Source organism: Nerophis ophidion, linkage group LG11 (assembly GCF_033978795.1).
Source record: "Nerophis ophidion isolate RoL-2023_Sa linkage group LG11, RoL_Noph_v1.0, whole genome shotgun sequence".
Taxonomy (NCBI): domain Eukaryota; kingdom Metazoa; phylum Chordata; class Actinopteri; order Syngnathiformes; family Syngnathidae; genus Nerophis; species Nerophis ophidion.
The window spans coordinates 60,295,349-60,577,961 of record NC_084621.1 but is presented as its reverse complement, the minus strand read 5'-3'; the positions used below and the strand labels follow the sequence as shown (position 1 = coordinate 60,577,961).

General features: G+C 41.0%; 1 protein-coding gene across 1 annotated transcript; it reads left to right on the top strand.

Annotated features, from left to right (window-relative positions):
* Nucleotides 1-124,644: 124,644 nt before the first annotated feature.
* Nucleotides 124,645-267,236, top strand: rspo2 (R-spondin 2). The gene is made up of 6 exons (XM_061914745.1): nt 124,645-124,804; nt 124,988-125,270; nt 190,931-191,119; nt 201,724-201,867; nt 204,503-204,691; nt 265,714-267,236. The coding sequence occupies exons 2-6, from the start codon at nt 125,171-125,173 to the stop codon at nt 265,827-265,829; spliced, it is 738 nt and encodes a 245-aa protein (XP_061770729.1). The 5' UTR covers nt 124,645-124,804; nt 124,988-125,170; the 3' UTR covers nt 265,830-267,236.
* Nucleotides 267,237-282,613: the final 15,377 nt, after the last annotated feature.

Genomic DNA, 282,613 nt, shown 5'->3' with positions numbered 1-282,613 from the left:
TGGCCATGTACTGCTTGCCTGTGTATCGGCTGGGGACATCTCTACGCTGCTGATCCGCCTCCGCTTGGGATGGTTTCCTGCTGGCTCCGCTGTGAACGGGACTCTCGCTGCTGTGTTGGATCCGCTTTGGACTTGACTCTCGCGACTGTGTTGGATCCATTGTGGATTGAACTTTCACAGTATCATGTTAGACCCGCTCGACATCCATTGCTTTCTTCCTCTCTAAGGTTCTCATAGTCATCATTGTCACCGACGTCCCACTGGGTGTGAGTTTTCCTTGCCCTTATGTGGGCCTACCGAGGATGTCGTGGTGGTTTGTGCAGCCCTTTGAGACACTAGTGATTTAGGGCTATATAAGTAAACATTGATTGATTGATTGATTGATATATATATATATATATACATACATACATATATATATGAAGTGAAGTGAATTATATTTGTACAGCGCTTTTCTCTAGTGACTCAAAGCGCTTTACATAGTGACACCCAATATCTGAGTTACATTTATTTTTTTTATTTTTTTTTAAACCAGTGTGGGTGGCACTGGGAGCAGGTGGGTAAAGGGTCTTACCCAAGGGCACAACGGCAGTGACTAGGATGGCAGAAGCGGGGATAGAACCTGCAACCCTCAAGTTGCTGGCACGGCCGCTCTACCAACCGAGCTATACCGCCCCTATATCAATATATATATATATATATATATATATATATATATATATATATCAATGAAAGGAAAAGTAATTACACAGAGAATAAGTAGGTTTTTACAACTTTTTTTTTTTTTTTGAATACATTTTGTTGTACGGTACGGTACGTATAATACGTATAATCATGTTACTCAATGTTAGGGACAATTTGTATTTTATTTAGAAATGTGTACTTTATCTATTGCTAGAATTTGTGCAATCAAAACAAAACAATTTTTTTATTTATCTTTTTTACATATTGACAGTCCGAGTCCATGGTTCTCGCCCGGAAAAGGGTGGAGTGCCATCTCCGGGTTGGGGAGGAGACCCTGCCCCAAGTGGAAGAGTTCAAGTACCTAGGAGTCTTGTTCACGAGTGGGGGAAGAGTGGATCGTGAGATCGACAGGCGGATCGGTGCGGCGTCTTCGGTAATGTGGACGTTGTATCGATCCGTTGTGGTGAAGAAGGAGCTGAGCCGGAAGGCAAAGCTCTCAATTTACCGGTTGATCTACGTTCCCATCGTCACCTATGGTCATGAGCTTTGGGTCATGACCGAAAGGATAAGATCACGGGTACAAGCGGCCGAAATGAGTTTCCTCCGCCGTGTGGCGGGGCTCTCCCTTAGAGATAGGGTGAGAAGCTCTGCCATCCGGGAGGAACTCAAAGTAAAGCCGCTGCTCCTCCACATCGAGAGGAGCCAGATGAGGTGGCTCGGGCATCTGGTCAGGATGCCACCCGAACGCCTCCCTAGGGATGTGTTTAGGGCACTTCCAGCTGGTAGGAGGCCACGGGGAAGACCCAGGACACGTTGGGAAGACTATGTCTCCCGGCTGGCCTGGGAACGCCTCGGGATCCCCCGGGAAGAGCTAGACGAAGTGGCTGGAGATAGGGAAGTCTGGGCTTCCCTGCTTAGGCTGCTGCCCCCGCGACCCGACCTCGGATAAGCGGAAGATGATGGATGGATGGATGGACATATTGACAGTACACACGGTGGTACAGGGGTTAGTGCATGTGCCTCACAATATGAAGGGCCTGAAGTGAAGTGAATTATATTTATATAGTGCTTTTCTCAAGTGACTCAAAGCGCTTTACACAGTGACACCCAATATCTAAGTTACATTTAAACCAGTGTGTGTGGCACTGGGAGCAGGTGGGTAAAGTGTCTTGCCCAAGGACACAATGGCATTAACTAGGATGGCACAAGCGGGAATCGAACCTGCAACCCTCAAGTTGCTGACCCGGCCACTCTACCAACCGAGCTATGCCGCCCAATGAGTAGTCATTGGTTCGGTCCTGCGCTCGGGATCTTTCTGTGTGGAGTTTGCATGTCCTGCCCGTGACTGCGCTGGTTCCTTCCGGGTACTCCGGCTTCCTCCCACCTCCAAAGACATGCACCTGGGAATAGGTTAATTGGCAACACTAAATGGTCCCTAGTGTGTGAATGTTGTCTGTCTATCTGTGCTGGCCCTGCGATGAGGTGGCGACTTGTCCAGGGTGTACCCCGCCTTTTGCCCAAATGCAGCTGAGATAGGCTCCAGCACCCCCCGCGACCCCAAAAGGGACAAGCGGCAGAAAAATGGAAGGATGGACAATATGGTAATGGTAGTACTACTGCCTCACTCTATTAACATTTTAAGTACACATTGTCCAATAATTTTGGGTGAAAAGAGTCAAGCATGCAAGCATTACCTTAAGACCAGTTGATCCGGATTTTTCTGTTGAATCTACTCAGGGCTTCAGAGAAAAATAGGACACCTCATTGTTTGATGTTGTGCAGACAAAAGGACAGAAGTTTGGCCAAACATGCCTCTTTGCTGTACTTGGCAGTCAAGGTTTGATCCCCTAAGTCCAATTGACTTGACATTTCAAGAGTCTTTACAAGATATGTTACACACTGACGAGCATATCTGCATATAACCTGCAAAATTAGTTGGAAAAACTGATCAGTCTAAGGTGTACACCACCGCAGGAAAATAGCTCATATAGTAATACTTCAATTTATGAGCTTAATTGGATCTGTGACGGAACTCCTAAAGGGAAACGGCATTTTTGGGGAAATTTTGCCCATCATTAACAATCCCTGTGTAAGACAAGAACATGTGTTTTTAATTTTTTTAATGCATTCCAAGTGCTAAAATACAGCATGTATGAGGTGGCAATGCAGCTAATGAGAGTAAACCATTACGCTTGGAAAACCCTCTAAAAACACATCCAAAAATGCCAACGATACTCCATTTACATCTTGTAAATACCTGAATATTAACCAAGTAGTAGCTAACACTGAAAAAATATGTTCAGCTGCACCATGATCACAGAGTGCTAACTAGCTTGTGTTGCTGTATTGCCATATTGAGCCGGTAAGCTCCTGCATCACCACTGAGTTGGTGAAAGTTATTTATTATATTATATTATTTATTTGTACCATGAATTGATTAACGTGAACCCCGACTTAAACAAGTTGAAAAACTTATAGGGGTGTTTCGGGTGTTACCATTTAGTGGTCAATTGTATGGAATATGTACTGAACTGTGTAATCTACTAATACAAGTTTCAATCAATCAATAACATTTCTAGATCATAAATCACACCTCTCAGTTGGATTGTAAAGGATGTGGCCATAAACTGAGAAGTTGGTCAACTTTGAAATTCAACTTATACCTGGAATGCAGTGAGAAAGACAGGAAAAAAATGTTTTTTGCAGCCCTTTTGTGAGGCTTATGATTAATTCTTCATCTAAACTCGAATATATTAATAGGCCACCACTCGGCACTCCCAGTGAGAGCAGACATTGAACAGTAAGTAATTGTGTCATGATGTTCATAGTTTGTATATCTTGTTTAGCACTTACTAATAATGCTATGTGATGCTGAGTGTTTCACTAAAGCTTAATCTATTTAGGACATAGGTTCTGAAACTTGTTGCTCATTTTTCTTATATTCAGGCTTAAAAATATAGGGTTCTAGCTCATTATCTGTTCCTAAGTAGTCATTGTTGGCTCTCATGAAAATTGCATGAATAGTAATGTTGTTGTTCAAGGGAAAAGCGAACATTGTGAAATTAATAAATGATAAATGGCTTGTACTTGTATAGCGCTTTTCTACCTACAAGGTACTCAAAGCGCTTTGACACTGCGTCCACATTTACCCATTCACACACACATTCACACACTGATGGAGGGAGCTGCCATGCGAGGCGCTAACCAACACCCATCAGGAGCAAGGGTGAAGTGTCTTGCTCAGGATACAACGGACGTGACAAGAATGGTACTAGGTGGGATTTGAACCAGGGACCCTCGGGTTGGGCACGGCCACTCTCCTACTGCGCCACGCTGCTAATGCCTAAAATGAAAATAGTACATGTTATTATGAATGTGCCTGTTACATTATATACAGTATATACTTACAGCATGTATATAACACCTTGATGGAGTGCTATATAGGCGGAATGGAGTGACAACCATTGATTTCCTTGTTAGGTGACTTTTACTAATATTAATTTAACGTCTCGTCTTGATTACTGTAACGTATTATTTTCGGGTCTCCCCATGTCTACCATTAGACGATTACAGTTGGTACCTATACTGGCTCACCTGCACTGGCTTCCTGTGCACTTAAGATGTGACTTTAAGGTTTTACTACTTACGTATAAAATACTACACGGTCTAGCTCCATCCTATCTTGCCGATTGTATTGTACCATATGTCCCGGCAAGAAATCTGCGTTCAAAAGACTCCGTCTTTTTAGTGATTCCTAAAGCCCAAAAAAAGTCTGCGGGCTATATAGCGTTTTCCGTTCGGGCTCCAGTACTCTGGAATGCCCTCCCGGTAACAGTTCGAAATGCTACCTCAGCAGAAGCATTTAAGTCTCACCTTAAAACTAATTTGTATACTCTAGCCTTTAAATAGACCTCCTTTTTAGACCAGTTGATCTGCCGCTTCTTTTCTTTTTCTCCTATGCCCCCCCCTCCCTTGTGGAGGGGGTCCGGTCCAATGACCATGGATGAAGTACTGGCTTTCCAGAGTCGGGACCCAGGATGGACCGCTCGCCTGTGTATCGGTTGGGGACATCTCTACGATGCTGATCCGCCTCCGCTTGGGATGGTTTCCTGTGGACAGGACTCTCGCTGCTGTCTTGGATCCACTTTGAACTGAACTCTCGCGGCTGTGTTGGAGCCACTATGGATTTGGATTTAACTTTCACAGTATCATGTTAGATCCGTTCGACTTCCATTGCTTTTGGTCCCGTAGACGGGGGGGGATTGTCCACATTTGAGGTCCTCTTCAAGGTTTCTCATAGCCATCATTGTCACTGGCGTCCCACTGGGTGTGAGTTTTCCTTGCCCTTATGTGGGTTCTTCCGAGGATGTCATAGTCGTAGTGGTTTGTACAGTCCTTTGAGACATTTGTGATTTAGGGATATATAAATAAACATTGATTGATTGATTGATTGATGAATTTACGAGATAAAATGCATAGAAAAATAGAGAAACATATGTGTTCTTGTCTTACATAAGGATTGTGAATAATAGGCAAAATTCTAAAAAAGCAAAGTTCCCCTTGAAAAGGGATCATATTGTGATTTTGTTTTCGACATTTAAGACACTTCCTTGTGGTAAACATAACACTGATGTGAAGCATTTAAACCCTGGCCTCTGAGTGTGAAGGTTTCCTTTTGTCTGCCAAGGTGCCACTGCAAGTCAAGGCCCCAATTAATAGCAGTGCGTAATAAACACCACACATCATGTGCAGGATTTCAAGAGGATGTTAAAGGGCACCGTGAACAAGTTACTTTGAAATACAGCTGGATGCGGTGGAGAGTGGTATAAAAGAGCCTCATTATATCAGACCCCTGTTTACATTGGAGCTGCAGAAATGTCACAATATGGAAGATCATGAGCAGCCTTCTCATACCAAAATTCCCGTTTTTTCGACTGGTGCTTACGTAGGCTTCCACACACTGGGGCTACATAATTTAGTGTTACACACAGGACACGGGCATAGTATTTAGACAGTGTATTTTCTTTAGCTGTCGGTATTTCTAAGAACAAATATCTCAGCATAATCACTTCACAGAGATCATATTTTGATTTCTGACTGAAGCAATCAGAGCCAGCAGTATTGAAAATGAAATGAACAGGCATGGACTAAAATTGAAGTAAAGTAGAGGTCCTCTCTGTGGTTTCTTTGCCATGTAGATTTCATCTTCATTGGTGTTGCAGAGTAGCCTGACTCTCGCCAGATCCTTGCAGTTCGCTGAGCTCCACTCAAAAACCTGGGTCTTCTCAATAGGAGACGTATTGTAAAAAAAAAATCATTGAATGTGATTGGATAAACCACTTGTCCGTTATATTGAATGACGCGCTACCTCAACCACTCACATCGATGACGCTGATGAGAGCGACGCTGGGAAATCCAAAACAGAACAACCAACATATTGGATAACGACAGAGCAAAAAGTAAGAGAACTTTTACTGAAACAAGGCTGCAATGTGAGTGGACGATCGATGTCGCAAAACAGTTGCAATAGCAGAATCAATGCCAGCACAGGACTCCTTGCTGCGTGCTGCCATTGTGGTTTGAATCAAACAGTCGCTTCCGCGCTATGTCACATCTAAGAAATCCTGCCCGGCGATCCTGATTAGTTCATTATTGTTTGCTATCTTGAAGGAGTTTGCAATGTCCTCGAACCCAGATCCTTGTGTGGAGCTCAGCGAACTACAAGGATCTGGCGAGAGTCAGTTGCAGAAAATAATAAAGACAGATACAACTAACCATGTTTGGAGAGAACCCTCTGTAGCCGGCAGCATGGTATTTTTGTGTTGTTTTTTTTTTGATTGGTCCACTGTCTCAACCAAGTTGCTTTCACCAAACCGCAAATAAGTCCAGACGGATGACTTCAACACGCTTATGGACTCCCTCTTTTGCACCTTTGACCTCTCCCGTATCCGGAGGGAGAGGCCCAGAGCACAAATTAACGGCACACTTCTTCAGTCTCCTGCTTTTTTTTTTTGGTGCCAAGAACAACATTCGGATTCATGTCCGGGTAGCACCACATTGGTAACTACTAACTAGTACACAAATACATTGGTGGAGTAATAACACATGTTTATTGATGCATTAGATCAGGGGTCGGGAACCTTTTTGGCTGAGAGAGCCATGAAAGTCAAATATTTCAAAATATATTTCAGTGAGAGCCATATAATATTTTTTTTAAGACTGAATACAACTAAATGCGTGCATTTTTAAGTAAGACCAACATTTTTAGAGTATAGTAAGTCTCTTATTCTTTTTAATAACATTGTTATTCTAAGGATAACCAATAAGAAATATAATACTTCTTACCATTGATGCGACTTTTTGGACAGGTGCGATAGAAAATGGATGGTTGGATTATATACGTTATTTTTAACCATGTGATTACCAGCGGAATTATTCATTACTTATTATGTTAAGCAATGTCAGCTAAGATTTATCTGAGAGCCAGATGCAGTTATCAAAAGAGCCACGTCTGGCTCCAGAGCAATAGGTTCCCCACCCCTGCATTAGATGGAGTGGCTGTTCCTTATCTATTAACAAAGCTTGCCTGGAATTATAAAATCTCAGTCCTACCATTTTTTGTAAAAAACAAATCACAAATGACATTTCAGCCAAATCATACATTGCAACCCATCCATCCATCCATCCATCATCTTCCGCTTATCCGAGGTCGGGTCGCGGGGGCAGCAGCCTAAGCAGGGAAACCCAGACTTCCCTCTCCCCAGCCACTTCTTCTAGCTCTTCCCGGGGGATCCCGAGGCGTTCCCAGGCCAGCCGGGAGACATAGTCTTCCCAACGTGTCCTGGGTCTTCCCCGTGGCCTCCTACCGGTTGGACGTGCCCTAAACACCTCCCTAGGGAGGCGTTCGGGTGGCATCCTGACCAGATGCCCGAACCACCTCATCTGGCTCCTCTCGATGTGAAGGAGCAGCGGCTTTACTTTGAGTTCCTCCCGGATGGCAGAGCTTCTCACCCTATCTCTAAGGGAGAGCCCCGCCACACGGCGGAGGAAAATCATTTCGGCCGCTTGTACCCGTGATCTTATACTTTCGGTCATGACCCAAAGCTCATGACCATAGGTGAGGATGGGAACGTAGATCGACCGGTAAATTGAGAGCTTTGCCTTCCGGCTCAGCTCCTTCTTCACCACAACGGATCGGTACAACGTCCGCATTACTGAAGACGCCGCACCGATCTGCCTGTCGATCTCACGATCCACTCTTCCCCCACTCGTGAACAAGACTCCTAGGTATTTGAACTCCTCCACTTGGGGCAGGGTCTCCTCCCCAACCCGGAGATGGCATTCCACCCTTTTCCGGGCGAGAACCATGGACTCGGACTTGGAGGTGCTGATTCTCATTCCGGTCACTTCACACTCGGCTGCGAACCGATCCAGTGAGAGCTGAAGATCCCGGTCAGATGAAGCCATCAGGACCACATCATCTGCAAAAATTTGACTTACATTGCAACCGCAGAGTCAAATTATGTTGTTCTTGAGAGAAAGACTCTTGCAGCGATGTGATTTGTGTTAACACAATGCAGAGCCAAAGTTGAATCCAATATTTTCAGGGGTCACCAACCTGTCGACCGTGATGGACCAGTTGATTTTTGGGACATCACTGCCATTGCTCGCCTGCGATGAAAAGTTAATAGGGGTGTCAAAAAATATATATTTCGATTCTCTTTTGTAACAACTTTTAATCCATTCATAACAATCAAAGATTGAGCAAAAACAAAAAAATATATATAAATATTATATTTTTAATTTTTTAAAAATCTGTCCTGTCCAGCCACTCAGGCAAATCATATTTTTGAAGAAGATGCCCATACCTGCTTTAAAGATTTACTTAAGAAAATAAAAGTGTGGAATATTTTTCTTGTTGCCTTATTTGTATTTGACTTCATTAAATGTTTGGGTAGGCAGCACGGTGCAGGAGGGGTTAGTGTGTGTGCCTCACAATACGAAAGTCCTGAATAGTCCTAAATTTAATCCCGGGCTCGGGATCTTTCTGTGTGGAGTTTGCATGTTCTCCCCGTGACTGCGTGGGTTCCTTCCGGGTACTCCGGCTTCCTCCCACTTCCAAAGACATGCACCTGGGGATATGTTGATTGGCAACACTAAATGGTCCCTAGAGTGTGAATGTTGTCTGTTTATCTGGCACAAGCGGTAAAAAATGGATGGATGGATGGAAATGTTTGGATACAATTTTACTAAATAAAACCAGTTTCATTTTAAGGAAAATAGAGATCTATTACAGCTGCTTATTTATTTTATGGAAGAATATAGTTAATCATAAAACTGTCACCCGATGTCATTATAAAGGGGACGGGGTGGCAAATTTGGGAGAGTGGCTGTGCCAGCAATCTGAGGGTTACTGGTTCAATCCCCACCTTCTACCATCCTAGTCACGTCCGTTGTGTCCTTGAGCAAGACACTTCACCCTTGCTCCTGATGGGTCCTGGTTAGTGCCTTGCATGGCAGCTCCCGCCATTTGAATCCAAAATCATTTTGAAACGAGAATCGATTCTGAATCAAATCATTACCCCCAAGAATTGAATCGAATCGTTAAAAAGATTCACAGCCCTATAAGATAACAAGCCAAATAGAGTTTGCGAAGAATATTGCAAAGTAATTATTTTTTTGTTGATTTATTGTGGATACAAAACAAAGCACTTACATTTAAAAAGTAGGGCTGTCTAAAATAACGAGTGAAAGGCCTACTGAAATGATATTTTCTTATTTAAACGAGGATAGCAGGTCCATTCTATGTGTCATACTTGATCATCCTGCGATATTGCCATATTTTTGCTGAAAGGATTTAGTAGAGAACATCGACAATAAAGTTCGCAACTTTTGGTCGCTAATAAAAAAGCCTTGCCTGTACCGGAAGTAGCAGACGATGTGCGTGTGACGTCACCGGTGTGAGGGCTCCTCACATCATCACATTCGGATCAAGAAAGCAACAATTTCCCCATTAATTTGAGTGAGGATGAAAGATTTGTGGATGAGGAAAGTTAGAGTGAAGCTATAATAAAAATGAAAAAAAAAAAAAGGTGACGGCTCCAAGCGGAGGAAGTGGGAGTATTTCAGATGTAATTAGACACATTTACAAGGATACTTTTTGAAAATCTCTTACCCGCCTATTGTGTTAATAGTATTTTAGTGAGATTATGAAGTCATACCTGAAAGTCGGATGGCTGCGGTGAACGCCAGTGTCTCTGAGAGAAGCCGAGGAGCCAAGATCACAGCTGCCTTTTTGAGCTGCAGGCTGAGGTCGCGTAATCCACTCAAGTCTCCGGTAAGAGCCGACTTAATATCACAATTTTCCCATCCAAAAACTTGCTGGTTGACGTAGAGTAACATGTTCGCTTGACCGCTCTGTGTTAAAGCTTCACAACAAACAAAGAAATACCGCTGTGTTTCGGTGCTCAAGGCAACTGCAATCCACCGCTTTCCATCAACAGCATTCTTATTTGACGTCTCCATTATTCATTGAACAAATTGCAAAGGATTCAGCAACACAGATGTCCACAATACTGTGTAATTATGCGATGAAAAGAGACAACTTTTAGCCGTAAGTGGTCCTGGGCTAATATGTCCCCTCCAACCAATTAACACGCGTCATCATACGAGTCATCATTCCGCGACGTTTTCAACAGGAAACTCCGCGGGAAATTAAAAATTGTAATTTAGTAAATTAAACCGGCCGTATTGGCATGTGTTGCAACGTTAATATTTCATCATTGATGTATAAACTATCAGACTGCATGGTCGGTAGTAGTGGGTTTCAGTAGGCCTTTAACTTGTGAATAAACACAAAAAATATTGCATTAATCATGCATTTACACAAATTAATCATGCCCTTTATTTTTGACCGTGTACATGCTCCTCTACCCTAACCTCGGATGGTTACCTGAAAGACTGCATAGCTAGTTATACGGTCAGTGATCACGTCAATGCATACAGAGGCGGTTTAGCTCGGTTGGTAGAGTGGCCATGCCAGCAACTTGAGGGTTGCAGGTTTGATTCCCGCGTCCATCATCCTAGTCACTGCTGTTGTGTCCTTGGGCAAGACACTTTACCCACCTGCTCCCAGTGACACCCACACTGGTTTGAATGTAACTTAGATATTGAGTTTCACTATGTAAAGCACTTTGAGTCACTAGAGAAAAAGCGCTATATAAATATAATTCACTTCACTTCACTTCACTACAGTACAAAGATGAGTGAGGATACTGTTGTGTTTGCTGGAAAGTTTCACTCCAAAATATAGCCTGACTGGACTTTGTGTACAAACAATACCATGTTTGGAACAAGTAAATGACATGCATTAAATGCAGTAAAATATTTTTTTAGAATTACTTGAATGACATTCTGAAAATAAAATTGCATGTCCAGATGTCGGGGCCATTTTTTGAGTTAATTTAACTTTTGCAAGTGACTCATGCTATGTGAATAATCATGATTAATCCAAATTAAAAAATGTGATTAATCTGATTTATTAAAACATCATTTGGCAGCATTAGTAAAAAGGCAGTGATATATGATAAAACAAGGCAGTCAGCTAAAGCAGGACTTCCCCATCCACCCCCTCTTAATGAAACGAGAAAAACTTGCCCCATATGTGACAATACTACTCAAAAATATACTACACTACTCAGTGCACTACTTAGTGTCCACAAAGAGCTGGCCTCTACAGCAGGGGTGCCCAAAATGCGGCCTTTGACTTTGCTTGTCTTTGGCCCTTTCAGAAACAAAATTAAAAAGCAAAAATTGGAAAAACAGAAAAAGGCAAAATCCATCCATCTTCTTCCGCTTATCCGAGGTCGGGTCGCGGGGGCAGCAGCCTAAACAGGGAAGCCCAGGCTTCCCTCTCCCCAGCCACATCATCTAACTCTTCCCAGGGAATCCTGAGGCGTTCCCAGGCCAGCCGGGAGACATAGTCTTCCCAACGTGCCCAGGGTCTTCCCCGTGGCCTCCTACCGGTTGGACGTGCCCTAAACACCTCCCTAGGGAGGAGTTCGGGTGGCATCCTGACCAGATGCCCGAGCCACCTCATCTGGCTCCTCTCAATATGGAGGAGCAGCAACTTTACTTTGAGCTCCTCTTGGATGGCAGAGCTTCTCACCCTATCTCTAAGGTAGAGACCCGCCACCCGGCGGAGGAAACTCGTTTCGGCCGCTTGTACCCGTGATCTTATCCTTTCAATCATGACCCAAAGCTCATGACCATAGGTGAGGATGGGAAAGTAGATCGACCGGTAAATTGAGAGCTTTGCCTTCCGGCTCAGCTCCTTCTTCACCACAACGGATCGGTACAACGTCCGCATTACTGAAGACGCCGCACCGATCCGCCTGTCGATCTCACGATCCACTCTTCCCCCCACTCGTGAACAAGACTTCTAGGTACTTGAACTCCTCCACTTGGGGCAGGGTCTCCTCCCCAACCCGGAGATGGCACTCCACCGTTTTCCGGGTGAGAACCATGGAGTCGGACTTGGAGGTGCTGATTCTCATTCGCACTCGGCTGCGAATCGATCCAGTGAGAGCTGAAAATCCCGGCCAGATGAAGTAATCAGGACCACATCATCTGCAAAAAGCAGAGACCTAATCCCGCGGCCACCAAACCGGAACCCCTCAACGCATTGACTGCGCCTAGAAATTCTGTCCATAAAAGTTATGAACATAATCGGTGACAAAGGACAGCCTTGGCGGAGCCCAACCCTCACTGGAAACATGTTCGATTTACTGCCAGCAATGCGGACCAAGCTCTGACACTGATCATACAAGGGATCGGACCGCCACAATAAGACAGTCCGGTACCCCATACTCTCTGAGCACTCCCCACAGGACTTCCCGAGGGACACGGTCGAATGCCTTCTCCAAGTCCACAAAGCACATGTAGACTGGTTGGGCAAACTCCCATGCACCCTTAAGAACCCTGCCGAGAGTATAGAGCTGGTCCACAGTTCCACGACCAGGACGAAAACCACACTGTTCCTCCTGAATCAGAGGTTCGACTATCCGGCGTAGCCTCCTCTCCAGTACACCTGAATAAACCTTAACGGGAAGGAACAATTACAAAATGCCTAATTGATTCAAGATTCAGGATTGTTTATTGTCATATGCACAGTTAAACAGTCAGTTTGCCGTACAATGAAAATCTTACTTTGCTAGTCCATCCTTCAACAAGTCACAGGGTACTTAGCTAAAATAAAAATAAACAAAAAACGTTTGGCTTTAAATATGGAATATAAAATTATATATATACATATATATATATATATATATATATATATCCATCCATTTTCTACCGCTTATTCCCTTTCGGGGTCGCGGGGGGCGCTGGCGCCTATCTCAGCCACAATCGGGCGGAGGGCAGGGTACACCCTGGACAAGTCGCCACCTCATCGCAGGGCCAACACAGATAGACAGACAACATTCACACTCACATTCACACACTAGGGCCAAATTAGTGTTGCCAATCAACCTATCCCCAGGTGCATGTCTTCGTAGGTGGGAGGGAGCCGGAGTACCCGGACGGAACCCACGCATTCACGGGGAGAACATGCAAACTCCACACAGAAAGATCCCTAGCCTGGATTTGAACCCAGGACTGCAGGAACTTCGTATTGTGAGGCAGACGTACTAACCCCTCTGCCACCGTGAAGCCACTATATATATATATATATATATATATATATATATATATATATATATATATATATATATATATATATATATATATATATATATTATTCATCAAATCAGGGGTAAATCTTGCCTTGGTTCTTGACTGAACCGATGCTCTTGGGCTGTTTTAAGGGGTCAACTGGACCTATAAAACTTGCTGCTTGTCTGTATAAGTTCCTTTGCTTTGTCTATGATCTGATTATATTTTAAACTATCTTTTGCTGAAGTCCCAATAATTATTACATAAATAATAAGCTTAAATATGAACATCTGGATCAGTTGGTAGCCTGTACCAAATCAACACGCAGTTTTGCTATTTGAACTCTCTTTTCTGGTAAAGACAGTTCATACCCTGAGATTTGGAGATCATAATGTTCCGTCCAGAAAGGGATTTTCTTTCCCCTCAGAGAAGACAAGTGAAAAGAGACGAGCATTGGACAGAAGTGAAGCATGTAAAAGGTCAGATATCGATCAACTCTTGAGTTGCCTTTGAGTAGACTGGATGCGTTTTGCACTGTCAAATCTCCTGCCAGTGTATATTGAACCAGATCTTGGCCCAAAGGCCATGTCTATCACCTTCACCCCACTGACATCGAGCGAGACAGTGATAGAATCAGCACTGGGCCAAACGTGTGGGATGCTGATTTATGTCAGGACACACACCAGGCACAAGATGATGCATAAAAATTTCTAAAAGAACTTTGAAATCCATATGAGATTTTGATATTCAGATTAAAAACAGAAATGCTTGGCTTCGCAAAAACCCAGCCAGTCATTTGTCTTGAGATCTTATTGATTTATATCTTGACAGATATTATAATGAAGCCAGTAGTGGGTGCCTTTGGCTGTGTCATCCCCTCTTGCTCTGTTTGGATGCATTTGTTGACCAAGAAAGCTTTCAGGGAACCGGAGAAGCATAGCCTTTGCATGAAAAGTGAGGTTGAGGTTTGGTCTCATGGAATGTTTCAACTCTAGTGCCGTCTACATTTAACTTATTAAGGCGGAGGATTATTTTCAACAACAGAAACATTTTCAAGACAAACCCCTATATACAAAAACTTAATGTATGAATCGGTGTGATGGAATGAAATGTGACAACAGTACAATAACGGTTTTTAACTCACTTTATATTGTTTTGGATCAATATTAATCCAAACTGCAAATGATTGTATAAAACTGGCATAAAATAAATGTAAAAAGGGGAGTTACAGCATGAAAGCACCGAGGAGGTCTAATGTTTTCGGCGGTATCTTTGATGGTATTTCTGGTTAAAATCTTGCTATAGTGATCGGCCAACTCCAAATAATCAATCACTTTGTTGGTATATTTTCAAAACTGAGTACCGTATTTTTCGGACTATAAGTCGCAGTTTTTTTCATAGTTTGGCCGGTGGTGCGACTTATACTCAGGAGCGACTTATGTGTATTATATATATATTAACACATTACCGTAAAATATCAAATAATATTATTTAGAAGCGACACCAATGAAGAAGATTTCATGGGATTTATGGATTAGGAGTGAGAGATAGTTTGGTAAAGGTATAGCATGTTCTATATGTTATAGTTATTTGATGACTCTTACCATAATATGTTAGGTTAACATAGCAGTTGCTTATTTATGCCTCACTATTGTTCACTATTCTTTATTTATTTTAAATTGCCTTTCAAATGTCTATTCTTGGTGTTGGATTTTATCAAATGAATTTCCCCCCAAAATGCGACTTATACTCCAGTGCGACTTATATATGTTTTTTCCCTTTATTATGCATTTTCGGCAGGTGCGACTTATACTCCGTAGCGACTTATACTCCGAAAAATACAGTACACTCCGAATTTCAACAAAAGTGTAATTGCAGTACATATAGAATAGAATAGAGGACGGCGTGGCACAGTGGGAGAGTGGCCGTGCGCAACCCGAGGGTCCCTGGTTCAATCCCCACCTAGTACCAACCTCGTCACGTCCGTTGTGTCCTGGGCAAGACACTTCACCCTTGCTCCTGATTGGTGCCGGTTAGCGCCTTGCATGGCAGCTCCCTCCATCAGTGTGTGAATGTGTGTGTGAATGTGGAAGTAGTGTCAAAGCGCTTTGAGTACCTTGAAGGTAGAAAAGCGCTATACAAGTACAACCCATTTATCATTTATTTATTAATTAAAGTATGCTTATAAAGCTCTTGATCACAAATGTCTCAAAGGGCTGCACAAGCCACAACATCAGATCCCACATTAGGGCGAGAAAAAACTCAACCTTGTGGGAACGAGAAACTGTGGAAGTCGTTCTTTACAACTCCCCAATCTTGTCTCAAACATTAGTGCTGGAAATCTTTTGTTTGTGCCATTACGGTTTTTAAATATTCTAAAATATTTAAAATATGTAAGCTGTGTGTTTGGTATTTTTATGTATTGTATGTATTTGTATCTATTTATCTATGTTCTTATATAGCTCGGTTGGTAGAGTGGCCGTCCCAGCAACTTGAGGGTTGCAGGTTCGATCCCTGCTTTCGCCATCCTAGTTACTGCCGTCGTGTCCTTGGGCAAGACACTTTACCCACCTGCTCCCAGTGCCACCCACACTGGTTTAAATGTAATTTAGATATTGGGTTTCACTATGTAAAGCGCTTTGAGTCACTAGAAAAAAAGTGCTATATAAATATAATTCACTTCACTTATGTATTTATGTGTTATCATGAATTTGCACTAAATTAGTTTTTGCTTACAATTTCGATGTTCAATGGCAATAAAGATATATTCCATTCTATATTCCATTCTATTTTCTCAGTAGTGATGTCATCCAGCTTATCAAAAACACCCCATGTTCCATTTGTTTGACCACATTTTTTTGCAGCAAAAATGTAGCACAAACGTTTGAGACAAGTTTAGGGCGATTTGGGTAAGGGGCAACTTCGAACAGGTAAATTACTTTGACACTTACATTTGTTACGTTGCGGTCGCATTGCTGTGATGGTTGTGTTCTCACATACTCCGTCGGACAAGCAGGAAGCTGCAGGAGTGGCGTTTAGGTAGGAATACATATTTATTCCAATGACGAAAGCAAAAATGCACAAAAAATATAAATGTGCCGAGGACACGAGAACTTAAGTTAGGGGTAACTATCAACATAAGACTTACTCTGTAGAGCAGGGGTCACTAACGCGGTGCCCACGGGCACCAGGTAGCCCGTAAGGACCAGATGAGTAGCCCGCTGGCCTGTTCTAAAAATAGCAGCACTTACCAGTGAGCTGCCTCTATTTTTTAAATATAATTTATTTACTAGCAAGCTGGTCTCGCTTTGCTCGACATTTTTAATTTTAAGAGAGACAAAACTCAAATAGAATTTGAAAATCCAAGAAAATATTTTAATCACTTGTTCTTCACTTTTTTAAATAAATTCATTTATTTTTTTTACTTTGCTTCTTATAACTTTCAGAAAGACAATTTTAGAGAAAAAATACAACCTTAAAAATGATTCTAGGATTTTTAAACACATATAACTTTTTACCTTTTAAATTCCTTCCTCTTCTTTCCTGACAATTTAAATCAATGTTCAAGTTTTTTTTTTTTTTTATTGTAAAGAATAATTAATACATTTTTAATTTAATTCTTCATTTAGCTTCTGTTTTTTTGACGAAGAATATTTGTGAAATATTTCTTGAAACTTATTATGATTAAAATTTTAAAAAAAGATTCTGGCAAATCTAGAAAATCTGAAGAATCTAATTTAAATCTTATTTCAAAGTCTTTTGAATTCCTTTCAAAATATTTGTTCTGGAAAATCTAGAAGAAATAATGATTTGTCTTTGTTAGAACTATAGCTTGGTCCAATTTAATAAATATATTCTAACAAAATGCAGATTGGATTTTAACATGTCATCAAAATTCGAAAATTAATCTTAATCAGGAAAAATTACTAATGATGTTCCATAAATCCATCCATCCATTTTCTACCGCTTATTCCCTTTCGGGGTCACGGGGGGCGCTAGCGCCTATCTCAGCTACAATTGGGCGGAAGGCAGGGTTTTTTTTAAAAAGATTTGTATTTTTAAAAAAAATTTCAGTTGAATTTTAAAGAGTCAAAATTAAAGATAAACTATGTTTCAAAGTTTAGTTTTCATTTTTTTTGTGTTTTCTCCTCTTTTAGACCATTCAATTTAGTGTTTCTTTCCATGAAAGAAAAAAAAATGTACAACGGAATGACGGACAGAAATACCCTTTTTTTTTAATATATATAGATTTATTTATCAAAGGTAAATTGAGCAAAGTGGCTATTTCTGGCAATTTTTTAAGTGTGTATCAAACTGGTAGCCCTTTGCATTAATCAGTGCCCAAGAAGTAGCTCTTGGTTTCTAAAAGGTTGGTGACCCCTGCTGTAGAGGAATCAGAGGATGACCAAAAACAATCGCGAGCTGTCGTCTGAAGCGACCATTGATCCAGCAACAACTGAATATCCATCCATCCATCCATTTTCTACCGCTTATTCCCTTTGGGGTCGCGGGGGGCGCTGGTGCCTATCTCAGCTCCAATCAGGCGGAAAGCGGGGTACACCCTGGACAAGTAACCACCTCATCGCAGACAACAGGATATAAAGGGGCGTTATTAGAGGAAGCAACCGGTGAGGAAACTAATTACTAAACTGAAACAGGAGTGTCTGATCAGTGTCCAAAGCAACAAAAAAAGTAAACAAAGGGAAAGCACGCTGGAACAGAACTAGACACAAACCTAGGTAGAACTACAAAAAACATAATATGAGCCATGACCTCTAAGGAGTATGGGGTAATGTACTGTCTTTTTGTGGCGGTCCGCTCCCTGTATGATCAGTGTCAGAGCTTGGTCCGCATTGCCGGCAGTAAGTCGGACTCTTTTCCAGTGAGAGTTGGACTACGCCAAGGCTGTCCTTTGTCACTGATTCTGTTCATAACTTTTATGGACAGAATTTTTAGGCGCAGTCAGGGCATTGAAGGTATCTGGTTTGGTGGCTGCAGGATTAGATCTCTGCTATTTGCAGATGATGTGGTCCTGATGGCTTCATCTGGCTAAGATCTTCAGTTTTCATTATATCGGTTCGCAGCCGAGTGTGAAGCGACCGGAATTAGAATCTGCACCTGCAAGTCCGAGTCCATGGTTCTCGCCCGGAAAAGGGTGGAGTGCCATCTCCGGGTTGGGGAGGAGATCCTGCACCAAATGGAGGAGTTCAAGTACCTAGGAGTCTTGTTCACGAGTGAGGGAAGAGTGGATTGTGAGATCGACAGGCAGATCGGTGCGGCGTCTTCAGTAATGCGGACGTTGTACCGATCTGTTGTGGTGAAGAAGGAGCTGAGCCGGAAGGCAAAGCTCTCAATTTACCGTTCGATCAACGTTCCCATCCTCACCTATGGTCATGAGCTTTGTTTCATGACCGAAAGGATAAGATCACGGGTACAAGCGGCCGAAATGAGTTTCCTCCGCCGTGTGGCTGGGCTCTACCTTAGAGATAGGGTGAGAAGCTCTGCCATCCGGGAGGAACTCAAAGTAAAGCCGCTGCTCCTCCACATCGAGAGGAGCCAGATGAGGTGGCTCGGGCATCTGGTCAGGATGCCACCCGAACGCCTCCCTAGGGAGGTGTTTAGGGCACGTCCAACCGGTAGGAGGCCACGGGCAAGACTTTGTCTCCCGGCTGGCCTGGGAACGCCTCCGGATCCCCCAGGAAGAGCTAGACGCAGTGGCTTGGGAGACGGAAGTCCGGGCTTCCCCACTAAGGCTGCTGACCCCGCGACCCGACCTCGGATAAGCGGAAGATGATGGATGGATGGGCCTCGGATGAAAAAGTCTTCAACTTTCAATTGTTTCCATCTTTCAAAGGCATCCCCGATACAAATAATTTATTTGTTCCTGGCTTTGTCATGAATAAGTTGAGAATCGTAGCGACGCGTTTTAGATTTACTAAGGTCCGACATGTTTACTAACTTTACCAGTGTCAGTAGCCAGATGAAGATGGCGGTGCTTAACTCGCAACCTGAATGTGACACACTCACATACTTTCTAATCGGTCAAACGGTAGAGGGCGAGACATCGAAATTAAAACAATAACAAGATTTCGGGGCTGTAAATTTAATTTTGAAATGAGCATATACTGGCTGAACTACTGTTATCAGTCATAGAGGTATTCGAAAATAACATATCAGGGCTTTTTAATGATGACTTGACATGAAATTATTACAATCAACATTTAAATGAAAATAAATGTTAATTGGGCACTTATTAAGTAACCAGAGGAAATACTGCTGACATGCACGTGTACGCTAATAACACTTACAATACTGTGAAAAGTCGAATGGATAGAAATAAAAGCACAAGGCTTGCTAGTGGGCGTCACAGTTCTATTTTCCCTTGAACGTGTGTACCTTCACAAAGAAGCTATGCATGCATATAAGAGAAATACTGGAGGTGGATGGAGAAAAGTTTGGAAAACCTCCTGGAACAAGTGAAGGAAAATTGGCCAGTATATACTTTTAAACACTGTTTGCCGTACAAAGAAATAATCATTGCTCATTCCGTCATAAACTATATTTATTCTGGTACAGGTCTTTCCCAGTTTACTGTAGCCCACACAACATAACTCCACTATTACTAGTTTATTCATTATTATTTGCAAAACACACTATAGCAAATGTTATATGAAACTAATATGCTATGATTGCATTGTACTCTCTGCACTGATCACCTGTCAAACACAGGGATTGTGTACATCCTCACTTACGAGCAATTGAAAGCCTTTACACCGATCTAACATTGGTGTTTATGCACTGTAAGAAAAAGCCGCACGGCGCACCCACACAAGCACAAGGGGAACATTTAAAGTCCATAGAAAGGCAAACGCTGATTTGAACCCGGAACTTTCTTGCTGTGAGGCAACAGTGCTAACCACCATGCTGCCGCCCCTACCACATCTATCCACGTTATGATGTTTCCATACCCCAATGACATAGCTGAGGCAAAGACAGTAAGTTATCACATCACAATGACTACCCACAGTCTGTAAAGAAAAATGCGTGGAATTCCACCCGCCTGGTAGACGAGTCTAAGGAATTATGGGGACACAGATCTGGAGGGAGAAAAGTGGATTACTGTGGTGTCTGCGAAAAGTGGTAAAATCAATCATGGGGTGAGGAAAACCCACTAATTGATTATGTTAAAATACAGCAGAACATGGTGACTGAAAGTTTAAGAGCCAAACTTGGGCTAACCAATATGGAAAAGCACGTACGTTCAAATTGTAGGATTTTATTTTATTTTTTAAACTGACCCATATTTAGGTTAGCAAGTCATCCTCCCAGTTCAGAGATTGAAAGTTTGAATCTCTGTTGGAGTGTTTTCATGAGAAGCTTGCAAGTTTTGTTCATGTGTTTTCTGTGGGTACTCAGACTTCCCACACCCTAAAAACATTGGGACGCGTAATTGCTCATAGAGGTGTGAATCCCAATGGTTGCTTTTTCTATATGTGCCCTGTGGTTGACTGGCGACGAGATCCAGGGTGTTCCCCACCTCTCGCCAGAAGTCAGCTGGAATAGTCCCCATCTTACTGTCACGGTTGCACATGAGCTGTGGTTGGCGTGATCCCAGGACGCAGAGAAGACATGTGTTTTGCAAGTAAAAGGTCCTCAGAACACAACCTCTTTTCTGAATTTGTGATCAATGTTTTATGTGTTCCTTTTAAAATTGGCGTCCAAAGCACACAACAAAAATGGAAAACCACTACTTTTATGTTTTACTCAATTTATACCACAAAGTCCTCAAAACAGACGCTAAAGGGCAGTAAAAGCGCATACTCAGAGAAAATTGTGAAAACACTGTTTGAATTATTTCTAACGAATAATAGCAATAATTATAGTATATGTATATTTACAGAAAGAAAGACCACCAACGACTTCTTTCTCCGTCTTTGTCTGATCTATTGTACACAAGTTCAAGACATTCTGTGTGTGCTTAGAATGTGTTTGACCATCTTAAACATTCATTTATGTTCCAACATTTTTACCTCCATATATTAAAAGCATTTGTGAACTAATCCTATGCGCACATTTTTGTTGGTAAACGAGAGCCGACGAGGGATTATCATCACACTTCAACATCTCTGACATGTAAATACTGCCTCTTGGCTAAGCCGGCATTGCAAATGACAATCTGTTCTTAATGGTCTTATCCTGGATAAATAAAGGTCCTCGTCGGGACCCAGGATGGACCGCTCGCCTGTATCGATTGGGGACATCTCTACGCTGCTGATCCGCCTCCGCTTGAGATGGTCTCCTGTGGACGGGACTCTCGCTGCTGTCTTGGATCCGCTTTGAACTGAACTCTCGCGGCTGTGTTGGAGCCACTATGGATTGAACTTCCACAGTATCATGTTAGACCCGCTCGACATCCATTGCTTTCGGTCCCCTAGAGGGGGGGGGGGGGGTTAACCACATCTGAGGTCCTCTCCAAGGTTTCTCATAGTCAGCATTGTCACTGGCGTCCCACTGGATGTGAAATCTACCTGCCCACTGGGTGTGAGTTTTCCTTGCCCTTTTGTGGGTTCTTCCGAGGATGTTGTAGTCGTAATGATTTGTGCCGTCCTTTGAGACATTTGTGATTTGGGGCTATATAAATAAACATTGATTGATTGATTGAATAAATATATAAATACACGTAAACTAGGCTATAAATATTTGTATACTACATTACCGAGAAGGCTTACCACAGTGGACGAGGTAGGTCTGAGCAGAGCTGCGTATAGAGAGTATGGCCAACTCAGTTTCAAAGGGCCACGTGAGGGCCTTTTGACCAGTGTGTGTATGGCCAGATGATCTCCTAAATGATTGGTCAAAAACCTATCACATGTAAACAGTGCGCCATGTTTGGTCCCAACTTTGAAACCGAGTTGGCCATATTCGCTCAATACACGGCTCTGGGTCTGAGCTATGTGGGAGAATGACAATTGTGGTATTTGAGCAATAAAAAGTTGATATATTGTCACATTTTATTCCTTCTTTACACAAGAAACAAACATAAGTTTTCATTCGACAGTTGACGAGCAAGTTTGAGCGCCGTTTAGAGACAAATTTGATTGGCAAAAATGACATGATTGTCCAAAATATGCGGGTAACGCAAAATCCTGCATGCTTTTATTTCAAGTCGCCTGGACTACTGCAATGCACTTTATGCTGGCATTAGCCAAAAAGCTCTCTCCCGGTTGCAGATAGTCCAGAACGCGGCAGCAAGACTTTTAACAGGGGCCAGGAAAAGCCAGCATATAACCCAAATTCTTTAGATTTTGCACTGGCTCCCTGTTCATTTTAGAATAGATTTTAAAACCTTGCTGTTTGCTTTTAAAGCTTTATCCAATCCAATCCAATCCACTTTATTTATATAGCACATGTAAACAACAATAACATTTCCAAAGTGCTGCACAGCCATGTTAAAAACAATATTACAAAAACAATATTATGCTCCACCAATGACTGAATAAAAACAAAAAAATAAATAAATATAAAACCAATATAAAAAAACAATACAAAAACTAATATGATTAAAAACAATGTTAAAGGGTAAAATCAATTAAAACAGTAAAATAGAAATCAAAGTGTATAAAAAACACAGAGGACAGAGGACCACACAACTCATGTAGTGTTAAAAGCCAAAGAAAAAAAGTGGGTCTTAAGACGAGACTTAAAACACTCCACTGTGGAAGCAGTTTGAAGATGGAGGGGCAGAGTGTTCCAGAGCTTAGGGCCGACCACAGAGAAGGCCCTGTCTCCCCTGGTCTTAAGTCTGGTCTTGGGCACCACGAGCTGGAACTGGCTCTCGGACTGGCACCTCAGTATATCTTGGACCTCATCCAAATTTACACTCCTGCGCGAGCTCTGAGGTCCGAGAGCCAGCTCCACCTCGTGGTGCCCAAGACCAGACTTAAAAACCAGGGGTCGGCCCTAAGCTCTGTAACACTCTGCCCATCCATGTTCGAACTGCTCCCACAGTGGAGTGTTTTAGGTCTCGTCTTAAGACCCACATGAGTTTTGTGGTCCTCTGTTGTCCTCTGTGTTTTTAAAATGTTGATTTTGTATGTATGGTTTTAATTGGTTTTACCCTCTGAAATCGTTTTTAATCATATCTATTTTTATATTGGTTTTATATATATATATATATATATATATATATATATATATATATATATATATATATGCCCTGCGATGAGGTGGCGACTTGTCCAGGGTGTACCCCGCCTTCCGCCCGATTGTAGCTGAGATAGGCGCCAGCGCCCCCCGCGACCCCAAAAGGGAATAAGCGGTAGAAAATGGATGGATGGATATATATATATATATATATATATATATATATACATATATATATATATTTTTATTTTTTTTTCAGTCACTGGTGGACGTAAGGATAATATTTGAATATTGTTTTAAATATTGTTGTTTAAATGTGCTATATAAATAAAGCTGATTGGATTGGATTGATTGGTTTGCGGCAGAGCCAAATTCCTGGGGCCTGCCTATAGTGTTTTGTAGTACTGGGTTGTTCACAGGTCCTGTATTATATAGTTGGACACATTGCACCTATGGGAATGTCATTAACGATGAATTGCTCACAAATTGTGGCAGACAAACCACCAATAGAAATGAGAAAAATACTGCATCCAGTCCATTTTAAACACAAAGATCAAAAAGTGGCATGTATTAACTAGAGAAGGAAAAACAATACTCAAAACAACAAAAAAAAAAAAATCCTGCAAACTGGCCAACTTCGAACTGTGCCTCTCAAAACCATGTGAGATTGTGGTTCCGTAATGGCTGATTCATGCCAGCAATGACAGACATGTGTGCCAGTAAGTTTGTTTAATTGTCATAATATTGAAACATAGCTAGCCTGGCATTCTAACTGGTTAGACAATATTGTGGGGAATGTAGTCAATAAACTTCAAAGACTAAGGGATTATCTCATCGGTCTTAAATAACCAGACACTGCGAAAAGAATGTTGAAATAAAGAACGAATACTTAGAGGCCTGTAATTATTACATAATTAAAACACAGAGCATGAGTCTTTGCAAAAAAAGTTTGATCGTGGTATGCTAATGTGTGTTTGCTATTTATTTGAAGTGGTACATGAATCTGGTATGTTAAAGAGTCGGTACATTGACGGATAAACCTCAGTGTCACAAACATTTATGCTATTGGTTTTTTTTATTGACACCTTGTGTGACAAGTGAGCCACAAAGCGTACGCAGTGTGCTTGTTATGGACTCACAATTGTTTTCATGATTTGAGGGGGACTTCCGAAATGACGAATATATCATTCTTCATGTGTTCCAAATATTATGAGTGAATAAACTATCTACTAAGTCAACAATCTACTAGTCATCCTGAAAATTATTATTGAAAACTGGTAACCTGGTACATATCAAACACAGAAAGTGAATAATATGTATCAGTAAATGGATTATACTTTTTTAAGGAACTCAAAGCGCTTTGACACTATTTACACATTCACCCATTCACACACTGATGGCGGGAGCTGCCATGCAAGGCGATAACCAGGACCCACCAAGAGCAAGGGTGAAGTATCTTGCTTAAGGACACAACAGATGTGACTAGGATGGTAAAAGGTGGGGATTGAACCAGGATCCCTCTGGTTGCTGGCATAGCCACTTTCCCGACTGCGCCACACCGTCCCGTCAGTGACTGATAGGACTCATTTTTGGACATGTTGAATTATGTAAGTGTTAAATTGTGATATGTCTTAAATGTATTTTGGATTTGTATTCTGCTTTTATATATTCAACATTTCAAATAAATAAATAACACAGACCCACATGGTTGTATTTGAAATTGACTTTTTCAAATACATTTTGTTTTCTATGTTTATTTGTGCAATCCTTTTGGAGATTTCCAATCCAATATTCATAAAATACCTGTGATTTAGGTTCAGTTTATTATCCTATGACAATATTTATCAAGTTTAGTAACTTTGATTTGCAGCCTAAAAAGTCATAAAACAACAATGACTTCTTATACATAATACTCAATTTAACCTTCGTCTTGTGTTAGGGTCGGCACCGACCCGTTTTAGTTTTTAAATGCATAAAAGAACCACATAAATTTATTTTTATGCATCAAGGATTTTTGACTTTGTCAGGAACCTCTATTTCAACAAAATAAAACTTGTTTTTTTTGTTTTACTAAATTATAAAATGCTCTGGTTGAAATTATGACCTTGGTGTTGTTAGGGTCGGTTTCAACCCAGTTATAAAAAATAAGACTATAAAGCACTAAGTAGAGCCAAAACTGAACACACTGACGGCCAGCTCCTCTCCCAATCATGTGAGCTTTAGTGGATTCTCATTTTACCTTGTTATCCAGTACAAAAACAAACACAATTTATGTGGTTCTTTTATGCATTTAAAAACTAAAATGTCCAGACATTTGAGGTCAATTCAGTATAGAGTTGTTACTATGTTAAAATTATTAAAATGAAAAAATAAATAAAACAAATTCATTTAAGAGATGTGTTCTAATACCCCTCAGTAAAGGTCAGGTAACACAACAACCTTTTTTTTATTTATACGATTCTCTTGAGGTTCGTTTTACCATTTTTTTTCAATTGAAATCGAGGGGTATACTGAAAAAAAAAAGGCCCAATGGCCCACACCAAAAATATTAAAACCAATATTTTCATGGATAAGGAAACCTAACGAGGTAACCAAGAGATGAGAAACAAATTGGATGATAGATAATTGTTTTTAGTGTATTTTACAGCTGATTTAAGACATGGGTCAAAACCGACCCGTTAATATAAGAGATGGTAACAGAAAGCTAACACAAGAGGAAGGTTAAAGGAGACCCACTATATGATGATTTTTTTTGTCTTTTCTGACTAAGAAATATTTTTACAATGTTGGATACACGTGTTAAACAATGCCAAAATGTCAAATTGAGCTTGCACAGAGTTTTGAATAGCTATGTTTGCAGGGTTATGCAGTCTGTCTATGTTGTGACATTGCAGAGGGATGAACATACTTATTTAGACATTAGGTTAAGCTCTAAGTCTCGGAGGAGCTCCTCCTGTTATTTATGCATGTCTGAATCTATCGGAGAGAGTGCAGGTGTACCCAATGTTGTGGCCGGGTGAATCGATGTATTGTTCATGAAGACTATTTTCAACCGTGTCTGGAAAAAAACGGCAATGACGACTTCAAGATATATACTTGAATAATCAAAAATATTCACAAAAGTATTCAGCGAAACCTCCGGATCATCAATACTATACACAACATTCCAGTTAACAGTGTTAACATCCCCTCAAAAATCTAACCTTCTAAAAACCAATCTGGCCCTTGCTTTAGGAATTTTAGCCTTCCTAGTGAACACAACTATATTGTGGTCACTAAAACCTACTGATACAGATAATGTATTCGAACACAGCTCAGGGACATTAGTATATACTGTATGTGGTCATTACATTTAGAGAAAGTGTGACCTCCTTCATTAATGAAGACTTTGGTGGGTAAGCACATAATTTAAGGTACATTACATACACTTAATAGTGATAAATAAAATATATATATTCCAGGGACAGTTATTGGTAAGCCAGTCTATATTCATGCCACCGAGCCGATCCATGTAACTATTCAAATCAGATACTATATCCATCATTTTCATACTTGTCAACCCTCCCGGATTTTCCGGGAGACTCCCGAAATTCAGCGCCTCTCTCGAAAACCTCACGGGACAAATTTTCTCCCGAAAATCTCCCGAAATTCAAGTGGAGCTGGAGGCCACGCCCCCTCCAGCTCCAAGCGGACCTGAGTGACGTGTCGACAGTCTGTTTTCACGTCCGCTTTCCCACAGTATAAAGAGCGAGCCTGCCCAATGACGTTATAACTGTAGAATGATCGAGGGAGAGTTCTTGGTTTTCTTATGTGGGTTTATTGTTAGACAGTTTCATTAAAGTCCTACTGAGCCCGGTAATAACACACAACAACAGCAGTCACATTTCCGTCTACCGTAAAGCAGTTCGTCTGCCGTAAGCTCCAATGTTGTGAACTTGTGACACTCTTAAACAGGACAATACTGCCATCTACTGTACATAGAATAGAACAGAATAGAATGTAGAATAGAATTTACTTTATTTATTTCAGCACCACAGTTCGTTCACAATAAACAATGATAATAATAAATAATATAATATATGTGATATATTATATATATAAAATATAATATATGAATAATATAAATAGATTCTACACATATTCTACATTTAAGTGCAGTCAAGGAACATATGCATTATACAGTCTGACGGCTGTTTTTTGATTGATTGATTGATACTTTTATTAGTAGATTTCACAGTTCAGTACATATTCCGTACAATTGACCACTAAATGGTAACACCCGAATAAGTTTTTCAACTTGTTTAAGTCGGGGTCCACGTTAATCAATTCATGGTAATTGGTATGAAGGACCTCTTGTGTCGTTCCGTGTTACATTTTGGGAGTCTGAGCCTTCCACGGAACGTGCTCATTCTCTCCGCAAGCTGCGAGTGTAGTGGGTGGGAGGTGTTGTCCATAATGGCTAGGAGTTTTGCTAGACTTCTTCCCTGCCAGAGAGTCTAGCTGTGCATGCATATGGTTAGAAAAATAGTAACAGAGAATAGGAAAAAGATGGACATTTCAACCGTTAACTCAACAATGAGTAGATGAGTGTTATATGTGTGTGTATGTGTAAATAAATGAACACTGAAATTCAAGTATTTCTTCTCTCTATATACATATATATATATATATATATATATATATATATATATATATATATATATATATATATGTATAGCTAGAATTGACTGAAAGTCAAGTATTTTATATATATATATATATATATATATATATATATATATATATATATTTATATATACTGTATATATTAAATATTTGACTCTTAACCACGCCCCCCGAACCCACCCCCCATCAGCATGAACATCAAGAGGTCTGTAGCAACAGTTAATCACTATTGGTTTCAGATGGGGTAAGCGAACTTGAACCCACACTGCTTCTACTTCATCCAACATGAGATCAGAAGATAATCTAGCAGGAAAGTGACTTTGTACAAAAATTGCTGTATTGCTGTGTCGTTGTATCTAAATCTAGACAAAATCAGACTTCTCTTAGGTGCTTACTTTGTCACCTATTGTTCTGAAACACTAAATAGTCAAGAGTTTCCAAATGTGCCAAAAACGGTATGCATAATTTTCATAGGCAGTGTTGACAACCCGGCAGGGATACTATTAGGAAGAAATTGAATAATTTAAAATCTAAAATAGAGTACAGAGCTAAGAAATTGGTATTCCCTCGATTCCCTCTTCTGCATGATTAAAGTGCACATGTCATAAGCACTCCATTAAAAAGGGAATGTGATTTACGTAAAGTTCTCAGCTTGGCAGAAATGGAAAAAATCTGCATCATTCTACAGGAAACTGATTGAGGAATAGTTTACATGCAATATGTTACTTTTTTCCACAGTTTGACCAATGCTGAATTAGGAAGAAGAACAATGTAAGTTGGCCTGGTTTGCAGACTTCTCTCATCTTTACTGCATTTCCCATGGCTCCTGTTTGAACTCATGGCTACTTTATGGCCGTGCACAGAAATGTCAGAATAAATTCCCGAACCCTTCAACTCATTTTCAAGATTTGCATGGCTTGCACAAATTCTGTGTACATTTACATTCTGTGGTGAATTGTTCAAATAAAATTCAGTAGTTGGGGATTCGTGAACGCAGCCTCAAGAATGATAGTTTCTATATTTATCTTGATACTTGCCTGCCTTTTTACCTCCACCCAATGTTCCTTTCACCCCAGTGTCTTGTAAACCTCTGTACATATCCCTAATTTATTCCCACAGTCCACTGTGAATCAAACATGGATGGCACCGAAGATGCATTTCACTGTGAAGAGTCTAAGGACCAGATCAACAAATAGCAAGTGCAAACTATAAAATTGTGTGTACTATTAGTGAGTGTTCTGCGGGTGATCTACTAATAGAAGTGCAAAACTTGTACAGACCGCCCTATTGAAATGACATTTTTGTGTGTATTAATGGCCTTCACCATGGAGAAACTCATTTCGCTTCACATTTATCGCCTCATATTAAAGTGTACGCCCTGAGACTGGAAGGTCGTGAGTTCAAACCCCGGCCGAGTCATACCAAAGGCTATAAAAAATGGGACCCATTGCCTCCCTGCTCGGCACTCAGCATCAAGGGTTGGAATTGGGGGTTGAACCACCAAATGATTCCCGAGCGCTCCCCTCACCTCCCAGGGGGTGAACATGGGGAGGGGTCAAATGCAGAGGATACATTTGACCACACCCAGTGTGTGTGACAATCGTTGGGACTTAAACTTCAACTTTAACACCTTATCAGGGTTGTATTGAACCGTAATTTAGGCTATGTCTACACTTAGCCGGATAATCAATCAATCAATCAATGTTTACTTATATAGCCCTAAATCACTAGTGTCTCAAAGGGCTGCACAAACCACTACGACATCCTCGGGCAAGGAAAACTCACACCCAGTGGACATCGGTGACAATAATGACCCAGTGGGACGTCGGTGACAATGATGACTATGAGAACATGATACTGTGATACTGATGATACTGATGACTATGAGAACATATGAGAACATGATACTGTGAAAGATCAATCCATAATGGATCCAACCCAGTTGCGAGAGTCCAGTCCAAAGCGGATCCAACACAGCAGCGAGAGTCCCGTTCACAGCGGAGCCAGCAGGAAACCATCCCAAGCGGAGGCTGATCAGCAGCGCAGAGATGTCCCCAGCCGATACACAGGCGAGCAGTACATGGCCACCGGATCGGACCGGACTCCCTCCACAAAGGAGAGTGGGACATAGAAGAAAAAGAAAAGAGACGGCAGATCAACTGGTCTAAAAAGGGCGTCTATTTAAAGGCTAGAGTATACAAATGAGTTTTAAGGTGAGACTTAAATGCTTCTACTGAGGTAGCATCTCGAACTGTTACCGGGAGGGCATTCCAGAGTACTGGAGCCCGAAATGAAAAAGCTCTACAGCCCGCAGACTTTTTTTGGGCTTTGGGGATCACTAATAAGCCGGAGTCCTTTGAACGCAGATTTCTTGCCGGGACATATGGTACAATACAATCACCCTTAAACGAATAATTATTTGTCCTAAGCCCCCTTTCAGCCACACTAAACCATCGTTTAAGGTTACCCTCCTTGGATAATTTTTTACACGGGTAGGTGTGCCGTGTATTTCTTGACTCTCCGGCTCTTAGCTTTGTACGGACTCATTGATCTTTTACAAACTGAGTTCGGAGAGGAAGTTAAGTCAGAAAGACCGAGGCCCACACAGGAAGGGATGTCGGAAAGAACGCACCACACCCAACTCAACAACCAGATCTAACCACTGGAAAGATGGAGGCCAGTCATCCAGACATCCCCGTGTTTCTCATTCTTTTACATTTACAGACGCTTGTGGAAATCACACATGAATACCTTAAGAGGAAACGATTGCAGCTATTTCGGATACAACTCATCTCAGACGACAAGAGAACTTTAGAATGTCGAGGTCAGCTGCGATTGTACTTACCGAAAAACTTTGTCTTTTTGTCAAAGAAGAGTCAACGAAAATGCGGGCTTGCGTGAATTTGCTAAAATAGGTAATGCAATTAATCAAATTTTTTAATAAATTAACATTTGAATTTTACATAGCCAAAATAAAGTCAGAACCAAGATTAACAGGTGGCCAGCTAGAACACTGCAAGGACTTCCGGTGGATGAAATCCATGGAGACTTCATCAAAGCCAGTCATCCCTCAAGACCCAAGTGGTTTTGGAAAATGTAAATGGTTTGTGCTTTTTATTTCTTTATGTAAAATGTATTCCCCTTTAACATACTGTCCGTGTTTTTTATATGTACTAACATATTTTAAAATATTAATCTGCCTGATGGCGCTTAATGCTTGAACATAACTTATTCCTTGCAGCATAGGCTCTATTCAATATTTCAAATATTACATTTTACTTTAGATTTTACTTTTAAATCTAAAAATCCAATCGTTCTGGATGTGGTCTTATAAAAACTGCATCTTTTTAAGAAATGCTACTATTTGTATGGAATTGTTTACCAAGGAAGTCAGTCTGAAAAGACTTTTAGGCTTTGGAATCGGAGGTTCCCGTTTGATGTCTCTCTGTGCTTAAAAATAAATGCTATTAGATGTTGATCTGCTTTCAGACTACTGCTCCTGAGCAAGGCACTCAACCCACTGACTCAATTACTTTTTGAGTATCCTTTTTACAATAATACTAAGACTTAAAAAAAAAATCATATGAACAAGGATCCAAGTCGATAGAAGTGGCCAATTACAATCACCGCCCGCATGCCTATGTTTCAGCTTTGTTTTACATCACTATTTCTAGACAGCTTTGTTACAAAACTTAAACATTCTTGGCAAAATACCACCAATAGTTGTGGTTAACCACAGCAGGCGTTTTCGGTCACTTCTGCATTTATCTATTTGGCCTGCAACACCCTAAACCTGAAACATTTTATGAAACAAAACTGGAAATACTACTTTTGGGCCCACCATGTAATGTAATGTTCTCCCGCTCCAAACGTCTCCAAGTTACTTAACCATGTCAAAGTGATATAAGGAAAATAGGCTGCCCTAGGACTTGAGGACCATTCACTTATTCAAGTGATCGCTTAGGGACTGCATAATCTGTCTGTGTTTCAATGTTCTCCCGCTCCAAACGTCTCCAAGTTACTTAACCATGTCAAAGTGATATTTCTCCAATAGTGATACAGCTGCTGTTTTTTTTTTAGTTAGTCAAGTTAACGTGGAAAAGTTGAAAAACTTATTCGGGTGTTACCGTTTAGTGGTCAATTGTACGTAAGTTCCAAGCCGCAGCTGCGATTGGACCTGGATAGCCTCCAGGAAGAAGTAGTGGTAGTTCGAAAAATAGTGACAGAGAATAGAACAAGGATGGACAATTCAACCCTTAACTCAACAATGAGTAGATGAGTGTTATGTGTGTGTATATGTGTAAATAAATGAACACTGAAATTCAAGGGACGGCATGGCAGAGTGGCCGTGCGCAACCCGAGGATCTCTGGTTCAATCCCCACCTAGTACCAACCTCGTCACGTCCGTTGTGTCCTGAGCAAGACACCTCACCCTTGCTCCTGATGGGTGCCGGTTAGCGCCTTGCATGGCAGCTCCCTCCATCAGTGTGTGAATGGGTAAATGTGGAAGTAGTGTCAAAGCGCTTTGAGTACCTTGAAGGTAGAAAAAGCGCTATACAAGTACAACCCATTTATTATTTATTATTTAATATGTACTGTACTGTGCAATCTACTTATAAAACTATCAATCAATAAAAAAAATCAAGACTTGCATACATAGTAAAGAAATGCCAAGTTCCAGTATGAAAGGAGTAACTACTTTGTGTGGGTTGGTAATGAGAAAAAGAGTTAGTTTTGTTTACCAGTTTGCATTAATTCTTCATAAGACCAATGCTTGTCTGAGAAGGGATTAGCGCAACTACTAGTAATTGAATGTGAATGAAATTAAGTAGTTTTACATCCTTGCCAATTCTATTTGAAGCGTGTTTGATGCATTATAAGGAAAATAGGCTGCCCTAGTACTTGAGGACCATTCACTTATTCAAGTGATCGCTTAGGGACTGCATAATCTGTCTGTGTTTCTCTCACAGGCCTCATTAGGAAGTTTAATAATTTGAATTCTGTGGCCCGAGAATGCCTCATATTTATATCAGATGACAACAGTTTGTTACTGATAACATTTGTGCTAATGTAAAGGTATGTTGTATGTTTGTGAATATGTAAAAGTAAGTATCATATACACAAATTGCTAGAAAACCAAGATACTAATGGGTTTTTATTTAATTGGAAACTTTTTAGCAATATATATGTTACTAACTATTGCAAGACAATGCGAAAGGATTTAATTTTAGTTAGAGTTCCTACACTTCCTCCCCCTCCTCTCTGTTGGGTGTTGGGTGGACCTCCCATCCTCACAGTCCTCTTGTCTGTGTGTCACCCTCCCACATGGGAGAGGTGAGGCACCATGAAGTCATTTAACGTGGGAAACCCAGGCAATTAAACGGAGGAAGGAAAATCCATGCCTCAGGTCTTGTTACAGTGTGACCAAGGCCGAAAAGAGCATCTTATTCATATCACCTAATGCAGGGATTGGATGTTAAGAATAAAGATTAGGTATCCCGAAAGAACCACAGCACAGTCAATTTATTGTTGGTGGTCAGTCAGTGAAAATGTGCCCATTTCCCACACCAATGGAAGCTTAAGGTAACTGCTTAAAAAAGCCAAGGTAGCGTGGCCCCTGGTGAAAGTCACACGGTGTAGGTGTAGCAAGCTACCATAGTGACCTGGATGTCAAGCAAACATAGCAGGCAGGAACTTGGAACAAGTGAAAAAACAAAAACATTTGAATAGTTGGAAAAAAAAATACTTAATTTATTAGGACTTGCATCAAAGAGTTGTTGGTAACGAGCTTGAGTATGACTCAGTCATGTTATGTTCTTTCTTTATTCTTAAAAAAATCTGTTCTTTGTTGGCATTTCCTCCATTTTCACATCTGTCGTGTCTCACAGTGAACTCGAGCAGTTGACTGATGGTCTATGGGTGCGTGTGGTTAGCATCTATGGTTCTCTGGTCGCTCAGCAGACACCCGCCTTTACTTCCTGCTTGACTCATGTCAGCGAGCCTGGAATTCAGTGTTATCAACTCCTATGGCATGTTTCCCATGGGACCTCGGGGTGTAGTCCAACAACTATAGTGATTGCTGAACTTCAGAGACTTTCTCAACCTGTGTTTCATTACCTGAACCATTTTGTTTGTTTTGTCTGTTGTAGAAATAAGAAACAGTAGCCCTCAGGAATGATTATCCTCAGTGGCGTGTGGCTTGTTAGCGGCAGATCCTTTTTCAGTCTAATTACGCTGGGATTACTACAAAATAGGGCTGTTGTTTAGAATAATGGCTGGAAATGAATGCAATTATCACTCCAATGATAAAGTGGGAAACTTGACTTTGTCATCCTTGGAATTTATTCAAGTATAATTAGTTCCATAGGATCGTAGTTGTATTATACAATAATTTATTTTTTTACACTTGTATGTCAATATTGTTGAGATGGTACAAAGGAAAAAATACCCATTTAACGCTGACAACATTGGCACTTATTCTATAGTGTTTGACATGATGGAATAGAATAGGTGTCTAAACTGATGTCTAAACATAAAGTTAACCCGAAATCAACTCAGAGGTAATTTTAGGCTACTCGTTTCACCACATTTTCGAATGCTTACATTTAGCTCCAAAATGTGGGCGGGCCTGCATCAGTGTGTCGTAACTTACCCAAAAGAAGACCGAATGTCATTTAAAATTGCGAACTGCGAGTTCCAGAATCTTTAATTGATTGATTGAAACTTTTATTAGTAGATTGCACAGTTCAGTACATATGCCGTACACATTGACCACTCAATGGTAACACCATTTTGTGGCAATGTGTCTTCACCTGTGAAGAAGTCTCTGAGAGTGTGTGCCAACCACTTTGAACATTCCTGCTTCACAAATCTGTGCCAGTAAAAATATGGATTTACTGAAGAACTACTTTTAATAACGAGCTCGGTGCCTACTATTTATGGCATGGAAAAGACAATGTAACAGTAAGTAATAACAGAAGGTTAGAAATGGGTGATTGATAAGTTAGAAATCTTTGCTAGATTTGTTGTGTCGCTAGTTTAGCCTTCCAATGCGTTGATTGAGTGATTGATTGAAACTTTTATTAGTAGATTGCACAGTTTAGTACATATTCCGTACAATAGACCCCTAAATGGTAACACCCGAATAAGTTTTTCAACTTGTTTAAGTCGGGGTCCACGTAAATCAATTCATGTTACAAATCTATACTATCATAATACAGTCATCACACAAGTTAATGATCAGAGTATATACATTGAATTATTTACATTATTTACAATCCGGGGGGTGGGATGAGGAGGGTTTGGTTGATATCAGCACTTCAGTCATCAACAATTGCATCTTCAGAGAAATGGACTTTAGCCATTTATCCTGAGTCACGATATTTTCTTGCAAAATTCTAAAGAACCCTAAAACTAGGTCTTCCAGATTCATTTTTGCATGTTGTAGCATTGCAACCAGAGAAGGTGTCGGCCTGGATGCATTTTCAAATGATGTTAATATGAGGAATGTATGGATTTCTTCAGTCCAAGTCTACTCGCACAAAATGAAACGGACCAAGCGAGAGTATTGTAATTTGCAGCAATCATTTTAATGATTCTGACTTTGAAAAAAACACGGTCTTGGTTGTTGTTATGGGTGGAAAATGTTTTAAAAGGCTTAAAGGGGTCATATTGATCTGACACTGCGATGAGGTGGCGACTTCCGCCCGATTATAGCTGAGATAGGCACCAGCGTCCCCCGCGGCCCCAAAGGGAATAAGCGGTAGTAAATGGATGGGATGGATATTGATCTGACACTTCTTTATGGCCTTCAGACATTTGAAAGTGGTCGCCTCTGATATGAGAGGGCATTTGCTGTATAATAGAATAGTGCAGCAAGCCCTAATTTGGGGGGAAAAAATCACATTCCAATGTTTGCGTGGACCCTGGGATGCTGAGACAGCAGGAAAGAGCACAAACAAATAATAGTGTTACGACTGGTTGGCATAGTGATGCCAAATTGGTCCCTTCGTGGATGCGTCGGCATGAACACAGCAATGGTAAGTTTAAATGATTTATTACACTTAACAAAAACAGACTATGAACAAAAACACTGGAGCTAACAGACAAAAATAAACCAAGGGCGCTAGCATGAAAGCTAGGAATAGAAAATACAAAAACTATACTTGGCACGAAGGACACAAAAGAGTAAACAAAAAACATTCAGCATGAAAGCTGGAATATCGAGTGGCTTAGCGTAAGAGCCAGCGAGAAAAATACATACGGGTAGTAGACAGTCGTGAATGTTGCTCAAAGGCAAATTAGAGTCCCAGAAAGAATAACGAAAAGGGACGGGCTTAAATAGGTGAGTAATCAAAAAGTGACAGGTGTGCAGAAACCGTGATTAGCAGGTGGGATCAATGAGGAACCATGGTGACTGACTAAACAGGAAGTAAGTGTGTAGAACAACAGTGATACAACAACTGGAAGTATAAACCATATGTGGTGATCCAAGTAGCGGATCGCAACAAATAGTTTGTTTTTTTTGGTGAACATTTTGCATAGATGTTTTTTTTTACCAAAAATGTTCAAGCCACTTTTGGGTTCCCTTTCAAAAAGACAAATTGACAGGCGGTGTTGTTAGATGCAAAGAACCGCCCCACTCCCACACCATGCCCCTTAGCGCTATGACAATCTTCATCCCCGCCCTGGAAGCTATGGTTTGTAATTTTTCTTTCTTGCTTTTTTTGTACACTATCGGTTCTACAAACACCAGCTACATCCGTCAGGACCATATGGACTTTCACCACAGGCACAACAATCCCGGATGATATAGCAAGACTGGCAGACTGACCGTGGTTTGTTGTCCGTGCATGCATGACGCAGGCGGATGAGAGAGAGTAAGAAGAAGTGAGTCTCCAGATCCGCCAGTATATGCTAAGGCTAAATCTCTTCCAAGTCTGTGTCTCTCCAATGGTAGATCCTGGACAGATATGTGTGCATATTGACAATAAAAGGCTTTTCTATTCTTTAGCATTGTAACAGCTCCACTGATTCGACCCCTTTTAAACAATAGCCACAAGGCTATCAGCTAAGCTACGAGCTACATCACAAACGTAATAACACATTTTATTATTTACCAATCCCTTGGCCATTTCCAAATGCAGTACATACTGATCCATTAAAAGCAGTTTTTAGGAAAATTATTATCTATTTTGCTGCATGACGATCACACTATTAATTTGTATATAGTTGTTTTTATGCTATCTAAACTCACTATGTTCTCTGTTCGCTGTACATATCCTACTAAGTAAGACCTACACTGTTTCAATGTCCATTTCTCTGTTGATGCAATTGTTGATGACTGAAGTGAATGTGAGTGTGAATGTTGTCTGTCTATCTGTGTTGGCCCTGTGATGAGGTGGCGACTTGTCCAGGGTGTACCCCGCCTTCCGCCCGATTGTAGCTGAGATAGGCGCTAGCGCCCCCCGCGACCCCGAAAGGGAATAAGCGGTAGAAAATGGATGGGATGGATGGATGAAGTACTGATATCAACCAAAGGTGTTCCATTTAGTGGTCAATTGTACAAAATATGTACTAAACCAGGGGTAGGGAACCTATGGCTCTCGAGCCAGATGCGGCTCTTTTGATGACTGCACCTGGCTCTCATATAAATCTTAGCTGACATTGCTTAACACGATAAGTAATGAATAATTCCGCTGGTAATGACAGTGTCAAAAATAAGGTTCAAAATATAAAACATTCTAATGCATTTTCATCCATCCATCCGAGCTCTACCGCGCCTGTTCAAGAAGTTGCATCAACGGTAAGAAGTATTTTATTTATTTTTGTTTAGCCTCAGAATAACAACGTTAAAATTGTTACAATGTTATTAAAAAGAATAAGAGACTTATTATACTCTAAAAATGTTGTTCTTTCTTAAAAATGCATGCATATAGTTGTATTCGGTGTTAAAAAAAAATGATATCGCTCTCACGGAAATACTTTTAAAAATATTTGGCTTGTATGGCTCCCTCAGCCAAAAAGGTTCCCGACCCCTGTACTAAACTGTGCAATCTACTAATAAAAGTTTCAATCAATCAATCAATCAATGCATTGGAAGGCTAAACTAGTGACACAACAAATCTAGCTAAGATTTCCAACTTATCAATCACCCATTTCTAACCTTCTGTTATTACTTACTGTTACATTGTCTTTTCCATGCCATAAATAGTAGGCACCGAGCTCGCTATTAAAAGTAGTTCTTCAGTAAATCCATATTTTTACTGGCACAGATTTGTGAAGCAGGAATGTTCAAAGTGGTTGGCACACACTCTCAGAGACTTCTTCACATTGCCACAAAACATAAAAGTTAGCTACTTTTTCAGAGGAGGATGAAAATGTGTGTAGATACTGGTGTTGGTTAATGCAAACAATAACGGAGCATTTTGGGTTTTTATGTCGTAATTTGCGCATTATGCCGTGATGACTACACAACATGACTACAAAATGGCGGACTGATGCAAATCCTTTTGCGTAAGTCTTTACTGTCACAGGCTTTACAGCGTTACAGTACACAGCAAATTCCAAACGGCTCATTTGGTGGAAGTATGAAGGACGTTAAGATTATTTTATAATAATCTCTGCAAATTCTCTAGGGTTTGATTTCCGATTTTAGGGATTTATGCAGATCCCAAACACATATAATCAGGTACGATCAGATTAGAAAAGTTGGTTTTGCATAATAGGGCCCCTTTAAGCTTAATACAATTTCGCAAATAAAGTGTGGCGTTGAGGTGACAAAGACTACTTGTGCAAAAATAGAGAAAGAAGAGCTAAAAAAGGAGCGGGTGTCAATGGAGGAGCTGGAAGGTCCGGCAAAGTCGATTCGTATTACATATATATTTTGCTCATAATGTAAACCAGGGGTGCCCATTACGTCGATCGCGAGCTACCAGTCGACCGCGGGGGGTGTGTCAGTCGATCTCGAGCCAGGCTTTTAAAAAAAATAGACCTAAAAATTAGTGATCATCAATCTTCACGAAGACGTCACTTAAATGACATTCACGTACCGGAGGGTCTTGTGAGATGACGCTGGCTGCTGCAAGATCATTATTATTAAAATATGACCGAGAGGAAGGCGAGAAACACTTTTTATTTCAACAGACTCTCGCGTCGTACCTTCCGTCAAAACTCTAAAGGCCGACTGCATGTTTCCTATCTTCACAATAAAAGCGCTGCTTCATGCTGCCTGCACTAACTAAATACAGAGTCTCGGAAAGCTGGCGTGCACATCACTTGTGCACGCCAGCTTTCCGAGACTCTTATTCGGGACCCAGGATGGACCGCTCGCCTGTATCGGTTGGGGACATCTCTACGCTGCTGATCCGCTCGAGATGGTTTCCTGTGGACGGGACTCTCGCTGCTGTCTTGGAGCCACTGTGGATTGAACTTTCGCAGTATCATGTTGGACCCGCTCGACATCCATTGCTTTCGGTCCCCTAGAGGGGGGGGGTTGCCCACATCTGAGGTCCTCTCCAAGGTTTCTCATAGTCAGCATTGTCGCTGGCGTCCCACTGAATGTGAATTCTCCCTGCCCACTGGGTGTGAGTTTTCCTTGCCCTTTTGTGGGTTCTTCCGAGGATGTTGTAGTCGTAATGATTTGTGCAGTCCTTTGAGACATTTGTGATTTGGGGCTATATAAATAAACATTGATTGATGATTGATTGATTGATCTATATGTGTTACACATGCTTGTATTATCATTAAACACATTTAACTTGTTTACAAAAATGTCTCTTTCATAAATAAATAAATATAAATGATATATATAAATGAGGTAGATCCCCTCGAGTTGGTCAATTGAAAAGTAGCTCGCCTGCAGAAAAAGTGTGGGCACCCCTGATGTAAACCATACCATTTTTGAAGTAATCATGATCCAGCAAAAAAAAACATATTCTTAAGTGTTTTAATAAGAGTTTTATATGCCTTCATTCAGGTTGTCTATCTGGGGAAATGAACTCAAGTTCCATAGATGACGTTACACCAAAAAGGGGTGGCATATTGAATCTGGGGATGGGAAGGCGGCGTTCCAAATACAATTATTTATCCCAAATTACTCAGAAATGTATTAATTTTATGTGGAACGACTGCCAGATTCATTAAAATACATATAGAGAACTAGTTGGTGAAATTTAGGTCATCTGGACGCAATGGTAAATGTAAATGGTAAATGGGTTGTAGTCGTATAGCACTTTTCTACCGTCAAAGTACTCCAAGTGCTTTGACACTATTTCCACATTCACCCATTCACACACTGATGGTGGGAGCTGCCATGCAAGGCCCTAACCAAGACCCATTAGGAGCAAGGGTGAAGTGTCTTGCTCAAGGACACAACGGACGTGGCGAGGTTGATAGAAGGTGGGGATTGACCTAGGAACCCTAAGGTTGCTGGCACAGCCGCTCTCCCAATTGCGCCACGCCATATCCAATGGGTCCTTTAAGACTAAGACGACATGACTGATAAAGGTTTTATAATAGCAACACTTTGGATGGAATGGATGAATTCAGTTATATTTTTTAACGTCAGGATTTGTATTAACCAGTCTTCACACATTCAGCCTCTAACATACACAGCTGAATAATTAATAACACTATACAAATGTTTTGGGAATCTTTTCATATATACTTTTTTCGTTGTTAGAATTGCATTTAAGTTTTTTGCTGTCAAATATTTCTGTCACGCCCATGAAATCGTGTTTTGTTTTCGTCATGTTTGGTTTTATTTTTTATGTCAGGACTTGGACTATGGGATAGTTTGTTTTTCAACGCAAAGGGAAATTGGCATAAGCCAGGCAAGAATGTGAGTACATTATTATTTATTAAACACTATAACTAACAAAAAAGGCAAAAAAGGGCGCTGACAAGGAGGTACAAACACTTAGCTACTGAAAACAAAACTAGCACAATGGCATGACTATAGACATGAAACAAAAACTTGCACTGTGGCATAAATAACAAAAACTTACGTGGCATGGACAAAATTAAGGAACAGCATGGTATGGCTTTAAGGGGGTTGAGAAATATGTTAAATTGCCAGACTGAACACTTGGCAACTCCAGGTTTAAATAATACCAGTGATAATTACAAGCAGGTGTGAGAGCTGAGGACAGGGGCGTGACGTAAGGGCAAGGTGAAAATCAATGAGTTTCTATGGTAACAAAGAAAACAAGGAAATGCAGGAACAGGAACAGAGTGTCCAAAAAGTAAAACCAAACATGACAAAAACAAAACATGATTTCATGGGCGTGACAATTTCGATGGTGGGATTATTCATTCTGTCTTTCAAAGTTATTTTTTTGTGGTCTGTTAATTGGCCAATTTGAGGACGCAGTCATGTGAATCTCCAGTGGGAATATTTTTACACTACGTTAAATTTGCACACCAACAACATTTTGATGCTTTTTAATCACTCCCCCTTTCCTACAGGCTTGTATTTTAGTACAAATGCTTGGACTCCAAAAGGCAATTCGACAGGCGACCACAACACAGCACATTCAGATCCTTGGTTCTCAGAATTTCGTTCGTTTTTAATTTTATTGTTAACAATTAAGGATCTGCCCAACAATAACTCATGAGATGCTCACTCAAACATCTGTGTATGAGTAGGATACACAGAATTGTGTGGTTGGATGGTGTTTTTTGCAGTTTCATACTTCATAAACCTTGTTTTTTCCTCACTGAGCCTTGGCTTGACTTTTGTTTGCCATCTACTGACCAATAATTCCTTTGGCTACTGCCAGTGACCAATGTTAGGTACTTACGCCAGCTATCGATCTGCGCAGTCAAACGATGGCTAAGGCCTTGTTTGTGTTGTGTAGATACGGCATACTGTCACAGTCAATTTGTGTAAAAGAAATGTAAGAGCAATCTAACGTATATAGAGTGCCTGCATCTTCTCCCATGACTTCATCTAGTAAATACTACAAGGTACCATTTAGTAGGCCAGCACGTAAATGCCACCCGGATATTTCCCAATGACTCACGCAAGATTTCTGGAGGTGTAGGCACAGAAATCTGCGGTCCAAGGAAGTGTGGCCACTACAAAGAGGGGGAAGCAAAGTATACTTCTCAATAGTTTGGCAGCCCACTGCTGTTTTTAGTTTTGGCATCAGAAGTGGCTCAGGTCGACTGATCCCTTTAATTGCTCCAACTTAATAAAATGTTGTCAGTGGTTTCTCAGTGCACATGTTCTGCACGGCAGGGACTTACTCCCCTTTGTCAATGTAAATTTGCAGATTAGAAATTAATAAAGGCCTTTAATGATCTATTTTGAGGTCGGTTGATTGTCCTGGGATATCAACTATGTGTTTTCCTGTCCAAATGCTGTGAATCAGTCTATAACAGCGTCTTGCCACTTGTGTTCAGCTCTTAGCCAGTTGACCTGTGGTTGGAAAATCAGTCCCTGATGTATTAGGTTTCAGCTACTGGGCAGGTCCCTGCTTACTGATCTATATCTTCTTGCCAGGTTTCTTTTTCCTCCTTCATCTCATAAGACAATAATGAAAGAGACTGCTTGAAGCTGGTACCCATATCTACTCTTGACGAGGCATTTATTGGAGACTTTCCTTCCATATGAAGCTCAATAAAAAGCTACGGTTATTCTAATAAATAACCATACTTGAAAATATGGTATGACTGCTTACATCAACCAAACTCAGAACCTTTCTATATTTTATGTTAGTTATGTATACATAGAGGATCAGTCCAAGTCCAAGTTCTTAAGGATCTGGGTAAGATTATGCAGAAGGCACCGGACTTCTCTTTTTCCTGGTCTTAAAGTACCAGTAGAGTGGAAAAACAATTTGACTTTATATGCTAAATTGTGTTTCAGTTTATCCATTAAACCAGGCCTGGGCCATTATTTTTGACTCGGGGGCCACATTTAGAGAAAAAAATGTGTCTGGGGGCCGATATATCTATTTTTATGAACACAAATAGATGTCTGATTGGAATGCTAAAAACTTTATTACAGACCGCCTTAAAAAACATACAGTGTAACGGAATTTTTTATTTTTCTATGAAGGATAAAACACTGAATATTGACAAAATATGATCGTCACACCCCCTTTCAATCGACACATTTTACAATCAAGTGAAACGCAACAAAAATGCAACAAACAGTGAAATATGAACGTGAAGGGTACAAAATAAACCCACCTACAATCAGATATATCAGATACATCACTAAGTTTTGGAAGAAGATGTCAAAAAAAAATATTTGGGAATGTCCGACGGGCCAGATTGAAAAGCTCAACGGGCCGCACGTGGCGCCCGGGCCTTAATTTGCCCAGGTTTGCATTAAACCATATCCAACTGTTTTTACAATCCGCAAAGTATATGAAAATACTGTGTAAACATCACAAAATGCTACAAATTCTGTCAGCCATTTTGAATAATTCGCTCCGAATATCTCCGGCAATTTCAGTAGATTCTACGCCACTGTAGTAACGCTTCTGCACTCTGACCACATTATCAGATTAGTCATATTGAAAATATGCACACATTGGAAAGCAATGTGCTGGTTATCATTCACAATCCTTATGTAGGAGAAGAACACACATGCTTGGCTATTTTATATACATTCGAAATCGTAAATAAATAGCTAACAACTGAGTCAACAGATGAAGGGTCCTCTACTGCCCCCATTATTCGCCCCAGAAAACATCCAGAAACCGCAAACAATACCCCATTTACATGTTGTGACCTGAAAATTAACCAAATATGAGCGAGATTGTTATTATAAGTGTTATGATCCGCTGCCCGGATCATATCATATTCTAGTTTTGTTCCATTTTTGTATCATATTCTGTTAGTGTTTGACTTCCTTAGTTCCTGTTTGTTCTGTCACCATGGTTGCTTATTAGTTTCACCTGCTCCTTACTTTTGACACGCACCTGCCTTGTGATTACGTTCCTTATTTAAGCCTGCCTTTTCTGTTCAACAGTAACGACTCTGATTCCCATGTTTTCACTTGCTAGCTTTCGCGCTATGCCTTGGTTTTCCTCTAGCTCCCATGCTAGTAGTTTTTATTTTGCCTTTTGTACCTCGTGCAAGTTTTTCTGTTTCCTAGTCTGTTTTATTTATTAATAAATCATTGTTTCTTACCTCCACGCTGTGTCCGAGCCCGACTGCATCCTTGGAAGAACGAACCCGCATCATCATGCCAGCCAAGCGTTACAATAAGCGCCAACGCAGACAGCCTATTTTAGCGGCGCATTGATAGCAGTGAGCTAATGCTAGCTTACAATGCTATTGTTAACACACTAATTTGGCAGCTGCTTTTGCTTTGTTTCAAACTTGGTAAAAGTTCATTCTAGATTACAATTCATGCATTACTCACCTATTAATAGACAAATGTGGCCATGGACCGAGAGGCTGGTCGACTCTGACTTCCCCCGAGATGGCTAAAAAGACACAAAAGGACGCTCAATGCAGGAACTTTTTTCAACCCTTCGTAAGGAATATAATTGATTCTTCATCTCAACAGGATCATTTGAGCATCCAGTCAGTCGGCATACCACCGAGAGAGGAAATTGTACAATAAGGGTTTGTTTTATTATGGTTAGTTTGTACGTTTAGCATTGAGCAATGTTGCTGATGGTATAGTAAGTGTTTCAATAAAGTTACAACCGTTCATCACTCGGCCTCTAAAACTTATTGCCCATCCTCTTTGTGTTCGGGCTCAGAAATATCAAGTTTTGGATCATAATTTTTCCCAAAGTAATTGTTGTTGGCTCTCCCAAAGTCTGTTTGATTAGCATTGTTGACGGGAAAGGGTGGTTCTTAACGTTACGTCACGGATCACCTGACTGCCTTTCTCATTACCTCTCAAAATGTCTCGGGAATCTCTATGAAATTGATGCTATTCTGACCACATTTATTTATACACAAACTTTGGAAGTCTTTTGGTATTATAAAACAGACGTATATGATAATAGCTTCAATATATATAGAACTTGTTTTTCCACTCAACTTGCATTGTAACTATGTTTCACACAAATGTTTGGACTAGTTTTGATCACATGGAGAAAATGTAGAGCAAATCAATGGCTTAGGGAGGGGGAGTGCCGGGCATTTAGGATATGAAGCCTATCCCAGCTGCACTCTGACGGAAGACAGTGTACACACCAGGGGCGTCACTAGACCTAATACTGTACTGGGGCACACCTGGGGCACAAATAATTCATGTGAGCGTACAAAGCGCGCAAGCAAAAACATTTTTTAGCACTTATTTATCATCAAAAATACATAAATAGTGCTTTAAACTATGAAATCATATCAGATTATGTTGTATGGATCTTTGATTAACCACCTGAAATTAACTAATGCATTTGACCTACTTGTGCACTTTTTTACTCCAGACTTCTAAACTGCTACTGGTAAAAGCAAAAAGGAAGAGCAATGAATCTTTTTGAAATATTTATTGCAGTAATCATCTGCAAATTTAACATCTACAAAAGTAAAACAAAAAATAAAGCACCCCTACATCTCTGGGTTCTTTTATATTATTGAATTTCCATTTATGGCAATGTGGCTAATCCTATTTCAGATACACAAAACTATAATATATACACAAAACAATAAAGCCACAGTAGTAGAATAAATGAACAACTGTTGTGTGTCTGTTCAGGGAATCATTTTCTGAGAAGTAAACTGTAACGTCTCGTTTTCATTTTTGCAAAGTGGTCAATCACTCTGGACAGACATGGAAATATTACAGTAACTGTTATACATTTGACCAGTGGTTCCCAACTGCTGGGTCGTGACATAAAAATGGATTGTGTGTCATTTTCAGTGAGTCGCAGTCAGATGTGTGCATGAAAAAAAAAAGTTTAGAGAGAAGAAAATCAAATTGTGGCAACAAAACCAGATATTTTTAGCCATTTTTCTAGTGACTATTAGTGAGTATTTTAGCAAAAGGCAAACCGACTAACAAGTTGGAGGAGGACTCAGGACAGACATGGAAATATATATTTTTTAAATCTAAATGGGGCAACAAAACCCGATATTTTCAGCCATCTTTCTGAAAAAAAAATAGAGAAATGTTACTATTTTTTCTGGAAACAAAACCAGATGCTTTAGCTGTAGCCATTTTTCTGGTGACAAAACAAGATTATTTTAGTCAAAGTCACACTGATTAACAGGACAAGTCTACTGTGCTATTTTTCTGTGAAATAAAATTGAATGATTTAAAAATTTGGTTCACGACTTGATGATATGGAAAAATGTTTTTCTTCCTGAAGATAAATCATTTGAGAAACACTCAACTCACACATGCTTACTCCAAATCATCATTGATGCAGAACCAGCAGACAATAACCAACATTAATTAACATTAATAACGTCAGCTAACTTAGCATCAACTTAAGACAATGATGTTGCCTAGCTAGCTAGGACTTCACTTACATCTCTCATTCCTGCTGCTTCTTCCCTGCTGCGGGCGAATAACTTTCTGATATCCATCTAGGAGTTACAGTTGGAGTCAAATCAAAATCAATATAATGTAATTAACAAATTGTTGTTGGCTAACGTTACCTACCTCACGCAGTGATTCTCATCCTCTCTCTCTCTCTTTCTCTCTCTCTCTCTCTCTCTCAACTGAAGTCTTGATCCACACATGAATAAATTACCATATTAATTAGCCATGTGCTCATTGTTACGTGGAGTGAATACAGTAGCAATCAATTACCATACTAAGTAGTATGTGCGCTGTTATCCATGTTATGTTGACTTAAAACTCTGAGGCGTTTATTTTATTGGTGAAATTTTTACTGGGGCACTGCAGATCATCAGTGGGGCACGTGCCCCAGTGAAATCTGTCTGGCGACGCCTCTGGTACACACCCTCAACAAGTCGGCACCTCATCGTAGATTTATGATCAATGGTCAACATTAAGTATGATTAAATTATGCCTATGTGCTTCAATAGCACAACTATTGTCCCCATGAGAGAGGCAATGACACTTAAACTGCTCAGTTGTGATGCTGTTATATGAAGCTCCTTTCACCTTTCCTTATTTTTTATCTGACTAAATGAGTTTCTGGTAGTGCAAATGTTTGTGTCGGAACATTGTGCATCAGAAAAAATACATTTTCAAACATAAGGAACTTCTAAGTTCCCTCTTTTCAATCAATCAATCAATCAATCAATCAATCAATGTTTATTTATATAGCCCCAAATCATAAATGTCTCAAAGGACTGCACAAATCATTACGACTACAACATCCTCGGAAGAACCCACAAAAGGGCAAGGAAAACTCACACCCAGTGGGCAGGGAGAATTCACATCCAGTGGGACGTCAGTGACAATGCTGACTATGAGAAACCTTGGAGAGGACCTCAGATGTGGGCAACCCCCCCCCTCTAGGGGACCGAAAGCAATGGATGTCGAGCGGGTCTAACATGATACTGTGAAAGTTCAATCCATAGTGGCTCCAACACAGCCGCGAGAGTTCAGTTCAAGCGGATCCAAGACAGCAGCGAGAGTCCCGTCCACAGAAGACCATCTCAAGCGGAGGCGGATCAGCAGCGTAGAGATGTCCCCAATCGATACAGGCGAGCGGTCCATCCTGGGTCCCGACGAGCGGTCCATCCTGGGTCTCGACTCTGGACAGCCAGTACTTCATCCATGATCATCGGACCGGGCCCCGTCCACAAGGGAGGGGGGGGGGCATAGGAGAAAGAAAAGAAGCGGCAGATCAACTGGTCTAAAAAGGAGGTCTATTTAAAGGCTAGAGTATACAGATGAGTTTTAAGGTGAGACTCAAATGCTTCTACTGAGGTAGCATCTCGAACTGTTACCAGGAGGGCATTCCAGAGTACTGGAGCCCGAACGGAAAACGCTCTATAGCCCGCAGACTTTTTTTGGGCTCTAGAAATCACTAATAAGCCGGAGTCTTTTGAACGGAAATTTCTTGCCAGGACATATGGTACAATACAATCGGCAAGATAGGCTGGAGCTAGACCGTGTAGTATTTTATACGTAATTAGTAAAACCTTAAAGTCACATCTTAAGTGCACAGGAAGCCAGTGCAGGTGAGCCAGTACAGGCGTAATATGATCAAACTTTCTTGTTCTTGTCAAAAGTCTAGCAGCCGCATTTTGTACCAACTGTAATCTTTTAATGCTAGACATGGGGAGACCCTAAAATAATATGTTACAGTAATCGAGACGAGACGTAACAAACGCATGGATAATGATCTCGGCGTCTTTAGTGGACAAAATGGAGCGAATTTTAGCGATATTACGGAGATGAAAGAAGGCCGTTTTAGTAATGCTTTTAATGTGTGACTCAAAGGAAAGAGTAGGGTCGAAGATAATACCCAGATTTTTCACCGAGTCACCTTGTTTTATTATTTGGTTGTCAAATGTTAATGTTGTTTTATTAAATAGAGGTCGGTGTCTAGCAGGACCGATAATCAGCATTTCCGTTTTTTTGGCGTTAAGTTGCAAAAAGTTAGCGGACATCCATTGTTTAATTTCATTAAGACACGCTTCCAACTGACTACAGTCTGGCGTGTTGGTCAGCTTTATTTGTTTTTAAAGTAACTTTAGAGTGATCGTCAGTTTTTTTCATATTTGACTCAATGTGAGCAGATAGTAGTGCTAAATACACCCCACAATGTATCATCTACCACCAGTCCCAATCCTTTATTAAACTTCAGTGAGATAATTCCATACAGCCATGCCATGACATGACTCGCTATTCTCTGCCCACCGTTATCACTTAGGAAGGTTTACCTCTGTTTCATTTCTTCAAATAATCTAAATTCTAGAATATTGGAGGAGCTGTAACTTTTCCATAATGTCTGAAGTCTATTACCTAAATTTGAATGTTAAAATTACTTTGGTGGCTGAAAACGTCTGTATTGGCATCCAATGAGTGTCTTTGATGTAGGTTTGGATGATATTCTCACCATAATTGTTCTTGGCTCCTGTTGACATTTTATTTTATTTTTTTTTACTTTACCATTCTCTGATCATCCAATTTAGTTGTCTTACCATGAGTTACAGTGAAAAGCAATTTAAGGAATTCTAAAAAAAGCTAACTACTGGAATATTTTTCAATAGCCAAGTAAATGACACGATTAACTCCAATACAGAATTCTTTTGAACAACTGAAGACAGGAGAAGTATGAGGATCCGTTATGATGTCTATGTGAAAGTATGTTTTTAAAGATATGAAAAGCCCAAAATCCTGGCTATACTTTAACGAAGACAAGAGATACAGCTTCAAACGCTAATGTTGTTAAACACCTTTTAGCCTTGACCTTGCTGCATGGCCTTTTGTCCAAACAGAGACTGCTACTCCAAGTACAGGTACATCTCAGGTCATCCTTAAGTGCGTTTACCATTTTGGTTTTGTCAGAGCATGTCCAACAGGTAAAATAAGAGCTCTTTTATTGCCCATATTAACTTAACAAGGGGGTCTTGCAAGGTGGGTGGTTGCGAAAATGTTTAACAGCACCTCTAATACATTACTTTAATGGACTGTAAAGGTTTTCCCAAATTTGAAGTAAGTGCATTTCACTTCCTTTTTTAAATTCTGCCTTAGAACTCTTGTGCAATCAGAGGTAAAATGGATGATGAACCTTTAAGAAGAGTGGCATCTATCTGTTTACTGATTGCTGAAATAGCGAGATATGGGTATTGTTTTCAAGGGTTCTGTCTGCAGTTTGGTACACACTTCAAAAAGTATTTGAGCCAAGTGCTTTCAAATGGGCAGTTAAATGATGGTGATATCTACTCTCCCACCAAATCTGGAATTATTGTCAGATGTTTGTGGGTCGCAAGTAATTTCATGAAAGCAGAGGTTGTATCAAGAGTAGATACTCCTGATTAGGAATGAAAGGGTTTTTTTTGGATTTCACCTCAGTGTTGGCTTAAGTTTTATGGTCTGAATCCCAGATTACAGTAATTAGAGTAGTTGATTGCTCAATGTTTATCAACGTTATATAAACAAAGTTCTTGCTGGGATATGTGGTGCCTGATAGTGTCACGTTTGGTGGAAAATGCTCAAGCAGATAACAGATTTCCATACCTTTGTAAAATCAGCGCTGGTTATCTTCAAACTTTTGAAAGAGGTCGCCTCTGATGTGAGAGGGCATTTGTTGTAGATTACAAAAATGCAATAAACCCTAATTTGAAAAACAAACATCACAAATTCTAATGTTTGCCTTGACAGGGCGTGAAATAAACCCTTTTTTTTTATTATTATTAAGAAAAACGTATCTAACAGGAAAAAAAAAATCTGATGTTCAGCAGGAAAGTGGACAAGCATCCTGATTGGCAACCAAGGACAGGTGTGTCCTGATTGCCAATCAATGAAGTGAAGTGAAGCGAATTATATTTATATAGCGCTTTTCTCTAGTGACTCAAAGCGCTTCACATAGTGAAACCCAATATCTAAGTTACATTTAAACCAGTGTGGGTGGCACTGGGAGCAGGTGGGTAAAGTGTCTTGCCCAAGGACACAACGGCAGTGACTAGGATGGCGGAAGCGGGAATCGAACCTGCAACCCTCAAGTTGCTGGCACGGCCACTCTACCAACCAAGCTATACCGCCCCAGGGACAGGGGAGGGAGCCAGCGCTCAGACCAGAGAAGCTGGACATTAAAGGCCTACTGAAACCCACTACTACCGACCACGCGGTCTGATAGTTTATATATCAATGATGAAATATTAACATTGCAACACATGCCAATACGGCCTTTTTAGTTTGCTAAATTGCAATTTTAAATTTCCCGCGAAGTGTCCAGTTGAAAACCTCGCGGACATTTGGACATCTGTGTTGCTGAATCTTTTGCAATTTGTTCAATTAACAATGGAGAAGTCAAAGTAGAAAGACGGAGTTGGGAAGCTTTAGCCTTTAGCCACACAAATTCCTTGCTTAAAATTCCCGGAGGTGAAGCTTTACTATGGATCAGAGCGGTCAAGCGAACATGGATCCCGACCAAATGTCAAACAGCAGATTTTGGTGAGAAAATTGTGGTAAAAAGTCGCCACTTACCGGAGATCAGCTGAGCTTGTGACGTCCATACAGCTGCCGTTGACTTCCACCAGACACTGGCGTCAACACACCCGTGGATACACCCTTCCGACTATCAGGTACTATTAAACTCACTAAAACACTAGCAAGACAATAGAAAGATAAGGGATTTCCCACAATTATCCTAGTAAAACATCTGAATCCGTCCCAATGCAATCGCGTTTTTTTTTTTTTACTTAATTTTTTTTTTTTTTGTTCTTCTAGTCCGTTGCTATCAATATCCTCAAACACAAATCTTTCTTCCTCGCTCAAATTAATGGGGAAATTGTAATTTTCTCGGTCCGAATAGCTCTTTTTGTTGGAGGATCCCATTAAAAACGATGTGAATATGTGAGGAGCCATCAACGGGTGACGTCATCGTCTGCAAATTCCGGTAAAGGCAAGGCTTTTCTGTTAGCGACCAAAAGTTGCGAACTTTATGGTGGATGTTCTCTACTAAATCCTTTTAGCAAAAATATGGCAATATCGCGAAATGATCAAGTATGACACATAGAATGGACCTGCTATCCCCGTTTGAATAGGAACATCTCATTTCAGTAGGCCTTTAAATAATACAAAGTATAAGAAACAAATGGTAACTGTCATGTGAGGTCATGACAGTAAATATCCCCCCAAAAATAAATTGTTGATATATGGCGTATGCAAATTCAAACCTGGAGGCTAAATTTAGTTTAATCTTGGTTTTATCAGACCAAATAATTATGCTGCTTATTTGAAGATATGTCACGATCTGTGGCCCGGATCATGTTTTGTTCAGTTATGTTCCGTTCGTTTTGGACTCCCTTAGTTCATGCTTTGTGCACCTCTGGGTTTGTTTTGGTTTCCATGGGTACTAATTGGGTTTTATTTGCCTCTGGTTAGTGGCCAGCACGCTCACCTACTGTCGAGCACAAATCAGAGAGCTTTCTCGCCACGTTCAGTCTGCCTTCGTTGTTTGCAGAATGCAACGGTTACGTTGGGTAAATTCCTTGTCTTCTATGCTTCTTGATTGCCGTGCTTAGTCTCGCCTTAGCTTCCCGTGTGATCGGCACGCGTCTTGTTTGTTTTTTGTGTGTTTTGATTGACTGTGTATCATCTATTACCTTCACGCTTTGTCCAGAGTTGTCCGTCTGCATTCTGGAAGAACGACCCCTCAGTAAGATGCGACCCCCACGTGACAAGATCAATCAATCAATCAATGTTTACTTATATAGCCCTAAATCACTAGTGTCTCAAAGGGCTGCACAAACCACTACGACATCCCTGGTAGGCCCACATAAGGGCAAGGAAAACTCACACCCAGTGGGACATCGGTGACAATAATGACCCAGTGGGACGTCGGTGACAATGATGACTATGAGAACCTTGGAGAGGAGGTAAGCAATGGATGTCGAGCGGGTCTAACATGATACTGTGAAAGTTCAATCCATAATGGATCCAACACAGTCGCGAGAGTCCAGTCCAAAGCGGATCCAACACAGCAGCGAGAGTCCCGTTCACAGCGAAGCCAGCAGGAAACCATCCCAAGCGGAGGCGGATCAGCAGCGCAGAGATGTCCCCAGCCGATACACAGGCAAGCAGTACATGGCCACCGGATCGGACCCGGACCCCCTCCACAAGGGAGAGTGGGACATAGGAGAAAAAGAAAAGAAATGGCAGATCAACTGGTCTAAAAAGGGAGTCTATTTAAAGGCCAGAGTATACAAATTAGTTTTAAGGTGAGACTTAAATGCTTCTGTAGTTACTAGAGGTCTGGACCAGAACAAAAAAATATTGTGTGGATATTTGTTACAGTTTATATTCATAGGTATTTTGGGCCAAAGGTTATGCAATGCAATGCCTTTTTTGTATAAATACAATTCCTGATTATAGACTATGTATGACATATTCTATGATACAACTCAAATTTTCAAAACAAATGTTGGATTAAGTTTTTCTGGGTTGAATATGACATAGTTCCAAATAATAGTTTACAAAACACAAGATAAGTTGTACATTCCTTAATATTTATTCTTTACCTAACTAGTACAAGCTATAATAGTTGTAAATGATTAGCCTCATTGTTAATTTGATTGGGTTCAGCTGAGTCACCAGTCTAACTGGACATTGCTGACAGTGTTTCAGATCTATGCAAAATTGCCAAAAAGTCTCAGTCTTTTGGCTTCCTTACTGCTCACTTTCAGATGGTTAATTGTTGGGATTTTTACTTCGTAGCCATTTCTCAATACCTGCAGAGTTGCAGGATGAGTTCAAACTGTGTTTTGGTTAATTACAGCTTGGCTAAATAGAAGACCCACAGTATCACCCCCAGATGAAGGGAAATTGATTTGGATGCTCAGAAACAACACAACAAACAGGCTTGCCATGCACTGGAAACTGGTGGGAAATCAGTGATGTTGAAAAAATGTTTAGTATGGCATTTTCCAATTGTCGTAATAAAAAGTTGTTTGTAGAACTTTGAGAAAGCAAACTATTCGTTAACAGTAGTAAAGCTTTGAATGGCTGGCCTGTCATTTTTTTTTATTATTTTTTTTTACTTTTAGCAGTATTTTCCAGTGCATTAGTAGTTAAGGGGTTCAAAGTAGCTGAAAATATTACATCATGCCTTCTTCCTGGTCCTACCACCATGTAAACTCACTGATCAGAATCAGAATCAGAATCAGAAATACTATATTAATCCCCGAGGGGAAATTAAGATTTCAGCACAATCTCATTCATGATCAGACAAACATTACAGCGAGACGGAACAGGATCGCTGATGCGTCTGCCAACTTCCGGGGCCCCTTACAAAAAAGGTGACAAACTGGTATTGCTGGGGTGGGGGTTGATGAACAAAAATATATAGTCTAAACCTGGGTTCAGACTGAGGCCAAGGTTAAAAAAACGCATAGCCATAGCACACGTAAGCATGTGTGTAAGAAGGAAACATGAAAGAAAACAAAGACATGCAGATGCAAACAGCCATTTCTACATACAGCTACAAAAGTAAAAACAAAAAAACAACATATACACTGTGGTGGCCTCTGCGGTGTTCCAGAGACAGGAGCAGACCCAACAAAGCAACCAAGAGAGCCCACTCCACCCTCAGCCGCCCATTAACTCTCGGCCTGTGTCTAGTCTGCACGGATGAGCGAGGATGCGTCTAAGGCGGGAGTCTGCAAACTGCGTCTCCTTAAAGGCTTATTATGAAAATGTAATAATGTTTATAGATATGCAACAACAGCAACATATATGCTATCTGTTGTTGTGTTCCCTATTTTTGAGTGTACAAAATGAAGGTGTGTGTTGAATCTGACTTGGACATAATATGGACTATACACAAATGCTTTTTATGAAAATGTAATTTTGTTTATAACTTATATGCAATCTGTTGTTTCCCTAATTTTTGTTGTTGTACATGGATGAGGGTGTGTGTTGCTGAGCCCACTTTGACCTTGTCTGGACTGGACCTGGTTTTAAAAACCTTTTAGACAAGTCTAATTCCATTAACAACCTGGTCTGATGAAGATAAGGTTATTTTTTTTATTTTTTATTTTTTTTAATAAAATAAAATTAGATTTAAAAAAAAGGAAAACAATGATATTTTTTTTTTGGATAAAAAAGAAAGTAAAATCATATAAAACAATTACATAAAAAAAATAGTAATTAATGATAGTGTTAGTGGACCGGGCGACACACACAATCATGTGCGTTTCAGGGACTGTGTCCCTTGCAGACTGTGTTATATATGTTGTGGGAACCAGCATTTTGGTAGCAGAAAGAAACAACCATTTTTTGTGTGAGTGGGTGCGGCTGGGTGTGAATGGGGGAGGGAGGGGCTTTCTTTGGGGGGTTGATGCACTGATGAAAGTGTATCTTGTGTGTTTTTGTGTTGATTTAATAAAAAAAAAAAAAAAAAAAAAAATGCGTCTTTAGAGCCGCATACGGCTCTTTAGCACCGCCCTAGTGGCTCTCTGGAGCTTTTTTCAAAATGTATGAAAAATGGAAAAAGATGAGGGGAAATAAAATATAAAAAAATGTTTTTTTTTGTTTTAATATAGTTTCTGTAGGAGGACAAACATGACACAAACCTCTCTAAATGTTATAAAGTACACTGTTTGTTTTAAACACACCTCACTAATTCGAATATTTGGCGAGCGCCGTTTTGTCCTACTAATTTTGGCGGACCTTGAACTCACCGTAGTTTGTTTACATGTATAACGTTCGAGGACGTGTTTTATGCCACTATTTTTTCTGTCTCATTTTGTCCACCAAACTTTTAACGTTGTGCATGAATGCACATAGGTGAGTTTTGTTGACGTTATTGACTTGTGTGGAGTGTGCTAATCAGACATATTTGGTCACTGCAAGCTAATCAATGCTAACATGCTATTCAGGCTGGTTACAGTGGGGCAATAAAGCATTTAGTCAGCCACCGATTGTGCAAGTTCTCCCACTTAAAATGATGACAGAGGTCTGTATTTTTCATCATAGGTACACTTCAACTTTGAAAGACAGAATGTGGAAAAAAAAAATTCAGGAATTAACATTGTAGGAATTTTAAAGAATTTATTTGTAAATTATGGTGGAAAATAAGTATTTGGTCAACCGTTCAAAGCTCTCACTGATGGAAGGAGGTTTTGGCTCAAAATCTCACGATACATGGCCCCATTCATTCTTTCCTTAACACGGATCAATCGTCCTGTCCCCTTAGCAGAAAAACAGCCCCAAAGCATGATGTTTCCACCTCCATGCTTCACAGTAGGTATAGTGTTGATTGATTGATTGATTAATTGATACTTTTATTATTAGATTGCACAGTTCAGTACATATTCCGTACAATTGACCACTAAATGGTAACACCCGAATAAGTTTTTCAACTTGTTTAAGTCGGGGTCCACGTTAGTCAATTCATTCATGGTTCTTGGGATGCAAGTCAGTATTCTTCTTCCTCCAAACACGACGAGTTGAGTTTATACCAAAATGGATACATGGATGATACAGCAGAGGATTGGGAGAATGTCATGTGGTCAGATGAAACCAAAATAGAACTTTTTGGTATAAACTCAACTCGCCGTGTTTGGAGGAAGAAGAATACTGAGTTGCATCCCAAGAACACCACACCTACTGTGAAGCATGGGGGTGGAAACATCATGCTTTGGGGCTCGGTAGGTTGTGAGTTCAAACCCCGGCCGAGTCATACCAAATAAATAATAAATAAATAAATGGGTTGTACTTGTATAGCGCTTTTCTACCTTCAAGGTACTCAAAGCGCTTTGACACTACTTCCACATTTACCCATTCACACACACATTCACACACTGATGGAGGGAGCTGCCATGCAAGGCGCTAACCAGCACCCATCAGGAGCAAGGGTAAGACACATACTATAAAAATGGGACCCATTACCTCCCTGCTTGACACTCGGCATCGGGGGTTGAAACTGGGGGTTAATTCACCAAAATGATTCCCGGGCGCGGCCACCCCTACTGCCCACTGCTCCCCTCACCTCCCAGGGGGTGATCAAGGGTGATGAGTCAAATGCAGAAGGCAAATTTCATCACACCTAGTGTGTGTTTGACAATCATTGGTACTTTAACTTTAACTTTATTCACAAATTTAACGAAAGACAGAGCCTATAACACAGCATAAAGTAGCCGACCGCAGAGGTCATTGAGCAGTCTGAATTCGTGCACGGTGGCTCGGGCCAGATTGTGGATTTCCGTTCTTTGTGGCGGCTGTTTACTTTTTCATTGGCCGTGTCGGTCGCCCTTGGCTTTGGATTTGTGTAATGTGGATTTCGACATGTCTTCTCCACAATGAGAGTTAGTCCATAGCGTGGAAAATGGCTGACCGGATAAAAGTGTGTGCGTGTTTGATTTAATGTCCATCCATCCATTTTCTACCGCTTATTCCCTTTTAGGGGTCGCGGGGGGCGCTGGCGCCTATCTCAGCTACAATCGGGCGGAAGGCGGGGTACACCCTGGACAAGTCGCCACCTCATCGCAGGGCCAACACAGATAGACAGACAACATTCACACTCACATTCACACACTTGGGCCGATTTAGTGTTGCCAATCAACCTATCCCCAGGTGCATGTTTTTGGAGGTGGGAGGAAGCCGGAGTACCCGGAGGGAACCCACGCATTCACGGGGAGAACATGCAAACTCCACACAGAAAGATCCCGAACCTGGCTTTGAACCCAGGACTGCAGGGACTTCGTATTGTGAGGCAGACGCACTAACCCCTCTACCACCGTAAAGCCTTTGTGAACAACTTAATTGGTCCACCGTGACCCCAGACAAGGCATAATTTATTGGCGGCATGTGAAGCTTGTAAACCCGGAAAAATCCATAAATGGGCAGCAGCTTTGTAAAAAAGCGTTTAAAGCCTGGGGGGAAAAAAAATTGCAGCTTCTAGTCAGGAAATTACAGTATTTGTATCTATTTATTTTTTAAGTATAAATTTGAATAGCAAAAACATTACTACTTTAAGATGCAGATGATAAATACACCAGTCAGCTTCCCGAATAACTGAAAGCAAGGGAATAAACTCGCTCTCAAAGCAGTTAGCAAGGGCTTTGTGATTAGAGGCTTTTTCTCCGAAGATAAATGTTTATTGCTCCTCCCACAGTCAGAACAATCCTGACCCTACACATCTCAAGGATTAGATATTAGGAGGTTTAACTGCTTCCAGGTCTCGCCAAGTTGTACTTCTCACTAAACTTTAAAGACCACCTGTTTGTAGTCATTTGGCAAACAGTTTTCTTCCAAGAAGAGGTCAGCTTTTAGATGTTACCAGCTGCTCTTGTAGATAAGACTTAAAAAAAAAATATATATACATATATATATATATATATATATATATATATATAAAGAACACCACCTTAGCACATGCTACCATTAAAGTAGTTTAACTGAACACACACACATATGTATATGTATGTATGTATGTGTATATATATATATATATATATATATATATATATATATATATATATATATATATATATATGTACACATATATATGTGTATATATAAATATATATATATATATCCATCCATCCATCCATCCATTTTCTACCGCGTATTCCCTTTCGGGGTTGCGGGGGGCGCTGGCGCCTATCTCAGCTACAATCGGGCGGAAGGCGGGCTACACCCTGGACAAGTCGCCACCTCATCGCAGGGCCAACACAGATAGACAGACAACACTCACACTCACATTCACACACTAGGGCCGATTTAGTGTTGCCAATCAACCTATCCCCATATATATATATATATATATATATATATATATATATATATATTTTTTTTTTTTTTTTTTATACATACAGTTGTGGTCAAAAGTTTATATACACTTGTAAAGAATATAATGTCATGGCTGTCTTGAGTTTCCAATAGCTTCTACAACTCTTGATAGAGTGATTGGAGCACATACTTGTTTCTCCCAAATAACATTCATGAAGTTTGGTTCTTTAATGAATGTATTATGGGTCTACTAAAAATGTGACTAAATCTGCTGGGTAAAAAATAAACATACAGCAATGTTAATATTTGGTTACATGTCCCTTCGCAAGTTTCACTGCAATAAGGCGCTTTTGGCAGCCATCCGCAAGCTTCTGGCAAGCTTCTGGTTGAGTTTTTGACCAGTCCTCTTTACATAATTGGTGCAGTTCATCTAAATTTGTTAGTTTTCTGACATGGACTTGTTTCTTCAGCATTGTCCACACTTTTAAGTCAGGACATTGGGAAGACCATTCTAAAACCTTAATTCTAGCCTAATTTAGCCATTCCTTTACCACTTTTGACGTGTGTTTGGGGTCATTGTCCTGTTGGAACATCCAACTGCGCCCAAGACCCAACCTCCGGGCTGATTATTCTAGGTTGTCCTGAAGAATTTGGAAGTAATCTTCCTTTTTCATTGTCCCATTCACTCTCTGTAAAGCACTAGTTCCATTGGCAGAAAAAAAATGTCCCACAGCATAATACTACCACCACTATGCTTGACGGTAGATATGGTGTTCCTGGGATTAAAGGCCTCACCTTTTCTCCTCCAAAAAAATTAATGGATATTGTGGCCAAACAGCTCAATTTTTGTTTCATCTGACATCACATGGACAAAGATAAGACCCTTAGGAGGAAAGTTCTGTCGTCAGATGAACCTAAATTAGTATTGAGCACTGTATAACAGATAAACTACATAAACCTTAATTATATATATATATGTATGACATAGTTTATGCAGCGGAAGATCTTGCTTTGGTTTTTGGCTGAGGCCAGCGATCTTGAGCTCAAAAAGGTTGGTAACCACTGTCCTAGAACAATATTTTTAAATTTACACTGCAGTATATGTACTGTTATTACTGTACATACACGTTTATATTTAAACCTTCGAGATCGGCCTCTGAAGAACTTTAACAAAATGATAAACACCACAATCCAAGTTTCGTTTTATTCTACTATTTTACAATGCAGAGTTGTCTCCTTACTGGAAAGACACAATTGACTTGTCCTCTTGACCTGATCATGATTGTATTCACTGTGAATGTGAAGCCAGTCAGGACTACAGTCAAGGTTGTATTATGGAACATGATCCCCGAAAGTCAAAATCTGCAGATTGTACGGAATTGATTATTGGACTGGTTCTTTCTGGCACACTGAATGCAATGTGATCCATTTACTTGTTAAGGAACTTAAATGTTAGTGGTAAACACTGGAAGAGGAAATACATATATAATTGTTCTTTTTTCATGATTTTGAAACAAATGTCTTCCACTCTGTTTTATAGGGGGGGTGGGCGGAGGGGCATAGGGTCACAAAGAAAAAAACATGTTAGAAAAAGTGAGATTGCTGTGTTATCTTTAATGATATCACAGAGTAAAGTGGAACCTTGATTTCTGATCTTAATTTGACCTTCAACATGGTTCACCAACGCAAAAGTGTGCATAGTGAAGAAGAGTTAACATAACAATCAATGTAAACATCAATAATTGGTTCTAGCCTCGACAAAAGTCCCTATTTTTGTAAAGAACCGCAAACTTTGAAGGCACTATATTGCATATACTGTATATCAAACCAACATAATAGGGAGGTTATAGTTCAATCCATTTACTACCGCTTGTCCCTTTTTTGGGTCGCTGGGGGTCCCTGGAGCCTATCTCAGCTGCATTCAGGCGGAAGGCGGCGTACACGCTGGACAATTCGCCACCTCATCACAGGATATGTATATATATATATATATATATATATATATATATAAATATGTGTATACAGTATAGACAGTATATATATGTATATATGTATGTATGTATATATATGAAGCTTTGAAAGTGGAATTCTTTCTCATTCTTGTTTTATGTAGAGCTTTAGTCGTTCAACAGTCCGGGGTCTCCGCTGTCATATTTTACGCTTCATAATGCGCCACACATTTTCGATGGGAGTCAGGTCTGGACTGCAGGCGGGCCAGGAAAGTACCCGCACTCTTTTACTACAAAACCACGCTGTTGTAACACGTGGCTTGGCATTGTCTTGCTGAAATAAGCAGAGACGTCCATGATAACGTTGCTTGGATGATAACATATGTTACTCCAAAACCTGTATGGACCATTCAGCATTAATGGTGCCTTCACAGATGTGTAAGTTACCCATGCCTTGGGCACTAATGCACCCCCATACCATCACAGATGCTGGCTTTTGAACTTTGGGCCTATAACAATCCGAATGGTTATTTTCCTCTTTGTTCCGGAGGACACCACGTCCACAGTTTCCAAATATAATTTGAAATGTGGACTCGTCAGACCACATAACACTTTTCCACTTAGCATAAGTCCATCTTAGATAAGCTCAGGTCCAGCAAAGCCAGCGGCGTTCCTTGGTGTTGTTGATAAATGGGTTTTGCTTTGCACAGCAGAGTTTTAACTTGCACTTACAGATGTAGCAGCCAACTGTAGTTACTGACAGTGGTTTTATGAAGTGTTCCTGAGCCCATGTGGTGATATCCTTTACACGCTGATGTCGGTTTTTGATGCAGTACCGCCTGAGGGCTCAAAGGTCCGTAATATCATCGCTTACGTACAGTGATTTCTCCATATTCTCTGAACAATACCTAGTTTAGAAATGTTGTTTGTTCCAAAAGTGTTTGACAATTTGCTTACAAAGTGGTGACCCTCGCCCCATCCTTGTTTGTGAATTACTTAACATTTCATGGAAGCTGCTTTTATACCCAATCATGGCACCCACCTGTTCCCAATTAGCCTGCACACCTGAGGGATGTTCCAAATAAGCGTTTGATAAGCATTTCTCAACTTTATCAGTATTTATTGCCACCTTTTCCAACTTCTTTGTCACGTGTTGCTGGCATCAAATTCTGAAGTTAATGATAATTTGCAGAAAAAAAAATGTTTATCAGTTTTAATTGTAATTATGTTGTCTTTGTAGCATATTCAACTGAATATGGGTTAAAGATCATTTGCAAATAATTGTATTCCGTTTATATTTACATCTAACACAATTTCCCAACTCATATGAAAACGGGGTTTGTCGAATGGAGACTGAGAGCCAGGCCTTCTCAACCAACATCAGTGTGTGACCTCACCAATGCGCTTATGGAAGAATGGTCGATAATTCCTATAAACACACTCCGCAACCTCGTGGACAGCCTTCCCAGAAGCTGTAATAGCTGCAAAAGGTGGACCGACATCATATTGAACCCTATGGGTTAGAAATGGGATGGCCTTTCAAGTTCATAATTGAGTCAAGGCAGGTGGCCAAATACTTTTGGCAATATAGTTTATAGTAATGACTTTATTCTGTCCAGTAAAACACAACATCCACAAGTACTTTTCAGTTGCCATCATGTTTCAAATGTAGCTTTGCATCCGTGTTTGATTTCTTACATTTGTTTACTTCACCAATTGTATCACCCAGAAGACCTTAGTTTGATCCTTTTGCACACTTGTTGCCCCGATGGCATTTTTGACATTTGAAAAAAAATTAATGCAGAAGCGGTTATTTTTCCCCTTGACTTCCGTCCTCGTATAGAAGATCTCACAGGCAGTTGAGAGATTGTGTATTTGGATGTAACTCTAAAGATCTTTCCGCCTCTCAACTGAGTCATTAAAAAGACCACATGATCATTTCAGTTTCCCCGAAAATCAATTTTAACCCAAGCTGAATGTAGGGTTGCTTCAAATGGCTTGGAGTACTTCGAACGATATCATATGTTAGTGTTTATCAATGCATTAATTTCAAGCCAGGCGTGTTGAGCTGGGGGATATTTCTTTGGGATACGGATGTTTCAAGTATTAAACAGAATTAGATCCCTTTTCCTAAGTGTGAGGTTGGTATGGAGACTCATTGGAGTCCTCTCGCCTGAAGTCGAACGCTCAGGAGCCAGAGTGTTTAAGGGGTCGAAATGAAAATGATCTTCTCTCCCCAAAGGAAGAGGATCATGGTTTTGTAAAGTGAAACCAGTCATGGAGGCTGCCTGCTTGGCTTTAGGGGAAAATATGTCAATAGTGTTGTTTGTTTAATTCTTAACCATTCCCTAACTCCTCCAAGACCTTCCTTTTCATTCCTTATTTTTTTTCTCCCCTTGTCTTATTTTTCTCCAAGTATGGGCAAAACTCAAGAGATGAATTAATCCTGCTCTGATACACAAAAGTCATTTCTGGTAGTAAATCATTGCCAGATTTAATTTCTTCTAATATAAATTAGATTAAAGACATTCGGTTTGTTCAGGCGGTCGCTCCGGGCACTTTTAAGCATTCGACGTTCCTGTGTTTTGTTGGAGAGCTCATGTTTAGGGGGTCAAGGGGGTTAGCTTTGACTCCCCAGTGAGGAAACCAGATCATGTTTGTTTTGATCATCATATTTGACCTGGATTTGACTGACATGTGCACCCACTTTACTGAATTGTCAAACAAAACACCCGGTTCCACCCAGCAGCAATCACTTTATCACGTGGCTTAAAAACGCAGCCAATAACTATTATTATAATTGACCATAAATTACTTGATAGCAGTGAGTTGGGGGGTTTATTCTGTAGTTTGACACCCTTGCAAAAAATTATACAAACTCTCCATCATCTAACTGTAATAAATATTGATGTATTACGACAGACTTTTATTCATCCCACATTTGGGGAAATGCTGTGGCTGCAGTGCACATTCTACATTACAGCAAAGCATAAACGCGATAAAAACCATGAAAAAAACGAAATAAATGATGTTAAAACAAAACATAACACTAATGCACTTGTAGGGTTTAAGTTGTGCATCGTTTGATTTTGAACAAATTCGTTTCTGATTCCTCGTTTCGATTCCGGCTCCAACAACTCTCGATTCGTATTAAGACAGAGTCAACGGAAAAAAGAGATTGTTGTTTGAAATGAGGGCTCTAAAGATGGAATTCCCCATTAATTAACGTGACAACAATGTGTCATAACAATGTTTAGGGTTAATGTAGTCCACTTTATCTGCTTTCTTTTGTAGTTAGTAGTATCCATCCATCCATCCATCCATCTTCTTCCGCTTATCCGAGGTCGGGGTCGGCGTGGGGCAGCAGCCTAAGCAGGGAAGCCCATACTTCCCTCTCCCCAGCCACTTCGTCTAGCTCTTCCCGGGGGATCCCGAGGCGTTCCCAGGCCAGGCCGGGAGACATAGTCTTCCCAACGTGTCCTGGGTCTTCCCCCGTTGCCTCCTACCGGTTGGACGTGCCCTAAACACCTCCCTCGGGAGACGTTCGGGTGGCATCCTGACCAGATGCCCGAACCACCTCATCTGGCTCCTCTCGATGTGGAGGAGCAGCGGCTTTACTTTGAGTTCCTCCCGGATGGCAGAGCTTCTCACGCCTATCTCTAAGGGAGAACCCCGCCACAAGGCGGAGGAAACTCATTTCGGCCCGCTTGTACCCGTGATCTTATCCTTTCGGTCATGACCCAAAGCTCATGACCATAGGTGAGGATGGGAACGTAGATCAGACCGGTAAATTGAGAGCTTTTGCCTTCCGGCTCAGCTCCTTCTTCACCACAACGGATCGGTACACAACGTCCGCATTACTGAAGACGCTGCGCCGATCCGCCTGTCGATCTCACGATCCACTCTTCCCCCACTCGTGAACAAGACTCCTAGGTATTTGAACTCCTCCACTTGGGGCAGGGTCTCCTCCCCAACCCGGAGATGGCACTCCACCCTTTTCCGGGAGAGAACCATGGACTCGGATTGGAGGTGCTGATTCTCATTCCGGCCGCTTCACACTCGGCTGCGAACCGATCCAGTGAGAGCTGAAGATCCCGGCAAGATGAAGCCAACAGGACCACATCATCTGCAAAAAGCAGAGATCTAATCCTGCGGCCACCAAACCGGAACCCCTCAATGCCTTGACTGCGCCTAGAAATTCTGTCCATAAAAGTTATGAACAGAATGGGTGACAAAGGACAGCCTTGGCGGAGTCCAACCCTCACTGGAAACGTGTCCGACTTACTGCCAGCAATGTTATAGTTATAGTATGTATTACATTTATGTATTTTTGCATTTGAAGCAATTGTAATGTTGGTAATAGAGGTAAATATTATTCCATCCATCCTTTTCTACCGCTTGTGAAGTGAAGTGAATCATATTTATATAGCGCTTTACATAGTGAAACCCGATATCTATGTTACATTTAAACCAGTGTGGGGGGCACTGGGAGCAGGTGGGTAAAGTGTCTTGCTCAAGGACACAACGGCAGTGACGAGGATGGCGGAAGCGGGAATCGAACCTGCAACCCTCAAGTTGCTGGCACGGCCACTCTACCAACCGAGCTATACCGTCCCTTTTTCATTATCAATATTCTTAATTTTTTTGGTTCCATTTGTAGTGCAATAATGTTCATTGTCAATTCCGTGTTAATACTATCTACTTCATGAACTTGTTCTTCTTTATGATTTTTGGTATCATATTTGTATAATGTATACATTGTATAACAATATAATATAATATACTAATATAATATATCAGAATATATTATATACTGTATATATAATATGTAAATAATACATATATGTTATATTTTATATTGCTACCATGTTACATGTTCAGTCTACTTTACACCTTTTGTTTTTGCCTTCTTTTTGTGCCATTGTATGCATTATCCTTTCCATCCTTATCCCTTTCATCCTTTGTAACTGAGCTACTGCGTGGAACAATTTCCCTTGTGGATCATTAAAGTTTACTTTTACTTTGTCTAAGTCCCAGTCTAAGTCTATATGTCATATTTGCTGCTAGTTCTGTTGTTGTTGTTTTTTTTTATCCACCACGTTCTCGCCTCTGTCTTCTTTTTTTCCCTGTTTTCTATCCCCTCCTGCTCCCGTCCAGCCACGCCAAAAATTAAATACATCCATTTAATAAAATGAAATACTAATAAAGCAACAACAGGAGTATCAGTATCAGAATCAGACATACTTCCCAAACGTAATTTGTAAAGTAAATATGTTCTGCATATATGGGCATCTACAAACGTACATCAACAATATGATTTGCCGGAGTGGCTGGACAGGACATGTTTAAAAAAAACAAAAACAAATTAAATGTATGTATACAAACCCCGTTTCCATATGAGTTGGGAAATTGTGTTAGATGTAAATATAAACGGATTACAATGATTTGCAAATCCTTTTCAACCCATATTCAGTTGAATATGCTACAAAGACAAGATATTTGATGTTCAAACTGCTAAATATGTATATATTTTTTGCGAATAATCTTTAACTTTAGAATTTGATGCCAGTAACACATAAAAAAGAAGTTGGGAAACGTGACAATAAATGCGGATAAAGTTAAGAAATACTCATCAAACACTTATTTGGAACATCCCACAGGTGTGCAGGCTAATTGGGAACAGGTGGGTGCCATGACTGGGTATAAAAGCAGCTTCCATGAAATGTTAAGTAATTCACGAACAAAAATGGGGCGAAGGTCACCAATTTGTAGGCAAAGTGACGAACAGTTTTAGAACAACATTTCTCAACGAGCTATTGCAAGGAATTTAGGGATTTTACCATCTACGGTCTGTAAAATCATCAAAGGTTCAGAGAATCTGGAGAAATCACTGCAGGTAAGCAATGATATTACGGACTTTTGATCTCTCAGGCGGTACTGCATCAAAAACCGACATTAGTGTGTAAAGGATATCACCACATGGGCTCAGGAACACTTCATTAAACCACTGTCAGTAACTACAGTTGGTCGCTACATCTGTAAGTGCAAGTTAAAACTCTACTATGCAAAGCAAAACCCATTTATAAACAACACCGAGGAACGCCGCTGGCTTCGCTGAGCCTGAGCTCATCTAAGATGGACTGATGCAAAGTGGAAAAGTGTTCTGTGGTCTGACGAGTCCGCATTTCAAATTATATTTGGAAACTGTGGACGTGGTGTCCTCCGGAACAAAGAGGAAAATAACCATCCGGATTGTTATAGGCGCAAAGTTCAAAATCCAGCATCTGTGATGGTATGGGGGTGTATTAGTGCCCAAGGCATGGGTAACTTACACATCTGTGAAGGCACCATTATTGCTGAATGGTCCATACAGGTTTTGGAGCAACATATGTTGTAATCCAAGCAACGTTATCACGGACGCCCTTGCTTATTTCAGCAAAACAATGCCAAGCCACGTGTTACAACAGCGTGGTTTCGTAGTAAAAGAGTGCGGGTACTTTCCCGGCCCGCCTGCAGTCCAGACCTGTCCCTCATCGAAAAAATGTGGCACATTATGAAGCGTAAAATACTACAGCGGAGACACCGGACTGTTGAACGACTGAAGCTCTACATAAAACAAGAATGAGAAAGAATTCCACTTTCAAAGCTTCAACAATTAGTTTCCTCAGTTCCCAAAACGTTTATTGAGTGTTTTTAAAAGAAAAGGTGATGTAACACAGTGGTGAACATGCCCTTTCCCAACTACTTTTGCACGTGTTGCAGCCAAGAAATTCTAAGTTAATTATTATTTGCAAAAAAAATAAAAAGTTTATGAGTTTGAACATCAAATATCTTGTCTTTGTAGTGCATTCAACTGAATATGGGTTGAAAAGGATTTGCAAATCATTGTATTCCGTTTATATTTACATCCAACCGAATTTACCAACTCATATGGAAACGGGGTTTGTAGTTGTCCCTCGTTACATTGTGCTTCAATGATGCAGCTTCACTACATCACAGGTTTAGAAAAAAAAATTCACATGTTTTTGGCCTAAATTTAAGTTGAGTTTTATTACAGTATTACTGTACTGTATAACACATATGTCCTATTTTATATCAATTACTGTATGTTGTTGCGATCAGTAAATATTCACCATAAAAGTGCTCCGTTTTCAGGTCAAGGTTGAACTCCACTATGTAAACAACAACACAGCGGCTAATCCCAACGCCAATGTGAAGTCGCTGCTTTAATCGAGTTGACCATTTTTTTGTGGAACTTCATCTTCAACTCCATCCATCCATCCATCCATCATCTTCCGCTTATCCGAGGTCGGGTCGCGGGGGCAACAGCCTAAGCAGGGAAACCCAGACTTCCCTCTCCCCAGCCACTTCGTCTAGCTCTTCCCGGGGGATCCCGAGGCGTTCCCAGGCCAGCCGGGAGACATAGTCTTCCCAACGTGTCCTGGGTCTTCCCCGTGGCCTCCTACCGGTTAGACGTGCCCTAAACACCTCCCTAGGGAGGCGTTTGGGTGGCATCCTGACCAGATGCCCGAACCACCTCATCTGGCTCCTCTCGATGTGAAGGAGCAGCGGCTTTACTTTGAGTAAAGCCGCTGCTCCTGCACCTTTGACGAGGCAGGAGTCTTCAACTCCTGCCTCGTCAATAACACATCACCAGATTGGCGAGCTTTTGACATCAGCAACGTAGAACAAAAGCTGGACGTAGCATCAGAGTCGGCCCGGCACTTCAGGCTAACAAGACCGCTATCAGATATCAGCAACTGTCTGGGCAATGTGGAAATCAACTCGAGATGCAATTCATCGTCGACACACTGTAAATAAAACAGTTTTGACTTCATCCATGTGGAATGACAACACGCAATGCTTTCTTCAGACCTAATGATCAAAGGTTGACCGACTTTGTGTAGAACAAGACACGCCCATGGTTTCAGCACATGATATCCCAGTTCTAACTTAGAGTACTTACCCAGGATGTGACAAAGTATTTTCAGTTTGTGCCCGTGTTATAGTGGCCGGGTAACGGCAATAGCAATGAGGCTTGGAGGATCCACCTGGGTACCATTATGTACTGTAATCTGCAGTAAGGCTACTATATTGGATGGAACAAGTGCAAAGGTGACTGACTATGTACAGTAGGTGCTATTTCATGTCTTGTAACGTTAAAAGACCTGTTTAAACGGTGGTTAATATTTTTTTCTGCATATTCAATTATATATATAAATATATTTAGATATACTTTTACACATAAATGTTTATATATAAAATATATATATATATATATATGTATATATATATATATATCAATCAATCAATCAATGTTTATTTATATAGCCCCACATCACAAATGTCTCAAAGGACTGCACAAATCATTACGACTACAACATCCTCGGAAGAACCCACAAAAGGGCAAGGAAAACTCACACCCAGTGGGCAGGGAGAATTCACATCCAGTGGGACGCCAGTGACAATGCTGACTATGAGAAACCTTGGAGAGGACTTCCCTCTAGCAGACCGAAAGCAATGGATGTGGAGCGGGTCTAACATGATGCTGTGAAAGTTCAATCCATAGTGGCTCCAACACAGCCGCGAGAGTTCAGTTCAAAGCGGATCCAAGACAGCAGCGAGAGTCCCGTCCACAGGAGACCATCTCAAGCGGAGGCGGATCAGCAGCGTAGAGATGTCCCCAATCGATACAGGCGAGCGGTCCATCCTGGGTCCCGACGAGCGGTCCATCCTGGGTCTCGACTCTGGACAGCCAGAACTTCATCCATGGTCATCAGACCGGACCCCCTCCACAAGGGAGGGGGGGACATAGGAGAAAGAAAAGAAGCGGCAGATCAACTGGTCTAAAAAGGAGGTCTATTTAAAGGCTAGAGTTTACAGATGAGTTTTAAGGTGAGACTTAAATGCTTCTACTGAGGTAGCATCTCGAACTGTTACCGGGAGGGCATTCCAGAGTACTGGAGCCCGAACGGAAAACGCTCTATAGCCCGCAGACTTTTTTTGGGCTCTAGGAATCACTAATAAGCCGGAGTCTTTTGAACGCAGATTTCTTGCCGGGACATATGGTACAATACAATCGGCAAGATAGGCTGGAGCTAGACTGTGTAGTATTTTATACGTAAGTAGTAAAACCTTAAAGTCACATCTTGAGTGCACAGGAAGCCAGTGCAGGTGAGCCAGTACAGGCGTAATGTGATCAAACTTTCTTGTTCTTGTCAAAAGTCTAGCAGCCGCATTTTGTACCAACTGTAATCTTTTAATGCTAGACATGGGGAGACCCGAAAATAATACGTTACAGTAATCGAGATGCATGGATAATGATCTCGGCGTCTTTAGTGGACAAAATGGAGCGTATTTTAGCGATATTACGGAGATGAAAGAAGACTGTTTTAGTAATATATATATATATATATATATATATATATATATATATATATATATATATATATATATATATATAAATTAGTGTTGTCCCAATACTAGTATTGGTACCAAAAGTATTTTGATACTCTTCGATACTTTTCTAAATAAAGGGGACCACAAAAAGTTGCATTATTGGCTTTAGTTTACTAAATAATCTTAGGGTACAATAAACATATGTTTCTTATTGCAATTAAGTCCTTAAATAAAATAGTGAACATACTAGAAAAAATAGTCTTTTAGTAGTAAATAAACAGACAAAGGCTCCTAATTAGTCTGCTGACATATGCAGTAACTTATTGTGTCATTTATCATTCAATTATTTTGTCAACATTATTAAGGACAAGTGGTAGAAAATTCATTATTAATCTACTTGTTCATTTACTGTTAATATCTGCTTACTTTCTCTTTTAACATGTTCTATGTAATGTATTGATTGATTGATTGATACTTTTATTAGTAGATTGCACAGTTCAGTACATATTCCGTACAATTGACCACTAAATGGTAACACCCGAATAAGTTTTTCAAATTGTTTAAGTCGGGTCAACGTTAATCAATTCATGGTAAAGGTATAGCTGGCATGATGATACGGAGGCGTTCTTTCATTATGCAGGCGGGCTCGAACACAGTGTGGAGGTAAGAAATAATGATTTATTTACAAATAAAAACAGACTTAGTCAAAAACAAACAGAACTAGCATGGGGGCTAGAAAAGAACCAAAAGCGCTAGCATGGGAGCTAGAGAAATAACAGAAAAAACATGCACGTGGCACAAAAGGCAAAACAAAAACTACTAGCATGGGAGCCAGAGGAAAACACATGCATAGTGCGAGAGCTAGCAAGTATAAACATGGGTATAAGAGTCGTCACTGTCGCGAAACACAAAAGGCGTGAAACACAAACTAGGAAGCGAGAACGAATGAACAGAAAAGTGTGACGTCTGGGTGGCATCGTGGCGTGTGTTTGCGTTCTCGAGGTGCAGCAGAGATGGAACACAGCGTTAAGGTAGGAATGATGATTTATTCCTAACTACAAAAACAAACTAATAACAGAAATACTGGAACATAAGCACTAAAGACAAAACAAACAGAACTAGCATGGAAGCTAGAATGAACAGAAAGCGCTAGTATGTAAACTAGGGACAAGTAAACAAACAAAATAGCAAGGAAGCTATTAGGGTGAAAAAAGATAGTTACCACAATGCGGGAAGCGCAATGTCACTTGTTGCGTGTTGCAAACTATAGTCCGAGAACGAATGACAAACAAGGGCGTTCTTAAATAAGGAGATAATAATCAAATCAGGTGCGTGACGACAAACAAGAAACAGGTGACACTAAATGAGTAACCATGACAACAGAAACCAAAAAGGAAGTGCCACCGGGAACCAAAAACGTCGAATACAACACAGGATGATAACAAAACAGAAACAAAACCAGAATATGACATGGCTTAAATAAGGACGGTGATTAGCAAAAACAGGTGTGCGTCTGGAAACCGTGGCAGGTAAAAATAATAAGCAACCATGGTGACAGAACAAACAGGAACTAAGGAAGTCAAACACTAACAGAATATGATACAAAAATGGAACAAACTAGAACAGGGGTCGGGAACCTTTTTGGCTGTGAGAGCCATGAAAGCCAAATATTTTAAAATGTATTTCCGTGAGAGCCAGATAATATTTTTAAACACTGAATACACCTAAATGCGTGCATTTTTAAGTAAGACCAACATTTTTGGAGTATAATAAGTCTCTTATTCTTTTTAACAACATTGCTATTCGGAAGCTAACCAATAATAAATACATTTTTCTTACTGTTAATGAGACTTCTTGAACATGTGCAGTAGAAAACGGATGAATGGATTAAAATGCATGAGAATGTCTAATATTTTGAACGTTATTTTTAACAGCGGGATTATTCATTCCTTATCGTGTTAAGCAATAGATTTATCTGAGAGCCAGATGCAGTCCTCAAAAGAGCCACATCTGGCTCGAGAGCCATAGGTTCCCTACCCCTTAACTAGCGGATCATAACATTCTATCCACACTTCTGTTAAAATGTAATAATCACGTATTCTTCTGTTACTTTATACTTTACATTAGTTTTTGATGATACCACAAATTTGGGTGTCAATCCGATACCAAGTAGTTACAGGATCATACATTGGTCATATTCAAAGTCCTCATGTGTCCAGTGACATATTTCCTGAGTTTATAAACATAATATAAATTTAAAAAATAAAACAAAAGAAGATGTGATGCCAAAACATATTTAAGTAATCATAGTAGTATCAACTAGATACAGGCTTGTACTTGATATCATTACAGTGAATGTCAGGTGTAGATCCACCCATGGCTGTTTACATGTTAATAGTAGAAGCATTTAAGTCTCACCTTAAAACTCATCTGTATACACTAGCCTTTAAATAGACCTCCTTTTTAGACCAGTTGATCTGCCGCTTCTTTTCTTTCTCCTATGTCCCCCCCTCCCTTGTGGAGGGGGTCCGGTCCGATGACCATGGATGAAGTACTGACTGTCCAGAGTCGAGACCCAGGATGGACCGCTCGTCGGGACCCAGGATGGACCGCTCGCCTGTATCGATTGGGGAAATCTCTACGCTGCTGATCCGCCTCCGCTTGAGATGGTTTCCTGTGGACGGGACTCTCGCTGCTGTCTTGGATCCGCTTTGAACTGAACTCTCGCGGCTGTGTTGGAGCCACTATGGATTGAACTTTCACAGTATCATGTTAGACCCGCTCGACATCCATTGCTTTCGGTCCCCTAGAGGGGGGGGGGGTTGCCCACATCTGAGGTCCTCTCCAAGGTTTCTCATTGTCAGCATTGTCACTGGCGTCCCACTGGATGTGAATTCTCCCTGCCCACCGGGTGTGAGTTTTCCTTGCCCTTTTGTGGGTTCTTCCGAGGATGTTGTAGTCGTAATGATTTGTGCAGTCCTTTGAGACATTTGTGATTTGGGGCTATATAAATAAACATTGATTGATTGATTGAATGCCGTTGAGCTACAGTGTGTAGTGAAGCATGTTTACCTATTGTTCGTCCTCGTCCAGTTTGCACATATTTTGATGATCTGACACGTAACCAGGCAGCTAATGTCCGTGGTCCGCGGGTGTGACTGACATGATGAACAGTCGCTTATTGCCTGCGGGCTGCTTAGGTACACATGATCATCATCACCACCTAACAAGGTACAACTCACGCATTCTAAATGATGTTTTACTTACAATGTTTACTAAATAGCTGTAGTTTGCAATGAACCAACATAATTTAATAGCCTAACACGCAGCTAAAATAATCAATAAGTAACAATATGCGGACTGGACACCGAGAGTGGAGTCTGCTGTCCTGGTTGCTTTGTTGGGTCTGCTCCTGTCTCTGGCCATCCTCCCTCCACCCCAGCGGACGATGGCGTGGAACACCGCAGAGGCCACCACAGTGGATATGTTTCTTTTACTTTTTATTCATAGCTGTATGTAGAAGTGTCTGGTTGTATCTGCTGCTTTAATGTCTTTAATGTCCTATGTGTTCTTTGATGTTTGATGTTTCCCTCTTACACACATGTAAGAGGGATGTGTACTATGGCTATGAGTAGTTGTTTTTTTCCCTTGGCCTCAGTCTGCACCCCCTCTCCAGGGCCCAGGCTAAGACCGATTTTTTTATTTTATCTTCTATTTTTTTCTCCCCCCCCTTGTTTACCTGTATCTCATCTTTTTTTGTAAGGGGCGCTGGAAGCCGGCAGACCCGTCAGCGATCCTGTTCTGTCTCCCTGTAATGTTTGTCTGATCTTGAATGGGATTGTGCTGAAAATTTCAATTTTCCTGAAGGAACTCTCCTGACGGAATAAATAAAGTATTATCTAATCTAATAATTGTTCAATTGGGGAATACTTTGAGGAGAGTGACTTGGGCAACAACGGAGGTCAGATTCTGGGACACTGCCTAAGAGGGTAGTTCTGCTATGCTGACTGGTCTGCTTCGTTAGAAAGTAGTTTCACCAGATGTGATCAATGAACCAAGAAAAGATCATTTGAAGGGTGAATAGTTGTATTAAAGGATTTCTAACCCCTTTTATTTTGTACAAACACAAATTTTGCAAAGGGTCATAGAGTTGAGGTCTTGGTTTTGAGACGAGAGATGGGATTGCTGCAGTGATTGTGGGCAGTGCACAGTCTGGTTCGGGATATTTATTGGGGCCCTTATATGAAATGTGGTAAGCATGTAGTGTGGTGGGGGTCAGAAAAGAGGAAAGGGGGCAGGAAATGTTAGGGGGTAAGTGGATGGGGTCTGTGAAAGAATATTGAAGGGGTCTAGTAATTTAGAAAGCCACAAGGAAACCCTTTGCACTAAAGAAAAATGTAGATCAAAGTATTTCTCCTACCACTTAGATCAGGGGTGGCCACACCTTTTCTGCAGGCGAACTACTTTTCTATTGACCAAATCGAGGAGATCTAGCTCATTCATATATATCATTTATATTTATTTATTCATGAAAGAGACGTTTTTGTTAACAAGTTAAAGGTGTCGAATGATAATACAAGCATGTGTAACACATAGATATAAATGGGTGTATTACCTGATTCTGATGACTTCAACATGAATTAATTAACGTGGACCCCGACTTAAACAAGTTGAAAAACTTAATTGGGGTGTTACCATTTTGTGGTCAATTGTACGGAATATTTACTGTACTGTGCAATCTACTAATACAAGTTTCAATCAATCAATTTCAAATTGCATTGATTGGAATCAGACAGTAGTGATGATAACGTCAAGCAAGTTATACAATCCCTTGTATTGTCACATATTGACTACTGCCCAGCAATCTGGTCTAATGCATCTAAACAAGATCTAAAAAAAATCCAGTTTACCCAAAACAGAGCTGCCAGACTAGCTCTCCATTGCTCATTTAGGACTGGCATTGAGATCATGCATCATGAATGGTCATGGATGAAAGTTGATGAAAGACTGGCTTGTAGTTTGATTCTATTTTTAAAAAACATCTATACATACCATAAACCCTCATATCTGTATTCTCAGCTCTTGCTTGCCAGTGACAGTCACAACTACGGTACCAGGCTAGCCCAAAGAGGTGCGCTCACCCGTCTTAAACCCAAAAGTGATGTTTTGAAAAAGACTGTAAAGTATCGGGCAATCACTTACTGGAACAGACTTCCACAATATCTGCTATCAATCACTAGCATAGTGGGCTTTAAAAATAGACTAAAAGGAGAAGTATTGCGTAAAGAGATTATTTTAGATTGTACCTAATGTCATGACTGTTTTTATTGACTATTGAGTATTTTATTGATTATGGGATAAGCAGCAGAAAATGGATGGATGATACTTTTTCGTCACTTATTGTTTGTCTTTGGTACACTATTTAGGCCATTGGTTCTTTGTTTTATTTTTGCAAAAATGTATACAGTATATCTATTTTTATATTGCTATTTTTATCTTTGGTATGAAAATTATTATGTAACAACATCTATTAGTATTGTTTGGTTCTTTGTTGTTGCTATTTTTGTATTATGACAATTTATTATTGGATCATGTTGTACTGCATTTTAATCGTTTGTTCTGTGGTTGTGTGATGTTTTTTGCCTGGACCCCAGGAAGAATAGTCTCCACTGCGGTGTAGACTAATGGGGATCCTTAATAAACCTTAATAAACCTTAATAAACGTCCACATTTTTGAATGGAAGAAAAAAAAAGTCCTCCTTTCTGTACAAAACCACATGACAGTGGTTGGTTTTTGGCATCTTATCTATCCAGCTTACATACACTTTACAACAGGGGTAGGGAACCTATGGCTCTAGAGCCAGATGTGGCTCTTTTGATGACTGCATCTGGCTCTCAGATAAATCCGAGCTGACACTGCTTAACACGCTAAGTAATGAATAATTCCGCTTGTGTTAAAAGTAACGTTCAAAATATAAAACATTCTCGTGCATTTTTATCCATCCATCCGTTTTCTACCGCACCTGTTCAAGAAGTTGCGTTAATGGTAAAAAGTTATTCATTTATTATTGGTTAGTGTGGGGCGTGCCCTCCTGGGCTTTCTTCAGACCACCAAGCACCGACATGAGAGCCTGTTTCAGGGTTAGTCTCTCAGTTGCTATCCAGCAATTGTCTTTTTCCCTTTCGTTCTCGCTCACACTCTGGCTCCAGCCCCAACCCCGTCTCTCCTCCTGGCCGCTGCTTATAACATAGCGACGGGTGATTAGATAACAAGGCCCAGGTGGGCCGTCTACGGACCTGTCGCTGATTTCGAGGCCGGTCCTGGCACACCCTGCTTCGCTGCAGGCCCGCAGGCCACACCCCCTCCACAGTTAGCTTCAGAATAACAATGTTATTACAGAGAATAACAGACTTATTATACTCTAAAAATGTTGGTTTTACTTAAAAATGTACGTGATTAGTTGTGTTCAGTGTTTAGCTCGGTTGGTAGAGTGGCCGTGCCAACAACTTGAGGGTTGCAGGTTCGATTCCCGCTTCCGCCACCCGAGTCGCTGCCGTTGTGTCCTTGGGCAAGACACTTTACCCACTTGCTTCCAGTGCCACCCACACTGGTTTGAATATAACTTAGATATTGGGTTTCACTATGTAAAGCGCTTTGAGTCACTAGAGAAAAAGCGCTATATAAAATATAATTCACTTCACTAATTCACAGTGTAAAAAAAAAATATTAAAATACCTTTTAAAATATTTGGCTTCTTGGCTCTCTCAGCCAAAAAGGTTCCCGACCCCTGCTTTACAAGAAAGACATCCATCCATCCATCCATTTTCTACCGCTTATTCCCTTTTGGGGTCGCGGGGGGCGCTGGCGCCTATCTCAGCTACAATCGGGCCGAAGGCGGGCTACACCCTGGACAAGTCGCCACCTCATCGCAGGGCCAACACAGATAGACAGACAACATTCACACACTAGGGCCAATTTAGTGTTGCCAATCAACCTATCCCCAGGTGCATGTCTTTGGAAGTGGGAGGAAGCCGGAGTACCCGGAGGGAACCCATACATTCACGGGGAGAACATGCAAACTCCACACAGAAAGATCCCGAGCCTGGATTTGAACCCAGGACTGCAGGACCTTCGTATTGTGAGGCAGACGCACTAACCCCTCTGCCACCGTGAAGCCCTACAAGAAAGACATTGGCGGAAAATTCCGTAGCTTGCTCGCTTGTGCACGCCAGCTTTCCGAGACTCTTATTTTGTTAGCGCAGGCAGCATGAAGCAGGGCTTTTATTGTGAAGACAGGAAATGTGGAGTCGGTGTTTAGAGTTTTGACAGAAGGTACGGCGCGACAGTCTGTTGAAATAAAAAGTGTTTCTCGCCTTCCTGTCGGCCATTTTTTCTTAATAATGATCTCGCAGCAGCCAGCGTCATCTCACAAGACCCTCGGGTGACGTCTTGGTGAAGATTGATGATCGCTAATTTTTAGGTCTATTTTTTTAAAAGCCTGGCTGGCGATCGACTGACACACCCTCCACGGTCGACTGACAGCTCGCGATCCGACTTAGATAGTACTTCTCGCCCAGCGATCTTACACATTCATGTCTATGTAGTAGAGATGCACGGTTTGCGGTCTCATCCGCGGAGTCCGCGGGTAAACCGCGGGTCGGGCGGTTGACATGACGAAAAAATCGATTTTAATTAGATTCGGGCAGGTGGCGGTTGAACCATCCGGAGACATTTGATATACATGGTTCTGGGATCGGTATCCTTTGCCATTCAAAGAGCCATTTAAAACCCGTGTCATAAAGCAAAGAAGTCAATAGGAGTCATTATTCTCTTGAATGTCTGTCGGCAGTCACCCAGGTATTAAATATTAGTGCGTGCTATGAAGCCATTGGCTTTGTCGCCTTCTACATCATACATGATCTGCTTGTCAGTCCAGCAACATGTTGTGTGTGGCGTCCGCGACAACACGCACACGACTGCAAGGCATACTGGGTGACACAGAGTACACTAATGGTTGTGATATAAACAATTTTAACACTCTTAGTAATACACGCCACACTTTGAAGCCACACCAAACAAGATTGACAAACACATTTCGGGAAAACATCCTCCCAGTAACACAACATAAACGCAACACAACAAATACCCAGAATCCTTTGTATCCATGACACTTCCTGACTATTTTATACACCCCAAACCACCGTGCGTCGGTATGGTGGGCAGGGTTGGGCGCGAGGGGGTATAAAATATATTCAGGACGTGTCATGAATACAAAGGATTATGGGTATTAGTTGTGTTGTGTTACTGTGAGGATGTTCTCCCGAAATGTGTTTGTCAATCTTGTATTGTGTGGCTTCATAGCGTGGCGCATATTAGTAAGTGTTAAAGTTGTTTATATCACAACCATCAGTGTACTCTGTGTCACCCAGTATGCCTTTCAATCCCATACGTGTGATTGCGGAAGTTGCACACAACGTGTTGCTGGACCAACAATCGGTTCGTACATGTTGTTGAAGGTGTCTAAGGCGATGGCTTCACAGCACGGCCACATTCTTGACATCAGGATGAACACTATTGAATAGTCGCAAGAACGTTAGCGGCTCCAATTGACTAGATTATTCTGTGAAACAGTGTTAACTAGCTCTGTGAGTGGTAAATGTGGCCAACCTCTGATGTTATTCAGCGGGCGGTTGGCGGGCAGGTACGGTCCCGATAAAAAGTTGTTTCGGGTGGACGGCGGGTGGATGACGATTTTGGTGATGCGGATGATATATCAATCAATCAATCAATCAATGTTTACTTATATAGCCCTAAATCACTAGTGTCTCAAAGGGCTGTATATAATTGCCTATCCACGCATCTCTACTCTGTAACCAGGCCTTAAAACTATATATAATATATTTCAAATGTCGTAATGCTGTAATAATAATAAGTCATCATTATTACCTATATGTGCTTTATTATCATAATTAACAAAAATGCTTCCTATAGTCATCAAGTTTTTTCTTGCATTGAAGTGGGATCTGAGCTGAGGATGTCGTGGTGGCTTGTGCAGCTATATAAGTAAACGTTGATTAATTGATAGATTATATATTTGGCCGATACAAGGCAATAATATTTAGTAGATCTGGGATAGGCTCCAGCCTTCCCCGGTGGCTTGTGCAGCCCTTTCAAACATTTGTGATTAAGGGCTATATAAGTAAACGTTGAGTAATTGCTAGATTATATATTTGGCCCATACAAGGCAATAATATTTAGTAGATCTGGGATAGGCTCCAGCCTTCCCCGCAACCCCGAGACGGACAAGCAGTAGAAAATGGATGAATGAATTTTGTATTTTTCACAGGGCAATGTAACTCTTCAAATGAATGTTTTACAGCGCCAAAAATCTAAGAAATCCATTTAATAAAGTCAAATAAAAACTAGATTTAAGACATAAACTTCGTCTATTGTCATTTAAATTTGAACTTTACAGTACAGATAAGAACGGCATTTCCTTGCATTAGCTTGTTGTAGTGCAGGATAAAAAAGCAATACGGTGCGGAGTGTTTACGTTTACAAAAGAAGGTGCAGATATAAATAGATTTACTGTACGGATAAATATATTGCACTTTTGCTTATGCATCCACGTTTACAGATGCATGTTATATTGTCTTTATGGTCCAGCCAGTTAATCTGTTTTTTGGGGGGGAATTTAGCGGATTATTATGATGCGTTCAAGAGTCTTATGGCCGGAGGGAAGAAGCTGTTACAGAACCTGGAGGTTCTGCTACGGAACCTCTTTCCACAGACCAGTTGAGAAAACAGTTCTTGGTAGGGGTGGGATGAGTATTCCTAAATATAATTCTAAATTATAGTGATTTTTATTCACTAATTAATAATCACTTATTAGTGATTCCTAAAGCCCAAAAAAAGTCTGCGTGCTATAGAGCGTTTTCCGTTCGGGCTCCAGTACTCTGGAATGCCCTCCCGGTAACAGTTTGAGATGTTACCTCAGTAGAAGCATTTAAGTCTCACCTTAAAACTCATTTGTATACTCTAGCCTTTAAATAGACCTCCTTTTTAGACCAGTTGATCTGCCGCTTCTTTTCTTTTTTCTCCTCTGTCCCCCCCCCTCCCTTGTGGAGGGGGTCCGGTCCGATGACCATGGCTGTCCAGAGTCGAGACCCAGGATGGACCGCTCGCCTGTGTATCGGTTGGGGACATCTCTACGCTGCTGATCCGACTCCGCTTGGGATGGTTTCCTGTGGACGGGACTCTCGATGCTGTGTTGGATCTGCTTTGAACTGAACTCTCGCTGCTGTGTTGGAGCCACTATGGATTGAACTTTCACAGTATCATGTTAGACCCGCTCGACATCCATTGCTTTCGGTCCCCTAGAGGGCGGGGGTTGTCCACATTTGAGGTCCTCTCCAAGGTTTCTCATAGTCATCATTGTCACTGGCGTCCCACTGGGTGTGAGTTCTCCTTGCCCTTATGTGGGTTCTTCCGAGGATGTCATAGTCGTAGTGGTTTGTACAGTCCTTTGAGACATTTGTGATTTAGGGCTATATGCATAAACATTGATTGATTGATTGATAAATAAGGAGACAAGAGAAGTATCCCACACTTCCCTTTTTTAAAGTAAATCTGCACAGCAGATATGGGCCTCTACATTAACAATATGATTTGCCTATGTGGCTGGACATGACATGGTAAAAAAATAAACTAAAGCATGTTGATCCTGTTGATACTTTGATTTTGACGACTTTATCCCACTAATGTTACAGTTATTTATATTCGTCTGGAACGCCAGGATGCAGGCACAGCAGGCGTAGTGCAGGTAAAAATATATGTAACGATACAAACAAAGAAATTGTGTAGCAAGGAAGTACATTTGAAGCATGGGGAAAGTGATGCATTTTTTTTCAAAACAAATAACTATTGATGCCAAAAAAGACAAGCGATCCATCCATCCAGAGGACAGGAATGGCATTTAGAGCGTCCCAACTGGGAACAGGTGTGTCCTGATTACCAGTCAGGGACAGATGAGGAGGGAAAACACATGGAGAACTAGATATAACAAAACAATTTCAAACAGAAATATTGGTGGAAACAAGGAAAAAATACTAGAGTTCAAACCTTATCACGTCAGGTCATGACAATTATTACCTTAATTCAGGGGTAGGGAACCTATGGCTCTAGAGCCAGACGTGGCTCTTTTGATGACTGCATCTGGCTCTCAGATAAATCTTAGCTGACATTGCTTAACATGATAAGTAATGAATAATACTGGTGATATTCAGTGTTAAAAATAACGTTCAAATTATAAAACATTCTCATGCACCTTAATCCATCCATCCGTTTTCTTCCGCACCTGTTCATTAATGGTAAGAAGTATTTTATTTATTATTGTTTGACTTCAGAATAACAATGTTATTAAAAAGAATAAGAGACTTATACTGTAAAAATGTTGGTCTTACTTAAAAATGCACACATTTAGTTGTATTTAGTGTTATAAAATATTGTACGGCTCTCACGGAAATACATTTTTAAATATTTGGCTTTCATGGCTCTCTCAGCCAAAAAGGTTCCCGACCCCTGCCTTAATTCATTCTGAATTCTTAATTGGTATTATGTTTGATACCTGTTGGTGAGCTGAGTGTTTTGAAAGACGCCAACAAATAAAACGTCGTATCATTATTATAATTGATAGACCTGTTTGTTGTCCGTTTTTGCAAATGATTCAACAAAGAACAAACTCATAAACCAGAATCGAAAATGGAATCAAATCAGAAAAAAAATCTATAATTTCCCATCCCTAACCACAACCCTAAACAGGATAGGCTGTAGAAAATGGATGGATGAGTATAAATTTAAAGGCCTACTGAAACCCACTACTACCCACCACGCAGTCTGATAGTTTATATATCAATGATGAAATATTAACATTGCAACACATGCCAATACGGCCTTTTTAGTTTACTAAATTACAATTTTTAATTTCCCGGGAGTTTCGTCTTCGAAACGTCGTGTAATGATGACGTGTACGCAAGACGTCACAGGTTTTAAGGAAATATGAGCGCTGCACACACACACAGCTAAAAGTCGTCTGCTTTAACAGCATAATAACACAGTATTTTGGAGATCTGTGTTGCTGAATCTTTTGCAATGTGTTCAATTAATATTGGAGAAGTCACAGTAGAAAGATGGAGTTGGGAAGCTTTAGCCTTTAGCCACACAAACACATGGTGATTCCTTGTTTAAAATTCCTGGAGAGCGCGGTCGAGCCAACATGAATCCCTACCAAATGTCAACCAGCAGGTTTCGGTGAGAAAATTGTGGTTAAAAAGTCAGTTCTTACCGGAGAAAAGCTGGGCTTGTGCCGTCCATAGCTGCCGCCGACTCCCCTGAGACATTGCGTGTCAAGAAACCCGTGGACACACCCTTCCGACTATCAGGTACTATTTAACTCACTAAAACACTAGCAACACAATAGAAAGATGAGGGATTTCCCAGAATTATCCTAGTAAATGTGTCTAAAAACATCGGAATCCGTCACAATGCAATCGCGTTTTTTTTTTTGTTCAACTTATTTTTTTTAATCATTTTTTTTTTCTAGTCCGTCACTATCAATATCCTCAAAAACAAATCTTTCATCCTCGCTCAAATTAATGGGGAAATTGTAATTTTCTCGGTCGGAATAGCACTTTTTGTTGGAGGCTCCCATTAAAAATAATGTGAATATGTGAGGAGCCCCCACACGTGGGACGTCATCGTCTGTGACTTCCAGTAGAGGCAGGGCATTTCTCTTAAAGGGGAACATTATCACAATTTCAGAAGGGTTAAAACCAATAAAAATCAGTTCCCAGTGGCTTATTTTATTTTTCAAAGTTTTTTTCAAAATTTTACCTGTCCCGGAATATCCCTAAAAAAAGATTTCAAGTGCTTGATTTTCGCTATCTGCCTAAGCCACTGTCCATTTCCCTGTGATTTCACATTGCGATTCCAATACAAACAATTGCGAATAGCACAGCAAGATATAGCGACATTAGATCGGATTCAGACTCGGATTTCAGCGGTTTAAGCGATTCAACAGATTACGCATGTATTCAAACAGATGGTTGGAGTATGGAGGCAGATAGCGAAAACGAAATTGAAGAAGAAACTGAAGCTATTGAGCGAATAGCTATTGACGCTATTCGGAAATGCATGTCTGTCTTAGGATAGCCGGAAAAATGTGCAGACCAACCGCTCAGGACTATGGCATTGACACTGGATAAACTTAAATCCGTCGATAGGTAAGTGTTTGTTTCGCATTAAATGTGGGTGGAAGGAAACGCTGGATGTAAATATAGTTTCAAATGTACATACAGGTAGCCTAAATAGCAAGTTAGCATTGATTAGCTGGCAGTCATGCCGCGACCAAATATGTCTGATTAGCACATAAGTCAATAAAATCAACAACACTCACCTGTGTGATTTCGTTGACTCTATCGTTGGGAATGCATCTGCTTTGAGTGTCGCAGGATATCCAGACATTTTTACCATCTCTGTGCCATCTCTGTCGTAGCATCGCCGGTAAAAACCAAACGAGGGACTTTCGCATCTCTTGACACTGGAGCAACTTAAATACATCGACTGGTATTTGTTTGTTTGGCATTAAATGTGGATGGAGGGAAAGGCTGGATGTAAATGTAGCCACAAATGAGGCATAATGCTGCAATATGTACACAGCTAGCCTAAATAACATGTTAGCTTAGATTAGCATGCCGTGCTAATCGATGCACATTCTACGTAAATCAACTTGATTCTGTCCCTGATCGTGTTGTTACACCCTCCGACAACACACCGACGAGGCATGATGTCTCCAAGGTAGCAGAAAATAGTCGAAAAAAACGGAAAATAACAGAGCTGATTTGACTCGATGCGTGTGATGTGGTAGGGAAAAATGGCGTTGACTACCGATGTGACGTCACGTTCTGACGTAGTCGCTCCGAAAGGGATAAACAGAAACATGTTTAATCCGCCAAAATTCACCCATTTAGAGTTCGGAAATCGGTTAAAAAAATATATGGTCTTTTTTCTGCAACATCAATGTATATATTGACGCTTGCATGGGTCTGGTGATAATGTTCCCCTTTAACACCGAAAGTTGCCAACTTTATCGTGGATGTTCTCTACTAAATCCTTTCAGCAAAAATATGGCAATATCGGGAAATGATTAAGTATGACACAGAATGAATCTGCTATCCCCGTTTAAATAAGAAAATCTCATTTCAGTAGGCCTTTAATATTTTGCACATCTTCTCACTCAAAAACAATATAATTACAACATATTTTGATCTATTAACCATTGTGGCGCTACTCTTGTAATTACTAACTTGGGTTGTTTGTTATTCATCGAAACTCTTTCAACGTCCCTTTAAAAGTCGCTCTATAATTTTTTATTGGACACTGTGTGGGTTTTATTATACTTCTGCCTTACCAGAGTTGGTCCTGATGTCTTTATGTGGCACTTCCATGTTTCAGGATGCGCATTATTTTTTTGTACCACCATGACATTGACGTATTTAAATCAATAGGACCTGTCCAGCAGAAAAAATTTAATGAGATATTCATTATTGTCATTTTTTTTATCCAAGTTCAGAGTTTTTAATGGCAAATATCGCTCTCTACCTTGACAAAGAGGTGGTTAAGGAACTAAGGGCTTCTGATCCGGCAGCCCGATGTTGGTCAATGATACAAAGAAAGCCCTAGAGCAGGGGTGCCCATTACGTCGATCGCGAGCTACCAGTCGACCGCGGGGGGTGTTTCAGTCGATCTCCAGCCAGGCTTTAAAAAAAAATAGACCTAAAAATTAGTGATCGTCAATCTTCACCAAGACGTCACTTAAATGACATTCACGGTACCGGAGGGTCTTGTGAGATGACGCTGGCTGCTGCAAGGTCATTATTATGAAAATATGACCGAGAGGAAGGCGAGAAACACTTTTTATTTCAACAGACTCTCGCGCCGTACCTTCCGTCAAAACTCTAAAGGCCGACTGCACATTTCCTATCTTCACAATAAAAGCCCTGCTTCATGCTGCCTGCGCTAACTAAATACAGAGTCTCGGAAAACTGGCGTGCACAAGCGATCCCTCAGAAAGCTGGCGTGCACATCACTTGTGCACGCCAGCTTTCCGAGACTCTTATTTTGTTAGCGCAGGCAGCATGAAGCAGGGCTTTTATTGTGAAGATAGGAAATGTGCATTCGGCCTTTAGAGTTTTGATGGAAGGGACGGCGCGAAAGTCTGTTGAAATAAAAAGTGTTTCTCACCTTCCTCTCTGTCATTTTTTCATAATAATGAACTGGCAGCAGCCAGCGTCATCTCACAAGACCCTCGGGTGCCGTGAATGTCAATCAAGCAAGCTACGGAATTTGCCGCCAATGTTTTTCTTGTAAAGTGTATGGAAGCTGGATGAATTAGATGCCAAAAACCAACCACTTTCATGTGGTATTGTACAGAAAGGACAACTTTTTTTCTCCTCCATTTGAAAATGTGGGCGTTATCATCATTACTGTCTGATTCCAATCAATGCAAGTCATCAGAATCAGGTAATACACCAACTTATATTCTTGTCTTTGTGAAAGAAAGACATTTATATGTGTTACACATGCTTGTATTATCATTAAACACATCTAACTTGTTTACAAAAAATGTCTCTTTCATAAATAAATAAATATAAATGATATATTTAAATGAGGTAGATCCCCTCGAGTTGGTCAATTGAAAAGTAGCTCGCCTGCAGAAAAAGTCTGGGCACCCCTGCCCTAGAGCATAAACAATCAGAGAACACGTACTGCACTCAAACAAAACACACCACATTCTTCGCTCCTTGATTTCAGCTTGTCGCTGAGGGTAACCATCTATTCCAAAACCGTTCAGACGGCCAGGTCAACATGAACTCAGTTCAAAGACCCTTAAATGATCATCTCAAGAGAACAAGGTTGAAGAATGCTGATGAACCATCAACAAAAGCTCTCTTTAACACGAAATAAGCTAGTAAAAGCAAGTATAGGAGGGTTAAAGCTTTCATCCCTCTGTTGCTCTTCAAAGGCCTAATGACAAGGTAGAATCCAAGCAACCATAAAACGAGGCCGGGGCACAGTGACTCAGCTCAGAAACGTAAATAAGGTAGACCCTCACACTGGCTGTTGGTGACATTTACTCAAAGCCCACAGTTCCCTGCACTTAGGACTTGTTGCAGATGTGTGGTTCAGGGTCCAGTCATCCCGTTAAAGTGTGTTTTTGATGTTGACCTTGTGATTTCTAGTGGTATGTAGACCGTTCCAAATGCTACAACTATCCAGCATGTCATAATCACACCCATACTCCGAATTGGAGATGTGAGTTGTTGCTTCACACAACTCCAACACTCTTTAAAAACAACGATGTCTGTCAAAGGGGATTGATGGCTTGTTGCTTTAGCAGATAGCATCAAGGTCATGTAGTCTCAACAGACATCTTAAATGTTCAAAATGTTAACTGTTCGGCTCTTGAGTGTCTTTCTTTTGATGTGCTCAATTACCCTCTACCCTATTGTTTGAGTATCGCCGCACCCATAACCCCGCCCTGCAAAGAAAAACTGAGAACTTAAAAAAAACTTTACCCTATCACTGAGATTTTGTAATTACACAAAAGAAGCTCAAAACGCCATACGGTACACCATTATAATCGTTCTGTCCTCAAGGCAACAAACCATTTACACACTGTATAGAAAACATTCACCGCCTGCCATCTGGGCCAGCTGCTCAAGGTCCCTGTCTACTCACAGCCACCCAGCACTTACCAGTAGGACACACACACACATTACACACACAAGGAAAATGTCAGCACTTAACTACTTGCACATTTGTTACTTATTCACATTTCCCACGATCAACAACACAAACATGGGTTTGATCTCCAAATGGCCTAATTTGATGATTTGTTTTCTTCCAGACACCAACTTGGGCAGGTCTGGAAACCAGAGTTCCGTTGCATAAAGATGACTGCTCACTAATCACTGCTCTGCAACTTCTTTTCCAAAAATCCTGCACTTGTCTTAAGTCACTGTTTTCAACTGATGAGGCCAAAAAAGCAATTTTCACCTCTTATTGTCTTATCGAGTGGTCGAGATTTCTTAGTTAAAGTTAAAGGCCTACTGAAACCCACTACTACCCACCACGCAGTCTAATAGTTTATATATCAATGATGAAATATTAACATTGCAACACATGCCAAGACGGCCTTTTTAGTTGACTATATTACAATTTTAAATTTCCAGCAGAGTTTCTTGTTGAAAACGTCGCGGAATGATGACGCGTGCGCGTGACGTCTCGAGTTGGAGGGGACATATTAGCGCAGCACCACAAGCGGCTAAAAGTCGTCTCTTTGCATCGCGCAATTACACAGTATTTTGGACATCTGTGTTGCTGAATCTTTTGCAATGTGTTCAATTAATAATGGAGAAGTCAAAGTAGAAAGATGGAGGTGGGAAGCTTTAGCCTTTAGCCCAGTGGTTCCCAAAGTGGGCGGTACCGGGGCGGTGGAAAGATCTGGGGGGGCGGTGAGGAAGAAGGGGGGCGGCAGTCCGAAGTCGAAGTCAGAAGTTCGAACGTTTGTTTGACGATTTGTACACAACACGTGCAGCAGGACGAGTCAGTGGACGACGCATCAGGGTCCGGTTACCACACGCCGCTCTGGCCCAGTCAGATCCGACAGCATAGACTACAAAAGCAAAAGCTCAGGTTTGTAATTTCAAGCTTGTAATGTTCAGAATTTTCAAAAAGTCATATCAAGATTTTTGGTTCCAAAAAAAATCTCCGACTGCTATCAAGTGCTGTGGAACAAGGTCAAGATGTACTTTATTGCCTTCCCAACATCATATTTAGTAGAACGGGGCTTCAGTGCAGTCGCCTTGCTTCTTTCCAAGCAAAGAAACCGACTGAAAATGACTGACCGCGGGGATCTACGACTTCTTCTTAGTGAGTTCCAGCCTGATGTTGAGAAGCTTATGTCCCTGCACCAAGCACATCCATCCCATTAATATTACGTGTGAGACAATGAAGGTTACTGGTGCAATGTTTATTTACCATTCTATGTTGCTGAAACAGTTAAAACTGCTAAAAAATAAATTGGTTTACTAAATTGGGTTTTATTTGTGAAATACACATTTGTGTTTAACCTTTCTCTTTTCAAATTGCAGCATACCAAATATCAAGAAAGAGGTGTTTGTTTCCATATGTGTCTGTGGGGGCGCGGGGGGGCGCTAGGAATTCACTGGGGAGCCAAGGGGGCGCCAGCCTGCAAAAGTTTGGGAACCATTGCTTTAGCCACACAAACACACGGTGTTTCCTAGTTTAAAATTCCCGGAGGTGAACCTTTACTATGGATCAGAGCAGTCAAGCAAACATGGATCCCGACCACTTGTCAACCGGCAGGTTTCGGTGAGAAAATTGTGGTAAAAAGTCGCCTCTGTTGATCAGCGGAACTTCTGTCGTGCTGCTGCTGCCGTGACTAATTCCCTCAGAGACTGGCGTCAAGACACTTGTGGACACACCCCTCTGACTATCAGGCACTATTTAATCTCACTAAAACACTAGCAACACAATAGAAAGATAAGGGATTTCCCCGAATTATCCTAATAAATGTGTCTAAAAACATCTGAATCGCTCACAATACAATCGCCTTTTTTTTTTTTAACTTAATTTTTTTCTAGTTCTTCGCTATCAATATCCTCAGCCACTAATCTTTCATCCTCGCTCAAATTAATGGTGAAATTGTCGTTTTCCCGGTCCGAATAGCTCTTTTTGTTGGAGGCTCTGTCACGCCAAATTTCTTCTCCCTACAAAAACCTTCCCCCTGTGAGGACTCTTCTTCGGCATGGTAATGCCGGTGTGGTTTTCCCGTGGATGCGTCGAAGCAGAACACAGCATAGGTAAGATAAAGGGTATTTATTTAATAACAAAAGCCTATGAATAAAACACTGATGTAAAGGGATAAGGTAAACAAAAGACGCTAGCGTGAAAGCTAGGATAAAACACAAGGAAAACTAAAACTTGGTACCAGGACACAAAAGAGTAAACAAAAACATTCAGCATGAAAGCTGGAAAATAAAGTGGCTTAGCGTGAGAGCTAGCGAGAAAATACATACATAGAAGGATGAGAGTCGTCACTGTTGCGCGTGGGCAAATTAGGATCCGAGAATGAGTAAACAGAAAAGGTGAGCTTAAATAGGAGGGTGAAAATTAGTAGCAGGTGTGCGGGGCGAGACTAACAGGTGGACTGATGTGTAACCATAGTGATGGACAAAAACAGGAAATAAACGGGTCAGACTGAGAATGAAAAAACAAACATGTGAAGATCCGAGCAACAGATCGCAACACCCCCCCCCCCATTTACTTCCGGGGTCATGATTAATACAGAAGTTTTGTTAACGCTATAGTATAAAAATATAACGCTATATTATAAAAATATAACGCTATATTATAAAAATACAGACGTTTTGTTAACGCTGTATTATAAAAAAAAATAAAAAACAATTTACAAACACAAGCTATGGGATGACATAAGCGGAAACGTGACCCCGGAAGTAAATGCGTCATCCCATAGCTTGTGTTGGTAAATTGTTTTTTAATTTTTTTTATAATATAGCGTTAACAAAATGTCTGTATTTTTATAATATAGCGTTATATTTTTATAATATGGCGTTATATTTTTATAATATAGCGTCAACAAAACTTCTGTATTAATCATGACCCCGGAAGTAAATGGGGGCGGGGAAGGTTTTTGTAGGGGGGAAGAAATTTGGCGTGACAGCTCCCATTATGAACAATGTGAGGATGTGAGGAGCCCTCACACGGGTGACGTCATCGTCTGCGACTTCCGGTAAAGGCAAGTCTTTTTATTAGCGACCAAAAGTTGCGAACTTTATCGTCGATGTTCTCTACTAAATCCTTTCAGCAGAAAAATGGCAATATTGCGAAATGATCAAGTATGACACATAGAATGAACCTGCTATCCCCGTTTAAATAAGAAAATCTCATTTCAGTAGGCCTTTAAAGTCCCAACGATCGTCACATCCACACTTGGTGTGGTGAAACGTGTCCTCTGCATTTGACTCATTCCCATGCTCACCCCTTGGTAGGTGAGGGGAGCAGTGAGCAGCAGCGTGCGCCGCGCCCAGGAATCATTTGGTGATTCAACCCCCAATTCCAACCCTTGATGCTAAGCGCCAAACAGGGAGGTAATGTGTCCCATTTTTATAGTCTTTGGTATCTCGGGGCAGACACTCTAACCACATGGCCACTGAGCTGGTCTTGCATCAGTGAGGAGATGTAATGCGCATTTAGAGCCATTGAGTTTGCCAGTAAACACGCAATGACTGATAACTGACCCAATGTAGAATGGCTATTAAGTCTATTGGTTTTATGGTATTTAAAGCGCTACTCTTCACCGTGGATGGCAGTCCCCTTGAGTGGGACGTCAGCTGAAAGGGGCACACAGAGTTGATCTACAGTCATCAGTGGTTGCACTCTCTGCCAGTCATTCTACCCATCTGAGGGCATGAGGGAGCCATAAAGAACCATTAGCCAGACGGACACAATCTTTTTAATGTCCCACCCCGGCACCCCCGCTTTCGCCTGGTTTCGACCTTCTCATAACTCAGTCCTGTGCTTCTCTCTCCCCTCTATCGTTATCACAATTGTCCTCTCTTTAATTTCCCTCTCCTTACATGCAGTTCAAGCACTAAACGAGGATTCTCAGTAAATTACAACCAGCTTTTCGACTTTGACTCAAAAGTCTCGAAACGGTCTGTTTGGTTGTTGAGCCAATAACAAACCCAACGTTTCCTTTTACCAAAGCCTGACAAGTTCTTGCACTTAATTAAAAAAATAAAAAAAATAACAGAACTGACAACCTTTTTTCACTTCTCATCACATTAAAGGCCGACTGAAATGAGATTTTCTTATTTAAATGAGGATAGCAGGTCCATTCTATGTGTCATACTTGATCATTTCGTGATATTGCCATATTTTTGCCGAAAGGATTTAGTAGAGAACATCGACGATAAAGTTCGCAACTTTTGGTCGCTAATAAAAAAGCCTTGCCTGTACCGGAAGTAGCAGACGATGTGCGCGTGACGTCACCGGTGTGAGGGCTCCTCACATCCTCACATTGTTTATAATGGGAGCCTCCAGCAGCAAGAGCTATTCGGACCGAGAAAGCGACAATTTCCCAATTAATTTGAGCGAGGATGAAAGATTTGTGGATGAGGAAAGTTAGAGTGAAGCACAAAAAAAAAAAAAAGCCTGCGATGAGGTGGCGACTTGTCCAGAGTGTACACCGCTTTTCACCCGATTGTAGCTGAGATAGGCGCCAGCGCCCCCCGCGACCCTAAAAGGGAATAAGCGGTAGAAAATGGATGGATGGAAGAAAAAAAAAGCGGCGGCAGTGGGACCGTTTCAGATGTAATTAAACACATTTACCAGAATTATTCTGGAAAATCCCTTATCTACTTATTGTTTTAATAGTGTTTTAGTGAGATTGTAAAGTCATACCTGAAAGTCGGAGGGCTGCGGTGAACGCCAGTGTCTCTCAGAGAAGCCAATGGAGGAGCCAAGATCACAGCTGCCTTTTTGAGCTGCAGGAGGAAGTCGCATAATCCACGGAAGTCTCCGGTAAGAGCCGACTTAATATCACAATTATCCCATCCAAAAAAACTTGCTGGTTGACGTAGAATAGCATGTTCGCTTGACCGCTCTGTGTTAAAGCTTCACAACGAACAAAAAAACACAGGCTGTGTTTCGGTTGCTAAAGACAGCTGCAATCCATCGCTTTCCACCAACAGCATTCCTCTTTGACGTCTCCATTATTAATTGGACAAATTGCAAAAGATTCAGCAACACATATGTCCAAATTACTATGTAATTATGCGATGAAAAGAGACGACTTTTAGCCATGTGTGGTGCTGGGCTAATATGTCCCCTCCAACCGGAGACGTCACAAACACGCGTCATCATTCCGCGACGCTTTCAACAAGAAACTCCGCTGGAAATTTAAAATTGTAATTTAGTGAACTAAAAAGGCCGTATTGGCATGTGTTGCAATGTTAGAATTTCATCATTGATGTATAAACTATCAGACTGCGTGGTCGGTAGTAGTGGGTTTCAGTAGGCCTTTGTAACACCATGAGTGCACAGAAATATAACAAAATGATCCGCAATAAACACAATCTGACCGCTACCAGCAAAATCCCAACATACTAACCACTGCAAAATAGGGAATTTCTACTGCATAGCTTCATTTCACACACTTGTGTTTTGAGCGCATGTGGGCGTGCACATCTAGTCAGGATTCACAGTGCATGACACTGCAACCGTGCATCACTCCTCTGGTTGCTGCGACCATTTGTTGTGTGACCTCCAATAGTAAGTCATTTCCCCCTGCCAACTGCTGACTTTTATTGTGGTGAAGACAGTTTGCCTGAATAGGGGAGTTCACTCATCCGTGTTTGAGAACTGTAATGTTTGTGAATAGGAGCTGCTGACTTGGCGCAGGGGAACATATTATCTACAGTCCATTACAACTTATTTTTCATATGGGGTACTCTTAACTTCTAAAGAGGATTATTCAGGTAGCATAATTAGGAAGTTACACCCCTGCCCTCTTTTCTTGTTTTATATGACTTTAAAGGCCTACTGAAACCCACTACTACCGACCACGCAGTCTGATAGTTTATATATCAATGATGAAATATTAACATTGCAACACATGCCAATTAGGTCTTTTTAGTTTACTTAAATGCAATTTTAAATTTCCCGCGAGTTTCTTGTTGACGACGTGTACGCGTGATGTCACGGACTGTCAGGAAATATTAGCTCAGCACCACTAGCGGCTAAAAGTCGTCTGCTTTAATCGCATAATTACACAGTATTTTGGATATCTGTGTTGCTGAATCTTTTGCAATTTGTTCATTTAATAATGGAGACTATAAAGAAAAATGCTGTTGGTGGAACGCGGTGGATTGCAGCACCGAGACACACCCAGTGTTTATTTGTTTGTTGTGAAGCAGAGCGGTCAAGCGAACATGTTTTCTCTACGTCAACCAGCATGTTTTTGGATGGGGAAATTGTGATATATATATCTTACCGGAGACATCAGTGGATTATACGTCGTCCTGCAGCAGCTGTTAAAAAAGGCAGCTGTGAGCTTGGCTCCTTGGCTTCTCTCTGAGACACTGCGTGTTCACCGCAGCCATCCGACCTCGAGGTATGTCTTTACAATCTTTACAATCTCACTAAAACACTATTAAAACAATAAGCAGATAAGGGATCTATAGAATTATCACAGTAAATGTGTCTAATTACGTCTGAAACGCTCATACTGCCGCCGCCCGGAGCCGTCACTTTTTTTTTTTTTTTCTAGTCCACACTATCAATATCCTAATTCACGAATCTTCCATCCTCGGTCAAATTAATGGGGAAGTTGTCTCTTTCTCCATCCGAATTGCTACAGGAGTGTAGTTTGCAGCAATCATTTTAATGATTCTGACTTCGAAGAAAAACAATTTTTGTCAGTGTTTGGATGACAAAAATATTAGACATTATAGGAAAATATTAAAGGTGGCACTAGAAAGAAAATTTTAAAATACAATTTTCGGGACACCCGAATTATAAAAAAAATTGCCCAACCTGACGTCCTTGCAACCCCAAAGGGAATAAGCGGTAGGAAATGGATGGATGGAGGTCCTTGCAACATTTGGGAAGTTTGTGTGCATGCTAAGGGCTTCAAAATGGTGTCTAAACCAGGAGGATAATAATAATAATAATAATAATAATAATAATAATAATAATAACAATAATAATAAACACAGCAATTTTAAGTCCCACGGTGCTTGTTCCACTGCTCCACAGCACACTAGAGGCGAGAAAGACTGTGACAAAAAAAGGAACAATAAAGTGCAGTCCTGACGCCTAAAAACGAGAAAAAAGAAGGTAAGCTACTAGTATTCTATTTTGTGTCCTCTTCTACTGATGTATTCCTCAGAAGGCCTATAGAAATGCCAAAAGAGCAGGTGGAAACACCGGCTATGGTGTCAATGGAAGAGGAGATGGAAGAGCAGGAAAGTCCGCAAATGGCGATTTTTTATCAATCAATCATTATTTATATAGCCCTAAATCACTAGTGTCTCAAAGGGCTGCACAAACCACAACACAAACCACAACGACATCCTCGGTAGAGCCAACATAAGGGCAAGGAAAACTCACACCCAGTGGGACGTCGGTGACAATGATGACTATGAGAAACCTTGGAGAGGACCGCATATTATATATTTCTTTTTTGCTCATAATGTTAACCATATCAGTTTTAAAGTAATCATGGAAAAAATGTATATTAGTGATCAATATAAAACATTTTTTTTTATCCCAGACAGTGTGGATACACTTTCTATGCGGGTAAATGAGCTCATGTTCTGTAGATCACGCCAAGAGGGGATGGCATGTTAAATATGGACTTCTAAGTACAGTTGGTAATGTACTGATTATTTAAAAACTAATTGACGTCAGGATCATTTTCATCTATCCATCCATTTTCTACCGCTTATTTCCCCGGACAAGTCGCCACCTCATCGGAGGGCCAACACAGATAGACAGACAACATTCACACTCACATTCACACACTAGGGCCAATTTAGTGTTGCCAATCAACTTATCCCCAGGTGCATGTCTTTGGATGTGAGAGGAAGCCGGAGTACCCGGAGGGAACCCACGCAGTCTTGGGGAGAACATGCAAACTCCACACAGAAAGATCCTGAGCCCGGGATTGAACCCCAGACTACTCCGGTCCTTCGAATTGTGAGGCAGACGCACTAACCCCTCTGCCACCGCGAAGCCCCAGATTCATTTTCATAAGTAGAAAACATCAAAATAACTTGTGAAATTTCGGTCATTTGAACGCTATTTTTCCTTTAAATTGGGCTGTCTATAACAAAATGTGAAATGAAAACGTAAATTTGTGCATTTATTGAATCTGTAATCACAGCCATCTCCCCAGTGCCATTACCTGATATCAATCAATCAATCAATCAATCAATCAATGTTTACTTATATAGCCCTAAATCACTAGTGTCTCAAAGGGCTGCACAAACCACTACGACATCCTCGGTAGGCCCACATAAGGGCAAGGAAAACTCACACCCAGTGGGACGTCGGTGACAATGATGACTATGAGAACCTTGGAGAGGACGAAAGCAATATGACTGTGGAAATTTGCCAGTTTTCTTCAGATAGTTGTTTTCATAATTTTCCTTGGAATGAAACTAGACACAAGTTGCAGCATTTACACCTTGCCAAAAGCAGACTTGTCATTTATCACTGAATATGAATTTGAACCAGCCATCCCGAGTCCACTATTACTTTTCCTTGGCCCTTGCTTTGTTTTCTCTTTCGTTTTTTTTATAACGTTTTTTTTTGTTTAGCTTTTCTTTATCTAAATACCATCCTTTAGTCGGTTTCTTACTGCTCGGTCACAGACTGTGACTCCGGTTTCTGCCCATCCATCCATCATCTTCCGCTTATCCGAGGTCGGGTCGCGGGGGCAACAGCCTAAGCAGGGAAACCCAGACTTCCCTCTCCCCAGCCACTTCGTCTAGCTCTTCCCGGGGGATCCCGAGGCGTTCCCAGGCCAGCCGGGAGACATAGTCTTCCCAACGTGTCCTGGGTCTTCCCCGTGGCCTCCTACCGGTTGGACGTGCCCTAAACACCTCCCTAGGGAGGCGTTCGGGTGGCATCCTGACCAGATGCCCGAGCCACCTCATCTGGCTCCTCTCGATGTGGAGGAGCAGCGGCTTTACTTTGAGTTCCTCCCGGATGGCAGAGCTTCTCACCCTATCTCTAAGGGAGAGCCCCGCCACACGGCGGAGGAAACTCATTTCGGCCGCTTGTACCCGTGATCTTATCCTTTCGGTCATGACCCAAAGCTCATGACCATAGGTGAGGATGGGAACGTAGATCGACCGGTAAATTGAGAGCTTTGCCTTCCGGCTCAGCTCCTTCTTCACCACAACGGATCGGTACAACGTCCGCATTACTGAAGACGCCGCACAGATCCGGCTGACGATCTCACGATCCACTCTTCCCTCACTCGTGAACAAGACTTTCTGCCCATTTGTTCTTCATTTGTTTTACTGTGCATTTTCTGTTTTCAAGATATATTGCTCGAAATGTTCTGTCTTGACGCGCTGATGTCCCGCCAGTCTGCTTCCCTTTTACGACTTTCCTGTGTTGTTGGTATTGGTGCAGATTGTCGCGATCCGCCTCCCGGATCGGACATAATTTTGTTCTTGAGTCCTATTTGTGTCTTTTGGTTATTTTTGGACTCTTCCGATCCCTTTGTTTGAGCACTTCCTTGTTTGTATTTATCACCATGGCGACTTAACTTGCTCCACCTGCACTGACTTTCTGACGCACACCTGTTTTTGATTATTGTTTTAGTATTTATCAATCAATCAATCAATGTTTATTTATATAGCCCCAAATCACAAATGTCTCAAAGGACTGCACAAATCATTACGACTACAACATCCTCGGAAGAACCCACAAAAGGGCAAGGAAAACTCACACCCAGTGGGCAGGGAGAATTCACATCCAGTGGGACGCCAGTGACAATGCTGACTATGAGAAACCTTGGAGAGGACCTCGGATGTGGGCAACCCCCCCTCTCTAGGGGACCGAAAGCAATGGATGTCGAGCGGGTCTAACATGATACTGTGAAAGTTCAATCCATAGTGGCTCCAACACAGCCGCGAGAGTTCAGTTCAAGCGGATCCAAGACAGCAGCGAGAGTCCCGTCCACAGGAAACCATCTCAAGCGGATCAGCAGCGTAGAGATGTCCCCAAACGATACAGGCGAGCGGTCCATCCTGGGTCCCGACGAGCGGTCCATCCTGGGTCTCGACTCTGGACAGCCAGTACTTCATCCATGGTCATCAGACCGGACCCCCTCCACAAGGGAGGGGGGGGACATAGGAGAAAGAAAAGAAGCGGCAGATCAACTGGTCTAAAAAGGAGGTCTATTTAAAGGCTAGCGTATACATATGAGTTTTAAGGTGAGACTTAAATGCTTCTACTGAGGTAGCATCTCGAACTGTTACCGGGAGGGCATTCCAGAGTACTGGAGCCTGAACGGAAAACGCTCTATAGCCCGCAGACTTTTTTTGGGCTTTGGGAATCACTAATAAGCCGGAGTACCCGGAGGGAACCCACGCAGTCTTGGGGAGAACATGCAAACTCCACACAGAAAGATCCTGAGCCCGGGATTGAACCCCAGACTACTCCGGTCCTTCGAATTGTGAGGCAGACGCACTAACCCCTCTGCCACCGCGAAGCCCCAGATTCATTTTCATAAGTAGAAAACATCAAAATAACTTGTGAAATTTCGGTCATTTGAACGCTATTTTTCCTTTAAATTGGGCTGTCTATAACAAAATGTGAAATGAAAACGTAAATTTGTGCATTTATTGAATCTGTAATCACAGCCATCTCCCCAGTGCCATTACCTGATATCAATCAATCAATCAATCAATCAATCAATGTTTACTTATATAGCCCTAAATCACTAGTGTCTCAAAGGGCTGCACAAACCACTACGACATCCTCGGTAGGCCCACATAAGGGCAAGGAAAACTCACACCCAGTGGGACGTCGGTGACAATGATGACTATGAGAACCTTGGAGAGGACGAAAGCAATATGACTGTGGAAATTTGCCAGTTTTCTTCAGATAGTTGTTTTCATAATTTTCCTTGGAATGAAACTAGACACAAGTTGCAGCATTTACACCTTGCCAAAAGCAGACTTGTCATTTATCACTGAATATGAATTTGAACCAGCCATCCCGAGTCCACTATTACTTTTCCTTGGCCCTTGCTTTGTTTTCTCTTTCGTTTTTTTTATAACGTTTTTTTTTGTTTAGCTTTTCTTTATCTAAATACCATCCTTTAGTCGGTTTCTTACTGCTCGGTCACAGACTGTGACTCCGGTTTCTGCCCATCCATCCATCATCTTCCGCTTATCCGAGGTCGGGTCGCGGGGGCAACAGCCTAAGCAGGGAAACCCAGACTTCCCTCTCCCCAGCCACTTCGTCTAGCTCTTCCCGGGGGATCCCGAGGCGTTCCCAGGCCAGCCGGGAGACATAGTCTTCCCAACGTGTCCTGGGTCTTCCCCGTGGCCTCCTACCGGTTGGACGTGCCCTAAACACCTCCCTAGGGAGGCGTTCGGGTGGCATCCTGACCAGATGCCCGAGCCACCTCATCTGGCTCCTCTCGATGTGGAGGAGCAGCGGCTTTACTTTGAGTTCCTCCCGGATGGCAGAGCTTCTCACCCTATCTCTAAGGGAGAGCCCCGCCACACGGCGGAGGAAACTCATTTCGGCCGCTTGTACCCGTGATCTTATCCTTTCGGTCATGACCCAAAGCTCATGACCATAGGTGAGGATGGGAACGTAGATCGACCGGTAAATTGAGAGCTTTGCCTTCCGGCTCAGCTCCTTCTTCACCACAACGGATCGGTACAACGTCCGCATTACTGAAGACGCCGCACAGATCCGGCTGACGATCTCACGATCCACTCTTCCCTCACTCGTGAACAAGACTTTCTGCCCATTTGTTCTTCATTTGTTTTACTGTGCATTTTCTGTTTTCAAGATATATTGCTCGAAATGTTCTGTCTTGACGCGCTGATGTCCCGCCAGTCTGCTTCCCTTTTACGACTTTCCTGTGTTGTTGGTATTGGTGCAGATTGTCGCGATCCGCCTCCCGGATCGGACATAATTTTGTTCTTGAGTCCTATTTGTGTCTTTTGGTTATTTTTGGACTCTTCCGATCCCTTTGTTTGAGCACTTCCTTGTTTGTATTTATCACCATGGCGACTTAACTTGCTCCACCTGCACTGACTTTCTGACGCACACCTGTTTTTGATTATTGTTTTAGTATTTATCAATCAATCAATCAATGTTTATTTATATAGCCCCAAATCACAAATGTCTCAAAGGACTGCACAAATCATTACGACTACAACATCCTCGGAAGAACCCACAAAAGGGCAAGGAAAACTCACACCCAGTGGGCAGGGAGAATTCACATCCAGTGGGACGCCAGTGACAATGCTGACTATGAGAAACCTTGGAGAGGACCTCGGATGTGGGCAACCCCCCCTCTCTAGGGGACCGAAAGCAATGGATGTCGAGCGGGTCTAACATGATACTGTGAAAGTTCAATCCATAGTGGCTCCAACACAGCCGCGAGAGTTCAGTTCAAGCGGATCCAAGACAGCAGCGAGAGTCCCGTCCACAGGAAACCATCTCAAGCGGATCAGCAGCGTAGAGATGTCCCCAAACGATACAGGCGAGCGGTCCATCCTGGGTCCCGACGAGCGGTCCATCCTGGGTCTCGACTCTGGACAGCCAGTACTTCATCCATGGTCATCAGACCGGACCCCCTCCACAAGGGAGGGGGGGGACATAGGAGAAAGAAAAGAAGCGGCAGATCAACTGGTCTAAAAAGGAGGTCTATTTAAAGGCTAGCGTATACATATGAGTTTTAAGGTGAGACTTAAATGCTTCTACTGAGGTAGCATCTCGAACTGTTACCGGGAGGGCATTCCAGAGTACTGGAGCCTGAACGGAAAACGCTCTATAGCCCGCAGACTTTTTTTGGGCTTTGGGAATCACTAATAAGCCGGAGTACCCGGAGGGAACCCACGCAGTCTTGGGGAGAACATGCAAACTCCACACAGAAAGATCCTGAGCCCGGGATTGAACCCCAGACTACTCCGGTCCTTCGAATTGTGAGGCAGACGCACTAACCCCTCTGCCACCGCGAAGCCCCAGATTCATTTTCATAAGTAGAAAACATCAAAATAACTTGTGAAATTTCGGTCATTTGAACGCTATTTTTCCTTTAAATTGGGCTGTCTATAACAAAATGTGAAATGAAAACGTAAATTTGTGCATTTATTGAATCTGTAATCACAGCCATCTCCCCAGTGCCATTACCTGATATCAATCAATCAATCAATCAATCAATCAATGTTTACTTACATAGCCCTAAATCACTAGTGTCTCAAAGGGCTGCACAAACCACTACGACATCCTCGGTAGGCCCACATAAGGGCAAGGAAAACTCACACCCAGTGGGACGTCGGTGACAATGATGACTATGAGAACCTTGGAGAGGACGAAAGCAATATGACTGTGGAAATTTGCCAGTTTTCTTCAGATAGTTGTTTTCATAATTTTCCTTGGAATGAAACTAGACACAAGTTGCAGCATTTACACCTTGCCAAAAGCAGACTTGTCATTTATCACTGAATATGAATTTGAACCAGCCATCCCGAGTCCACTATTACTTTTCCTTGGCCCTTGCTTTGTTTTCTCTTTCGTTTTTTTTATAACGTTTTTTTTTGTTTAGCTTTTCTTTATCTAAATACCATCCTTTAGTCGGTTTCTTACTGCTCGGTCACAGACTGTGACTCCGGTTTCTGCCCATCCATCCATCATCTTCCGCTTATCCGAGGTCGGGTCGCGGGGGCAACAGCCTAAGCAGGGAAACCCAGACTTCCCTCTCCCCAGCCACTTCGTCTAGCTCTTCCCGGGGGATCCCGAGGCGTTCCCAGGCCAGCCGGGAGACATAGTCTTCCCAACGTGTCCTGGGTCTTCCCCGTGGCCTCCTACCGGTTGGACGTGCCCTAAACACCTCCCTAGGGAGGCGTTCGGGTGGCATCCTGACCAGATGCCCGAGCCACCTCATCTGGCTCCTCTCGATGTGGAGGAGCAGCGGCTTTACTTTGAGTTCCTCCCGGATGGCAGAGCTTCTCACCCTATCTCTAAGGGAGAGCCCCGCCACACGGCGGAGGAAACTCATTTCGGCCGCTTGTACCCGTGATCTTATCCTTTCGGTCATGACCCAAAGCTCATGACCATAGGTGAGGATGGGAACGTAGATCGACCGGTAAATTGAGAGCTTTGCCTTCCGGCTCAGCTCCTTCTTCACCACAACGGATCGGTACAACGTCCGCATTACTGAAGACGCCGCACAGATCCGGCTGACGATCTCACGATCCACTCTTCCCTCACTCGTGAACAAGACTTTCTGCCCATTTGTTCTTCATTTGTTTTACTGTGCATTTTCTGTTTTCAAGATATATTGCTCGAAATGTTCTGTCTTGACGCGCTGATGTCCCGCCAGTCTGCTTCCCTTTTACGACTTTCCTGTGTTGTTGGTATTGGTGCAGATTGTCGCGATCCGCCTCCCGGATCGGACATAATTTTGTTCTTGAGTCCTATTTGTGTCTTTTGGTTATTTTTGGACTCTTCCGATCCCTTTGTTTGAGCACTTCCTTGTTTGTATTTATCACCATGGCGACTTAACTTGCTCCACCTGCACTGACTTTCTGACGCACACCTGTTTTTGATTATTGTTTTAGTATTTATCAATCAATCAATCAATGTTTATTTATATAGCCCCAAATCACAAATGTCTCAAAGGACTGCACAAATCATTACGACTACAACATCCTCGGAAGAACCCACAAAAGGGCAAGGAAAACTCACACCCAGTGGGCAGGGAGAATTCACATCCAGTGGGACGCCAGTGACAATGCTGACTATGAGAAACCTTGGAGAGGACCTCGGATGTGGGCAACCCCCCCTCTCTAGGGGACCGAAAGCAATGGATGTCGAGCGGGTCTAACATGATACTGTGAAAGTTCAATCCATAGTGGCTCCAACACAGCCGCGAGAGTTCAGTTCAAGCGGATCCAAGACAGCAGCGAGAGTCCCGTCCACAGGAAACCATCTCAAGCGGATCAGCAGCGTAGAGATGTCCCCAAACGATACAGGCGAGCGGTCCATCCTGGGTCCCGACGAGCGGTCCATCCTGGGTCTCGACTCTGGACAGCCAGTACTTCATCCATGGTCATCAGACCGGACCCCCTCCACAAGGGAGGGGGGGACATAGGAGAAAGAAAAGAAGCGGCAGATCAACTGGTCTAAAAAGGAGGTCTGTTTAAAGGCTAGAGTATACAGATGAGTTTTAAGGTGAGACTTAAATGCAAAGGTGAGATGCTGGGTAGAAAAGTTCCAGTAGAGAAGTGAACCCTAAATCTCCTGACCACAAGGCCACCGTGCGGTCTCCTCATCAACAATATGCCTTTTTGCAGTTATTGTTTTTCTCAGACACGTTCAATAAGAGACAGAACGGTTTGAATCTCTGATCAAAGTACGCAGCGGCTCACCTCATCGCTGTTATGGCACTGGAGGCTCCGAGCCAGATTTTCCAAATGCTGACGTCACCCCCACTTCTCCGTGCACTGCAATGAGTGGGAGGGAGGTTGCAAAGCAAAGAAGACGGGGATGGGGAGAATAAAGTAATTGCTTTGTGGTCCCGCTTCTCAGTGACACATCATGAAAATAAAAAGTGCCCGAGGTTTAAATTATCACATTCACCTTAAAAAAGCACTCACAGATGTTATTTTAGCCAGGATTCCAAACCACAATGTCCGTCACTGCTCTAGATAAATAAATAGAGCGAGGACAAAAGGTCACTATAGGTTTTGGCAAGGAAAAATCTATGAGTCGTATTTTTACAGATATATTGTTCGAGGGTTTCACCTATGTTATTTTTTATTATTCCCAATGATGAAATTGAAACCTGCATTTGCGTTTTATTGCCTGAAAGAAATGAGCATGGCCATCGTGATTCACTGGTCTCTATGTTGTTTTATAAGCAGAACAATTTGAAAGTAGCCCGAAAAAATGGATGCTGATGCATTCTTGTATAAATAACGTCTCGATGAATGATGTTTATGTGTCATGAAAGGCTGTGTAATGGCTTGACTTATGGTGTGGGGAGTACTGATAAAGCTTTTAAACCCTTAATATGCATTAAAGATTAAGTGCCACACCTAGTGGGGGACTTGGGTAGAGCAGTGTTTTTCAACCTTTTTCGAGCCAAGGCACATTTTTTGCGTTGAAAAAATCCGGAGGCACACCACCAGCAGATATCATGAAGAAATGAAAGTCAGTTGACGGTAAAAAGTCGCAATTGTTGGATAAGACTTTAGACTTTTTGTATCCGCGGACCGGTCAACGCTTAATAATTTATCCCGCGGCCCGGGGGGGGGGGGGGGGGGGGGGGTGGTGTGTCCTTTCTTTTTTTTTTTTTTTTCTTCTTTGTCATGAAAAAGGGACGTTTTTGTCATGTAAAAGGGAGGTTTTTGTGGTTGTTGCACTAATTGTAAGTGTATATTGTGTTTTTTATGTTGATTTATTTAAAAAAAATATATTATTATTATTATTTTTTTTAATACCAAAAGAAAAGAAACGGCAGATCAACTGGTCTAAAAAGGGAGTCTATTTAAAGGCTAGAGTATACAAATGAGTTTTAAGGTAAGACTTAAATGCTTCTACTGAGGTGGCATCTCGAACTGTTACCGAGGGGGCATTCCAGAGTACTGGAGCCCAAAATGCAAACGCTCTATAGCCCGCAGACTTTTTTTGGGCTTTGGGAATAAGTGAATCATTCAGGCTTACTGATCTAGTAAATTAGAATTGGTGGAGGTCTGCACTCTAGTGACTGTACCTCCGCTCATAAATGCTCTCCTTAATCGATTAAAAAATAAAGTGCCCCCATTTTTTCAATGTCGGCTGACATTTTTGTTCATTGTGAAGGAATAGCGGCCCGGTGGTTGGGGACCACTGCTTTAGACCATAACCAAGCATGTATCACTGTAGCTCTTGTCTCAAAGTAGATGTACTGTCACCACCTGTCACATCACGCCATGACTTATTTGATTTTTTTTTTCAGTTTTCCTGTGTGTAGTTCTTGTCTTACGCTCCTATTTTGGTGACTTTTTCTCTTTTTTTGTAGTACTTTCCTGTAGCAGTTTTTATGTCTTTCTTTGCGCGATATTTCCCGCATACACTTTCTTATACCAATCCAGAATATTTCAGTTGTTTTTATCCTTATTTGTGGGGACATTGTTGATTGTCCTGTCATGTTCGGATGTACTTTGTGGATGCCGTCTTTGCTCCACAGTAAGTCTTTGCTGTCGTCCAGCATTCTGGTTTTGTTTACTTTGTAGCCAGTTCAGTTTTAGTTTCATTCTGCATAGCCATCCCTAAGCTTCAATGCCTTTTCTTAGAGGCACTCACGTTTTGTTTATCCATCCATCCATTTACTACGCTTATTCCCTTTAGAGGTCGCGGGGGGCGCTGGTGCCTATCTCAGCTACAATCGGGCGGAAGGCGGGGTACACCCTGGACAAGTCACCATCTCATCGCAGGGCCAACACAGATAGACAGACAACATTCACACTCACATTCACACACTAGGGCCAATTTAGTGTTGCCAATCAACCTATCCCCAGGTGCATGTCTTTGGAAGTGGGAGGAAGCCGGAGTACCTGGAGGGAACCCACGCATTCACGGGGAGAACATGCAAACTCCACACAGAAAGATCCTCAGCCTGGAATTGAACCCAGGACTGCAGGACCTTCGTATTGTGAGGCAGACGCACTAACCCCTCTGCCACCGTGAAGCCCACGTTTTTTTTATTTTTTGTTTAATCATTACATACCTTTTTACCTGCACACTGCCTCTCGTGGTTCCCAACATCTACAAAGCAATTAGCTACCGCCTGCCACCTACTGATATGGAAATGTATTACACGGTTACTCTGTCGAGCTCTAGGCAGCACTGGCACTCAACAACAACACATCATTTGCAGACCGTAGTTACCGGTTTGCAAAAAATATTTTGTGGAGAGACGAAGCCGACGGACCGACAGCGGGGTAGGGCAAACCATGGTCCTACGCAAGATGGCGGCCAGGAGGCGGAGTATGCAGCGGAACGGAGATCAGAACCAGGTGCGTAACACACACACCTGCTCTCAATCTGTGCATTTCCTCCTGCTGTATAAAAGGGGAGAAGGAGGAGCAATCGGGGCAGAAGAAGTAGGAGAACCAGCAGAAGACCTGACAAGCGAAACCACAGAGAGCCACGGGAGGTGGAGCTGAAAGAGCGACCGACTGACACTGCGAGCGGCTTTATTGAAATAATCAAGAGTCAAACCTATGCGAAGCGATGTCCTCTGTCAATGGTCCATGCAACCCACACGATGGCGGCAGGACGCCGTTCACAATTTTTACCCCAAATACTTGAAATCAGATCATCTCCCACGGCACACCAGACTGTATCTCTTTACCATGGATTGATTAACATGGACCCTGACTTAAACAAGTTGAAAAACTTATTCGGGTGTTACCATTTAGTGGTCAATTGTACGGAATATGTACTGTTCTGTGCAACCTACTAATAAAAGTTCCAATCAATCAATCATTCTCACGGCGCAGTGGTTGACAAACACTGGGGTACAGCAATCAATCAATCAATGTTTATTTATATAGCCCTAAATCACGAGTGTCTCAAAGGGCTGCACAAACCACAACATCATTCTTGGTTCAGATCCCACATCAGGGCAAGGAAAAACTCAACCCGATGGGACAATGAGAAACCTTGGGGAGGACCGCAGATGAGGGTGACCGGTGTAATGGACGTCGAGTGGATCTAGCATAATATTGTGAGAATCCAGTCCATAGTGGATCTAACATAATATCAATCAATCAATCAATGTTTACTTATTTAGCCCTAAATCACTAGTGTCTCAAAGGGCTGCACAAACCACAACAAAAACCACTACGACATCCTCAGTAGGCCTACATAAGGGCAAGGAAAACTCACACCCAGTGGGACGACGGTGACGATGATGACTATGAGAACCTTGGAGAGGAGGAAAGCAATGGATGTCGAGCGGGTCTAACATGATACTGTGAAAGTTCAATCCATAATGGATCCAACACAGTCGCGAGAGTCCCGTTCACAGCGGAGCCAGCAGGAAACCATCCCACGCGGAGGCGGATCAGCAGCGCAGAGATGTCCCCAACCGATACACAGGCAAGCAGTACATGGCCACCAGATTGGACTGGACCCCCTCCACAAGGGAGAGTGGGAGATAGGAGAAAAAGAAAAGAAACGGCAGATCAACTGGTCTAAAAAGGGAGTCTATTTAAAGGCTAGAGTATACAAATGAGTTTTAAGGTGATACTTAAATGCTTCTACTGAGGTGGCATCTCAAACTTTTACCGGGAGGGCATTCCAGAGTACTGGAGCCCGAAATGAAAACGCTCTATAGCCCGCAGACTTTTTTTGGGCTTTGGGAATCACTAATAAGCCGGAGTCCTTTGAACGCAGATTTCTTGCCGGGACATATGGTACAATACAATCGGCAAGATAGGATGGAGCTAGACCGTGTAGTATTTTATACGTAAGTAGTAAAACCTTAAAGTCACATCTTAAGTGCACAGGAAGCCAGTGCAGGTGAGCCAGTACAGGCGTAATGTGATCAAACTTTCTTGTTCTTGTCAAAAGTCTAGCAGCCACATTTTGTACCAACTGTAATCTTTTAATGCTAGACATGGGGGGACCCAAAAATAATACGTTATAGTAGTCGAGGCGAGACGTAACAAACGCATGGATAATGATCTCAGCGTCTTTAGTTGACAGAATAGTGAGAGTCCATAGTGGGGCCGGCAGGAAACCACCCCGGGTCCCGACTTTGGACAGCCAGGGCTTCATCCCTGGCCAGCGAACCTGTGCCCCTCACGGGGGCAGAGCAGAAAAGAAACGGCAGATCAACTGGTCTAAAAGGGGGATTTATTTAAAGGCTGGAGTATATAAATGAGTTTTAAGATGGGACTTTGTAGGAACAGTTTGGAATGGGCCCCTTCCTCTTCCAACATGTCTGTGCAAGACATGGATGACAGAGTCCAGTAAAACAGGATCCCCCATGTTTGTATCATCATCATCATGTCAACTGAGAAGCTTGTCCCCACTCGTGCCAACTTGTAACTCAAAGATCAAGAATTATTCCTTGAAAGAATTGCAACGTTGATAAGAAGCCAGAGTCATTTAAAAAAGTGAATGAGTGCCAGGCCACTCATGTCTTACCCATGCAAGTGTCTGGAACTCAGGGAGAAGCTGACTAGTCCAGATTGTGTCCATTGATAAGATTACACAGGTCGACCCAAGAAAACCTTTAAATTACTGAATGATTTATCCACAAGCCACAACTACAGTACAGCCTCTTCTAGCGATTAACATTCATTTTGGGCACGGGTGGCGGATTTAGCCCTTGGCGCGCAATAAAACATTGTGGCGGGACTGGCAGGCTCATCTTATTACGCACGTTAGGCACATCCTAACTCTTTTTCACCCCCCGACTTCTAATTATTCAACTGGCCTCTGCTCAGCGGAGGGAAGCTTAGTCTGAAACATCGTATGTCATTATTTCACTTTTGATCCAGCTCAACTTTGCTGGAAAGCGATGGCTTGAAAATGCGTAAAAGGAAGTGGGTTCTTCTTCGGAATAGGGGGGGATTATATAGGAGGAGCTTTGTTTACTACTGAAGTCGCGATGCCAAATGCGTCCCAGATTGCTTGTCTTTGCCTTTACACCAGGGGTGTCCACAGTGCCTTACGTGGTTTTACATCCACACCAGATGCCTCTTTGGACCTATGGAAAAATGTCATGCAACTTTCAGGAAAATGTCTCAAATGGGATACGACTCTCAACAACTGATATAATTTTGGGGGTGTTTCAGACGTGTTTCTCCTGTGTTACCTTACATTTAAAGTTAAAGTACCAATGATTCTCACATGCACACTCGGGTGGTGAAAATTATCTTCTGCATTTGACCCATCACCCTTGATCACCCCCTGGGAAGTGAGGGGAGCAGTGAGTAGCAGCGGTGGCCACGCCCGGGAATCATTTTGGTGATTTAAACCCCAATTCCAACACTTGATGCTGAGTGCCAAGCATGGAGGTCATGAGTCCCATTTTTATAGTCTTTGGTGTGACTCAGCCGGGGTTCGAACTCACGACCTACCGATCTCAGGGTGGACACTCTAACGTACGTACAAGTATCAACTTTGATGATGATTAAAAAATTGGCCTGCTCAGTGGCCTTGTGGTTAGAGTGTCCACCCCCGAGACTGGAGGGTCGTGAGTTCAAAACCGACTCATATCAAAGACTATAAAAAAGGTGGGAATTGGGGGTTAAATCACCAAAATGATTCCCGAGCGCGGCCACCGCTGCTGCTCACTGCTCCTCTCACCTCCCATGGGGTGGAATAAGGGGATGGGTCAAATGCAGAGGATAATTTCACCTCACCTAGTGTGTGTGTGACTATCAGGGGTACTTTAACTTTAACTCCTGTGTATTAATAGCTGCCGGACCTATACCTCCACCCACAGCAATAAAGGGTTTACTCTGTTTCTTTCATTCCAATACAGATTGCTGAAAAGGTTACAGGCATTATTTTGATCACACCTTCAAGAACTGTTATAAATGAGATAAAGGACAATTGATTACATGATTCGGATCAACTTTTAGATTCAGGATTTTTTTCTACTATTGGACAGATAAGACCTGTCAGAGGTCTACACTATCAAAGTGGTTTTCAAGTTAATGAAGCGGTTGAAACTGCATTATTTGACCAGAAAATTAACGCACCACACTTTACTGGAATAACGTTGACCATGTTCAAATGTTTTAAAAAGTAGTTAATTAGATTTGCTCTTACTCGAAAACAATTATTAAAGGCTTACAGTTATCCATAGCACTGGGAGTGTGCAGACATACTCGAATGGATGGGGTGGTCATTATGTTATTTTTCATTTTGGAAAAAAAAATGCTACATGTGGGGCGGGGCGTGGCCTGCGGGCCTGCAGCGAAGCGGGGTGTGCCAGGACCGGCTTTGAGATCAGCGACAGGTGCGTAAATGACACAGCTGTGAGTGTTTGTCTGATCACCTGTCGCTCTGTTAAAGGCAGCAGTCGGGAAGGAGGAAAGGTGGTTGATGGTGGAGAGAAAAGACTGCCACGAACCAATGGCTGAGAGAACCAACAAGAGACATTTATTGAAAAATAAATCATTGTTCACATCCATGAATGAAACTGTCATGTCCCTGCTTGGTGGTCTGAAGGACCCGGAGGAGCAAGACCTCCACACTACAAATAACCCAATATTCTAAGACGTTTTAAAGACAAAAAACTGTAGGAGACAAAATTAAGTACTTGGAAAAATGTGTGCAAGGTGTGCGTTTGCTGGGATGAGGGCCGGTGCTAGTCATGTGACTGAGGGTGTGGCTGTGTGCTTACATATTGGAGAAGTATTTAAAGATGTGCATTTAGAGAAAGGACATGTTTTGCATGTTGCATTTATGTTTACCGCCCTCTCTTTTCTGTGCATTCTAATTAGTGAAAAATTGTCTAGTACAAGGCAGCTCACAATGTAAGTAATTTTTTTAATCTAATCTTTTAGTAAAACACTTTTAAAAAAGACATTGCCAAAAATTATGCATTTACATGCTAAGATCTCCATACAGTTGTGATCAAAATTATTCAACCCCCACACAATTTTGGTGTTTTAGCAAGTAGGTCATTTATTCCGTATTTTCTTTATAGTCATATCAAATAAAGATGCATTAAATAGACAAATGCAACTTGAATTCCAACATCATATTTTGTAACATACCAAACAGCGTCATTTCTCTTAATATCTCATTGACAAAATTATTCAACCCCTTGAAGATCATAACTCTTAAGAACAGAATTTGAATAAGGTATTTTCAATCAGGTGTTGAAAACACCTGTAGATGTGATTAGAACCATAACGAGCGACAATTAAACTCATTGAAAAAGACTGTGACGCTCAGCTTCTTGTAGATGGTCAATGGTGTATTTGCAACATGGTGAAGTCCAGGGAGTGGTCAAAGAAGTCAAGAGAGGATGTCATTTCTCTTAATGAAAGGATATGGATATAAAAAAATAGCAAAGACATTACACATTCCAAGAGACACAGTTGGGAGCATAATCCGAAAGTTTAAAGCTAAAGGCACAGTGGAAACACTACCTGGGCGTGGTCGAAAAAGGATGCTGTGTGCAACTGCTGTTCAGTATTTGAAGCGTATGTGATGGGATGTAAATTTAGTTAATAGTATATTTCAGTGATTGTATGTAGGTGCTTGAGTTACATTCCTATGTCATTTAAGATTAGCAACTTAAAATATGTGTATTGTTAAATGGCAACAGTAAAGCACCGTTATTTGTAATATAGGGAGTTAATTTTGTTGTAATTCCAGCATTAATAAGAGCCATTGTAATACTGGGCGACTCCAGCAGGGGGCGCGTTGTACTGGGAGCTATACTAAGAGGACACGTGACTTCCTCGCAGTCATTACAGACGTGTACAGAACGAAGTTGTGTCCTTGTGTCTGTATAACTAAAACATCTCCCTTCTCAGGGCGATTACACGTACAGTGGTGAAAAAACCCCGGGTAACAGCTGAGGAACTACAACAGGACATTGCAGAGGGAGGAACGCAGGTTTCGTCCCAGACAATAAGGCGCGCACTACGAGATGAAGGCCTCCATGCCAGAACTCTCAGGCGCACCCCACTTCTGACTACCAGGCACAAGAAAAATAGACTCCAGTATGCCAAAAATCATCTGGACAAACCCCAAAGGTTTTGGGAAACTGTTCTATGGAGTGATGAGACAAAAGTGGAACTCTTTGGGCCTATGAATCAACGTTATGTCTGGAGGAGAAAAAATGAAGGTTACAAAGAGAAGAACACCTTGCCTACTGTTAAGCATGGTGGGGGGTCAATCATGCTCTGGGGCTGTTTCTCTGCCTCAGGTACCGGGAATCTCCAGCACGTTCAAGGCATTATGAATTCTATTTCCTACCAGGATATATTAGCTGCAAATGTCATGAAGTCAGTGACAAAGCTGTTCAGAGTGGTTGCAGAAGAAGGGCTGGAAGACTCTGGAGTGAACTTCACAGTCGCCAGACCTAAATCCTATAGAAAACCTGTGGTGGGACTTGAAGAAGGCAGTTGCAGCACGCAAGCCCAAGAATATGAATGAACTGCAGGCCTTTGCCCAAGAGGAATGGGCTAAAATACCTGTAGATGCTTGCAAGAAGCTTGTGTCCGGTTATGTATCACCTTTGAAGGATGTAATTACTGCCAAAGGGTGTTCTATTAAGTACTAAAGATGCATGTAACTAGGGGGCTGAATCATTTTGTCAATGAGATATTAAGAAAAATTTCCTTTTTTGGTATTTTCTAAAATACAGTGTTACAATTTAAGTTGCATTTGTCTATTTGACACATCTTTATTTGATATGACTATAAACAAAATACGGAATAAATGTCCAACTTGCTAAAACACCAAAATTGTGTGGGTTTTGAATAATTTTGATCACAACTTTATAAACCAATGACATTTTTATTGTAGGAGTTAAACACAGTGGAACTACTTTTCTGGCATCGTGACACATCACCTTGCTCACACTTGTTCCGACCAATAAAAAGTAGCTAGCTACTAGCTAGCTCGAGCTGCTGAAAACGCTGATTGTGACCCGCCATAAAATAAAGAAGGATCTTAAGCTGCTTATGTTGCTGCTGTTGCCTTTGAGATAACACAAGTTATCGCTTGAATAAAAAATCGTGTAGAAGATGGTCAACTTTGAAAATCCACCCGATACCTACTTGATGAACACAACATTAGACCATTGCAACATCACTAAAAAACATTTTTTTTATGTGAGGAGTGAGATTACAAATTTTCCATTTTAAAATGCCGAAAGATACAACATCCTCTCAGCCTGCATTCCTGAAAGAGCAAATATTTTTAGTTTGTGTTTTATGTTCTTATGTTATTTGACACATTCTGCATTAGTATTGCTATTTTTTCGTATAATCAGTAAGCCCACGATATTTACATGTTTATGTCGTGTTTTCAGCAGTAATGATGTTCATGAAGCGTTTCAGCCGGTGGCATCAATACGCCTTTTTAGTTTAGTGTAGTTTAGTTTATTAAGGATCCGCCATTAGTCTACACCGCAGTGGGGACTATTCTTCCTGGGGTCCAGGCAAAAAACATCACACCATCACAAAACAAAAGATTAAAATGCAGTACAACATGATCCAATAATAAATTGTCATAATACAAAACTAGCAACAACAAAGAACCAAAAAATACTAATAACTTTTGTTACATAATAATGTTCATACCAAAGATAAAAATAGCAATATAAAAATAGATATACTGTATACATTTGTGCAAAAATAAAACAAAGTGAAGTGAAATATATTTATATAGCGCTTTTCTCTAGGTACTCAAAGCGCTTTACATGGTGAAACCCAATATCTAAGTTATATCTAAACCAGTGTGGGTGGCACTGGGAGCAGGTTGGTTAAGTGTCTTGGCCAAGGACACAACGGCAGTGACTAGGATGACGGAAGCAGGGATTGAACCTGGAACCCTCAAGTTGCTGGGACGGCCACTCTATCAACCGAGCTATACCCGCCCCATTTTAGATGTCTCAAAGCTCCCTGAAACATCCTTAAATCCCCTAAAATTTGGTGTTGTTGTCATTCTTTAAAAAAATAATTGTGTTTATTTATTTATTTTAAGAATAGTGCATACAATTTTAATATAAAATAGCCAGAATGTGAGTTTAAATAATCATACAACTTGTCAGTATTCATTTTAATATGATTATAGATTTCAAATTTCACTTTACTTCATAGTGAATGGTAGAGAGTATCTGATTCATGAAGGATTATCATCAGTGGATAATTATATATAATTATTAGGATAATCATCTTGATTATTATTAGTGTGTCTACTGTGGGTTAAGCCTCCCCTGTCAGTGACGCCTGTTTCTAACTTAAATCAAGGGTCTTTGAATGCACCACAATTATGTGCTGTAAATTGCAAAAGGGAACGTTAAACATGAATTTGCTAGATACCACGAATAGTTTTAACATTCTTCTTTTACCCCTTCCTGGTTACCAAATGCTGGGGCTTTGTGTGAATGCATAAAGGTAAGCTTTGATGACTTTGTGACATCTGTGTTGATTGAACGGTGAAGTTTTCAATTCGCTGGGTTTGCCCATCAGAAGGAATTGACCATTTTTTATTTTTGCAAGTGGGCTTAGGTAGTGTTTCTAACGCCATTCAAATGACCTTGCTACTGAACTTTTTTGATGTCAAATTTTATAACTGACTGATTTAAAATCAACTACAAAAATCCTTTAACGTTTTAAAAGCCTAGGCCATGGTCATGTGGCCCCCTAGTGGTTGTAGCACCAAAGAACAGCATCAAGTGTTCTGGAAAACATTGCTAACCATAAAAATTTGCAGCCCAACACTACTAAGCATCAACGCTAAAGGTTTTCTCAAACAAAATAACCATAGCAATTAATGTAAAAGGTGTTTGACAGACTCTTGCTGTCGTGCAGGTTCCACTGACCACCAAGGAAGGACATTTTGCTCAAGCAGGTTTGACTCTTGCTTATTCTTTCAATAAATCAGTCTTTTGCCGGGTTGCTTTTCAGCTCCTCTTCTGCTGCTCGCTCTTCGGTCGCTTTCGTCGTCGCCGTCTTCTCCCTGTCGCTCTTGCGACTCTCCAACTCCTTCCCCTTGTTCTCTCCTCCTTCGCCTCTTTTATACATTGGCAGGAGAAATGTTAATAATTTCTCGGTGTGTGAGCCACGCACCTGAATTCGATTGCAGCGGCGTCGCTCCCGGTACGCCCCGCCTCTCCACTCCGCCGCATCCTCCGCCTCCTTGCCGCCATCTTGGGCAGGGCCGCAGCTTGCCCTCCCCCGCTGTTGGCCCGTCGGCTCCCGTTTCTCCACAGGTGTTTATTGTTAGCATTATTTACACACCAGGAAACAAACCAAAACAAAAACGGTATGAACCTTGATTAACTTAAATGCAAGGTTGTTTGTTTTTTCTATACCAGGGGTGCCCAACATTTTGGGCAAAAGTTAAAATGTGCCAATGGTCTGCGGGCCAAATAGCGATTTTTGGCATACAACAGCACCGTATCTAAGGAACCAACCTCATATAGCTCGGTTGGTAGAGCGGCCGTGCCAGCAACTTGAGGGTTGCAGGTTCGATTCCCGCTTCCGCCATCCTAGTCACTGCCGTTGTGTCCTTGGGCAAGACACTTTACCCACCTGCTCCCAGTGCCACCCACACTGGTTTAAATGTAAATTAGATATTGGGTTTCACTATGTAAAGCGCTTTGAGTCACTAGAGAAAAGCGCTATATAAATATAATTCACTTCACTTCACATACTGCCGTAAATGCATGTGAGATAGTAGAGCATCATACACGGAACTGTGTGCCTATTTCCGTTAACATGCAACTTTGCATTATTTATGTACATCTTAACCTCAAAACATACAATTTTTTTTGTTTTTGTTTTCAGATTTTCTCCATTCCTAGGTGTTATGTAAAAGCAGTTCCTTCTAGGTATTTTATCTGATTTGTTTTAAACTTTACCCAGACAGATTAGCCCTATGAAGGATGGTACTTTTCGAAGCGTCTATGTTTTCTTTTCATTATAAGACGCATGCAAAACATGGCGACCAAGAGTATCATTATCCATAGAGCATCAAAAATTCAGACATTGACCGTACAAAAGAGCTTCTCAAATTCAAACATAAGTAATTAGCCTTTAAATTATTATTTTTTTTTTAATAGTTTATGATTTTAAAAAAATGGCAGCTCAGTCCCTGGAATCTTACCATAAAATAACGGTTATTTTGTACACCAAATTATTGCAAATTGAAAAACTGTCACGCTGCTGCTCCAATACGAAATTCTGGCTAGTGAGCTTCCAGTTCTAAACGGTAAAATCTATGGCTTTTTTTGCAGTGTATTATTATAAGTTGAAAAACTTCTACTGTTATCTTCAATGCAAAATTTTGGCGACTGAGCGATTACTTTTTTTTTTTTTTTTTTTTACAGTAAAATCTACATTCCCTGTTGCATTACTGTAAACCAGGGGTGTCAAACTCATTTTAGATCGGGAGCCACATGGAGAAAAATCTACTCTCAAGTACAAATCGCGGCACGATAACTTAAAATTAAAGACAACTTCAGATTGTTTTCTTTGTTTAAAAACAGAACAAGCACATTCCGAAATTGTACAAATCATAATGTTGGTGGGTTTTTTTTTTACACTTACATGTTGCGGTTAATAGCATTCTATCTTTATTTGTCGTTATTTATATTTTCTGAATAAATTATGTGATAATTGTTGTGATTTTGGACTCTCCCGTTGCTTAGTTTGAGCACTTCCTGTTTATCTGGTCTCCATGGTTTCACATTGGTTCCACCTGCCCTTGTTTCGACGCACACCTGTTTTTCATTGATTGCTTTAGTATTTAGTCCTGCCTGCTACCTCAGTTCCTTCTGGTTGGTTTGTTTGCTACTTGCAAACACGCACGTTGGTTTTTCTTTTTGTGGTCACTATTGCTAAGTTTCGCCTTAGGTTCGCGTGCGCTCTGCACGTCTATTCCTGTACTCTGCTCTCGTTGCTAATTATTACCCTAGCTCTCCGTGCGTTCGGCACGCCTTTTCTTTGTATTTTGTACCAGTGTTATTTTATGTTTTGTATTAAATCCAATCTTACCTGCAACTCCTGCCTGTCTTGGTCCTCTTGCATCCCTGGGGTAGCAACACGCATCCACCATGCCTCGCCATCCTGTCAATAATGTTCATCAGTCAACTCATTGGTGTTAATTTTCAATCCATCCATCTTCTTCCGCTTATCCGAGGTCGGCTCGCGGGGGCAACAACCTAAGCTGGGAAACCCAGACTTCCCTCTCCCCAGCCACTTCGTCTAGCTCTTCCCGGGGGATCCAGAGGCGTTCCCAGGCCAGCCGGGAGACATAGTCTTCCCAACGTGTCCTGGGTCTTCCCCGTGGCCTCCTACCGGTTGGACGTGCGCTAAACACCTCCCTAGGGAGGCGTTCGGGTGGCATCCTGACCAGATGCCCGAACCACCCCATCTGGCTCCTCTCGATGTGAAGGAGCAGCGGCTTTTACTTTGAGTTCCTCCCGGATGGCAGAGCTTCTCACCCTATCTCTAAGGGAGAGCCCCTGTGGCGGAGGAAACTCATTTCGGCCGCTTGTACCCGTGATCTTATCCTTTCGGTCATGACCCAAAGCTCATGACCATAGGTGAGGATGGGAACGTAGATCGACCGGTAAATTGAGAGCTTTGCCTTCCGGCTCAGCTCCTTCTTCACCACAACGGATCGGTACAACGTCCGCATTACTGAAGACGCCGCACAGATCCGCCTGTCGATCTCACGATCCACTCTTCCCTCACTCGTGAACAAGACTCCTAGGTACTTGAACTCCAATTACAGTATTTAATTTATGTAATTTAAACATTTTCCTCGACTGATGCACTAATGTGGTTTATTATGTACATATGTAGCATCATCTACAACGATGCAAAGAATTGACACATTTAGAACAGCTGTTTCTTTCATTCAAAATTTTCAGGTTCATATTTTTACTTCGCAAACTCATCCCGCGGGCCGGATAAAACCTGTCCGCGGGCCTGATCCGTCCCTCGGGCCGTACGTTTGACACCCCTGCTGTAAACTGATGATTTAATGGTAAATTTCTGGCGACTGAGCAGGGTTTTAGATCGACTGACCTTTTTACAGTGTAACTTTGCGGACAAGCGCTCAATGATTGTTCAGCTTGAAAGAGGCTGGGATAAATATGTATTACATTTGTTACCTACACTTTGACGGGCCAAACGAAATGATACGACGAGCCAAACTTTTCCCCTCGGGACCCACTTAGAGCGACAAATATCGCTTTCTCAGCTGTGGTCGGTATGGGCCGCAGCAGTGCTCAGTTGTAATACACTTTTTCGACCACTTGTTTCAGGTCAGGTTGCATTCACATTAGAAATCCCATTTTTCAAACTGTGAACCGCCACGTAAAAGATTTTTTTTGACAAAAAAAATCTAAAAATGAATTGGACATCTTAACCCGTAGTGTGAATGTAGCCATAGGGAGGTTTGTTAAGCGCAACAATTATGACTAAAGTGGTGAAACTGTGCTTTAATTTTTAGTAAGGGTTTATTTGTTACTAATTTAATTTTTTTCAGCACAACTTAATAGTTTGTAAATGTATTTTTCACCAGTTAATCATTTATTTTTCTATTGAGCCCATGATTTATGTGTAAATAAATATTAATCTATGTTATTAACAAGTGTTTTCATATCATTTGACAACGGTGTAAACTGAAGGTAGCTTATAGTTATTGATAATGATTAATAACAATAGTTTGAGTTAGTTTTTTTTTCCGATCATGCAACATGATACATCACACCTTTCAGTTTCTCTATTCAACATGTTCGAAAAGGAGTAAAAAGAAGTGGAGCTTATTTACTCATAACCCTTTTCCTTTACATAGCAGTTGCAAAAATGTTGTTCGCTTCCTGTTCCCAATTTATTCACAATATACTCCATAACTAATAACATTAAAAATAAATATGAATTAGTGAAGTAAGTTATATTTCATGTGGTGAGATAAATAAGATTATCTAGGAAATGAATGTATGGATGAAATAAATTCAGAATGTTCATCTTCTTCTTTGTGCTTTATAAACACTTTAAGTTTGAAGAGTTTCTTGAATTGGATAATAATGAAGTAAGATTACTAATTCAGTGTTGCGCCTCTGTTGTGGAAAATGTGGTCTCCAAAGTCAAAAGGGTTAAGAAGCCCTGCTGTACGGTGACAGAATGAATGTCAACAATAAACAATACCTGTATAAGAATAGGGCTTCACGGTGGCAGAGGGGTTAGTGCGTCTGCCTCACAATACGAAGGTCCTGCAGTCCTGGGTTCAAATCCAGGCTCGGGATCTTTCTGTGTGGAGTATGCATGTTCTCCCCGTGAATGCATGGGTTCCCTCCGGGTACTCCGGCTTCCTCCCACTTCCAAAGACATGCACCTGGGGATAGGTTGATTGGCAACACTAAATGGGCCCTAGTGTGTGAATGTGAGTGTGAATGTTGTCTGTCTATATGTGTTGGCCCTGCGATGAGGTGGCGACTTGTCCAGGGTGTACCCCGCCTTCCGCCCGATTGTAGCTGAGATAGGCGCCAGCTCCCCCCGCGACCCCAAAAGGGAATAAGCGGTAGAAAATGGATGGATGGATGTATAAGAATAATAACACAAACTACAAAAGCCCTTTTTCCAGTACTTGTTTGTGGACTACAAATGTCCCCCCGTGCCATACTTCGGATCACCATCGGGTGTAACCGTGCTAGACCCAAGGTGTCAAACGTACAGCCCGCGAACAGGTTTTTCCGGCTCTCGTGATGAGTTTGCCCACATATGCAGTCCTCTCCAAGGTTTCTCATAGTCACTGTCACCGACGTCCCACTGGGGTGAGGTTTTCCTTGCCCTTATGTAGGCTCTACCGAGGATGTTGTTGTGGTTTGTGTTGTGGTTTGTGCAGCCCTTTGAGACACTAGTGATTTAGGGCTATATAAATAATCATTGATTGATTGATCGCTGTGGACGGGACTCTCGCTGCTGTGTTGGATCCGCTTTGGACTGGACTCTCGCGGCTGTGCTGGATCCACTATGGATTGCACTTTCACAGTATCAGGTTAGACCTGCTCGACATCCATTGCTTTCGTCCTCTCCAAGGTTCCCATAGTCATCATTGTCACCGACGTCCCACTGGGGGTGAGTTTTTCCTTGCCCTTATGTGGGCTCTACCGAGGATGTCGTTGTGGTTTGTGTTGTGGTTTGTGCAGCTCTTTGAGACACTAGTGATTTAGGGCTATATAAGTAAACATTGATTGATTGATTGATTATATACCTGCTACCAGGGGCGCCGAAAAGGGGGGGGGGGGGGGGGGGGGACAGATTCTAGGGCCCCATGATGGAGGGGGGCCCAGAGAGGCCCCTAATGATGATGAAATTATAATACAGAAAAAATAATAACACTAAGTTATCAACTGTTCTTCTTTCAAAAATATAGTAATGATTGTCAAAAATACCATTAAAATGCATAATTGTATGTAAAATGGCATCAAAAAATGTTGCCGCTTTGTTGGGGGTCCTGTAAAGATTCTTTTCATGGGGCCCAAAATCCCTAGCGGCGCCCCTGCCTGCTACATAAGCGCCTGGTAGAGATGCGCGGATAGGCAATTATATCATCCGCAACCGCATCACCAAAGTCGTCATCCACCCGCTGTCCACCTGAACCAACATTTTATCTGAAACGCCTGCTGAAATACATCAGACGTTGGCCACCTTAGCCACTCACAGAGCTGTCTAAACCCGTTTCACAGAGTAACGAAGACAATTGGAGCCGCTAACGTTCTCGCGATAATCCAATTGCCGTTCATCCTGATGACAAGAATAAGGGCGTGTTGTGAAGCCATTGCCTTTGACACCTTCAACAACATGTACACACCGATTGTTAGTCTGGCAACATGTTGTGTGCAGCTTCCGCAATCTCACATCCAAGATTGAAAGGCATACTGGGTGATGCAGAGTACACTGATGGTTGTGATATGAACAACTTTAACACTTACTAATATGCGCCACGCTGTGAAACCAAACCAAACAAGATTGACAAACACATCCTCACAGTAACACAACATAAACGCAACACAACAAATACCCAGAATCCTTTGTATCCGTGACACTTCCTGAATATATTTTACACCCCCGCGCCCCCAACCCCGCCCACCTTACCGACGCACAAGGGGTTTGCTGCTAATGGGGTGTATAAAATAGTCAGTATGTCTCATGGATACAAAGGATTCTGGGTATCTGCTGTGTTGCGGTTATGTTGTGTTACTGTGAGGATGTCCTCCCGAAATGTGTTTGTCAATCTTGTTTGGTGCGGCCTTACAGCGTGGCGCATATTACTAAGAGTGTTAAAATTGTTTATATCACAACCATTAGTGTACTCTGTGTCACCCGAGATGCCTTGCAGTCGTGTGTGTGTTTCCGCGGAAGCCACACACAACATGTAGTTGAACTGACAAGCAGATCGTACATGCTGTAGAGGGCGACAAAGTCAATGACTCTACAGCACGCCTTAATACTTATTATCTGGGTGACTGCCGGTAGTCATTCTACAGCAGGGGTAGGGAACCTATGGCTCTAGAGCCAGATGTGGCTCTTTTGATGACTGAATCTGGCTCTCAGATAAATCTTAGCGGACATTGCTTATTATGGTGAGTAATTAATAATTTCGCTGGTAGTCACAGTGTCAAAAATAACGTTGAAAATATAAAACATTGTCATGCATTAATCCATCCATCCGGTTTCTACCGCACCTGTTCAAGAAGTTGCATTAATGGTAAGAAGTTTGTTTATGTATTGTTGGTTAGCTTGATAATAACAATGTTATTAAAAAGAATAAGGGACTTATTATACTCTAAAAATGTTGGTCTTACTTAAAAATGCACGCATTTAGTTGTATTCAGTCTTAAAAAAAATTATATGGCTCTCATGGAAATACTTTAAAAAATAATTGGCTTGTATGGCTCTCTCAGCCAAAAAGGTTCCCGACCCCTGTTCTAGAGTATATTAGCGTCTCCTATTGTCTTCTTCGCTTTGTGACACGGGTCTTAAATGGCTCTTTGAATGGCAAAGGATACCGATCCCAGAACCATGTATATCAAATATTTCCGGATGGTTCAACCGCCACCGGTCAAAATCTAATTAAAATCTATTTTTTCGTCATGACACCCGCCCGACCCGCGGTTTATCCGCGGACTCCGCGCCTGGTGTTTTGGAAGCTGCACCAATTTCCTCAGAATTTTCAACAAACTTGATAGTTGTGATTTGTACGTTTTTATAATGGGCTTGTTCTATTTTTGGCCAAAGTAAAACCCCCCAAAAAACAACAACCTGGAGTTGTCTGTATTTTTAAGTTATCCATCCATTTACTACCACTTATTCCCTTAGGGGTCGTGGGGGGCGCTGGTGCCTAACTCAGCTACAATCAAACGGAAGGTGGCGTACACCCTGGACAAGTCGCTACCTCATCGCAGGGCCAACACAGATAGACAGACAACATTCACACTCACATTCACACACTAGGGCCAATTTAGTGTTGCCAATCAACCTATCCCCAGGTGCATGTCTTTGGAAGTGGGAGGAACCCGGAGTACTCGGGTTCATCCATCCATTTTCTACCGCTTATTCCCTTTTGAGGTCGCGGGGGGCACTGGCGCCTATTTCAGATACAATCGGGCGGAAGGCACTGTACACCCTGGACAAGTCGCCACCTCAACTAGAGTTGTCATCGCAGTGTGTGTTGCTTTTTTTTTTTTTTTTAAATAACTGTTAGTAGTAGTTAGACGCTGCTTGGCCAAAAAAAGGTCACAAAATCTAGGTTTAATACGCCGAAGCATCTTTTCCACTAACTGCTGTCCAGAGTTGCTTTATTTTTGTTATTATTGATGAGATATTTAGATCATTGTGTAAATCTCAAATGCTAGTTTTCGATTCATCTGTGGAAGTGACTTTTGATGCTGCCCTAATCATCCATCCATCCATTTTTTTACCCCTCATTCCTTTTGGGGGCGCTGGCGCCTATCTCAGCTACAATCAAACGTAAGGTGGCGTACACCCTGGACAAGTCGCCACCTCATCGCAGGGCCAACACATATAGACAGACAACATTCACACTCACATTCACACACTAGGGCCAATTTAGTGTTGCCAATCAACCTATCCCCAGGTGCATGTCTTTGGAGGTGGGAGGAAGCCGGAGTACTCGGGATCAATACATCTTTTATACCTGCTGGTGTTTTTGAAACTGCACCAATTTCTTCAGAATGTTCAAAAACATTAGTTGTGATTTGTACGTTTTTATAATGGGCTTGTTCTATTTTTGGCCAAAGTAAAACCCCCAAAAAACAACAACCTGGAGTTGTCTGTATTTTTAAGTTATCCATTTTCTACCACTTATTCCCTTAGGGGTTGTGGGGGGCGCTGGTGCCTAACTCAGCTACGATCGGGCGGAAGGCGCCGTACACCCTGGACAAGTCGCCACCTCATCGCAGGGCCAACACATATAGACAGACAACATTCACACTCACATTCACACACTAGGGCCAATTTAGTGTTGCCAATCAACCTATCCCCAGGTGCATGTCTTTGGAAGTGGGAGGAAGCCGGAGTACTCGGGTTCATCCATCCATTTCCTACCGCTTATTCCCTTTTGGGGTCGCGGGAGGCGCTGGCGCCTAACTCAGCTACGATCGGGCGGATGGCGCCGTACACCCTGGACAAGTCGCCACCTCAAATAGAGTTGTCATCGCAGTGTGTGTTGCTTTTTTTTTTTTTAAATAACTGTTAGTGTCTAGTAGTTAGACACTGCCTGGCCAAAAAAAGGTCACAAAATCTAGGTTTAATACGCCGAAGCATCTTTTCCACTAACTGCTGTCCAGAGTTGCTTTATTTTTTTTATTATTGATGAGATATTTAGATCATTGTGTAAATCTCAAATGCTAGTTTTCGATTCATCTGTGGAAGTGACTTTTAATGCTGCCCTAACCATCCATCCATCCATCCATCCATTTTTTTACCCCTCATTCCTTTTGGGGGCGCTGGCGCCTATCTCAGCTACAATCAAACGGAAGGTGGCGTACACCCTGGACAAGTCGCCACCTCATCGCAGGGCCAACACATATAGACAGACAACATTCACACTCACATTCACACACTAGGGCCAATTTAGTGTTGCCAATCAACCTATCCCCAGGTGCATGTCTTTGGAGGTGGGAGGAAGCCAGAGTACTCGGGTTCAATACATCTTATATACCTGCTGGTGTTTTTGAAACTGCACCTATTTCCTCAGAATGTTCACCTGGAGTCCTGGGTTCAAATCCAGGCTCGGGATCTTTCTGTGTGGAGTTTGCATGTTCTCCCCGTGAATGCGTGGGTTCCCTCCGGGTACTCCGGCTTCCTCCCACTTCCAAAGACATGCACCTGGGGATAGGTTGATTGGCAACACTAAATGGTCCCTAGTGTGTGAATGTGAGTGTGAATGTTGTCTGTTTATCTGTGTTGGCCCTGCGATGAGGTGGCAACTTGTCCAGGGTGTACCCCGCCTTCCGCCCGATTGTAGCTGAGATAGGCACCAGCGCCCCCCGCCACCCCGACAGGGAATAAGTGGTAGAAAATGGATGGATGGATGTTCACCTGGAGTCCTGGGTTCAAATCCAGCCTCGGGATCTTTCTGTGTGGAGTTTGCATGTTCTCCTCGTGAATGCGTGGGTTCCCTCCGGGTTCTCCGGCTTCCTCCAACTTCCAAAGACATGCACCTGGGGATAGGTTGATTGGCAACACTAAATGGTCCCTAGTGTGTGAATGTGAGTGTGAATGTTGTCTGTCTATCTGTGTTGACCCTGCGATGAGGTGGCGACTTGTCCAGGGTGTACCCCGCCTTCCGCCCGATTGTAGCTGAGATAGGCGCCAGCGCCCCCCGCGACCCCGAAAGGGAATAAGCGGTAGAAAATGGATGGATGGATGTTCACCTGGAGTCCTGGGTTCAAATCCAGCCTCGGGATCTTTCTGTGTGGAGTTTGCAAGTTCTCCCCGTGAATGCATGGGTTCCCTCCGGGTTCTCCGGCTTCCTCCAACTTCCAAAGACATGCACCTGGGATAGGTTGATTGGCAACACTAAATTGGCCCTAGTGTGTGAATGTGAGTGTGAATGTTGTCTGTCTATCTGTGTTGGCCCTGCGATGAGGTGGCAACTTGTCCAGGGTGTACCCCGCCTTCCGCCCGATTGTAGCTGAGATAGGCGCCAGCGCCCCCCGCGACCCCGAAAGTGAATAAGCGGTAGAAAATGGATGGATGGATGTTCACCTGGAGTCCTGGGTTCAAATCCAGCCTCGGGATCTTTCTGTGTGGAGTTTGCATGTTCTCCCCGTGAATGCATGGGTTCCCTCCGGGTACTCCGGCTTCCTCCAACTTCCAAAGACATGCACCTGGGGATAGGTTGATTGGCAACAATAAATGGTCCCTAGTGTGTGAATGTGAGTGTGAATGCTGTCTGTCTATCTGTGTTGGCCCTGCAATGAGGTGGCGACTTGTCCAGGGTTTTACCCCGCCTTCCGCCCGATTGTAGCTGAGAAAGGCGCCAGCGCCCCCCGCGACCCCAAAAGGGAAAAAGCGGTAGAAAATGGATGGATGGATGGATGTTCAACAAAATTAGTTGTGATTTGTAAGTTTTCATAATGGGCTTGTTCAATTTTTGACCAAAGTTAACCCCCCCCAAAAAACTAGAGTTGTCTCTATTTTTAAGTTATCATGTCATGATTCTACCATTACGGGCCCCACTTGGGAATAGACTTTCCTCCATGCCGGGGGGCCCCTGAGCTAAAAGGAGTTTGACCCCCCCCCCCCGTGCGAGACGGAGGAGGCGTGCAAAGAGGGGCGGGGGGACGACGAAACGCGCAACATGTCGATAAATAAGACGGAGGCGGCGAAGTGGAAGAGTCCACGCGTGTCACATCAGCTTGGAGACGCAGGAAGGAAGCATCAGGACCAAATCTGGAGGAAGTCATCGCCGTGCGCAAAAAAAAAAAAAAAAAAACTAACAAAAGCCCGCGCAAATATTATCAGACATGAGAGTTGGCGTCCGCGCCTCAACACGACAAACTTATTCGAGGAAGCCAACGTGAACGGGATTGTAAAATCCTCCGGTGTGTGTGCGTGTGTGTGTGTGTGTGTGTGTGTGTGTGTGTGTGTTTGGGGGGGTGGGTGGGGGGGGGAAGAGAAGAGATCTCCAACCTTGATTCACTCCTACGCTGCCACGCGTGTATTCTCTCCCTCCTTATCGGACCTCTGTGGAACACAAGTTCGTCCCACAGGAGAGATGCTGACACTTCCCAAGCTGCACTTGCACTCCGGGGAGACTTGGAGACAATCCTCCGATGCAATTAAGGTACTTCATCACCTTTTGGTTCACTTTTGGAGTGACGTTTTTTTTTTTCTTCGTCGCAACTCATTAACACACAATGCGATTATCTCTCGCTGTCTTTTAGTCAATGTTCACTGTAGGTGTTGATTTTTCTTCCACTTCCATCACACTAATCCTCTTTCATTCTTCCACCCCCCCCCCACGCAGAACACCGCGATGATACCAATCAGGCGAGCTGATACCATGTCGCGTCCTGTTTGATGTTTGACGTATTTCCACTAAAAAAAAGGAAAAGTCCAGGAGAACATTTATTTTCTTTTTTTTTTTTTCTTTTTTTTTTTTTTTTTATCACCCCCCAAACCGGATTCCGGACAACTAATCGCCGTCCAGATGCAGTTTCGACTCTTCTCATTTGCGCTGATAGTCTTGAACTGTATGGAGTACAGCAACTGTCAGGCGCCGTCACAACGCTGGAGGAGAAGCAAAAGAGGTACGAGAACGCAATCTCATTTTTTTATGTCTCTTTCACCAATGAATCCACCCCAGAACTGACTTTATTATCGCTTCTGACAGCGCTCAAGTGCCATTTAAAGCAGGGGTCACCAACCTTTTTGAAACCAAGAGCTACTTCTTGGGTACTGATTAGTGCGAAGGGCTACCAGTTTGATACACACTTAAAAAAATGCCAGAAATAGCCAATTTGCTCAATTTACCTTTAATAGATAAATATAAATATATTAAAAAAGTGGGTATTTCTGTCTATCATTGTGTCGTACATTTTTTTTCCTATTACGGAATGTTTTTTGTAGAGAATACATAATAAATGGGTTGTACTTGTATAGCGCTTTTCTACCTTCAAGGTACTCAACGTGCTTTGACACTACTTCCACATTTACCATTCACACACACATTCACACACTGATGGAGGGAGCTGCCATGCAAGGCGCTAACCAGCACCCATCAGGAGCAAGGGTGAAGTGTCTTGCTCAGGACACAACGGACGTGACGAGGTTGGTACTAGGTGGGAATTGAACCAGGGACCCTCGGGTTGCGCACGGCCACTCTCCCACTGCGCCACGCCGTCCCTATATCAATCAATCAATCAATGTTTACTTATATAGCCCTAAATCACTAAATGAAAAGAACACTTAATTGAACGGTTTAAAAGTGGAGAAAACACGCAAAAAATTAAAATGAAATTTTGAAACGTAGTTTATCTTCAATTTCGACTCTTTAAAATTCAAAATTTAACCGAAAAAAAGAACAGAAAAACTAGCTAATTCGAATCTTTTTGAAAAAATAAAAAAAAGAATTTATGGAACATTACTAGTAATTTTTCCTGATTAAGATTAATTTTAGAATTTTGATGACATGTTTTAAATAGGTTAAAATCCAATCTGCACTTTGTTAGAATATATAACAAATTGGACCAAGCTATTTTTATAACAAACACAAATCATTATTTCTTCTACATTTTCCCGAAGAAAAATTTTAAAAGAAATTCAAAAGACTTTAAATTTGATTATACGGATTTTCTAGATTTTCCGGAATATTTGTATTTTATTTTAATCATAAGTTTGAAGAAATATTTCACAAATATTCTTCGTCGAAAAAACAGAAGCTACAATGAAGAACTAAGTTAAAATTAATTTATTATTCTTTACATTAAAAAAAATAAATTTACTTTAACATTGATTTAAATTATCAGGAAAGAAGAGGAAGGAATTCTAAAAGGTAAAAAGGTATATGTGTTTAAAAATCCTAAAATCATTTTTAAGGTTGTATTTTTTCTCCAAAATTGTCTTTCGAAAAGTTATAAGAAGCAAAGTAAAAAAATAAATGAATGTATTTAAACAAGTGAGGACCAAGTCTTTAAAATATTTTCTTGGATTTTCAAATTCTATTGGAGTTTTGTCTCTCTTAGAATTAAAAATGTCGAGCAAACCGAGACCAGCTTGCTAGTAAATAAATAAAATTAAAAAAAATAGAGGCAGCTCACTGGTAAGTGCTGCTATTTGAGCTATTTTTAGAACAGGCCAGCGGGCGACTCATCTGGTCCTTGCGGGCGACCTGGTGCCCGCGGGCACCGCGTTGGTGACCCCTGATTTAGACTATAAACCAGGAACATTCCAGAAATGTATGCCCAACGCCAAGTAAGTTAAAGAGCAAACCCCCTGGTTTATGCAACACCTTGGATATAAACTTGCTAAAAAAGGCTTAACATTTTCTTGCGCATTTCCCCCAAAATACTTTATCTGTTCCGATTGTCGTTATGTATCTCAAACTATAAGTTAAACCAGTGGTTCTCAAATGGGGGTACGCGTACCCCGGGGGTACTTGAAGGTATGCAAAGGGGTATGTGAGATTTTTTAAAAATATTCTAAATATAACAACGATTCAAAAATCTGGTCAGGATGCCACCCGAACGCCTCCCAAGGGAGGTGTTTAGGGCACGTCCAACCGGTAGGAGGCCACGGGGAAGACCCAGGACACGTTGGGAAGACTATGTCTCCCGGCTGGCTCGGGAACGCCTCGGGATCACCCGGGAAGAGCTAGACGAAGTAGCTGGGGAGAGGGAAGTCTGGGCTTCCCTGCTTAGGCTGCTGCCCCCGCGACCCGACCTCGGATAAGTGGAAGAAGATGGATGGATGGATGGATGGATGGAATTTAAAAATTCCTTTATAAATATATTTATTGAATAATACTTCAACAAAATATGAATGTAAGTTCATAAACTGTGAAAGTAAATGCAACAATGCAATATTCAGTGTTGACAGCTAGATTTTTTGTGGACATGTTCCATAAATATTGATCTTAAAGATTTCTTTTTTGTGAAGAAATCCATATGGATCTCTATTACAATCCCCAAAGAGGGCACTTTAAGTTGATGATTACTTCTATTTATCGAAATTTTGATTTATAGTTGAAACACTTTTTTATTTTTCAACAAGTTTTTAGTTGTTTTTGTATCTTTTTTCCAAATAGTTCAAGAAAGACCACTACAAATGAGCAATATTTTGCACTGTTATACAATTTAATAAATCAGAATCTGATGACATAGTGCTGTATTTGACGTTTTTATCTCTTGTTTTCCAACCAAAAATGCTTTGGTCTGATAAGGGTGTACTTGAATTAAAAAAAAATTTTCACAAGGGGTACATCACTGAAAAAAAGGTTGAGAACGACTGAGTTAAACTATACAATAATCTGCCTGTTGTTGGGCGCTATTTCACGAATGGATGACTTATATTAGGACCCAGCAAGCACAACACATTGCTAAAACGATTATACATACAAACATACATACAAACAATCATGTCAGGTAACCCCTTAGTATGCGGAAAATATTCTCCATTAATTAATTGCTTATAAACATGCAAATTAGTAACATATTGGCTCTTAATTAGTCCTAATTAATGCCTTATTCTGCATGGCCTTATTATTTAACCAGTAAGCCATTAACTCAATCAATCAATCAATGTTTATTTATATAGCCCCAAATCACAAATGTCTCAAAGGACTGCACAAATCATTACGACTAAGAGTCTTTGATTGATTGATTGAATTTTTTATTAGTACATACTCTGTGCAATTGACTACTAAATGGTAACACCCGAATAAGTTTTTCAACATGTTTAATTCATCAATTACATGGTACAAATGTATACTATCAGCATAATACAGTCATCACTCAAGTTAATCATCAGAGTATATACTGTACATTTAATTATTTACAATCCGGGGGGTTGGGGGCGGGGGGTTAGGTGAGATGGCTTTTGATTGATTGATTGATTGAAACTTTTATTAGTAGATTGCACAGTACAGTACATATTCCGTACAATTGACCACTAAATGGTAACACCCGCATACGTTTTTCAACTTCTTTAAGTCCACGTTAATCAATTCATGGTATAAGTATATACTATCAGTGTAATAGTCATCACACGAGTTAATCATCAGAGTATATACATTGAATTATTTACATTATTTACAATCCAAGGGGTTAGGTTTGGTTGAAATCAATACTTCAGTCATCAACAATTGCATTGACAGAGAAATGGACATTGAAACAGTGTAGGTCTGACTTGATAGGATATTTACAGCGAGCAGAGAACATAGTGAGTTCAGAATGCATAAGAACAAGTATATACATTTGATTTTATACATTTGATTATTTACAATCCGGGGAGGTGGGATGTGGAGGAGGGAGGGTGTTAGTTTAGGGTTGAAGTTCAGCATATTTCAGTCATCATACAAGTTTACCATCTGAGAAAGGGACCTTGTATCAGCGTAGGTCTCACTTCGTCGGATATGCAAAGTGAGCAGTGAACATAGTGAGTTCAGAAAGTATATACATTTGATTATTTACAATCCGGGGAGGTGGGATGTGGTGGGGGAGAGGGTTAGGCTCGGGTTATGGCTGCCTGGAGGTGTTCTTTTAGTGCGGTTTTGAAGGAGGATAGAGATGCACTTTCTTTTACACCTGTTGGAGTGCATTCCATATTGATGTGGCATAGAAGGAGAATGAGTTAAGACCATTCTCAGAATCTGGGTTTGACGTGGTTTGTGGAGCTCCCCCTGGTGTTGTGGTATGGCAGTCATTTACGTTCTGGAAGTATTTTGAAGTATTCTTCTCCCCAGAGCCTCAGAATTATTGCTTATTATTACTAAGTAAGGAAGTTGTTGTATAGGATTCTCCCATTAATACCACTTCATGAATATGGTCTGTTCTTACATTAAAAAAACATAACCCTAACCCTAACCCCTAACTCTAAATTAAGTGTTTGTTACTTAGAATATGTTCCCCTAGTGTCCAAATAACTCAAAATTAAGTCTTTGTTACTTGGAATATGTTCCCCATATTAAAGTGTTCCCATATTTCAAAATAGTTGTATTTGTAAATTGAGACATCGCTAACGTCTAACATTGAATCCTCGTTATTTGTTGGGAAAATGTCAAATTTTGAATGGTCTAATCCTTTTTTGTTTTTGCACCACGGACCGGTTTTATCTAGGCATTATTTTCAGGGACCAGCTTGCCACTTGTGCCAGATAAATACAGCAAAAATAAATGCACGAAAAATACAACTCAGTATAAGGCTGAATTAGTGGGAGCTTTGGTATTGTTTCTTTGAAATGAGATGCAGATGGAAATCAGCACTTGGCTACAATCCGTCACATTCATATCTTATATGTTAATTGATGTGAATTGTAACATGTCACAAAGTTATAACAAATATAAAAAATAGCAACTTCGTATCAGGGGTTTTTGTACCTGCTGGAGAATTGCCCATATTTGGGGAATATTGCCTATAATCTACAACACTAATTAGAGACCAGAACACATATGTTGTTCTAATTCCTAAATGAAAGTCTGCTTATTATGGAGCCAAATATAGCCACAACACATTGCTAAAACGATTTTACGTACACCATACATACATACACACATACATACCTGTACGTACACAAAAATATCTCATAATAGTTGTATTTGTGAATTGAGACGACGTTGTTGTCTAACGTTGAATCCACGTTATTTGTTGGAAAATGACCAATTTTCAATGGTCTAAATCACATTGCTAAAACGATTTTACGTACATCATACATACATACACACATACATACCTGTACGTACACAAAAATATTTCATAATAGTTGTATTTGTGAATTGAGACGACGCTGTTATCTAACATTGAACAATGGTCTAAATCAGGAGTCGGGAACCTTTTTGGCTGAGAGAGTCATGAAAGCCAAATATTTGAAAATGTATTTACGTGAGAGCCGTATAATATAATTATTTATAATTATATATGTATGTATATATATATATATAATTTTTAGCTGCGATGAGATGGTGACTTGTCCAGGGTGTACATCGCCTTCCGCCCGATTATAGATGAGATAGGCACCAGCGCCCCCCTTGACCCCACAGGGAATAAGCAGTACAAAATGGATGGATGGATATAATTTTTAGAGTATAATAAGTCTCTTTTTAATAACATTGTTATTTTGAAGCTAACCAATAATAAATGAAATACTTCTTACCATTAATGCAACTTCTTGAACAGGTGCGGTAAAATACGGATGGATGGATTAAAATGCATGAGAATGTTTTATATTTTTAACACTGTGATTACCAGCAGAATTATTCATTACTTATCGTGTTAAGCAATGTCAGCTAAGATTTTATCTGAGAGCCAGATGCAGTCATCAAAAAAGCCACATCTGGTTCGCGAGCCATAGGTTCCTTACCCCTGGTCTAAATCACAACCTGACATTGAATAAAGGTCATCAAAAAGCTTGCTGTTTCAACATTATGTTAGACTTGCTCAATGTCAGAAGCTAAATAAAAAATTTCTCAATGTTATTTTAATGTTGTGTATCTGCTGGAGAATTGCCCATCTTTCCTTAAGTGGGAACTTCCCTTTTGGGGGGGGGGGATATTATCTATAATTTACAATACTAATGAGAGAAAAGAACACATATGTCAATCTAACGCCTACATTTTCGAAAGTCTGCCTACAATGGAGCCAAAAATCACTAATAATTAGTGATGTGCGATATCACTGATTTTCTTCCGATCAATCCATCCATCCATTTCCTACCGCTTGTTCCTCTCGGGGTCGTGGGCATAGCTGGAGCCTATCCCAATTGCATTCGGGCGAAGTCGCCACCTCGTCTTAGGGCCAACACAGATAGACAGACAACATTCACACTCATATTCACACACTAGGGACCATTTAGTGTTGACAATCAACTTATCCCCAGGTGCATGTCTTTTCGACATGCTTTTTTTTGGATCTTTCCGATCCGATACGAGTAAAACTCAGGCTGGCATCGGCAATACAAAACTTTAAGAAACTGGTTGGATTGGGCAAACCAATCTTAACGTTGGAACAACATGCTTTTTGTAGACATTTATTCAATGTCAGGCTGTGAAGTTAATATGACCATTGAAATTTTGTCGTTTGTATTCGTTTCGATGTCTGGGATCTCTCCTTAAAGAGGAACCGAGCTTTTTTGGAATTTTGCTTATAATTTACAATTCCTGAAATTGTTTTTAATGCATTATAACTCGGAAATAAACGTTAATAAAAGTGTGCTTACAATGGAGATAATGAAACAAATGACGTCATTGCGTCTATTACAACCCTTAAAACCAATAAAGCGCCAACAAGTTTCCCATCCGATACGAGTAAAATTCAGGCTGGCGTTGCTATACAGATCTGATACCAATACTTTGTGCTAATATACCTAATGTGTCTGGTAGAATTTAAAAAGTAGTGCATTTCAACTTTCAAGTGTTGCTGCTCTTGAGGAATCATCTTTAAACAATATAAAATCACAGGGCGAAAATAATAATGGGGTTATTCTGCACTGAATGCGTTATCCTATGTGTTGTCAACTACACAAATAGCCTACAATAAAATGACACATACACTTGCTGGTTTTGTATTTCTGAGTGACTAATTTTATTGGCCGGTATTTTTTTTTAAGAAATGACAGACTGAATGATCACGGTGTTCAGCTGTGCTTCCACATTTCGCACTTACCTAGGTGTAAGAAAAAGTAGTTCCCACCAATCGCGTTTCATTTAGACAAGATCTCAATGATTTAGTTACTTTACACAGAGTTTCTTTTAATGAAGTTCATTATCTCAAGTAGGGAGGTGTTTAGGGCACGTCCAACCGGTAGGAGGCCACGGGGAAGACCCAGGACACGTTGGGAAGACTATGTCTCCCGGCTGGCCTGGGAACGCCTCGGGATCCCCCGGGAAGAGCTAGACGAAGTGGCTGGGGAGAGGGAAGTCTGGGTTTCCCTGCTTAGGCTGTTGCCCCCGCGACCCGACCTCGGATAAGCGGAAGATGATGGATGGATGGATGGATTATCTCAAGTAAATATCAAAAGTATCAATATTTTGATTTGAGAAACAATGTTAGAGCATATAGTTCTGGTATTGGGGGTATAAATATTTTAGTATCAATCCGCACATTCATATGAACAATACTCAATTTACATTTCGTGACCTGAATATCAACCGAGTTTTATTGTTATTATAAGTGCTAACGTTGAGGACCTAATTTTAGTGGCGTATTGATCAGAGAGAGGCAACTCCCTTATGCTGCTGTATTGACGTCATCAGCTGGTGAGCTGCTTTCTCGTCTCGGACCTCTGGAAGGTTAATTCTAGATTATAAATCATCTGGATAGTAAAATGACGTGGACATGAACTGAGAAGTTGGTACACTTTGACAGCCAACTTAGACCTGGGAATGGTGAAAAAGACCTAAAAAGAGGGCTTGTTCCACGCCCCTTAGTATGAGTCATTGTTCATCTAAACTGCAATATATCAACATCCTAACAATCTGCTTCCCAATGACAGCAGACACTGTACAGTAAGTGATATTTTATTATGTTGATTGGCCCTCACAATGTCTGCAGTGAGTAGTAGTAATCAGTGATGTAATCCAGTGGTTCTCAACCTTTTTTCAGTGATGATTGCTGCAAACTACACTCCTGTCGCTTGGGCCGTCCCATTTTGCACAAGCAAGTTTGAAAAGAGAGGTTCAAAGTCTCCTCATCTCCCCATCATTTGTAAATGTAATCAGGCTGACCTCTTCTTCACAACATGCAACAGTGCAACTGGCAGATATATTTGCTAATTCCTTCAAATTAATCCATCCATTCATCCATTTTCTACCGCTTGTCCCTTTTGGAGTAGCGGAGGGGTCGCTGGTGCCTATCTCAGCTGCATTCGGGCGGAAGGCGGCGTACACCCTGGACAAGTTCTGCATTAAAAATAACATAATTCGGGATGAAGATGCTACCAAAACACATACTACACAATATGAAATTGCCTCCAGCCTTCTGTAGGTGAAGTCAGCAGACTGATGGAGGCCTATCCACATTTTGGAGCTAAAATTGGGCTTTCCAAAATGTGCTCAAGTCTAAAATTACTACTGTGTCTATATTGGGTGGGAATTTTACCTGTATTTTTAAAATTATTTTTTAGTCGAGAATAGGGTTGGACATATACCAGTATTAGCGTAGTACCGTAATCTAATACAGTGGTTCTCAACCTTTTTTCAGTGATGTACCCCCTGTGAACATTTTTTTAATTCAAGTACGCCCTAATCAGAGCAAAGCATTTTTGATTGAAAAAAAGAGATAAAGAAGTAAAATACAGCACTATGTCATCAGTTTCTGATTTATTAAATTGTATAACAGTGCAAAATATTGCTCATTGTAGTGGTCTTTCTTGAACTATTTCGAAAAAAAAGTTATATAAATAACTAAAACTTGTTGAAAAATAAACAAGTGATTCAATTATAAATAAAGAATTCTATACAAAGAAGTAATCATCAACTTAAAATGCCCTCTTAGAGATCCATCTGGATTCATGAACTTAAATCACCAAAAATGATTCCCGGGCGCTGCCCACTGCTCCCTTCACTTCCCAGGGGGTGAACAAGGGGATGGGTCAAATGCAGAGGACAAATTTCACCACACCTAGTGTGTGTTTGACAATCATTGCTACTTTAACTTAACTTTAACTTAATTCTAAACATTTCTTCACAAAAAAAGAAATCTTTAACACCAATATTTATGGAACATCCATCCATTTTCTACCGCTTATTCCCTTTTGGGGTCGCGGGGGGCGCTGGCGCCTATCTCAGCTACAATCGGGCGGAAGGCGGGGTACACCCTGGACAAGTCGCCACCTCATCGCAGATTTATGGAACATGTCCACAAAAAATCTAGCCGTCTACACTGAATATTGCATTGTTGCATTTCTTTACACAGTTTATGAACTTATATTCATATTTTGTTGAAGTACTATTTAATAAATATATTTATAAAGGATTTTTGAATTGTTGCTATTTTTAAAATATAAAAAAAAAATCTCACCGACCCCTTGGCATACCTTCAAGTACCCCAGGGGTACTCGTACCCCCATTTCAGAACCACTGATGTAATCAGTAATCAGTGAACGTTTGTGATTTGTAAATGAAATCATTGCGCCGTTGTAGGCTTAAAATGAGCATGCTACGTAAATATCAAGTTTTTTTATGAATGTGTCTGGATGTTTTTTTTTTAAGTGCTTTATAGGAAGAATAGAGCGACGAGGCTCCGTTGTAAGAATTTATTTGCTGGTTAGAATGCGTAAAAAAAAGAAAAACATATATGTTCTTGTCTCGCATAAGGATTGTGAATGATTGTCACAATGTTTGGCAAAAATTCCCAAAAAGTGCAGTTCCCCTTTAAGCTACCTAAGCTGCTTTTAATTGATCTCATAACATCTTTGAACAGTTGGTAGGAAACCCGAATAACAATCGCTCAGCCAGGCGCAGTTGAGGATGGGGGGGGGGGGGGGGGGGGGGATCAGCCTCTTTGTAAACACTCCTCTATACTCTCAATGGATGAGGAGACAGTGGGATTAGGAGGGGGTCCTCTTTAGGCTTGTGACATAACTCATCTCATCCACCGGGTGTAGGTCGAGGGGCTTGTTTTCGCACCGTTTTGAGCCGTGCGGCCAACTGTTGGACAACCTGCTCCCTGCCGTGTGTTTGGTACACAGCAGAAGCCATTCACAGTCAAGTGGAGGGGGTTGGTGCTTGTAAATTGTATGGCAATCACAGATTTAATCATATGCACTGCGTGCCAGGGGGAACCTCCACACTCTGAAAGCCCTCCACTGCCCATCTGCAAATAATCAGTCAAGCACTGCGGGGTACTGGCACATACACCGTTTTTTTAGCCCTTCTGTGTGTGTTGTTTTTTTTTTTATTTAAATAACTGTTAGTGTCTAGTAGTTAGACGCTGCCTGGCCAAAAAAAGGTCACAAAATCTAGGTTTAATACGCCGAAGCATCTTTTCCACTAACTGCTGTCCAGAGTTGCTTTATTTTTGTTATTATTGATGAGATATTTAGATCACTGTGTAAATCTCAAATGCTGGTTGGAGTTTAGGTTTCGGCTTTCTAGATTTCGATTCATCTGTGGAAGTGACTTTTGATACTGCCCTAATCATCCATCCATCCATTTTTCTACCGCTCATTCCCTTTGGGGTCGCGGTGTCTATCTCAGCTACAATCGGGCGGAAGGCAGGGTACACCCTTGACAAGTCGCCACCTCATCGCAGGGCCAACACAGAGAGACAGACAACATTCACACTTTAGGGCCAATTTAGTGTTGCCAATCAACCTATCCCCAGGTGCATGTCTTTGGAAGCGGGTGGAAGCCAATACATCTTATATGCCTGCTACATAAGCGCCTGGTGTTTTTGAAGCTGCACCAATTTCCTCAGAACTTTCAACAAACTTGATAGTTGTGATTTGTATGTTTTCATAATGGGCCTGTTCAATTTTTGGCCAAAGTAAAACTCCCAAAAAACAACAACCTGGAGTTGTCTCTATTTTTAAGTTATCCATCCATCCATCCATCCATTGACTACCGCTTATTCGCGGGGGGCGCTGGTGCCTATCTCAGCTACAATCGGGCGGAAGGCGGTGTACACCCTGGACAAGTCTCCACCTCATCCCAGGGCCAACACAGATAGACAGACAACATTCACACACTAAGGCCAATTTAGTTTTGCCAATCAACCTATCCCCAGGTGCATGTCTTTGGAAGTGGGAGGAAGCCGGAGTACCCGGAGGGAACCCACGCAGTCACATGGCAGGCATACTTGCCAACCTTGAGACCTCCGATTTCGGGAGGAAGCGTGGTTTGAGCGGGGGGGGCGTGGTTAAGAAGGGACTTAATTCACCAACTCGAGTATTTCATATATATTTTATATATATATATATATATATATATATATATATATATATATATATATAAAAAGTAGCCCATGAAAATATGCACAAGCGTTGTCATTTTAGAAAGTGGTGCAAGTCAAGTCGATTGGGTATTTTCCTCCAGTCTATATTTATCGCAGTAACACAGAGAAACGCATGTGTTAGAGATCATTGACCAATAGGTCTAAAAATTCTTCATACTTTTCAAGCCCTCAAGGTTCTTTTGACAGCTTTATACACAGTCCGTCTGGCATGTACCAGGAGCTATCCAAATCGTTCAGCAGTGTTGAGTCCCAGACACGCTTGAAACTCAATTTGGCCACACTGTACTTGCCGAGCATAGCTGTTTTTATTTCTAACAATAACAACATTCGTGCATTTTGGAACAATCATGGAAAAGGTTTGCCATCGATGGGATACGTGCATGCATGCATGCGCAGCATTACAGAGTGATGCGTAGGAGGGAGGTGTTTAAGGAGTTCTGTAACTTTATGTGTTTGACATGTCAGTGCTGTCTTTATTATAGCAGTGGTGCCGAAATCCACTGCATCATATTGTTTTCTATATTTTCTTCCGCTCATGCAACTATAAAAGCTAATCGGGAAATATGACATGCCTCTCAGACAATGGTGCTAGAATCTCTGTGACCGAGTCAATCAATACCCTTAACCCTTAGGGACGGCGTGGCGCAGTGTGACAGTGGCCGTGCGCAACCCGAGGGTCCCTGGTTCAAATCCCACCTAGTACCAACCTCGTCTTGTCCGTTGTGTCCTGAGCAAGACTCTTCACCCTTGCTCCTGATGGGTGCTGGTTGGCGCCTTGCATGGCAGCTCCCTCCATCAGTGTGTGAATGTGTGTGTGAATGGGTAAATGTGGGAGTAGTGTCAAAGCGCTTTGAGTACCTTGAAGGTAGAAAAGCGCTATACAAGTACAACCCATTTAACAAATATTATTTTGAGATATTCTTGTACATTTAATACACTATATTGCCAAATATCGGCCACCTTCCTTGACTCACATATGAACTTGAAGTGCCATCCCAATCCTAACCCATAGGGTTCAATATGATGTCGGTCCACCTTTTGCAGCTATTACAGCTTCAACTCTTCTGGGCAGGCTGTCCACAAGTTTGCGAAGTGTGTTTATGGGAATGTTTGACCATTCTTCCAAAAGCGCATTGGTAAGGTCACACACAGATGTTGGTCGAGAAGTCCTGGCTCTCAGTCTTCGTTCTAATTCGTCCCAAAGGTGTTCTATCGGGTTCAGGTCAGGACTATGTGCAGGCCAGTCAAGTTCATCCACACTAGACTCTGTTAAACATGTCTTTATGGAACTTGCTTTGTGCACTAGTGCAGAGTCATGTTGGAAGAGGAAGGGGCTCCCTCTAAACTGTTCCCACAAGGTTGGGAGCATGGAATTGTCCAAAATGTTTTGGTATCCTGGAGCATTCAAAGTTCCTTTCACTGGAACTAATAGGCCAAGCCCAAAATCCTGAAAAACAACCGCACTGTAACGCCGGTTCGGCATCGTGGTACCGGGTTCGATTCCCTCGTGGATGCGTCAAACGAAGAACACAACAAAGGTAGGATCTAACAAATTTATTAACAAAAGGTGAGCTCTGAACGAAAACACTGGTGCTAATAAAAAGGGAAACAAAAGACGCTAGCGTGAAAGCTAGGACATATAAAGAACTAAGACTTGGCATGAAGGCATAAAAAGTAAAAACAAAGATGTTTAGCATGTGAGCTAAAGATGACTAGGTGGCTGAGCTAATGAGCTAGCGAGAAAAGCATACCTGACGTTACGTTGCGTGAAAACAAACTAGAGTCCCAGAAAGAATAAACAGAAGAGGCTGGCTTATAAAGGGAAGGTGATTAACAGACAACAGGTGTGCAGGCACCGGAGTAGCAGCTGAAACTAATTAGTAACCATGATGATGGACTAAACGGGAAATAAATGGATCAAACGGAGAATGAGAACAAAGATGGAAAAATAAACAATAATATATGAAGATCCGAGTCACGGATCGCAACACGCACACCATAATTCCTACCACTTGGTGGCTGAGTTGTTGTTGTTCCCAATCTTTTTCATTTTCTTATAACAAAGCCATAAGTTGACTTTGGAATATTTAGGAGCGAGGAAATTTCACGACTGGATTCGTTGCACAGGTGGCATCCTATGACAGTTGCATGCTGGAAATCACTGAGCGGCCCATTCTTTCACGAATGTTTGTGGAAACAGTCTCCATGTCTAAGTGCTTGATTTTATACACCTTTGATTAGGACACTTGATTCTGATCACTTGGATGGGTGACCAAATAACTTTGGCAATATGGTGTAGCTGTCGGTGGACCCAATGTGAAAGTTTATCACGGCGTGGCGCAGTGGGAGAGAGGCCGTGCGCAACCCAAGGGTCCCTGGTTCAATCCCCACCTAGTACCAACCTCGTCACGTCCGTTGTGTCCTGAGCAAGACACTTCACCCTTGCTCCTGATGGGTGCTGGTTAGCGCCTTGCATGGCAGCTCCCTCCATCAGTGTGTGAATGTGTGTGTGAATGGGTAAATGTGGAAGTAGTGTCAAAGCGCTTTGAGTACCTTGAAGGTAGAAAAGCGCTATACAAGTACAACCCATTTATTTATTGATCATACACTGTAAAGTAGATGAAAATGTACAGTAGAAGGTCCCCACTGCCCAATAATTATCCTGCACACTAGAAGCAAGCATGATCCCTATTATCACTTTCTATTCTCTGGCTAATGATGCCACCTGCTGACTACATCAAATCCCACTTGAGTAGCACTGCCAGGAGCAACACAGATGTTTAAACAGGTAATGAATATGCACTCGCAGCCAGCGTGGTGACAAGTTGCCATGTGATACCGTTAACCCCTTCACATCCCCAGCCACTAATTTGAATTCCCAAACGTCTGCTGCAGCGAGTTTCCGAGCATTTCCTAGTCGGTTCAGAGTGATGTGCTGTCGCGGACTGCGTCGCCAGATGTCTTAAGGGATGAAAGTGTTTAGATGAAACAAGCGTGGCCCAGCAGGGTGGAGGGAGTGAAGTCAGAGACGCGTGACGTTTTGTACCGCTGATGACAGTTGGGAACAAGGTTTGCGGGATGCGTCTTAGGCCAAAATCCACACAAAATAGTCATGACGTGTAGCTGATTATGTCCTTATTTCAACAAAGAATAACAGCGGCAGACGTTAGACAAACAATAGAGTGGGAAACTGTTTAAAACTTCATATGAATGGATGTTTGGTCCTTGGTGTTCAATTTCATTACGTTCTCGCGTATGACCTGATAGGTGAAGTTGTAGACGATGACGGTTCAAATATAAATACCAAGAAAGACCGTTCCATCACACAACCCCAGGCACTGAAAATCAGGCCTCTGTGGGCTTGAAAGCTTACACGGTCCCCCAGTTTGTGGTCATGAGTGTTAATGTTGGAACCCGGCACTTCAGTGCAATATAATATGTTGATGAGAGAGAGAAGCCTCCAAGTGGCTGCTTTAAACTTGCCACTCGAGCCCCTGGAAAAAGAGAAGACAACCCTGCAGATGTCTGTGGAAGCGACTCTCTCATATGATGCCCCTCTAATCCAGGTGATGTGACCCCAAACTCGTGCGGCACCGGCCGACCGACACACGGAGGGCTTTGCAGAAAGGCTGAAAAGCGATCCGAGGTTTCTCAACGTCCGTAGCGGTTGTGCTGGCAAGAAGGGGCGGGGGCTTTTTAGGGCGGACGAGGAAGGCGTATTTAAGCAGATCGGCTGGAACCGACTGAATGTGAACAGCATCACCTGAGAGGGATTACAGCGAGCCAAGTCTTGACCTGAACCCGAGCTCTAGCAACACAACTCTGTCTTTTTTTTTTTGTTCTCAGGCCCCATCCGCCAAGCCTCAATAAGTACAAGTGTGTGTATGTGTGCGGCACTAGCAGAAGAGCTAACAAATACAAGATCATCGTGCAGGTGCATGTTCGTGGTGCGCTAATCAATGCATCAAGCCCAGAACAATAATACACACTCTTTGTGACAAGTACCCTATTGACCTTCCCCAGTCACCTCCTCACTCATTGGACAATAAACCACAGTCTGTCCTGTGGATTATCACAGAACCTGTAACAGACAATGAATCACTTTAGGGCCGTATTGATAAATCACATTAGTCTGACCCTGCCTCCCAACTCAAAAGACGTAGCTCCTTGTTTGACCTACTAACCCGGGCATGTCGACCTTGCCTGTAACGTCAGCTTCTGCTCCGAGTCACAGCGTATCAGATGAACCTGGTGAAAGGCGCTTCAGTGTGCTCAGGCCATGCTACACTGCTGAAAGCTGGAGGCACAAGTGAATGCATGCAGTGGCATGAACTAGTTGTGACACAGAGATTATTTTGAGTCGAACTACAACTGTATTTTTTTTTTTTTCGGAACAATTAGATCAACTATTCCCCTGCTGTCTCAGAATTATGGATACGTACCTTTTCACGTTTGAATTTATACACTACCAATTATGACATTGGTCCTCAACGGTAGCAATTTTTTGGATATTGATAATGTTAATTATTTATTGAAATATTGTTTTCTGAGCTCTTCTTTTCAGTTATCTTGTTTTCTCACATGTCTGTTTCATTAGCAAGTACCCCAGATCACACCTCACTCCAACCCACTTCTCCAAAGTGGGCTGGCTTAGGGTGGAGGACCGAGTAAAACAACTAGCACTGAGCCTAGTCTATAAAATCCGCTACACCTCCCTGATACTGAAGTACATGTCAAACTACCTCCTTAACGTAAATGACCGCCATAACCACAACACCAGGGGGAGCTCCACAAACCACGTTAAACCCAGATTCCGATCTAACAAAGGTCTTAACTCAATCTCTTTCTATGCCACATCAATGTGGAATGCACTCCCAACAGGTATATAAGTAAGTGCATCTCTATATTCCTTCAAAACCGCTCTAAAACAACACCTCAAGGTAAATTCAACCCTTTACTAATGTCCTCCTCCATTCACATCCCATCTCCCCGGATTATAAATAACCTAATGTAAATAATCAAATGTACTTCTAATGTATTTACTTGCTCTTATGCTATCTGAACTCACTATGTTCTCTGCTGGCTGTACATATCCTACTAAGTAAGACCTACACTGTTTCAAAGTCCATTTCTCTGTTGATGCAATTGTTGATAAGTACTGATATCAACCAAAGCTCCTCATCTCACCCCCGGATTGTAAATAATGTAAATAATTCATTGTATATACTATGATGATTAACCTGTGTGATGACTGTATTATGCTGATAGTATGTATTTGTACCATGAATTGATTAACGTGGACCCTGACTTTAACAAGTTAAAAAACTTATTCGGCTGTTACCATTTAGTGGTCAATTGTACGGAATATGTACTGTACTGTGCAATCTACTAATAAAAGTATCAATCAATCAATGTACTGAACTGTATTATATAGTACACTTGGCATGCAGTTGAAATTCCAAGACGTTAGATGGCAGTAGGGCAGCAAGGTGGAACAGGGGTTAGTGCATGTGCCTCACAATACGAAAATCCTGAGTTCGATCCTGGGCTCGGGATCTTTCTGTGTGGCGTTTGCATGTTCTCCCTGTAACTGCGTGGGTTCCCTCCGGGAACTCCGGCTTCCTCCCACCTCCAAAGAAATGCAGCTGGGGATAGGTTGATTGACAACACTAAATGGGCCCTAGTGTGTGAATGTTGTCTGTCTATCTGTGTTGGCCCTGGGATGAGGTGGCGACTTGTCCACAGTCTACCCCGCCTTCCGCCCGAATGCAGCTGAGATAGACTACAGCACCCCCTCGCCACCCCAAAAGGGACAAGTGGTAGAAAATGGATGGACGGCAGCAGTTTTTGGATTACAATGTGTTGGCTTAGTCAGAAAGCAGTCTTTGCCAGTTTTTTTTTTGTTGAGCTATACAAAGTGTGTATACTGTAAGTATTGTATTTATTATACATCAGCTATGTAATTAGCTCAATACTTATTACTCAATGCTAGCACATTATGAAAACTGAAGCCTTGCTCTACTTTTTGCTACTGGATGTGACATCACGCGCAATAACGGTATCGTAATATAGATTTTACGTGAATTGGTAAATTGGAAAATTGAGCCACAGGGTTTACAATGTGTAAAGTTGTCTACAGTGGAAAAAAAAGGTGACGTGAGTTCACGTCTTCCCTTTTTTTCTCGGTGTAGAAGACATCTTGTAATGATGTGTGTAACAATACAGTAGGAATGTAACGATATGACATAATCGGATACTTATTTTTGTGTCGTTTTTATTTGTCGACTAAATTGTCAATTTCGTCATTGATTTTGTCAACGTGCAATTGTTGTGATTCTTTAACGTCCTATTTTAGTCAGGGGAAAATAGGTCGTTGACGATAACTTAGACGAAAAACATTTTTCTACGAAATTAACAATGGACTCCAGACAGTGATTCGGCTCATCCCCAAAACGTAATCACCTAATCCTACTCTATTTGGGACATTACCTGAAAAGTAGATGCAATTCTGCCAATGACTTTTTGAGCTCTATTATTCAGAAACAGAGTGAACACTTTTGTCCGTCTTCACTGTCTTTGTCTCTGTGGGTGTAGGCGGGGCTACATACACACACATATACACACAGAAGCATCGATTGTAGACATTACCGAGTCTCACCCAAAATATAAACAGTTGTTTTTTTTTAATCTCATTTTGGACATTTTCTAAGAGTTCCATAAAAATCCGCCCATGACATTTTGAGTCATTTTGCTAACTAAAAGACAAAAAGACAAACTAACTGCAACGATCAAATGAGTTTGTGGCAAAAGTAAAAAATTGCGCCCTGACTTTGTCACAGAAGTGTTAGCAGTGATGTCCAGTGATGCTCGTACTGAGCTACATTTCTATTATGAAAAAGTGACAAAATATACGCCTTTAAGTACAAATGTAGTTCTAACGCAACAATTGACGTATGTTTCGACCATGTTACTCAAACAAGTATTATTTTGTAAAGATGTTTCTTCAGCCCCTCCCTGCATGCATGTTTGGATAGTTATTTTCATCTTGTTTTTATTCGTCGACTAAATTGTCAATTCATTTTGTCATTGTTTTCGTCAACGTGCAATTGTTGTAGTTTGTTATCGTCCTATTTTAGTCAGGGGTAAATAGGCCGTTGAGGATAACTTTTTTGAACGTAATTAACCTTGGAACCCAGACAGTGATGCGGATCATCCCCAAAACGTAATCACTTATTCCTACTTTATTTGGGACATTACCTGAAAAGTAGATGAAATTCTGCCAATGACTTTTGAACTTTATTTAGCGGAATGGCAGAAACAGAGTTAACATTTTTGTCTGTCTCCACTGTCTTTGTCTCTGTGGGTGTAGGCGGGGATACATACACACGCATAAACATAAAGAAGTGCACATTGTAGAAATTAGTCTCACACAAATTCTAAACAGTTATTTTTTAATCCCATTTTGGACAATTCCTGAGAGTTTCATAAAAATCCGCCCATAACATTTTGAGTCAGTTTGCTAACTATCAGACAGAAAGACAAACTAATGTCCAGTGATGCTTGTACTGAGCTACATTTTTGTTATAAACAAGTGACAAAATATTAGCCTTTAAGTAGTTCTAACGCAAAAATTAATATACGTTTTGACCACGTTACCCAAACAAGTATTTTGTAAAGGTGTTTCCTCAACTCCTATTTTGGACCGGATTTTTCAGGTATACCTAATGCATTGTGGAGTGAGTGTATTTGGAAAATACTGTATAGGGAGCTTTTTGTCTTTCCTTTCTGCAGGCTGGAAGAGGTACACAACGGGATCCTCTCTTCCACTCTCCATCATTGTCATGACAGGATCCCATATGCTGGCAAGGCTGAATGCCAAACAGATGTTTTTGTTTTAAGCGACATTTTACCACAGTGTAAAACCAAATTTTTCGGAAATCTGAAATGAAATGAACATATTATGCAAAAGCTCAGGCTGCCCACATTTCCATTAGGCCTTAGGAAACTCTGCAACTGCGGACAAAAAGTGCAGTGTCTCTCTGAAAGAGAGGTAGATTTTATTTTCAAGCCTCACCAACTGTATGCAATGTTCCCCTGTGTATATACTCCCCTGAGGCAATTACACCTCGCTCCGTTTCCTCATAAAGCTCCTAAATATGAACAGCCAATTTGGTCCCAATGTCTCAAGTTTATTGGGCCGTAAAATTTGTAATGCGTGGATCATTACTAAGTGCCACACATAAAACAACAACACAAAAGGCGTATTTTTGGAGAAAAAAAAAAGTCATGCAAGTGTTTCACAGGTAGGAGAGCTGCCCAGAACCCGCAGGCTTGGAGTGAAAGGCACTTTCAAACTACTTTTCCTCTCACATTACTAATACACACATCGGAAGAAATTCAGGGAAGAGCTGTGCAGAGGTAAAGCTGTGGATACAATTGGCAACCATTGTGTTTTCCCTCAATTAATCTGATAATAGGAATTTAGTAAATTGTCCAATTTCCCCCTGTTGACTAAATATACACCTGGATCAAACTAATACACTTGTTTACTTGCCAGGACAATGGTGTGTTAGAAGCAGCTGTACAATAGTTCTAGTAGAGAACAGTGTAACCTTGATTCACTAACGCTTCTATTTTCTACCTTTTTAGTGTACAAACCTTTACTTTGCGCCAAATTTGTGTGTGAACCATGTCTCATTGTACAAATGCTTCAGTCATTCATTAATTTTGGATGCAGCTCGAAACCATCGGTGGCTACTGATGGTTTGTCGTACTTTGCGCCAGTCAGAGTTCTGTAAGCCTGTCTTACAAGTTACTCTGTGTGATCAGAAACGCTTTAAATGTGTCCAAACTGTCACAATCTCGCAGTATAGCTTTGGGTTGCTCGACAACCGCTTTGCGCTAGTGTTTTGCTGCACTTTCAGTCCGAGGATTTTATCAGCGAAGGGTGGTTTGTCACGCCGTCGGTCTTTAATTGTGATGAGACCGAAAAAGATGCCACAGTGGACCTTTATTACAGCGAAGGAGAAGGCACTACCAGGACACAAGCCAATGAAGGATAACCTTACAATGTTCCATCCATCCATCCATCCATCTTCTTCCGCTTATCTGAGGTCGGGTCGCGGGGGCAGCAGCCTAAGCAGGGAAGCCCAGACTTCCCTCTCCCCAGCAACTTTGTCTAGCTCTTCCCGGGGGATCCCGAGGCGTTCCCAGGCCAGCCGGGAGACATAGTCTTCCCAACGTGTCCTGGGTCTTCCCCGTGGCCTCCTAAAGGTTGGACGTGCCCTAAACACCTCCCTCGGGTGGCATCCTGACCAGATGCCCGAACCACCTCATCTGGCTCCTCTCGATGTGGAGGAGCAGCGGCTTTACTTTGAGTTCCTCCCGGATGACAGAACTTCTCACCCTATCTCTAAGGGAGAGCCCCGCCACACGGCGGAGGAAACTCATTTCGGCCGCTTGTACCCGTGATCTTATCCTTTCGGTCATGACCCAAAGCTCATGACCATAGGTGAGGATGGGAACGTAGATCGACCGGTAAATTGAGAGCTTTGCCTTCCGGCTCAGCTCCTTCTTCACCACAACAGATCGGTACAACGTCCGCATTACTGAATACGCCACACCGATCCGCCTGTCGATCTCACGATCCACTCTTCCCCCACAATGTTAGTTTGTGCTAATGCTATTAGGGACTAGTGGGGACGTCACTGCGCTGCTGACCTGTCTCCACTCAAGATGATCTCTTGCTGGCCCCACTCTCAAACTATTATGTTAGATCCACTATGAACTTGAGTCTCACACTCTTATGCTAGATCCACTCGTCATTTGTTGCATTGGTCGCCCGGGGGGGTTTCCACATCTGCGGTTCCCTCCAAGGTTTCCCATTGTCATCTCGTTGGGTTGAGTTTTTTCTTGCCCTAATGTGGGATGTTGTTGTGGCTTTTGCAGCCCTTTGAGACACTTGTGATTTAGGGCTATACAAGTAAACTTTGATTGATTGATGCTTGACTATGCGAAGCCACTGCTCCTTTATCACTCCGAAACTCCCAATAAATTCTTCAGAATTTATTGAATAAAATCCCCCGAAGAGCAGGGAAACCTGCAAACCAGGCTTCAGAATTTATTGAATAAAATCCCCTGAGGAGGGCAATGTTGATCCTGACTGTCCTTTTATCTGGGTAAGCGCCGTTTTTCTTTAGTTGTCCCCTCAGACAAAACTTTGTGTTTCTTTGGTTGTTTTACAGCTTCTTACTTTTTTTTTTACTGACCTGCTCAGTGGCCTTTTGGTTAGAGTGTCCGCACTGAGATTGGTAGGTCGTGAGTTCAAATCCCGGCCGAGTCATACCAAAGACCATAAAAATGGGACCTATTACCTCACTGCTTGGCACTCAGCATCAAGGGTTGGAATTTGGAGTTAAATCACCAAAATGATTCCCGAGCGCGGCTACCGCTGCTGCTCACTGCTCCCCTCACCTCTCAGGGGGTGAACAAGGGGATGGGTCAAATGCAGAGGACAAATGTCACCACACCTAGTGTGTGTGTGACAATCATTGGTACTTTAACTTAACTTTAACTTAACTTCATGGGAGCAGTATTTGCACATAGGCGTTCTTTTTCTTTTTGTTTTCTGGCGGCACGTAGGTGTTCGCATCGACTTTCGTTTTTTTAGCGAATGTGGTAAGGAGGAGTCACTTATGCCATAAAGCAAGTCAGCACATTTGTAGTTTTTTTGTGTCGCTGGTTTCCTGCCACCCTCCCCAATGTCGCCATGTTCCAGTAAAAGCGATACCGACCCCCTCAGGACAGAGGTATCATACAACTAGTCGTAAGTCCATGTATCATTGTATAAGTTATGAAAATATTTTATGAAGGTTTAAAAATTACTTAGTGCTACTTTACGATGTGGCAACTTTTATTTTATTTTCAAGTAGTAGTAGTTGTAGCAGCAACTACCTTGTTAATTTATGGAATCCGATCAAGTTTTTTTTGTTTTCACTTATTCAAACCGCACATGCAAGTGACGTCGATGCCACATTGGGACCTTTGCGCATTTATACTTTAGTCTGATAAAGATCACATTTTACTTGCTGTGTGAACAGTCAGCTGGAAAAAAAACTAATTTCGAAAAAAATCTGATTAGGCCACTTTAATCTGCAGTGTAAATGTAGTCTTGGTGACTTTGCAAACTAATCATGTTCTTTCCAAAATATATAAAATCAAGTAAATATGCTCCAAATGGAGGCTAACTTGCATGCAAAATTGTCATTTACTCAAACACATTCCTGTTTAGGATTTTAGAATTATTTGTACAGTCCCAAACTCTCTGAACTTCCAAACCCAGTCAAAATTCTGCTTTTTGATTGCCTATGACATTACTAAAGCTTTTATTCCGAAATATTGTTTGCTTGCATGACTAGTTGGAAAAATAGCCCTCCATGCAAAATGTATTTTCCTTAGTTGACAGAGACATGTGAGGGGAGACTATTGTTTCAATATTCCATGCACAAATTACATAATAACCCTAACCCTAACCCTTATTTAAAGATTTGTGAGTTCCCTATTTTGGGGGTTGAGGTCGGGAGGTCAACCTGAATATTATAGACTTAGCCAGACTACAGGTGCCCTCGATTTGAGACATTTCTTGACTTGGTTGGGTTTGAGCTGTGTAACTGGATAATTGAGCACCTTTTGTACTAAATATAAGCAATCTGTGGAATTATTAGTGTCGGGCTAGTTGGGAACAGGAGCAACGGATGCAACTTATAGTTACAGTGGGCACGCTCAAGGCTGGCTTGTTCAATCTATGGAGCCTTGTGGTGTGAGGGGGGGAAGCCTCATGGCTCCATGCGGAGTGCAGAAGCACAAGGCGTGTTTCTAATCAGGAGCGAGGCTGGGAGTCATTACTGGGCCCTGATGCTTAATTCATTGTCTCTCAGTGAGTAAGAGGGTGTATGGGGTAACAGAAAGGGGAAATGTTGCTTGCATGTCAGATGTAAAGAAGTCTTGGAAGGTCGTCGGGGTTGCAGTTAAGTGGTCAGAATAAAAAACGCATTGGCAGGTAAGCAAACGCCATATCAGTTGATGAGACATTTTACGATATGCATCTGTCTGTTTTAAGATTTTCGCAATAGGGCTGTTGTATCGATCCTGTAATGGAGGCCAACAAAGTGTATTGTCTTGCTCGAGCACCTCGAGCTCACACCTCTCTGTTGTCACTCAACATGAAAGGACATATGCGATTATTTGGAGTGAGAAAGCTTTGTCTTTACACATCTGCCTGCTAAACCGGCTGTCACTGGAAGCCTGCTACTCATGTCTTGCCTCTCATCTCTCCTCTGGCTTTCAATGTGGTGAATAAATTATGTGGTGCATATTAAACTGTCCCTTTTTTCTTTTACTGGATTTCCTCATCGTCACAGCTATGATTTCTGCTACACCTTGCAAGCCAAAACCAGCTGACTGCTTGTCAGAAATGGGCCTTATGTTAGCAGGGGATCAGATGACTGACTACATGTCATGAAAGTTGTCCCTCAAACTGGCAGGATTGTCACCTAGCTTCGGCCCACTGTTTTGGCTCTGTCAGTTCTGCTTGTTATTATTAGCAGACAAAGTGCCAATGAACTCTCTGTCAGTTGGAAACCAAACAGCAGCCAAAGATTGCAGCCATCTGGTGAAGATTAAAACAGGTGAGTGTCGTGGGGTCAGTATATTGGGCCTACCATTTTTTGGTAGCCAGAAACCAAAGTCAGTATAATGTCACGGTTTTCTAATTTGAAAATTTTGGATTATTATCCGCGTAAGGGCAGTAAATTTATACATTGTCTTGGAAGAAAATTAGACTCTAACAAATGTAAGCTCATGTGTGTAGTACAGTTGGTTTCCAATTGAATAGCCAGCAATAGCTGAAGCTTGTTTAAGAAAATCACTTACATTTGGAAGGGTTGAACATTGTCTTCCATCAAAAAGGCCACAGTGTCTCCAATAAAAAAACTATATATATCCCTCCAGATGAGATCCGCACATGCAGATATGCTTTGATGGAGTTTTGATGTAGGCTCTTACCGGGTAGACCAGACAAAGTGTCAATACTGCATTGGAGCCTTGAATATTGGCCGATACCCAATATTGGTCCAATAGTATATCAACAGATATCTTAGATACTGGTGTAAACTATCCGATCAAGTGAAATGACTCGAACAGAAAACAGTTGTTGGTTTTTGATAACACTAACCTATTCATAATTAATGCTCTGGAATGGACTTATGTTTTATTTAGGTTGAAGTGGCATCAATTTTTTGGCAACACCAAGTGGCCTTACATTTTTAAAGGGGAACATTATCACCAAACCTATGCAAGCGTCAATATATACTTTGCTGTTGCAGAAAAAAGACCATGTATTTTCTTAACCGATTTCCGAACTGTAAATGGGAGAATTTTGGCAAATTAAACGCCTTTCTGTTTATCGGTCTTTTAGCGATGACGTCAGAACGTGACGTCACAGAGGTAACACACCCGCCATTTTTGTTTTCACATTACAAACACCGGGTCTCAGCTCTGTTATTTTCCGTTTTTTCGACTATTTTTTGGAACCTTGGAGACATCATGCCTCGTCGGTGTGTTGTCGGAGGGTGTAACAACACTGACAGGGAGGGATTCAAGTTGCACCACTGGCAAGAAATCTGCCGTAAGACCCCCATTGAATTTGCCAGAGTGTCTGCACATTTTACCGGCGATGCTAAGACAGACATGGCACAGAGATGTATGGATAACCTGCAGATGCATTTTCAACGATTAAGTCAACAAAATCACAAAGGTGAGGTTTGTTGATGTTGTTGACTTATGTGATAATCAGACATATTTGGTCACGGCATGACTGCCAGCTAATCGATGCTAACATGCTATGCTAATCGATGCTAACATGCTATTTACGCTACCTGTATGTACATTTGAAACTAGATACCCACATTTAATGCGAAACAAACACTTACCAATCGACGGATTTAAGTTGCACCAGTGTAATAGATGCAAAAGTCCTGATCGTTTGGTCTGCACATTTTACCGGCAATGCTAATAAGGTGGCCATGCTATGGGCCACTTCATTAGGTACACCCATGCTATGGCCGAATAGCGTCAATAGCTGTTCGCTCAATAGCTTCAATTTATTCTTCAATTTCGTTTTCGCTATCTGCCTCCATACTCCGACCATCTGTTTCAATACATGCGTAATCTGTTGAATCGCTTAAACCGCTGAAATCCGAGTCTGAATCCAAGCTAATGTCGCTATATCTTGCTGTGGTAACCGCCATGTTGTTTGTAATGGCAGCCCTGTATGACGTCACAGGGAAATGGACAGTCGCATCGCAAATAGCAAAAATCAAGAACTTTAAAGCTTTTTTTAGGGATATTTCGGGAGGTGTACAATTTTGAAAAAAACTTTGAAAAATAAAATAATCCACTGGGAACAGATTTTTATTGTTTCTAACCATTTTGCAATTGTGATAATGTTCCCCTTTAATCAGTTAGGCTCATGATGCGAACATATACAAATGTAATTATTTGATACTTGTTTACATTGACACATGTTTGATTGTGCAATATTGTTCAATTAAGTGCTATTGTGTGCTTAACTGTTGTGGAGCTTTGAGCTCTTAGATGTTTTATAGCCTACCATGTTTACCTCTTGTAAAGGACTTCAATAAAAGACAGGAACGTACTACCTTTGTGTGCTTATTGGAAGACATTTAGATGTTGACTGGCTGTCCAGATTTGCACAGGTACACACGCTACAGGAGTACTTGTATCAGATAATTTAGATGCAAGCTGTTTTTTTTGCTGATACCAAACAGATAACTGATACCAATATTGGGTCAGGACATCCCTACTATGGCCTTGGGATGTAGCGATAAAGTCGATGAAGTTATACAACTGTCACCGGTTGTAGCGGACATTTTTTTCCAGCCCGATCCAAGCTATAAGTAGTCTGCTTTAATCGCATAATTAAACAGTATTCTGGACATCTGTGTTGCTGAATCTTTTGCAATTTGTTCATTTAATAGTGAAGAAGTCAAAGTAGAAAGATGGAGGTAGGAAAAGGTGTTTCGCGGCCGCCTTTAGCAACACAAACACAGCCGGTGTTTCCTTGTTAAAAATTCCCGAAGGTGAAGCTTTTCTATGGAACAGAGAGGTCAAGCGAACAAGGTTCCCGACCACATGTCAACCGGGAAGTTTTGGTGAGAAAATTGTGGTAGTAAGTTGGCTTTTACCGTAGTTATGAGCGGAGCTTGCGTCCTCCTGCAGCTGCCGCGGACTATTACCTCCTCCCACCGCAGACACTGGCGGTCAACACACCCGTGGCCACACCACTCCGACTTTCAGGTACCATATGATTTCACTAAAACACTAGTAACACAATAAGCAGATAAGGGATTTTCCAGAATTATCCTAGTAAATGTGTGTAATAACATCTGAATTGCTCCCACTGCCGTCGCCTTTTTTTTTTTCTATTCCTTCACTCTCACTATCCTCATCCACGAATCTTTCATCCTCGCTCAAATTAATGGGGAAATCGTTGCTTTCTCGCTGCTGGTGGCCATGATTGTAAACAATGTTCAGATATGAGGAGCTCCACAACCCGTGACGTCACGCGCACATCGTCTGCTACTTTCGGTACAGGCAAGGCTTTTTTATGAGCGACCAAAAGTTGCGAACTTTATCGTCGATGTTCTCTACTAAATCCTTTCAGCAAATATATGGCAATATCGTAAAATGATCAAGTATGACACATAGAATGGACCTGCTATCCCCGTTTAAATAAGAAAATCTCATTTCAGTAGGCCTTTAATAAAAAACACAAAAGTACCTTAAAATTGGTACCGTGGAGTACTGGTATTGATTCCCAGGTACCGAGAATTGGCACCGTATTTGTTCAAATACACTAAACCTCAGTTTTAATGTATTAAAATCCATAATTGGCTTAAATAATGCATACATGTAGCACTGATTTTGTCAATGCTATCGGACAATTAGCATGTGGAAGACTGAATATGAGGGAAATGTGCTTGTTGTGTTGTGAAAGCAGCATATTTTAATCAGCATTAAGAAAACAATGTATGTATGAAGTCCATGTCATTGAAGTTTCTGTCAAACTAAAGGTTCCAGAAACATTTTCACTGTGCTATAGACAAATGCTGGACAGAAAAAATAAATCCATTAACATTTCTTAAATTCTTCCCCCAACTATTTACACTTGTAGTACAGCTTGGCCAACTTCTCCTTAACTGGATGTTATTTTATTTGGATCGGGGCCAGCTTGCACAAGCGGCAGCCCTGGCTGTGTAAACAGCTGTCACCAGCAGGCGTCAAAAAGGGTTGGCTATCTGCAGAGAGAGGTCACTTTTTTTTTTTCCGTAGTTTACGTATTTTCTGGCTAATTGCTTCTAAGATGGATACTGCTTTGTTGTGATAATGAACAGTAGTGAAGTGAGGCTGGGTATCATCAGCGAGCACCAGTGCGTGCATGAATATTCATGAGTAGACCGGACTGTCTACTCTTGAGAGTGACGATGTGAAAATAATCAACTGTGGTTTGTAAGCACAAGTGGGGCACAGTTGAGCATCCAAAACGGTTATATTTATGCATCCAGGACTGATCATTTTAATGCAAACTGTTTTTTCTCCTTCCATTGATTATGTAGTTCAGTGAGTGTTTGAATTCATCGCTCTGCCGTACCATATAAAAAAGTTCAAATAAACAGCAACACAGTATTTGTGATTTATATAAATTTTATATGCAGTAATTATAACCACACATGCAAACAAAGTGCAGTACTTTTTGTGTAGAAACAAATCCGGATTCCGCACTTAAATGTACAAGGCAGTGTGGTGTCTCTGAGTGATATGGCCTTAAAAATAAAATCTCAGTTTTTTTCACCCAAAAAATGGAGTTGCAATTTTTTTCCCCTTACTTTTTACAGAGGTAATTCAAAACAAAATTTGCTACTATTTGCTATCAATTACCAGTACCGTATTTTTCGGATTATAAATCGCATTTTTTTTCATAGTTTGGCCGGGGGTGCGACATATACTCCGGAGCGATTTATGTGGGAAATTAGTTACACATTTCCTTAAAATATCATATAATACTATTTATCTCATTCGCGAAAGAGACGGAGAAAATCAGCAATCGTCACACACACGTTAACCAATAAGAATTTGGCGGGGGAGGGTCATGGCAGAAGTGCATTGTGGGTCATGGGATGCTGACTGCTACATGCTATATGCTACTGCCGTAGCTATTAAAATGGATCATTTCAAGGTTGGCGGTAACTTATAAAAACTGAGAACGGCTGAACAAAAATGGCACCCAAAAGGAAATCATGTACTGCAGATTACAAGCTGGACGTAGTGAAATATGCAGCGGAAAACGACAAGAGGAAGCGGCGCATACCTTTGGAGTTATTTAGAAGCGACATCGAGGAAGAAGATTTCATCGCATTTATCGGAGTGACAGATATTTTGGTAAACGTATAGCATGTTCTATATGTTATAGTTATTTGAATGACTCTTACCATAATATGTTACGTTAATATACCAGGCACCTTCTCAGTTGGTTATTTATGCGTCATATAACGTACACTTATTCAGCCTGTTGTTCACTATTCTTTATTTATTTTGAATTGCCTTTCAAGTGTCTATTCTTGCAGTTGGGTTTTATCAAATAAATTTCCCATAAAAACTCCACTTATATCCCATTACGACGTATATATGTTTTTTTCCTTCTTTATTATGCATTTTCGGCCGGTGTGACGTATACTCCGGAGCGATTTATAATCCGAAAAATACGGTAGTTTGAAATTACACTGCATGCACTGCATCTTACTCCAGCAACATTGTAATTTGTACAATGTTATTTGTAGATTACATATATTGTATTTTTTATGCAATAATTTTCAAATAACTACATCAAGAGCTGGGAGGCAATACTTTTGTAAACAAAAATGCATTATTGTACATTGCATGCAAATACTAATTCCCATGACTTAAACAAGTTGAAAAACTTATTCGGGTGTTACCATTTAGTGGTCAATTGTACGGAATATGTACTGTACTGTGCAATCTAGTTATAACATTTTCAAAAATCAATCCAAAAAAAACCATTGAGATTAATAAAGGGCAAACTTAAAGCATTTGTATTAAAACAAAATACTTCTGTAAATAAGAATGAATGCATGCATGCAAAAAAAAATACAATAAATCAAAAAAAATACTAATAATCCTTAAATTGTAATACTAATCAATTATATCACTAAAGTGAAAACTTAAAGCTTCTATTTTGAATAACATACTACTGGAAAATAAAAATATAGTAATGTATGTTGTGTGCAAATAAATTAACAAGTAAAACATTGAGATGGCTGTATAGTCTTAGTAAATGGATGAATAAAGGATTTTCCGTAAGGTATCCTGGGCTCCTTGTTAGTGTATTGATGTTAAAGACAAAGTACACTTTGTTGCCCATGTAATATATCACTATATTGATGATGCAGTGTGTTATAATTTCAAGAGTTTTGGAGCAGTACAAGCGCATATGACAGGGCTATTCAACTACATAATAAAGAGGGGCACAGTTTTAAAAGCCCAAGGGCTAAGGGGCCGACATCAAAGTTTGGATGTTTCGTTATAAAATAACTCAGAAAGTTATATTCCTTTGAGACTGCTTCTACTTAATTGCTAAGTTAACACATCAGCTTTCACTGCACTGTCAATAAATGCATTACTCTGCTCTCATTACTCGTTTTTCATTGTGTGCGGCTTGACAGATAGTTAACAGCATGAAGCAGCAGACGATTTGTTGATGATTGATGTTTCATCTTTTGAATTATTTTCCTACGTCAGTTTGATTTATTTACACTTCTTCCATCATTTAGGTTTGTAAGACTGAAAATATAACATCCATTGTGTGTTTTACTTAAATAAAATAGCAGGTTTCGTTCTACTACATTGACACTATAAACCACGTTCACACATGTATAAATTAAACTGCATCCACAGCAAACATTGCACACATGTGGCTCAACACAATTAAACCTAAGGTGTTGCGTTATCACCCTCTACTGGTCAAATTTAGCGCTACATGTATTAAACAAGGTTTGATCGCAACAGTTAGTTACTCAGCCAAAAAACAGCACGATCATGAGTACAAAAGACGTCACAAAGTCATCAATTTTCAATTAGGGTTAAACAGTTTACAGGTACTAATATAGTACCATGGTACTAATGTATCAAAAACAGTACTATACTCTGTTTGAAAAGTACCGGTACTTTTTGGTACTCTTGTAAATAAGGGGGACCACAAAAAATAGCAATATTGGCTTTATTTTAACAAAAAAATATTGCTGTACATTAAATAAATGTTTGTTATTGCAAGTTTGTCCTTAAATAAAATTGTGAATATGCAAGAAAACTTGTCTTTTATTAGTAGCTAAGCAAACAAAGGCTCTTAATTTAGCTGCCTACGTATGCAGTAAAATATTGTGTCATTTATCATTCTATTAAATTTGTCAACATTGTTATTTTTATTTTTTTATTTAGCCTTTATTTAACCAGGTAATAATCCCATTGAGATCAAAGATCTCTTTTCCAAGGGAGACCTGGCCAAGAGGGCAGCAGCAAGGTTACAATAAAAACAGTAAACAACACATAAAACATCACATTTACAACATTAAAACTTGCTCATATGACACATGTGCATACAGACAAGGTAGACTGCAATCCTCTCACAGAAACTTTAAACTCATTGAATGTAACAAGGGTTTGAAGTTGAATATTCGATTGTAGGTTATTCCAAGCCTTCGCTGCTGAAAACCTAAATGCTTTCTTGACCAGTTCAGTTCTTACTTTGGGGATGACAAATTGAAGAACATTCATTGAACGCAGACTGTGACTTCCTTGTTTTTTTTGTTAAAAGACAATATAGATAAGATGGAGTGATACCCAGAATGGTTTTGTAGATGAAAACATACCAAGGATTGAGGCGTCGAGCACATAAAGATGTCCAGTTAAAAATTGAGTATAAGACACAATGTTAAGGACAAGTGGTAGAAAATGAATTATGAATTTACTGTACTGTTAATATCTGCTTATTTTCTGTTTCAGCATGTTCTATCTACACTTCTGTTAAAATGTAATAATTACTAATTATTCTGTTGTTTGACATTTTATTTTGGATGCTACCACAAATTTAGGTATCAATCCGATCGATACCTAGTCGTTACAGGATCAGACATTGGTCAAATTCAGATTCCTCATGTGTCCAGGGACATATTTCCTGAGTTCATAAACATAATGAGGTGGCGTACCGGTACTTTTCAGAGGCGGTATAGTACCAAATATGATTCATTAGTATCGCCGTTCTATACTAATACCGGTATACCGTACAAATCTAGTTTGAACATGGGAAAATGAAACACTGTACTTAAATACATCTTTGGCGTACCACAAGATGGAGCCCGTGTACGTACCACAGTTTGAGAGTCACTGCCCTACATGAATGTTATCCATCCATGATATTGAAGTTTGAACTGCATCCGACTGCATCCTCAACCAGGATCACATGCAGTACTTTCCCTGAGAAGAAAATGTATTTTGCTCAGACATCATTGTTTTCATTTTGCTTGATCCGTTTACACTTATTTTGGACACTCATACCTCATGGCATTAATCCCAAGATTTTATTTCCATGTGGCACCGATGAAAAAACAAAACACAAGAATGCAGTACTGAGGGCTGAGTGTAGGCTTTGGGCGCCGACACAGTTCGGTTAGTGGTGCCAGCCATTCAGGAGTAGTTTTGTGGGGAAAGCACAATGAGGCCAGATGACGGAAGACCAAACACCTGCTAGATGTCTGGATTCAATTTATCTGTTTATCACCAGTGTGAAACATCTCTTTTAAGTCATTTGCTGCTGCTGGTAAAATTTAGACTATGGCTGGTTGAGATTGGCTCTGCTGCTTTACATTTTTTAAAGGTTGAACAAGAGACATTTGCTGTCATTTGGTATAATTAGGGAAACGACCTAATATAGATATTAGATCCAGTTACACTTTGGGGGAGAGACATAACGCCTTGATGTTTAGTTTTTTTGTTGTTGTTGTTGCAGGCAACATGTGTGAAACCGAGACCAAGACTTTGCCATCTGTTCCCTGTGGTGCGTTCCACTTTTGACCCTTCACGATCACCACAGATCTCCCTCCTGGCCTTGGTGGGCGAGGCGGCTTGTCAGTTTGTCTCTTGTTTTAAGTCTATGGAGGTAGAACTCTGTCGCAGACATTTGTATTCGATCTTTTCTGTGTGATGGAAAATAGTTGTTTATGGTTTAAGTTAATTTCAAACATACAGTTGTGGTCAAAAGTTTACATTTGTAAAGAACAGAGTGTCATGGCTGTCTTGACTTCCCAATAATTTTTACAACTCTTATTTTTTTGCGATAGAGTGATTGGAGCCAATACTTGTTGGTCACAAAAAACGTTCATGAAGTTTGGTTCTTTTATGAATTTATTATGGGTCTACTGAAAATGTGACAAAGTCTGCTGGGTCAAAAGTATACATACAGCAAAGTTAATATTTGGTTACATGTCCCTTGGAAAGTTTCACTACAATAAGGCGCTTTTGGTAGCTGTCCACAAGCTTCTGGTTGAGTTTTTGACCACTACTCTTGACAAAATTGGTGCATTTCAGCTAAATTTGCTGGTTTTCTGACATGGACTTAATTTTTTAGCATTGTCCACACGTTTAAGTCAGGACTTTGGGAAGGCCATTCTAAAACCTTAATTCTAGCCTGATTTAGCCATTCCTTTATCACTTTTGATGTGTGTTTGGGGTCATTGTCCCAACTGCGACCAAGACCCAACCTCTGGGCTGATGATTTTAAGTTGTCCTGAAGAATTTGGAGGTAATCCCCTTTTTTCCTTGTCACATTTACTCTCTGTAAAGCACCAGTTCCATTGGCAGCAAAGCAGGCACAGAGCATAATACTACCACCACCATGCTTGACGGTAGGCCTGGTGTTCCTGGGATTAAAGGCCTCACTTTTTGTCTTCCAAACATATTGCTAGGTATTGTGGCCAAAGGGCAAATTTGTTTTTCACCTGACCACACAACTTTGAGCTGTTTGGCCAGAATACCCAGCAATATGTTTGGAGGAGAAATACAAAGGTTGAACATGGTACATCACAATCTCCAGTTACTCTTTTCAACATGTTTGAAAAGGAGTAGGACTAGGAAAAGTTTTTTTTAGAAAGCATTTATGATCACGTCTTCAGGGTCTGTGCCAATAAGCTTTTCTCCAAACATGGTGAGGAACAAAAATAGATTTTTTTTGTCAGACTTAGTTTGTTGTTTGATCTTCAAACTGTTATCTTTTTATCCCATGAAATGAGACTTTTAAAGAGGCCTGAGTGATGGATTGATTGTATCGGTTCATTCAAGTGTTTTGTTCTGCGGACTTTTTAGAATTCTACGGTGTTCCGTTGGCCCCAAGGAGCTTCTGTAGCTTGCCCTCCACCCCCGTTACCTAGATAGAGCTGTACCCACAACGCCAACATGGTTAACAACAGCAAGAAGCTTATTGTACATCTGTGCTGGTTGATTGGCCACCGATTAGTATTGGCTGATTTTCCTGTAAAAATATATTACCGCCATGGCTGATTAGTGCATTTTTAAAGTCCATCACAAGTGCCGATCCCCTCTTGCTGACTCTGCATTTACTTTAAGTATGCCGGCTGACAAGCGGCTAGTAGCGTGGAGCTGCTCCTTCAGTTGATCATAATCGCCTCCATTATGGCAAATAAACTGCATTTCTTAATATCTTAAGTGTCATTGTGAAATATTATTGTCACCAGAGGACACGACTCCACATGTTACGGACTGAGAGCAATTTTGGAACAAGCATGCTAATGGCTACGCTAGCTTTTAACAACATCCTGAAATAAGTGCTTAGTAAACTTTCAAAAGTGCAGCTGGAACTGTGTTTGAGCAGAAAGTAAACAGTTATTAACAAGTAAATTAATTCAAAACGTATTGAGAAAAGATAATATACCAACAACTGTTGGTGTGTCAGGATTGTCACAGTCAATACACGACATGTATAAGGAGTGCGGAAGGGTCCAGTAATTGGTGGTGTCGAAACCAAAAGTAAAAGTAATATCATCATATGATCGACACTTGAGCGATTAGGTCAATATTTTAAAATAAAGATAAAGATAACATTATATATATATATATATATATATATATATATATATATATATATATATATATATATATATATATATATAGACCCCAAAAAAGGGAATAAGCGGTAGAAATGGATGGATGGATATATATATATATATATATATATATATATATATATATATATATATATATATATATATATATATGTAGGTGTGGGAAAAATCACAAGATTACTTCATCTCTACAGAACTGTTTCATGAGGGGTTCCCTCAATCATCAGGAGATTTTTGATGAAAAATGATGATGATTTCATGAAACAGTTCTGTAGAGATGAAGTAGTCTTGTGATTTTTCCCACACCTACATATTGCGCTCTACCACGGTATCAAGCACTTTTCTCTGGATAATCCAATCAAGACATATATATATATATATATATATATATACATATATATATGTCTTGATTGGCTTATCCAGAGAATAATGCTCGATACCGCAATATGTAGGTGTGGGAAAAATCACAAGACTACTTCATCTCTACAGAACCGTTTCATGAGGGGTTCCCTCAATCATCAGGAGATTTTAATGGAATCATTCACATACAATGATTTATATAGGGCACAGAGTGGGTGGGTACAGTCAGGCGTAGGGGCGTGGTGATTGGCTCATGTGTTACCTAGGAGGTGTTTCCGTCTGTGGCGGCATGTTGAAATGATTTCACTGCGCTTGTTGAGGGATGACTGGTCTGGATGATATATAATAAACAGTTTCACCTTTAAGCATAGGTTGCATCTTTTATTACCACTGTTGTAAGGTGTGCTGGATGCAAGAATTTGCCATGTTTTTGAATATTCAACATTATTGTCTTTGAGGTTCCAAATGTGCTTGCTGAGTTCTGTAGAATTCCGCAAAGTCTGGTTTCTAAAGGAGGCCTTGTGAATATTCCATCCGGTTTTAAACGCTCCTTTGGTTAATCCTACGTACGCGTCGGATGTGTTAATGTCCTTGCGTGTTACCTTTGCTTGGTAAACGACTGATATTTGTAAGCACCCCCCGTTGAGAGGGCAATCAGGTTTCTTGCGACAGTTACATTCCTTATTGGTTTCAGAGTTGCCCCCAGACTAAACGACTCGTTTTATTATTTTTTTTCAAACATTAGTTGATCCCCAAAATATTTATAATGAATTTGCAGATTTTTGATTTCAAAAGAATATTGTCTTAAAAGTTTTAATAATTAAATTTTTCCCCCCAAAAATATGTTTTTTTTACATAGAAAAAACATGTAATTCACCCTTAAACGGTAACAATTCCAAAATATACGTTTCCCAATAGACAATGACAACACAGTTGATATAATATTTCTGATGCTTTTATGTACGGTGTTGCTGCTCAGAGATAACAGTTTTGTGTTACTCGCCATTAAACGTTATCCTCCAGTAAAGTAAGGGCTCATTTTACAGTCTTTCAAAGTGGCCCTTAAGGGCTGTTTTTGTTGCATGGTAATTATTTGCTTCACTTTTAATTAGCCATTTAGCTACTGCTGTGCAATTCCTGTGACAAAAATAAGTATTTTAAACATTACTTTTTTCTTCCAGTGATTTAATGGACCATGAAACGATTTGTTCTTCAATGGTTTTGGCTACTTCTGCTGGCACTGTCCGTCAGTAAGAAGCAATAAATCACTTAAATGACACTTCTATATATTTTTTATGATTTAAAACTTGGTTTTGGAAGGCACCTGGTCCAAAGACATATCGTCCATCTGGATCTTTTTACGCTTTTTGGCAACTTTGGGGAAGATCCACATCCAACACCTCTTGGTTCTCAGATGTGAGAGCTCGGAGTGGGGATGACTTTTGTCAAGGTGCTGACAAACGGTGCAGATAAAGCGATCAACACTTGGGGTGAGCATGGAGCGCAAATATTCAGAGCATGCCCACCGACTTTCCTCATCCTCTCCTGTGACGCCCACCTGGCAAAGAAAAACCAGCAATGAATGAGTGAGTGAATGAATGAATTACTAGACTACTAGGTGTGAGTTTTATGTGTTGTGAAATACCAACATGTGGCCTAATCTACCAACCTCTTTCTTCTTTCTCCTCTAAAGGGAAGCACATTTTTCTCACAGCTTGAGTAGATTTTCAGGAACATACTGGATGTAATGAAATATTTAAACCTCCTGACGTTGCCTCTTTTTTCCCGGCACTGTTGATTACCATATTTTCCGGACTATAAAGCGCACTTAAAATCATTTATTTTCTCAAAAATCGACAGTGCGCCTAATGTAAGTAATACTTTTGGTTGAGCATACCCACCTCGAAACTATTTCATTTTCTACATGGTGAAATAATAAGTGTAACCAGTAGATGGCAGTCAAACATAAGAGATAGGTGTGGACTGCACTGGGGTGGGTCTCAAGTATACAACGCCAACATTTTAAATGTTCCATTGAAAATGTAGAACATTACAAACAGCGTTCAAAAATCCATCAACATGTTTTTAGTACGACTTTGGTAAGCTATGAAGCCGTACCGCTTTAAGGATTGTCGGCGCATTAAACATACGAGTATTATTATGGTGTGTGTATAAGGTGAAACATATCAACTGGCGTTTTGTTTCGCAATATTATGCAAAAGCAACTTTTCTTACCTTCTGGTACCTGCTGATCTATATTTGGGATCTGCATAAATCCTGAAAAATTGCGCGGGTCTGCGCCGACGCCGTAGTTGATAAGCGTCTTCTTTTTCTCTATCTTCTTGTTATGGGACATTCATCCTCCGCTGTTGCCATTTCTTATATAAATCAGTGGAAAGTTCTTACTTATATCCGTCAGTAAACTCGCTATGAGACCACTAAAACATACCGGTGTAGTCAGTTTACATTATTCACCCAAGGAACTTTCATTATTTAAGATCCGGTCTGACGGTTTTTCACAGGATACATTTCCGGTGTGGTTGTTTCCAGATGAGAAGATGCTGCTTTCTTGTTGATTAAAGCAAAATCTGAATGTTATTAAAACAGTTAAATCCATGTTTTGACGCTTCTTCCACTCCCGTCCTTGCACGCTACACTGCTACAACAAAGATGACGGGGAGAAGACGCTGTCGAAGGTGAGCCACGTAAAAAAGACCGCCCGCAAAACGGCACATCCGGAAGCGATTTAAAGATGATCTGTAAAACATAATCCATGTAACATTTTGACCAAAGAACCACCATTACATGTTATGTAGACCACGAGGAAGTGTTTTTAGGTAAGAAAAATAAATAAATAATATGACTCCTGTGCGCCTAATATATGAAAAACGTTTAAAAATAGACCATTTATTGCCAGTGCACCTCGTAATCCGGTGAACCCTATGGTCCGGAAAATACTGAAGTTACTGACATTGTGTCTTAACAGCTAAGACTGATCACTTGTACTGTATGTCTCCTGTGCTCCACTAATCGGAATGAAACACACTTTCCCGCAGTCTACATGCACGTAAAAGAGCAATATGGTCAACAGTAGCTGCTGATGGTGTGTTTGACGGATAGATAGATACATAGATTGTACATTATTGATTCCTTCAGAAGAGTTCCCTCAGAAAAATTAAAAAGAGAAACAGAAGAGAAGAGATAAAGAGAAGCAGCTTGCAGGAGTTAATGTAGAAGTCCATTCCCCAAAGAAAATGCAGTACATTATAAGTACACTACTTTATAAAACGACTGTAGTTGTTTGTAGTACTTTCTATGTAAATGTTTTTTATATAATATTCTTGAGGTATACATCTTTTTTTCAATTTTGAATCCTGCTATATATGTTAAAATTGTGGAGTTTTTTGGAGATTCTGAATTAATGTCATTTTGATTATTTCAATGAAAAAAATAAATGTGATATACAGTATATGCCCATTTGCCCACACAATCCATGTAGGTTGCAGCAGTACAAAGTTATAATACACTACTCTTCCACCACTTGTGGCGCCAACTCTCGCCAAAATGAAACATATTTTTACATGGGTACAATCCAGACTTTATAAAATATGGCTTTGTCATCGGCGGTAATGAAACAAAGCTGATGGCTTAGTGTGTGGAGTGTGGGCTCACACAATCTAATGACGCACTAAAGCCGTCCAAACTTAAGCGGCATCTTGAAATGAAGCATTCAATGCTTGTACATTAAAAGAAAGGAATATAAACTGCAAGTACAGATATTTATATATACATTGATGTATACTTTAGCGCTAATAATAAAATATTAAATCACAAATAATCGCATTTAATTCAAAGCTCATTCATACTTAATCGTGATTATTAACGAATACTTTTTTTTTCCTAATTGGTGTACATGATTGAAATGTACACCTAACATGTGACTCGAGAATTTGTTTGATTAATGCACATACTTGTATGTGTGCTCTCTTTTTCCCCTCTTGATGAAATAAAGAGAAATGTACATTGAATAAATATTAAAGTGTTTAAATTTATTATATGTAAATATTTATATTCAACATTTAAATAATATATTTTTTACGTTTTCTCCACAAATTGTCACACCTATAGATCATGTTTTGTTTTGTCATGTTATGTTTTTGATTTTGGACATTCAGCCACGTTTTGCACTTCCTGGTTTTGTTTGTTTCCATGCCAACGTATTAGTTCCAACCTTGTCACGCCCCTGCCCTCAGTCCCGCACCTGTTCCTGATTATCACAGCCAGTATTTAAGTATTTTCTTTCTGTTCATCATTCTGGGATCTTCTCACACATGCGCACGCACCCGACCCATGCTGCACCTCCTTCATGTCCTTGTCCATAGTTCCATGCCGTGTAAGTTTTTGTATTTATGCCATTGTTCTAGTTTTGTTTATAGTTTATTATTATTCATAGCCAATTGTTTTTGTGCAAAGTCCTTTAGTTTATGTCCATCATTTCATGCCATCGAGCAGGTGTTTTTGTTTCACGTTTGTAGTGTTTAGCCAAGTTTCTTCCTCCATTGCGAGTGCTTTTTGTTGTTTATTTGTTTATTAAATAAACAACCATGTACTTACATTCATGCCTGACTCGTCCCACATCATCTTTGCATCGAGGAAGCACAAACATCCACAGCCCAAGCCTGACACAAATGTCGCTACTAATTCTCACTCTGTCTCGTCTCTTTCTTCTCTGTCAGTCTAGGCCAGGGGTCGGCAACCCACAATGTTAAAAGAGCCATATTGGACCAAAAATAAAAAATAAATCTGTCTGCAGCCGCAAAAAATGTAAAGCCTTATATAAGTGTTATAATGAAGGCAACACGTGATGTAAGTGTCTATATTAGTTGTATTAGACCACGGTCAAAATGACTATGTGTCGCAGACCGATGCAACAGATATGTTGAAATGTAATATTTATTCGTACACATTTTTACATTAGAACACATTACTAAAACAGAGACTTTTCAGAGGGTGTGATAACTCCTGGAAATTATGTGTGCTCAGGTTGGGCAGAAAAGGACACTACAAATAAAATGAGCTCAAATATACCTAAAATACGAGGCATAATGATGCATTATTTACATACAGCTAGCATAAATAACATATTAGCATTGATTAGCTTACAGTCATGCAGTGACCAAATAGGCCCGATTAGCACTCCACACAAGTCAATAACATCAACAACGCTCACCTTTGTGGATTCACGCACAGCATAAGACGTTTGATGGACAAATAGAGACATAGAAGATGTGGCTTAAAACACGTCTTTCTGTGGCCGCATCAAGGAAAGTTGTACATGTAAACAAACTACGGTGCGTTCAAAGACTGCTGAAATTATAACAAAATGGTGCGTGCCGAATATTCTCATCAGTGAAGCATGTCTAATATAAGCAGTGGGATTTCCAACAATTAGGAAGGTTTGTGTCATGTTTGTCCTCCTACAGCAGTGGTTCTTAACCTGGGTTCGATCGAACCCTAGGGGTTCGGTTAGTCGGCCTCAGGGGTTCGGCAGAGTCTCTGCCACGGAGGAAAAGACACATCCGATTTATCGTGTAAATAAAAACTTCTCCCTATCAGCGAATTATGGATACCCCCGAACAATATTCCCTCTAATTTTCCATCTGATTTGCAGGTTTTGTGATTGATTGATTGAAACTTTCACTAGCAGATTGCAAAGGAAGAGAATACATTATATGAAACAGTACAGTTTACACAGTACAGTACATATTACGTACAATTGACCACTAAATTCAACTTGTTTAAGTCGGGGTCCAGGTTAATCAATTCATGGTAAGGTGTGTAATTTGTTGTGAGTTCATGCATTGTGTTGGTTTTGTTCTTTGAACAAGGTGATGTTCATGCACGGTTCATTTTGTGCACCAGTAAAAAAATGTTTCTTGAATTTGAAAAACCCCCAAAACATTTTATTTTTCACTATGAAACTGTTGGGGTTCGGTACCTCCAACAAGGTTGAGAACCACTGTCCTACAGAAACCATATTAACCCATCCATCCATCCATTTTCTACCGCTTATTCCCTTTGGGGTCGCGGGGGGCGCTCCCGGAAAAGGGTGGAGTGCCATCTCCGGGTTGGGGAGGAGACCCTGCCCCAAGTGGAGGAGTTCAAGTACCTAGGAGTCTTGTTCATGAGTGAGGGAAGAGTGGATCGTGAGATCGACAGGCGGATCGGTGCGGCGTCTTCAGTAATGCGGACGTTGTACCGATCCGTTGTGGTGAAGAAGGAGCTGAGCCGGAAGGCAAAGCTCTCAATTTACCGGTCGATCTACGTTCCCATCCTCACCTATGGTCATGAGCTTTGGGTCATGACCGAAAGGATAAGATCACGGGTACAAGCGGCCGAAATGAGTTTCCTCCGCCGTGTGGCGGGGCTCTCCCTTAGAGATAGGGTGAGAAGCTCTGCCATCCGGGAGGAACTCAAAGTAAAGCCGCTGCTCCTCCACATCGAGCGGAGCCAGATGAGGTGGTTCGGGCATCTGGTCAGGATGCCACCCGAACGCCTCCCGAGGGAGGTGTTTAGGGCACGTCCAACCGGTAGGAGGCCACGGGGAAGACCCAGGACACGTTGGGAAGACTATGTCTCCCGGCTGGCTTGGGAACGCCTCGGGATCCCCCGGGAAGAGCTAGACGAAGTGGCTGGGGAGAGGGAAGTCTGGGCTTCCCTGCTTAGGCTGCTACCCCCGCGACCCGACCTCGGATAAGCGGAGGAAGATGAATGGATGGATGGGGGCGCTGGTGCCTATCCATCCATCCATTTTCTACCGCTTATTCCGTTTTTGGGGTCGCGGGGGGCGCTGGCGCCTATCTCAGCTACAATCGGGCGGAAGGCGGGGTACACTCTGGACAAGTCGCCACCTCATCGCAGGGCCAACACAGATAGACAGACACCATTCACACTCACATTCACACACTAGGGACCATTTAGTGTTGCCAATCAACCTAACCATATTAACACAAAACATATATTTTTTTCCTCATCTTTTTCCATGTTAATACATTTTTTAAAAAGTTCCAGGGAGCCATTAGGGCCCCGCTAAAGAGCCGCTTGTGGCTCGAAAGCCGCCCGTTGCCGACCCCCAGTCTGGGCTCTGGCGTAGTAGAATATGCGTCATTTGCCTGCGTCTGTGCCAAGTTTGTGGGTTAGCGATAACCATGAAACATGTGTTAAGGAATAAACAACACACCATCGTTATTGTGGGGATAGAAATAAAGTAAGCAACCACACCTTCAAAAACATGCTACAAAAAAACGCAATCCCGTTACTCACAAAACAATCAAAAAGAAGCTTATGATAAGCAGACTACGGTGATAACTCAACTCACAGCAGCAGTAGATGGAAATACATTTGGTCTTGTGGAGAGAGCGACATTCCAAGGCTTCCAAGCTTAACTTGCCATTCAATATCCATTTTTCTTTGTCCATTTCTGCTCTCTATTCTTCCTCTGACTCATCATCAGCTGGAATGCTGCTGCTTTTCCGCAGCTACAGTATGGACTGAGGTCACACAAATAGTGCCGTTAAACTTTTGTTTGCTCGTTATTATTGCGTTCACTTGGTCAGCCGTAGTTGAAATGATTATGTGGTTTCTTATCTTTAGAAAATATTTACACCTGTTTAGACATAATTATTGAAAACAAGTTCAATAGTAAGATTACTAATTCAGTGTTAATATTTGAGGGCCCTTTTGCACAGGAAAATTGTGGTTCTGTGGTCAAAAAGGTTAGGAACTCTTGATTGATTGATTGATTGATTGAGACTTTTATTAATAGATTCCACAGTACAGTACATATTCCATACAATTGACCACTAAATGGTAACACTCGAAAAAGTTTTTCAACTTGTTTAAGTTAAACAATTCATGGTAAATTCATGGTAATGGTTGATCAATTCATAACCAGGTTGCTGAAGGTCAATCAGCCTGAATGTTTTTTACCATCGACCGAGTAAACTGGGGAAAGCTACAATTAAGCTACATGGTAGCGCAATGGCCTCTTTGTCCAATTTCTAGTGTGTCTGACGACAGGCTCTGTTCCAGCGGCGATGGGTCCTTACAGGCCTTATCGTCCCCCATCTTGGAACGTCTACCCAACACACTTGCCTTCCTCCGACTGCAAGGTTAATAGTCAAATCGTCCGAATCGTCAACTATTCTGAGACTTTTCAGTCAATCAAAAGTCATTCATTTTCTTCGGAGCTGATTCCCCAATATCAATCAATCAATCAATCAATGTTATTTTATATAGCCCTAAATCACAAGTCCCTCAAAGGGCTGCACAAACCACAACTACATCCTGTGTAGGGCCCACATAAGGGCAAGGAAAAACTCACCTCAGTGGGACGTCCACCATGATGACTATGAGACTACGGGGACCGAAAGCAATGGATGTCGAGCGGATCTAACATGATATTGTGAAAGTCCAATCCATAGTGGATCTAACGTAACCGTGAGAATCAAGCCCGAAGTGGATTCAATACAGTAGCGAGAGTCCCATCTAAAGTGGAGCCAGCAGGAAACCTTACCAAGCGGAGACGGAGCAGCAGCGCTGAGATGTCCCCAAACGATGCATAGACGAGCGGTTCATCTTGGGTCCCGATTATGGAATAGCCGTCCATCCTGGGTCCCTATTTTGGACAGCCAGTACTTCATCCATGGCCACCGGACCGGACCCCCTCCACAAGGGAGGGGGGGACATAGGAGAAAAAGAAAAGAAACGGCAGATCAACTGGTCTAAAAAGGGGGTCTATTTAAAGGCCAGATTATACACATACGTTTTAAGATGAGACTTAAATGCTTCTACTGAGGTAGCATCTCAAACTGTTACCGGGAGGGCATTCCAGAGTACTGGAGCCCGAACAGAAAACGCTCTATAGCCCGCAGACTTTTTTCGGGCTCTGGGAATCACTAATAAGCCGGAGTCCTTTGAACGCAGATTTCTTGCCGGGACATATGGTACAATACAATCGGCAAGATAGGCTGGAGCTAGACCGTGTAGTATTTTATATCAATCAATCAATCAATGTTTACTTATATAGCCCTAAATCACTAGTGTCTCAAAGGGCTGCACAAACCACAACACAAACCACTACGACATCCTCGGCAGGCCCACATAAGGGCAAGGAAAACTCACACCCAGTGGGACGTCGGTGACAATGATGACTATGAGAACCTTGGAGAGGAGGAAAGCAATGGATGTCGAGCGGGTCTAACATGATACTGTGAAAGTTCAATCCATAACGGATCCAACACAGTCGCAAGAGTCCAGTCCAAAGCGGATCCAACACAGCAGCGAGAGTCCCGTTCACAGCGGAGCCAGCAGGAAAACATCCCAAGCGGAGGCGGATCAGCAGCGCAGAGATGTCCCCAGCCGATACACAGGCAAGCAGTACATGGCCATCGGATCGGACCGGACCCCATCCACAAGGGAGAGTGGGACATAGGAGAAAAATAAAAGAAACGGCAGATCAACTGGTCGAAAAAGGGAGTCTATTTAAAGGCTAGAGTATACAAATGAGTTTTAAGGTGAGACTTAATTGCTTCTACTGATTGTAAGTAGTAAAACCTTAAGTGCAGGTGAGCCAGTACAGGCGTAATATGATCAAACTTTCTTGTTCTTGTCGAAAGTCTAGCAGCCGCATTTTGTACCAACTGTAGTCAATACCTACAGTACAGGCCAAAAGTTTGGACACACCTTCTCATTCAATGTGTTGTTGTTATTTTCATGACTATTTACATTGTAGATACTCACTGAAGGCATCAAAACTATGAATGAACACATGTTGAGTTATGTACTTAACAAAAAAAGGTGAAATAACTGAAAACATGTTTTATATTCTAGTTTCTTCAAAATAGGCCCCTTTTGCTCTGATTACTTTTTCGCACACTCTCGGGATTCTCTCGATGAGCTTCAAGAGGTAGTCGCCTGAAATGGTTGTCACTTCACAGGTGTCATAGTTTTGATGCCTTCAGTGACAATCTACCATGTAAATAGTCTTAAAAATAAAGAAAACACCTTGAATTGAGAAGGTTTTTATTCAAACTGTTGTTCTGTACTGTACCACAGTGTCGGTTCCCTCCTATTTGTCTGTATCCTCATGCGCTATCATTTATGCTCATGCAAAGTAAATCATTCCTGCAATTGTTGGATTAAAGATGTTCAACTTCAATTTCCTGCCACATAAAAAATAAATAATGTGTTTTGCAAACACCTACTCTCCTATGGCCCAGCTGAACTAATATGTTCCAAATGGAGCTTCCATGATCTTTGGACTCACCTGAATGCATTTTTGACACATTTTCCAAATATAGTAGAGCCATAATATAATATTTCACACAGCAATAACTTAGGTTTGAAATGTATCATCTTTATTGAAGAAGATGTGTTTTTTGTATTGACTCAAACGCTGATTTATAGGTCTAATGGGATTTCAGCAGGGGTAAATCACTGCAACATCTGCTTTTTTTTTTCTATACCAAAGATTGAATAAAGATGTAAAAGAGAGGAAGAGTTGGCGAGAAGCAAACCGCATGTTTGCCTTTGCCCAAAGGGAGATGGTCTGCCATTGTAAGCTGTGAGATAACTCCTCCAGTGCTTCACTCTTTCAATGTCATAAAAGGCTCTTGCACCTGCTCTGCCTTAAAACAATATATAGCCTGGATATCACCATTGCAAGGATGAAAGGCACACGCCAAATGATAACATGTGCCTGTTGACAGGAAGCGGCCATAAAACAAAAACGAATAGAAACTAACATATGTTGGCTAATTCGATGGCTACTGGTGCAAGGTTTGACAGGTCTGGTGTTGCGATGGAGAGATGTGGAAAAAAATGGCCACATAATACTGTGAGATTAGGTCAGCAAGGTCAACTTCTTTTTCTAATTTTCCTCCAACAAGAATTACAAGATCTCGCGTCAGACAGAGACAGATGCGGTTTGACCCCGGCCATAGGATTATAAAGCGCGGTTCGTCATAAAACGAAAATAACGTGCGTGAACTAACCTCCGGTCTTCACTTTGAATTGGTCAGTGTGTGCAGAGGTCTGCGCCACATGAGTGGAGCCGGACAGATGGGTGGAAGGTGCAGAGATTTTATCGCCAGATTGATGGTGACTCAGAAATGCGGTTGATGTCTGTCTGACAGCTGCGATCTGAGGGAATATGCACAGGTGAACATTTCAAGAATCTGAGCATTTCAGTTTTTAGCATCAAGAAGATGCCTTGCTTGGTTTATAACCTAAGACCGTGGTGAACACATTTCTGCAAAGCAGGATTATTATTAGTCAATCATTATTAGAGGCATAAAAAACTGTTAATTAACATTATTTGAGCCCCATAAACATGAAACAACACATTTACACTTGTTTCTCCCAATATCCGCCTCCGCTTGGGATGGTTTCCTGCTGGCTCCGCTGTGAACGGGACTCTCGCTGCTGTGTTGGATCCGCTTTGGACTGGACTCTCGCGACTGTGTTGGATCCATTGTGGATTGAATTTTCACAGTATCATGTTAGACCCGCTCGACATCCATTGCTTACCTCCTCTCTAAGGTTCTCATAGTCATTATTGTCACCGACGTCCCACTGGGTCATTATTGTCACCGATGTCCCACTGGGTGTGAGTTTTCCTTGCCCTTATGTGGGCCTACCGAGGATGTCGTGGTGGTTTGTGCAGCCCTTTGAGACACTAGTGATTTAGGGCTATATAAGTAAACATTGATTGATTGATTGATAGTAGCCTGATCTATGTTTTACTGTAGATTACAGTACTCACAGGTAGGGCTGGGCGATATTGACGAAAAAGTATATCTCAGTATATTTTTATATATATCCCGATATATTTTCTGGTGAAAGTATACATGTAAAGTTATTGTTGCGATCCGCTACTTGGATCACCACATATGGTTTATACTTCCAGTTGTTGTATCACTGTTGTTCTACACCCTTACTTCCTGTTTAGTCAGTCACCATGGTTGCTCATTGATCCCACCTGCTAATCACGGTTTCTGCACAACTGTCACTTTTTGATTACTCCCCTATTTAAGCCCGTCCCTTTTCGTTATTCTTCCTTGGACTCTTAATTTGCCTTCGAGCAACATTCACGACTGTCTACTACCCGTATGTATTTTCTCGCTAGCTCTTACGCTAAGCCACTCGATATTCCAGCTTTCATGCTGAATGTTTTTTGTTTACTCTTTTGTGTGCTTCGTGCCAAGTATAGTTTTTGTATTTTCTATTCCTAGCTTTCATGCTAGCGCCCTTGGTTTTTTTTTTTGTCTGTTAGCTCCAGTGTTTTTGTTCATAGTCTGTTTTTGTTAAGTGTAATAAATCATTTAAACTTACCGTTGCTGAGTTCATGCCGACGCATCCACGAAGGGACCAATTTGGCATCACTATGCCAACCAGTCGTAACAGTTATTCATTTTTGAGCGAGATTCACTGAAATTGAAGTGAATGACAACTGTACTGCAAACAGTCAGTGGCACTTTTATTAATCCAGTTAGTCAACATGGGTATTAACAGCACAGAACATAAACTGTTTAAGTAGTACAAAATTACATAACAATAAAAAATAAAAACATCTACGTAAAATTAATAAAAACTGTGCAAACAAAAAAGATAAAAAAATTATTTGCAGGCAGGCACTTTTTAATTCCCAGTCGACCATGTAATGGACTGTCACTCACGTACGGTTCTGGTCAGCGCCAAGTAAGTGACTTTACCTAAATGTGTACCTATTCGGCATGCATTTTTCGCAGCATTTCTAGTGCAAAACGTGCCTGGCTTGGCAACTCAGGAACTGTTGATTTGATTTGTAAACAACTCAAATGAATGTTTTATCCAGATGCATACATTCGCCTAAATGTGGCAAAGTACTGTAGATGCACTGTCAGTGTCCTGGATGTAGTCGTCATCGCTAAAAGAAAAATCTATGGAAGATAATCCCTCTCCCATCTTCCAATAGTTTTCTTAAAGGCCTACTGAAACCCACTACTACCGACCACGCAGTCTGATAGTTTATATATCAATGATGAAATATTAACATTGCAGCACATGCCAATACGGCCTTTTTAATTTACTAAATTGCAATTTTAAATTTGCCACGGAGTCTCTTGTTGAAAACGTCGCGGAATGATGACACGTGCGCGTGGTGTCACGGACTGTCAGGAAATATTAGCTTTGCACTATTTGCGGCTAAAAGTCGTCTCTTTTCATCGCGCAATTAAACAGTATTCTGGACATCTGTGTTGCTGAATCTTTTGCAATTTTTTCAATTAATAATGGAGAAGTCAAAGTAGAAAGATGGAGTTGGGAAGCTTTAGCCTTTAGCCACACAAACACACGGTGATTCCTTGTTTGAAATTCCCGGAGGTGAAGCTTTACTATGGATCAGAGCGGTCAAGCGAACATGGTTCCCGACCACTTGTCAACCGGCAGGTTTCGGTGAGAAAATTGTGTTAAAAAGTCGCCTCTTACCGGAGATCTGTGGAGTTTGCGCCGTCCTTGTATCTGCCGTCGACTTCCCTCAGACACTGGCCTCAAGACACCCGTGGACACACCCCTCTGACTATCAGGTACTATTTAATCTCACTAAAACACTAGCCACACAATAGACGGATAAGGGATTTCCCAGAATCATCCTAGTAAATGTGTCTAAAAACATCTGAATCCGTCCCAATGCAATCGTCTTTTTTTTTTTTTTTTTGTCCTTCGCTTTCAATATCATCATCCACAAATCTTTCATCCTCGCTCAAATAAATGGGGGAATTGTCGTTTTCTCGGTCCGAATAGCTCTTGCTGCTGGGGGCTCCCATTAAAAACAATGTGAGGAGCCCTCACCCTTGTGACGTCATCGTTTGCGACTTCCGGTACAGGCAAGGCTTTTTTATTAGCGACCAAAAGTTGCGAACTTTATCGTCGATGTTCTCTACTAAATCTTTTCAGCAAAAATATGGCAATATCGCGAAATGATCAAGTATGACACAGAATGGACCTGCTATCCCCGTTTAAATAAGAAAATCTCATTTTCAGTAGGCCTTTAATCGCCAATTCCATCCCTTGATGGTGAGTGCCAAGCAGAGAGGCAATGGGTCCCATTTATAATAGTCGTTGGTATGATTCAGCCGGGGTTTGAACCTTCCAGTCCCAGGACGGACACTATAACCACAAACAAGGGCACTGAGCATCATGGGAAAATGATGCTCAAAATTGTTCTGTAATCACAGAACAATTTTGCAACACATATTGAGTCAGAATTGATGGCAGCTACATACTGTAGATCAGGGGTCACCAACCTTTTTGAAACAAAGAGCTACTTCTTGGGTATTAATTAATTCAAAGGCCTACCAGTCTGAAATAAATTGCCTGAAATAGCCAAATTGCTCAATTTACCTTTATTAAATAAATATATATATATATATAAAAATGGGTATTTCTGTCCGTCATTCCGTCATACTTTTTTTTCCCTTTTACGGAAGGTTTTTTTGTAGAGAATAAATGATGAAAAAAACAGTTAATTGAACGGTTTAAAAGAGGAGAAAACACGAAAAAATCTTCAATTTCGACTCTTTAAAGTTCAAAATTCACCTGAAAAAATGAATAGAAAAACTAGCTAATTCGAATGTTTTTGAAAAAAAATAAATAAATAATTTATGGAACATCATTAGTAATTTTTCCTAATTAAGACTGATTTTAGAATTTTGATGACATGTTTTAAATAGGTTAAAATCTAATCTGCACTTTGTTATAATATATAACAAATTGGACCAAGCTATATTTCTAACAAAGACAAATCATTATTTCTTCTAGATTTTCCAGAACAAAAATGTTAAAAGAAATTCAAAAGACTTTGAAATAAGATTTAAATTTGATTCTACAGATTTTCTAGATCTGCCAGAATATTTTTTTTTAATTTTAATCATAATAAGATTGAAGAAATATTTCACGAATATTATTCGTCGAGAAAACAGAAGTTAAAATGAAGAATTACATTTAAATGTATTTATTATTCTTTACAATAATAATATAAAAAAAATACTTGAAAATTGATTGTCAGGAAAGAAGAGGAAGGAATTCAAAAGGTAAAAAAGGTATATGTGTTTAAAAATCCTAAAATCATTTTTAAGGTTGTATTTTTTCTCTAAAATTGTCTTTTTGAAAGTTATAAGAAGCAAAGTAAAAAAATAAATGCATTTATTTGAACAATATTTTCTTGGATTTTCAAATTCTATTTGAGTTTTGTCCCTCTTAGAATTAAAAATGTTGAGCAAAGCGAGACCAACTTGCTAGTAAATAAATACAATTTAAAAAATAGAGGCAGCTCACTGGTAAGTGCTGCTATTTTAGCTATTTTTCGAACAGGCCAGCGGGCTACTCATCTGGTCCTTACGGGCTACCTGGTGCCCGCGGGCACCGCGTTGGTGACCCCTGCTGTAGATGATAGTTACTGTATGTAAAGTTACAGCAGCGTCATTACCAACATAAATACTGTATATATTTTTCCTGTGCGTCCACCCACATTTTCACACCTGCATTCGACTGATAGCATCCAACTAAATAAAGCAGATATCATTTATTCTAGTTTATGATAACATGTTTTCTATAAGTTATGTAGTCTTTATTCTGCAGGTGTGTGGTTTCTTCAGCAATGACTGCCTGCTTTATCTCAAACCTCACCTGGTGCATAACAGGACTCTTCTGGCCTGGCTAATATTTCTTACACCAAGTCTAATTTTGCAGAATTATTACAATCAGGAGAGAAGTCCTGAATTATAAACACGTGCTCGCATCAGTGGCAAGTAAACTGTGGGGAAAGACTTCATCCATAGGAGCTGACTATTTCCAGCTGGAAAGGATTCAGGGCTCCAACATATTTTCAGATGAATTGGAAAAGAAATGTGCCTTCATCACACCGGTCTCACTCCTTTTTTTTTTCTCCACCATTTTTGAGCTAAAGCACTTTCATCGGCTGCCATAGCTGCCAGTTTCACTGCCTTCTTTTCACAAGTTTGTACAATGTTGATGGTTTGGTTCCGTTTTCCGTGGCTGTACGATGACGTGCGGTCGCATATTTCCTTATTCTCTCAATCAATCCCTCTCTTTCTATTTTAAAATGGGGTGGAATAAAAATTATACCATAATTCGGGGTGAAAATAATTGAGTCGAAGAAAGCATTTTGTTCTGTTGGTGAATTTGATGATTTCCACATGAGGACATAAATCTTTGACCTGCTGCTACTGTGTTTCCATGAAAGGTTAGGTCAGAAGCTTCTACATGTTAGGACGCTTGAAGAATACCATTTCTTGCAAGAATATTTTTGTTGTGGGGCTTTCTGCAGTCCTGTACAGCAGTGGTTGTCAATTTTTTTTCAGTGACGTACCCCCTGTGAACCTTTTTTTAATTCAAGCATTTTTGGTTGACAAAAAGAGATAAAGACGTCAAATACAGCACCATGTCAATAGTTTCTGATTTATAAAATTGTATAACAGTGCAAAATATTGCTCATTTGTAGTGGTCTTTCTTGAACTATTTGGAAAAAAGGATGTAAAAATAACTAAAAACTTGTTGAAAAATAAACAAGTGATTCAATTATAAATAAAGATTTCTACACATAGAACTAATCATCAACTTAAAGTGCCCTCTTTGGGGATTGTAATAGAGATTCATCTGGATTCTTGAACTTCATTCTAAACATTTTTTCACAAAAAAAAAAAAAAATCTTTACCATCAATATTTATGGAACATGTCCACATAAAATCTAGCTGTCAACACTGAATATTCCATTGTTGCATTTCTTTACACAGTTTATGAACTTACATTTATATTTTGTTGAAGTATTATTCAATAAATATATTTATAAAGGATTTCTGAATTTTTGCTATTTTTAGAATACGGTATTTCCTTGAATTGCCGCCGGGGCGCTAATTAATTCAAAACCTTTTGTCGCTCCTGCGCTTACCAAAGGCATGCGGTAAAAGTAAGCATGCGCTAATTATTTTAAAACCTCTTCTCACTCCGGCACTTACCAAAAGTATGCAGTAAAAATTTGAGTGTGATGTAAGCTTGGACCTTAAATCCTACTGAACTTCTTCCCTTTATGCAATTTCAAATTACTGGTATTGAAATCAGCCTCCTCCATTTTGAACATGATGACAGGGGAAGTGTCACTCGTGACATCACAAGTTTGAACAGGCGGTAATACTAAGCATGGGCTAATTATTTTGGGAAGCCGGCAGTAATTCAAGGCAGGCGCATACTATATGCCCTGCGACAATTCAAGGAAATACGGTATTTCTTAAAAATCTCACGTACCCCTTGGCATACCTTCATACCCCCAGGGGTACGCGTACCCCCCATTTGAGAACCACAGCTGTACAGTACACGTCTTTGCAAAACAATAAACAGTGTGCGTGCTGCAGTGCTTAATTCATTGTCTGCATTATTAGATTTACATTCCAGAAGCCCAAGAAAAAGAATAGAGACAGTTGTTTTTTGTCTTCCCTTCACTGGAATTCACCGCTGCATTGTTATTTCCTGTACTGCAACCACCTCAGCAAAGTCAAAAGAGAAACACATTTTTCCACATGTATATTAAACTACAATTGAGCTGTGGCTACGGTATTATAAAACATACATCTGTGAAATACATAAAGAATTATAGACTTGATCGTGTCTATTTTCTATAGGTACAGTGTATATACAATGATAAAAGCAATGAGAATTTTTTTCAAACGAATATCCTCTTACATATTGAATTTTGTCATTGGAGACCGCGTGGAGCAGGTGAGATGTGAAAAAAAATAGCATGTAACCACTTACTGGTTTTACTTAATCACATTTTGTCTGCATGGAAAATGGGAAACACATGGGAACCCTGCAAAAACCATTAGGATACACCAAAAAACATGATACCGCTTAGCACACAATATAACATTTTAAATCTTAATAAAATAGTTTGACTTGAAAGACCAGGAAACAGTGGCAAACGTACCAGTTTCCAAGACCTTTTAGCGTCTTAAATGGCTTCACAAGCTGATTGTCATTTCAACGTTTTAAACAGGGATGTAAAAGTTGGCCTTTTTCGGGTTTTGGGTTGCAGCAAGTTGAAATGTGTCAATGTAAATGATTTTATGGGTAATAGGAGGTGAGTGGAAGGCAGCAAATGTAGCTGGCTGTGGGTGGAGGATTTTGGCAGCCCAGAGTCTGGTCAAGTCATGCTTCCCTTGCACTCATAAAAATGTACCTGAGAAGGAGTTTTGGTTTCTGCTGGTTTTCATTGTAGCCTTAATTGCTCTTGATTTGTGTTCAGAGTTGGTCTGGAAGCTGTATTTAGCTTGTAGACTGCAGCACATGTCATGTTTTAAGCTCTGGGTCGGTTTTACATGAATGAAAGACCGAACGTTAACTTGAACAAAGTAAATAGTTCACCCTAATGACGCTAGTATGATTACAATACCTTAACACGAACAAATATGTATGAAAACACTCCTACAGACATCACACATGGGACGGTTTGGTAAATATGAATTGTTTTAGTTATATTGTAAAACTTATAAAATGTTGCTTGGAGGGATGACAAACCCGTGGCATAAACTACGAATTCACCGAACTTATTGGATGTATCTTCAGTTGTGAAAAAAAACCCACAAAACTTTAAGAAACACTACAAGAAATCAAGAAAAATAAATTATGGTAGTCTGTAACAGTTTGATTTTCAGATTAAGCAGAGTGAATAATAAACTCTCTTTGAACCACATCTAAACTACTGTAATATCATCTGGTGTAACATCTTCCCTACCTACCTTCACAAATTAGAATCCATGCAAAAGAAAATTATACGGGCCCGGTCATGGTCCAAGTTTAATGCCCCCACCCGTCATCTATTTCATAAATATCATCTCTTAAGACTGTCAGAGTTCAATATTTATCAAAATGCTTGTTTAACCTATCAAGTCATTTACAAGCTGAATCTTAGGCTCTGTAGTTTGGTTCCCATCTACCATCCCCAGCATGCCCACAAAACTCGTAACTTAGATCTGATAACAGGTAAACATCGTCTACTGGCTTGTACCGCTCTCAGTTTTGTATGCAGGGGACCAAAGATTTGGAACCAGCTTAATGAGAGCCTCAAGATGCTGTATCCATTCTCCAACTTCAAAAAGAAACTGAAAACTTACCTATTAACCACCTATCTCTAATGCCTCATGTGGGGTAGACTACTGTTGGGTTTTGCATGGTTGTATTAATGTATGTATGTATGTGTATGCTTGCTTTGGTACTACTATCTTGTGTTTATTAGATAGCATTGTTGTTGTTTTGTTTTTGTTTTTTGTTGTTGTGCTTGCTACTATGTTTCATCTTTCAATATATATACTGTCTTCTGGACCCCCTGTCAAAGCTTCTTTTAGCTTACTTGGGGGACCCTTTCACGTACCAACATCTTTAAATGATGACCTTTCACCACTACTGTAATTGTTATATGGTATTGTGAATAAACTTCAATCAATCAATCAATGTTTATTTATATAGCCCCAAATCACAAATGTCTCAAAGGACTGCACAAATCATTACGACTACAACATCCTCGGAAGAACCCACAAAAGGGCAAGGAAAACTCACACCCAGTGGGCAGGGAGAATTCACATTCAGTGGGACGCCAGTGACAATGCTGACTATGAGAAACCTTGGAGAGGACCTCAGATGTGGGCAACCCCCCCCCCCTCTAGGGGACCGAAAGCAATGGATGTCGAGCGGGTCTAACATGATACTGTGAAAGTTCAATCCATAGTGGCTCCAAGACAGCAGTGAGAGTCCCGTCCACAGGAAACCATCTCAAGCGGATCAGCAGCGTAGAGATGTCCCCAACCGATACAGGCGAGCGGTCCATCCTGGGTCCCGACGAGCGGTCCATCCTGGGTCTCGACTCTGGACTTGAAACTAAACTAAATAAAGTACTTTCTATTCTATTCTATGAATCACGCAATCATGAGGAAAAATAAAATGCGGAATCATAAAACACAAACAAACCTACAAAACACCACTAGTACTTTGCTGCACCACCTCTGGCTTTTATAACAGCTAGCATGCACTTAACGAGTGACAAACAGTACTCTTCCTCAATCTTGCTCCATCTTTTTCCGATTGCTGTTGTCAGACGAGTTTTGCAGGACCAGTTTATTCAATTTTCACCACCGATTTTTAAGTTGGATTGACTTATTCAAAAAACTTTAAAATGAAATAACACGCCTTAGTCTGCATGAACAGTATTCCAAGCCATGGTACTACTCAAAAGCAATTCAAGTTCTAAAAATGCTGGCCCAGTCGTTTTCTACATATTGTAAAGTACAGTACCGTAACTCTGCCGTTGTATTTCCAAAGACAAACACTGTATAACACACCACATTAATTCAAAATCTAGCTGTCACAAAAGATTGTTGATGTGTGAGAAAGAGGACATTTGAAAATGTTTTATGTGGTTCCTGAAGTAGACGAGTGGCCTTTACACAAGTTATCTGCCCTGCAGGGCTGTCATACTGAAGTACATACCAGGCCTCTTTCTTAATAAGTCCTCATTCGGGGTTCTTCACTGATGTTTGCATGGACCCTGTCTTTCATAAGTACAATGCTTAAGGCTCAGTGGGATCTTCACTTAGATTGTCAGAAGTGGGAATTGTGGACTTGTTTTGCTTCACATAATATATATTCTGTGGCTGAAACCAAAAACGATCTGGTATATCAAATACTAGGAGTGGCTCTTCAAATGGCATGCACGCCTCTCTGCAGTTTTCAGCATGGTAAACCTCGAATACGTAATCTCACAATGACCACTTTTTTACTCATTTTATGTTCATGTGGGTCATTTCTGTTTCAACATGACTGACAGAATAAAATAGTAACAAAACAGAAACCACAAGGGTTGAGGCATCAGATGATTCGTGGGGAATGACAGCAAAGACAAGATGGGCATGTGTCCAATGGCAGGTGTGCTAGAAGGTTTTTGCTGTTTTTTTCCAAGTTCTTCCAGTTTTTGTATGATTTGAACACATATTTTTCAGAGGTTTGTGCTGGTTTTCGTCGTGGTTATTGTACGGCAAAAAACAGTCCATTCGCAGTCCTATAATTCCACAGATTTAGTTGCTGAACAAATAATTAAAAACAAGGACTTTTTATTGAGGCAGCATGGTGGAACAGGGGGTTAATGTGTGGGCCTCACAATATGAAGGTCCTGGGTTGGATTCTGGGTTTGGGATCTTTGCATATTCTCCCCGTGACTGTGTGGGTTCTTTCCAAGTACTCCGGCTTCCTCCCACCTCCAAAGACATGCACCTGGGGATAGGTTGATTGGCAACAGTAAATGGTCCCTGGTGTGTGAATTTGAGTGTGAACGTTGTCTCTCTATCGGTGTTGGCCCTGCAATGAGGGCAAACGGTAGAAAATGGAATGGATGGACTTTTTTTTTATTGAGTATGGCTGCACTAATACGCCACCATTGGATAAAGAAAGTTGCAGAATTAAAAAAATAACTTGTAAAGTCCAAAAGTTACCATGAATTGATTAACCTGGACCCCAACTTAAAGAAGTGGAAAAACTTATTCGGGTGTTACCATTTAGTGGTCAATTGTATGGAATATGTACTGTACTGTGCAATCTACTAATAAAAGTCTCAATCAATCAATCAAATCACAAGATTGTAATGTAAAGGTCAATAGTGGTTACAGCTGGCTCTGGTATGCAAAAAACAAAGGGGAGTCGAAACCGAAGTTAAAAGTTCACAAAATAATATTCAATTCAACAAAAAGGAGGGTGACGGTTTAACAAAAAGACACAACTCACAAATGTACAAAGCAAGCTAATGTGCAAAAAAGAAGGCTCAGCACAGCACAGAGTGAGGTCTTGGGGATCACAGCTGATATCCACTCCTAGCTGATTAAGTCAAACTAGATGCAGGTGTGAAACCTGCAAACACAGAGGGAGAGGAGGTGGCCAAGAAGGCCTCCACTCTGAACCCAGGCCCACAAGGCTCTCACAAGGCCTGGGTCATATAACAGCGTTAACGCAGGTCGCAAGGAAATGGTTTAAAGGGGAACATTATCACAATTTCAAAAGGGTTAAAAACAATAAAAATCAGTTCCCAGTGGCTTGTTGTATTTTTTTATGTTTTTTTTTTAATTTTACCAGTCCCAGAATATCCCTAAATAAAGCTTTAAAGTGCCTTATTTTCGCTATCTTCGAAACCACTATCCATTTCCCTGTGACGTCATACAGTGCTGCCAATACAAACAACATGGCGGTTATCACAGCAAGATATAGCGACATTAGCCCGGATTCAGACTCGGATTTCAGCGTCTTAAGCGATTCAACAGATTACGCATGTATTGAAACAGATGGTCGGAGTATGGAGGCAGATAGCGAAAACGAAATTGAAGAAGAAATTGAAGCTATTGAGCGAATAGCTATTGACGCTATTCGGCCATAGCGTGGGTGTACCTAATGAAGTGGCCCATAGCATGGCTGCCTTATTAGCATCGCCGGTAAAATATGCGGACCAAATGATCAGGACTTTCGCATCTTGTGACACTGGAGCAACTTAAATCCGTCGATTGGTAAGTGTTTGTTTCGCATTAAATGTGGGTATCTAGTTTCAAATGTACATACAGCTAGCATAAATAGCATGTTAGCATCGATTAGCATAGCATGTTAGCATCGATTAGCTGGCAGTCATGCCGTGACCAAATATGTCTGATTAGCACATAAGTCAACAACATCAACAAAACTCACCTTTGTGATTTCGTTGACTTAATCGTTGCAAATGCATCTGCAGGTTATCCATACATCTCTGTGCCATGTCTGTCTTAGCATCGCCGGTCAAATGTGAAGACACTCTGGTACATTTATGGGGGTCTGGCGGCAGATTTTTTGCCAGTGGAGCAAATTGAATCCCTCCCTGTTAGTGTTGTTACACCCTCTGACAACACACCGACGAGGCATGATGTCTCCAAGGTTCCAAAAAATTGTTGAAAAAACGGAAAATAACAGAGCTGAGACCCGGTGTTTGTAATGTGAACATGAATATGGTGGGTGTGTTACCTCGGTGATGTCACGTTCTGACGTCATCGCTGAAAGACCGATAAACAGAAAGGCATTTAATTTGCCAAAATACACCCATTTAGAGTTCGGAAATCGGTTAAAAAAATACATGGTCTTTTTTCTGCAACATCAAGGTATATATTGACGCTTGCATAGGTCTGGTGATAATGTTCCCCTTTAGGGAAGACCCAGTACAGTTAATGTATGTGACTTGTACCTGCTGCTGTAGTTTACCGTTTAGAGATAGACCATGATCCTGTTTTCATCTTTTTTGACCTACATAGTTTGTTACAATTGTGTAAAATAGTAAAGTTCATGCATTTTTAAGTTTGCCCACAAATCAGCTTTGGATCGCTCTGCATGCTGTGTTTTAGAGTCCATCCATCCATCCATTCATTTTTCCATCCATCCATTTTTCTACCGCTTATTCCCTCTGGGGTCGCGGGGGGCGCTGGTGCCTATTTCAGCTACAATCGGGCGGAAGGCGGGTTACACTCTGGACAAGTCGCCACCTCACCGCAGGGCCTGTTTCAGAGTCTTCTTTATTAAATTGGGCTTGAACTGATCTTAATGCGTGCCGAACTTACTGATGTGAGCATGCCCATGTAAAGGTTCAGCTCTGCTTTGGAAGTCAGATTCGGAGCCAACACAAACTGCCATATTTCGTTTAAAAAAAAGTTAAATACACAAATGGTTTTCGGAGGATGCAGAAAATGCAGAAAACTATTAGGATCAACAAAGATCTACAGAGCTTTCTCTGCGGGTAATCTGCTCAATTGGTCAAAATCTAATCAAAGGCATAGATTTCCTTTTTGAAGTGATTTTTCAGTTGCATGTGTTTTAAAAACTACGGTATGTTGTCTGCTAACAGAAGTAAAACAAATAATGCAAGACAACTAAATATTTTGCTCATGCATTTTTGTACAAACAAATTATGAGGACAGCAGAATAGATTTCAAGTTATACTTCAATGTCAGTTCAATATCAGCCTTTTGATTCATATTTTAACTGAAACCTGCTGGCAGGTTTATGTGCACAAGCAGATACTGTTGGATACAAATTGGACCGTGCAACTCCAGACAGCCTCCTTCTTGACACACCTGTGACCTGTACCTCCAAACTTTCCCACTTACAAATACAAATGAATCTCCAAAAATCCGCTTCAGTTTGTCTCCACTTCATAGAGCCGTTTTTCCCTGTGTTGTCCCAGTTGCATCCTAAATTCAGGGAAAGCATCCAAATGTCACGGTATTGTATGTTTTATGTGATTCCAAATCACTGTGCAGTGCAAAGATTACCACTTGCCAACACAAATGTTAAACAACAAAGATTGAAATCAATCTTGTAGAAAAAAATTCAACAAAAACATTATAGTGAGTTCAATTTCCTTGTTGACTGACCAGCCAGCGATCTAAAAGGACCGCAGGCTCAAATTGTATTTTTCTATTATTTCAAGGTTACTATTGTTAGCAGACTGTTGATACTTATTGGGGTTGAGCTTGCTCTAAAGGAGTAGGAAAATTAGCTTTCCAGCCCCACAGTTCACTACTTTTGCCAAGCTGTCTTCCCTTTTCTGTCATTGTAGTATTCAAGAATCACACGGAAAAAGTTGACTCGAATAAGAAATAAGTCAATGAGATCCCCTGACTTTGAGGCAGACATGCTAACCACTACGCTACCCTGCTGTCCAAGTTTTAGATCATTGTGAGTTTTGCAGAAAAGATCATGGCATAAGCAAATGGAACATTGTCAAATATAAGACTTACTAGAATATAGAGGTGCTAAAAAAATCTATTGACACCTGAATCATGAGCCACGCATATTCCGATTCAAAATCGATTACATTTTTTGCTAAATAGATTTTTTATATAGTTTTTGAACAATCGATTTTCAAAAATTAGTTTTTTAGGGCATCTCTGCCTTATTTGCTACATGCATATGTCATAAGTCATCGGCTTGGTAGAGCTTTTGTAACCTGTTTTGAAAAGTTTTTATAATACATTTTATACCAATTAATATATTACGAGAATTGGTTTGAATCGAGAATCATGTTGATTCGAGAATTGATTCTGAATCAAATCATCACCCCAAAAATCCTATTGAATAATGAGTTTTCATAAGCCTCACAACCTAAGCGTTCCTTTCTTATGGATTGAGAAATGCTTAAATAAATAACCTGTTTATTATTATGTGTTCAACCAAATTATTAGATAATTCTACCAATAATGAACATATATAAATATATATTGTATATTGTTGTTTTAATCCAGGGGTGTCCAAAGTGCGGCCCCTGGGGCCATTTGCGGCCCGCAGCTAATCGTTTACCGGCCCGCCAAACATTCTGCAAAAATTGCAAAATTGATAGTATTGCAATAATTAAAAAAAAAAAAAAATAACATTTAAAAAAAATGGAATGAGGTGAAATCAAATGAGAAAAAGTGGCAATGTTGACACAAATCTCCCATGCAGGCAGTTTTTTTTTTTCTTTTGTCTTTATTTTTCTTATTTTTCCATTACTCAAAAAAAAAAGTTAAAAAAATCTATGTTATAATGAATTATTACTTAAAAATTATCACTTTAAAAGTTTTGTGTGGAATATATATTGCATATATTGGGTGGTTGCCATATAAAAACATCAACAATTTGACAAAAGATTATACAACAAACAAAATGATAGTTCAAACTTAAAATCGACAGATATAGCGGAAGTTGATCTTGAAATTTAAGTGTTAAAACTAAAAAAAAAAAAAAAACTAATAAAAATGCATCACTTTACGATTGGGGAACCTTTCGGATCTCACATATATTTAGTAGGATTTTATCAAACTTTTCACTGTGATTACTCAAAAATATTAAATAATTAAAATCAATGGTGTCCTGCAATATTGATCTTTGAGGGCTTTAATTGCTAAATAAAGGAACTCTCCTGTAGGAATCAATAAGGTACTATCTATCCATCCATCTATCTATCTATCTATCTATCTATCTATCTATCTATCTATCTATCTATCTATCTATCTATCTATCTATCTATCTATCTATATATCTATCTATCTATGTATCTATCTATCTATCTATCTATCGATCTAAATACTGCATATTTCAGTTTTACAATAAAAAACAAAGTTGTCTTTGACAGAAAAGACATAAAACCTTATTTGTTTTACTTTATATCAAACTCAAGTTGATATAGAGATTTACTGTAAGCATTAAATTAAAAAAAATAATAATAATTTCACTTATTTTTAACATTTTAGTGACTGAGACCCTCTATGCTCCCCAGGAGCCCTAAGGATAAAAAAAAAAATAAATCATATATTTTGTTATGGTTTGAAAATTAAAAATATCAAAATGGCGCCCGCATGCTTAAATTTTTCCATGTGCGGCCCTCTGTGGAAAAAGTTTGGACACCCCTGTTTTAATCCATACTTCCTTTTAAGAGTGTCGATGAAAATGTATCATTATTGTATTTGTAAACTCAGATTTTCTAAGACCTTTTGCAGGTCAGGTGACTGGAAGTACTTTTGATAATTCACCATGTTTTCACGTTAACAAGCATCTGGACTACCTAAAACATAATTTGCTTTGGCATAAATATGCTTAGATTGACAGTTAAAAGTCAATCCCAGTGTTCAGTCTGAGACTTTACCAACTTTTCACTTTGACATCATGTTCGACTGAGTGTCGACCGCGGATGAACAATCATCCGTTTAGGTGACATATAAGCTTGAACCTTCAAAGAACCTTTTCAATCAATGGGCTGTGGTTGTACGCCTCATCCTTTGAGACTATTCAAAGACATATTCTGAATAACACTTCATATAACTTTCATCCACCATGGCTGCAGGAAAATGAGTGTATATTGGCAAAGTAAGAATGCATTGCTAAAGACTTCCCTTACACCAAATCCAAAAAGGACGATACCTCTGTATCCGCTGACTGACTTTCACATGATTACAAAACTGATGCTTGCATTGACATTACACTCACTTTCGTCTGGGTCAGTCTGTGAATAAATCCAATTTTCTGATGAAAAAATATGTGCTCTGTATCTAAGGGTTTGTCCAGTTGGCTTGCGCAGTATTTTATTAAGCATCGTGGCAATGAGGTGGCGACTTATCCAGGGTGTACCACGCCTTCCGCCCGATTGTAGCTGAGATAGGCTCCAGCGTCCCTTGCAACCCTGAAGGGAATAAGAGGTAGAAAAAAGGATGGATGGGTACCGTAGGTCGCCGAGTTGGATCAGCACTGTTGCATGGTCACTACTTGTGATATTTTAGACTTTTTTAAGTTAAATATACTTTTCTCTAATTTGAAAGGATTGGAATTGCCCAAGGACTTTTTTTCCGGTGAATGCAGTGCGAAGGAGATTACATAGAAAGTCACATATTGCGGAAAACGTATTGTGGAGAAAGACTGTATTTTTATTGGATTCTTTGTGTTCCGCAGGCAATTTGTGCCAAGAAAAGAGTAACTGTGGCTTTTTAGGCTTTCAACGACTCCCTTAACACAATTGTTGTGGACGCCGGCTCTGACCAGAACTAAAGCAGTAATCCCATTCATAACTAACTAATTAGAGCAGAAACTAAGTTTTGCATGAGTGACAAACTGCATTTGACTATGTTTTCCTTTTATTACACTGCAAAAACTAAAATCTAAGTAAGATTGTATATCTCACATAAAGTTGATATTTGCTTATTTTCTGTCTGATAAGCTAATTCTTCTCACTAAGCAGATTTTATGTTAGAGAGTTTTACTCGTTTTAAGTGTTTTGATCCTATATGATCTCAGTAAGATATTACAGCTTGTTGCTGAGATTTTATGACCTATATTGAGTAAAACATGCTTGAAACTAGAATATCATTGATTGATTTTTGATTGATTGAAACTTTTATTAGTAGATTGCACAGTTCAGTACATATTCCGTGCAATTGACCACTAAATGGTAACACCCAAATAAGTTTTTCAACTTTTTTAAATTGTGGTCCGCGTTAATCAATTCATGGTAATCAACTGTTGCAGAGCTGTGTCGTCAACTCACAAGTATAAGATTACTTTTTCAAAGTAAGAATTTCTCATTTTATGCATGTAATAAAAAAATCATGATTTTGACAACATGTTGTCTCATAATTAAAACAGATGACGGCCAAATGGATTTTGCAGTTTTATTTTTAATGAAACAATAGAAAATACGTCCTCATATAGTAGTACAGTAAATTGACAGTTAATATTTAAACATTTAACATGTGACATTTCAAACTATTTTGAACAGAAATAGTTCATGCACATTCAGGTAAATTATTCAAAATTACAATTAAAAAAAAAAAATGTTCTGGGGGCCAGGCTGTAAATAAATGTAATGCCGAGTGCATATCATTTTGTCAAGATAATGGCACTAGCATTTACTTAATTTAAGAATATTTTTCAACATATTGAGAAAAAAACATCCGATATTTGTTTTTTTTCTATTAAGAAAAGTGCACTAGTTATTAGTGAGAATATACTTATTTTAAGGAATTTTTGGGCTTATTGAGGTTAGCTAATTTTACCTGTTTTGGAAAGTCTTGACAAGCCAAATTTTATTGTTCTATTGGCAGATAATTTTGCTTAGTTCAAGTAAAATACCCCTCATTTTTATATATTTTTATCTTGTTTTTGAACACCGACTTTTTGCAGTGTACTCATTGGTCACTTTAGGTGTGCGTATTTGTATCAAAAATGTATTGAAAAGTCAAACTTGACCACTGTTCTTCCGGACTATAAGTCACACTTTTCATTGATTAGCTCGTCAGGTGCGACTTCTTATATATGTCAAACTACATACAGTATATATATGTAGGTGGTTGGCGTGGTCATGGAGTTCTGTGCACATACACGTTGGCCTCAGGCGTGGGCGTGTGCTTCAAGAGCTGCTGTTGCTGGGACGGCGTGGCGCGGTTGGAAGGGTGGCTGTGCCAGCAACCTGAGGGTTCCCGGTTCAATCCCCACCTTCTACCATCCTAGTCACGTCCGTTGTGCCCTAGAGCAAGACACGTCACCCTTGCTCCTGATGGGTCCTGGTTAGCGCCTTGCATGGCAGCTCCCACCCTCAGTGTGTGAATGTTTGTGTGAATGTGGAAATAGTTAGATTAGATTAGATAGTACTTTATTTATTCCGTCAGGAGAGTTCCTTCAGGAAAATTAAAATTTTCAGCACAATCCCATTCAAGATCAGACAAACATTACAGGGAGACAGAACAGGATCGCTGACGGGTCTGCCGGCTTCCACCGTCCCTTAAAAAAAACATGAAATACAGGGAAACAAGGGGGGGTGGTTTGGGGGAATGGGATAAAAAAAATAGAATATCATAATAACATAAAAAAATTGGTCTTAGCCTGGGCCCTGGAGAGGGGGTGCAGACTGAGGCCAAGGGAAAAAAACAACTCATAGCCATTGTACACATCCCTCTTACATGTGTGTAAGAGGGAAACATCAAACATCAAAGAACACAGAGGACATTAAAGACATTAAAGCAGCAGATACAAGCAGACACTTCTACATACAGCTATGAATAAAAAGCAAAATAAACATATCCACTGTGGTGGCCTCTGCGGTGTTCCACGGCATCGTCCGCTGAGGTGGAGGGAGCAGACCCAACAAAGCAACCAAGACAGCCGACTCCACTCTCGGCCAGTGTCCTTTCCGCATGGATGAGCGAGGATTAGTCCAAGGTGACTGAGGTGTCCGACACCCGCTCACCCAGCCAAGACAACGCGAAGCCTCTCCGTCCCAGCGCTTAGTGCTAGCTCCGCAGCCCTGTCCCCTCATCCACATCTCCTCCAGTCCCTCCAAACCGACTCCGGTGTGGCAGACACCCAGCAGCTGGTCTCCATGGCCAAAAGGCTCCTGGGAGGCAGATCCAGAAGTCCACAAAAAAAGCACCACAGAGGTCACGAAAGTGCCACCCTTTGTCACACAGTCCCAAAAGGCAAGGAAATATAATAACACATGAAAACAAGAGGGAAACACAAAAGGATGACACAAGAGCACAGAGCTCCTGCCAACAGCAGCCACTACAGCAGCGCCATCTTGGAAAAAAAAATAGGGTCAAAGCGCTTTGAGTTCCTTAAAAAAAAGGTAGAAAAGCGCTATACAAGTATTGACCATTTACCATTCTTCCGCCGTGCTGTTAAAGTGCTTGATTCAATATGCAGCAAAGCCTTCTTAAATGTTAATATTGCAGGCGATCACCCTAATTAATCGTAGCATAATCATTAATAAAATTTGACGAATTGTGCTGCCCTGAAACAATAATATCGATATACGATCCAATCCGTGGATTTTGTGAATCATTTAACCCCTAGTTAATAGAAAACTGGATTGGAATTTAATTTGGACTAAAGAAAGTAGACCATACAAATAAAAGTAACCTAACATTAATTGTCTAAGTTGAAAAGTACTTAGGCTGAGGGTCTTGTTGTTTGGTGTCGTTTGTGTTTAGTCTTTCAACTCCTTTGTTCATTACCTCTCTTTATGTCCTACAGCCACCTATGGAGGGTATCCCATCTGTAAAGGCTGCTCGGTGTGCTCTAGAGACAACGGCTGTGTGAACTGCCAGCCTAAACTCTTCCTGTTTCTGCGGCGAGAGAGGATGAGGCAGTATGGAGAGTGTGTTCATGAATGTCCAGCGGGATACTACGGCATGCGCAGCCCCGAACTCAACATGTGTTCCAGTAAGTCATATATTCTCTCTGCACGTTTACGCAGCAGTTTACCCCCACCTCTTTTCTCCACACCACCTCATTTTCCTTTAGACATACATTCCCTTCAAAGTTTGATTTTTTTACTGGACGGCCGCAGATCTACATTTTATTTTTTACACTTGCATTATAAAATATCTTTTAAGAACACTTTTGTTGAGGTTGTTTTGTACAGCTGCAATCATAATGCACAGTATTTCAAAATGAATATTCGGCTATGAAGTGTAAAAAGAAAACCCTTAGCCATGATACTCAATACAATTTGAGCTGCAACGATGATTTGGAATATTGGCATTACAACACAAAGCTAATATATTTGGGGTGTTGTCTGTGTCGACTTTCACCCGGCAGTCAAAGCCGTTTTCGACTTCCAGCACACAGTCAATTCTCAGCTGAATTTTCCAGATCAAATATATTTTGATTGGAGTTTGATAAGACATGGGACAAGTGTCACAAACAGAAAACTAAGATCGTATGGAAATGTTTTAGGAATACATTGTTTGACCCTTGGCACCAGTGCTTGGACTAAATCTGACCTATCTAAATTCTGAATATACTCTCATTTCTTGTAACTTCCATCATGCTCCTCCCCCTGGGTATCCCCCCGCAGACCCTGACATGCACCTCCAAAAATTCTACCTTTGCAACTAGGGAACGCGGACCGCAGAATTGTCAGCTTTTGCCAAAGAGGGTTACTGAGCACAGGAGAGCAGACGTTGTGCTTGAAATGCAGAAATGATTGTATGAGATAAAGCAACAGTGATTGAACATTTGCATGCAAGCGAATGTTTTGCCTCCTTATTACTTCGGTGCCCTCCAAAAATAATTACTGGAAGTGCCGTGTTTCAGCTTGTTCTGTTGTTGCATCCAGAATAAGTCACACAGCTTGACTATTATTGCCAATCTTGTGCTAACAACAGGTTAAATTCCAACACATTTTTTCTCGTGCACAGACATTTTTTTCTCTGACACCCAAAACTTCCTCATTGTCTGTCAAACGTCTTTCAGGCACGGTATGTTCACAATCACAAGAACACTGAACATCAATATCACATAAAAATAAACATTATCACCACCAAATCTTAATCCATCCATCCATCCATCATCTTCCGCTTATCCGAGGTTGGGTCGCGGGGGCAGCAGCCTAAGCAGGGAAGCCCAGCCTTCCCTATCTCCAGCCACTTCGTCTAGCTCTTCCCGGGGGATCCCGAGGCGTTCCCAGGCCAGCCGGGAGACATAGTCTTCCCAACGTGTCCTGGGTCTTCCCCGTGGCCTCCTACCAGCTGGACGTGCCCTAAACACCTCCCTAGGGAGGCGTTCGGGTGGCATCCTGACCAGATGCCCGAACCACCTCATCTGGCTCCTCTCGATGTGAAGGAGCAGCGGCTTTACTTTGAGTTCCTCCCGGATGGCAGAGCTTCTCACCCTATCTCTAAGGGAGAGCCCCGCCACACGGCGGAGGAAACTCATTTCGGCCGCTTGTACCCGTGATCTTATCCTTTCGGTCATGACCCAAAGCTCATGACCATAGGTGAGGATGGGAACGTAGATCGACCGGTAAATTGAGAGCTTTGCCTTCCGGCTCAGCTCCTTCTTCACCACAACGGATCGATACAACGTCCGCATTACTGAAGACGCCGCACCGATCCGCCTGTCGATCTCACGATCCACTCTTCCCCCACTCGTGAACAAGACTCCTAGGTACTTGAACTCCTCCACTTGGGGCAGGGTCTCCTCCCCAACCCGGAGATGGCACTCCACCCTTTTCCGGGCGAGAACCATGGACTCGGACTTGGAGGTGCTGATTCTCATTCCGGTCGCTTCACACTCGGCTGCGAACCGATCTTAATCAAATCTTAATCATAGTTTTTTGATAGTTGTGTTCATTTTCAATTACCAAGCTCTATCATTTTCAATTACTAAACTCTATCTAGCCCTAAGTCCTGAACAGCCGAATAGTCATACCGCGACTCGTTCAGTGGTTGCAAAGTCCAACTTTACAAACGTCTTTAGTTCCAGTGGCAACAAAGATGCCCATGTTGCAGTCATTGTCCACACTTCACAAGAAGGTAAATATTTAGTCAACAACAGCTGGGGTTGCTCCGTCAGGAGACACTGCCACTTTGTGTTTTGGAACAGAACAACAATTCTCAAGTCAGCTCGGACGGAAGAGCTATAAACCAACCAAGACGCCGTCAGAGGGGACGCAAGTTATGTGATGCAAGAGTATATTTTAGCCTTAAGCCAATGACCATGAACTGATACCTGCTCAGAGAAGAGGCAAAACATCTTCAAAGACGATCTGAACAGTCCAGTTGCGATGGATGGAATGTAATGAGAATTCAGTGACTCAAATGAATGAGAATATCCATCAACTTCCAACTTGAATCTCCTTAATATAATGAGCGTTCCTATCCAACACTGTGTAAACTATCATGTCTTATCTTATTTCAACACATAGTACATTGATCGTTGGGATAACCATCATGATGATACACATATGTTAGGGCTGGACGATCATGGCAAAAATAATAATCACGCTTATTTCGATTGCTATTTAATAATGATTAATGACACGATTATTCATCAATTTTTCAAACATGAGCATTGTACCATCAATATGTCTTGTCATTCTTTTGTTTCATGGGATGTATTTCACATGCAGGATTGTGGTTTGTGTTTTAGAAATTTGAACAAAAACAGAATATTGTCAAGGTTCTAGCGATTTTTGTTAAAGAAAAACCCCAAAATCTGATTACTGAAATGCCTTCCCTCAGGTCCTCATATATTACCCTGTTCTCATAACATTTTTAACATGAGAAAAAGAGAACGGGAGAAGGACAGAGAGCCTTTATATGTTTACTTGGGGCCAGAGGTGTTGGCAGACTGTTTCATGTGAAAACAGAGAGGAACTTCAACTTATGGTTCTCTGAGCCAAACTCCTCGCAGACACTAAAAAAGAAGCCCGAGAGTAAGGTGTCCAGATAGTTAAGCCCAACAATAAACAAGAAACAAGTATGGAAAGAATCAAACTACAGACCGTCCTGACTTGAGAGCAATTACCGTATGCTATGATATTGAGGTGTGTTTCATGAGCACCAGATACTTTGTTACTGACAAACAACATGATGTCAGCCTCCAGTCTCAGCCTAATGATCAGTTTGAGCATTATTTTTCATCAGAAACCGTCGGTGTTGCAGTTCTCTGTTTAGCGGTATATTAGAAGTACAAGCACTGTAAACAATATACAGCAGCAAAAATAAATTAATTTACCAACCAGACGACATATTGTGTCTCTAAGCATGCACTATTGCACAAAATATGTCAATGAAACGAATCCTTACTAATGTAAAAAGTATGCATTGATCGTAAATGGCAGTGTGTGAGTTATTGGACTGAAATGTTTTCTTAGTTTTACCACTGTCATCATAAAATATATTTATAACTTAACACTCATTGTTGGGTCAGTGGATATCACTGGGCTGACATTCCCAAAAGGTAATCAAGTGCTAATAACAACTATTAGCACTTGACAAGAAGAAAGCTGTTTTGTGCTCAAAGTTTCCGAACAGGAACGTAGCATTTTGTCTGTTATCGTGAGCTTTTTAAACACTGGCTCTGAACTCACTACAGGAGCAGCTGCTTGTTATTACGCCAGAGTTTTACTGTGTGATCTTATCTCATTGTGGATTGCCTGGATAAAGGAAAACAAGAACTGTAAGAGAATGTAGCTTGTACACTTTCCGTTTTTTGTCAAAATGCCTCAGGCATGTGTGCAGAGTGGAGGGATATCCTTTTCATAAATTTAGCTGACTGCTTGATGCCAGATGAGCTTGTTTAAAAAGCAAAATGAGTTGGTTAAAATGCCACTATGGACTTATTTCATTGATAGACAAGCAGTAGCCTACATGTTCAATACAATTCAATGTTACGAACTTGCAAATCCAGATTTACTAAACCGGAATCACCTTGTAACCAAAGTCAAAATGTTAAATGTAACAATAGGCATATTGGTGTTTTATTTGCCTTTGAAGTGATCTGTTGTAGTATCCGTGCACCGTGTTGCTTTTTTATTAAGGGACCTTTCCCTATATTCCACTCTGTTTTAACATCTTTGGGAGCAAAAGTCGTGCTGCTTGTGAAATAATTTGATTCTCCGTAAGTGAAAGCAGAAGCGCCTCTGACAAATCTCCTTGCTTTAGACCGTTTACATTGATGTCAAAACCGGGATTGCATAATGGCAACCAGAGATCGAGGATTTCATTATGAGCACCAAGGAAGATGGATGAAGCCAACAGGAAGAGTAAGCCCTGCCTTCGACGACACTCAGAAGATGACCCGCAAGCTGAGCGATTGCTACCACCGCTGAAGCCTCAAAGAGGCAGCAAGACAACCACACCAACAAAAGCACCACGTGGAGACAACCAGCACTCTAGATGATTCCTGCCAGTAAGGGCTCCCTAAGGAGACGACAAGCAACTTCCAACATCAAGATCAACATATGGAGAGTGGCAGGCTTATTGACTTTTCTGCCGCAGCATACGCGATGCCGGCAAGGGACATTGACACTTCCTCATCCAACAAGGTAAACACAGAGTTAGAGGACGTGTCTACCATGGACTACTACGGTCTGCTGTGGTACCGACTGTGAGAGGTGTGCAAAAGTAGCATGACAGACCCTCGATGAGGGCGTATGATACCCACTGCAGACAAAAGGACGTTGCCGCTGGTGCACTTGTGTGGGTCTAATGCCCATAGAGGAAGAAAAGCCTGACACTAAAGCTGATGAGTAGGACTGTGCGCCATCCTCGAACAACTGTCAGATGTAGTGTACCAGGTGGCGGTCCTCAACCAAGATCGGCTGGCCTTGTATCAGTTTTTTAGCAGCTAAGGAATGGCTAGGTCACTGATGGTATAGGATTCACACAGCTGGCTTTTGTGCAGATGGTGTGGGTTGATCAGAATTTTCTCTGTGAATTATTGTCAGTTTCTACAGTGTGTGCCCTGTGATTGACTGGCCTTCAACACAGGGTGTAGTCTGCTTTTACTACACAGTCAGGTTGGATAGACTCTAGTATTTCTGTGACCCTGAACCTGAAGCCGTAAAAAATGGATGGTTTCGATATGTGCGTTAAAACATATGTTGTAATGCTAGTCTTATCCACAAGCCCAACACCAATGTCTGTGGGTGTTGATCCACTGGAAATATTTGTAGAAATGGTCACACAGAGAGCTGCTTAATGTACAGTCAAATATGTCTGAATGCAGCCAACTCTCCATACAGTCACCAGACTTAGGTTTTACCTACAGTATATTCCCATCATGTATTCATTCATTCCAATTAATCAACTGTGCAGGTTTTTGGGATGCAGGTTGCTGAGGGGAGTTATGAGCCATGTACCATGAACCTCAGTCAAATTACTACAAAAACGCCAAAATATTAATTGTTGGCATTAATTGGTAGCACCGGCAGCTCCCTTTCTCATTCAAACAGTCTTTTAGTAGTTGAGTTTTGAAGCCTGCGGGTATTTCCACTGCACAGCATAAACCAACAAAATGACCAGTTGCTTTTGGCTTCTTTACTCTGCCTAGGGGCATTTATTCATCACAGCTTTACAAACCTTTACAAACCACACTTTCAAATTTAGCAGACATTGCAATTGTCCCACCTAGCCCAGGACATACCGGAACAACCAGATGACGAGTTGCATGATTTTTGAAACATTCAGAATGAAAACTGTTGTGCGAGTATAAAATGCTGCATGTGCTTGACCACTGTCTGAACCTCAGCTTTGTGTGTGTGTGTGTGTGTGTGTGTGTGTGTGTGTGTGTGTGTGTGTGTGTGTGTGTGTGTGTGTATGTGTGTGTGTTCAACTGGCTGTCCAGATTGAAGTGGATCCTGGGATATCACTGACTGTGTTCCTTGGAATGAAGAAACATGTAGAGGCACTGAAATGTCTGCCATTGTGTTTCCCTCTCGTGGACATTGTGATTGACAGGAACACCACCTCTGCTTCACCTAGGTCGACAGTGGCACGCAGAGGTGCACCCATGTGGAAAAAAACAGCATGGAAATAGTTTGGAGGAACATGGCAGCTCTGGCCTTTGTCGTGAACTCCTGCCATCCACTGCTCTGCATGTCATGGCTGAGTGGCATCGAGCAAGCCGAAGCTTCCATGTCAGCCAAACCCCAAGCCTAGAGAGTAGGTCAGAACTGTTCTACTCCGCTTGGAGGCAAAGAATGGAAAAAATAGGGCTTGTTTTCCCTTTCGCATTGCCAGGCCTTTTAGGAAATGGACACTCCTGCTGTGCAACATCAAGTCTGGTTGGCTTTCTGGAGAAGTCTGAGACAGACCATATCCTCATCAGATCATGTATAAGACCTATTTTGGGACCCAGTAGATTAATCAGTCTTTTCCAAGATGTTTTAGCACCCTTAAGCAGTGAATATTCATTTAAATAAACAGAGTGATTACACTTGACGCTGTTGGCCTGCAGAGGAACAAAATTTGACTAAAGCTGACATGTGGTTTTGCGTGTCCTTGATACAATCGGTGCAATTCCTTCACAGACCCAGGCGTGTGTGTGACAAATGACTCTCGATGACTCATGTATCAACTTCAAATGCATCTGAACACGAAAGCCATGCAGCACCCATGACATCTCAATAATCACACTGCCCTCTAAACTTTTGAAATTCTTCCAACAACCTCTTGCCTTCATGATATAAGGCACTGCCAGAACCAGAGTGGGAGATAACGATGATAATACATTGAAATCCCAGGAACACAGGCATTCAGTGGGATCTGATGACCTCATTATTTCTCATTAGTTTCCAGGAGGCACCTCGATGAAGCCTTTAAAGGTGGTCCAAAGGTTAATCCTGCTGGGAGAATGAACCCGCTCCCCTGTATCTGTTTCTGGAGCTGCTGAACAATCGGCTGACTTGGCCGGGTGATTTGCTGGTGGTCAATCTGGGAGCTTCTCCAGTGTCATCGTTGGCTTACACTGTCCAAGATAGCCTTTTGCCTGATAACTGGGCAGCGGGATGAATGTCCGCCGTAATGATCCTTTCCCTTCTCATTCCATTCCCTGATGACCTCTGACCCTCCAGCTTTACCTCCCTGCATTCTAACTCCCATGGAGCTGCATTGATGTGCCATTCACCTCATCCATCTCACACAGGGTCATCTTCACTTATCTTGTATTTAAAAACAATCATCCCAATCTTTTTTTCTCTCTTGCATGGCTGAACCAAATGAACTGGAAAACAATGTTTGAGTGCGATATTGTTTAATCTTGTTAACGACCGGTCCTCCTGTATTTACCGTCGATAACTGAGGATTGCACAACAGACTGTGAGTGCTGGAGAGTACTGCCAGATGTTCTCCCCTTCATTATTATTTTTTTTTTTTGGGGGGGTTTTGGGAGCTGAATGTCTTTAAGGTGATGACAGGCCAGTGAGGTGCGAAAAGTAAAACGCAGTGTTGTGCTTTCTAATTTTCTTTGTGATTTATTAGCTTCCCAAATGGCCTCTGAATTGTGCTGATTTAGTTTAATTCAGACAAAATTTGAAGAGCAGCAGAGAAAAATACATTGGAGTTGGCATTTAGTGTGATACAAAATATTGCCTACTGTACTTTGTGGTCAAGATTTTGCATATGTTAAAAAACAAGTTGATATATAGCCTTTACTCTATGAAATAACCATATTTATGGAATTATTTAGAATCCTATTATTTAGTCCTACCATTGTTGGTATATTAACTAAACAAAAAGTGAATCACTTAGTAATGTTTCTCTTTGTGTCTCGTGGCTTCATCATGTGGTTGCTCAATCAAAAGCCGTATCTGATTACTAATTTGTGTTTGTGCATGTGTGTGTTTAGACTGATCAAGAAATCATGCGACCAGAGTGAGTGGGCTGAGGCTACACTTTAGGGTTCAAAGTAATGTGGGGAGGAACCCCCTCGTTTTGAAGGAATGCCGAGGAGGAGGCCTGATGGTTAGCTGGAGATGGTGTATATAAGGGATGTGACTGTGAGAGCCTTCTCTTCTCTGGGCTTGTAAGAGTCATAGATAAAAGAATGGCCCTCTGTTTCTGCCACTCTCACCCATGTAGAACATCACCGGAGCAATGTTTCACCCCAATAATAACTTAATGCACCTGCTTTCAAGACATATTCATTCAACCAGATTGTTTCTTACCCGAAAAGCTTAATGCATGTTGAATAGTGGCACTGCCAATTATACGCTTTGTCTGGGCCAAGCAGTACCATCCAGTTCAGTGCAGCACAGAATCATTAAGGCTGCCATTGTCAAAAGTTTAACCTCAATTGTGTCGTATCCTATGGGTGGAGCTACGCACATTGCAATCCATTGATCAGTTCTCAAATAATTATTGTTTTAGTCTAACATAGTATCATTTTAAGAACAAATGATGTGCCAAAGAAATATTTACAATGGTTTATGATAAAACCACAAGAGGTTTATTGTTTGCAGATGACACTATCAAGCATCGTGTTGTGATCATCTTATGCCATCTGGCCTGCATACATTACAGACCTTAAAAAACAAAAACAAATCAGGGTATATTTTTCTATATTGTGCCGGTTAGTAAAACATTGGATATGTTGTTCTCCCTGTGGAAGAAAATAGTGATCTTGTGGGGTGTCATAGTACGGAGTCCTGGGAGGCACCTCCTAATCACAAGGGTCGGTGTAGTTGTTGCAATTTTGCCTTGCCTGGTGTGCTATTTGCAGATAAAGAGCTTCCTGACAAATTGACTTGCATGCTGTTATAATCATGGCAGAGTGTTCCACAAATAACATATGACCAACTGTGATGTTCTGTTTGCTGACTAAATCATCATCAATGAATCAAGAGTATGTTTTGTCCCACCTCCTGTCATATCCAATTTTCTTCCCTGTCTTTTATGTGCTTTTAAACATTCATACCCCTAAAGGGTTTTGATGTTCTTAGTGTTGAATACCGTGAGTTAAGCTTGAATTTTCTTTTAAGCTTTGTTTAAAATCGAACCAGTTATGTTTTTTTAGTTTTGATTATGAAATGTTGGGGGAACCTGTACTAATAGAAACTGTTTCTGCATTGAAACACTTTGACAAGTTTCCATTTAGTTCTCAATCAAGATTGTACAGTACCAAACGGTAGAGTTAGGTCACACATGCATGGGCACACTTCAAACCGAACACTTTGACAACTTTCCCTTTAATTCTCAATCAAGATTGTACAGTACCAAATGGTAGAGTTAGGTCACACATGCATGGGCACATTTCAAACCGAAAGTCCAGCATGTTTGGCAAGAGTGAGGGCTCAACAAAAATTGTAACATAAATAAATATTGCAAGTTATAATTAGGTCAGGGCTTCACGGTGGCAGAGGGGTTAGTGCGTCTGCCTCACAATACGAAGTTCCTGCAGTCCTGGGTTCAAATCCAGGCTCGGGATCTTTCTGTGTGGAGTTTGCATGTTCTCCCCGTGAATGCGTGGGTTCCCTCCGGGTACTCCGGCTTCCTCCCACTTCCAAAGACATGCACCTGGGGATAGGTTGATTGGCAACACTAAATTGGCCCTAGTGTGTGAATGTGAGTGTGAATGTTGTCTGTCTATCTGTGTTGGCCCTGCGATGAGGTGGTGACTTGTCCAGGGTGTACCCCGCCTTCCACCCGATTGTAGCTGAGATAGGCGCCAGCACCCCCCGCGACCCCGAAAGGGAATAAGCGGTAGAAAATGGATGGATGGATGGATAATTAGGTCAATCAAATATAATATGAAGTTATTAATGACCATTGCTTCATTCCACAAATAAAATAATCAGAATGGGTCAAAAGAATAATAATAATCCTGCACAGAGTCAGAGAAATTGCAGTGATACATCAATGTAGAAAACAAATGCTCAGTGTGAGTTCATGCTAGCTGGGGTCAAGAGAGTGAAGGGAGATTGCACCCAAGTCCCGAACAGTACACATGGTTTAGTGTGAGTATGCCTTTAGTCCACTAGTTTCTGTTTGATCACAGGAAAGAAATAGGAGAAACACAAAACACGTCTTTGCACAATCAAGTCTTGTCTTTTGTTGTCTTTTGTCCCGTGGGTCATGTACCTCTTCTTAAGTGGTAGGTGACACTGGCGTGTTGGAGTAATGTAATATTATTTACGGCGCTACCCCAGCTACACAATGTAAATCACACATCCTTCAGAGAAAATGCAAGCCAGATCAACAGATTAAAAATTTAACTGTATCGCTTAGTCGGGACGTAACTTTGGGATCAATCAAGCGTCAGATGTATTACAACTCCGATGTAGGTCAGGGTGACATGTTGTACATCATTTCTGCTATCGGTAAACTATTAGTTTGCACTCTTAAAAGAATAAACATTTCACAATGCATTGGTGGGAAATGATTCACAGGGCATTTTTTTTTTTTTTTTTTTTTTTGCGGCTTAGACTGTATAATCCTTTCTCGACCCCCCTCCCCAAACCCCAAACCTCAAAGCTCTCGATCAACTCCAGATGAGAGGGTTTATCGGATGGACCCTGATGTGTCTTCTTCTTTCTCCAGGATGCAGGATAGAGAACTGTGAGTCCTGCTTCAGTAAAGACTTCTGCACCAAATGCAAGTTAGGTTTTTACCTACACAAAGGGCGATGCTTTGACAAGTGCCCCGAGGGCTTTGCCCCGCTGGAGGACACCATGGAGTGTGGAGGTAACGATACACATATGCACAACACAGAAATGTTCACAGAGAAGTGTTACAGTCGCCCCATGTTTGCTTGTTCCAAGATTCGTTCAATAATTATTATTAATAAATCAAACGTTTTCTTAGTTAGAGCATAAAAAAATGTTTACGACTTTCTAAATATGTTTTAACGTTATTATAGCCATCTAAACATAAATAAATAAATGATAAATGGGTTGTACTTGTATAGCGCTTTTCTACCTTCAAAGTACTCAAAGCGCTTTGACACTACTTCCACATTTACCCAATCACACACTGATGAAGGGAGCTGCCATGCAAGGCGCTAACCAGCACCCATCAGGAGCAAGGGTGAAGTGTCTTGCTCAAAACACAACAGACGTGACGAGGTTGGTACTAGGTGGGGATTGAAACAGGGACCCTCGGGTTGCACACGGCCACTCTTCCACTGCGCCACGCCGTCCCTAAACATGAAATAACTATATGAAATAACCACGTTTTCACTCAATATAGCAGCCTTTAGTTTGTTATACTATAGATTACAGTGGTCACCTCCAAGCGTCTTTTCTGTGGTTGTCACTCGGCAACTACAATACGGCCATGACTTGAAAATACTTTGTCACATCCTGGGTAATTCCTCTAAATTAGAACCGGGCTTTCATTTGCTGAAACCATGGGCGTAAGTTCTGCAAAAAGTTGGTCAACTTGACAGTCACAGCTACGACAATTAGCCGTGTTAGCATGTTGTATTAGAATTGCATGTCTCTGCGGTCATTCCACATCGTAAACATCAAAGCTGTGTTATTGATGTCGAAAAGTTTAGTTCAGGACAGCTTGCCCGGGCAGCTGCTGATAGCTATTAGTAGTTTTGTTAGCAATAATGAGTCTGGTCCGTCTTGTTTCGTCAAAGGCTCACTAAGGTGGACCTGTCTTATTGATAAGGAAGAGGTTGAAGATAAAGTGCAACAAAGAGTTATTTTGCCAAAAGTTGGTCAACTTGATTGTCAGGGTGAAGATAGCTACAGCATTATTTGTTGTTAGCCGTGTTGACCCTCAACCCGGGAACGAAAGTAATGCTTGGTAAAAATATTTATCGATCGCTACAGCATAATAAAAAATATGACAAATAAGACACATATTTAAGCCCAAAATATGTGTAAGAACTGCTCAGTGGCCTTGTGGTTATAGTGTCCGCCCTGAGACTTGAAGGTCGTGAGTCATACCAAAGACTATAAAAATGGTCCTATTGCCTCCCTGCTTGGCACTCAACATCAAGGGTTGGAATTGGGGGTTGAATCACCAAGTGATTGACGAGCGCGGCCACCGCTGCTGCTCACTGCTCCCCTCACCTCCCAGGGGGTGAATGAACATGGGTATGGGTCAAATGCAGAGGATAATATCAGCACACCTATTGTGTGTGTGACTATCAATGGTACTTTAACTTTAACTATACTGGGGCGGTATAGCTCGGTTGGTAGAGTGGCCGTGCCAGCAACTTGAGGGGTTGCAGGTTCGGTTCCCGCTTCCGCCATCCTGGTCACTGCCGTTGTGTCCTTGAGCAAGACACTTTACCCACCTGCTCCCAGTGCCCCCCCCACAACATAGATATTCCATCCATCCATCCATCCATCTTCTTCCGCTTATCCGAGGTCGGGTCGCGGGGGCAGCAGCCTAAGCAGGGAAGCTCAGACTTCCCTCCCCCCAGCCACTTCGCCTAGCTCTTCCCGGGGGATCCCGAGGCGTTCCCAGGCCAGCCGGGAGACATAGTCTTCCCAACGTGTCCTGGGTCTTCCCTATGGCCTCCTACCGGTTGGACGTGCCCTAAACACCTCCATCGGGAGGCGTTCGGGTGGCATCCTGACCAGATGCCCGAACCACCTCATCTGGCTCCTCTCGATGTGGAGGAGCAGCGGCTTTACTTTGAGTTCCTCCCGGATGACAGAGCTTCTCACCCTATCTCTAAGGGAGAGCCCCGCCACCCGGCGGAGGAAACTCATTTTGGCCGCTTGTACCCGTGATCTTATCCTTTCGGTCATTACCCAAAGCTCATGACCATAGGTGAGGATGGGAACGTAGATCGACCGGTAAATTGAGAGCTTTGCCTTCCGGCTCAGCTCCTTCTTCACCACAACAGATCGGTACAACGTCCGCATTACTGAAGACGCCGCACCGATCCGCCTGTCGATCTCACGATCCACTCTTCCCCCACTCGTGAACAAGACTCCTAGGTACTTGAACTCCTCCACTTGATATTGGGTTGATATCTCCACATAGATATTGGGTTTCACTATGTAAAGCGCTTTGAGTCACTAGAGAAAAGCGCTATATACATATAATTCACTTCACTTTAACATAACTTTATTATGCTGTATAAGAAGTTTTCTTCCGAAAAACTGCGATGTTGTGATACCGCACTATTTGAAGCGCCATGGAGCGAGGGGCGACTGTAAATCACGTTTACACATTTCTTTATGTCCTTCTCACACATTCTAAAAATCAAACAGACCCCAGACAAGAAGTGTATGGTATCCTAGTAAAGTCCCTTCACCTTGTATTAAAGCTTGACCTGGGGTCTGTTGGTTGCCTCCATATGAGCGTCCGCTGTGGTTTCACTGCACATCACTGTGACACTGTGTGTCCACAGAAGGCTGCGAGGTGGGCCAGTGGAGCGAATGGGGAGCCTGCACTAGAAGAAACAAAACCTGCGGCTATAAGTGGGGTCTGGAGACCCGGACGCGGCACATTGTAAAGAAACCACCCAAGGACACAATACTGTGTCCCACTATTGCGGAGTCCAGGATGTGCAAAATGGCCATGAGGCACTGCAGAAGAGGTATGGATGTCACAATGCAAAACTGAAACGCTTTGTACAAACAGTTTGTTGGTGTTGATTTAATAATCTAGAAAGTATGTACACTTTGAAGGTAAAAAAAAATAGCTCTCTTCCAATCCCACTGACCTTTCTCAGTTCCACCTGTCTCATGTAACCGCTGCACGCCAGCCTTGTTTTTTCTTCGTCTGAGTTTTTGTGGGTCACTGTGGCGTTTCCATGCATGAAATATCACTTATTTTCCATCGTGGGTTTGTTCAAGGCACTTCTTTTTCTGAGGTATATACCCCTCATTCCCTGAACCCCCCCCCAGCCCCCACCTCCCTTCTTAAGGAACGGTCTGCAGGTTACCTCAATGGTCGTTTCTGTTTCCTCCTGTCACTTTGAGAGATATTTGTGGTGGGCAAAGTATGTCATTAAATGAGGAGTCAAATCTGGAATTTCTTTCTGCGTGAATAAAGGAAATATTTTTGTCCAGAAACTAAGCCGTTTTTTAGACGGCTCAACACGTCATTTGGGTTGATGGCCTCCGTTTGCAGAGCTTTAAAAATAAACCTCAGTCTTTAATGTAGTCTCTTGTAAACTTTGCACTGGTGTAGCCCGAGTATACATATTTGATTCCTCAAGTAAGGAGGCAATTAGAGTGGCAGATATTGTTTAGGCTGTCAAGTAAGAAAACAGAGTCAAACAGAAATAGGAAAGTGCATATGGACGTTGAATGGAAGCATTATTAAGTGAAGTGTTGAAAGAGTTAACAAACTTCAATAAACTCGGTTGGTTTCTCATATTTCAAGGATACAGAAGCTGCTACTGCTGCTCTCTAGATTGGAAACTGTGATTCCACTCCACATTTATTTCATGAAGCCTGTGCTGTTTGTCGGGGAAAAGACTCCCCAAATCCCATACGCCTCCTTGTGCTTTCATGACCTTTTAAAGTGACTTTACTACCATCTTTAATTGGAATCTGGGTTTGTATGCATGGTTACTGCAGTCAACTATCTCTAGCATAAATACACTGAAAGGTTATTGTGAAGTTTGAATGGCAGAACTACTTTAGTTGGTACTTAGAGACTCCTTGTGTTCATCTCCCGCAAAGCTACTGTTCTCCACTAATGTGGTCACTGTAAATCTCTCAGTACAATTCCTTTCTGAGCAACATCTCTGTTGTGTGGGTTTAAAGCTGCATGTGAGAGTCACTGTATATACATCTTAGCAGTTTCTAGAGTTGTGACATGCTTTAACAGAGGTACAGTTTAAACTTTGGCATCTGTTATTAATATCCCTCACCGCTTAGCAGTTTGGGAAAAATCTTCACTTGGCAAACGTGGGTGAAATGCAACACACTTTCGTTTGAATGAATACCATGTAAAACGTTTAGGTTGCTAAAATTGAGCGAGATGAATAAGACAGGCAAAAAAGCAACACTTACTTAAAATTGCAATCGCTCAGTAAGACATACGGTAGGTCGTTGCACTTGATGAGAGGCCATCTTCTGAGTATTGCTGTAGACCAGGGGTTCCTCAAACTATGGATCCAACCAGCCAGCGTCCACAATGTGGTCAGCAGTGTTGCAACCCTACAAGCCGGTTTCGCAGGTTTCCCGGCTCTTCAGGGTATTTTAAAATCGGGCCGTATTATATATATATATATATATATATATATATATATATATATATATATATATATATATATATAGTGTGTGAATGTTGTCTGTCTATCTGTGTTGGCCCTGCGATGAGGTGGCGACTTGTCCAGGGTGTACCCCGCCTTCCGCCCGATTGTAGCTGAGATAGGCGCCAGCGCCCCCGCGACCCCAAAAAGGGAATAAGCGGTAGAAAATGGATGGATATACACACACACACACAAACACAAAGGCTATATCATCCCTATAAGCCAGTTTCGCAGGTTACCCTCTATATATTTATATATACAGTATATACAGTATATATATATGCATATATATATCTATATATATATAGATATATATACTGTATATATATATATATATATATATATATATATATACGGTCGTAAAAAAAAAAGGAACCAGTATTTTTCAGCACCGTTTTTTGATACATTAGTACTGCGGTACTTTATTAGTACCAGTGTATATATAGTATATATATATATATATATATATATATATATATATATATATATATATATATATATATATATATATAACATATATATGTATATATATATGTATATATATATATATATATATATATATATATATACATATATATGTATATATGTATATATATATATATATATATATATATGTATATATATATATATATATATATATATATATATGTATATATATATATATATATATACATATATATGTATATATATATATGCATATATATATGTATATATGTATATATATACATATATATATATATACATGTATATACATATATATATATATATATATATACATATAGAAACATATATATATATATATATACACAGGTGCTGGTCATATTATCAGAATATCATGAAAAAGTTGATTTATTTCATTAATTCCATTTAGAAAGTCAAACTTGTAGAATGTATACATTTGTTCCAAACAGACTGATACATTTCAAGTGTTTTTTGCCAAAAAGGAGATGATTATAGCTGACAACCAATGAAATTCCTAAATTCAACATCTCAGAAAATTTGAATATGGTGAAAAGGTCAGATATTGAAGACACCTGGTGCCACACTCTAATTAGCTAACTAACCCAAAACACCTGGAAAAGCCTTTAAATGGTCTCTTGTTTTGATTTTGTATGACACACAATCATGGGGAAGACTGCTGACTTGACAACTGTCCAAAAAATGATCATTGATACTTTAAAGAAGGAGGGCAAGACACAAAAGGTCATTGCCAAAGAAGTTGGATGTTCCCAGAGCTCTGTGTCCAAGCACATTAACAGAGAGGCGAAGGGAAGACAAAGATGTGGGAGAAAAAAGTGTACAAGCAAGAGGGATAACCGCGCCCTGGAAAGGATTGTCAAACAAAACCGATTCAAAAATGGGGTGGAGATCCACAAAGAGTGGACTGCAGCTGGAGTCAGTGCTTCAAGAACCACCACGCACCGACGTATGCAAGATATGGGCTTCAGCTGTCGCATTCCTTGTGTGAAGCCACTCTTGAATAAGAGACAACGTCAAAAGCGTCTCGCCTGGGCTCAAGACAAAAAGGACTGGACTGCTGCTGAGTGGTCCAAAGTTATGTTTTCAGATGAAAGTAAATTTTGTATCTCCTTTGGAAATCAAGGTCCCAGAGTCTGGAGGAAGACAGGAGAGGCACAGAATCCACGTTGCCTGATGTCCAGTGTCAAATTTCCACAATCGGTAATGGTCTGGGGTGCCATTTCATCTGCTGGTGTTGGTCCACTGTGTTTCCTGAGGACTAGGGTCAATGCAGCAGTCTACTAGGAAGTTTTAGAACATTTGATGCTGCCTGCCGCAGACCAATGTTTAATGAAGGTGAAGATTTCATTTTTCAACATGACTTGGCACCTGCACACAGTGCCAAATCTACCAGTACCTGGTTTAAGGACCATGGTATCCCTGTTCTTGATTGGCCTGCAAACTCACCTGACCTTAACCCCATAGAAAACCTATGGGATATTGTGAAGCGGAAGATGCGAGATGCCAGACCCAACAATGCTGAAGAGCTGAAGGCCACTATTAAAGCAAGCTGGGCTCTCATAACACCTGAGGAGTGCAACAGACTGGTGGACTCCATGCCACGCCGTATTGCTGCAGCAATTCAGGCAAAAGGAGCTGCAACTAAGTATTGATTGCCGTACATGCTGAAACTTTCCATGTTCATCCCTTTCAGTTGGCCCACATTTCTAAAAAATATTTTTTGGTACTAGTCGTAACTAATATTCTAATTTTCTGAGATACTGAATTTGGGATTTTCAGTAATTGTCAGTACTAATCATCAAAATTTTAAGAAATAAACATTTCAGATATAGCACTATGTGTGTAATGAATTGATATAATATGTAAGTTTCACGTTCTGAATATAATTACTGAAATAAATCAACTTTTTCATGATATTCTAATAATATGAACAGCACCTGTATATATATGTAAGACAAACAGGCAGACAAGAATATATATATTTATATATATATATATATATATATATATATGAATAGTGAATGAAATAGTCTTATCAGTATGTGTATATATACATGTATATATATATATATTTATATATATATATATATATATATATATATATATATATATATATATATATATATATATATATATATGTGTACACATACTGATAAGACTATTATAAAAAGTGTACAATTGAAATACATGTTCTATAGCGAGGGAATGCAGAAAATGATCTGAAAATGAAAATGTTCACCTCTGTCACTCCTTGGACACTAGACTCAAACATGTTGCTTAAGCACAGGATTATATAACTGTGGCCCATATGCATTCTGTGGATTAAACTGGGGCATGAATTAAAACAAAGCAGAAGAAGGGTGTATATATTATTTATGAGATTGCTTATCGGATTGCCCAAGCTTGCATTTTCTAAGCAGCTGAATTACACTGGACAGTATTGATGGATCCCTGTTTTTAAGCAAGACGCGCAAGAACGATGCACCTGATCATATTTTCTCCTGTCTCTGGAATGATCTAATCCCTCTGAGAAACAACACACCGGCGAGGAAACTAAAGCCGATATAATGCATGAGGCGACTCGTTTTTACAGCAAACACTGAGAGTAAACCGTGTCTGATGTCTTCCATACACTGTAAGTTGCAGATCAGTGTAAACAAAATACATCACTCGCACTTCTGGGATCCATTTGCTGTTCTCAGCTGGTGTTGCCACAATAACTGGGTCTCGGTACTTTAAAGAAAAGGGGTTTGTCCTTTTGTGGAGGATGAATGAAATATGTGGTATCGTCACATCTTGCTTTCATCCGACAGTCAAGCTATGTTCAAGTAAACTTTTGAAGTTTGGCAAAACAGTGTTTGGGAATTTATTGTGTTTCCACCAGCTCTTTTTTTATACTATTTAACGGATATCTAGCATATATTCAGTCATGATTGCAACATTCGACCTGTAGGACAATACACACCTATTTTTGTTATTCTGCTTTCCAGGACCATTTAGTTAGGTCATGTGGCGCATTAGAGTGTTGAGATACCTCGAGGGGTGCTTCTTAAGGCACTTTATTAATAGCTGCTTTATACGATTCATATTGACGGACTGCCCCTTACACTCGGACTGTGTTGCGTGCAAATGAGAAAGAGAAGAGGAAAGGTGAGATGAGTGATAGCGCTCCTCGTCCATATTGATGCCATTAGGAAGCTCCCTGGAGAGATTTATCAACAATCACTGTCATCAGATTCGCTGCGTTCTTAACATTAATGTCTGGCAAATTCCATTTCACTTTTTGCTTTGGACCAGCTAATTCATTTTAAACGGGGGGCCACATGGAGAAAAATCTACTCCATAGTCCCAATTGTGGGATCGGATCAGGGCCGATATTTGCCCTTTTTAACTAATCGGTGAGCGACTGATGAGTTGCCGTGCCCAGCCATCTTTATCTGAGCTCTGTCCCAGTTTTTACATGGCTAAAGATTGTACTCACGTAAATGATTCATTTAAAAGGTTATGCACGCACTGGGAGACACAATTACAATTCCCATATTCCTTGAAAGAATATGGAACACAGCAGAAGTTGCATGGAATCCAGGAGGGTGCGTGTCTTTTTAAAAGGGAGCTAATAGTTTTGCTTATCTTTTGTTATTGTGCACCTGCCACTTTATTTTGTTACAAATGTATGTAGGATTCAATACCACAAATGTAATACACCAACTTCTTTACAAAAAATATTTTAATGTTTAATTTAATAAGATAAGCTTCATTAAATGTGTTTTCGTGTTTACTTTAGTGATTTTACATGTAAGTTATAAAATCTATTTTCAATGTGTGTCGTATTGGTAAACAATACAGAGCGAGGCACAGCACACGGCAGGCTAGCCGCGACGGGGCTAGGACAACATGCAAAAGCCAGAGCTGGAAGACCCTCCTGCTTCGTTAACAGCTCCCTTTGGGAACACTTTTGGCTGCGCGGTGCGATACAACAATGGAGGACGGAGGTTTGCCGACATTGTTGAGCAGCAGTAGGGTACACTTCTGCCAACACGTCAAACATGCTAACTCCTTTGAAGCGTCACCACCGCATTCAAGCAGCCTCTCCTCGGCGAGTCAGGCAGGGCTGAAGCAATAAATGTTTTTATAGCAGCAGTTTTAAGACCATCCATCCATTCATTTTCTACTGCTTTTCCCGTTTGGGGTCACAGGGGGTTGCTGTATTGCTTCAAAAGCTAGATTTTGACCCACTTCTATGGTGGAAGAACTATAAGCCCATATATCCTCTTACTGCCAAGTTCGTTTAAGTCGTGGACCCCGACTTAAACAAGTTGAAAAACTTATTGGGGTGTTTGCATTCAGTGGTCAGTTGTCCGGAATATGCACTGTACTGTGCAATCTACTAATAAAAGTCTCAATCAATCAAAAAAAGCACTTTATATGTAGAAAGGTTTTGTTAAGAAACCATTCTAAGCCTTATTTATTTTTTATTTTATTTATGCTGACCACATTAACCTTGGCAATTGACCCTGTGTGTATATGTATGTTATGCCATTGTTCACAAATTTGGTAAATAAATAACCAAAACATTTATATTTTGTTGTTCTCTTACTGTACCGAAAATGAACAGAACCGTGACCTCTAAACCGAGGTACGTACCGAACCAAAATTTTTGTGTACCGTTACACCCCTACTAAATCATCTTTAAATGGTGCTTTCTTTGCTGATTTCTGCCAATGCAATTGCTGAAAAACCAGGAACTTTGCGGTGGGACCTGTTTCAGTCTTTTTCATTAAGTTTAAATCACATGTCTGCATATACCACAATAATATCGTCCCGTGGCCTTAATACCGTGATTATATCGTACCTTGAGATTTGATATTGTTACATCTCTAGTATATTCTGTACTGGTATATATCCATCCACATTAATGTTTGTTATTGTTGTTGTGACTAATGGTCATGTGGAACTATTGAGTTATTTCTTATAGTTTCCCCCCTTTGGCTAAGCCATGCTAAAATATTATAAATGCCTCCAAATATAATGCATGTAATCAAACTTTAATCACAAAATATTGTTGAGCTCTTAAAGGCCTACTGAAATTAGATTTTGTTATTTAAACGGGGATAGCAGGTCCATTCTATGTGACATACTTGATCATTTCGCGATCTTGCCATATTTTTGCTGAAAGAATTTAGTAAAGAACATCGAAGATAAAGTTCTCAACTTTTGGTCGCTAATATAAAAGCCTTGCCTTTACCGGAAGTAGCAGACAATGTGCGCGTGGCGTCACTGGTTGTAGGGTTCCTCACATCCTCACATTGTTTATAATCATAGCCTCAAGCAGCAAGAGCTATCCGGACCGAGAAAGTGACGATTCTCCCATTAATTTGAGCGGGGATGAAAGATTTGTGGATGAGGAAAGTTAGACTGAAGCACAAAAAAAAAATAAAAAAATAAAATAAGCGACGGCTCCTGGCAGCAGCAGTGTGAGCATTTCAGATGTAATTAGACACATTTACTAGGATAATTCTGGAAGATCCCTTATCTGCTTAATGTTTTGATAGTGTTTTAGTGAGATTCTAAAGTCATACCTCAAAGTCGGATGGCTGCAGTGAACGCCAGTGTCTCTCAGAGAAGCCGAGGAGCCAAGATCACAGCTGCCTTTTTGAGCTGCAGGAGGAGGTATAATCAACTGATGTCTCCGGTAAGAGTCAACTTAATATCACAATTTTCCCATCCAAAAATTTGCTGGTTGACGTAGACAAACATGTTCGCTTGACCGCTCTGTGTTAAAAACTTCACAACAAACAAAGAAACAGAGGCTGTGCCTCGGTTGCTAAAGGCAGCTGCAATCCGCCGCTTTCCACCAACAGCATTCTAATTTGACGTCTCCATTATTAACTGAACAAATTGCAAAAGATTCAGCAACACAGATGTCCAAATTACTGTGTAATTCTGCAATGAAAAGAGACGACTTTTAGCCGCAAGTGGTGCTGGGCTAATATGTCCCCTCCCACCCGAGACGTCACAAACACACGTCATCATAAGCGTCATCATTCTGCGACGTTTTCAACAAGAAACTCTGCGGGAAATTTAAAATTGCAATTTAGTAAACTAAAAAGGCCGTATTGGCATGTGTTGCAATGTTAAGATTTCCTCATTGATATATAAACTATCAGACCGCGTGGTCGGTAGTTGTGGGTTTCAGTAGGCCTTTAAGTCTCTGACGGTGTGAGTCAATGTTGAACACTTTAAGAACAAAATATGTATATACAGAAGGATTATCATACAGTTTTGGTACTGCTATTGTCAGGCTTTCCCCTGACAGTTAGTCTATGTTTTAGTTTTTTCCTCTGCATTTGTGTGTTTCCTCTGTGTTTAGTATCTCCTGTCTTTAGTTCCTGTCTAGTGCTCTTATTTTGTCAGCTTCCTGTCTTGTTCCCTGAGTGCTGTGTTCCTCCTCAGCTGCAACTGATTGGCACCTGGCCACACCTGTTGCCAATCAGCCCGCTCCTATTTATACCTGCCTTGTCTTGTGTCAGTTGCTGGATGTATTGTATTGTCATTTGTATTGTCGTTGCCACATGTCACTCTTGTCGTGCTACCTGTCATGTCGGTTTGTTACAGCTACTACCTGTTGTGCTACACTCTGTCCTGGTTGTCGTAGCGGTAAGCTGTTTCTGTTAGCATTAGTTATTTCCAGTTTTTCTGTTTGCTATCCACTAGCTTCTATGCTAAAGTTCCTTTTTGTTTTCTAGCTTCCAGTGCTAGCTCCCTTAGTTTGTTATTCCGCCCTTTTTGTTTGTTCTTGTTTAGTTTTGATTAAATCATGTTTTCATATTCTATGCCTGCCTCTGTCTCTGCATCTTGGGGTTCGTCAACACCAAATAACTCTGACAGCTATGATAGTCATACTAAGAACGTGAAAGTCAAAAATTGAAGATTTGATCAAACGTTGCCAATATATTAGATACCTGTACTTCAGCATCGAACTCTTATGAGGGATTTAATTTCGCACATGTGTAACCAGAGAAACTCTTCTGCTGTGGCGCAAAAATGAGGCCAAGCGCGCACCGCATTCTATCATCTGTCATTTAATGCTGCCACCGCAAATGCATTCTGTCATACATTGCATGTGTGTTAATAGACATGATGATAAGTACCTCTTCAGGGAAGAAGATCAGCTCATTCCCTCAGCCGCTGTTTTCGTACGTATATAGAGTAGCAATGCAGAAGACAGTACAGGATAGTCTGTGAGACTTAAAATGCTCCTCCACGGGGCAACATAGAAAAACATCCCTAACCATGTTGATTTGCTCTGGACATGACAGAAAACGTTGTGGCTGTTTATTTAATTTAGTCCTTGCGCTAGTCTGGCACAAGGACTAAGGAGAATTCAAATCCAGACTCTGTAAAGATTTGTTTGACTGGTGGGATCCACGCCAGGTTCTGTCTGAAGCCGGTCTGGTCCTGGGGTGAATCTGCAGTCCTGCGGACACCCTCGTCCTTGCCGTCTGTGAACCATCTGTTATAAAATATCTACTCCTCTAAAACAATGCCCAGACCAAAGCAGATTGGACCAGATATGCTCAGAGAAACACCTTGACTTTAGGACCATTTGTTTGAAATAAAAAACATTCTGCACTGCACTGCAAAAACTGAAATCTGAGTAAGATTAAATATCTCAAATAAGGGTGATATATGCTTATTTTTTGTCTGATAAGATCCCTTATCCACCTAATGTTTTAATAGTGTTTTAGTAAGATTCTAAAGTCATACCTCAAAGTGGGATGGCTGCGGTGAACGCCAGTGTCTCTCAGAGAAGCCGAGGAGCCAAGATCACAGCTGCCTTTTTCAGCTGCAGGAGGAGGTATAATCCACTGATGTCTCTGGTAAGAGTCGACTTAATATCACAATCTTCCCATCCAAAAACTTGCTGGTTGACGTAGACAAACATGTTCGCTTGACCGCTATGTGTTAAAGCTTCACAACAAACGAAGAAACAGAGACTGTGCCTCGGTTGCTAGAGGCAGCTGCAATCCACCGCTTTCCACCAACAGCATTCTAATTTGACGTCTCCATTATTAATTGAACAAATTGCAGAAGATTCAGCAACACAGATGTCCAAATTACTGTGTAATTATGCAATGAAAAGAGACAACTTTTAGCCGCAAGTGGTGCTGGGCTAATATGTCCCCTCCCACCCGAGACGTCACAAACGCACGTCATCATAAGCGTCATCATTCTGCGGAGGAGGTATAATCCACTGATGTCTCCGGTAAGAGTCGACTTAATATCACAATTTTCCCATCCAAAAACTTGCTGGTTGAAACATGTTCGCTTGACCGCTCCGTGTTAAAGCTTCACAATAAACAAAGAAACAGAGGCTGTGCCTCGGTTGCTAAAGGCAGCTGCAATTCATTCTTCTCACTAAACAGATTCTATGTTAGCGTATTATACTTGTTTTAAGGGTTTTAGTCCTAAATTATCTCAGTAAGATATTACAGCTTGTTGCTAAGATTTGATTAGATTAGATTAGATAGTACTTTATTTATTCCTTCAGGAGAGTTCCTTCAGAAAAATTAAAAATGACCTAAATTGAGTAAAACATGCTTGAAACTAGAATATCAACTGTTGCAAAAATGGGTCCTCAACACTCACAAGTATAAACCTACTTTTTTTAAAGTAATAATTTCTTATTTCAAGCATGAAAAAGAATGATTTGGACAAAATTGTGTTTCATAATTAAAACAGATGACAGCCAAATGGACTTTGCTGTTTTATTTTCAATGAAACAATAGAAAATACATATTCATATAGTAGTACAGTTGGCACAGTACAGTAAACTGACAGTTAATATTTAAACATTTACCACGGGACATTTTAAACAATTTTGAACAGAGATAGTTCATGCACAGTCAGATAAATTCTTCAAAATTACAATTTAAAAAAATTTGGCCGGGGGCCTGGCTGTATGTATGCGCACTAATTGACTGAAAGTGCGCGCACTTGGCGCGATGATGTCATGTTGTCGATGGAAAAATGCATTTTTAGACCGTATGATTTGCCTGAGCGGCTCGGAGACCCCGACAGTAACAAGCTGTTGCCTTGTTGCCCCACTGAAACCCACTACTACCCACCACGCAGTCTGATAGTTTATACATCAATGATGAAATATTAACATTGCAACAAATGCCAATACGGCCTTTTTAGTTTACTAAATTGCAATGATGACTCTTACGTTGACGCGTGCTTGTGACGTTATTGGTTGGAGCGGATATTTTGGCCCACCACCACTCACAGCTAAAAGTTGTCTGCTTTAATCGCATAATTCCACAGTATTTTGGACATCTGTGTTGCTGAATCTTTTGCAATTTGTTCAGTTAATAATGGAGACTATAAAGAAGAATGCTGTTGGTGGAAAGCGGTGGATTGCAGCTGCCTTTAGCAACCAAAACACAGTCGGTGTTTCTTTGTTTGTTGTGAAGCTTTAATATGGAACAGAGCGGTCAAGCGAACATGTTTCTCTACCACATGTCAACCAGCAAGTTTTTGGATGAGAAAATTGTGATATTAAGTCGGCCCTTACTGGCGACTTGAGCGGAGTTTGCTTCCTCCTGCAGCAGCTGTCAAAGAGGCAGCTGTGACTTTCTTGGCTCCTCCATATGGCTTCCCTCAGAGACACTGGCGGTCACCGCAGCCCTCCGACTTTCAGGTATGACTTTATAATCTCACTAAAACACTAGTAACACAATAAGCAGATAAGGGATTTTCCAGAAATATCCTAGTAAATGTGTCTAATATCTGAATCGCTCCCACTGCCGTCGCCTTTTTGCTTCACTCTAAATTTCCTCATCCAAAAATCTTTCATCCACGCTTATGTCACGCCTATGGTTCATGTTTTGTTTTGGTCATGCTATGTTTAGTTTTTTGGAAATTTAGTTCTGTTTTGCATTTTCTTGTTTGTCTTTTACCATGCCAACTGATTTAGTTTTCATCTGTCATGTCTGATCATGAGTTTTGTATGGCCATACTACCCTGAGCATCCCCAATCTCATCTGTTCTCAAAGCTAAGCAGTGTCTGACCTGGTTAGTACTTGGATGAGAGACTGCCTAGGAATACCAGGTGCTTTTGACCTTTGGACTCTAAGTTCCTTTTTTTTTCACTCCCTGTTTTGTTACCATGACAACCAATCAGATCACCTGTCTTGTCCCACACCTGTTTTCACTTATCATGTTCATTATTTAAGCCACAGATACCAGGTAGTCAGTCTGGCAACATCACCTCATTCACGCCCTCGATTATCTGTTTCATGCCTTGCAATGCTGTCCATTTTGTCCACGTAAGTTTTTGTTATTCATGCCACTGCGCAAGTGTTTTTGTTTCATGTTTGTAGTTTATAGTCTTTGTGTTAGTCTTTTGTTTCATAGCCCAGTTTTTTGTACCGCCATTGTGCGCGCTTTTTGTTGGTTTCTGTTTTTAGTTTTAGTGTTAAAATAAAGATGTCTTTACCTCTACGCCGTTTCCACTCCATTCGCTTTGCATCTCGGGAAAACAAACCAAGACCAAGTCCAAGCCTGACAGCTCAAATTAATGGGGAAATCGTCGCTTTCTCGGTCCGAATCGCTCTTGCTGCTGGTGGCTATGATTATAAACAATGTGAGGATGTGAGGAGCCCTACAATCCGTGATGTCACGCGCACATCGTCTGCTACGTTCCGTACAGGCAAGGCTTTTTAATTAGCGGCCAAAAGTTGCGAACTTCATCGTCGATGTTCTCTACTAAATCCTTTCAGCAAAAATATGGCAATATTGCGAAATGATCCAGTATGACACATAGAATGGACCTGCTATCCCCGTTTAAATAAGAAAATCTCATTTCAGTAGGCCTTTAAGAACAATGAATTAGTTTTTAGTATAAGTTTCCTGGTTTCAAGAAATGTAATGCTGAGCGCATATCATTATGTCAAGATAATGGCACTAGTGTTTACTTCATTTAAGAATATTTTTCAACATATTGAGCAAAAAGGTATTTTTTTCTATCAAGAAAAGTGCAGTTGTTATTAGTGAGAATATACTTATTTTAAGGTATTTTGGGGTCTATTGGGGTAAGCTAATTTTACTTGTTTTGGAAAGTCTTGACAAGCCACATTTTCCTGTTCTACCGGCAGATGATTTTGCTTAGTTCAAATAAAATACCCCTAATTTTTGTATTTTTTTTTTCTTGTTTTTGAACACTGACTTTTTGCAGTGTGCTGTTTGGATGTTGTTATTCTAGGTGTTATTGTTCAAGCTTAGACAATTCTGAGACAACATTGGCGTATAAAGTTGCTGAGTTTAGAGGTTTAATCCCCAATGGTATCGCTCACTGAACATATTTTTTTGTTAGCGATTCCGCATGATCGCATCGGAGCCCAGGCCTGTGTTTAACTTGGAAACCACTCATTCAAACGTATTGATGGATATGTTTTGACCTTCTACCAGGATACCAGCCTTTCTAAAACAAACTTGGTCTGTCAGTTTGAGACTAATTGATGAAGCATATTTGCCTCGTCTCAGCGAAATAGCTGATGGTGAATGTGTCCAAGCTAAACGTCTCAATAGCAGCACAATCACTGCTCAAAAATGAACCCTACTGTTTGTACTTATTCCAACTAATAATGTCCTTGGATCGGCCCTACAGAAAGATGATATTTGGATGAAAGGCCGCATACATGAATGACATGCCCTGCTCTGATTTCTGCCACGCTGAAATGACTGATGGTGATTAACTGTGATCTCTGCCTTGGCTAATATCATAGACAGTCTGGATCAGTTCTTCCCCGCCAGCGGGAGCCCAGTGAGAAGTGCTTTCCCAGGACAGCAAAAGAGCACTAATTGGCAGTCGCCCTTTCATAGTGATTAAGCCGTGGCTCACATTGTGGCCTGTTGTGACTGGGGGAGCCACGGCTTAATCTTCATTTAATAAGGCCGCTCCATAGGGGCTGACACCATAGGAGCTGACACAGGGGGCTACTTAGAAAGCATCAGAAGTATGAGGATAGGTTGGACCTGGAAACAGGGACCGGGTTTGCATCCCAGTGGGACACCCTTTTTATCACCACCCACCTTGCAAGACAAGTAAGGATGTTGTCCATTAAAGTCCTCAAGCTGCACACGAAAAAAAGAGATTACATGATATCCTAGTTCCAATGGATTGCAAAGGATGACACAATACGATACTGACCAAACTGTAAGACGGTATTTTTCCCTAGAAAACAGTCTTGAAGAAAAATGTGCTGTCCTAATTTTGAGGTTTACTTGTAGACGTCTATTCATGCAAACCAACAGGCTGTTGCCACAGAGCTTTCTGCCACACACACAAACACACACACACACAGAGACACACACACACACAGGAAGCGAGAAAAGCTGAGCGTGTGTTTCCAAGGCATTTGTTGTGTGTATTTAGAATTTCTGCGTCCTTTCTGTTGTCATCGCGCTCTTTAAAAGTACATTTTAGAAGCTTTTTGTAAAATCTGAGACTATTCAACCCATCAGACATTGTTTGGGATATTAATAGTTTTCGTACGTAATTAGTAGAGATGTCCGATAATGGCTTTTTTTGCCGATATTCCGATATTGTCCAACTTTTAACTACCAATTCCGATATCATGTTGATATCCGCTTTTCGGTTCTCCACATATTTTTGTTTATTGTTCCAGTTGTTGTATCACTCAGTTGTTCCACTTGCTTGGTTCCTGTTTGGTCCGTTTCAATGGTTTCTCATTGAGTTTCACCTGCTACTCACGATCCTGAACACCTGTCCTCACTAATCACCTGCCTTATATATTCCTGCCTCTTTTGTTGTTCGGCCTGGGACCCAAGTTTGTTTTCACACAACGGTACGTCTGCATTTCTGGTTTCTTCTGATCATTCCTATATGTTTATTCTCGCTAGCTTTCACGCTATGCCCTTGTATTATTCCAGCCCTCACGCTGAAGAATTGTTTTTCCCTTTTGTGTGCCTTCGTGCCAGTTCAGTTTGTCTATTTGTATATCCTAGCTTTCATGCTAGCGTCCTTTGTTCGTTCTTTTCTACTAGTTCCCGTATTTTGGTTCTCTAGCTCTTTTTGTTACATAAACAAATCTGTTAAATCTTACCTTCGCTGTGTTCACGTTCGACGCATCCACGAGGGGACAACATTGGCACTACGATGCCACACAGGCGTAACATATCAACCCATACCGATATATACAGTTGTGGAATTAACACATTATTATGCCTAATTTTGTTGTGATGCCTCGCTGGATGCATTTTTCAAAATAAATCAACTCAAGTTTGGAAAAAAAATGCCAACATTGCACTGCCATATTTATTATTTAAGTCACAATGTGTATTATTTTTTTTAACACGCCTCAAAACTGCAGCTTGGAATTTGGGACATGCTCTCCTTGAGAGAGCATGAGGAGGTTGAGGTGGGCGGGGTTGAGTGGCACGGAATTGAAATGTGTGGAGGGGTATGGGGTAGCGGGGGGGGGGGGGGGGTGTATATCACAGCGGTTCTGGGTATTTGTTCAGTTGTGTTTATGTTGTGTTACGGTCCGGATGTTCTCCCGAAATGTGTTTGTCATTCTTGTTTGGTGTGGGTTCACAGTGTGGCGCATATTTCGAACAGTGTTGAAGTTGTTTATACGGACACCCTCAGTGTGACCTGTATGGCTGTTGACCAAGTATGCTTTGCATTCACTTGTGTGTGTGAAAAGCCGTAGATATTATGTGATTGGGCCGGCACGCAAAGGCAGTGCCTTTAAGGTTTATTGGCGCTCTGTACTTGTTCCTACGTCCGCGTACCACTCCTTACAGTGGCTTTTTAAAAAGTCATACATTTTACTATTTTAACCGATACCGATAATTTCCGATATTACATTTTAAAGCATTTATCGGCCGATAATATTAGATGTATAAAAAAAAAATGCTAGAATAACACCTGAATAAGTTTTTCAACTTCTTTAAGTCGGGGTCCACGTTAATCAATTCATGGAAAAGCTAACTATTATAATGCTCATGTTAGCTTGCTAGCATGCTTAGATTAGCATGTTAACATTAGAATGCTAATTTTTTTAGCTACTTTTGTTACCGTTTAGCCCAGAGTCATATTACTTGGTATGTGACACTTGTTAACTGTTAGCATGCAAACGATGCCATGCTAGCAAGCTAACTTAGGCTTGCTAAGTTTCTCATCCAATTTTAGACTTTTTTTTTTTCTATTTCCGCAGCCTTACACTTTTGAGCCATATAACTTGGTATATGAAACATGCTGACTGTTATCATGCTATCGTTGGCACACATGCTATGTGTTAGCATTTTTATGTAAACATGCTAGTTATTTAGGCTAGCTCTTTGGCTATTTTTTTTCCGTTAGACTTAAAACTCACAGATTCAGACACTCGGCACCATCTAATAAGTACGGCGGCTTCCGGTGACCCCCGGCCAGAGGTCTAGGGCACAGATAGCAGGCCCATCAAAATTTCTATTTTACTTTGTCTTTGATTTTCTAATTTTTTTTTTAAAAGCAAGTACAAACAAAGGTGCTAGTATTATAATCAGAGTAATATCATATTTGGGTCAGTAGGGTAATTGAAAAATGAAATACACAACAAACAATCATACGCTTATCCAACCCTGTAGCTCTAAAGCCAGTTTTAAAGCTTAGCACACTGCGTTCACAAACATTCTGTACAGTAAAATGACTCAAATACTATATTAGCCATCCCGCATTTATACACCTCTACTATACAAAATGTGTTTTCTTCACCTCCAATCCATGGATTGATAGGAAACATTTACATTCTAACAGTATTCATCAACATAAGATTATTCCATTGCATCAATCTTCCATTAGAGAAAAAAGCCATTAGCAGTAGTCAGTAAGAATCCGTCTTCTGATTAACTTCCCACAAAGTGCCCCTACTCTCCAGCCAAAATACATGTGGGGCTGCTCTCATTTTGTCATCAACTGTCTTAAGAAAATCAATGGGCTATATGCAACACCCAGTCTTCCTGCTGGGTTTATATGGAGCATCCATGGTTATACCACAGGCATGAGCCATGGACATGTGGAGACCTTTCAAATAATTTGGTGGGTGGAAGGATGCTCTCCAAGACTTCATGCTCTACGTTATTGTCCTCTGGTACTTTCCAGTCAAGAGGCTTTGGCCCAGTTAAGATGTAGTTCTGAAAAACTGAATTTGTGGAGTAATATAAATATAATATGACCAGGGTTTTTTAGGGTGCCGATGTCAACTAACACCTTATTCATAGTCATTAGCTACGTGTACATAGACAACATGTATTTAATCTGATCATCATTTAGATTAGAATGTTACTGTATACCATATTTTTTGGACTATAAGTCACAGTTTTTTTTCATAGTTTGGCCGGGGGTGCGACTTATACTCAGGAGCGACTTATGTGTGAAATTATTAACACATTACCGTAAAATATCTAATAATATTATGTAGTTCATTTACGTAAGAGAGTCGACATATAAGATTTCATGAGATTTAGCGATTAGGAGTGACAGATTTTTTGGTAAACGTATAGCATGTTCTATATGTTATAGTTATTTGAATGACTCATACCATAATAAGTTACGTTAACATACAAGGCACGTTCTCCGTTGGTTATTTATGCGTCATGTAACGTACACTTATTCAGCCTGTTGTTCACTATTCTTTATTTTAAATTGCCTTTCAAATGTCTATTCTTGGTGTTGGGTTGTATCAAATAAATTTCCCCCCAAAATGCGACTTATACTATATATGTTTTTTACATTCTTTATTATGCATTTTTGCCAGGTGCGGCTTATACCCCGGAGCGACTATTACTCCAAAAAATACGGTACATGGACCCTGAAAAAAAGATCTGATTATGACGTGCATTTTCATGCGTCACACTTTAAATCGGAATACTTTACATTGACATGCGCAGAAACTAACATAAACAGAAAGGCGTGTTCTTGTTTGTGCTATGGCGCCATCTTTTGGATGAATTTGTGCATAGCAGGTGCTGAAGAAGCATTAAACTTCCACTGTTAAGCGGTAGAAAAATGGATGGATGGATGGATGTTAACACAGCTTTGTGTATTTCTGCTTGTCTGAGGTTATCACATAATGTATTTATAATATTTTCCTTCTGTTCACTACTTTTGTTTTACCTCTCTTTTTGAAATGTAGCTGTTCTGTGCTTTTCATGTCGTGAGTATGTACGGGTCGCGGCGCGTCGTTATGTTACAACATTCTGTGTTTGTGTTCGAGGTTGAGGTTGAGGCTAGCAGTTAGCACTTTGAGTTGCTGTTGTGAATAAAACAGCTTGTTAAGGCGGCAACTGGATCCCTTCTTTTATTGTTACATCGACACGACACTCCATACCATACTTTTGTTTTTGCTAGTCTCGTTATAAAGCAACAAACTCAACAGTAAATAATGCTACGTCAGCAGCAAGAGACTATTAATTTTAGTCCTCGCTCCAAAAACATGCCCAGTAAGATAACTTTAACCCAAATTTCGGAAAATGTTTTTTCATGCGCTTCAATCCAAATGACTTTCAGCATAAACAACACTTCTCGATCCGAATACATTTTTGATCTGAACGTGTGTGATCAGGTCAGAATTTTCCGAATGCCTTGTTTACATGAAGCATATTAATTCCAGTTAGGCTTTTAATCCGATTAAATGTGTCCATGTACACATAGCTAGTTTCGGAAAGAAAAAAAAAGCCCATTTTTGTTTGGCTGCCGTTGTTGTGTTACAGCTAAGGAAATAAGGCTTCCCATCATCTCTACCCTCATCTAATGCGAGCATACACTAACAATCAAAACTGGCAACAAACTGGAGAACGAGGAATCTGCCAGTTTGGAATAGTGCGAACAAGTGGAATGTTCTCATGGTCCCACGCTCCACAAATGGGAGCTATTTCCCCCTGCTGAGCAGTATAAGGACTGATATTACCCATGACACGTTTAAGGCGGACCTTGGAGAGTATTTCACTTGATGGACAGTTTGGGCTGGTATTTACACCCTGTGACAAATATGTCAAACTCAAGGCCCCCCATAACCTGCCTATCACAAAGCCCTAGAGGAAAATCTGACTTCTTGAAAATACAATCCCATGTCACCTTTGGCGGTGACCATAAACTACCTAAATTATTCAAGATGATGACATTGAAATAGTGGAGAGATTTTCCTATATATTAGGTATTACAAAGGCTTCTTTTTACACTGCCGGATACAATACCATAGCCGGATGTTATGTAAAAATTAATGGAATTATTTTAAAATCTGGTTTTTTACACTCTTTAATTTTGATTATTTGAGATTGACTGCAGCTAATTACGTGTATGCATAATTTTATTGAACTTTAAAAAAAGGCCCAGGTATCAAAAACACATTTTGAAAATGTTTTATTCGAATGCAGGTCATTTATTTGCACGAACATGAACATTTTTGAATAATTCTGCAAAAATTTTGCAAAAACAACATTATCTATTATTCAAAAATAGATGATTTACCGAATACATATTATACTGGCTTTACCTACAATCCCATCAGGGTGTATTTTGAAGCAAAATTTGCCACAAAGCAAACTCTTCTTTCTCACTGACCTTTGCACTGCCGTATGAATTGACCTGAGCATTGACCATAAAGCAATCCGCTCCACCTTTTCTGGTAACCATCAACAAATAAGAAAAACAAATCTGCATGTATACATGATAAATGCAATACATATTTTTTTTCCGATTTAAAAAGCTGGTCTTTTTATGTAGGCGTTAGTGTTTTTTTAAAGGCCTACTGAAACCCACTACTACCGACCACGCAGTCTGATAGTTTATATATCAATGATGAAATATTAACATTGCAACACATGCCAATACGGCCTTTTTAGTTTACTAAATTGCAGTTTTAAATTTACCGGGAGTTTCGTCTTGAAAACGTCGTGTAATGATGACGTGTACGCAAGACGTCACAGGTTTTTAGGAAGTATGAGCGCTGCACACACACACAGCTAAAAGTCGTCTGCTTTAACGGCATAATTACACAGTATTTTGGAGATCTGTGTTGCTGAATCTTTTGCAATTTCTTCAATAATATTGGAGGAGTCAAAGTAGAAAGATGGAGTTGGGAAGCTTTAGCCTTTAGCCACACAAACACACAATGATTCCTTGTTTAAAATTCCTGGAGGTGAAACTTTACTATGGATCACAGCGCGGTCAAGCTAACATGAATCACAACGGAATGTCAACTGGCAGGTTTCGGTGAGAAAATTGTGGTTAAAAAGTCGCTTCTTACCGGAGAAAAGCTGAGCTTGTGCCGTCCATAGCTGCCGTTGACTCCCCTGAGATACTGCGCGTCTACACACTCGTGGACAAACACCTCCGACTATCAGGTAATATTAAACTCACTAAAACACTAGCAAAACAATAGAAAGATAGGGGATTTCCCAGAATGATCCTAGTAAATGTGTTTAAAAACATCAGAATATGGACAGGACAAAAAAAAAACCCAAAAAAACATCAGAATCCGTCCCAATGCAATCGCGTGATTTTTTTTTTAACTTGTTTTTTTTTTTTTTTTTCTAGTCCATCGATATCAATATCCTCAAACACGAATCTTTCATCCTCGCTCAAATTAATGGGGAAATTGTCGTTTTCTCGGTCCGAATAGCACTTTTTGTTGGAGGCTCCCATTAAAATCAATGTGAATATGTGAGGAGCCCCCACACTTGTGACGTCATCGTCTGCGACTTCCGGTAGAGGCAGGGCTTTTCTCTTAACACCGAAAGTTGCAAACTTTATCGTGGATGTTCTCTACTAAATCCTTTCAGCAAAAATATGGCAATATCGCGAAATGATCAAGTATGACACATAGAATGGACCTGCTATCCCTGTTTGAATAAGAAAATCTCATTTCAGTAGGCTTCTAAGTGTCAGATGTAAATCGAATGCACCAAACACCATGTCATATGTAGTGCGGTGTTCTTTGAGAAATTAAACATGGCCCCGATTCGCATATGTGTATGTGTGGCAACGGAATTATTTTGCATATAAGATTAAACAAGGAAGACGGACAGAAGGCATTCTTTAGTGACGTATAGGTCATATAAACGTGATCTGAGCTTTCAGACTGCAGTCGTATTGGATATGTATCGTATGTAAGCACATATAAAAGAAGCATGTGTCGGATTTAAAAAAAAAAAAATCTAAATTGTTCACACTAACATAAAAAAAATGTTTTAGGGGCAATAGAATCTGAATTGACATGCAGAGTAAATGTAGCCTTGGAGTATGCTGTGGTGTTGGAGAAAATAAATGGAATAGTTCTACTGTAGCCAACAAGAAAGGCAACAAGGTCCAAGAATTTAAAAAACATATTAATTTAATTGCTAACATTTGTTATTGGAAATGCCAGAATGTCTGTCATGCATGCTCTATCTTGGCAGTTTAGCTCTTTGAACCCAACTTTTTTTGGGGGGTCATTTAGCTAGTTATATTAAAGGAATCATATTTTGATGTATTTTTATGATATTTTTAACATTTCATTTTGAGCTACATAATATGTTACGATGGTTCTTTTCATCGCTTCACGGTGGTAGAGGGGTTAGTGCGTCTGCCTCACAATACGAAGGTCCTACAGTTCCGGGTTCAAATCCAGGCTCGGGATCTTTCTGTGGGGAGTTTGCATGTTCTCCCCGTGAATGCGTGGGTTCCCTCCGGGTACTCAGGCTTCCTCCCACTTCCAAAGACATGCACCTGGGGATAGGTTGATTGGCAACACTAAATTGGCCCTAGTGTGTGAATGTTGTCTGTCTATCTGTGTTGGCCCTGCGATGAGGTGGCGACTTGTCCAGGGTGTACCCCGCCTTCCGCCCGATTGTAGCTGAGATAGGCACCAGCGCCCCCCGCCACCCCAAAAGGATATAAGCGGTAGAAAATGGATGGATGGATGGTTCTTTTTATCAAAATGTTACTGTAAAGACTTATGTTCAAGTCGATTTTTGGTTTGCCTCCTAAAACGGTTGGTTCTGAGAGACAAATGAACCCCTCTGTATCACACCCCCTCTGATCGGACCGTCGTCCCCGCCCTGGCAACCTTGTTTTGTACGTTTGTTGATGCTATAGCGAGAGCAGCGGGCTCACCACATTTCTTTTCGACGCAAAGCCCAGCCCCAAATCTTTTCCTATATGGTAGCTAAAGTTATCTTCTACCATGTCTTTATCGCTCCAATGCTATCTCCTTGAGAATAACATGCTTATCAATCCTATATTATGTTTGGTCCTACTAGGGCTGGGCGATATATTAATATACACGATATATTGCGGGTTTGTCTCCGTGCGATATAGAAAATGACTATATGGTGATATTCGAGGATACGTTCTCACGCATTTGCTTTTAGCTGCGGGCATTACACTACAGGCTCTTCTCGCTCTCTTCTGTCTCTCCTTCTCACAGACAGCAAGCGCACATTCTTACACACGTCACATACGTACAGTGGGGCAAAAAAGTATTTAGTCAGCCACGGATTGTGCAAGTTCTCCCACTTAAAATGATGACAGAGGTCTGTAATTTTCATCATAGGTACACTTCAACTGTGAGAGACAGAATGTGAAAAAAAAATCTAGGAATACACATTGTAGGAATTTTTAAGAATTTATTTGTAAATTATGGTGGAAAATAAGTATTTGGTAAACCATTCAAAGCTCTCACTGATGGAAGGAGGTTTTGGCTCAAAATCTCACGATACATGGCCCCATTCATTCTTTCCTTAACACGGATCAATCGTCCTGTCCCCTTAGCAGAAAAACAGCCCCAAAGCATTATGTTTCCACCCCCATGCTTCACAGTAGGTCTGGTGTTCTTGGGATGCAGCTCAGTATTCTTCTTCCTCCAAACACAACGAGTTGAGTTTATACCGAAAAGTTCTATTTTGGTTTCATCTGACCACATGACATTCTCCCAATCCTCTGCTGTATCATCCATGTATCCATTTTGGTATAAACTCAACTCGTCGTGTTTGGAGGAAGAAGAATACTGAGTTGCATCCCAAGAACCATGAAAGAATTGATTAACATGGACCCCGACTTAAACAAGTTGAAAAACTTATTCGGGTGTTACCATTTAGTGGTCAATTGTACGGAATATGTACTGAACTGTGCAATCTACTAATAAAAGTATCAATCAATCAATCATTGTTGGCAAGTATGCATTTGGGGGAAAACATTACACCTGGGGCAAATTCCAAACAGATGCTTCGGAGAAAGTATAAAGGAATTATAAATATCTTCACAATGCCTCTAATGTTTTGATTTCACATTTCCGGTGATTTATGCAGATCCCAAACACACATTAGCAGCTACTAATAGGTAAGAAACATTGGGCCCCTTTATTAATGTTATTATTTTCAGCAGCAGTCGAAACAAGATGGGCGCATATTTTGGTAAAAGGCTAACAATGCAGCAGCACGGTGAAACAGGGGTTAGTATTTGGGCCTCACAGTATGAAGGCCCTGGGTTCGATCACGGGCTCGGGATCTTTCTGTGTGGAGTTTGCATGTTCTCCCTGTGACTGCGTGGGTTCCCTCCGGGTACTCCAGCTTCCTCCCACCTCCAAAGACATGCACCTGGGGATAGGTTTATTGGCAACACTAAATTGGCCCTAAAGTGTAACAATGTTGTCTGTCGATCTGTGTTTGCCCTGCAAATGAGGTGGAGACTTGTCCAGGGTGTACACTGCCCAGCTGGGATAGGCTCCAGCAGCCCCCGTGACCCTGTAATGGAAAAGCAGTAGGAAATGGATGATGGTGTCCTTTTCTGACCTATAAGACAATTGATACAATTAGATGTTAATTACTTTAATACTCAAAGTGTGTTAATCTGTAAAACTATGAAAATAGTTTTTGCGATACGTCGGGTGATGCCTTTGGAGCATGGACATCATATAGGGCTTGAAAGTGTGATGAGGAAATGCATTGCATTGTGGGTCTTGTTGGACTCTAAATCAGTGGTTCTTAACCTGGGTTCGATCGAACCCAATGGGTTCGGTGGGTCGGCCTCAGTGGTTCGGCGAAGCCTCCGCCGCGGAGGGCAAGACATACCCGACTCATCATGTAAATAAAAACTTCCCCCTGTCGCCGTATTATGGATACCCCCAAACAAATGTTCCCTCTAATTTTCCATCTGATTTACTGATGTGTAATTTGTTGTGAGTTCATACACTGTGTTGGTTTTGTTCTTTTTATTTTTCACTAAAGAAGGGTTCAGTGAATTCGCATGTGAAACTGGTGGGGTTCGGTACCTCCAACAAGGTCAAGAACCACTGCTCCAAATCCTTTATTATGATGGTCGAATGCAAAACACTCTGTGCTTAAGTTTCGATTTTTTTCTTTAACAAGTTCAAAACATGGGACGGACGTGCGGAATAATTAACTTCCACGACCATGGTCATGATCGCTTTAGGGAAAAAAAGGATTTGGTGAGATTTCTCTCATTTCCAGCGTGACGGCAAATAAACAGACGGCAAATAGCCTGGATAGCAGCCGTGATACCATCAAACAGGACTTCTAACGCCATCACCTAGTGCATGTTGGTGTGTTCACGGAATTTTCACACTGGTAAGTTTAAATCAATCAATCAATGTTTATTTATATAGCCCTAAATAACTTGTGTCTCAAAGGGCTGCACAAATCACAACACAAACCACAACCTCGGTAGAGCCCAATCAAAGCATGTTTACTATGTTTCGCAAGCAGCGTTTAATAGGCTATTAGCGTTAGCCAAGCTATCCATGAGCTACTGTCACACCCCGCCTCGGGTGAAGATAATGTAACCTTTGCAAACCGGACTTCAAATCAAGGATGGCAAGGCACGCAGTGGTAACAGTTTACAAACGTTTATTTAAATCCCACAAAAGTGTCAAGAGGTGAACAACAGCAGGAAGACAAAGCACCCACAATCTCAGTAGTTGGTTTGATGTATGAAGACCGAAACTCTTGGTCAGGAACGAGGACCTCCTCTGACAGTGACAGACAGCAGACTGGCAGAAACATGGCATTTTCCCCACTTAAATAGCCCATAACCCCGCCCACTAGCTGGGACCAATTTGACACGGGAAATTAAGAAATCAGTTTTTTTGTAATTTACACATGTCTGAAAAATATTCCCATTGTACTTTTGTATTTGTAAAGCAGTCCTTTTTGTACACAGTGTATTCAAGCTTAGACAACACAACTTTCAAATGTCCAGTGTCCCTCTTCAACACCCAGTTACTGACAATAATGGTTTGGCCCAAATTAGGCCTAATTAGTCCAAGCAGGTGTGCTCACCTACATAAAGCCTTCAGCCCCTTTCTGACTCTTTTAGCCACACCTTCAGAGCCATGGTGAGTGACAGGTTGCAACTTGTTTGTGGAGCATGCTGTTTGTAGTGTGTCCATGTTGAGCTTCTTAACAAATGTGCACGGTTTGTGAGGAAGCCAAAGGTCAAACTGTCACATCTACAAACAGCATACAATATTTTGGTAAAAAGTCATGGGTAAGTACAAACATTAATGAGTAATAATTTCGTAGAAGTATTCAAAAGTAGCAATGGGCTTGTTTTTTCGGGGAAACCTGCTTATGAAATGAGGCTGGGCACCCTACCTTTCAGACACGCCCAGGGAGGCGAACTAACCAATATCCCGAACCACCACATCTGGCTCCTCTAGATGTGAAGGAGCAGCAACTTTACTTTAAGCTCCTCTAGAATGACAGAGCTTCTCACCCTATCTCTAAGGGAGAGCCCCGCCACACGGCGGAGGAAACTTATTTTGGCCGCTCTTACCCGTGATCTTGTCCTTTCAGTCTTGACCCAAAGCTCATGACCATAGGTGAGGATGGGGACGTAGACCGACCGATAAATTGAGAGCCTTGGCTTTCGGCTTAGCTCCTCCTTCACCACGGAGGACTGATACAGGGTCCACATCACTGCAGATGCTGCACCGATCTGCCTGTCAATCTGACGATCCACTCTACCCTCACTCGTGAACAAGACCCCGAGGTACTCAAACCCCTCCAACTGGAGGAATTTAGTCAACTTCATATGGATCAATTCCACTAATTTAACTTATTTTTTTGAGGTAAGGAGTCTTTGGAAGTTTGTCTTCGGCGCGGCCCCTTGATCTTTTTTATTTTGTACGATCCATTTTAATACAGTTTGTTACTCTCTCACATTACAATACATTTTGGGTGGCATGGCGTGGTGGGTAGAGCAGTCGTGCCAGAAACTTGAGGGTTGCAGGTTCGCTCCTTGCCTCTTGCCATCCAAAACACTGCCACTCCACCCTTTCCCCCAGTGCCGCTCGCACTGGTGAATGAATGATCAGTGGTGGTCGGTAGGGCTGTGGGCGCAAACTGGCAGCCGCACTTCCAGCAGTCTACCCCAGCTGTGGCTAAAAATGTTGTTTACCACTACTAAGTGTGAATGTGGAGTGAATGAACGATGGGTTCCCAATTCTCTGTGTCTAAAAAAGCGCTAAATAAATCTAATCCATTGTTATTATTATTTTTTGTGAAAGTTTCTTACATCAGGGTTCCTCGGACCACCACCACTGATATGACAGTTCCTTTCCAGAGTTTAGAAAACTGTTTTATTTCTCAATTTATTCTTTTTGCTTGTGCTTTTCAGCATGTGTCTCTTCGTCTCTTTATCGCTTTTGCTCCAGCTCCACCTCCAACGCTTTCCTCCCCGGCTGCTGCCTTTTAATAGAGCGACAGGTGATCAGATAAGCAGGCCAAGGTGGGCCATCTACGCACCTTTCACTGATCTCGTAGCCGGCCCTGGCACACCCCGTGTCGCTGCAGGTCCGTAGGCCACGCCTCCCTCCACATTTTTATTATCACGGGTACAGTACAGCCATGTAAACAAAGGTATGTCTAGCAACAATGGCTACCCAGCACCTCAAAATGCATGGTGATATCACGTGCCCTTTCAAGCCTATCCATCCATCCATTTTCTACCGCTTATTCCCTTTTGGGGTCGCGGGGGGCGCTGGCGCCTATCTCAGCTACAATCGGGCGGAAGGCGGGGTACACCCTGGACAAGTCGCCACCTCATCGCAGGGCCAACACAGATAGACAGACAACATTCACACACACATTCACACACTAAGGCCAATTTAGTGTTGCCAATCAACCTATCCCCAGGTGCATGTCTTTGGAAGTGGGAGGAAGCCGGAGTACCCGGAGGGAACCCACGCATTCACGGGGAGAACATGCAAACTCCACACAGAAAGATCCTGAGCCTGGATTTGAACCCAGGACTGCAGGACCTTCGTATTGTGAGGCAGACACACTAACCCCTCTGCCACCGTGAAGCCCAGAAAACTATTTTATTTCTCAATTTAGTCTTTTTGCTTGTGCTTTTCAGCATGTGTCTCTTCGTCTCTTTATCGCTTTTGTTCCAGCTCCACCTCCAACGCTTTCCTCCCCGGCTGCTGCCTTTCAATAGAGCGACAGGTGATTAGATAAGCAGGCCAAGGTGGGCCATCTACGCACCTTTCACTGATCTCGTAGCCAGCCCTGGCACACCCCGTGTCGCTGCAGGTCCGTAGGCCACGCCTCCCTCCACATTTTTATTATCACGGGTACAGTACAGCCATGTAAACAAAGGTATGTCTAGCAACAATGGCTACCCAGCACCTCAAAATGCATTGTGATATCACGTGCCCTTTCAAGCCCTGTTGACAAAATAAGATTAAAATCCATATCGATGCATACAACAATAAATACAGATGGTGTTGAACAAAAAAAATATTGATTTGAATAGGGAATTGTTTTGATTTTGAACCATTGGAGCGCAAAGCAATTGGGACATTCTGGATCAACTTTTAGGACAGCGCTCCTCACCTCCAAATAAGGGAATGTCTTTGAAAGAATAGTTTTCTACTCCTCCCTCAGAGTTCCAGAAACTTGTAGAATCAATGCCAAGACATGTTGAAGCCGGTTTTGGCCGCTTGTGTCTAATTTGTCACCCGTCTCTATATCGATCTAACCGTTGTTTGAAGGAGGCCCCCAGTGTCAGGCATTCTCACCTCATATTTAGATAAACTCACGCTGGCCAGAGTCTGCCAGACATCCACTCTAGCCGGCGCTGTTGCCAACTCTCAAGTCGGCCACAAAGCTTTCATCATATCCCACACCATGCATATGAGGAATCACACGCGTACATTCTCCTACAGACTGTGAGAAACAAGTAAATGTCACCGAATAACAATAAAACAGACCTCCAAGGCAGAACAAGTCACCGCATTATTACCTTTTTTTTTTTAATTATTTATCCTGTTTGCACTGTTTTCCGTTCTTGGGTTCGAATGACACTTGCTAGCTCGTTCCATTTCACTCAGCGTGGCTGCCCGAGGAACGGCGTGCATGTCATAGAGGAGGATGTGGTGCACATAGTTGAGAGCTGTCCTGCATGCTGTCTGCTTCCATGGATGAGAGTTGAGGAGAAAAGTAGGGAATCTGAACTAAACATCTGGCACACAGTTGTAGCCGCTCAGACTCAACCACCAGAAGGTCCTTCTTCACTCTGCTAATTTTTCCACCCTCCTTCCCTGTCCATCACTATATCTGGAAGACATTTTTATAGAGACATTACAGCTTTTAATTACATCTAGTGATTCAGAGCGAGACTTTGGCTTCTGACCCACTCTTGTCCATGAGCAAGGTCCCATGGTGGAGACTTTGAGACACAACAAAGTGACAAGTATAGACCCGCTCTCTTTGGCAGTGTGCACATCTTGGTGGTGGTGGTGGTGGTGTGTGTGTGTGTGTGTTAACTACACAAGGACAAATACAGGGGGGGGCAACTAAAAGTAGAACCTTAATGGTGGTAAGTACAGGCCAGGCAGAGCCTTGCGTTGCACTCCCATCATCAGTAAAACACCGAGGTGATGTCACACGTGGGCAATTTCATCTTAAAGGCCAACTGAAATGAGATATTCTTATTTAAACGGGGATAGCTGGTCCATTCTATGTGTCATACTTGATCATTTCGCGATATTGCCATATTTTTGCTGAAAGGATTTAGTAGAGAACATTGACGATAAAGTTCGAACTTTCGGTCGCTAATAAAGAAGTGAAGTGAAGTGAATTATATTTATATAGCGCTTTTCTCTAGTGACTCAAAGCGCTTTTACATAGTGAAACCCAATATCTAAGTTACATTTAAACCAGTGTGGGTGGCACTGGGAGCAGGTGGGTAAAGTGTCTGGCCCAAGGACACAACGGCAGTAACTAGGGTGACGGAAGCGGGAATCGACCTGCAACCCTCAAGTTGCTGGCACAGCCACTCTACCAACCGAGCTATGCCTTTACCGGAAGTAGCAGACGATGTGCGCGTGACATCACGGGTTGTAGGGCTCCTCACATCCTCACATTGTTTACAATCATAGCCAGCAGCAGCAAGAGCTATTCGGACCGACAAAGCGACAATTTCCCCATTAATTTGAGCGAGGATGAAAGATTCATGGATGAGGAAATTTAGACTGAAGGACTAGAAAAAAAAAAAAAAAGGCAATTGCAGGGAGAGGGATTCAGATGTTATTAGACACATTTACTAGGATCATTCTGGAAAATCCCTTATCTGCCTATTGTGTTGCTAGTGTTTTAGTGAGATTGAATAGTACCTGAAAGTTGGAGGGGTGTGGCCACGGGTGTGTTGACGCCAGAGTCTCTGAGGGAAATCAAGAAGCTGCAGCAGGACGGAAGCTCCGCTGATGTCTCCGGTAGGAGGCGACTTATTACCACAATTTTCTCACCGAAAACTGCCGGTTGACATGTAGTCAGGATCCATGTTCGCTTGACCGCTCCGTTCCATAGTAAAGCTTCATCTTCGGAAATTTTAAACAAGGAAACACCGGCCGTGTTTGTGTGGCTAAAGGCTAAAAGCTTCCCACCTCCGTCTTTCTACTTTGACTTCTCCATTATCAATTGAACAAATTGCAAAAGATTCAGCAACATAGATGTCCAGAATACTGTGTAATTATGCGATTAAAGCAGACTGCTTGTAGCTTGGATCGGGCTGGGAAATAATGTCCGCTACCACCCGAGACGTCAAACGCACGCGTCATCATACCACGAAGTTTTCAACACGACACGTTGCGGGAAATTTAAAATTGCATTTTAGTAAACTAAACCGGCCGTATTGGCATGTGTTGCAATGTTAATACTTCATCATTGATATATAAACTATCAATCAATCAATCAATGTTTATTTATATAGCCCCAAATCACAAATGTCTCAAAGGACTGCACAAATCATTACGACTAGAACATCCTCAGAAGAACCCACAAAAGGGCAAGGAAAACTCACACCCAGTGGGCAGGGAGAATTCACATCCAGTGGGACGCCAGTGACAATGCTGACTATGAGAAACCTTGGAGAGGACCTCAGATGTGGGCAACCCCCCCCCCCCCCACCCCCCCCCTCTAGGGGACCGAAAGCAATGGATGTCGAGCGGGTCTAACATGATACTGTGAAAGTTCAATCCATAGTGGCTCCAACACAGCCGCGAGAGTTCAGTTCAAGCGGATCCAAGACAGCAGCGAGAGTCCCGTCCACAGGAAACCATCTCAAGCGGAGGCGGATCAGCAGCGTAGAGATGTCCCCAACCGATACAGGCGAGCGGTCCATCCTGGGTCCCGACGAGCGGTACATCCTGGGTCTCGACTCTGGACAGCCAGTACTTCATCCATGGTCATCGGACCGGACCCCCTCCACAAGGGAGGGGGGGACATAGGAGAAAAAGAAAAGAAGCGGCAGATCAACTGGTCTAAAAAGGGAGTCTATTTAAAGGCTAGAGTATACAGATGAGTTTTAAGGCGAGACTTAAATGCTTCTACTGAGGTAGCATCTCGAACTGTTACCGGGAGGGAGGGCTATCAGAACTATCAGACTGCGTGGTCGGTAGTAGTGGGTTTCAGTAGGCCTTTAAAAGACTGACTTTAACAGGTTGCGTGATTGCATAAAACATGAGCACGTTGGAGGTTATAACCTTGCTCTGTTGACTTGGAAGAAAAGTCTCTTGTTTGGCGCCAGTGACCCCAAAGAGGAGCTTGTCACATTCTGAACTGGAGGCACATTTAGAGAGGCCAGTCAGCCGATGTAAAAGAATGATCGGGGTTTTGTTTTCTCGTCAAAAGAATTCACAAAAAGACGTACTGATTGTTTTCACTTACCAGACAGACCGAAAACATTACCTGAGCACATTACCATAAAAAAAATAGTTGAAAGACCGGTGGTTCATAACATGGCAAGTGATAAGCAAAACCCACAACATGATTGAGTGGTTATAGCCAAGTAACGACACCCCTTCCAGGTACCGAATCCAATCTCTTCAAACATAAATATCCTATCCCACTGGGTGGCAAGGTTCAGGTTCGTGATCCCAATAGGCCTTGGACATTTCTTCTGGATTAGTGAGAGTTTAGGTTGCACTTTTAATTTGATTCCCTTCCCCTTCCTGTGTTGTATCTCTGACAAACTCTGCTGCCGTCTGGGGTGCACAAACCCTCAGCGAGGTGAGACCCTGAAATGACCGCTGAAATTGCACTGTAATCATACACATCTAAAACCAACACGAAAATGCCTGCCATATGCCCCGTAGCCCTCTGTTTGTGTTTGAGTGAGACGAAAGGGGGATTATTGACAAGAGTTGGGAGAACCATGCCTGGGTGGATGAGTTGAGCGCGTCTGTGATCAGATCTGTCGGAGCCACTCAGCTGTCCGTCTGCCATGGTGTTTGACAAGCGTTTGATGCAGCGCAGGCCTTAAAGAGGATCAGACCCTTCCTGGATTGGCTTTTCCTTTCTCTGCTAATACTTCAAACACACACCTCTCTTACACAACTCTGTGAACGAATGAGCTATTTTCATCGAACAATATGTCCAATCTGCCAGATGACCGGAGGAGATTGAACAGAGCTAGCACTACAATTAAAGAAAACAAAAAGCAGCAGCCTGACCGTATTACCTCGTCACCAGCTATTGCGCGGGGGATTGCTGCATGATCCTGATGGCCCCCATCTCTGTTTTTGTGACTAAGCCCATCGGACTTAGCGTGGCTCCTCTCTCGTTAGGGTCTGTTTTGGGACAGTTGTGTTCATGTCCAAACATGTGAAGGATTTCCTCCTGAAGTTTCCCAGTAGAGAAATGAAAGGATGAAAGTCCTTGTGCGGAAAATCATGCCGGGCAATTTCCTCCGATATCCTGTTCCACTCACTTACGTTCCCACAGAGACCAGAGGGATGCAGTCCAGGTGGAATTAGGGAGTCATCATGTGCATGCATATGACTGAAGAATACTCTGGCATGAAGACAAGTAGGTTGTGTGGTGGGAACATCCATAGGCTCCCTGATGCTATGAGTAAATTCATGTACTATTGCAATTGGCAATAAAGATAGAGGGAACCTTATTTGTGTGTAACAGGCAAATTGTTTAAATAAAGTGATGCTTGTAGGAGTTGACTGAGCTAAGTAAATCCTCCCGGCTCAAACTCTTCTTTAAGGGTTTACCCCCTGCTTATCTCAAGGCCTGCCTACACAGTCTGACAATGCAGGGCCACCTTCTAAGATGAATTTCCCTTGCAAGTGGCAACCACCAAGTGGTGTAGTTATTATTTCATGTTTCTTGTGGCGATAAACAACAATATTGTTCATAAAGGGAACCTATGATGATTTTAGTATACATTTAAAACACTTTTTATAGCTGTTGGATAGCTTACAATAATATGTATTGGATATTCTTTGTTTGAAAATGTTGTGTACATTTTGTTCAACAGTGCATTCATAACAAATGTTCTGGTTTATAAGCTGCATTGGTATATAAACTGCAACCTACTGAATTTTTGTTCATATATTAGCCGCACTGGACTATAAGATGCAGATATATATGGTTACATTGTGAAAAGAGATATTAACGATATATTGACGGCGTGGCGCGGTGGAGGTGTGGCCGTGCGCAACCCGAGGGTCCCTGGTTCAATCCCCACCTAGTACCAACCTTGTCACGTCCGTTGTGTCCTGAGCAAGACACTTCACCCTTGCTCCTGGTGGGTGCTGGTTAGCCCCTTGCATGGCAGCTCCCTCCATCAGTGTGTGAATGTGTGTGTGAATGGGTAAATGTGGAAGTAGTGTCAAAGCGCTTTGAGTACCTTGAAGGTAGAAAAGCGCTATACAAGTACAACCCATTTATTTATTTACATTTATCATTTACATGAAGAGATTTTGTAAATGTTTACTTACATACTTGAATTGTTTCCAAACAGTGCAAGCAGCAGTAAAACGGCTGATCACACAAAACAAAAAAGTCATTTAATCCCTTTATTCATGCTTTATGAGATGAATAAGATGTCCTCTTTTTTAATAAGGTTCAAGAGGTTAATCAGGATTCTTCTTCCTCGTAGTTTGTAAATACTTTGACTTTGAAACGTTTTAGTGGATCATTTTAGTACAATGTTTGATTTATTTACTTAATCCATTCCATAATTTAGCAGTTAGCGAAGGAAAAAACGTAGTTTAGTCGCACCTTTGTATATGCCGCATGGTTCAAAGTTTGGGGAAAAAAGTAGTGGCTTATATGTTGCTGCTAACGTTTTGATTGATTGATCGATTGATTGATTGATTGATTGATTGATTGATTGATTGATTGGAACTTTTATTTGTAGATTGCACAGTACAGTCCATATTCCGTACAATTGACCACTAAATGGTAACACTCGAATACGTTTTTCAACTTGTTTAAGTCGGAGTCCACGTTAATCAATTCATGGTAAAAGTTTGGATGGCGGAAGCGGGGCTCGAACCTGGAACCCTCAAGTTGCTGGCACAGCCACTTTACCAACCGAGCTCCACCTCCCCACTGCCTTAGCATGTTGTCTTGAACCATAGCACTTTATTACAGATGTTGTTCTTTTGTGTTTTGGTTATCTGACGAATTGAGGATAGCTAAATGTTTTTAAATAAGATTGGAGATTATGTTTGACTTTTCTTGTATTATTCTTAAGGCTTTTTCAAAACACAACTTGAATTGGGATCCTACTATGCAAAACCTACTTTTCTTACTTGTTAGTACCTGTTTTTTGTGTATTTGGGATCCCCATCAAGCCCGAAAATTGAAAAACAAGGCATGGTGGAGATATTTAGTTACATCAACAAATATTCCCATTTATGGGTTAGTTTATGGGCCAAACTATATCAGAAAAGGAGTTTTGGGCCATATCACCCAGGCCTGTAATCGTGTTAGTGACCGTGCTGGCACAGTTTAGGGTTGTTCTCTGTGTTACAGTAGGCCTTATAATGGCATTGTGTTTATAAGTATGAGTGTATCTCTTTTGAGTGTTAATAATTAAATTGTGATATTTAAGACATTTCATACAAAAAAAGTTTCTCTGTCACAAAAAAAGTCCATGCCATTTTTTTGTCATTTAGTAGCACCGGTACTACTATTGAAAACGCTAAGCGTACAGGCGTACCGCACTGAGAGAGAGCATCAGGTTGCTTTTACCACTATTTATGTCACTGTATGTCTGTCGCACGTATAGGATAGGATAGGATAGGTCTTTATTGTCATTGCACAAGTACAACAAAAATTTGTTTTCAGCACAAACCTGTTCAAGATTAGACAAACAAACAGTGTACAGGGTCACAGAACAAGAACGCTGATGGGTCGCCATAAGGCGCCCCGTAAAAGATGGGGAAAAGGTAAACGCTGGGGAAGGTTTGTAAAAAAAAAAAATACAATCTAGACTGGGCTCTTAAGGGGGCCCAGTCTGGAGTGGGGAAAAAACCTCCATACCAAAGCACATATACATATTACAACATACATCTCGAGATATCTAGCAACAGAAGGACGGTAGTTCAAGGTCATGGTGGTAGGCCGCAGCTCTTCAGGCGCTGACCATCCATTTATCACCCCTTTGGGATTTGCGTCAAGGGCGTTGGGTTGGGGGGGGTGTATGTGTGGTGTATATTTTTTATGTGTTGTAATGCACATGCCAAGATAAGATTCAAAACTATTTTATCCCACCGCTTGTCTTTCCTCAAGCTCAGCTGGCCTCATATAGAACGCCTTCTCTCTGTCGATTGCTTTACTTATCGTCCAAATAAGTACGTTCACCTTGTGATGTCACAACGTTGCCAGACTGCAAAACACCAGGGACAGGGAAATCAAAAATTGCAGTTTTAAATGTTTTGTTTGACTATTTTTGGATTATTTTGTGTCATGTTTCTGTGTCCTCTCAGTTGCTCTGTTGATTACTCTTCAGGATGTTGCTGGGCCAGATTTGGTTTTGGAATTGGAATTGTATTATTATGGTATTATTATGTGTTATTTTGTTGGATTGATTAATTAAAAAATAACATAAAATAAAAACTGCGACCACGCTCAACTCACAAATGTTATGCTTTGGCATTGTTTAACACAACTATCTAACATCATAACATGTAGAAATCAGAAAAGACAAACATCTTCCCAAGTCCCCTTTCATGTACAGGTTGTTTTTTTTAGTTGCAGCTGCAAATACACTTTCATCGCTGCAAATTCAAGATTTTTTTTATTTTTATTTCAATTGTAATCAAAGATCTGACAGGACAAGTACAGCTTAACTGAATTTTGTTCCTGTTGAAAAATGATTAATGTAATAAGCTGAATACAATATACTCTGCAGATTGGAAACTAAGATGAATGACCAGAACTCTGCAATACATTTCCTGCATTATGTCTAAGGCATGTGTCTTATGAGATGATCAAAGACACTTTTTCCCCCCATACTGATAAAGAAGAAATCGGAATGCAGCGATGTAGCCCGCATTTGAGTAATGACAGCATCCACATCTGTAGCAACCTTCCAGTGAGAATGATCAATTTGCTACCGTGTAGCCCAGCGTGTTCCCAATCCCTAAATCCGTGGTCACATTGTAACCACTCCCTTATGTGCTGCAGCTAACTTAAGATCACTTTGCTTTGCATCCATCTGTACAACAAATGCAACACTAACAAGGCCATGAGGGCAGCACACCCTCAGTACTGAGCTTTATATTTTGCTCATTTGAAACGAAACACAACATTAAACTATTCATTAAAGTCAACTAAGGCTAATTATCCCTCATTTACTAAGTGCCCATATATACTTAAGCCCAGATGTGTCGATGAGTCAGTCGGTAGATAGCAAACCGCAGAGGGGGCCGTGCGAGTCTCTTAGTCCTGTGGTTTGCAGCAGCAAACCTTAATGCCTGTTTGCAGCCTGGATGCGTAGCCGTATGACATCATTGGTCGGGACAAACCACAACGTTGGAAAAACATGCGGACTGAGCCAGAAAAACTACAAATATTGATTTGCATTAGCACCTTAAATGTTGCACTGCAAGAGAGTCAATCGATCAAAGTGTATTTATACAGCCCTTAATCACAAGTGTCTCAAAGGGCTGCACAAGCCACAACGACATCCTCGGCTCAGATCCCACATCAGGGCAAGAAAAAACTCAATTCAATGGGATACAATGAGAACCCTTGGAGTCATTGCTTTCTTTCTTTTGTTGGTGTCTGATATTGCACCCTTAATCCCACTTCAATGACTTCTTGTTTATTTTTTAATTAAAAGTCAGGTGTATTTTTAGGGTCCGCCAGGTCCATTGGACCAAAGGACCCTATTGAAACTGTAAGGTTTTATTTAGGGTCCGCCAGGCCCATTGCAAAAGGACTCCCAAAAGAGTCCTTTTGCAATGGGCCAAAGGACCCTATTGAAACTGTAAGGTTTTATTATTATTCTTTATTATTATTCCGCACCCTCGCACCCTAATTTGACCCCCTTACCATGCTTCAAAACTCACCATTTTGACACAGACGTCGGTATGGCAAACATTCCCAACTTATAAAGCAACCAAACCCCAAAAATCAAAATTGCGCGCTAGCGCCCCGTAGGAAGAAACAAAAAACAGACTGCTTGTAACTTCCGTTAGCAATGTTGCAGAGAGATTAAACAAAAACCTCCATGTAGGGCTGACTTAGACCTACTTTTCATAATTTTACTTTCTAGGGCATAAATCAACAAAAACTTTGCAAAAACCCATTCAAAGCAACATTTTTGCCAAAAATGCAATTTTTGCCTCTTTGAGCTGTAATTTGACCCCCTTAAAATGCTTCAAAGCTCACCAAACTTGGCACACACATCAGGACTGGTGAAAATTGCGATCTAATGACAAAAACAAACCCCAAAACTCAAAATTGCGCTTGCGCAATTTTGAATAAAACACAGAAAAAGCTGCTCCTAGGAAGAAAACAGACAAAACTGCTTGTAACTTCCGGTAGGAATGCCGGAAAGACATGAAACAAAAACTTCTATGTAGGTCTCACTTAGACCTACATTTTAATAACTGACGTCCTTCAGCAACAATTTACAGGAAGTTAAAAATTACCCCTTCACAATAAAAGTTTTGTAAAAACCTGTCACCTTTTTCAAACATTATCTCCTCTGAGCGCGTTTGTCGTGTCGGCTTCAAACTCGCACAGGAGAGAGTTTGAACCCTTCTGATTAAAAGTTATTCACAGAGTTTTGATTTATCAACAACATCCAGAAACGCCGATCTGTAATTTGACCCCCTTAACATGCTTCAAAACTCACCAAATCTTACACACACATCAGGACTGGCGAAAATTGCCATCTAATAAAAAAACAATCCCTAAAAATCAAAATTGCGCTCTAGCGCCCCCTAGGAAAAAACACAAACAAAACCGCTTGTAACTTCTGTTAGGAATATCGTAGAGACATGAAACAAAAACCTCTATGTTGGTCAGACTAAGACCAGGGCTTGAGTCGCGAGGGCAGCAGCCAAAGCGGACCCGAACAACGCTGCTTGGAGCTTTAATTCTGTATGACTCTTGTAGCGTGTAACTTTAATCTAGTAAACCTTTACATGGGACGGTAAGAAACCATCTGGTCCTGTGTGGTGCCCGTTTTAACTTCCTCCAACTGAGCACACGCAATGGGTGACAACACATGGTGCAGCTGAAGTCAATGTACTTTTCTTTTTCAACTTCACTTCCAACCGACGTAATGAAAGACTCCTCGACGTTCAGCATGTCAGTCAACATGATCAGTCCTTTGTTTGTTGTCGTTAAGATTGTGTCATGCCAGGAATTTGTGTTGAAAATGTGTCTTTTTAATTATAACTTGTGGGTATGCAAAAATGAAGTGTTAACGCACGTGATTAATTACCCTCTGCATTTGACCCATTCCCTTTTTCTAACCCATGGGAGGTGAGGGGAGCAGTGAGCAGCAGCGATGGCCGCGCTCGGGAATCATTTTGGTAATTCAATCCCCAATTCCAACCCTTGATGCTGAGTGCCAAGCAGGGAGGCAATGGGTCCCACTTTTATAGTCTTTGTTATGACTCGGCCGAGAGTTGAACTCACAACCTACCGATAACATTCCTTTTTCCAATGATACTAACGTAAGTTATGTATGATGGTACGCAAGTATGATGGTACAGGATACCAAAACAGTTTGGACAATTCCATGCTCCCAACCTTGTGGGAACAGTTTGGAGCGGGCCACTTCCTCTTCCAACATGACTGTGCACCAGTGCACAAAGCAAGGTCAATAAAGACATGGATGGCAGAGTCTAGACTGGCTTGCACAGAGTCCTGACCTAAACCAGATGGAACAACTTTGGGATGAATTAGAACGGAGACTGAGAGCCAGGACTTCTCGACCAACGCCAGCGCGTGACCTTACCAATGCGCTTTTGGAAGAATGGTCGAAAACTCCTATAAACAAACTCCGCAACCTTGTGGACAGCCTTCACAAAAGAGTTGAAGCTGTAATAGCTGAAGGTGAACCGACATCATACTGAAGATATGGGTTAGGAATGAGATGGCACTTCAAGTTCATATGTGAGTCAAGGCAGGTGGCCAAATACTTTTGGCAATATAGTGTAGATGGAGAAGCTAATAGTGCAGGGTCATCTTCAGTTCTTTGGCCTTCTCGGACCTGCTATGAAAAACCTTCTCCGAGGGGAACAACAGGTTGTCCTCGCTGACTACTTGCCACATTAATCACCTTGTCATTCATGCATGTTTAACCGGGACTTTTCCGCTTAGAGATGTTAATCTCCACGTCGGTTTTCACTTGAACTTATTGTCATTAAAAGCGAGCATCAAAGAGCTAACCTGCATTTTAATCCCCCACATAATCGGCACCGGGTCTTAGATGAGAAAATAATGACCGTACTAATCCCAACATTAGCTTTTTGGAGTTTGTATGTTTTCAGCCCCGCGGAGGAAAAAAGGGGGTGAGGATAGAGAAGGATAGAGTGAGAGGATGAATAAAAGTGTGTGACACGGAGTAACCTTGTTAGAGGGAAGGGACATTGTGCAGAGAGCTACTTGAGGGTTGGTTGCCAAGATGAGTATCTTGGAAATGATTGTGCCCACTATCCTTGTGTTTCTTTTTCCAGCAGCTGTTTACTGCTGTATTTTTTTAAATGACTCCGTATGGAAGATTTGAATTATAAGTTTTTTTTGGTCCAACTTTTGGACTTTCAATCAATCAACCAATCAATGTTTACTTATATAGCCCTAAATCACTAGTGTCTCTTATATAGCCCTAAATCACTAGTGTCTCAAAGGGCTGCACAAACCACAACACAAACCACTACGACATCCTCGGTAGGCCCACATAAGGCTTTAGCTCACCTGACGTTGTGAGTTCTCCCCACCCCCCCCTTGTTTACCTGTATGTCATCTCTTTTTTGTAAGGGGCGCTGGAAGCCGGCAGACCCGTCAGCGATCCTGTTCTGTCTCCCTGTAATGTTTGTCTGATCTTGAATGGGATTGTGCTGAAAACTGTAATTTTCCTGAAGGAACTCTCCTGACGGAATAAATAAAGTACTATCTAATCTAATCTAATCCCGCCCCGTGCATCATAGTTACCGTGTCAGTGGTTTGCACTTGAAGGAAAACACCATTCACTTTTTATTATATTTTTCTTTCATCTATTTAATGTTTAAACAATATTCTGTGCAGCATCTTAAATTATTTTGATTAAAGGTATTAACTTAGACAGTTTCATCGCAGTATGGCTTTTTTTTTTCATGCACCATGACCGAGTGTCGACACTGATTATTCTCCGCATGTTCTTTTTTATGGCAAAGAACTCACCGGGATTTGCAAACTTGCAACATTCCACCATTTAAGGTGTTTATTACAGTGAGTCATTCTTTTAAAAAAAAAATGTAAATTTTTATTACAGTAATTTACTTTTTTTTTTAATTAACATTTTTACTACATTGGGTCCTCCCTTAGATGATATATTGTATTTATCGTTAGTATTTTTGTTGGGTATTACAGTAGTGTCCTTTAAATGCATGTTTTTACATTTTTATTACAGTAATTTTACTTTATTTTGTCTTTACATTTTGACGACAGTGGGTCCGCCCTTAAATCATTTATTGTACTTATGTGTGTTGAGTATTACAGTAAGTCCTTCTTTGAATTGTTTTTTAAATTATTTGTACTTTTGTATTACAGTAATATACTTTATTTTTTAAATAAAATTTTTACTACATTGGTTCCCCCTTTGGATATATGTATATATATATATATATATATATATATATATATATATATATATATATATATATATATATATATATATATATATATATATATATATTATATATATATAGTATTTTTGTTGAGTATTACAGTAGTGTCCTTTAAGTTTTTTTTAAATGCATTTTTTACATTTGTATAACAGTAGTTAACTTTTTTTTATTTACATTTTGACTACAATGGGTCCTCCCTTAAATCATACATTGTACTTATTTGTGTTGAGTATTACAGTAAGTCCTTCTTTAAATTGTTTTTTTAATTAATTTGTACATTTTTATTACAGCAATTTACTTTATTTATTTTTTATTTACATTTTTATTACACTGGGTCCTCTTTTAGATTATGCATTGTATTTGTATTTAGTATTTTTGTTGAGTATTACAGTAAGTCCTTCTTTAAAATGTTTTTTTAATTAATTTGTACAATTTTATTACAACAATTTACTTTATTTATTTTTTATTTACATGTTTACTACTTTGGGTCCTCCTTTATATTATGTATTATATTTATATTTAGTATTTTTGTTGGGTATTACAGTATTGTCATTAAAAAAAATTTTTAAATGCATTTTTTAAATTTTTATTATAGTAATTTACTTTTTTTTTACATTTTTACTACATTGGGTCCTCTATTAGATTATTTATTGTAGTTATATTTAGTATTGTTTTGAGTATTACAATAGTGTCCTTCTTTAAATTCTTCTTTAAATGCATTTTTTACATTTGTATTACATTAATTGACTTTATTTTTAATTTACATTTTGACTACAGTGGGTCGTCCCTTAAATCATTTATTATACTTATTTGAATTGAGTATTACAGTAAGTCCTTCTTTAAATTGTTTTTTTTATTAATTTGTACATTTTTATTACAGTAATTTACTTTATTTATTTTTTATTTACATCTTTACTAATTTGGGTCCTCCTTTAGATTATTTATTGTATTCATATTTAGTATTTTTGTTGAGTATTACAGTATTGTCATTTAAATTATTTTTTAAATGCATTTTTTACATTTTTATTATAGTAATTTACTTTTTTTTTTACATTTTTACTACATTGGGTCCTCTCTTAGATTATTTATTGTATTTATATTTAGTATTGTGTTGAGTATTACAGTAGTGTCCTTCTTTAAATTCTTCTTTAAATGCATTTTTTACATTTGTATTATGTTAATTGACTTTATTTTTGATTTACATTTTGACTACAGTGGGTCCTCCCTTAAATCATTTATTATACTTATTTGTTTTGAGTATTACAGTAAGTCCTTCTTTAAATTGTTTTTTTTATTAATTTGTACATTTTTATTACAGTAATTTACTTTATTTAGTTTTTATTTACATCTTTACTACTTTGGGTCCTCCTTTTGATTATTTATTGTATTTATATTTAGTATTTTTGTTGAGTATTACAGTAGTGTCCTTTAAATTCTTATTTAAATGCATGTATTACATGTTTATCACAGTAATTTACTTATTTTTTTTCTTAATTTACATTTGTACTTAAATTGGGTCCTCCCTTAAATTATTTACTGTATTCATATTTGGCATTCTTATTGAATATTACAGTAGTGTCCTTCTTTAAATTCTTCATTAAATGCATTTTTCACATTGTTATTACAGTAATTTACATTTTGACTCCAGTGGGTCCTCCCTTAAATCATGTATTGTACTTATTTGTGTCGAGTTTTACAGTAAGTCCTTCTTTAAATTGTTTTTTAGATTAATTTGTAAATTTTTATTACAGTAATTTACTTTGTTTATTTTTCCAGCAGCTATTTACTGCTGTGTTTCTGTAAACGCCCCATATGGAAGATGTTAATAAATTTTTTTTTTTTTGTCCAACTTTCGGACTTTAGCTCACCTGACGTTATCCTGCCCCGTGCATCTTAATTACCGTTTGGAGACGTGTCCGTGTATGTAACCTTTACCCAGGCATGTAAGTAAAAAGAATGCTGCCTGGCTACGTCTCCTTTTCCCTTCACATCATTACAAATGTATGTGTGAGGAGGCCCTTAATGGCTACTAATCCAATTCCTACCACTGAAATCAAATCTTGCTGGCGCCAGCAGTTCTCTTTTTCCCTCACAAATGATAGCCCTCCAGTTTATGGAAGATATGAGCTGCTGAAAAAAAACCTGACTTTTGCCTTTTATGCCGTCCACTCCTGTAGATGTAAAACCTTCTTTTTTGTACTGGGAAGGCTTTTGAGATGTGCCAAGTAAACCGATTGAGTAACAGGAGAACGAGGGAGTTTACAGCGGTGTAGGATCCCATTTACCGTATGTCCTAATGCCTTCTTGAGGTCAGCCATCGATTTTTCTCAAACCGCAAGCAAAGGAGATAAGATGATGCCTTTGATTCTTGCAACTCTGCCATAGCTGGTTGATGATGAAATCGTTTATAGCAGGGGTAGTCAAACGCGGGCCTGCGAACTGGTTTTATCCGGCCGGCAGGATGAGTTTGCCAAGTATAAAAATGTACCTGAAATTTTTGAATGAATGAAACAGCTGTTCTAAACGTGTCCACTAGATGTCGCAAGAGCAATTTTGTAGATGATGCAACAGATGTGCAAAATAAACCACATGATGTTAGTACCGTATTTTTCCGACTATAAGTCGCAGTTATTTTCATAGTTTGGGCGGGGGTGCGACTTATACTCAGGAGCGACTTATGTGTGAAATTATTAACACATCACCGTTAAATATCAACTAACATTATTTAGCTCAAACGCGTAGGAGACTAGACGTATAAGATTTCATCGGATTTTGCGATTAGGAGTGACAGATTGTTTGGTAAACTTATAGCATTTTCTATATGTTATAGTTACTTGAATGACTCTTACCATAATATGCTACGTTAACATACCAGGCACTTTCTCAGTTGGTTATTTATGCGTCATATAACGTACACTTTTTCAGCCTGTTGTTCACTATTATTTATTTTAAATTGCCCTTCAGATGTCTATTCTTGGTGTTGGGTTTTATCAAATAAATGTCCCCAAAAAATGCGATTTATACTCCAGTGCGACTTATACATGTTTTTTCCCTTCTTTATTATGCATTTTTGGCAGGTGCGACTTATACTCCGGAGCGACTTATACTCTGAAAAATACGGTATTATATATATACACTGTATATAAATGTCTTAATTGGATTATACAGAGAATAGTACTCGATACCGTGGTAGAGTGCAATATGTATGTGTGGGAAAAAATCACGAGACTCTACAGAACTGTTTCATGAGGGGTTCCCTTCATGAAACAGTTCTGTAGAGATGAAGTAGTCTTGTGATTTTTTTCCACACATACATATACTGTATATATATATATATATTATGTATATGTGTGTGTGTGTGTGTGTGTGTGTGTGTATATTTCTGTAATTTTTTAAAGCCAGGACCTTTTGTAACCTGTTCCCGCTTTTAAAAGGGTTTCATTCTTAGATATATGTTTTTTCCCATTAAATAATATACTGCACGAATTGGTTTTAAATGAGAATCGTCTCTTGAATTGACTTGTAACCAAAGGAATAAGAACCAAAACAAATTTTGACTTGTTGAAAGATTCCCATCCCTATAAAACATGCTCCATTAGACACCATAGGAGGACACAATAAACCATGCTCACCGCCAAGCTAGAACTCTCGATTGTAAAGGGGATGTATGGATCGATACAAATACCGACAGTAAGGATTACAAGTATGATATCAGTAAATCGTCAATACAACAGTGTTACAGCTATGGTTTGTCACCACAATTTTTTTTATTTTTTTTATAAACTTAAGGAATAAGTCCGTGGATACAAAAACCAAATGATTTAAATCCGAGCCAATAGCAGTGTTTGTTTATGTTTGGTTATTTGGCACAATTTGCTTTATTTTGCGCAACATTAAATGTAACAAGCGAATAGGGGGAAAAAAAGTTAGATATTTTTACTGCTTTATATCTAGATTAAAAGTGTGAATCATTCAATATTCTTGAAAATTTGAAGTATCAGTAACAGTATTGGTATGGCCGTGTAACTATTTGGTTGTGAATTGAAACGTAAACATTAGAAGAATTAGTTAGTTGATTACATTTTAGATAGAACGCTGTTTCAACAAGAGAGTAACCAGCTAGTAAGAGTAAATTAGAACCTACATTAATAATAGTTTTGAGAAAATAATACAACTAAATAAGGACCCATTTTAAAATGGTTCTATTATCATTTATATGCCAAATAATATATCCATCCATCCATCCATCCATCCATCATCTTCCGCTTATCCGAGGTCGGGTCGCGGGGGCAACAGCCTAAGCAGGGAAACCCAGACTTCCCTCTCCCCAGCCACTTCGTCTAGCTCTTCCCGGGGGATCCCGAGGCGTTCCCAGGCCAGCCGGGAGACATAGTCTTCCCAACGTGTCCTGGGTCTTCCCCGTGGCCTCCTACCGGTTGGACGTGCCCTAAACACCTCCCTAGGGAGGCGTTCGGGTGGCATCCTGACCAGATGCCCGAACCACCTCATCTGGCTCCTCTCGATGTGAAGGAGCAGCGGCTTTACTTTGAGTTCCTCCCGGATGGCAGAGCTTCTCACCCTATCTCTAAGGGAGAGCCCCGCCACACGGCGGAGGAAACTCATTTCGGCCGCTTGTACCCGTGATCTTATCCTTTCGGTCATGACCCAAAGCTCATGACCATAGGTGAGGATGGGAACGTAGATCGACCGGTAAATTGAGAGCTTTGCCTTCCGGCTCAGCTCCTTCTTCACCACAACGGATCGGTACAACGTCCGCATTACTGAAGACGCCGCACCGATCCGCCTGTCGATCTCACGATCCACTCTTCCCTCACTCGTGAACAAGACTCCTAGGTACTTGAACTCCTCCACTTGGGGCAGGGTCTCCTCCCCAACCCGGAGATGGCACTCCACCCTTTTCCGGGCGAGAACCATGGACTCGGACTTGGAGGTGCTGATTCTCATTCCGGTCGCTTCACACTCGGCTGCGAACCGATCCAGCGAGAGATGAAGATCCCGGTCAGATGAAGCCATCAGGACCACATCATCAAATAATATATCGTATCGCAATATAGATTTAAGGCTGTATCGCCCTTGCCTACCAACACGGTATAAACCAGGGGTAGGGAATCTATGGCTCTAGAGCCAGATGTGGCTATTTTGATGACTGCAGATAAAGCTTAGCTGTCATTGCTTAACACGAGAAGTAATGAATAATTCCGCTGGTAATCACAGTGTTAAAAATAACGTTCAAATTATAAAACATTCTCATGCATTATAATCAAACCATCCTTTTTCTATCGCGCCTGTTTGAGAAGTCGCATTAATGGTAAGAAGTATTATATTTATCATTGGTTAGCTGTAGAAACCCAATGTTATTAAAAAGAATAAGAGAATGATTATACTCTAAAAATTTGTATTTAGTGTTAAAAAATATTATATGGCTCTCACGGAAATACATTTTGAAATGTATGTAGGGGCGGCGTGGCGCAGTGGGAGAGTGGCCGTGCGGAACCCGAGGGTCCCTGGTTCAAATCGCACCTAGTACCAACCTCGTCACGTCTGTTGTGTCCTGAGCAAGACACTTCACCCTTGCTCCTGATGGGTGCTGGTTAGCGCCTTGCATGGCAGCTCCCTCCATCAGTGTGTGAATGTGTGTGTGAATGGGTAAATGTGGAAGTAGTGTCAAAGCGCTTTGAGTACCTTGAAGGTAGAAAAGCGCTATACAAGTACAACCCATTAATTTATTTATTTAGATATTTGACTTTCAAGGCTCTTTCAGCCAAAAAGGTTCCTGACCCCTGGTATAAAGTTAAAGTACCAATGATTGTCACACACACACTAGGTGTGGTGAAATTTGTCCTCTGCATTTGACCCATCCCCTTGATCACCCCCTGGGAAGTGAGGGGAGCAGTGGGCAGCAGCGGTGCCGCGCCCGGGAATCATTTATGGTGATTTAACCCCCAATTCCAACCCTTGATGCTGAGTGCCAAGCAGGGAGGTAATGGGTCCCATTTATATAGTCTTTGGTAAGACCCGGCCGGGATTCTAACTCACAACCTACCGATAACATTTCTTTTTCCAATGATACTAATGTCGAGAGAGTATTCGTACGACTGATTATATTTCAGTGCCTCCGTTTGACATGTTCTGCAAAGATCTATCAATCAACACAGCATAGTGATAATATGATCCTTGTAATACTTGGTAAGGTTGGATCTTTTTCATGCATGTGTCTTGATTTTCACAGAGCGCCTCTAATGGAAAAAAAAAAAAAAAGAGAGAGAGAAGGAAAAATGATGGGAAGAAGCGAGAAAGCACTTCCAAGTATTTTTTGAGAAATGTCCAACACAGTGCGTGTATAGAAGTTATGCAGTTAAAACAGCTATGATCAATTCTGCTTGTTGGTTTGCCAGCAGAAAACATATTTCTCAAGTTTATGATATAGGAGTTTAAAAAAAAGTGGCGCGCAGGCATAATGTCCACGTTACACACGCACACACACACATGAACATAAAAGTATCCCACAAAAGGTCATATTTGACAGCAATAAACAAAGGCCGCACCGCAACCTCTGCTTCTGATTTTCTACACAAAAACATTTTGATTTGCACTTGAGATTTTTTTGTTTATTTGTTTGATTCATACTTTCGTTTCCAACTGAAATGTAAATGTCAAGCTGGCAGAGAAAGATGGTATCAGTAAAGGAAAACTAAACATTGGCGGAATAGGTTTCTGCTGTGGCGATAGCAAACGTCGCCAGAGCGGAAAGAAATGACAACAAGGGGGTTTTAATTTCATTATGAGAGCCATTCTCTTTTGATTATTTCATATCCCAAATGCTTTAATAGGTTCTCTGCCTTCCAAGACAAAAATTGTCTTTACATTCCACGAGATTTATGAACGTGTCCTTAGTTTTGAAAGTGCCTAATCCAGTGGTTTTTAACCTGGGCTCGATCGAACCCTAGGGGTTCGGCGGAGGTCATGACACACCCGACTCCTCCTGTAAATAAAAACTCCTCCCTATTACGGATACGGCAACAGCAGAAGTCACACTGATTTGCAGGTGTGTCATTTGTTGTGAGTTCATGCACTGTGTTGGTTTTGATCTTTGAACAAGGTGATGTTCATGCACGGTTCATTTTGTGCACCAGTAAAAAAAACCTGGTATCTCTTTAGTATGGGGAACATCCATCCATCCATCCATTTTCTACCGCTTATTCCCTTTGGGGTCGCGGGGGGCGTTGGCGCCTATCTCAGCTACAATCGGGCGGAAGGCGGGGTACACTCTGGACAAGTCGCCACCTCATCGCAGGGCCAACACAGATAGACAGACAACATTCACACACTAGGGACCATTTAGTGTTGCCAATCAACCTATCCCCAGGTGCATGTCTTTGGAAGTGGGAGGAAGCCGGAGTACCCGGAGGGAACCCACGCATTCACGGGGAGAACATGCAAACTCCACACAGAAAGATCCCGAGCCTGGATTTGAACCCAGGACTGCAGGAACTTCGTATTGTGAGGCAGACGCACTAACCCCTCTGCCACCGTGAAGCCTATGGGGAACATATTCACCATTATTTAGTTGGTTATAACATGCAAATTAGTAACATATTGGCTCTATTAAGTACTTATAATGCCTTATTCGGCATGGCCTTATTATAACCCTAACCCTTTAACCCTGGCCCTAACCAAATAACTCTAAATTAAGTCTTTGTTACTTAGAATATGTTCCCCTGGTGCAGGGGTAGGGAACCTATGGCTCGGGAGCCAGATGTGGCTCTTTTGATGACTGCATCTGGCTCTCGGATAAATCGACATAGGGGCGACATAGCTCGGTTGGTAGAGCGGCCGTGCCAGCAACTTGAGGGTTGCAGGTTCGATACCCGCTTCCGCCATCCTAGTAACTGCCGTTGTGTCCTTGGGCAAGACACTTTACCCACCTGCTCCCAGTGCCACCCACACTGGTTTAAATGTAACTTAGATATTGGGTTTTACTATGTAAAGCGCTTTGAGTCACTAGAGAAAAGCGCTATATAAATACAAATTCACAAATCTGAGCGGATGTTGCTTAAAACGATAAGTCATGAATAATTTCACTTGTAATCACAGTGTTAAAAATAATGTTCAAAATATAAAACATTCTCATGCATTTTTAATCCATCAATCCGTTTAAGAAGTTGCGTTAATGGTAAGAAGTTATTTAGTTATTATTGGTTCGTGTGGGGCGTGCCCTCCTGGGGGTTCTTCAGACCCCCAAGCACCGACATGAGAGCCTGTTTCAGGGTTACAATATTGTTTTATTTTTCAATAAGTCTCTCAGTTGTTTTCCAGCAATTGTATTTCCAGCCCCAACCACATCTCCCCTCCTGGCTGCTGCTTATAACAGAGCGACAGGTGATTAGATAACAAGGCCCAGGTGGGCCATGTACGCACCTGTCGCTGCAGGCCCACAGGCAACGCCCCCTCCACAGTTAGCTTCAGAATAACAATGTTATTACAATGAATAAGAGACCTATTATACTCTAAAAATGTTGGTCTTACTTAAAAATACACGCCTTTAGTTGTGTTCAGTGTTAAAAAATATATTGTATGGCTCTTACGGAAATACATTTTAAAATATTTGGCTTTTCGGCTCTCTCAGCCAAAAAGGTTCCCGACCCTTTGATTGATTGATTGATTGATACTTTTATTACTAGATTGCACAGTACAGTACATATTCCGTACCATTGACCACTAAATGGTAACACCCGAATAAGTTTTTCAACTTGTTTAAGTCGGGGTCCACGTTAATCAATTCATGGTACCCCTGCCCTAGTGTCTAAAAAAAGTCTAACTTAAGTCTTTGTTACTTAGAATATGTTCCCCATACTAAAGTGTTACCAAAAACATGTAACTTTGTCTTGAATATGGAAAAAAAAAAAGTTGTATTTTTCACTAAAGAAGGGTTTGGTGAATTCGCATATGAAACTGGTGGAGTTCGGTACCCTCAACAAGGTCAAGAACCACTGGCCTAATCGTTTAATTCCAGGTAAATGAAACACTTTCCTCTGTGAACTCCGGTAATCAGCTTAAGTGATTACATCAGTCTTAAATATAAAGTGATGAAAGTGTACAGAATGCATTGCGCCCTAAGGAAGGGAAAAGAAAAAAACAATTAAATGAGAGTTCTTGGACAGATATCATATGATAAATCATGTCTGATTGTATCAGAAGCCCTGGAGGAAAGGGTTTATGTGGAGATTGGTTGCCCTCTAGCTGCCAACACTGAGAATTTTGAGTCATGGCATGCGGTTTTGAAATGGCTGTGGGGGTACTGTCAGAGTTTGGGCCAAATGTCTCAACGCACGACATGCATACTAGTTGTATTCATGGTTGTTCTAATAGTTCAAGTAATGGCAAGGTTAAGTGTGCAGTGGATCTCGACAAAGTCCTTACAGTATCTTGAAAAGTCTGGTGATTTGTGGCATTATCATTTAGAAGTGATGACAGGGATCATCACATCATGGTATGTATTTTTTTGTAATCGCTCTGTAATTGCTTCCATATCGTTCTCTTCTACTTACCGGAATGTTTTATATCCCATGTGCAAGATGCCAATGTTGCTTGTACATGGCAATGGAGCTGTCATCAACGTTGTTGTAGACTGCTATCCCATAAGTAATGTAGGAATGGAAATAACAGCGTGACAAAAAGGAGAGACCAATGAAGTTTGGAAAACAAATGTTTTTAAAGCTGAGAAAGTTTTGGTTTTTAAATGTTCTGTGCCTACTGCGCCAAATTAAAAAAGGTGATAAGAATATTAATTTAAAAAATACAAGATTGACGGATCTTTGGAGAGAGCTGAATCTTGAGTGATTCCTCTCAAAGAGTCATTTTTTTATAATCATTATTATTAGGGCTGGCGATATGGACTTTGTTTAATATCTCGATATTTTTACAGGATATCTATCTCGATAGTTCTCCTTAGCCTTGAATTAACGTTTGATACATACAAACCCCGTTTCCATATGAGTTGTGAAATTGTGTTAGATGTAAATATAAACGGAAAATAATGATTTGCAAATCCTTTTCAACCCATAATCAATTGAATACACTACAAATACAAGATATTTGATGTTCAAACTCATAAACTTTTTTATTTTTTGCAAATAATAATTAACTTAGAATTTCATGGCTGCAACACGTGCCAAAGTAGTTGGGAAAGGGCATGTTCACCACTGTGTTACATCACATTTTCTTTTAACAACACTCAATAAACGTTTGGGAACTGAGGAAACTAATTGTCGAAGCTTTAAAAGTGGAATTCTTTCCCATTCTTGCTTTATGTAGAGCTTCATTCGTTCAACAGTCCAGGGTCTCCACTGTTGTATTTTACACTTCATAATGCGCCACACATTTTCCATGGGAGACATGTCTCGACTGCAGGCGGGCCAGGAAAGTACCCGCAATCTTTTACTATGAAGCCACGCTGTTGTAACACTTGACCTGGCATTGTTTTGCTGAAATAAGCAGGGGCGTCCATGTTAACGTTGCTTGGATGACAACATATGTTGCTCCAAAACTTGTATGGACCATTCAGCATCAATGGTGCCTTCACAGAGGTGTAAGTTACCCATGCCTTGGGCACCAATACACCCCCATACCATCACAGATGCTGGCTTTTGAACTTTGCGCCTATAACAATCCGGATGGTTATTTTCCTCTTTGTTCCGGAGGACACCACGTCCACAGTTTCCAAATATAATTTGAAATGTGGACTCGTCAGACCACAAAACACCTTTCCAATTTGCTTCAGTCCATCTTAGGTGAGCTCGGGCCCAGCGTAGCAGGCGGCGTTCCTTGGTGTTGTTGATAAATAGCTTTTTCTTTGCATAGTAGAGTTTTAACTTGCACTTACAGATGAAGCAACCAACTGTAGTTACTGACAGTGGTTTAATAAAGTGTTCCTGAGCCCATGTGGTGATATCCTTTACACACTGATGTCGGTTTTTCATGCAGTACCGCCTGAGGGATCAAAAGTCTGTAATATCATCGCTTACGTGCAGTGATTTCTCCAGATTCTCTGAACCTTTTGATGATTTTACGGACCGTAGATGGTAAAATGCCTAAATTCCTTGCAATAGCTCGTTGAGAAATGTTGTTCTAAAACTGTTTGACTGTTTGCTTACAAATTGGTGACCCTCACCCCATCCTTGTTTGTGAATGACTTAGCATTTCATGGAAGCTGTTTTTATACCCAATCATGGCAACCACCTGTTCCCAATTAGCCTGCACACCTTTGGGATGCTCCAAATAAGTGTTTGATGAGCATTCCTCAACTTTACCAGTGTTTATTGCCAACTTCTTTGTCACATGTTGCTGGCATCGAATTCTAAAGTTAATGATTATTTTCAGTTTGAACATCAAATATGTTGTCTTTGTAGCATATTCAACTGAATACGGGTTGAAAATGATTTCCAAATCAGTGTATTTTGTTTATATTTACAGCTAACACAATTTCCCAACTCATATAGAAACGGGGTTTGTATAATCACACCAGTTTGAGGATTCTGTGTCTACATTAAAACATTCTTCTTCATACTGCATTAATATATGCTCTTTTTAAACTTTCACGCAGAGAGAGAAATCACAACTAAGTCAATTGACCAAAACTGTATTTATTAAACAGTTATTAAGCAGTGGCACAAACATTCATGTCATTTCCAAAACAGAAAGTGCAAGATTGTCAGAGACATTTTAAAACAAGCTATTATATTAGTGCACTTTTGTGCGTGATATCACTAAGATGACATATCAAAACAACACTAAATTAAAGTGCACTTTTTGTACACAATTTCACTACAATAGTTAAAAACAAATAAAGTGCACTTTTGTGCATGATGTCACACAAGATATTTCAACAACTGTCGAATAAAAATGAGTTGCATAATAGGAAATCAAATAGTGTTCATCCTTCGCTATGTGGAAGGTTTCTGCAGACATTATCTCCTTTTATTGTTGACTATTTTTTTCATACGGTGTTGATCTGGTAATGTTTGCCTCGGCATTTTGATGGAGTGGGCGTGTGTCACCGAATGGAGATGTTGACATGCGGAGTAAGCACTCTTCATTCTCTAGCAGGTGACTTTTCAAATGATGCTGCATATTAGCAGTAATGCTACTTTTTGTAGCAACGTTTTTGGCCCACACTTGACAGATTACGGTTGTCTGTTCGACATATTCCCACTTGAAGCCAAACCACCGACGATGGACCCCCTGCTGTTTTTCTTGGGAATGATTACTTCCTTCATTTGTTACAAGACTCGCACCTTTTTTCTCTCGTATTACCACTTGCACGGCTACGCTAGCATCACAGCTAATGTTACCCATGCTGCTACCTCTCTGCTCCGCGAGGGCGTATACGTGTGTGATGTATGTAAGAAGGTACGCTTGCTGTCTGTGAGAAGGAGCGACAACAAAGAGTGGGAAGAGCCTGTAGTGTAATGCCCGCAGCTAAAAGCAACTGCGTGAGAACGTATACTCGAATATCACGATATAGTCGTGTTTTATATCGCACAGAGACAAACCTGCCAAAAATCGAGTATATCGATATATCGCCCAGCCCTAATTATTATTAGTAGTGTTATCAAATCAAATCAACTTTATTTATTATTTTATAACTTACTTGTTTTGTTGTTGTTGTTTTTAATATTAGGGAAACAATCACCAACCGCAGTTGCAAGACAAGATTTGGATCAAAATGATTCAAACCAAAATAACACTAGGATACTTTTTAGTGGACATTTTTCTGAAGAGTTACTGTAATTATGATTTCTTGATTGCAAACATTCCATAATTTTGTTCTATTATTAAATTGTTCCACTTATAACACACCACCACCATCTTGCATTGACATCACATCATTACGCGATAACGTATTCTGTAAAAAAAAAAAAAAAGCTATGATTTATTATAATGCGGTTTTTAATGATACCTGACCAAGGATGAATGGAATGCGTTTCCCGTAGGAAAAGTTGGCTTATTACTGGAGAAAACAATATTTTTTTAGTAAAACATGGGACCAAAAGTCTTAGAATATGCAGGTTTCTACTCCTCCTCTGCAGTGGACATTTGCGTTGGGCATAACAGATCTTTGTTGTTTTTTGTAAGAAATTTAAGACCGCAAACTAATGTCCACTGCAGAGGATGAGGGTTCCCTGGAGGATACAAATATAAATGGGACGGCGTGGCGAGGTTGGGAGAGTGGCCGTGCCAGCAACCTGAGGGTTCCCAGTTCGATCTCCACCTTCTACCAACCTAGTCACGTTCGTTGTGTCCTTGAGCAAGACACTTCACCCTTGCTTCTTATGGGTTGTAGTTAGCGCCTTACATGGCCCACCAGCCATCAGTGTGTGAATGTGTGTGTAAATGGGTGAATGTGGAAGTAGTGTCAAAGACCTTTAAGTACCTTGAAGGTAGAAAAGCTCTATACAAGTATAACCCATTTACCATAAATAAAACTAATGAATTAGGATATAATTTGCCAAACTGGATCCTTACTGGTGTGTGTACACCTAAACTCTTTTACAAACTACTTGACCTTCCTTTAGTTTCAAATGCAAATATTTACAGGCAAGCTACTATCTCCTTCCCTTAGTTAGCTGCATGAACTGTCTACATATGTGCATTTACGTGAATGGAGCGTACTGTGGACACCTCTAACTCGGCGATGTCATTACTATTGATATATGTAAAGGTGTAACAGATCAATCAATCAATGTTTACTTATATAGCCCTAAATCACTAGTGTCTCAAAGGGCTGCACAAACCACTACGACATCCTCGGTAGGCCCACATAAGGGCAAGGAAAACTCACACCCAGTGGGACGTCGGTGACAATAATGACCCAGTGGGACGTCGGTGACAATGATGACTATGAGAACCTTGGAGAGGAGGAAAGCAATGGATGTCGAGCGGGTCTAACATGATACTGTGAAAGTTCAATCCATAATGGATCCAACACAGTCGCGAGAGTCCAGTCCAAAGCGGATCCAACACAGCAGCGAGAGTCCCGTTCACAGCGGAGCCAGCAGGAAACCATCCCAAGCGGAGGTGGATCAGCAGCACAGAGATGTCCCCAGCCGATACACAGGCAAGCAGTACATGGCCACCGGATCGGACCAGACCCCCTCCACAAGGGAGAGTGGGACATAGAAGAAAAAGAAAAGAAGCGGCAGATCAACTGGTCCAAAAAGGAGGTCTATTTAAAGGCTAGAGTATACAAATGAGTTTTAAGGTGAGACTTAAATGCTTCTACTGAGGTGGCATCTCGAACTGTTACCGGGAGGGCATTCCAGAGTACTGGAGCCCGAACGGAAAACGCTCTATAGCCCGCAGACTTTTTTTGGGCTTTGGGAATCACTAATAATGTCATCCATTGTGGCTGTACAAAAGCAACTGTATTTTTCGGACCTAAAGGTGCACTTAAAACCCTTTCTTTTTCTTAAAAGTGCGCCTTGTGCACGGATTCATTCTGGTTGTGCTTACCGATCTAAAAGCAATTTTATGTGGTATGCTATGTCATAATAAGTGTGACCAGTATATGGCAGTCACACAAAACAAAACGTTGTCTAATTGAGAATGTAGAACATTACACATGCCGCTTAAAATTCTGTCAAAATGTATATATTACTAATTGTTTGCGCATTACGGCTACAGTAGTCTCATGGAGCGGGTATTGTTGTGGTGTTTGTATAAGGACCCCAACATGGCACATATTGGGGACATATTATCTGGCATTTTGTTTCGCAATATTATGCAAAACTTGTCTTACATATTAGATTAGATTAGATAGTACTTTATTTATACCGTCAGGAGAGTTCCTTCAGGTATTAGTACCTGCTGATTTGTTTTGGTAATCTGCATAAGTCCTGAAAGTGCATAAGTTCGGAATATTTACGTTGTAGTCCTTGCCGTAGTCAATGAGCTCCTTCTTTTTCTCTATCCTCTTGTTGGGGGGCATTCATCCTTCGCTGTTGCCATTTCTAATATAAAGTAGCAGACAGTGCTAACATACAACTCGCTATAGAAGTGCTAAAAACTACCAGCACAACAAAGTTGACGGGGGCGGGGGTAAGACACTATCGAACTAAATCACGTAAATAAGACCCGCATCTTGAAGAGACTGTTAGAAAGCGGCTTGAAGATGGTCTGTAAAACATAATATAGGCAACATTTTGACCAAAGAACCAGCATTAAACGTTATGTCGATCGGTGTTTTTCAACCTTTTCTGAGCCAAGGCGAATATTTTTCCATTGAAAAAAATCCAGCAGCTGATATAGAAAGTAAAAAGTCGTTCTCGCAATTGTTGGATATAAATTGAAACCATAACCAACCATGCATCAATATAGTTCTTGTCTCAAAGTAGGTGTGCTGTCACCACCTTACACATCACGCCGAAACTTGTTTTGAAGTTTTTGGGGTTTTCTCGTGCATAATGTTTTAGTTCTTGTCTCACGCTCCTATTTTTGGTGGCTTTGTCCTGTTTTGTTGATATTTTCCTGTAGCAGTTTCATGTCCTCCTTGAACGCTAACGCTATATTGTTTTCACAATCAAGACTATTTAAGTTGTGCGGACGCTATCTTTCTTTGTTGGGACATTGTTGATTGTCATGTCATGTACGGATGTACTTTGTGGACGCTGTCTGCTCCACACGCTGCAAGTCTTTGCTGTCGTCCAGCGTTCTGTTTTTGTTTACTTTGCACCCAATTCAGTTTTGGTTTAATTTAGCATAACAATCCCTAAGCTTCATTGGCTTTTCTTAGCGGCACTCGCCTTTTGTTTATTTTTGGTTTAAGTCTTAAATACCTTTTTACCTGCACCCTGCCTCCCGCTGTCGTCTGCATATTGTGATCACAACAAACATCTACAAAGCAATTAGCTACCTTCTGCCAGTTACAGATATGGAAGAGTATTACATGGTTACGCTAACGACCTCTAGACAGCGCAGACACTCAACAACCGCACATTTGCGGATTATAATTACTGGTTTGCAATAAAATATTTTTAACCCAATCAGGTAAAATTACATAATCTCCCACGGCACACCAGACTGTATCTCACGGCACACTAGTTGAAAAACACTGATGTAAAAACCACAAGGAAGTGTTTTAAATGTAGGGGGAAAAATTATTATATTACCCCTTTAATGTGCCTTTTTGTATGAAAATAGACCAGAATAGACCTGCTCTCCGGCAGGGCTCCAGTGTGCCCTATGGTCTAAAAAATATGATATATTGTGCTTTGATTGATTCATTGATACTTTTATTAGTAGATTGCACAGTTCAGTACATATTCCGTACAATTGACCACTAAATGGTAACACCCGAATAAGTTTTTTAACTTGTTTAAGTCGGGGTCCACGTAATCAATTCACAGCGTAGGCAATTTATTTAAACGAGCGTCTAACAACTGCGAATTAGTTGGCATTGTTCACTGAACAGAGTCGTTTTAAAGACCCGACTCGTTCGCAAACATCCCATCTCAACTACAGAGCTGTAAATTCTTCATTTATTTACCTTTCCAACAGTTTCTTGTACACGTAATCTTGTTTCTAAGGAAATGAGCGTTACATGTTGAAGAAGGAGTTTAATGGGGCTCCAGCTGTTGTTGTTGTTTTTTTTATAGCTGTCTAAAGTAATTCAGATTGAGTCGATTCACCGAAAGTGTTGTTTACCAGGAACCTAGCAACAATGTTTTTCAATGAAAATTGCTTTTTTTTTTTAAATGGCTAGGAAAATTCCCCTGGAAGCCAAATGCCTTCCAGGTCCAGGTTTGCTTCAACAAACATTCTCGCGCCGTAAGCCATGCTAAAAATCTAAAGTGGCATCAGTTAAGCAAGTGTACAACGTTTTTCCGCTCACATTCTTCCCTGTCAGAGCGTACAATTTGGATGTGAACATTTCTCACAGGGCAAAGCTGCGTGTGAGAAGCTTTACGGCCACAGCTTAAACGGGCAAAATAACCAATTGAGATTAATTGCAGGAAATAGCCGTAAGATGGTTTGATTTTATTTTTTTTTTTGCGTGCATCGGTATTATTCCTTGCGTGTCGGCCTAAACAAGTGCAAGTTTTACTCCGGGAATGGGCACTCGGTGTGTTCCTAAAAAGGCAATTAGAGATCATGGCATTTTGCACACGCTTACTAATTTTTTCGTGAGAATGGGCTTAAACAAGTGCAAATAATGAGACCCAGAATAAATCATCGAAAACCTTCCCAAGACTTTAATTTGTCCACCGTTTCCTTTTGCCTCGCTAACTAAATGACGCGTGGCAAGCCCTGTTTCTATGCGTTCTACATCAACACCCAGTTTGGGTCTCACTCTACTTTCCCCGACTCATTACACTTTATTAGACCTTAAATTACCTCACACTGACTTGGTCTTTAATAAATCATCCTCATACACACAAACGCACCTCGTTATCTTGTTAGTGGCCTTGGCAGTCATATTCTAGCCGTGTGGTTTGCTAGGCCAGTGTTTTTCAACCACTGTGCTGCGGCACACCAGTGTGCCGAGAGATACAGTCTGATATGCCGTTTTAGATTAAGTAATTTCACCTAATAGGGTTAAAAATATTTTTTGCAAACCAGTAATTATGATCTGCAAAAGTGCTGTGCAGGTAGGTAATTGTTTTGTAGATGTTGTCGTGATCACAATATGCAGACTGCAGCGGGAGGCAGGGTGCAGGTAAAAATCTTAAGCTTCAACCAAAAATAAACAAAAGGCAAGTGCCGCCAAAAAAAGCCCTTGAAGTTTAGAGATGGTTATGCAAATTGAAACTAAAACTGAACGGGCTGCAGACTAAACAAAAACAGAATGCTGGACGACAGCAAAGACTTACAGCGTGTTGAGCAGACAGCGTCCACAAAGTGCATCCGTACATGACGTGACGATCAACAATGTCCCCACGAAGAAGGATAGCGTCTGCCCAACTTCAATAGTCTTGATTGATAAAAACAAAGCAGGTGTGGGGAATAGTGTTCAAGGAAGAAATGAAACTGCTACAGGATATTACCAACAAAATAGGAGCACAAGTGTTGTGATTTTGGACTCTTCCGTTCCTTAGTTTGAGCACTTCCTGTTTATCTGGTCTCCATGGTTTCACATTGGTTCCACCTGCCCTTGTTATCTACGCACACCTGTTTCTTCTAAACGACTCCCTTATTTAAGCTCGCCCCTTTTTGTTATTCTTTCTGGGACTCAAATTTGCTCACATGCAACAAGTAACGTCAGGTATGTTTTTTCTCGCTAGCTCATTAGCTAAGCCACCTTATTGTCATCTTCAGCTCACATGCTAATCATCTTTGTTTTTATTTTTTGTGCCATCGTGCCAAGTCTTAGTTCTTTATATTTCCTAGCTTATACGCTACCGTCTTTTGTTTCCTTTTTTATTAGCTCCAGTGTTTTTGTTCAGAGCTCACTTTTTGTTAATACATTTGTTGCATCGTACCTTTGTTGTATTCTTTCGTTTGACGCAGCCTCGAGGGAATCCAACCCGGTACCACGATGCCGAACCGGCGTAACAGTAAACGGAAGAGTCCAAAATCACAACAGCAAGATCAGAACTAAAACACTATGCACGCAAATACTGCACTTATTTTGCACAGGTATCATTGTACATATTTTTTATGTATGCAATATTTCACAACATTTGCATACATAAAGACGGCTCAGTGGTCTTGTGGTTAGACTGTCCGCCCTGAGATCGGCAGGTCGTGAGTTCAAACCCCGGCCTAGTCATACCAAAGACTATATAAATGGGATGCATTACTTCCTTGCTTGGCACTCAGCATTAAGTGTTGAAATCGGGGGTTTAATCACCAAAATGATTCCAGAGCGTGGCCACCACAGCTGCTCAATGCTCCCCTCACCTCCCAGGGGGTGGAACATGGGGATGGGTCAAATGCGGAGGGTAATTTCACCAACCAAGACTGGGTTGTCACCACCATGCCCCCCCAAAAAATAACTCACACATTTAAAATAAAATTATACAATACAGGTGATAATACAATATGTCCAGATTCATTTTGAGTACAGTTTTGACTTTAAAGTAATCACAGTTTCAGATGCATATTGAAAAAAGTTAAACGTCTGTAAGTCATGTACGTTACTAAGTATCGTGTGATATATATATGAAAAAACTAATTGCCAAAAATAACTTTTTCTGAATGGTACCACACAGTCACCTTTCAATACTGATCTAGTCGATCCATTTAGGTTTGTCCTTATAAATTATTTTAGTGGAGGTGGAGCTAGTCCATGGAGAATCTTGTTGACTAAGGAAGCATCTGCATAATTTAGTTTCCTTAAGATGTTACAATGATGGTTTGTGTTGGGTTTATTGTCCAAGACTTTTAGAGCTTGCTTGTATGCAATTTCGACAGACTTTATAGTGGACTTGCAAGCTGACGCCCAAGTTTTTATACAGTAGGAATAAGTGACATAATCATTGCCTTTAGATATCATTTTGCAGAGTTAAGGTTTTTCCAAAATCTAAAATTTGACATTTATTTTGATCCATTCAGTTTTTTTGTGTACTTGTTTAAAGCATCGCTATGAATCAATGGTAATTCCTAGGCATTTAAACTCCTGTACAACTTCAAGCTTTGTTCCATTTAAATACACCAGGATTAGGGCTATATGGTATACTCAACTCGTCGTGTTTGGAGGAAGAATACTGAGTTGCATCCCAAGAACACCATACCTACTGTGAAGCATGGGGGTGGAAACATCATGCTTTGGGGCTGTTTTTCTGCTAAGGGGACAGGATGATTGATCCGTGTTAAGGAAAGAATGAATGGGGCCATGTATCGTGAGATTTTGAGCCAAAACCTCCTTCCATCAGTGAGAGCTTCAAATGGTTGACCAAATATTTATTTTACACCATAATTTACAAATAAATTCTTTAAAAATCATACAATGTGAATTCCTGGATTTTTTTTTCACATTCTGTCTCTCACAGTTGAAGTGTACCTATGATGAAAATCACAGACCTCTGTCATCATTTTAAGTGGGAGAACTTGCACAATCCGTGGCTGACTAAATACTTTTTTGCCCCACTGTAGATGTTAAATAAAGTCAGCCCCAGGATTGAACATTGGGGGACTCCACACGTAACCACAATGAGTTAATAAATGAATAAAATTCCGTCTCTTGTTTTCCCCCAGGGGGCTCAGGGAAGCACCGATCCAAAGAACCAAAGAAGAAGAATAAGCAGAGGCTGCGGTTCCGTGCCCAGAACCAACACAGCGACCACTTGGCCTCTGCCCGCTCCAGCCAGTGAGGGCTTATAAAAAAAACGACGGACTCACCATTGGACAAAAAAGAACCAACGCGAAGCTGCTAGCTGCGACCATGCTCTGACTGACAAACATCACCAACGCCGACAACCTCTCCTGCCTCTCTTACCTCCGCCAACCCCCCGATCCCCCCTTCCCCTCACCTGCCTGAACGTGGCCACGACTCGCCATATAGAATATCAGCACCAACCCACTAAACACATACTTCATGCCCCTGCCTCCCGCTGCTTCCCCCCCTCCAGCCTCGTGACTCCATCCCTGCAACCCCACCCTACGCCTCGCCTCGCGGAGCTTCAAAGCCGACATGACTGAACTCATTTCCCGTCATTAACAATGTCATTACCTGTCCGGGGTACGGAGGACGGGGGAGGTGGCGAGCAAAGACTGCGAGGGTGGGTGAGCCAATTAGACGGAGGCGGAAAAAGGAAACGTACGGGGAGAGCGTTGGCGAGCTGCAGAAGGTAAGGCGGTTCAGTCAACACAGAGGAGGGAATAAAGATGGAGGTGGAAGAGGTTCGGGATTGGGCTGAGGAAAGTGAGCTTGACAGCCAAGAAGAGAAAACTTGGGCTGGAAGGGACTGTATTTCGTTGCTATATTTATGTCAAAGCTACCCTCGCCTTTCCGTGCGGACGGAAACGGAGCGCTCCCACGTGTGGCCTTTTATGTTCTGTACATTTCTGAGAGTAATATTAAAATAAATGACCACGCAGAGTTGCAAAGTATTTTATTCCCAGCACAGGCCGCTGTATCGCTCGAACTGTATCGTGTGGATAAGGATAAAAAAACAACAACATTTAGTTCCTAGCATGGCAAGAGACACAGGTGTACATAGTTTGTGGGATTATGACAGCTTCTTACTGTATGTTCAGTACTGACTTGTTCTCCATTCTAAATGTTGCAGAAATGAAAGGCTGTAATAGCAACCTTGCAGATCCAAATAATTAAAGACAAATAATAAACATAGCCGTCACATAGCTCTTTCATTTATATAGTCTATATTTGATTTATTTATTAATTTTTTTTTTTACTTTTTTTCTTCAATGACTCTTTTTTTTTTTTTTTTTTTTGCCTCATGCTGTTACTCTAATATGTTGCAATATTCTTTGTCATATTGTGCATATCGTCAAAAATGCATTTTTCCTCTGATGCAAGCATTGTATTCCATCCGTTGGACCACATCTACTGATTTCACTGTGTCAAAGAAGAAGCAACAATGAGGTATCCTTTGATATATTCTGAGTTTATTCATTAGATGCCAGCAAATGTATGGTCATAGGACTGCATATGTGTACGTTGTGTTTTATTAAACCACATTTCATGTGACTGTATGATGAATACTTTGTGTTACTGTCTGTGGCTCTAATATACAGTATGTGGCTAAACTCTCAAAGTGTCGTCCTGTTGTTTAGTTTTAAAGAGGAACATTATCACCAGACCTATGTAAGCGTCAATATATACCTTGATGTTGCGGTAAAAAGACCATATATATTTTTTTAACCGATTTCCGAACTCTAAATGGGTGAATTTTGGCGAATTAAACACCTTTCCGTTTAGCCCTCTTGAAGCGATGACGTCAGTACGTGACGTTGCCATTTTCATTTCCTCAAACACATTACAAACACCGGGTCTCAGCTATGTTAGTTTCCGTTTTTTCGACTATTTTTTTGGAACCTTGGAGACATCATGCCTCATCGGTGTGTTGTCGGAGGGTGTAACAACACTAACAGGGAGGGATTCAAGTTGCACCACTGGCCCGAAGATGCGAAAGTGACAAAAAATCTGCCGCCAGACCCCATGGAATGTGCCGGAATTGTCTGCATATTTTACCGGCGATGCTAAGAAAGACATGGCACAGAGATGTATGGATAACCTGCAGATGCATTTGCAACGATCACAAAGGTGAGTTTTGTTGATGTTGTTGACTTATGTGCTAATCAGACATATTTGGTCGCGGCGTGACTGCCAGCTAATCGATGCTAACATGCTATTTAGGCTATAGCTGTATGTACATTTGAAACTATATTACGTTTCCTTCCACCCACATTTAATGCAAAAAAAACACTTACCAATCAACGGATTTAAGTTGCTCCAGTGTCACAAGATGCGAAAGTCCTGGTCGTTTGGTCCGCACATTTTACCGGTGATGCTAACGCAGCTATTCGGCCATGCCATGGCTATGAATAGCGTCAATAGCTATTCGCTCAATAGCTTCAGTTTCTTCTTCAATACTTTCATAGTACAACCATCCGTTTCAATACATGCGTAATCTGTTTAAACTGTTTAAGCTTAAGCCGCTGAAATCCGAGTCTGAATCCGAGCTAATGTCGCTACATCTTGCTGTGCAATTCGCCATTGTTTGTTTACATTGGCAGCACTGTGTGACGTCACAGGGAAATGAACAGTGGCTTCCAGAGAGCGAAAATAAGGCACTTTAAAGTTTTTTTGGGGGATATTCCGGGACCAGTAAAATTTTGTAAAAAACTTCAAAAAATACAACAAGCCACTGGGAACTGATTTTTTATTGTTTTTAACCATTTTGAAATTGTGATAATGTTCCCCTTTAAAGACATTTTGGATATCCATTTTCCAGCGGAATATCAATGTCCATCAATCAATGTGTATTTACATAACCCTTACTCACAAGTGTCTCAAAGGGCTGCACAGGCCACGACGACATCATCGGTTCAGATCCCACATCAGGGCAAGGAAAAACTCAAGCCAATGGGATTGATTAACGTGGACCCCGACTTAAACAAGTTGAAAAACTTATTCGGGTGTTAGCATTTAGTGGTCGATTGTACGGAAAATTTACTGAACTGTGCAATCTACTAATAAAAGTATCAATCAATCAATCAATGACAATGAGAAACCTTGGAGAGGACCGCAGATGTAGGAACCCGTAGGGTGGGGGTCAGCAACCCGCGGCCATGCCGTTCTTTAGCGCCGCCCTAGTGACTCTGGAGCTTTTTCAAAAATGTATGAAAAATGGAAAAAAGATAAGGGAACAAAAATACAAAAAATCAATCAATCAATCAATGTTTATTTATATAGCCCCAAATCACAAATGTCTCAAAGGACTGCACAAATCATTACGACTACAACATCCTCGGAAGAACCCACAAAAGGGCAAGGAAAACTCACACCCAGTGGGACCCACAAAAGGGCAAGGAAAACTCACACCCAGTGGGCAGGGAGAATTCACACCCAGTGGGACACCAGTGACAATGCTGACTATGAGAAACCTTGGAGAGGACCTCAGATGTGGGCAACCCCCCCCCCTCCCTCTAGGGGACCGAAAGCAATGGATGTCGAGCGGGTCTAACATGATACTGTGAAAGTTCAATCCATAGTGGCTCCAACACAGCCGCGAGAGTTCAGTTCAAGCGGATCCAAGACAGCAGCCAGAGTCCCGTCCACAGGAAACCATCTCAAGCGGAGGCGGATCAGCAGCGTAGAGATGTCCCCAACCGATATAGGCGAGCGGTCCATCCTGGGTCCCGACGAGCGGTCCATCCTGGGTCTCGACTCTGGACAGCCAGTACTTCATCCATGGTCATCGGACCGGACCCCCTCCACAAGGGAGGGGGGGACATAGGAGAAAGAAAAGAAGCGGCAGATCAACTGGTCTAAAAAGAAGGTCTATTTAAAGCCTAGAGTATACAGATGAGTTTTAAGGTGAGACTTAAATGCTTCTATTGAGGTAGCATCTCGAACTGTTACCGGGAGGGCATTCCAGAGTACTGGAGCCCGAACGGAAAACGCTCTATAGCCCGCAGACTTTTTTTGGGCTCTAGGAATCACTAATAAGCCGGAGTCTTTTGAACGCAGATTTCTTGCCGGGACATATGGTACAATACAATATACAATATATTTTTTGCTTTAATATGGTTTCTGTAGGAGGACAGACATGACACAAACCTCCCTAAATGTTATAGAGCACACTATTTACATTAAATATGCTTCACTAATTCGAGTATTTGGTGGGCGCCGTTTTGTCCTGCTAAATTTGGCGGTCCTTGAACTCACCGTAGTTTGTTTACATGTATAACTTTCTCCGACTTTCTAGTAGTGTTTCATGCCACTTCTTTTTCTGCCTCATTTTGTCCACCTAACTTTTAACGGTGTGCATGAATGCACAAAGGTGAGTTTTGTTGATGTTATTGACTTGAGTGGAGTGTGCTAATCAGACATATTTGGTCACTGCAAGCTAATCGATGCTAACATGCTATTTAGGCTAGCTATATGTACATATTGCATCATTATGCCTCATTTGTTAGTATATTTGAGGTCATTTAGTTTTATTTAAGTCCTCTTAATTAAGATTATATCATAAGACAGTATCTGTATGTAATATGGCTTTTAATGTTTTGAGGCTCCAGACAGATTTGTTTTTGTATTTTTAGACCAATATGGCGCTTTCAACATTTTAGGTTGCAGACCCCTGCCCTAGGGCGACCGGTGCAATAGACGTCGAGTGGCTCTAGCATAATATTGTGAGAGTCCAGTCCATAGTGGATCTAACATGATAGTGAGAGTCCAGTCCATAGTGGGGCCAGCAGGGGACCATCCCGAGCGGAGACGGGTCAGCAGCGCAGAGATGTCCCCAACTGATCCACAGGCGAGTGGTCCACCCCGTGTCCGGACTCTGGACAGCCAGCACTTCATCCATGGTCACCGAACCTGTGCCCCCGCCCCCTCCACGAGGGAGAGGGGGGCAGCGCAGAAATGAAAAGAAACGGCAGATCAACTGGTCTAAAAGGAGGTCTATTTAAAGGCTAGAGTATAAAAATGAGTTTTCAGATGGGACTTAAATGTTTCTACTGAGGTGGCATCTCTAGCTGTTACCGGGAGGGCATTCCAGAGTACTGGAGCCTGAATAGAAAACGCTCTATAGCCCACAGACTTTTTGGGGGGGGGGATCACAAATAAGCCGGAGTTCTTTGAACGCAGATTTCTTGTCGGGACATATGGTACAATACAATCGGCAAGATAGAATTGATAATTTAGTTTTAATAGCATAACCGTGTTCTGATGGGTTTTTACAGTAGGCAATGGATTCATATGGCTGCTGAAAATAATGGAAAGCGCCACTTTACATGACAACTGACACTGTGGCAAAAGTTGGAATTGCCACAAAACACAGATTTTATAACATATATTGAGTAAAACATGCTTGAAACTAGAATATCAACAGTTGCAAAGCTGTGTCATCAACACTCATAAGTACAAACTACTTTTTCAAAGTAATCATTTCTTATTTCAGGCATGATTTTGGCACACTTGTGTCTCATAATTAAAACAGATGGCAGCCAAATGGACTTTGCTGTTTTATTTTCAATGAAACAATAGAAAATACTTACTCATATATATATACTCACTAATTGACTGAAAGAGCATGCATTTGGAGCGATGATGTCATGTTGTCGATGGAAAAATGCATTTTTAGGCCGTATGAGTTGCACGAGCGGTTAGGAGACCCCGAGAGTAACAAGCAGTTGCCTTGTTGCCTTTCCATCAAGAACAATACATTTGTTTTTAGTATCAGTTTGCTGGTTTCAAGAAATGTAATGCCGAGCGCATATCATTATGTCAAGATAATGGCACTAGAGTTAACTTCATTTTAGAATATTTTTCAACATATTGAGCAAATAGGTCTCTTTTTTTCTACCAAGAAAAGTGCACTTTTTATTAGTGAGCAAATACGTATTTTAAAGGTATTTTTGGGTTCATTGAGGTTTGCTCATTTGACTTAATTTCTTGTTCTATAGCAGATAATTTTGCTTAGTTCACATAAAATACCCCTCATTTTTGTATTTTTTTTTTCTTGTTTTTGAACACTGACTTTTTGCAGTGTGGACTTGGAGAAGGCTTTCAACCGTGTCCCTCCGGAACTCCTGTGGGGAGTGCCCAGAGAGTATGGGGTACCTGACTGCCTGATTGTGGCAGTAAATCGGGCCCGTTTCCAGTGAGGGTCAGACTCCGCCAGGGCTGGTTTTTGTCAGCAATTCCGTTTAAAACTTTAATGGACAGAATTTCTAGGTGCAGTCAGGGCGTTGACGGGAGCACTCCTACAGACATCACGTTTCGTGCAGACACAAAAGCTAGCTTTTCTCTTGCCGTAGTTAGCTTTTACGGCTAATACCGAAGCACGCCAATGTGTTACTACGATAGAAAGAGAGTTCCTCAGTGTTCGTTCTTACAATAACAATGTCGGGACAGTTTGGTCAATATACAGGTTACTGAACGTAAATTAAGTAATGTTGAATCCATTTTTAAAGTGATGTAGAGGTAGAATTGATTGTTCCCATTAGCTGAATTGCTAGCCACCAAGAGCGAGCCAATTTTTATATGTTCAAAATCCATCCAATCATACATTTTCTACCGCTTGTCCCTTTCGGGTCCAGGGGGGGGGAGGGGTGGCAGGAGCCTATCTCAGCTGAATTTGGGCGGACAAGTCGCCACCTCATCACAGGGCCAACACAGATAGACGGACAACATTCACACTCACATTCACACAAATCAATCAATCAATCAATCAATGTTTATTTATATAGCCCCAAATCACAAATGTCTCAAAGGACTGTACAAATCATTACGACTACAACATCCTCGGAAGAACCCACAAAAGGGCAAGGAAAACTCACACCCAGTGGGCAGGGAGAATTCACATCCAGTGGGACGCCAGTGACAATGCTGACTATGAGAAAAACCTTGGAGAGGACCTCAGATGTGGGCAACCCCCCCCCCCCCCCCCCTCTAGGGGACCGAAAGCAATGGATGTCGAGCGGGTCTAACATGATACTGTGAAAGTTCAATCCATAGTGGCTCCAACACAGCCGCGAGAGTTCAGTTCAAAGCGGATCCAAGACAGCAGCGAGAGTCCCGTCCACAGGAGACCATCTCAAGCGGAGGCGGGTCAGCAGCGTAGAGATGTCCCCAACCGATAGAGGCGAGCGGTCCATCCTGGGTCCCGACGAGCGGTCCATCCTGGGTCTCGACTCTGGACAGCTAGTACTTCTTCATCCATGGTTATCGGACCGGACCCCCTCCACAAGGGAGGGGGGGATATAGGAGAAAGAAAAGATCCGGCAGATCAACTGGTCTAAAAAGGAGGTCTATTTAAAGGCTAGAGTATACAGATGAGTTTTAAGGTGAGACTTAAATGCTTTTACTTTTGTACTTTTGTCTTCTTATCCCTCATATTGACTGTAAACGATGAGCAACATTTTTTTTTAAAGTGCAGTTCCCTTTTTAAAAAAATGTAAATAGTTTTTACCAGCTCCTTACACGTCAGCACTTCACACTTCACAGTAAGAGATGTTGTGTGTGGAAAATGTACGATTACATATCTGGCAAGCCCCCCCAAAAAATGGAGACTTGAGGCAGCTAAGAAGTTAAATGAGGCCATAAAAATATACTGAGCTCAACTATTGGTAAAATAGGAAAATTCCTCAGCATTGCACTCCTTAATTATTAAATCATTCCAAGAAGTGCATCACACGGGGTTTGTTCTCCCAGGATGCAGACGGACTTCAGACGCAGCTTGCAGGTCGGAAATTATTTATTTAAGAATTAAATCAGACCGGAACAAACAAACACATGCTCAAAGCACGGAAGGCAAAAACCAAAGGGGCTAGCGTGGAAGCTAGCAACAAACACAGCCTAGCGTGGAAGCTAGTATTCAGGTCGCAGGAATCAAAAGTCGTCAACTGTTGCTTGTAGAAAATTAGGAAGCCAGACTGTCTGACCGGAAAAGGCAGTATTAAATAATGCTACTGATTAGTGCTCGGGGAACAGGTGAGCTTCCCGAACACCAATCAGAGACAGGTGGAAACTATAAGCACCCATGGAAACAGAAAACTTACCAAGGGGTGCACAAAAACGGGAACCGAGGGAGTCCAAAAATCAAACTGAACGTGATCCCGGCAGCAGATTATAACAGCAAGGCCATTGCAGATTGGGAAGATGCTCTTAAATCAGGGGTGTCAAACATACGGCCAGCGGGCCGGACCAAGCATGCAAAAAGTTTTTTTCCGGCCCGCGTGAGGAGTTTGCCAAGTAGAAAAATGAGCTGCTTTTTTTTTTTTTTTTTTTTAACAAAAGAAACTGCTGTTCTAAATGTGTCCAGTGGATGTCACAATAGCAATTCTGTTAGGCAAGTGAACGGTTTATACCGGGGCCAAACAAGAGGTAGATGGAACTTTTATGTCTTCTGCTTCAAAAACATTGTCATTTGGCACCCTTGTTGCCCCAAAGTGTCAAACATAAGACAAGTGAACTTAACCCTTTTGAATAGTTTTTACCTCCGTTTCTTACCGTTTGTTGAGTTTGCACTGGATTGATACGTGGACATGACAATGGAAGTATTAGTTAGGCAAGTGAACGGTTTATACCGGGGCCAAACAAGAGGTAGATGGAACTTTTATGTCTTCTGCTTTGAAAACATTGTCATTTGGCACCCTTGTTGCCCCAAAGTGTCAAACATAAGACAAGTGAACTTAACCCTTTTGAATAGTTTTTACCTCCGTTTCTTACCGTTTGTTGAGTTTGCACTGGATTGATACGTGGACATGACAATGGAAGTATTTGATACCTAGAAGAGTTTACATCAGGGGTCTCAAACTCAATTCACCTGGGGGCCACTGGACGCAGAGTCTGGGTGAGACTGGGCTGCAAGAAAATAATTCTTAAAACATTTTTTGCATACTCCTCAGCATGTCTAGTTCTATAATGTCATTTCAAATGGTATCCCTTGTGCACCGCAACTTTCTCGGTGCAAATAAGACACGTCAGGGTGCCCCCGTGCCAAACAAAGAAATATTGCATCTCCTACTTTTTCCTGGAATTGTCTTTGCTCATCACTAACCTTTTTTTCTTCACTGCGGGCTTTGAAAAAGACATGTTTGGGGTTGTGGAATATATTTTTTATATATTTTTTTCCTCCCTGCAGCAACACGACGGTCGGCGGATAATTGCCGAGAAAGTACCGGGATAGCGACCACAAAAAAGTGACGGCTTCCGGATTGTTATCCGGCGCCATATATAAATATATGTAGTGTTCATCGTGTAAGGCAATGCAGATTAAACAATAATAAAAAAACAAATAACGGTTTGAATTGGTCCAAGTTATCGGGGACTGTTATTACTGACGGACTGGTGTTGCGGTGTGACTGCAGCCAGAAAAGCCTCGTCTCCATGGCAACGTTTCTGTCGCATTCACTCATTTGCCGCTTTCCCACTAACGCAGGGGTAGGCAACCCAGAACGTTGAAAGAGCCATATTAGGGCCAATTAACGCCATTCGTATAAAACTCGCGGACCGCTCTAACATTAAACTTTCATATCAAGGTGCGGTCCGCAATTGGCCCGCGGGCCGCGTGTCTGAGACCCCAGGTTTACGTGTTGTGTTTTTTTGTTCAATCCCAGAAAGACTGTGACTTAAAGGCCTACTGAAACCCACTACTACCGACCACGCAGTCTGATAGTTTATATATCAATGATGAAATATTAACATTGCAACACATACGGCCGGTTTAATTTACTGAATTACAATTTTAAATTTCCCGCGGAGTTTCCTGTTGAAAACGTCGCAGAATGATGACGCGTGTTTGTGACGTTATTGGTTGGAGGGGACATATTACGTTACGGCTAAAAGTCGTTCCTTTTAATCGCATAATTACACAGTAATTTGGACATCTGTGTTGCTGAATCTTTTGCAATTTGTTCAAGTAATAATGGAGACTATAAAGAACAATGCTGTTGGTGGAAAGCGGTGTATGTTAGCTGTGTTTAGCACCGAGACACAGCAGGTGTTCCTTTGATTGTTGTGAAGCTTTAACACAGAGCGGTCAAAGGAACATGTTTCTCTATGTCAACCAGCATGTTTTTGGATGGGAAAATTGTGATATATATCTTACCGGAGACATCAGTGGATTATGCGTCCTCCTGCAGTAGCTTTCAAAAAAGGCAGCTGTGAGCTTGGTTCCTCGGCTTCTCTCGGAGACACTGGCGTGTTCACCGCAGCCATCCGGCCTTGTAGTGTGTCTTTACAATCTCACTAAAACACTATTAAAACAATAAGCAGATAGGGGATCTTACAGAATTATCCAAGTAAATGTGTCTAATTACATCTGAAACGCTCACACTGCCGCTGCCCGGAGCCGTCGCTTTTTATTTTATTCTATTTTTTTTTCTAGTCCTTCACTATCAATATTTTCATCCACCAATCTTTCATCCTCGCTCAAATTAATTGGGAAATTGTCGCTTTCTCGGTCCGAATTGCTTTTACTGCTGCTGGCTCACATTATAAACAATGTGAGGATGTGAGGAGCCCTCACACGGGTGACGTCACGCGCACATCGTCTGCTGCTTCCGGTAAAGGCAAAGCTTTTTTATCAGCAACCAAAAGTTGCGAACTTTATTGTCGATGTTCTCTACTAAATCCTTTCAGCAAAAATATGGCAATATCGCGAAATGATCAAGTATGAAACATAGAATGGACCTGCTATCCCCTTTTAAATAAGAAAATCTCATTTCAGAAGGACTTTAAAGTTTAATCCTAGCTTTTTAGATACACTGAGACCAAGTCTAAACTCATGGTGATTTTTAAAGCTGCACCGATTTCCTCAGAATTTTCAACAAACTTGAAGTGTTTCCGTCATGTTTTGTGGTCACGTTCAATTTTGTTTTGGATTCATTGGGCACTCTCGTTTGTTGTGTCACCATGCCAACCCGTCATTTTTCACCTGCTATGTGTTCACGACTCACACACCTGATTTGTCTGGACTCACGTACCTGTCATCACTGCACCTATTTAAGCCTCTAGTTGCCAGGCAGTCAGCCTGGCGACATCACCTACTACTCAACCTCTACCACCCTCTACGCACCCTTGCTCCATGCTGATGATCCATGCTCTTTTCTCGTTCCCCGTAAGTTTTGTTATTCCTGCCATAGTTTGAAAGTGTTGTTTTATGTCCATAGTTTACGTTGTAGTAATAGTTTTGTTTCATAGCCAAGTTTTGTACCTCCTCTGAGAGCGCCTTTTGTTTATACCCTTTGTTTTGTTTGTACTTTTCGAGTTAAAATTAAAAGATGTCATTACCTTCACGCCATGTTCGGTCCAGTTGTTTTGCACCAAGGGAAAACAAACCGCACCATAGTCCACGCCTTGACAGTTTCATCCAGAGGATTAGTTGTGAGTTGTCCGTTTTCTCAAAGTGCTTGTTCTATTTTTGTCCAAAGTAAAACACAAAAAACAACCTGAAGTTGTCTCAATTTTAAAGTTATCATGCCATGTGTCATACCAAAGGCTACAAAATTGGGACCCATTACCTCCCTGCTTGGCACTCAGCATCAACGGTTGGAATTGGGGGTTGAATCACCCAAAAATATTCTTGGGCGCGGCCATCGCTGCTGCTGACTGCTCCCTTCACCTCCCCAGAGGATAATAAAGGGTGAGAAATGTGTGTGTCACAATCATTGGTACTTTAAAGGCCTACTGAAATGAGATTGTCTTATTTAAACGGGGATAGCAGGTCCATTCTATGTGTCATACTTGATCATTTCGCGATATTGCCATATTTTTGCTGAAAGGATTTAGTAGAGAACATCCACCATAAAGTTCGCAACTTTTGGTCGCTAACAGAAAAGCCCTGCCTCTACCAGAAGTCGCAGACGATGACGTCACCCGTTGAGGGCTCCTCACATCCTCACATTGTTTTTAATGGGAGCCTCCAACAAAAAGAGCTATTCGGACCGAGAAAACGACAATTTCCCCATTAATTTGAGTGAGGATGAAAGATTTGTGTTTGAGAATATTGATAGCGACGGACTAGGAAAAAAAAAAAGTTTAAAAAAAAACGCGATTGCATTGGGACGGATTCAGATATTTTTAGACACATTTACTAGGATAATTCTGGGAAATCTCTTATCTTTCTATTGTGTTGTTAGTGATTTAGTGAGTTTAATAGTACCTGATAGTCGGAAGGGTGTGTCCACGGGTGTCTTGAGGCCCGTGTCTGATTGAAGTCGACGGCAGCTTTATGGACGGCACAAGCTCAGCTGATCTCCGGTAACTGGCGACTTTTTACCACAATTTTTCACCGAAAACTGCTGGTTGACATTTGGTCGAGATCCATGTTCGCTTGACCGCTCTGATCCATAGTAAAACTTCACCTCTGATCATTTTAAACAAGGAATCACCGTGTGTTTGTGTGGCTAAAGGCTAAAGCTTCCCAACTCCATCTTTCTACTTTGACTTCTCCATTATTAATTGAACAAATTGCAAAAGATTCAGTAACACAGATGTCCAAAATACTGTGTGTCAGGCTTGGACTTGGATTTGGTTTACTCCTTCGACGCAGAGGGATTACAGGACGAGCCAGGCGAGAATTCAGGTACATAATGTTTTAATTATACTCAAAATACAAAAAGGCAAAACAAAAAGTACGCTCGATGCCGGATAATAATCTATGCTAAAACTTAGAACAAAAACAGCACAATGGCAATACCATCTACAAAACAAACAAAAGATACTATCAAAAACATAATTACAAACAAACACTTACTGTGACAAAAATAAAAGGCATAAACAGCAAGGTGCGTGGCAGCGGATCAATGGCATGGAGCAATGAGCAGTAAAGGTCGTAGAATGCAGTGAAAGTTAATGTTCTCAGACTGATGGACAGAAAGAAAATGACTTAAGTAGTGGCTGTGATAATTAGGAACTGAGGGCAGGGGCGTGACTAGGAGGGCAAGGTGAAAATCAATGAGTTGTCATGGTAACAAAAACAAACCAGGAAGTGAAAAAAACAGAACAAGAGTCCAGAAAACAAAACAAAACATGATCAAACATAAAACCAGATTTACAGTATAGCTCGGTTGGTGGAGTGGCCGTACCAGCAACTTGAGGCTTGCAGGTTCGATCCCCGCTTCAGCCACCCTAGTCACTGCCGTTGTGTCCTTGGGCAAGACACTTTACCCACCTGCTCCCAGTGCCACCCACACTGGTTTAAAATGTAAAAATCAGATATGGGGTTTCACTATGTAAAGCGCTTTGAGTCACTAGAGGAAAAGCGCTATATAAATATAATCAGAGGTGGGTAAAGTAGCCTGAAATTGTACTCAAGTAAGAGTACTGTTACTTTACAGATTTATTACTCAAGTAAAAGTAAGGAGTAGACACCCAAATATTTACTTGAGTAAAAGTAAAAAGGGCTTCACGGTGGCAGAGGGGTTAGTGCGTCTTCCTCACAATACGAAGGTCCTGCAGTCCTGGGTTCAATTCCAGGCTGAGGATCTTTCTGTGTGGAGTTTGCATGTTCTCCCCGTGAATGCGTGGGTTCCCTCCGGGTACTCCGGCTTCCTCCCACTTCCAAAGACATGCACCTGGGGATAGGTTGATTGGCAACACTAAATTGGCCCTAGTGTGTGAATGTGAGTGTGAATGTTGTCCGTCTATCTGGCGACTTGTCCAGGGTGTACCCCGCCTTCCGCCCGATTGTAGCTGAGATAAGCGCCAGCGCCCCCCGCGACCTCAAAAAGGGAATAAGCGGTAGGAAATGGATGGATAAAAGTAAAAAGTATGTTGTGAAAAAACTACTCAAGTACTGAGTAACTGATGAGTAACCTGATTACGGCAACAAATAATGCACAAAAACATAAAAATAGCAATGAGCAAATTCAGAGCCATGAATATCTCTGAAGCAACTAAAACAATAATATATTTAAAATAATAGTACATTAAAATGAAAAAAATTAAGGCACATTGAGCCACAATAACTTAACAGCACCATAGGCTCAGTAGGCATTGATTGATTGATTGAAACTTTTATTAGTAGATTGCACAGTACAGTAAATATTCCGTACAATTGACCACTAAATGGTAACACCCCAATAAGTTTTTCAACGTTTATCAATTACTTAATAAATGACCAAGTCGAGGTGATCCACCTCATATATACATACACACACATATCATTTATACACACACATATCATATCCATATACATATGTACATACATTTATATATACAGTATATAATTTATATTGATTTATTTTGCCGTTTTTGTTGACATGTTAAAGGTGTTTTAATGAATATACATGCATGTTTAACACATAGATTCCTATCTTTCATGAAGACAAGAATATAAGTTGGTGTAGTACCTGATTCTGATGACTTGTATTGATTGGAATCAGACAGTAGTGCTGATAACGTCCACTTTTTCAAATGGAGAAGAAAAAAGTTCCTCCTTTCCGTCTAATGCCACATGAAATTCGTTGGTTTTTTGGCATCTTATTTGTCCAGCTTCCATATTTGTTTTTATACACTTTGCAAGAAATACATTGGCGGCAAACTCCGTAGTTTGCTCGCTTGTTTGCGCTGGCTTTCGGAGACTCTTATTTTGTTAGCGCAGGTGCGTTGGAGCGGCACTTTTATTGTGAAGACAGGAACTGTGCGATCAGTCTTTAGGCTTGTGACGGGAAGTACGGTTGAAATAAAAAGTGTCTTTTTTCCTTTACACTTTTGATTGATTGATTGAAACTTTTATTAGTAGATTGCACAGTACAGTACATAATCCGTACAATTGACCACGAAATGGTAACACCCCAATGCGTTTTTCAACTTGTTTAAGTCGAGTCATGTGACCGCCTGGCTCTGTTTGATTGGTCCAACGTCACCAGTGACTGCATGTGATTGGTGAAACGCAGGCATGCGTAGATTCTACTTTGAAGCTCTGTCATTAACCAAAACAAACATTAACAGAGCGATAAAAAAAAAAAGTAGCGAGTAGCGAGCTGAATGTAGATAAATGGAGCGGAGTAAAAGTAGCGTTTCTTCTCTATAAATATACTCAAGTAGAAGTAAAAGTATGTTGCATAAAAACTACTCGTAGAAGTACAATTTATCCCAGAAGTTACTCAAGTAAATGTAACGGAGTAAATGTAGCGCGTTACTACCCACCTCTGAATATAATTCACTTCACTTCACTGTGTAATTATGCGGTTAAAGCAGACAACTTTTAGCTGTGTGTGTGTGCGCAGCGCTAATATTTCCTAACAGTCCGTGACGTCACGCGTACACATCATCATTCCGTGACGTTTTCAACAAGAAACTCCAGGGAAATGTAAAATTGCGATTTAGTAAACTAAAAAGGCCGTATTGGCATGTGTTGCAATGTTAATATTTCATCATAGCGTTTTCCGTTCGGGCTCCAGTACTCTGGAATGCCCTCCCGGTAACAGTTCGAGATGCCCCCTCAGTAGAAGCATTTAAGTATCACCTTAAAACTCATTTGTATACTCTAGCCTTTAAATAGACTCCCTTTTTAGACCAGTTGATCTGCCGTTTCTTTTCTTTTTCTTCTATGTCCCACTCTCCCTTGTGGAGGGGGTCCGGTCCGATCCGGTGGCCATGTACTGCTTGCCTGTGTATCGGCTGGGGACATCTCTGCGCTGCTGATCCGCCTCCGCTTGGGATGGTTTCCTGCTGGCTCCGCTGTGAACGGGACTCTCGCTGCTGTGTTGGATCCGCTTTGGACTGAACTCTCGCGACTGTGTCACGTTAGACCCGCTCGACATCCATTGCTTTCCTCCTCTCCAAGGTTCTCATAGTCATCATTGCCACCGACGTCCCACTGGGTGTGAGTTTTCCTTGCCCTTATGTGGGCCTACCGAGGATGTCGTGGTGGTTTGTGCGCCCCTTTGAGACACTAGTGATTTAGGGCTATATAAGTAAACATTGATTGATTGATTGATTGATTGATCATTTATATATAAACTATCAGACTGCGTGGTCGGTAGTAGTGGGTTTCAGTAGGCCTTTAACTTGAACTTTTATGATTTTGCCATTACGGCCCACTTGGGAATAGATTTTCCTCCATGTGGCCCCTGCGCTAAAACGAGTTTGACGCCCCTGTCTTAAATGGAGTCGTGGTTTTAAAAGGCATCTGCTGGTGTTTGTGAGTTAATGAGTGATACCCAGATGTCATCCTCTGGGCCAGACTATCACTCTTCTAGACTGGGAGAGTTAAAAAAGACGCAAAGAAAAGGAAAAAAGGCTGCAAATAAGTGATTACAAATGTTTACCTTCATTGGAAATGGGACGCTGGTGGTGTTGACTGTAATAAGCGGGTTGGTAGTCATCCACATTAGAGGGAATAGTCCTCTGTGTGTGTAAACCACTTCTGTAAACTGTGTGTGTGTGTGTTGTCAATGTTTGCGCTAAATGCGGTTAGTTGGCTGCGACTGAAGCTCGCTTTTAATCTGACAGGGAGTGTTCCCATTACTTGTGTTGAGTCTTATTATTATACCGTATTTCAAAGGGCCCAACAAGTGCAACCACTAAGAGGAAATGACCCAGGCGGGGGTTGTGCAGTGACAGCAATCTGGTTGTACAGTAGTGCTCCTACTGTACACAGTGGACGACAGTAAGTGGATAAGACCAGGAGTTCAGTGTGCTCTTCTCCACGTTCTCATCCCCGAATTTTATGCTCACTTTGCAGATGGGGCACAAGTGACACATTTGTTCCAATGTAGGCAGCAATTATCGGAGACATGTTTTCATAATTTATTGTTATAATGAATCACCTCTTTGGCCTTTGAGTTGACGGAAATCTGGACTTGCATTGGTCAGCTTCGAGGCTGGGCCAAAATGCACGTCAAAAATTTTAGGTTGAAAAAACAATATTGCCATTTGAAGTCTACTCTGAATGAATTAATCTCGCATATACATGTTTTTTTTTTTCAGTAAAAGCAAATCGTCTATGAC

Bases quoted from the DNA above. Each gene is read 5' to 3' on its own strand.
- rspo2 (XM_061914745.1), top strand. From the start codon at position 125,171: ATGCAGTTTCGACTCTTCTCATTTGCGCTGATAGTCTTGAACTGTATG. The intron at 201,868-204,502 runs GTAACGATACAC...GTGTGTCCACAG, and splicing joins GGACACCATGGAGTGTGGAG to AAGGCTGCGAGGTGGGCCAG. The intron at 204,692-265,713 runs GTATGGATGTCA...GTTTTCCCCCAG, and splicing joins CATGAGGCACTGCAGAAGAG to GGGGCTCAGGGAAGCACCGA.